Source organism: Tripterygium wilfordii, chromosome 17, assembly GCF_013401445.1.
Source record: "Tripterygium wilfordii isolate XIE 37 chromosome 17, ASM1340144v1, whole genome shotgun sequence".
NCBI classification, from domain to species: domain Eukaryota; kingdom Viridiplantae; phylum Streptophyta; class Magnoliopsida; order Celastrales; family Celastraceae; genus Tripterygium; species Tripterygium wilfordii.
The window spans coordinates 13210245-13436221 of record NC_052248.1 but is presented as its reverse complement, the minus strand read 5'-3'; the positions used below and the strand labels follow the sequence as shown (position 1 = coordinate 13436221).

Genomic DNA, 225977 nt, shown 5'->3' with positions numbered 1-225977 from the left:
GTGACACGTGCCTATTTCTTTCGTGTCGTGCTGGCGTTGCCTAACCCTTGCGAGTCACGAGGCGTTGGCGTTGGGTCCGTTTAAGAGTGTCTGTGACTTCCCGTTGACGAACCTAGTTGCTGCGACAAAAATTATCGCATCACTAACAATTTTGTATCGATATGAAGGTAAAATTATATTTTTGTCGTTTGTACCAATTAAATTTTTAAAAAATACTCTCTCCATCCCATAAAAATAGTTCTATTTTCTTTATTCTTCTGTCCTAAATTATAGTCTCGTTTCATTTTTTAGAATATAATTAGTTCATTAGTTTCCTAAAAGATCTCTATTTAATGTGTTTTGTTATCACAGTATTAATTAGGGTTATCTAAGTATTAATTATGGATGTATTATAAAATATGTGAGTAAAATTGAATGTTGTTATTATATTAATTAGATTTTCTTAATCTGTGTGAAAATAGAAGTAGGACTATATTTACGAGACGAAGAGGGTAGAATAATATATTAATTGAGGATATAATTGATAAAATCTTGTGTTTTGATGCTGAAAATGTGATCAACCGTAATGTGTTGAGAGTAAAAGTAGCTCCTTACAATTTTAATTTCAAACTCATCACACTACGATGATACCATAATGCATCATGGGGCCAAATTTTTTTAGTCCAAACATGATGTATTCAACCTAAAAATGATGCATTCGACAAATGCAAACATATTGTCAAACTCATCCGCTATTTTTGATCAACGACGTTGCGACCGTTGGGTGAGTGTGTAACAAAAAAAAAAGGTGGTAAATCCACAGCGGCAGTGGAAACGCTGTCGTTTCATAAGCAAAAGAGAGAGAGTGGAGAAAATCACGTGATGGTATCGTGGGGCAAGAAGGGCATGTTGTGCATTGAATTAGTTTTAAGTTTTCATCTTTAATAACGTGCTTGGCGTGCGTGCCGCATTTATATTACGAACAAAAGAGGAAATATCATTAATATTACTCACTAATTCTTCATTAACTGTGTCTTTATTCCCTAATTAAGATCTTAATCGCCTATGGAACTAACTCCAAACACGAGTACACAACACTAGCCTCATTTTCATCCACGACACACATGACAGTCCATTGATACTATTAGTGGTCAATAAATTGCTTCACTACCATTGTTTCAAATGACATAGATTTACATAACTCAATCGAATGATATATAAATAAAAAATGTATAACATCTCATACGAATATGCGTTTTCTAAACTTAAGATCAATGGCTACAACTAACAAGAACAAATCTTTGGGAGCCCGTGATTTAGAGTAGAAAATATCTTAAATGCGTTTGAATTTGAATTTTCAATATGGTGTCAGACAAATTGGTCACGATTTACGAAGTTTTTTTTTATTTTTTATTTAAAGATTGTATTTATTTACACACACCTTGTTGGCTGTCCTTGCGTTTGACATCTGTGTATCGGCGACTGGTATTCCTATAACGAGCACGAGCTGTCAGTCACGAGATTCCCCCTTGCCTAGAGACCCACCTGAAAGTACAAGGTGTCGTTTAACAAACAAACAAACAAACTTGTGTTTAACGGAGTCGATTAATTAATTTAATGACGTGGATAATTGTAATAATGTATGAAAGAAAATAAAAATGCATAAATAATTGCAAAATAAAGACAACAAACTCTCTTAAGACACATCAACAAATTCATTTCTAGACAACTAACAATATCCTCCTCTCGAAAACATCTTTATTTTTTAAGCCAAATTAAACATCCTTGTCAATAATACCTAGTGCTCTTTTGTTTTTTTTAACCGATAACAATATCATATAAAATTATTATTTAAAAATTTAATTTGAACCCAAACTCGAAATATCCTACTCGTGCGTACATAAATTTCTCACATGACGAAAACATAAATTTGGTCAAAGTTTTTAAGAGCGTAATCACAAATATATCATTTTTAGTGAGAATCGAACTCAAAATCTTTCAAATCTTTACTGTTTGGTTCGAGAGAGATTTACCACTAAGATATCATCTAAATAGTTACATACCTAGAGGCACATCATCCATGCCCAAGACTATTACATATAATTAAGCTTTGTTCACACATAAATCTCTTGTCTCCTTCACATTTATTGCTTGATTTCTCAAAATTAGCTAGCTTGGGTTTATTGTTATAGTCAATTATTATTGTTCATCTTCCGTGAGTTTGGTGTTTTTGCACAACAGTGTGACCCCAAAGAGTTGGAGAGATATTCCAAATCTAGGACCCATGAGTTTAATGGAATATCAGGAACCAACTCGATCAACCCATTTCGGATTCATACATAACTTATTAATCCACATTAGTTGGACCAACATTTTGTTGTCAATACATGAAACTACAAAACAACCAAATACACCAGCTTCTTCTACAAGACACTAGAACACTGTTTAGAATGATGCTAGTCCATTTAACTTGTTCGGCCCATTTCTCCATACTTGTGGATCTTTGTGAGCCATTCAAGCATCAAAGCCCGTAAAACCCACTTCGAAACAAAATGTACTTTGTTCATATGAAGAACTTGGATCCTAATATTAACAATTTAATCAATAGATGCCTGGCATTATAGTTTTGGACTCTCTGGGCACATGAAGCCCAGAAAAGAAAAGACTTTTTTCAGGCCCATTGATTAATGTGTCTTTATTCAGTTGAAACTCAAGGTTGGCCCAGCCCATCGTGGCATGACACGAACCCGGTTCGGCCCGGGGTGTGGTCGCCACTTATTTTGACATAATCATAAGTTATACATAAAAACATGTTGATAGTTTTTGCATAAATTTATTCTAATCACAATATGCCAATTACAACTTATAAGAATGATATTTTGAGAATTCCTTTTCCTTATCAAACACAAGTGAATTGAAAAGGATAATTTCTATCTGATGGTGGCCTACTCAAGACTTATCACTTCAGAACTACTTGAGTGATAATCTAGTTGGAGAATCTCTCCAAAGCCAACCCGTATGGCTTCGAGAGATTTTGAGTTCCATTCCCACTTAGAGCAATATCTTTGTTACTACATGTTTGGTTTTGACCCAATTTAATCTATTGTCAAGTGAGAAATTTATGTGTGCGCGGACATGATGACCCAAATTTAGGCTCATATCGAATGATCAAAGAGGAAGCTTATATGTTGTCATTGTCGGTTTAAAATTTTTTGGGGTTTTGAGTGTACCCACACCCTTAATAATCATACATTACTAATAAAATATAATGAAAAAAATCAATGAATTAATTAGACGTATTATATGTGCGATTATATATGGTATAATGATTTTCTTACAAGCTACATGGATGGGGTGTTTTGTATATATAGGGGGCATACATAGGTTGTTTGGTATACTTACATTTCATAGGATCATGTGGAAATGGAAACTTGTTTAAGCAAAAAACACTTCCTTGCATGGTTTCTTACTACCAAAAGGGCATCGTAAAATAGAATTAGGAGAACAAAAATATCATAGAAACATACGTATACGTAAATAAACCATAAATGTGTACATGAAACCAAAAACAAAGGTCGAAATACACGTCATCAATGTGATGTTTTGTTTCTAATCTTGCCTTCTATGATGAGTTCGTAGTAGATAAGAATTCAATGGTTATGGCTATGTGCCTTTTGTGCAGGGGAGATGGGCAACAATTTCAAAATAATAATAATTATTATGACCAATCAAAATATCTCATTTTTTAAATCGAGAACGACATCATATAACTTTGTCATTTGGACATCCGAATTGTGTCTAATCTCCGACCATCAGGCTTGCGCGTACACAAATTTCTCACCTGACGACATGTTCTGAGCTTTGACCATAAGGGTATTGCTTTCAGTGATAATCGAATTCAGAATCTCCCGAGTCCATTCGATATCTCTAATGTGTGGTTGAGATTTTAGTAAATAATAATCATTTGAAATTACAATCCCATGTCACGGGATCTAGTAAAATATTAACGTATTTAGATATGATTAGGGCACGTTAAAGCAACAATGAAGCGACCAAAACACTCTTTCATTCTATTTTGATGAAAATTAAGTTAAACTTTTGTTTGTTTGTATGGTGGAGCATGCATGTGTAGATGTTTTTCTTCATTATTACAATGATTGTGATTTTGGTAAAGTGATTAGTTTATGATTATTTGATTGGTGGAATTGTCAACTTTTTTGTGTAGTAGTAATGTGGTGGACACAAAATTAAATGGGGGGTAGGGGTACCTCTCCATGCACGGGTTCTATGGCCTAATCAAGACCTACTAGTGCCAAAGCAAAAGAAAGAAAACCCATCCATGTCACTCCTTTTTTAAGCCCGCACCAAGGCCCACGTTAGTAGGGATCTGAAGTGGGATAGATTCACGGAACCATAACTCTATAAAGAAATATCTCAGTTAATTGGCTCGTACTTCCGACCTCTGACACCGTATGCCATTTTTCCGAAGAGATGACTAACAATACCATCGTGAGGTGGTTTGGATGTCATTCACACACACACAAAGAACACAACACCCTTATCAACAAAAACCAAAAAGCAGCACCTATCAAAATCTCATGCAAAACAAATATCACACTAGCGCAAAAAAAGAGGCCCATTAGACAACAAATCGCGTCACCAGAATCTCGTGCTGCCGTCCACCACGTGACCCATGGACCAGAAAGCCATTACCGATCCGGACCTTTTTTGACACTTCAATGGCTATTTTAATCATTTACTCCCCACTATAACCGAAGGCGGACATTTGGACATTACACTAAACTCTAATTTGGACTCAGATTAGGCACGCGCAAATTCATTCTACAGATTGATTGAGTTGAGATCTAGTGCAAACCACTTGAAAATAACTGAGCCAGTTTAGAAATTGAACTCTCAACATCAGGCTAGATTATCAGGCTAGATTCTTTACGCATTAATCCAAAGAGATAATCATATAGGCTATCGCCAAGTGATTTACTCCCCACTTCCTTCCAAATTCTCCCTCACTCTTGGTGTAGGAGACGCGTCACGTTTATCCTAAATTTTTGAGTAATTATTAAGTGGCCCTAGCATGCACTATAATAAATGGGATTGTGCCAATTCACAAGCAGTTTTGTATATTTTTGTTTACTACTCATGCATTGTCAGTAACTGTTCGTGAATTGAATCATCTAATCGGTTATTGTACACCACATCAGCATATGACACGGTCTATCATGACCATTGAATGATTTTCTCTTAAAATAGAAAAAATTTAAATTTTCTCCACTTAATTAGTCCAATTGTTATGTAAGAAATCGAGAAGAATCGATATCATATCTTCTTCCGACCGTTAGATTAGGAGTTGATTCCTAACATCCGCACCTTCAATAAAATCCTTGCCGCAAGCTCCTTTATTAATTTTCCTGAATAGGCCCATTTAAGTAATTACACAAACAAGACACACAACACATACATACATTATTATTATATAAACCCCGATGACACTCAAAGCCAAATTAAGGGTTTCTCAATGTGAAACATATATATACACATGGAGAAAACATCCACAGGAGAAGATGGCCTCAACACGACGTCCCCTGCTTCCACCACCACCACCGCGGAAAACCCATCGGATTCGAATCCTCCACACACCGGGACTAGACACCCGGTCTACCATGGCGTCCGGAAGCGAAGGTGGGGCAAATGGGTGTCCGAAATCCGAGAGCCACGAAAGAAATCGCGCATTTGGTTAGGTTCGTTCCCAATCCCAGAAATGGCAGCCAAGGCTTATGATGTTGCCGCATATTGTCTCAAAGGACGTAAAGCGCAGCTCAATTTTCCTAATGAGGTGGAGCACTTGCCGCGGCCGTCGACATGCTCGGCTAGGGATATTCAGGCAGCAGCAGCAAAGGCGGCGCAATTGAAGAAAAGCATTGTGAGGGATTGTGACGGGGAAGATGATTTCTGGGAGGAGATTGAATTGCCGGAATTAATGAATAGTGATCATGGGTGTCATTGGAGCGCTTGTGGGTGGACGTTTGCCGGGGATGCCACGGTGACCACGATGCCGGACGGAGAGGCTCCGCCGCAGTACTACTTCATGGCATGTAACTAATAATAATAATAATTATTATTCTTATTATATGCGTATAATAGGGGTGGCGTTTTAGTCATAAAAGGTAAGATTGACTAATATTAATAATCTTACGTTATACTATATATAATATATATATATATTTTATTTTTTTTGTATTTGAAGATTTTCATGAACTCTTTTTTTTTTTAAATAAGTGGGTGTGGGGGTTCGAACTTGGATACGACACGATTCAAGTATATGTCTTAATTATCTCGACTCAGGAGTTGTTGACGAAGATTTTCATGAACTCATTTTTGTGTATGTGAGATTGTGTAGCATACACAAACACCATGAGTGAAAGAAGATACCTCTTTTAATTTTATGGAACTACACTCATTTTTGTGTTTATATTCATAACCATATATTGCAAAGTGTGTATGAGTTTGTTGGTTTCCAAATTTATGAACAATCGAGCTTTCAAAGTTCTTAATTCGTATTGGGCATGTTTAGCAAGAAAGGACATTACTTCTCCAACATTATAGCTGGGAAGACAACATTAATTATATTGTGCGACTGAACATGCATGCTATTCTAAACACTGAGGGTGATAGTTTAGTTGACGAATCTCTCAAGGGCCAAATCATATGAACTCGAAAAATTATGAGTTTGATTCCCATTGGAAACAACGTCCTCGTGGCTACGCGCTAAGTGTTTGCCCAACTTATCCTTTTATCAGGTGGAAAATTTTTGTGCAATGATTGACAACCCGATTTTAGATCCATATCGGGTATCCAGATAACAAGCTTATATGATATCTTATCCGATACAAAAAGCAAGCCACTCATGACATTTGGCTGGGCATCATCCCTTACCTTAGCTCCACTCAACACGAGTAGATTCCATTGACGAGCACAATAGAAAGAAAGATCCGGAATGAATGGAACTAGACTCCATGATGGGTTTGCTTGGCATGATTGTTTGGGCTTTTACTCATTTACAATTCTCAGCCCATTGAGTCCGCGCAAATCGTGCAATTTCAGGGCCTTCTATGTGGCCCATTTAATTGAGCCCACGACTCGATACGGCCATAAAAATTGTCCACCTCTTCGGGTCCGAACGCTGCAAGCATCAATTCGTCTGAGAATCCCTTTTTAAAAGCTCTCGATATCTCCCAGTTTTTCCCTCTCACCCTTTCTTCTCGTTCTCTTCGGTTGTGCACAAAACCCTAGACGCTCTCTTATTAAACCCTAATCAGTCACATTACAGTGAAGAGGAGATGGAATGGAATGCAGATACTCTTCAATTTCTCTCTCAGTGCTTCCTCAATACGCTCTCTCCGGCGCCGGAGCCACGCCGCGCAGCCGAATCACAGCTCTCTGAGGCCTCGAACCGAGTTAATTACGGCCTCGTTGTGCTCCGCTTGGTCGCCGAGCCCTCTGTTGACGAGCAGATACGCCATGCCGCCGCAGTTAACTTCAAAAATCACCTCCGCTTCCGGTGGGCTCCGGTCCGGGACTCTACTCTCACCGCGATTGCTGACCAGGAGAAGGATCAGATCAAGGCCTTGATCGTGTCTCTCATGCTCCGGTCGTCTGCTCGAGTACAGAGTCAGCTCAGTGAGGCTCTCTCCGTCATCGGGAAGCATGATTTTCCCAAGCAGTGGCCTGCGTTGCTCCCGGAGCTTGTGGTCACTCTCCAGCAGGCTTCACAATCTGCTGACTACGCATCCATTAATGGTATTCTTGGTACCGTCAATTCTATATTTAAGAAATTTCGATATGAGTACAAAACAAATGATTTGTTGCTTGATTTGAAGTATTGTTTGGATAATTTTGCGGCACCGTTACTTGAGATTTTTCTTAAAACTGCTGCGATAATTGATTCCCAAGTGAGTTCTGGTGGGTCTGCTGTCAGTCTCCGTCCACTGTTTGAGTCGCAGAGGTTGTGTTGTAGAATATTCTATTCGTTAAACTTTCAAGACTTGCCTGAATTCTTCGAGGATCATATGAATGAGTGGATGGGTGAGTTTAGGAAGTACCTAACAAAAAATTATCCTGCACTTGAGACTAGTGGGGATGGGCTCGCACTCGTTGATGAGGTTAGGGCTGCAGTTTGCGAGAATATTAGTCTTTATATGGAGAAAAATGAGGAAGAGTTTAAAGGCTACTTAAATGAATTTGCTCTTGCTGTTTGGACTTTACTTGGAAATGTATCTCAGTCTCCTAGCCGTGACAAGCTAGCTGTCATGGCAATCAAGTTCTTGACTACCGTGAGCACAAGCGTGCACCACACGCTGTTTGCTGGTGAAGGAGTTATACCACAGATCTGTCAAAGTATTGTCATTCCAAATGTGCGGTTAAGGGAAGATGATGAGGAGCTCTTTGAGATGAATTATGTTGAGTTTATCAGGAGAGATATGGAAGGGAGTGATGTTGATACGAGGAGGAGGATTGCGTGTGAATTGCTTAAAGGGATTGCGACAAATTATAAGGAACAAGTGATGAAAATGGTCTCTGAGCAGGTACAAAGTTTGTTGAGCTCATTTGCTGCAAATCCAATTGCAAACTGGAAGGACAAAGACTGCGCAATATACTTGGTTGTTTCACTTGCAACTAAGAAGGCTGGAGGAAATTCTGTGTCAACTGAAATTGTTGATGTAAAGAGCTTTTTCGCCTCTGTTATATTGCCGGAGTTACAGAGTCAAGATGCCAATGGGTTTCCCATGCTCAAGGCAGGTGCCCTGAAATTCTTCACGATGTTCAGGAGTCATATATCGAAACCTGTTGCACTTCAGTTAGTCTCAGATGTGGTCCGGTTCCTTGGTGCAGAATCGAATGTAGTTCATTCTTATGCTGCAAATTGCATAGAGAAACTTTTGCTGGTCAAGGATGAGGGGGGAAGAGCTAGGTATACTTCAGCGGATATAACTCCAATTCTGCCTGTGCTGATTAATAACCTATTCAATGCGCTGAAGTTCCCTGAATCTGAGGAGAATCAGTATGTTATGAAGTGTATCATGCGGGTTCTGGGTGCAGCTGACATTTCAGGAGAGGTTGCTGTATTTTGTATAAATGGATTGACCTTTATCCTAAATGCAGTTTGCAGCAATCCAAAGAATCCAATATTTAATCACTATCTTTTTGAGTCTGTGGCTATGCTAGTCAAGCGGGCATGTGAGAGAGACATCTCTCTTATCTCATCTTTTGAAGAAAAACTGTTTCCCAGCATTCAGGCAATCTTGGCCAATGACGTGACCGAATTTTTACCTTATGCATTTCAGTTACTTGCTCAGCTTGTTGAGTTGAATAGACCACCCCTCTCACAGAGCTACATGCAAATTTTTGTTCTCCTGCTCTCACCTGACTCGTGGAAGAGAACTTCAAATGTCCCTGCTCTCGTGCGTCTGCTTCAAGCCTTCCTTCAGAAGGCCCCCCACGAGCTCACCCAAGAGGGTAGGCTGACAAAGGTGCTTGGGATATTTGAAATGCTTGTCTTGTCTTCAAGCACTGATGATCAAGGCTTCTACGTGCTCAACACAGTTATTGAGAACCTGGAATATGGTGGTATTGCTCCTTTTGTTCATCACATCTGGAGTACCTTGTTTGGGAGGCTTCAGAGACACCGAACAATAAAGTTTATCAAGTCACTTCTAATTTTCATGTCACTTTTTATTGTCAAGCACGGTTCTGGGAATCTTGTTGACACGATGAATGCTGTTCAGCCAAATATATTTTTGGTCATTTTGGAGCAGTTTTGGATACCCAATCTGAAGCTGATTACTGGAACAATTGAGCTGAAGTTAACTGCTGTTGCCTCCACCAAACTAATCTGTGAATCTCCTGCCCTTTTGGATGCTGCTGGTGCAAGACACTGGGGGAAAATGCTTGACAGCATTGTCACCCTTCTTTCAAGGCCAGAGGACGACAGAGTTGAAGATGAACCAGAAATGCCTGATATTGGGGATAATATTGGCTACACTGCCACTTTTGTTCGGCTTTACAATGCGGGGAAGAAAGAGGAGGATCCTCTAAAGGACATAAAGGATCCAAAGGAATTCTTGGTAGCATCATTGGGAAGGCTTTCTGCCATATCTCCTGGGAGATATCCACAGATAATTAGTGAAAACCTTGAACCAGCCAATCAGGCAGCTTTGATGGAACTTTGCAGAACTTACAATTGCCCAATCATTTAAGTAAGTATCTATTCTGCTCTTTACTATTGTGACTTCTTTTGTTGTTTCTATTGCCGTGAAAGAACTGTGTTTCAAGGGTATCTAACTTTTGTTTTGGATGTCAAATAGCATTGTAAATATGTGTCTTGGCTGTCTCAGTTTAGTAAATTGTTATTTACGTTGTGTTTTAATTGGTAAACTGTTTTTGCCTTTGAGATTATTTTTATATTAAACATTTGTTATCATTAAATTATATGCATTCTGCATCTTCCATAGTTCCATTTCTCAAAATTTTATCCTCTCTTGAAATTTGTGGTTCTGCGCAAATGGCTTTGGTAATCTTACAGTCCATGATAAAAATTTTCATTTCCCAAACATGAAATCTGCTGTAAAATTCAAAATGATACTTCATATTTACTTAATGAAGTTTCACTGTTGTATTTTTCGTTCCTTGGCTAGCAATTACTCTAGGTTGTTGAATAACTGATAAAAAAATTTCATCTATGATGAAAGTGCTACTGCAGTAGAGTTTTTTCTTTTTCTTGTTGTAATGTTTAGTCAGTGTATAATTTTGCAGACAATGATCCTAACTAATGTGAAAGAAATTGTGGGTTCTCTGACAAACTATGATGATTTCAGCAATGCCTACTTTCTGTGAAATGCATTCAACAATGTAAGATTCATTTTGTATTTCGATGTTGGAAAAACAATTAATGAGCATACAGGAAAAATTACATTGTCAAGGTGATGAGATGGATCCATGTGTGCTCATTTCAGAGCATTTACCTTTCTCTCGAAGCCATATGTGGTTTTCCTGTTCAATTTCGAATTCTGGTTTGATCATATGTTATTGTTAAAAATAAAATTTAGTAAGCATACGTGAAAAATTGCACTGTCTGTTGATGCTGTGGGTCCATGCCTTCTAACTCCTTGGCGTTTATATTTCCTTTACGAGATATTGGGTTATTCTGCACAAGCTTGAATTTCGGTTTGGACTTCAAATCCTTTACGTTAGTCAGCTGTATACAAGTCAATTTATCAACTATACCTGTGCATGTGGTTCTATGCATCCTTGTCATATATTATTTGACAACCTTCATTCTGGGTTTTCGAAATTGCAGGTACATTTCTTATGATATACATTGCCATGGATATCATTTGTGTTGCATATAAATAGGGATTTTCTTGGCAACCTGTGTGGTGCGCTGTGTGCTTGAATTTCTTAACCCTTGGAAAGAAAATAGTTAAATCTTTATGTATACACTTTAATGTCCAAGACTCTAAGGACATAAAGTTCCCTTCTTCCAATTGGATATCGAAAAATTGTGTTCTTCATTCAGAGATTATTTTCTCTCAGATTTTCAATTTTCTTCTAAAGTGCATTATATGTTTATGATTTCTTTTCTTCTTCTTGTAGTAGAATGTTTGTGTTCCAACTAATTGTATGTTTCCATTTTTGGAGCCTCTTTGTATATTCCTTCTCTCATTGTAAATGGTTAAAATAATAATTGGTCTTTTCAATATCTTGTGAATGCCCCTTAGACCAATATGAGCTATGGTTTGTCTTTTGCTGACATATTTTCTAAGGAAATTCAACTTGTGTCACAAATCTGAACAAAGAAGCAGGAAACATCTAATGTAACCACTTTTTTTATGATTATCATCCGAAGGTTTCTCAACACCCCTCATCTCCACCCTCCCGCAACACCAACATGAACATTACCTCTTCAATAACTAGCGGTCTACTGATACCTGAATCTATTAGGTTTTAGGTTTTGTTAGTTATGTGTATTGATGTGTTGTTGCTAGCTGGTCAGGGAGGAACACTTCTGGAGGTACTAGCAGCATTATAGTTGCATGGATGTTCTTTCCTCTATACATCTAGGATTATATTATGCCATTTTATGCTGTCCTGCACTATATATTTCTATGGAATAGATATTCTAACCTTCCATTCCACTTTTCAGGATCTTATGTAGCAACTAGCAACAGAAGAGGTATCCTTTGAGTATACTTTGAACAAGTTATGTTCGCCCTAAAGTGATCTGATGCCGTTGATAATCAACCCTCCCTTTGTGCAACCCCGTTGCATCTTTTTTTTTTTTGTTTAATGGCGGTGAGTCGGTGACACCAGGCTTTGTGGTTAGTGTCTCTTGAGTCGCATCATAGAGTCGGCATCATCTCGCTTGCACAAGCAGATGACAGTTCCACTGTGGTTGAGTGGGTAGTGATGCACAACATTTTCTTCCCCAGTTTTTGTCTAACTTCAAGTCTGCCTGTGAATGTTTTCTCAGCTAAGTGTTGATCCGTGGTGTTGTCACGCACATTATTTCCCTACACCTCTGCATACGCGCATACATGCATTTTTGTAATTGAGCATGCGAGCAAGAAAACTATATTTACCCTTCGAGGATTACTTTCAAAGGTGGAAGCTTTAGCTTTTATTTCATGTTTTGGTAATCTATTTATACCCCTTGCAAACTTGGTATGATATGTGTCATGTGAATTTGTGAATGATGTCTCACCTTTACATGAAGTGGATCAACCCCTTTGTTTGGTTCTGCAGTTGCTGTTGAATCTGGCCCCGAAGCCTAAGGGCTTTGTTTGGCAACTAGGTTGGTTCGTCTTGAATCTTTGTTTGGCAAGAACAACCTTACTCCTTCCGACCCAGCTGTCAAACGTGGCCTAGTTTGTTCACCACCCTGCTCGAATGGTTGTCTAGGGTCCAGACTTGTTCGAACGGTTGTGATGTCCAGACTTGTTTTGAATTTTCATGCACAAATTGCATACTGTGCTCCACTCATGAAGCCAACTTACTTCGGTGGGCTTGCCTCGGCTTCCTTGGGCTTTGGATTCGGACCTTCGGTCTCTACCCGTACCTTATGAAAAAAATGAGATTACTTGTTATGGATTCATTGAGAATGGTTCATCGCCTATTAGAAGTAGAAGACGCTGAGATATTATCCTCACACATCGCAAAAATGATACAAATTTTGGATCCGCTAGTTTGATGATGTTCCCTATTACATCCACCCAATGTTGTCGTTTAGATATTGAGAGACTGCCTAATTGACAAACAACATAGTAGATTGGGTTAAAGCCAAATGCATGATTATAAGCGTATTGTTTTCAATGGGCTCCCAAAAAAGTTTAATATCAACCAAGTGATTCTGTACTAATGTAAACCAAACCTGATTGTTATTGCCCATGATTGTGTGTCTTCCCATGTTGTAACATGAATTCCAACCACAAGTTCTAGCTTTGTTTAGTCTTCCTGAGGTTCTATTACAACTAAGACCTAGGTGTGCTTAAACAAAGAAAGCATTAAGGCAAGCCTAGGAACACAAACTGAACTGGTCTCCACATGGGGTGTGTAGTCAAAGATTACTAGTCCCACCAATCATGTATTGCCACACACATACATATATATGAATTTTTCTATGTGCACTTGACTTTATTTTTTAGTGCGCACTTTAACTCTGTGTAAGAGAATTCATGTATACGCACTTAAAGTAATGGGAGAAGGTTCTGTCAAGATATGAAAAGCATTCTTACGTAAGACAAATTAATTGTGAGGCATAGAATCAAAAGGGTAGCACTCGACACTTGAGATGACTAAAAAGATTTGATTGTTGACAATTTTTATGAAGGATCAAATCCCTAATCCTAAGGGAATCTACGGATATGATGGAAAAAGATTTATACGATAATTCAACTTTGTTTATTATTCTTTTTGGATTGATTATTATGTTATAAATTAAAAGATTTCAACCCAACCCTCTAGGACATGCAAGAGACGTGAGTAATTTGTTAGTTTAAATAATAGCCTCTAATAACAATTATGTGGTTAATTAACGAGACGTGATTGGTCTGTCCCCATTTCATTGTCCATGTCCCCCGTCAGTAGTACTGGAGCACATGCTGCAGCCTAAACAGTAACATATCAGACAATTTATACATCTTTGGAACAAACACATTTGCTGCAAAAAAACATGTATCACACCAGATTTAGACAACTTACATTATATGTGTGGGGATATTTTAATGTGGCGTAATTTTCTTAGCGCCTTGTCCTGTCCACACCCGTTAAGGTATTGTGCCTTTTGGACATAAGCTCGCACGGATTTATTTCAGAAAATGATCTCGTCTGCTTCCACTAGAATCCATGATCTCTTGGGCTAAGATAGTAAATTGAGTTCTCACTTTTCCATCATCACCTAGAGGTTGCTTAATTGTTGAGTAGGAATCAAAATTTTCCTCTGGAGACTGTAGCTTAATTAAAAGTTTTTTTTTTGGCACATTGCTTTCCCATTCATTTTCATTTGCTCTTTGAATAGGGAAAAAAAAATAAAAGAAAAGAATCAGAGCCTCATGTATAATCTCCATCGACTAAATTCAATTCCTACAAGTGGGTTTTAGTTCTACTTCCTTTCTTTTTTTTTTAAAAAAAAAAAACCCAACTTTTTATAGTAAAAGAAGAGGAATCCATACTTAACTTGTGCGCAAGTGGTGTTTTATTTGAATTAGATAGGTGCTTGTCGAATTATGTACAATAATAGTGAAACATTTTAGCCTAATTGAGGGGGATTAGTGGATTAATCAAACTAAATATATATATCATGCTCTGGATTGCACACTCCACCACTAAGCTTTTCTTAATGCTAATATTCTAGTTCATGCACTCATAATATATACTCCTAATGTGTCCTGAACTATTATTTGCTTTAAAGGCGCCACATGTCGAGTATTTAGTTGAGCATTGTAATGTAAAATTCGTAAGTATAAGAATCGTGCAAGTAATATAATGATGAATAGAGTAGCGATCCCACGAGAATTGTCTAAAATTTATAAGTACCGATTATGACTAGTTAAAACGCTATTTGAACAATTGAAATTGAGTTTTCAGTTAACCGATCTATAGCAAATTAAACTAACAACTATAAAAGAAAACACATATCGTTGTTGACTAATTCCGAATAAGAAAGCTCTATGGCATCTTATTTCACCATAACTAATCATATTCAAATCTTTTGTCTTGTTAATCATAATTATTATCCATGTTGACAGTTAATTTTTCCTAACCTATTCAATACTCCATGTCCCTATTATGTCTAATATTCGAATCAAAACGATGACAACAACAACCCATTAAGAACTATGGAAAATTATGTAATGGCCACACAAGTCATACTCCTACATGTCTGTGAAGCATGCAACCTATGGTATCTATTGCTAGATGCAAAGTCTTAAACATTGCATTTCAATCCCAGTTTAGCATCAAATCATTCAAATATTGGCCAGATATTCAAAAACATTAAGAATACTAATAGTAGTCAATCATGAAATAATAATTGTAAATTAACATAAACCAAACTTATTGAATATTCATGGTTATGATACATTAGAACCCTAGTAAAGAGGATTAGTTCCTCATAATACAATCAAACAACGAAATCAATATAGAGAAATCCATGAGTTTGGAGAAACCAAACACTAAGAACAAAGAGAAAACAATTGCGACGGCTTGCATCTTTAACTTTCCTTTTTCTTTAGTGTAAGTCTCTTTGTCTCACCATAAAGCAATTGAGAGCCTCGATTTAAATAGTCCAACCCTCTATCCTAATCCAAAAGTATTCATTTCACTTGTTGTAAACCCTTATTTTTAAGTCTCTTGATGTTTTTGCCCTTAATTTTGCCTTTCCTTTTTCAAACGTCAGAAAAACAGCAAAAATCGTGACTTCCTCGAGGAAGGGCAATCTGGTCCAAATCTTCCTTTTGCATAAAAAAAGTTTTTTCACTTCAAAACTTGAAATTTAGATAAAATGCAACTCTAGACAATATGGTAACTCAATTCAACCCAAACGAGACAAAAATAAATACAATTATGGGTATGAAACAATGCAATTATCGAGCATATCAAACACGCGCACCACATAAGCTGATTACATGGTGCTAACCAATCGCTGAATATTTTCTCTTATGCTCACGCGCTTGCGTAGGTCCCACCACCCCAAAGAGATAAGGGCAACATATGTAATTTAGTGATCTTCACAATGTCAAAAACAAACCATGAAGTGCATCAGCAAAAAAAATAATAATAAAGAAAAAAGAAATTGAGGGAAGCCAAAAATATTATGTTTTGCTGGTTTAAACAGGAGCAAACATGGCTGCCTGCCATGATGCAGACAAACAAAGAGGAGAAGAAAGATAACTAACGCCGTCAATTATAACGGAACGGAGCACCATGAAAAAGATCAACGTCTCTCGTGTCTTAAGTCTTAACATTTTCTGGGAATCAGTCGTGGCGTACCTGAATTTTTGAAGGTTCGGATAAATTTTTTAAGAAATAGGCCCTCTTTAAATGGGCATTCTTAAGAAAAAAATTAAATGTATATATTACTTAAAAGTATGAATCTAGCAACATTTTGAAAATACAAAATCATTAATTATATTGGTATAATCAAATTCTCACGCCTAATCATTTAATATTCTTGTGACTATTATAATATTAATAGTTTAATATTTTTTTCAAAAATATAGGACTCTGAAGAAAAATTTGGTGGGAGGAGCCACAAACTTTGATAGTGTCAAATTTGATGGTCCTTAGTAAGTTATTGAGTGTCGTCGAAGGGGCTTAGTAGTCTAAATCACACATCGTTCAAAGAAAGAAGTGAAATGCATAATATAATAGGAGAGACTTTCTAACTAATAACAATTTTTTCCTTCTTCCTAAACTCAAACTAATATGGATTGATATTAGGGTTTAGAAAGACAAAATCGTGTCAGCCAATGAAAACTTATCCAAAGCGGACAATGGTGTTATTGGTGCATAATATAACAAGACAAAGTCGTACGAGCCATTGACACAAACAACGTGTTATAACTTATAAGAGCATAACAAGACAAATGTTTTAATATATGGTGGCGTGGAGGCCTAAGACAAAGTCCTGCGAGTAACTGGAGGGTGACCCAAAGCAGGCAACGTGTTATTCGTGCAGAAAGACGGGCTATCACAGTTGACTGAAGCTGGAGAGTGTGTGTGTGACAGTAGCAGACTAGCAGTAGAAGTAGAGTGGGACGAGAGAGAGGAGAACCAGAAGACTAAAGAGAGAAACCAGAGAGAGAGAGAGAGAGAGAGAGAGAGAGAGAGAGAGAGAGAGAGAGTATTAGAAGAGAAGGAGGTTTCGGATTTTAGGGATTTCGTAACGTCTGGAGAGAAAAAAGATCTCAACAACGACAAGGAGCAGCAACAAATCAAAATTGCTTGCATATACAAACCAGCGGTTTTGGAGTCTGCGAAATAGCGGTATCAAGCAACGCCATAAGCGGTTTTGTAACTGAACCAGTGCCTCGCTAGTCGTTACAGCCGCCACTTGCCAGTATTGAAAAAATGAATTCTCACACATAACCGTCGTGTTTGGCTAGCTTTACTGGTTCTCTCCTGCCGAGCTTCGTCGCTTACTTCGTGGTCATTAATGGGGTAGAGTGGTGACTCAACTACTTCTCAGTGCGTTCTATGAGCTTCTCTAATGGAACTTGATTTCTGTTCTCTGTAGCGTTGATACGACATCGTTTGATGGCGCATGGAGAGGATAATCTGAGGGGCGGATCCTTTTCTGATGTGGATGCTGGTGAGAAAGTTGATGATTGTGCATGATGGTTTTATGCTCTGTTTGTTTGCTCAGAAAAGAAAGGAAAATTTGGGAGTCTGCTTTAGATTTAGCAAATGTTGCATTCATTAGACATTGATTCAACAATTATGAGATTTCTTGTTTTTGTCCTGAGCTTTCTCTGGCAACCGAATCTCATTTTTGATTATTTTTCATATTTTGGTCGAGTTTGACAGATTCTAGTTTGTATACGGAGTTATGGAAGGCGTGTGCAGGGCCTGTGGTGGATGTTGCAAGGGCTGGAGAGAGGGTTTACTACTTTCCTCAAGGTCACATGGAACAGGTATGCCGTTTACATATTCAAGATTTAGCTTCATCGCCTTCAATTTTTTCTACAGAAATTGAAGGTTTTAGCATTTTGTTGTTTTTGGTATATGTACGGTCGTGTGATTCAGGTAGAGGCATCGACTAATCAAGAATGGAATCAGCAAATTCCACGGTTTGATCTTCCTTCTAAGATCCTCTGTCGCGTTGTGAACATTCAGTTACTGGTATACCATTTTCAGTCTTACTTCACATTGCTTTTTTTTTTTTTTTTAAATTTAATTTTAGAATTTTCTTTTCTTTACGTTTTTGTTTGATCCAATTTTACAGGCAGAACAAGAGACTGATGAGGTTTATGCCCAAATCACTTTGCAACCGGAATCTGGCGTACGTATATGTGTTTCTTCGTTTTTTTTCTATCATTACCTGTTTCCTTTTTTGGCTTGCTTTGTTTGATGTGGAAATAGGTTAAGAGGTTGGCGGTTGCAAAGGAAACTTATTTCCCTTATTTTACATTTAATTTGGTTGCAGTAGAATGAAAAAGGTTTTTTTGTTTTAGGTTTCCATAGTAAAAAAATATGGGCTATGAAAGTAATCTCCACCTTGGATATGGTTCATATGCATATGAGCTGATTTCTATTAATGTGCTATTGCTACAGCAAACTGAACCCAGTCTTCCTGATCCCTGCCTTCCTGAGCCGCCCAAGGAAGCAGCACATTCATTTTGCAAGATTTTAACAGCTTCTGATACTAGCACTCATGGAGGGTTCTCTGTTCTTCGAAAGCATGCCACTGAATGCTTGCCGCCACTGGTGATCTTCTTTTGTATTCTCTTATTTTTCTTGTAAAACATCATAGCACCAGATTCCGAATTTTAATTTGAACTCATTGGATTTTCACTAGGACATGAGCCAGGCAACCCCAACTCAGGAATTGGTTGCGAAAGATCTTCATGGATATGAATGGAGATTTAAACATATATATAGAGGTAATCATGTTGTGGCATTGCAATCTTCCTGAGTTCATTTATGCTTATTTGCTTTGTGCTTGCAACATAACCACAGTTGGTGGAGGGTAGAAATTGTAGTTAAATGCATACTGGAAAATAGGGCCTAATCTGTCGTTTGTTTTGATTCTAATACCGCTAGGTCAACCTAGGAGGCATTTGCTTACTACGGGGTGGAGCACATTTGTTAATTCGAAAAGACTCGTTGCAGGAGATGCCTTTGTGTTCCTTAGGTTTAATGCTGACTCTTTTTAATGGGTTTTGATATCCATCAAGCTTTTGGCATCTTGGGCTTTAATTTACAATAATGTACTGTTTAGGGGTGAGAGTGGGGAATTACGGGTTGGGGTTCGGCGTCTTGCTCGTCAGCAGAGTACCATGCCAACATCTGTTATATCAAGCCAAAGCATGCATTTAGGAGTGCTTGCCACTGCTTCTCATGCTATTATGACCCATACCATCTTTCTTGTATGCTACAAACCAAGGTTAGGTCTGCCTCTTTCATTTTATAACAACCTGTGTCCTCTTTCAGTTAATTATTCGTTTTATAGTTTCTTCATATAATGATCTTTTTTCAGGATTAGCCAATTTATTATTGGTGTAAACAAATATCTTGAGGCTATTAACAAGAGGTTCTCTGTTGGTATGCGCTTCAAGATGAGATTTGAGGGAGAAGACTCTCCTGAGAGGAGGTAAATGTGCTCAATGCTCTTTGATGTTATCAGTCATATATTTTTTGTTTTACGGTCTCAATGTTTGTTGGGCTTGCTTCATTAGGTTCACAGGCACCATTGTTGGGATTGGTGATTTTTCTGCACAGTGGCGGGATTCTACATGGCGGTCACTCAAGGTTGAATATATTTCTATAATGCAGTTGATTGCTCATCCAGTCTCTCTCTCTCAAAAAAAAAAGAAGAAGAAAGAAAAGAAAACTTATTTACCAACTATTGCTCCTGCAGATTCAATGGGATGAACAAGCAACGATGCAAAGGCCGGATAGGGTTTCTCCCTGGGAGATAGAGCCTGTTGTTGCTTGTGCTGCTCCTAATGTTTCTCAAGCTGCAGTAAAGACCAAAAGGCCTCGGCCTGTTGATATTCAGACTTCTGGTAGGAGAAATAATTGCTTCATGCACTTCATTATTTTTTCTAGTAGCTTCATTTGATGGTTTATAATTATATATCAATTTCAATGTAGAAATCACTTCCAATTCAGCTGCTTCACCTTTCTGGTATCCTGGATCAAACCAGTCCCTCCATGAACTGGCTCGAGTAAGTTGTACTGCTGATGCTCAAAGAAGTGACTGTCAAATTGTCTGGTCTCTGAGACAGAAAGAAGTTGATGGTGGTCCAGTCAATAGTAGTAGCTTTGGTAACTTGAGGGTCCAACCAGAGCATGTGTGGTCTTCTTCTTATATGAGTCCATCTCTTAATCTTTTTCCAGATTTTGTTGAGGAGGACAACAAAACCGTTGTACTTCAGCCTATGACTGCTGGACATCCCCCTCAAATTCCATCAATGCTGAACAGTGGCATGGTAGACAGCCAAGTGGAAAAAGGGAATATATTGGACAATCCTACTGGTTTCCGATTATTTGGAATTGATGTAAAAAGGGACTTTGATCGTGGCGCTCATCCAGAGAATAAACACTCAAGTCAAAAAACTGTTTCTGGGGCTGGTTATGTACATGTTTCAGCAGCATCTGATGCTCAAAATTTGGATAGTGCTGACGTCTCAAAGGAACAGAAGCAAGTTATTTCTGAAATATCAGCAAGAGAAGCACAGAGCAAGCAAGGCTTCACTGCCTCCACTAGAACTCGTACCAAGGTAAATTGAAGTCTTCTTGGCACTTACTGGATAGTTTGATCCTCATATCACTAGTTTCTGAAAGGTGTTCATTTGTTTGTTTTTGGCAAGGTCCAAATGAAAGGGTTTGCTGTTGGTCGTGCTGTTGACTTAACTGTGTTAAAAGGTTACGGTGATTTGGTAGATGAGTTGGAGAAAATGTTCGAGATCAAAGGAGAGCTTCAACTTCGAGACAAATGGGCTGTTGTTTTTACTGATGATGAGGGGGATATGATGCTTGTAGGAGATGATCCGTGGACGTAAGTCATTTGAAAATCTGTTCGTTATATCATCCTTTTTACCAGTGGGATTGGAAGCACGCACTAACTATATTTCTTTTTCACATTGCAATATTGCAGTGAATTTTGTAAGGTGGCAAAGAAGATCTTTATATATTCAGTGGATGAAGTGAAGAAGATGAGAACGAAAGGCAAGCTCCTTGCATCACCGCTGGAAGGTGAACCTGCCGCTATCAGCTCAGATTCAGAACATCCTTCTGAGACTTGAAAGGGAGCTCAAAGGTCAGACACCTTTTATATTTTGTATGGTTTTAACTAAATATGCTGCCAGCTGCCTTACTCTCACTGAGAAGGAATGATTGTGGTTTTGGTTTGTTCATGTTTTTTGCTTTAGCATGCAGAAAACTGGAGCAGCACATTGAAAAAAAAAAACCCAACAAAACTTTCGTCAGGGAAAGGAAAAGAGCTTTGGTATACCTATTGTGAGATGTCTGTTTTTATTGATGGCCATTAATAGTACTTATTTTCTTGGGACTAGAAAGCTTGTGACATGTAACTATCTATACAGTTATACAATGATACTATTATTCCCGGCAATGGGAAAGCCTATATGATTTGATAAGGTATTTATTTTTCTATATGTACAAAGCCAGTTGTGATAGTAGTAAAGCTAGTTTACGAAGAGAGTATTGGAGTGTAGATTTTGATAAATGAAAGGAAGAATGTAGTTGGCATGACTTTAAGAAAAAGCCCTGGTGAGAGTATGAATACTTGTTTGCTTTTGTTGCATGGCTTTATAGTAAGGTGCAGGCAACAGTTGCTTTCCGGGAGATTTTCTTCGTTGTTTTCTAAAGAGGACCCTGTTCAATTGAATGATTAGAAAAAATAGACTTTGAAAGCCGAAATATCCAATCGACAACGACAGAAGATATGGTGAGTTGGAGAGTTTGAGCTTTCAAAACACACACAAAACATTTCCAAAGAAAGTCAAACTATCAATTATGATAGTTGATTAGACCCCTGAGTATACACTCGGAAGGTTCTAATTTGGTTATCATTGTCCCGTTGGGTTTTAGTAGCCCAACTTATTTTATCGTCTAGTGTGAAACTTCTGTATATGAGGGTTTGATATCTGAGTGAGTTTAGATCTATATTTGATGTTCTCATCGGTTGGGTTTTACTCAATCAAGTGATTTATAAAGGCAAACCTACACTTAACATTCAACAAGGCTCCATAATAATGACAAAGTCGTGAGGATAATTTGATTTATCCAGAGTTAATCAGAATCCTAGATTGAACAATATTGTTAGTGTGTCAAATGACAAACTTGTATGATATTGTTTTTTAGGTTAAAAAAAAGAAGAATTATGTAGGAAGAAGCATGGGCATCAACATACTTTCAGCCTTTGTACTTTGTACACTCGGGGTCAGTTATTGCGGCGAGGGAGGTATCGGAAGAAGGAAGCATGAATATCGGTGTATGGGCTTTGCCCTTGGTTCTTCATTATAAGTTCGATGCCGTTATAGGCTTCTGGCTTTCTAGTGAACAGATGGATTGCAAAGGGCTATAAGAATGGGCCTTCATTTTCAGAGGTTTACTATTGGGCCTCTATTTGTCTTGGGTTTTGACTGTGGGCCGTTCTTCAACCTCTGATTCCATATATAAATATAAAAACCGCCAATCCATTTTCACTCAAATTAGACACTGAAAGAACGGGAGGGAAGGAATCGTCGTCGGATCGGAGAATGACTTGATTTCATCAAAACTCGACACGCCTTGCGTCGTTCTTTCATTGAAATCGGTAGGTTATCTTGTCTTTTGACTTCTCAAGAAGTCAGCGTTAAGATCTGTGAATGTTTCGATTGATGCAAACCTAGACGACAATAGTTATGTACAGAAGTTATTACCGACTTTAACTTTTTCCTTGTGTTAATTCAAGATTTTATTTGTTTCCAGATTGAAAGCGGGAGAAGAAATCCTTAGTTTAAGGAGAATTCAGACATGGTAAGTCTTGTCTCATAGTGAAATTGAAGAGAACTTAAGGAATTTTACGTTGTCATTGTTTGATTAGTGGTAATACTATAACATGTGAATTGTCTGTTTTTCAGTCAGCTCTCTTCAATTTCCATTCATTCTTAACAGTGGTGCTATTGGGACTCTGTACATGCACTTATCTGAAGATGCATTTTCCGGCTATTCTTGAGCAGAGAATGGAGTATTTTTTTTCCCAGGAGATTTTTGGTGGACAATGTATGAAATATTCTTGTGCTTATTATAGATATGCACTATATTTTTCATGCGCAGTGACTTATTTCCCTCCCTCTTAGTGTAGTTTGGGAAGCTTGAAATAGCTCCTGGGAAAATAAAACATGTTAACTGTAATGTTTTTTTGGTTTTCAGAGATATTTGTGTACTTGCCAAAAGCCTTGTATGCTTAGCAACATTCTGCACAAGACAACCAAAAACATTGTGTGCGCACTGACGTCATGAAATATACAAGTTCAATGTTGACACCGTGAAATATATGGTGAAGTTCTTAAAGATGAGTATGATTGTCTCAAGTTCTTCAATTTTTTTTTTTTTTTTTTGATTAGGGAACCCCCTCCAGACACGTCTTGCGAGCTTTGCTCTACGCGACGGCCCACAAGAGTAAACCCTAACCCAGCCCGCCACCCCACTAGACGGTCTGGGCTTTAAGTCAAGGCCGAGGCCCAGGTGGGATATAACTCCAGTGGACTAGCATGCTAGCGCTTCGTTCCCCGTTGGAATCGAACCCCTTCCCTCCACATGCACGCGCGAGCACGCACAGTTGAGTGTGGAGACCGAGTGATCGACCAACCAGGCTATACCACTTTCGTTCTCAAGTTCTTCAATTGATCAAGCCTAAAACCTCAAGTAGAACATCTTGCCCAAATTAAAGCATGCAATGTAGCAAATAGTTTTAGTTTGGTTCTTGACATTCAGTGCTTTTGACCATTAATCAAAGGTTTATGCTTGTGAAAAGCACAACTGCCACAAGTAGTCCCACATACAAGGATACATAGATATGACAACTCTTACCAACTCACAAAAATATTCCCTTTCTCTCTGGCTGCTGTCACCTGAAAAACATTTACAGATCATGTTACAGCTGCTGGTATAATTCTCTGAAATATTACCTTTCTTAGTAAGCCTTACCACTCCATTTTTCCAGGATAAGTTGTCCTTTGGTCCTTTTTATTGAAGATTTCTTAGAACTTAATTTTAATTGCTAGAAAAGATCTAATGTGTCATTATCAGATTGTCTGTGATAATGATAAGTGTTGAAAGTGGTTATTTTGGGGAATCATGTTTTCAAAATATTTGATTGACAGGTTTCGCGGTTTCTTTTGGAAGGCGGCAAGAATTGGTACAGTCTCCTATCTAGTTTCTTTACCATTGTTGAATACCGTGCATATGCTTATGTGTTGATGCTTTCTATTGTTTTATTCATTTTACTTTTTATTTGTATTCCTCCCCCACCCCCACCCCCACTCCCACCCCACTTGGCTGTGCTATAATGCTTTCCATTATGAATGACTGACATATATTTCTGTGGTTGCTGGAGTAGGTGAACGGTTAAGCCCCTGGATGGCTGTAGGATGCTTTTCAATGGGAGTTTCAATAATATTTTTCTGAGCTAGAACCATCTTGTCTTTCAGAAGTAAGCTTTGTTTTGCTTCATATGGGTGTATATTTCACACACCCACATTAGACCTTGATTCATGAAATTGGCTACTTGATGAGAACCAACACTTTTGAGGAACTCATTTAAGAGGCACATAAGCATTATTTGTACAATTTGGTGATATAATTTTTTGTTGGTAATTGACTTTTATTTTTACAAAGAGTATTTTGCTGGCACTTTATTCGTAATTGATAGTGTAATTTTTACATGTCCAAATTTGTGCTGTTTGCTGCATTCCTTTTCTTCTAATTTAATATATACCTCATTTTTTGAAAAAAAAATTTCAAGGAGAAGGCTTCTGTTTCAGAAACACAATTCTGTTTATGCAGATGTTATTATGTTAATAACTGTTTTACCAGTTTAATGACGATGTGAACCACTTGATAGCTTCTGTAGATGGTGGCCTTGAAATGAAAGGATCTTACGCCAAGGTACATACCTTTTCTGTTTCTAGAAAATCAAGAAGTAACTACACTATTGTCACGTTTATGTCATTGTTGCTTTGATGACACTATCATTTTATATTCCATCTCTTTAATTATTGTTCTTTCCACGTACTCTCTCTAGGTAATGATTATCTACTACAGCATGCCATGATTGTTTTTATAGTTTCTTTAGCTGCTCTGCTGTACGTACATTGATGGGTATCTCATATACCATCATTTTCATTCTACGTTCTATAGTTTCCTTACCTGCTCTGAGGTAAACCTATTGATGGGGATGCCATATATCATCGTTTTCATTTTGTGTCCTCATGGATACTGTTGAATAAGTCCTTGTACTTGGTTTTGAAGTTCCTTTATCTTAACATTAAGAGTTCATTTGCTTGTCTTTTTGGCACAAGGAGAGCCATAAACTATATGGTAGAGTTTTACTCAATTGTGTTGCTTACTTGGTTTCTCAAACTTTTGTGCAATATTTCTTTTGACGACTTCATTACTTCATGCTTACATGACCATGAGTGTCGGTTAACCTTTTTGCAGTATTTCTTTAACAATTCTTATTTATTGAACTTCAGTCTAATAAACAACACGAGGGTCCACAAGGTGATAATATTGAGGATTCGATTAATGAGCACTTACTTACATAATATGGCTATGTTCATTGTCATTGTTGTTTGCTAATGATTAGGGTATTCTGTGTTACATATTGCACTATGAGAAAGCAGAATGCGAGCTAGAGAGAGATGATACAGGCCACTAGTCAATGGCAAAAATAAACCACTTTGTGCTTTTGCTGTAATAAGCATTGTTAGTGCTTAACATTTTTATTTTTGAAAATGACTGAAATTTCTTTTCCTTTTCTTTTCCTTTCTCTTTTTGACTTTGTATATGGACTTATGTATGGCCAGTTGATGTGCAAGTCCTCTCTGTCTTTATAAGTAACTCTGTCCCGACAAGTTTACACCTAACTCTCTTTTAAAAGTTAAATAATTCTCAATTCCCATCCCATGCATAAGGTTCAATGGTTCATGCAGTGAGCGGGGTAGAGGATAGACATAATGTATGTAAATTTGGAGGGGTTTTTTCTTGGAAATGGTTCGTCATCTTTGATTATTTTCATGAAATATCCCTGATTTTGCTATTTACTATAAAAATATTTTAGTTATTTGAATAATTTTTTTTGGTAAGCGAGAACGATACCATATAAGTTTGTTCTTTGGACAACCAATATGAGCTTAAACTCAGGTCCTCAGGCATGTGCACATAAGTTTTGCACTTGAAAACATGATAAGTTGGGTCAAAGTTTAGCGCATGACTATAAGGATATTGCTCTCAGTGGGAATCAAATTCAGGATCTCCCGAGTCCATATAGTTCGGCCCTAGAGAGATTTATCAACTAGGGTATCGTTCAAGTGGTTAGTTATCTCAATATAGAATTGCCGTCCAAGAAGGCCTTGCATTTGACTTTTTAGGGTGAAAAAAGTATGGTCTTTTTAAGATGTCATTTCAGATATAGTTCATGGCTTTAGATTTACACTAGTTCATGCTTTGACGAGTTGATAGATCTTGAATCCCACATGTGTAATCTGGTATCAAAATGAGGACACGAGTAAAAAAGATTCAGAGAGTTGTCACTGCCAACGTAGAAGAGTATGGAATATATACAGGCAGAACATTTGTTTTGTGGGAGTGACTAGCGATTTGGCTTGGGTCTTGCATTTGGTAGATAGATCAAGTATTGTCCAAGAAACACAGGTTCATGGAAAAGGGACTGGTTCACACTTCGGCATCCAGTGCAAATTCCTGTCAGAAGTTTAGATTGTATGTGCTAGGAACCACCCACAGGATTTGGTATTCGCAAGTTGAAATGTTTTGAAATTGAATACTTGTGCCTCCCTTGAACCTCTTTGGCTCTCTATTTTTGCTTTTTGTGCATAAAAAGGCAGCAACAATTGGTCAATTCCCAGAGATGGCTGCTTTGTTGCTTTATCTTCCTTGTCTTTCGTTTAAATATTAAATGGAAGGCTAGGTTTTTTGGCATGGGTAGCGTCTAATGGAAGTGTAGTCAAGACTTTGAGTGATAATTTAGTTGATGAATTTCTCTGAGGTTAAATTATATGGATTCAAGAGGTTTTGAGTTCCACTTTCAGTAGAAATAATATTATTGAATTTTGACCCAACTTAACCTATGTCTGCGTGTGGACTAACATCATGACCTATACGATATCGTTCCGATTAAAAAAATTCACTTACCTAATGCTTTAGACCTTCATTTTCCAAGACTAGTAATACCCATATTCCAAAAAAGGGACAATATTTATTTTAATTCTTTAATAGAAGATTTGAGTGCCTATGTTAACCATCGAGGATCGCGCTCACGGTCTCCTTTACTGCTGCAGCGCTTCAACAAAGATTGCGACAAGAGATGACAAAAAAGGATGGCCTTTTGTACTAAGGGGAGTTTCCTTCTTCTTCTTCCTTGTCTCCCCTCTGTACACTACCAAACCCGTTTGACAAAAGTCCCAAGAGAAAGTACTCGAACCCATAGTCATGGGATCTGAAGGGGCAGAAGTTGAATCAAGTTCCACACCAAAGCTGCAACTATTCTTGCCTCCAAGTCCAAAAGCACAAGAACCAGAGGAACCATGGATAGTGGCCTCCCCACTCCACACTGCAGCTTCAGTTCCATTTCGGTGGGAAGAGGAGCCTGGCAAGCCCAAACCCTGCACCGCTCTCATCATCTCCACTCAAAAGTCCCTAGAGTTGCCACCAAGGCTGTTAATGGATGCTGAAACTGCCAGATTGTCCTCACCCACCACAGTGTTGGAAGGCCCTTACATGGGTAGGTCATCAAGGTTTCAGTCATCTTCGTTTTCATTGAAAAGGGACTCATTCCGTAAGACCTGGAGTCCTCAGATAGGAAAGTATAGTCCTCTGGTTCTTGGCAATGTGGGGATTAAAGGGAAAGGGACTTTTGGTTCTTGGCGATGGGGGAAGGGAGCTTTTAAGGGAAAATGTGAGGTGGGTGTGGGTAATCATGTCTTTCCATCTTCTGTGGATGGAGAGAATGATATCAATTTAGAAGATGATGAGAGTTGCAAGAACAATAGTGTGAAGATGACAAAGATGAAAAGATCAGGAAGCTATTCCATTTCAACTCCTTCCAGGCCTCACTTCTGGGTAAGTTCATTTTAACTCCTGAGGTTAGTTTTTGAGTTATGGAAAGTGAAATACATCCTTTCTTGCTTATAGCCTAATATCTCTTTGTTACAATCAAAATCATATCATGTGAGCATAAATTGGGTTATAATTTCCATGGGGTAATTAAGTTCTGAGTTCCAAGGTCTCTGGAGTTCAGGACAGAAAACTTTTACTTCTATTGGCAATGGTGTAATTTATGGGCTAGATGTCTCCAGTGGACCTTAACAGACAGCTTCTTGGATATACTTGTGAGAGCGTTCTAGGCCTAAGGCCAGCACAGTTGTCCTTAAAAGAGATTTCTTTATTGGGAGATATTAAATTTTACTTATAAATCACATTGGTTGATTAGATTTAACCAATGTGGTATGTGAGTTTTGTTTTAACATCGCCCGCACTTGTGGCTCGCTTATGCGAGACCCCACAAATGGACACTAATAGATATCTTTTATGAGTGTGTCTTCATTCCGATAACATGTTGTCCGCTCTCAATCTAAGTTCTGCATGTTTTGTCTTTAAAAGGGGAAGGGTATTCTTGGTTGAGATTGATTGGATTTTTACTTGTAAAAATCACCCGATTAGGTGTACAACCACATCGGTAACTTATACTTAACCAAGGTGGCATAGGTAATACTTCTTGAAAACAATTAATAAATTTGCAGGGTTGGTTAAGTAGGGGCAGTGCTGTGTAGGTTCAGAGTTGTGGGGGTCCCTGCTGTTACCCAACTCCCTAGATTGGGCTGCCACTGCAATGCATTGGTACAATGGTACCAAGTTTTACTGTCCGTTTGCAGTTTGACCAGAGAGTCTCACACCTTGATTTGTGTTTTGCATACTTGCAGGCGACCATTTACGAAGGACTGAAGCAGGCAGTAGTTCCATGGAAGACTAAGAAACTGAAGAAGGATGGCATGCTGTATTGACTTCAGAAATAGGGACTTTATTAGATCCTCATATCTAGCTTTCAATTGCTGGGGCCAACGACTTCTCCTGTGTGTTGACTGCGTAGTCCTCTCCGTAGCCTTTAGTAGCTAAAACTGAGATGAAACTTTGGATGCTCCTGCAATGTCTTTTTGTAAAAACTGTCCCACTGCCACTCCCTTGACCTGGAATGTAAGTTTACAGGACAATCACGTTCTCAGCTATGTTTGATGATGACTGGATGTGGCAGCTACCATGTGCATTGTCATTGTCATCTAAGATTGCAGTTGATAGAAACCAAATGTTTTGTTTTCTTTTGCCCACTCAGATCTTAACAGATGATCCACATAGTAGCTAGCTTGTTTCTAAACAACTCACTCACTTGGTTATAGCTCTATGCTTTGGTTGCTAAAGTTGGAAGTTCGAACCACCTTAGGTTTTCTTTGTCTCGTGAACTTCAAGCCTACTTCCTAAGAGGGGTTAGAGTCTCGTTTTTACCACATATTATGCGATCTGAGGGTTATCACTCAACTATATGAAGGGCATGCTACGTTGGATGGTTACTAGGTTAAAAAAAAAAAAAGAAGCTGCTAAAGCTAGGTTGTTTCTCACATTTTAAGCGGCCACAAGTATCACAAGACAATTTATTACTGCAGTGCATAAAAAATCGACTTTCCCTAGTATTAAACCCAGAAGCAGTAATACTACTAATACCTTCTCATTTACTGTCTTCATGGGAGAGACCAACATGAAACAGGCAGTTTACAAGAGAAGCAGATGGAATAATTATAGGGATCAAAAAAGGCAGTGGATGGCCAGATCTATTCGAACTTAACACGAATCAGCTAGGATTAAAAGAAACCTAGTTACAGATAATGTGCAATTAACTTGCAGATTGAGAACTTGCAAAAAAAGTTTTGATGTTCAAGGTGAGATGCTTCTGAAGGTTTCACAGTCTAAAAAGTCCAGCTTTTATTCAAATGGTGCAACAATAGAAGTGAAATGGGTAAATGAAAAGAAAAGGTTATAAAAAGACTGGTGGCCGCGGGGCTTGCAACTCTTTTGCTTGCATGACTGAAAGATATCACACCTATTTTTTGCCCGTAACACCTGCAACCACCTGCGAAAAGTAGAAGACGTTGATAATAATATAAAGTGCCTGAAAATGTGGTTTAAGTTTAACTAAGAAATTCATCTCAGCAAATGTTGCAGCTGCGACATCCACGCGTTCATAAGCCAGATTTCAATCTAATAGGCGCTCCCTAGTTCATCATGCCTTTGACAGATATAAAGCACGTTTTGAGCTTCCTATTCAGGATTAGACCTTCAGGGATTCAATTTTCTCCACGCAATCTCAAAAATATTATTTCTTTGTTCCTTGTAACATAATTTCGATAAAAGCTAATCAAGTAATGAGAACTTTATCGACTACTTTATGCACAATAAGTAGCAGGCCATATCGCTGCAAGCCTACATCTCATTGTATGGAAAATTGGCAATCCAAGTAACTATCATACACATGCGTATATACCCATAATTCATCCAAGGTCACATGAGAGAAGCAGCTGAATTGCATAGAACAATTCTACGGAAAACAAGTCAATACAACCATCATTTATCAAGGTATTATAAATGAGGGTTAGCACTTATCATTGCCTTTATCAAAGACTACCGCACAACTAGGAGCTCAAGGATTAGATGTTCAGAAAGAGGATCCTTAGAGCAGCCATAATAGACCATTCTCCAAGTCCCTTAGTGATTGGCCTAAATAAGACCTTAACAGCTGGCTTCAGGAAAAATACCCACTAATTACATAAATATTCTTGTGAATAAGGTCAAGAACGAAACAAATGAGTCACCCTCTACATAACTGGAAAGCATTTTCTACAATTCAGAGATTAAGAAATCTTCTAGTCAAATTAGTTACTCACAGCACTTAAAGCAGGTTGATTGACTGGCTTGCTTGTTTCAAATTTATCCAACATCGGCCTTACAATAGCTGGGAGGAATAGACCTGAAATTTATATAACATAATAACATCAGTATAAGCAATTACATAATACCCAATTTCCCAAAAAGAATAATGTAACAACAAAGATCAAATTATATCATCTCAGAAGTATCTCTCATTGCCTGCAATCTAGAAAATCACCGAGTATAACGGATTCTTAAATTTCTTTTCAAAAGATTCCAAACCATTTAGTCTTTGTTTTAATTTTCATTTAATTATAAGCTCATGAATCCAAATCCAATCAGGAGCCACATGCCAAATTTAAGTCATTGGTCAGCCAAACTCAAGAAATACTTGGTTGTCAAGAATTACCTCCATTGCCTCACTGACTATATAATACTAGCAACTATTTTCCACCGCCAACGGATTCTGATTCTAGGAATGCAAAATTAACCTCTGCTGTTTGCTGCAAAGAAGAGCATACCCTATTTTTCTTCCAAGACTATATACATTGCTAATTGCCACACAGTTATCCAATCTAACATAGGAGCACCCATGCTTTTAATTCCACCTATTCAATATGCAATTGCATATGCAAAAAGACAAGAGTCCCAATAAAGAGCCATCCCTCTCCACCAGGAACAATCCTAATCAGAACAGCAAGAATCCAGTATACAATACCTACATGACTAAATCTTGTACATAGAAGCTGCTGCATTTGTATGTCCAAAGTTTCAAACTTTCAATAAATACAATTATGTATACGCAGAAAAACTTTTATAAATCAATAATCCTACAAAGAAAGTGTAAAATATACACAAGAAACTAGTTGATTTACAAAGCCCACTTAGTCGTGAATCCGTTAAAGAACCCCAACAAGATATCAACCCAGATGGAAAAGATCACACGAAAACCCAATCCAAAAACAACATTCCAATTGTAAATTCCAGCATGAAGCTTCAACAACTACAGCTTACAACCCTAAACTTCGAAAGAAAAATGAAAATATAGCAGCAACTGAAAATACCATAATGCTTATCCAACTGAAAATAAGTAACATAATTTCGTAAAGAAGAGTAGAATCACTGAAAATAATACAACTAAACTATGCGATAATTAAACAACTGAAAATGGATTTGAATGAGCAGGCCATGCTAGGGATAAGAAAGTTCGAATTGGGGAAGAGAAAATGAAAGTACCAAAACCACCGATTAGACAAGAAGCAGCGACCACAGGCTCTTGCGCCACAAACATCCTGAGCTTCTCCATTACCGGCATCTCGCTTCCTCTCTAACGAGTTTTCTGGTCTGTTCTTTCTCGGATTCGCCGACGATGGAATGGATCGCTACTCTCAAACGGACCCAAGCTTCAGTCAAGCATAGAAAACAAGATCCAAGGTCCAGGTCATTGCGGATCGGGTTTTTTGAACGGGTTTGTCAGTTTAGGATTAAGGTCCAGGCCCAGGGTCCTCAATAGATTCAGGATTGGGCAGACATTAACTTGGGCCTCAATTGAAAACTATTGTCGGCCCAAAATTGTTTCTTTTCTCGATTTCAAAACTCCAAACGACTATTTGAAACTTCCGCCAAACAAGCCCCTAGGGGTGTGTTAGAAACGGAGATGAAGACAATCTGCCTCCAGGGTCATTGAATGATATCTCTGTGGGGGGTTTCATGCTGAGTAAGAGGAATGAGGATCATTTCCTTCCCTCCTCTCGCGCCCCAAAACCCAAAGGCTCCTCCTCGGAGGATGAGGATGATAAGAAGGAGACATTGATGGTTTCGTTATAATTTGAAGAATTTGGGAGAGATGAGAAGAAGAATATGAGAGAGAGGTGTGGCCAAATCTAGTGAGTTATTGTCCACTCTGCGCGCAAGGCCGGACGGGGCTTTAACAGTTTTTCACAGGCATGCCGAGTTGGAGTACCCATTCCAGGGTTTCCCCTGGACAGAAAACTCTTTTCCTCAATCGGATTTGGCTTCGATTCTCCCACCAATGACCACAAAGTTTTCGGGGTCGCGCTTAGCAGGAGCCAATGTCTCTCATGAAGTCCACATGTATTCTCCCTGTGCGGGCACTTGGAAAGGTATCACAGCTGCCTTGCTTTTACTTAAATTGATGTCGAATACTGCTTTTGTGAATGGAGCTGTAAATTGGATTGCTTATAGATACAATTGTTGTGATAGTTGTTTTAAAGTTTTGATTTGGCTGATGTATGTAATGTTTAAGCATGTACAAATAGAATAAGGTACAACTTATTGTGTATTTGGCTTTACTCATCTTTTCTTGAGATATTATTTCTTGACTGTCTAGTTTCATTTGTTTTTTCTTGGTGCATTCTTTACCTGTGGTTGTATATTGTGTGTTTGAGATTCTTGGAAGAATGAAGATGTTTATCCCATATGTTCTTTGTGTGGCTGTTTAATGAAGAAAGAGTTATTTGGTGTATGTGATCATAAGATAAATCTCAATTTTATTTAGAACCAATTGAAGCATTTCTACAGAGTAGATGATCCCTATAATAAGGTCATCTTTCAGGGATGAGGATCAGAATTTGATAGACTCAAAGGACTTGGATCCACAGAAGCAAAATCAAGGAGCTCCTTATCTTTTTCTAGTACAGACATTTCTTCTTCATCCATATACGCCCATGCTTCTATTCCATTGTCTCTTGTATCCGTAAGAAAGTGCATACTAGTGAATCCGGATTTGGTGAACTCATAACCTGGAAGATTAGTTACCCACCAAGGATGTCCCCATCCAAAATCAACTTTGTAGAGACCAAAATTACACCAACTGCCAAACATAACAGCTTCAAATCCAGCAGCAGCTGCTCCACCTATCTCATTGACAAGCTTTAGCAAGCTTTCACCCTCTTGTAGACTCTTCACAAGATCGCTGTCTATTTTCAATATTGCTTCCCTCATCTTTCCCAGTAAACTACTCCTCCCCAAGTCCTCGTCTGCTAACACCGCAGCAGCTGCAAGCCAGACAAAATTTCCAACTACCGACTCTGAGATTGCAGGGACAGTCCTTCGACGCATGTTCACTGGATGTGTGATCAAGATTGACCTCCGAATGCCAGCTTTTGCCTTCATGGTGCTTTCGCAGAGGAGGGCACTCACAACCTCTACTCGCGATGGATTTTTCACACCGGAGCTGGTTGCCATGGCCTTGAGTCGAGCTATTGCAGATGCATCAAACACAAGCCTTCTAAGAGCGCACTTGCCTTGTCTGAAAAATTGGCCTAATATGGGGGGTAACAGTGCTTCCTTTGGGAATGCATCAACAGGTGGAAAGCTGATGGCGGCATCAAAATTGGGATTAATTACAATTTGTTGATGATCACTAGACCTGTTTGCCATGGCTGCCCAAGTTCTAATAAACACACTCATCGAAGTTCCATCAAACACGGTGTGCGAAATAACCACCCCTACAGTGATGCCACCACATGCAAATCTGGATTCTTGTATCATGGCAACATGATCTCCTGAAGTAATTACCTTATTTTCAGCAATCACATCAGGAACGAACTTAGTGATGTGGGTGAGATCTGGTTGACTGAGATAGTCAGATAAAGAAGTACTGTTAGATTCAGCAACTATGTAACAGACTCCCTCGTCGTTGCAATCAATAGAGAGATCATCTTTGATCTTCCCTGCAAGTGGGTAATAGAGATTTATTGCATCTGATAGGGACTGCTTGAGGACATGAGATCTGTTGGAGATGAAATCAAGGTTCAATACTGTGTCTTGGTTCACTGGGTAGTAGAGTATAGCATGGAAATAGATTGGAGAATTGAACTGGTCAAGGAGAGACATTTTGTGGGTTTTGGGGTGATGAGGTGAAGGTGAGGAGGGTTTGATGCACTCTCTGGATACTATCTTGACCTCCATTGTCATGACCAAGGAAGGGAGGCCACAAAAGTTTGTTACATGTTTATGTAGCGAAGCTGATAATATAGGGAAAAAAACTGACTAGGCAGTAATATTATACGGCCAAACTTGGGCTTATCTAATACTGTCATGCATGAAATCCAGATGGGTAATTGTGGAGACCACTTTTTTTGACTTTTTTTCTTTTTTTTGTCTTTTGTGATTTGTCCCCTTTTGTATTAGTGCTGGGAAGAATCAATTGAAGATTTTGCTTGTATGATAAAATTACTGTCCCTCTGGGTAAGATTAGAATCATCCTCTGGATCCTGAGCTCTGGCCTTTGTGCATTTACCAACCTAAATAATTGCCAAGAACAGTGCGTTCCCATTCTTGGGTTTGGCTATTCTCGCACCAAAAGACTACTAGGTGATCATGATTTCATAACCGGAAAGAAAGAAAGGCAGGGAAGAAGTGGATGTTTATTCTCTTAGCATTGGTGCTTGGAGAGCCATGGGAGTTACTGAGCCTTTTGTTCTAATAGAATCGAGTCGGTCGGACCCAGTTGTTCATGTGCCTATTTCTTTTGGTTAGATGGATTGCTTGAATAACTTTGAACGTATGATAAGTAAAAAATAGAAGGACATGCTCCACATCTTCTGATAATATTGCCAATGATATTATCTAGTGATAATGCCAATGATTTTGCTAGTAGTAATAGGGCTAATGATATTGCTAGCGATAGTGCCCGTGAAAGTGCTTGTGCTAGTAGAGGCCGTTACCTTTTCATATGGAGGATGAAGGAATTTGGTGAAACCCATTAACCTTATGGTAATTTACAGTTTCTTGAACGAATTAGTGGCGAAAGAAGTGCTTTGGAGGTAGGCTTAGGCATGTTTCTGAGATCTATTTGATTCAGTGGTTTTATGGTGGTATGATCTTGTTTTAATTTACCCCTAAATACGTGCTTTCTTTGTTACTTTCTTATGTACTGGTAAGCTGGGTGATTGTTTATTTAATGGTTAAAATTGCAATTCCAAGTGGGTAGCACAGATAGCTTTCATAAGCAAAAGCTGTAACTTTTTTAAGTTTCTTGTTATTGGACAATTTGGAATGTGGTGGAAATAATAACAATCTTGTGAACCCAGTTAACAATGTGAAGAAATGGAATATGAAGAGAATAAAGGGTTTACGAGTTCTGCTATCTGGTTGATTATGGCCAGCTTTTGGTGTCTGCTGGAGTATTAGGCCAGGAACTTAACTTGAAGTCAAGGAGGTATATAAAGCTTTTGCAGGTTTTTGGGAAGGTTTTGGTGTCTGGTGGAGTATATGCAGGTACTGCCTCTTAGGAGATTTGTAATTTGTTCTCAATTTTATTTAGCAAACCACTTGAAGCATCCCTACAGAGTAGATGATCCCTATAATAAGGTCATCTTTAACGGATGAGGATCACAATTTGCTTGACTCAAAGGACTTGGATCCACAGAAGCAAAATCAAGGAGCTCCCTATCATTTTCTAGTACAGACATTTCTTCTTCATCCATATACGCCCATGCTTCTACTCCATTGTTTCTTGTGTCCATAAGAGAGTGCATAGTCGTGTATCCTGATTTGGCTAACTCATAACCTGGAAGATTAGTTACCCACCAAGGGTTTCCCCATCCAAAATCAACTTTGTAGAGACCAAAATTACACCAACAGCCAAATATAACAGCTTCAAATCCAGCAGCAGCTGCTCCACCTATCTCATTTACAAGCTTAAACAAGTTTTCACCACCCTCTTGTAGACTCTTCACAAGATCGATGTCTATTTTCAATATTGCTTCCCTTATTTTTCCCAGTAAACTACTCCACTCCAAGTCCTCGTCTGCGAACACCGCAGCAGCTGCAAGCCAAACAATATTTCCAACTACCGACTCTGAGATTGCTGGGACAGCCCTTCGACGCATGTTCACCGGATGTGTGATCAAGATTGACCTCCGAATGCCAGCTTTTGCCTTCATGGTGCTTTTGCAGAGGAGGGCACTCACAACCTCTACTCGCGACGGGTTTTTCACACCGGAGCTGGTTGCCATGGCCTTGAGTCGAGCTATTGCAGATGCATCAAACACAAACCTCCTAAGAGCGCACTTGCCTTGTTTGAAAAATTGGCCTAATATGGGGAGTAACAATGCTTCCTTTGGGAATGCATCAACAGGTGGAAAGCTGAAGGAGGCATTGAAGTTGGGACTAATTACAACTTGTGGATGATCACTAGACTTGTTTGCCATGGCTGCCCAAGTTCTAAGAAACACACTCATCGAAGTTCCATCAAACACAGTGTGTGAAATAACCACCCGTACAGTGATGCCACCACATGCAAATCTGGATTCTTGTATCATGGCAACATGATCTCCTGAAGTAATTACTTTATTTTCAGCAATCACATCTGGAACGAACTTAGTGATCTGGGTGAGATCTGGTTGACTGAGATAGTCGGATAAAGAAGTACTGTTAACTTCAGCAACTTTGTAACAGACCCCCTCATCGTTGCAATCAATAGAGAGATCATCTTTGATCTTCCCTGCAAGTGGGTAATAGAGATTTATTGCATCTGATAGGGACTGCTTGAGGACATGAGATCTGTTAGAGATGAAATCAAGGTTCAAGACTGTGTCTTGGTCCGCTGGGTAGTAGAGTATAGCATGGAAATAGATGGGAGAAATGAACTGGTCGAGGAGAGACATTTTGTGGGTTTTTGGGTGATGAGGTGAAGGTGAAGAGGGTTTGATGCACTCTCTGGATACCATCTTGACCTCCATTGTCATGATCCAAGGAAGAGAGATAGGCCACAAAGAAGATGAGAAAAGAAAATGAAAGTTTGTTACATATTTTTGTAGCGAAGCTAATATAGGGAAAAAAAAAAACTGATAAGGTAGTAACATACAGCCAAATTTGGGTTTATATGGTAAAATTTATTGCGTGCATGAAAACTGATGGGTGATTCTGGAGAGCACTTTTGTTGACCCTTTTTTTTGTCACTGAGTTTTTCCTTTAGTAATTTTGAGTTCTGAGAATGCATTAGTTCAATTAGTGGCACAAGAAGTTCTTAGGAGGTTGGCTTATGCATGTTTCTGAGATCTATTTGATTCAGTGGTGCTGTGGTGGTATGATTTTGTTTTAAATTTAATTTACCCCTGAATACTTGCTCTCTTTGTTACTTTCTTATTTACTGGTAAGCTGGGTGATTGTTTAATGGTTAAAATTGCAATTCCAAGTGGGTGGTACAGATAGCTTTCATAAGCAAAAGCTCGAACTTTTTTATTTTTTGTTTTTGGACAATTTGGAATGTGGTGGAAATAATAACAATCTTGTGAACCCAGTTAACAATAGAATAGCAACAATAGAATTGAAGTTGATGGGTCTGTAGAAGGAGCTATAGATCCTTTTCTGTTTATGTTTTTAATAATAACTTGGGCATATATCTTCTTTGAGCAATGTACAAATAGGACAAGATACAACTTCTTGTTTTCTTCTTGGTGCATTCTGTATCTATGAAAAACAAAGCTTATTCCTTTATCTATTGTGGCTGAATATTGTGTGTTGGAGATTCTTGGAAGAATGAAGATGTTTATCTTTCTTTTCTTTTTTTTCTTTTTTTTTATAAGCCAACAATATATTCAACTAAAAAAGAAAACACAAAAGAGTACATCTCAGAAGATGGCCTAATAGTAGCAAGATTAGGGACACATCATCATCATCCGAGCCTTTATCCCAAAAATTTAGGGTCGGCTACATGAGTCTATGAGAACATCATCAAAAATCCACCACTTGTATTTGTTTTCTACCTTCATTTCTATCATGGATCACACATTCATCCACTACTATTAAATTCATATATTTTCTTATTACTTCAAGCTATGTCTTTTTTAGGTCTACCTCACTGCCTCCTACTCTCCCCTATAAAAATTCTCTCATTCCTCCTCATTACCACACCGTTATCTCTACGTTGGACATGTCCATAGCATCTTAACCGATTTTCTCGTAACTTATCTTCAATAAGTGATACTCCTACCTTAGATCTAATAATCTCATTTCTTATTCTATCTTTCCTACTGTGACCACACATCCAACGAAGCATTCACATTTCTGCTTCATGCATTTTTTGGATATGTTGTCTCTTGATAGCTCAACACTCAGAACCATACATCATTGCAGAGCGAATAGCTGACCTATAGAATTTTCCTTTCAACTTTAGGGAATTCTTCGGTCGCATAACACCTCGAATGCACTCTTCTATATATTTCACCCGTTTTTAATCCTATTAACTACATCATCACCTATGTCACCATCTTCTTGGAAAATCGATCCAAGATATTTAAAAGCCTTACTTTTTATTATTTCTTTCCCATCTAGTTTAATTGCTTGTTCGTTCCTTTGCCTACTCTTACTAAACTTGCATTCCATATATTTTGTTTTAGTCTTACTTAGTTTAAATCCTTTAGACTCTAATGCTTTGTCTCCATATTTCAAGTTTACGGATGATATAGTTCTAGGAGATGTTGAAATGTTGAGACGTCTTCTTCATAACCTTGATCGGGACTACCAAAAGACGGATGTAGCCGCCGGATAAACCCTCATCATCACCCAAAAAAAAAAGATCTGAATGAGAGGGGCGAAAACACCCGATTGGTGTAGGAAACCACCCTAGTGGTCGGGGAAAACAACAGATCTAAGGAGAAAGTCCCCGGAGCTGAAAAGAAAACCAACAAAACTAAAAGAAAAACACTGAAAATAGATAAGTAGAGGTGCTCCTCCTCCTCAAAGCGGTGTAGTTGAGGGGGAGCGAGGTAGCTGAGAGAGAGTTTTCCTTATGTTCTTTGTTGTTTAGCATATTTGTGTAATTTATTCTCAATTTTATTTAGCAAACCACTTGAAGCATCCCTACAGAGAAGATGATCCCTATAATAAGGTCATCTTTCAGGGATGAGGATCACAATTTGCTAGACTCAAAGGACTTGGATCCACAGAAGCAAAATCAAGGAGCTCCTTCTCATTTTCTAGAATAGACATTTCTTCTTCATCCATATACGCCCATGCTTCTACTCCATTGTCTCTTGTATCCATAAGAGAGTGCATAGTCGTGTATCCTGAATTGAATAACTCATAACCTGGAAGATTAGTTACCCACCAAGGATTTTCCCATCCAAAATCAACTTTGTAGAGACCAAAATTACACCAACAGGCAAATATAACAGTTTCAAATCCAGCAGCAGCTGCTCCACCTATCTCATTTACAAGCTTAAACAAGTTTTCACCCTCTTGTAGACTCTTCACAAGATCACTGTCTATTTTCAATATTGCTTCCCTCATCTTTCCCAGTAAACTACTCCACTCCAAGTCCTCGTCTGCTGACACCGCAGCAGCTGCAAGCCAAACAAAATTTCCAACTACTGACTCTAAGATTGCAGGGACAGCCCTTCGACGCATGTTCACCGGATGTATTGTCAAGATTGACCTCCGAATGCCAGCTTTTACCTTCATGGTGCTTTTGCAAAGGAGGGCACTCACAACCTCTACTCGCGACAGGTTTTTCACACCGGAGCTGGTTGCCATGGCCTTGAGTCGAGCTATTGCAGATGCATCAAACACAAACCTCCTAAGAGCACACTTGCCTTGTTTGAAAAATTGGCCTAAAATGGGGACTAACAATGCTTCCTTTGGGAATTCATCAACAGGTGGAAAGCTGAAGGAGGCATCGAAGTTGGGAGTAATTACAACTTGTGGATGATCACTAGACTTGTTTGCCATGGCTGCCCAAGTTCTAATAAACGCACTTATCGAAGTTCCATCAAACACAGTGTGTGAAGTAATTACCTTATTTTCAGCAATCACATCTGGAACGAACTTAGTGACCTGGGTGAGATCTGGTTGACTGAGATAGTCAGATAAAGAAGTACAATAAACTTCAGCAACTATGTGACAGACCCCCTCATCGTTGCAATCAACACAGTGATCATCTTTGATCTTCCCTGCAAGTGGTTAATAGAGATTTATTGCATCTGATAGGGACTGCTTGAGGACATGAGATCTGTTGGAGATGAAAGCAAGGTTCAATACTGTGTGTTGGTTCACTGGGTAGTAGAGTATAGCATGGAAATAGATGGGAGAAATGAACTGGTCGAGGAGAGACAGTTTGTGGGTTTTTGGGTGATGAGGTGAAGGTGAAGAGGGTTTGATGCACTCTCTGGATACTATCTTGACCTCCATTGTCATGATCCAAGGTAGAGAGAGAGGCCACAGAGAAGATGAGAAAAGAAAACGAAAGTTTGTTACATATTTTTGTAGCGAAGCTAATACAGGGGGCAAAAAAAACTGATAAGGTAGTAACATACAGCCAAATTTGGGCTTATATGATAAAATTGATTGTCATGCATGAAAACCATATGGGTAATTCTGTAAACTATTAAACTGGGCCGAATCCTGGGCGGAACACCCCTACAGCATCATCCCAAAGAGGACGAATACAGATAACAAGAGGGTTAGAGAATGAAGATCATTTCCTTCCCCCCTCTCGCACGCCAAAACCCTAAAGGCTCTTCCTTCTCCGAGGATGATAATGTGACATTGATGGTTTTGTTATAATTTGAGAAGATGGGGGTAGCTAGGGAGAAGATGAAGAAGATGAGAGAGAGGTTTGGCGTATTCTGCTTATCCGATGAACTATCAGACAATGTCATTCTCTGGAATCCAAGAATTAGAAAATTCTTGTCCCTCCCGCACCCTGGCATTGTTTCGAAGAACAGCAAACTCTTTTCCTCAATCGGATTTGGCTTCAATTCTCCCACCAATGACCACAAAGTTGTCAGGGTGCCGCGCTTAGCAGGGGGCAATGTCTCTCATGAATTCCATGTGTACTCTCTCGGCGCTGGTACTTGGAAAGGTATCACAGCTGCCTTGCTTTTACTTAAATTGATGTCGAATACTGCTTTTGTGAATAGAGCTATGAATTGGATTGCTTATAGATGGAATTATTGTGATAGTTGTTTTATAGTTTTGATTTGACTGATATAATGTTTAAATGAGATACCTATGCTATCGAATTTTCTGTGGAAGTTATCGTAGAATCAGTTTCTATTTTGTGGTTTTATAGAGATGACCCAATGATAGGATAGTTTGTCCATGTGGACATGAAGAAATATGGTTTTGCAGAGTCTTGGTCTAAACAAGTCAATGCTGGTCTAGGAGAGGTACAGTATTGCTTTAGCAACGTAGGATTAGGGGAAAATGTTGAAACACCTGACTTTGGAAATTCTTCACTTATGATCCTCGAAGGACATATGTGAGGAGAATTCCAAATTCAATTGGCAAGTTGTATTACTCCTTTTATATTGACAGTTTTGTGAAAAACATAGTTTTACCCAAGGAAAGAAGAAGGATCCACCTCGTTCATCATGTAATGATCGAATAGCAACAACAGAATTGAAGTTGATGGGTGTGTAGAAGGAGCACAGAGGGCTAGGAGGATACTTCTTCTATTCAGATTTTTTGTGTAAACTTACTTTTACTCTGAGAAGGAGTTCAACCATATAGGGGAAGCACAACACAACATTGACAGTAAGGCGATATGGGTGGAACTTAGGAAGAGGAACAAAAGCAGGAATGATCCTTGACGATTTTTATGCAACTTCACTTTCTTCATTTTCGATCCTTGTAAATTATGGTTTTGCTGTTTATTATCTTTGTTTCTCTGATCAGTTTTGAATTGAGTGGTGATTTATTAGAGTTGAAGTCGAGAGGAATATGTATTAGATAGATGTATTAGATAGACTTCATCGATAAGGGAAATTTCAACTATATTTTGTAAAACCGCAACTCATATGGGTGTTTTAGTTGGAGTTTGCAGTTTCTTAAATCTCCCGAATCACCATGAGTTATAGATCCTTTTCTGTCGTTATTGTTTCACTAGTCCGGGCTCAAGAATGGAGCTAATTGTATTGCTTGCATATAGAGTACAGGAATAGGAAGGATGGTGGTTCAGTAACATGATACCATTCTGCTTCATGGTGAGCATTTGTTTAGAAGGTGGGGTAGAACTTATGCTGATGGTAGGAGACCTGTTCTCAGTTTCTCGATAAGCTGAAGTATGGTTCTTTTTTTGTTCTGTTCTTGTCTTGTGGTGATTTTGTCAATTTCCATGACTTTTCTGTTTGTGTTTGTGTTTGTGTTCCTTTGCTGTTTAGCATATTTGTCTAATTTGTTCTCAATTTTATTTAGCAAGCACTTGAAGCATCCCAACAGAGTAAATGATCCCTATAATAAGGTCATCTTTCATGGATGAGATTGTGCTAGACTCAAAGGACTTGGATCCACAGAAGCAAAATCTAGGATCTCCTTGTCATTTTCTAGTATGGACATTTCTTCTTCTTCCATATACACCCATGCTTCTACTCCATTGTTGGCTCTTGTATCCATAAGAAAGTGCGCACTAGTGAATCCTGATTTGGTGAACTCATAACCTGGAAGACTAGTTACCCAGCAAGGATTTCCCCATCCAAAATCAACTTTGTAGAGACCAAAATTACACCAACTGCCACACATAACCGCTTCATAACCAGCAGCAGCTGCTCCACCTATCTCATTTACAAGCTTAAACAAGTTTTCACCCTCTTGTAGACTCTTCACAAGATCGCTGTCTATTTTCAATATTGCTTCCCTCATCTTTCCCAGTAAACTACTCCACTCCAAGTCCTCGTCTGCTAACACCTCAGCAGCAGCTAGCCAAACAAAATTTCCCACTACGGACTCTGAGATTGCAGGGACAGCCCTTCGACGCATGTTCACCGCATGTGTTATCAAGATTGGCCTCCGAATGCCAGCTTTTGCCTTCATGGTGCTTTTGCAGAGGAGTGCAGTCACAACCTCTACTCGCGACGGGTTTTTCACGCCAGAGCTGGTTGCCATGGCCTTGAGTCGAGCTATTGCAGATGCATTAAACACAAGCCTTCTAAGAGCACACTTGCCTTGTCTGGAAAATTGGCCTAATACAGGGGATAAAAATGCTTCCTTTGGGAATGCATCAACAGGTGGAAAGCTGGAGGCGGCATCGAGATTGGGATTAATTACAACTTGTTGATGATCACTAGAACTGTTTGCCATGGCTGCCCAGGCTCTAAGAAACGCACTCATCGAAGTTCCATCAAACACAGTGTGCGAAATAACCACCCCTACAGTGATGCCACCACACGCAAATCTGGATTCTTGTATCATGGCAACATGATCTCCTGAAGTAATTACCTTATTTTCAGCAATCACATCTGGAACGAACTTAGTGACCTGGGTGAGATCTGGTTGACTGAGATAGTCAGATAAAGAAGTACTGTTAACTTCAGCAACTATGTAACAGACTCCCTCGTCGTTGCAATCAATAGAGAGATCATCCTTGATCTTCCCTGCAAGTGGGTAATAGAGATTTATTGCATCTGATAGGGACTGCTTGAGGACATGAGATCTGTTGGAGACGAAATCAAGGGTCAATACTGTGTCTTGGTTCACTGGGTAGTAGAGTATAGCATGGAAATAGATGGGCGGAGAAATGAACTGGTCAAGGAGAGACATTTTGTGGGTTTTGGGGTGATGACTTGAAGGTGAGGAGGGTTTGATGCACTCTCTGGATACCATCTTGACCTCCATTGTCATGACCAAGGAAGGGGGGCTACAAAAGTTTGTTAGATATTTATGTAGCGAAGCTGATAATATAGTATAGGGAAAAAAACGGACGAGGTAGTGGTATACGGCCCAACTTGGGCTTATGTGATGGTAATAATTTATTGTCATGCATGAAAGCCAGATGGGTAATTCTGGAGACCACTTTTTTTGACTATTTTTGTCTCTTTCTTTTGTGAGTTTGTCCTTTTTGTATTAGTGCTGGGAATAACAATTTGGAATGTGGTGGAAATAATACTAGTCTTGTGAACCCAGTTAACAATGGTAAGAAAGGGTATCTGAAGGGAATAAAAGTTTTACGAGTTTTGCTATCTGGTTGATTATGGCCTGCTTTTGGTGTCTGCTGGAGTTTAGAAGGCTTTTGTAGGTTTTTTGGTGTCTGGTGGAGTATGGCAGGTACTGCCTCTTTGGTTGTCCGGAGACTGGAGGAGAAAGGTTGACCTATTTGGGAATCTCTGGATCTAAGTTTATTTTCAAGTCTCCGAAGCATTTCGTCGCTTCAAAATCTCCGAAACGAGAGGGAAAAAAGTGAAATGGGAATGGAAAAGGTGAAAAAAAAAAAGAATTGAGTGAGATGATTTTCTGAATCTGTGCACCTTAACCAGCAGAATATCATTAGACAATAGGCCAGGAGCCCAAGAAGCCCTCTAAGGCTATTGATTATCTATAATGCAAGGCCGAGTTTATTTAGAGGCCTCTCCTATACAAGCTTATATGCCAATGTTAATATATACTCCTAGTCATAGGTGCAGAACTCATGAAAACAGAGCAGATGGAGCAGCGCTGCATTGGAACAGAGTTTAGTGCTGGAAAAAACAATACTCTTTGAAGTGTGTATGTGGACTGTGGCATCAAATACAACAATGGGTCGTTGATTGAGATGATAAACGTAACTGCGATAACTCTTGACATAAGTGGGAGAACGTGAGTTCAAGTCTCATGGTTGTTTTCATTATCGAATTTGCAAGATGGGTCATTGCTCAGCTCAACGTGTGCAAATGTCACATTATATTGATTCGGAATTTACCAATCAATTTGCAAGTGGACAACTGGTTAGGTTTCACTTAATAAAAAAAAAAAGTATCAGGTAGTGAAAATCATTGCTATATGTTCTCCTCTCCTATATTAGCCTATTAGCTTTTTAGGCATATAAGAAAAATCTCAATATATGATTTGCCTTTGTTTTTGTTTGTGACGTGTCTCACATTGAGGACCTCCTTCCACATCAAACTCTATATGTAGTCACTATCTGTGTTCCCCTCTCATGCACTGAGAATAAAAGGCATTGCAGAAGACGACAAGATCAGATGAAAAAGCCATTGTAAATAGCATCATCAGAGGCTTGGAATCTGCTTTAATTTTTTGCCTTTTGAGTGGGGAATCCATGAGTGGAGACAATCAATGACTAAGAGGTGAATTGCTCTGATATTGTATTTAATGACCACATAATTTGTTTAGTGCCAGAAAGCCCTCTGTTTGTGATTAGAAGAGATTTGTCATCCATGGAAGAAGACAGTGAAAGATGACTGTGTTAGTCACTGTTGAACTTGTGGCCAACATCTTCTGTTCATGGCATTGAAATAAATGGTCCCTTAGTGGAATTTGGACTAGCTAGACTTCTCCTATACCACAAGTATTTGTTACTTTGGTAGCCTAATTTAGTGGTTCATTTTATTCCTATCAAAAATCTCAATCCATTCAAATTAATAAATATTGTCCGCTTTGAATATATCGATTCATGGTTCAATGTGGATACATTGGATTCGCACGACTTTGTTTCTCTGAGCCATCTCACTTAACGGTATTTGAGCACAGAAAAGACACGTTGATTGAGAGAAACTTGAGCTTTTTCTTCTAAATCACATCGTTTGGTCTTCTTTGGAATATGAATGTGTTCCGCAAGGAAGGAATTGTACATGACGTTGCCATCATTGTTAGAGAAATAGTCGGTGGCCTACCAGATACGGACAATCAATAGCAACTTGAAGGGTCAATTTATGTGTATGTGTCCTTTGATAATGAAACAACACCTTTAATCTCCTCAACCTCTCATCTTTTGTAATTTTGGGGTTTGGCAGTTCTTGGCATCAAATTTCTGGTCCAAAATTATGTTCAGCCAGAGCTGCAATTTGAGGGCATATGCTCTCCATTTACATTATGTTATCTTTCTTCACCAATAAAAAAAAAACATATAATTCCGGGGCCCCCAATCCGTCCCATCCCACTTTATAATCATTGGATTTGATTTTAACACTGATCATCAGACATAAATGTTAATAAGATACTACCCTTGTCAAGAATAATTCAAGAGGGGTGTGATCTTATACCATCTTTCATGAGGTGAGAGTTGAGAAATTCCATATATTCCAAGTATATCAGATCAAGCTGGTCAGTTGTCAAGGTTCATCGATTAGTTAATGGATTGACTCACGGGCATTGGAAGTTCAATGGATTGGTCGCATTCCCGTCAATGTTTTGGAGACGAAAGGTGTTTCGCATTTATAAAATATGCTTTTGATTCAAAAGTATATTCTCTTGCAATATTCACTATAAAGTTAGGAAAACATTCTTTTGCCTTTTTTCTTAAATTGTGATTGGATTTAACACTCTTCTACCTGTTTGTGGTAAAACCATATATCATGAAGCCATGCAAAACAATAGTACGCCTTTTTAAGGTAAGAGTTTTCAATCTAAACACTAAACAAATGACCGATCTAAAACCCACCCACCTTGCACCCTGGTACGTCCGATTGAGGGTTAGAATAATCGCATAGGATATATTAATCATTCGATCAGCCAAATCTTACATTGTAGCTAGGGCTATAAGGGATTGAATATACAGAGGGGGCTTAGGCCTAGTAAGGTTGGAGGTTGGCAGATGAGGAAAATATCACATGATCATATGCATATAAATATTGCCCAACAAACTCACAACCCGGGCAAACGACATTATAGACTCACGACCTAGAAGAACCCAACAAACCCACAGTCTAGAAGAGGCTAATCTAACAAACCTACGGCCTAAGTAAATAACAACTCAACGGGCTCATGGCCCATTCTGATTCATTTCCAACGCCCCACATGTAGATCATGCTGATCAAACGCCTATAAATATTGAGGTCCCGTTACATTAAAATGATCTTGTTTGAAGGTATTAATTGCTCTCTCTCTCTCTCTAGAGTGACGCTTTCTCTCATTAAAAGCTTTCGGCCATTCCAATTACTTGACTTCGGAGCTTTCCCAACCGGCACCACACCGTCGTAAAGCTTTTGTTCGACGACATGGTACTTTGTGATCTTTTACAGATTGTTGGTACCTTCTTACAATAAGACTTTGATTGTAGAATCACGTGTCTACAGTAGACAATGTATGTATGTATGTGTATATATATATATATATACACTTGGACCGTCTGGTTTACTGATTTCCAAGAATTAGACCTGATAATACCAAACTTAGGAAAACTTAACATACAACATAAACAAACTCTCCTACAATTATAATTCTTTGTCATCTCCATCAAATCCTTAATTGTTAACACATAACAGAGAGGTATTAGGATGCCCCTAATGGACCTCACTCACACACCCACATAATTAAGGAGCAAATATTGTATGGCCCACCAAATTCCATATGAGATCTTATCACCAAAAACTATCAATCAATGCAGGTGTTCCTACACAAAATCCCAAAACACCCATTTCACACTTCCAACTCCATCCTCTCTCTATAGGACCACCACACCCACATCACAATAATGACTCTCTCTCTCTAAAACTCTCTCCCTTTTAACCTCTGATCTCCTTCTTTGTGATTCTAATGCATTACATATACAGGCAGTAATTGAGTCCTTCTCTCTACAAAACCCAGTTGGGAATGGAAATGGAATTCAGTCCATACAATCTTTACTTGGCTAATTCAACCATGAAGAAGAAGAATCACCATGAACAACAAAGGAAAAGGGAGGAAAAAGAAGCAGCAGCTACACACCACCATGAAGAAGAAGTAGAAGATGAAGAAGATGATAAAAGAAGCCTCACTCTGTCTCGGTTGTCGAAGCTTATTCTTCCTCCACTTGGTGCTTCTTCTTCAAGCTTTAACCAAAGCCAGATTGAATCCACAAGGGGTTGGATTATCTCTCCTATGAGCTCCAATTATAGGTAACTAATTAATATTAATACTTATGCAACAATTTGTGTTTGATTATCATTAATTAACATGTGTACCTCTTTTAGTTAATTAATTACTGCAGTTAGTTTAATTTCACTGGATTAATCTTAATAACTACGGTTGGTTAGTTGATACATGGAGAACATGCTTAATTATAGTTATTGCTAGTCTGCATGCATGTCATTCATTTCTTCCTTTTTTTTTTATAACGTGGAACCCATCTAGCCATCCATCAAATGGATAATTGATAGGTAAATCCCATACCACATGAAAGATCCTGAAACTCTATAGCCCAATTGAGAGTTGGGTCGAGATCCAATACGGAAAGATAACTCAAGGTGGCATTCACACACGTTGGGTTTACCGTTGTCAAATTCACCATCTCAGCCAAATGACCTATTGTTATGCATGTCTTTCCTGTTAATATATGTATGTACCCACATGAAGATTGAATACCATATATATCTCCCAAAAAAAGAAGTTCAATATATTTGCATATATATATGAAAATTCTCAAGTGAAGGATCCCTCACTTTATTTAAAATGAGGGATCCATTTAACACCATTCATTATATGTAAATGTGGCCCCCACATGTGATGGGACCCACCCGTGAATGGTGTTAGATGGATCCGGCATTTTAAATAAAGTGAGGGATCCCTCACCTGAGAAACCCTAATCCTCAATTGCGAACTTACAGACAGACACCGTCCATAACTTATTATCAGTGGGTCCTACTTAGTTCATTTTTTAGAACTACTCAAGAAGCGACATATGTAACTTTATGAGTGGCGGACGTCCGCAACTAAGTATTGGTGTGTATATATATTTATAAGATCACATTTTGCATAGTTTTATTATTAATAAATTATATATTATGATTTGAATGTTATGTACGTGTAGGTGTTGGGAGACATATATGGTGATTTTGGTTGCATACTCGGCTTGGGTTTACCCTTTTGAGGTTGCATTCCTTCATTCACCAGAGAATACACAACTATTCGTAGCAGACAACATTGTTGATGTTTTTTTTGCCGTTGATATCATCTTGACCTTTTTTCTGGCTTACATCGACACAACAACACAACTACTCGTTCGTGACTCCAGAAAGATTGCTTTAAGGTTAGTTTGCTTTTCTTTTTTTTCTTTTTCTTTCAAATTAGTTTCATGTTAAGACTTTGTCGATCTCATATTGAATTTACATAACATAACCGAGTGTCATATAAATAAAGATTCAATATCTCTCATACAACCATGACGTTTTATGATCCAAACGCCTTAAAATCAATGATAACGGCAAAAAAAAAAATCGTGCGGGCCTTTAGTCCAAAATTTGGAGCATCTACTATAACTTTTTTTTGTGGTGGGACTTGGGAGCAGTACTATGACCAAATTGATTTTGCTGTCAAATTTCACTTTATATAAATTCTTATTTTTCTATGTATATAACATAGTCATGCTTTGACCCACTACTTAATATGTTGTTAATATCTGGGCCTCATGGGTGTGGGCCCTCTAGCAGAATGTTCGAGACTACATACATACTAGGGCTGTACATCGGGTCAGAAAACCCGATCCGACCCGGTGACCCGGTCCGACCCGGATGTTATCGGGCTAACCCGATAACCTTTTTATCGGGCCGGGCTAAACCCGACCCGGACCTCTGTTAACAGGTCCGGGTTTCGGGTCTGAATTTCATTGGTTATCGGGTTATCGGGTGACCCGATAACCCGATACCCAATTATAACAAAAAAAAATTATAATTATTTAATTTCTATTTATCACTTGACACCTGAGCTTCTATGTCATTTTATATCCTTTTTTCTATCATTTTCTTTGTAGTTATTCAATGTGGGATATTGAAAAACCCACCTCAAAATCTTTCTTACATGTGGCACAAGCACACAGATAAGGTTATTGACAGGAAACTTCCCAGTAAGGTTATCATTGGAGATGGTAAGGTTCACAAGCTTGTCCAGCAGCTCTATCTCAAGCAGAACTGTACCAAACAAGAAATGAGAAAACACATGGAGAGCGACGACACGTGAATCTTGGTCACACGTGACTCCGGAAAAACTGCAGTGTGCAATGGAACCTTACTATCTTCGCCGGTTCACTGCCGTTGGAGATAACGAAACTGAAGAACCTTACCATCTCCACCTCATTTTGTACTTTGTATGTGAGAGGGAGTTGTGCGTATGGAGACCCACAAGTGATACAAGTTCCCACATCGAATAAACACAAGCAAAGTACATTGAAATTAGTTTTAAAAGGCATAGAAACCCATGAGTCATACTAGTTTTTTATATTAAAAAAAATTTTATCCGGGCTATCGGGTGAAACCCGGTCCGAACCCGGTAGCCCGATAACCCGATAGCCCGAAACCCGATAACCCGAATATTTTTAACAGGGTTATCGGGCGGGTCATTCTTATCTTAAAAATTATCGGGTCGGGTCAAACCCGGTCCGATAACCCGGGACCCGACCCGATGTTCAGCCCTAATACATACGTGTCCAAGAAAGCACGGGCTAAGCATCTCAGTGCCCATGCTAGGTGGGCCCTAGCACGGGCTTATTGGGCCCAATCGTGTTAGCGCTAATTCTTATCATGGGTCTTATTGCTGTCCAAACCCCACAACCAAATGAGATGGACATTTTCAATTATCGAGGCCCTTTCTTGTTATCATGATCCCATCTAGAAAATTTTCGAGGGTGCAGCGCATGGGTCCAGAGTTTTACTGCATCGGAATGGACCTAAATGACCTTGTCTTGGAGAGATTTCAATGATATAAAATTAAAAAAAAAAACACTTTTATCGTTATTTGTTAGAACGTTTAACAACTAGTGAATCATTGACCCACTCCCTCATTCAGATCGATGTCCAACACGGTTTTTATAACATTAGATTAGATGTGTACTTTGAAGTTAATATGATAGAATGATGTGATAACAGGTACCTCTCCACATGGTTTTTGATGGATGTGGCATCAACAATCCCATTTGAGGCACTAGCTTACTTGTTCACCGGAAAACGTCGTGTCAGCCTCTCTTACTCCCTCTTGGGTGTGCTTAGGTTATGGCGACTCCGGCGAGTCAAGCAACTCTTCACTAGGTTAGTCTTATTTCAAATACAAAAAAAAAAAAAAATACTACTTAAGTTTGATAGATTACTGCATCTACTTTTCTGACATTTTTTCTTCCTTCATTTCCCTTTTGATCAGGCTTGAGAAAGACATCAGATTTAGCTATTTTTGGATTCGATGCGCTAGGCTAATCAGTGTAAGTGAAATATGAAATTTTAATTAGTCTCAGCCACCATTTAGCATACATACATGATGACTAAATCGAAAAGAAAAAGATATCGATTAGGTGTAAGTTATCGATGTAATTTATAAATAAAGATTCAATCCATCTCAACTAAGAGGGTCACAAAACCGTGGGGCACTTGTGCTAGAGCGGACAATAACTCTTCGAGTTTTTGGGGTAGGGTTTATGCACTGCTCATAGTTTTTGCATGTAAACTTAAATCACTTTTTAGGATATAAAGATTCATCATTCTATCAACTGGAGTTTTAGGGAAAAAAATTTGTGGACGTAGGTGACATTGTTTCTGGTGCACTGTGCTGGATGTCTCTATTACTTGCTAGCTGATCGATATCCACACCAAGGAAAGACATGGATAGGAGCTGTGATTCCTAATTTCAGGGAGACGAGCCTCTGGATTCGATACATTTCGGCTATGTATTGGTCAATAACCACCATGACCACCGTTGGTTATGGCGACCTTCATGCTGTTAACACCATGGAAATGATCTTCATCATCTTCTACATGCTCTTCAATCTAGGCCTAACAGCTTACTTGATAGGGAACATGACCAATCTAGTCGTCGAAGGCACTCGTCGAACCATGGAATTTGTAAGTAAACATTATTTTCTTCGTCTTTTTTTTTTATAACCGAGAAACCATCCAGCCTAACATGTCCTTCAGACAGCTAAGTGAACATAAACCTCAGGCCGTTAGAATAGTCAGCACCATGCTGACGACATGCAAGATTGGGCTGAAACCCATGCAGGTTGGGGCCCTAAAAAATGGCAAGCTCACTGAACTAGGAGTCCACATGTGAATATCCGAGCTGGTTGGTTCGAACTCTCGACCTCGAGAACCGAGGGCCCGAAGTCGGAGAGATAACCAATTAGGCTATTGCCAGTATGTCGCATTCATGATTGAAGTGTATCAATGTTGAAATTTGTGTGTGCAATGCAGAGGAATAGTATTGAAGCAGCTTCAAATTTTGTGAGTAGAAACATGTTGCCTCCAAGGCTAAAAGACCATATATTGGCTTATATGTGTTTGAGATTTAAAGCTGAGAGCTTGAACCAGCAACATTTGATGGAACAACTGCCAAAATCGATCTGCAAAAGCATTTGTCAGCACTTGTTCTTGCCAACAGTGGAGAAAGTCTATCTCTTCAAGGGTGTCCCAAGAGAAATACTTCTGCTTCTGGTAAACAAAACAGAAACTAAAAATTAAACTACTTGACCTGCAAGGAATTCGAGACCTTACTTTAACTGATCAAGATTGTGAAATTGATCAGGTCGCGAATATGAAAGCTGAGTACATTCCGCCGAAAGAGGATGTGATTATGCAGAACGAAGCACCGGACGAGGTCTACATCATCGTGTCGGGAGAAATTGAAATCATTGATTGTGAGATGGAAAAAGAGCATGTCCTTGGGACATTGCAATCAGGAGACATTTTTGGAGAAGTGGGTGCACTTTGTAGCAGACCTCAAAGCGTCACATTTAGAACCAAGACACTCTCACAACTGCTCAGACTCAAAACCAATCACTTGATAGAAGCAATGCAGATTAGACAAGAGAACAATGTAGCCATTCTCAAGAATTTCCTTCAGGTTTGGAAGTGTAATTTCCTTCAGGTTTGGAAGTGTTTTCTTGTCTTAACACGGCTATTTGATGTAATGGAGCTTGAGTTTTATAAATTTACTGCATTGTAGCATCACAAAAGGTTTAAGGATTTGAGCATCGGAGATCTTTTGGTCGACGGTGGTGAGGCAGAGGAGGATCCTAATATGGGTTTCAACTTGCTCACTGTTGCCAGTACTGGCAATGCTGCTTTTCTTGATGAGCTTCTTAAGGCAAAGCTGGATCCAGATGTTGGGGATTCTAAAGGGAGGACACCATTGGTATGTTTTTACGCGATCTTAATTGCAACTTAGAGGTCACAAGTTCAAACCACGAAAAACAGCCTTACGGAAATCAAACAAACGTTTTACCTTGTCAATTTGATGCACAGCACATAGCAGCATCGAAAGGGCACGAAGAGTGTGTACAGGTTCTCCTTAAGCATTCCTGCAACATACATTTACGAGGTAGCGTAATCATTTTTGTGCTTTGAACCTTCATTTTCATCAGGTGCCTTGACTTCTTGAGCTTGGAATTCATAATTGCAGATATAAATGGAAACACTGCCTTATGGGATGCTATAGCTTCAAAGCACCACTCCATATTCAATATCCTCTATCACTGTGCTGCAATAACCGATCCACACATAGCAGGCGATCTTTTATGTACTGCTGCAAAACGAAACGATCCCACAGTTATGAAGGAACTCCTAAAACAAGGCCTAAATGTTGACTCCAAGAATCATCAGGGCTCAACAGCAGTCCAGATTGCCTTAGCAGAAAACAATGTGGACATGGTTTACTTGCTAGTGATGAATGGTGCAGATGTCGTTAACACAAACACGTACGACTTTTCTTCGACAACTTTGAATGAAATGCTTCAAAAGAGAGAGATTGGGCATAGGATCTCAGTCACTGATCCCATGCCCAATGAAGTATTACTGAGGAAGCTAGAAGAAGAAAATGAGAGGAACTTCGACAGCTTCGATGCACGGAATTATCCAAGAGTAAGTATATACAGAGGCCATCCTGTATTTAGAAGGGAAACTGGATGTGTTGCATCAGGAAGACTAATTAGATTGCCAAAGTCACTGCAAGAGCTCAAGAATATTGCAGGTACATATTTTAAGGTAACCTAAGCTTGACTATATTTTACTCCATTTTCAATCAAATTTGATCTTTGACAGGTGAAAAGTTTGGCTTTGATGCAAGCAATGCCATGGTGACAAATGAAGAAGGTGCGGAAATTGACTCGATCGAAGTGATTAGAGACAACGATAAGCTTTTCATAGTTGATGACTAGAATTTCTTAACTTCAATAGATCAACTTATGATTTAGTCACAGTACTAAACTTTATTGTTCAGAAAGAAAGCTTTCTGTTACAGAAGAACAATATTAATGGCTATACTTGGACAATTTTCACTCTTAGTATGTAAATGATTCTCTTTCCCACTCCTACAAGAGATTGCTTTTGATGGAAGTAAAGTATGCCCCCTCTGACTCCAACTTTAGTTGGAAGATTTTGGCGGCGCGTTCGCCTTTTTTACATCTTTGCAGGCATTGTTCCATGGCTATGGTGACCCACTAGGTTAAGTGTTGTGTGAGAAAATTACAGTCTCTCTTTCCATGAGAAACATGTACTGTGAAAAGCCTAAAATAGAATGTTGGGTCTAAAGCATAGAGAATATGCATTGTAAATCTAACTTAAATAAAAACTTTTATCAGTATGGGAAGACAAGACCAGAAAAGCTCCAACTAAGATTTGATAAAAGAAAAAGGTAAAGGAGCTAGAGAGCACTAGATTTAGATTCAAAAGAGAACCAAATCAAAATCAAAGAATGCAAAGAAGAGGAAGAGGAGGAAGAATTTAGTCAGAGTAGTCAAACTATTACAGCTCAAGAAATAATTTAGTCTTACCATATAGAATAAAGTGTTGTAAATCGGATACTCGTGAGAGTACCACATAAATCTAACCAAACAATTCGAAGAGGTATTGTCTGCTCTGGGCATAAGGCCCTCATAGTTTTGTCCTTAAAAGGATTCTCTTGGTTGAGAGATTGGATCATTACTTATAAACCGCATCGGTGACTTACACCTAACTGATGTGGGATATAAGTCTTAACACTCCAAGCACTTGTAACCGAGACCAACAAGTGAACACAGGTAGAGGTCATTATGGACTGAGTCTCAGCTCAGATACCATATTGTAAATCAGATACTCGTGAAATTGTGAAAGCAACGCATAAATCCAACCCAAAAAACTCGAAGAGGTATTGTCAGCTTTGAACCTAAAATCCATACGGTTTTGTCCTTAAAGCGTCCTCTTGGTTGAGAGGGATTGTATCCTAACCAATGTGAGATATAATTCTTAACATAAAGAGCTGCACTATAGTTTAGTTTCTTTATCATATTATCATATATACTGACTACTTTTCATATTATGTGCTCTCAGTCTTTTGTTTCTCTTCATGTTTTGCTTAATAAACAATGTGAAACGAGAGATTCTCTAATCATCCTCTCCACTCTGTATGGGACACACCCCATAATTACATCCAACACTACTACTAAGCTCTATACACAATTCTTCTGTTTCAAAATTCTTTTTTTATGTATAAATATCAATCAATCTCCATCACCTTTTACCCTACCAAAACCATTTCCTTCTTTATTTTCTTTTTTCTTCATCTTCCATGATGGATCCTTCATGCACTTCTTCTGTCAATGGCTTCTACAACTTCCTCACCAGAGGACTTGAAGACCTCCATTGCTCAATCCTCTCCCACAATTTCTTGTCAGTTCAGTTCCTTCTGAAAATCCTCTCTTCCCTCCATTCCTTCAATTCCCAGTTCATCATTTTGGTCCAGAATCTTCACCTTCCTGTAGGCGAAAAATGGCTCGATGAGTACATGGATGAAAGCTCAAGACTTTGGGAAGCCTGTCATGTACTCAAATCAGGCATTTCAGGGATGGAAAACTATTACTTAGCTGCTGCCAACATAGCCTCCTCCCTTGCTAACTACCATCATTTTGATCCACAAGCTTCTCGTCAGGTCAGTAATTCTCCTATATTTTAGCTTAATTAAATGAGATCTTCTGCGTTCAAGACAGAGTTCCACAACGACGTAAATTCCTATAGTTCTTCTAACAAGAGTCTGTGTTCTATATATGTTTATGTTACTGGTTCAAGTGATTGAAATGGTCTAATTCTTGCATAGGTTGTTCGGGCAATAGTGGGTTGTCAAAGGGAAAGTGTAGGATTTGAGGAGGATAATAGGAGCTTGATGGAAACAAGAGTTGAAGCACTGTCACTAAGACTTGACGATAATGCATTAGCAGAAACAAAATCTAATGCATTCAATGGTTTTCGAGGTGTTCTTTACGCAGTCAGGAATGTCAATTCACTGCTGATAACAATACTGCTGGCAGGGCTTGTGTATTGTTGGCCTGGATCGATGATTTTCCGCGATAGAGTATACGAGGGACAACACATGATGCTTGGCTCTGCATTCATGGTCTGCATAGCAAGATTGCAGCAAAGAATAGAAAATGAACTGAATCAAATCAGCAATAACCAGCCCGGAATCATGCTTTACGAGTTCCGAAAAGCAAAGGCTGCAATGGAGGAGGTGAAGCTAGAAATGGAGAGCAGTGTTGGGGATTATGAATTATCAGAAGCTTTGCTGCATGATGACAAGATTGAAAACTTGAAGAATTGGTTTGAAGAGTTGAGATGTGGAGTTGAGGCCATAATTGGACAGCTTGATGATTTGTTTGATGAAATAGTTGAAGGAAGGAAGAAACTTTTGGACATGTGCACTCATCATAGGTAGAGAAAATTACAGTAATCATGAAGTTGTCAAGTGAAGGAAGCAAACAAAGGAAAATTCTGAAGCAAAAGAAAGGTAGAATTGTCATGTAAAGATAAGAAACAAGAAGAATATATTTTTTTAGCTTCAATGCAAAGCAAGATTTTCACATTCAAGGACAGATTCTTCTACAGCACTAGAAAGCAAAAAAAATAAACAAGTATTTATGTGCTTTTTTTTTTTGTCAAACTATAGTAAAGGAATCAATTGTTTTAGTGTTTTCAGACATCAAGTTGATGATGAAACATACATATATATATATATATATAACAAATTTTTTTTAACCGAGAACGATACTATACAAGTTTGTCCTTCGACATCCGATATAGGTCTAAACTCAAACCGTCAACAAGATAAATTGAGCCAAAACTCAACAAGTGGCCACAAAGGTATTGCTCCCAATGAAATCAAACTCAAAACCTCTCGAGTCCATACTGTTTGGTGACAACTTTAGTGACACATTTGGCAACTTCAAGAAAGAAAAATACTAACCCAGGATTTTCGGTTCCCAACACTCAAGTCTACTAAGGGAAAGGCACCTTGAGTGTTGGCTACTCAAAGAGGATTCAAAACAAGTAAAAAAAAAGTATACAATTTTGACTCAGAAGGCCATTGTCACCATTTTCTTAAAAAGAAAGCTAAATTCTCCCTAAAATCCTTCTCATGTCACATAAAGGAAGAATGATTATACCAAAAAAGGGGATTATGCTACCCAGTCATAAGACAAATCCACAGATAAAATGATACAGTGACAGAAATCTAATAAATAATAAATAAAGGAAATCTTAGCTCTCTTTTTCATGTGAAATTTGTGGGACAGCTTCTTAGCACCATTTTCAATTCGTCAGACTAAGCCAGACTGCCTGGCTTGCATTTGATTGCCTTTGGGTAAAGAATTCCTTTTCAAAGTAACACAAATTAATGTAGCCAAGAATACATTGTGGCCTATCAGTTGGTGGATATCTTCATGGGAATTTGGTGTTGTAGATACGGTTTATATATTAGGCGCTTTGGAGTTTGGACCCCGAGAAGAACCCGTACACCGCACCCTCAAAATTTTTTTACTTCGCTGACATTTTACGAAGAGTGTGACCCCAAAACAAAGTGCCGCAAGAGGTTTCGAACATAGAACCCGACAGGTTTTATGCAGGTACGGTTTTAAGTTTGGGTAGTGTATGACTAATCATTGCAGTTGTGGAACAATTATGATAAGTGAGGAGTCACTGCTGTTGTGGAAACAATTATGATCAGTAGGGAAAAGGACACCACCACACTCAGAGAAGAAGAAGAAAAAGATTCCCTATGTATGTTAGAGCACTTGTAATGATGTTATTTTATTTGGACCAATAAATATGTATGGGATTTTGTGTTTTGTTGATGTGGTTGTATTGGGTTTTGTGTTTTACTGACGTGGCTATATTGGGAGATGTGTTTTATATTGAAAGATTGTGTTTTGGTGTAGTTTTATTGGGGAGAACATGAAGGGCATGAGAATTTGTTGGCCACCATATTGGGTGAGAAGGAAAATGTATAGAAATTTATATTTTGTTGATGTGGTTATATTGGGAGATGTGTTTTATTGATGTGGTTGTATTGAGAGACGTGTTTGACTTGACTTTTTATGTAATAGAAGTGGGACCCAATATAAAATTTTGTTGGCCCAATAAATTATTACTACTGCAATTGCTCTTAGCTTTGGGGAGAAGTAGTTTTCAATCTCATGATTCCAGAGAGGTTTTGTCCGCCTTTATATTCATGTCCCATCTATTCCAGTTTCGGTTCTTCAGAGCTTTTGTGAAAAGACAAAAAAAAAAAACAAAAACAAAAAAGCTCCCTCCTGTACTCTGTTGTGAGGAACAGTAGATTACTGGTCATGTACCCAAAATTATGAGCATATTCAAGGATAAAACTTATAAATTCCAGCATCTATGAGAGCTATTAGCTGTGCATGAAGCATCTGGTATCTCAAGATTGTACCGACAATTGGGTATTATCCGTCACAAAGCTGCTTCATTTCATATCATATCATCTTTCTCATGGACCCAGAAGAGAAGAAACAAAACGATAAATTAAATCAATAAAAATGAAAACTTAGCCCTCCAAGCCACTAAAACACTCAAGGGGCTTAATACAGACTCCTTGAAGACCTGTAAAAACCACTTCTTGAGGACCCTATGGGATGAAAATGATCACATAATTCACAAATGAACATAAAATATGGTTGGCCAAGGAACAGTATCCAACAAGCAAAAAAAAACAGTAAATACTCAGCAAAATTTTCATAGTGATGTTTGCATACATTCGATGTTTAAACCCAAAACCAACTATCATAGTCCAAATCAAGAATATAAAGCCGGGAAAGAAAGTCGTCATACTGTTACAAATAAGGTTAACTATAACCACAAAGAAAGGTAATTATTCGGTAAAGTCTACTCTCCACATCTAAAAAAAACCAAAAAGAAAAAGTGGAGTGTACCTAATGCATTGTTTTAATGATGAACTGAGAGTAGCAATACATGCATGAGAAGAATTACAAGCAATGTTCGCAGTTGTGCAGTGGTACGTATGTGTAACAACTAAAAAAAGCATCGGCCCTAAAGATAGATGCACAACACAAAACTGGCACTTACAACCTTGAGATCCATAGTCAGACACATGGCAGCAGTAGCACACTCAACTCGTACATGGTAACCAGAGGAGAAATCAGAGACCTTGAGACAAGAACTTACCTCACTTACATTATTGAAGGTGAAATGAAGGATTAACCCAGAAAAGGTAAGAGATGGTGGTTAACTAAAGTTTTACTTCAATCCATCCTCTTACCTATTCTACAGCAGAGTGCATCTAAATGGCTACAGAACCCATAAAGCATATTGTTCCAAGAGACTTGCCAATGCTACTTTTAATCCGAACAGGAGATCATCCTAGGTTCCTGCAATGCTACGTGAAAAGGGGAGATTAGAAACTTCCCTTTTCAAAGGACTGGGACTAGTAAAGGATCATAAATACTTTTGTACAAAACCAGTCTGGCTTTACCAATGCCTTTACAGAACTTTAATGAATACAGATAAACAATGGAGAACAAAATGGGAGGCCTCAACATTTTCACAGGGGATAGATTAATAAACAAACGAATTTTAAAAAAATCTACAGCCTTACCAAAATCATTACACAGAACAGGCATATAAACAACATTAAAGCAAGGCAAATCAAGGGATTATTTACCCATTGCATTCAACGCATCAAACAATAGAAAAACGAATTCTCAACTCGATCCATTAACATCTCAAATTCTATGTATCATCTGTTGCTTTAAAGCTAATACTCTACTGAGAACCGCTGTAGTCACAAACCTGTTGGGGAAGTATACAAAGCACATTTTCCAGAAGGCTTCTGCCTTCTGCCGATGGTATGCCGAAATAGCAGGAGAGGTTCATCACCAAAATCCTCATCCTTCGTACTGTCGCAGGCAATACTTTCAAATAGGGTAGGCAACAGCAAAGATTGTAACCAAAATAAATGTGAAAAGGGCCAAGCCAGCCAACACATGACATAAAGAAAGTGGATATGACATCAAAGTCGCTGCCATGTACAGAGGTCAAGATGAGATACGAGATGGAAATCCTTCAAATTGCATATTTCACACCAACTCAAACGTCAAAACCTGGCATTACAAACTGAGTTGCAAAAGTTTCAACCCGAGCTCGAAGCTCTAAAACATCCTTGTTGTTTTCAAGATCCTTCAAGCAAGTTTTCTGTAACTTTCCATATTCTCGCTGCACCACACTTGCAAGATGTGCAGCTCTGAGGAGAAAGTCAGCCATTGTCTCAAAATCAGACTCTAGGCAACCCCTTGATGTCATTGCAGGAGTACCTGGAGGTAAAAGACATCATAGTGGCATAAATGCATCCCTTTTCAAGAGTTAAGGGTAAATGAAGTGATACACCTAATTCAATGAGATCGCCGCTTACCAATCCTTACTCCTCCAGGAGTTATAGTGCCATTGTCGTCAAAAATAGCAATTTTGTTGAGCGTAATGTGGCACATCTCACATATCTTCTCATAAGTTTTACCTAACAAATAAAAATTAACCACGAAACATAAATTCAGACACTCATACATAAAATGCAGAAGGATCTGAATATTACACCCAGTGTATTTAGAGGAAAAAGAGTACTAGGAAGCCTTCCATGTATCAGGAATAAACAAAGATGATAGACTTTCTAAGATAAAAATAAATGAGCGTTATATGACAACAACAACACCACCCTTGCCTCTCACCATTATCCTGAACCCCAATTTAGATTTTGATACCTAACTAAAATCCAACACTAAACACATTGACTAGCCAATACAATCCCATATTCAAACACCATATCTTCATCCAAAAGCTATCATTTTCAGACCCAGGCTTCCCAACATACTTCAATGCAATTACTTGTCCAAAACATCCTCAAACAAAAGGTACAAAGAAAACAGAATAAGTGAAAAGGGAATGCTACCTCAGTTCCATGCCCAAACATACAGAACAAGCATAAAGCTTTAGCAGATTGTTAGAGTACAATGCAAACAGAAAACATCCCACTGAAATATATAAAAATTTTCGTTCAAATTTTTATAACTGGATGTGAAAAGAATATTTCACTTCAGCAATAATCGATGGAAAAATATACGATATCATGAATTATGATTACAAAGGCTGAGTTAGGCATTTCTTAGTCAAGCTCACCCTAATAACACTCCAGTTCACGAATCACGACTCCGCAAGTGACACAAAATTAGTAAGCAGACAACATATTAAACCCGAGGAGTAGCTGATGCCAAGAAAATGCACCGAAACATGAAGAAAACAAGGCCCCCCATTTGTCATATCCGGTTAAGATCCCAAGGCCTCTGCCTGATACTATGTAACAAATACTTTCAATTATATTACTGCTTATTCATATTTGATCAATAAAATAATCTGCTGTCACACCTTTCAGAGTTCCTGGTGATACCTAAGAATAACATTCAGAAAAAATGGTAAACTAAAAAGTGTGCAGGACTCGGATACCCATTCTTAGCATGGATTGCTACAGGGACAGAAGACAAAAGCTCCCATCACAAAACAAAAACAAAAAAAAATCAAATAATACCTGTTAATCCCAGTGGCCTTAGATCCCAGAGTAGCAAATGATTATCTGTGCCTCCAGTAACCAGCCTGCATTTCCTTCTCAATAATGCAGATGCTAAAGCCTGTGCATTTTTCTTCACCTGTTGCATATATGTCTTGTACTCAGGCGTAGCCACATGCTTAAGGGCAATAGCAAGAGCAGCAGTATGGTTATTGTGTGGTCCACCTTGTAATGATGGAAAAACAGCAAAGTTAATCTTTTCCTCAAAATCGTACTGATCACTCCCATCACCTTGGCTCAATAGCATTCCTCTCTTCCTTGGCTTTAGCCCCTTCCTAAAGAAAATAATACCTCCCCTCGGGCCTCGAAGACTTTTATGAGTTGTCGAGGTAACAATGTCACAATATTCAAAGGGGTTTAGACATTCCTGTAAAATTAAACCAAACATGTTGATACAAGCAGATACACCAAAGTGACAGTCTCTAGATTGGCAGACTCACGTGCCTTCATCATCATATCATCCGAGCCTTTTATCCTAATACGTTGGATCGGCTCACATGCATAAAAATGCAAACAGATACGAACATTAAGGAAAACAATTACCGATATAAAATCATAGAGCAGCAAAACACACCTTTGCAGCAACAAGCCCACTAATCTGAGCCATATCACACATGAGAACTGCACCGCACTTATCAGCAATTTGCCTAAACCTTGCATAATCCCACTCCCTTGGGTATGAACTCCCTCCACAAATAAGTATCTTCGGTCTAAAATCCATCGCTCTCTCCTCCAGCTTATCAAAATCAACATAACCAGAGTGTGGGTTCACCTTATATGAAAAACTCTCAAAGAAGATTGAAGCCCCAGACACTTTCCTCCCATTCGGCAGATAATACCCGTGACTAGTGTTCCCTCCAGATGGAGTATCCAACCCCATAATTCTATCACCGGGTAACAGCAAGCCAGTATACACCGCGAAATTAGCTGAGGTACATGAATATGGCTGCACATTGACCCCCCAATTCTCCGAGTCAAGACCAAAGGCAGCCAATGCGCGCTCACAACAAAGGGTCTCAATTTCGTCTATATACTGATTCCCTCCATAGTATCTCGCTCCGGGCATCCCCTCCGAGTACTTATTGGTCAAGTGACTTCCAAGGGCTTCCATCACTGCACGGCAAACGAAATTCTCGGACGCTATCAGCTCAATTCCCCTAAACTGTCGTTTCTTCTCCTTCTCCATGATCTCAAATACGACAGGATCAGCGACAGAAAGCGGTGGATTCATCCATGACCGGACCATAGCATTCCGTGCTTCAAGATCAGGTGGTGCGACCATTCCCCTCTTCGAGGAGGATTGTGGCGGTTCGCTGCCACGGCGTCGTTTCAGACACATAGAGTGGCCTAAGATGCGGAATTCCTCCACATCTCTGTCTTCCTCGCCATCTCCGTCGTCGTTATCCTTATTGTCGTTTTGCCCATCCAGGTTCCCGTTTTCAGGTAATTCATAGTGATTCCCAGTCATCGGCTCGAGTAACTGTAGTGGAACGGTCGGGACCGGGTGGTTCGGGTCGCGGAAACTGGATTCAAGCTGGAGAGAAATTGAATCATCTGCGATTTGCGTCCTGTGTGGCGGTGATGTATGCGTCAGAAATCCCAAAGAGAGGTTCGGTTGTGGCTGTGATAAGTCCATCGACGAAAATTGTATTGGCTAAAAGCAACGGTAACAACGACAACGGCGGCGACAAGGCAGTTCTGGGAGATTGCAGAGGAGGTAGCGAAACATGGAATGAACGATTAGATATGATTTCTGAAATCTGAATACTTCAATCGTAGCCCTAAGAACGGATTCAAAGAAAGGAGAGCTACAGTCCAGGGCTTCGACTATGACGGGAGGATTCTCGGTCGATTGTCCGTTTGCGGGGAGTGACGATCTTCTTGTTTGATGATGTAACCTAGGTAAGCGATACAAGGTATGGGCTGGGCCGACACAGCCCACAACATGGTACCTTTGGGCTTTGCTATCACTTCACTTCGCATAAGCACAGCCCACAAGATGGGACCAATTGATTAGTTGACAAAAAGAATGTAAAAAGAACCTTTGATTTGTTTCGAAAAGTTGACCGTCTATGGGACTAAGAGCCCATGATGATCCAAGAATAACAAAATTGCGAGGATATTTGATCCAAAGTGGATAATATTAATTTATAATATTTAGACTGAATTTTTTAACATGGTAGAGGAATTCAATCTAATTTGATATAATCTCTACATATCCATTTGTTGACTCTTACATAATATACCCTATAAGTGCAAGGAAATGTTAAGATTTTATTCTATATCGGATTAATATAACCCAATTAAGTGACATATAAGTAAAGATTTAATCATTCTCCACAACTAATGAATTTTCTCGGCTAAAGACTTTGGCGGGAAAACGGTTGTTTTTCGATCAATTATTTAAAGAAATATGTTTAAAAAATTGAAAATGATCGACCAATTGGTTCGGTTATTGGTTGATTTGGTAACGTTAGTTTTGGCCCCAAAGTAAATATTATTAATTTATAGTGTTGGGACTGTATTTTCGACCAATGATGATGCTTGAAATTGATTATACATTTTGAGTTCTTAATTTAAAATTGATGTCTGTGTTTCTTTGTCTTTCTATAAACAATAAAAAAACACATTGATAATTCATTGTTTTTTACTTTTTCTATGCTTCCAGAGAATGTTTGGGCCTTTGGGCTTTGGGGATGTAAACTCTGGGTGGACAGCTATACATTACACGCCACGTACAAGGCGCATCAATGTGGTGCTTGCCTTTTCCGATTAGTGGGACCTACTTAGTGGCGGGGCCCAGAAACTTAAGCGGTTGGTAAACCAGCACGTGCGAACCTTGTAAATGGCTTGGGTACCATCGACTGAGAACACGTGGCGATGATCCAGTGTGTAAGGTCGGCGGGTATTGGTTCTGAATGGATCGATCTTGGACAAGTGGTTGTTGAACAAAGCGAGTTACCAATATTTCTCGTACTCGCGCGCATGTTTAAGGAGACCCCTCTTCCGGATGATGTGGCACGTTTGAGGGAGACGACCCCGAAATGTCACCTTCTTTGGTAGCAGCCTCCGAAAGCAATGAAAACATTTTTTTAATATTAACTGAAATGACTCTTTTGCCCCTTGGCTTCCGAGATGCCCCCGCTTACATTCCCCAACAATTCATTCCATGTTAAGAAGTATTGTACCAATAATATAGGGTTTTTCGGAAAAGTAACACTTTTTTAAACCAAATTTTGAAAACTAACCCACTTTTTTAAAAACATGAAATCTAACACTTTTTTGCTTTTTTCTGACTGAAATACCCTTATCACATACCACAATACACATCAATGCCACTCACATCCCACAGCAGACAGAGACATCCGTAACCCATCGAGAAAAACCAAAATCCGATTTACCGAAACTCCATTCCTGACATTTACCGGTGTTTATTTGCCGCACCAAATCTTCGGGTGTTTCTTCAAGAGGTCTGGGGTTTAGGCTTGGGCATTCTTCAGCCTTATCGGCGTTCCCATCGCTGCCGTCATTCTTGCTCTATATCGACATTAATAACCCCAAGTGAGTGATTTTTAAGTTCGCATGGTATATAGGCTTCGTTAGAACTCTCTTACCTTGCATTCAATCGTATACACACCATATTCATTTGATTTAGTTTATGTTCTTCTTGCAGTATTTGTTGAGATTTGTTCGAGTTTTTGTTTATTGATGTTCGAGTATTTTTGTAGATCTGTTCGAGTATGTACTGATAGATGTTCAAGTGAGATATTTCGAGTATATACCGATATATCTGTTCGAGTATTAGTTGAGATATGTTCGAGTATTTACCGATAGATGTTCGAGTTTTTGTTTATTGATGTTCGAGTATTTTTGTAGATATGTTCGAGTGAGATCTGTTCGGGTATTTACCGATATATCTGTTCGAGTATTTGTTGAGATCTGTTCGAGTATTTACCGATATATCTGTTCGAGTATTAGTTGATATCTGTTCGAGTATTTATCGATATATCTGTTCGAGTTTTTGTTTATTGATGTTCGAGTATTTGTTGACTTCACAGAATGATAAAGGAAATATTTGATAAAAATTGACATTAGGTGAAATAAACTCTAACGTGCCCATGTAAGGATTACATCGTTTATGTCATTCATTGCAGTTCCAACATGGGCTGCAAGGTCCAAAAGGGACTCTTGTAGCCGATAAGCATTTTGGCCTCGAGCGTGACCCCATGCATTGTCACGAATTCTGATCAATGCATCCCTCACTGAACGGAGCACGTCCGTGTAGGACTGGTTACGTTCATATTCGTTCTGAAGGTTGCTTTCGGCTTCCTTCAGTAGTTCTTTCAACCCTTCAATGGAGTTCTCAGGATTTTCTCTATATAACTCCTCAGATACAGTGAATATGTCGACGATAGGGTCTTGAGGCTCCTCGGTGTTCGTCGAAGTGGAACCTTTCTCTTGGACCCCTGTCTTCTTTGAAGAAGACGGGTCTTCAGTCTTTGCTCTCTTTGGAGGAATGGGGTCTTCCTCTTCATTTATTGCTCTCTTTGAAGAAGTTCGATGAGAAGAACTCATTTTAGATCGAGATGGGTGATCTTTGATTTAAGAGGATAAAGGATGACCTTAAACAGTTTCTTCCTATGTCCTATTTATAGTTGAAGGAACAACGTTCTAATAAGTGGGTAGTTATTTTAAAAGAACGTGGGGAAGCTAAAACGGTTACTACTCGAACTCTTCAAATTCTATGAATTAAATTTGAACCTAAATGATTCGAGTAATATGTGATATGTGTTCGAGTATTTTGTTACACATGTTCGAGTAATATGTGATATGTGTTCGAGTATATTGTTACACATATTCGAGTATCTTTCATATGTGTTCGAGTATTTTGTTACACATGTTCGAGTAATATGTGATATGTGTTCGAGTATATTGTTACACATGTTCGAGTATATTGTTACACATATTCGAGTATCTTTCATATGTGTTCGAGTATTTTGTTACACATGTTCGAGTAATATGTGATATGTGTTCGAGTATATTGTTACACATGTTCGAGTATCTTTCATATGTTACACATGTTCGAGTATTTTGTTACACATGTTCGAGTAATATGTGATATGTGTTCGAGTATTTTGTTACACATGTTCGAGTAATATGTGATATATGTTCGAGTATATTGTTACACATGTTCGAGTATCTTTCATATGTGTTTGAGTATTTTGTTACATATGTTCGAGTATTATTTGATATATGTTCGAGTTTTATGTGATATATGCTCGAGTATTATGGATGTGTGTTCGAGTAAATATTTCAACAGGTTAAATATTACAACAGATATTAAATGAAACAAATAATGTAACGGAAATATAAATTTTATTTATAAAATTTTTTATTACAACCTAACTCCAGATGTTCAATTTTTCACTTATTTTATCTAAAACCTCGTTGATCAAAACAGATAGATCAAGGAGGGAGTCCTGGAGTTTATGGGTGTCCTGCTCCATAGCTCGCTTCTCAGCTAGCTCATGGAGCTGGGACAATGAACTCCCAGCAGATTGGAGAGCTTTAGTAAGCTCTGCAATCTTAGCTTCGTGATCTTCCAGGTCTTCATATGCCTCCTCCAGTTCCTTCCTCAAGGTGTTGACAGCAGTCCGAGAGGATGTCATATTATACAAAAAGGAGATTTCTCTTTTCGGTTGATGTATATCTTTCCCGTAGATAGTGCTATATATATAGGAATAATCCTAAGTATTAACTCCACTGTATTTAATGCTTATCAAAAATCGAAACGTCATAATTAATATTAAACATTAAATCTCAACTAATCCCACGCGTTTTGAAAAGATAAACATAGAAAATTGGAAAACGTACAACTAATAACCATTAAAGATAAGGGTAATATCACTTTTATCCGGATAATAGTATTTAAAAATATGGCTTATTTTTTATTATATATGTTCGAGTGTTTTATGATATCTGTTCGAGTGTTTAGGATATCTGTTCGAGTGTTTAGGAGACCTGTTCGAGTGTTTTAGGAGATCTGTTCGAGTGTTTAGGATATCTGTTCGAGTGTTTTAGGATAACTGTTCGAGTGTTTATGATATCTGTCAGAGTGTTAATGATATCTGTTCGAGTGTTTTAGGAGATCTGTTCGAGTGTTTAGGATATCTGTTCGAGTGTTTTAGGATAACTGTCCGAGTGTTAATGATATCTGTTCAAGTGTTTTCTTTGATATGTTCGAGTATTTAAGGATATCTGTTCGAGTATTAGATGCCATCTGTTCGAGTGTTTTGTTTGATATGTTCGAGTGTTTGAAGGGATATGTTCGAGTATTTTATGATATCTGTTCGAGTATTAGATGCCATCTGTTCGAGTGTTTTTTTTGATACGTTCGAGTGTTTGAAGATATCTGTTCGAGTATTCTATTATATATGTTCGAGTTGTTTATGATGTTTGTTCGAGTTTTCAAGTTCTTGCAATTTTGTTTTTCAGGAATGGGTGTGGTTGACCTTGTTGTTATATACGGCGGAGATTGGGAATTTTCAGGAGGAATTTACAAATTCATTGGTGGTACTGGGAAAGGTTTTGTTGTGAATGAGTCCATTTCCTATGAGGATTTTTTGGAGAAGATATACAAGATTACGGGAATTGATCGAACTTCAAATGAGTTGCTCATGAAATTTGTATATAACACACATTTCCATATGGAACCGTTGGTTGTTAGCAATGAAGATGACTTGCAATTCTTCTTACGACAGAATGATGATGCACGGCGACCTGACGCTTCACGGAAACCGGGTACCCCACTATGTATAACAGTAAGACCAAAAGAACATCAACAGTTTCATTCGCAGGATGCAAGTTATGTTCCAGAAACTCAACCTTTTGTTGGACGTGCCAGAAATCGGATTGATGATTTTCCTAGTTTAAGCCAATTCGAAGAAGATTTTGATGCTGTTAGAGATGGCCAGGGTCGAGAAGATAATATTAATGATGAATACGATGATGACATTCCTTTTGTTGGAGGTGCAAGTTATGTTCCAGAAACTCAACCTTTTGTTGTTGATGATGTTGCTGCAACTAATGATCCTAATACGCAGACGGGTGAGAACATTCAGGTTGGGCAATATAGTGGGAGCAATACTATTGACCTCAACAGCGAATCATCTGATACGTTTGATGTGGGGGTGATTTTTACAAACAAGAAAGAGTTGCATAAGCATATATCCCTCTATGCTATTAAGAAGAATTTTCAATTCAGGGTGACGAGGTCGACGAAGTCTTTGCTTGTGGTCGAGTGTCTTGCAAGTGGATGCCAATGGCGTATGAGAGGTATAAAGCTAAAAGAAACTGAACTTTTTCTTGTGAAAAAATTCAATGATACTCACACATGTTCGTTGGAATTTGTGAATCATGGGCACAAGCAAGCATCAGGAAGGGTGATTGGTGATTGCATCAGGGCCAGATATGAAGGTGTTGGGCGTGTTTACAGACCAAATGACATAATTCAGGATATTAGAAGAGAATATGGCATTAATATTACCTATGATAAGGCATGGAGGGCTAGAGAATGTGCGCTTTATTCTCTTCGTGGTTCACCGGAAGAATCATTTGCTTACTTACCCCATTATTGTGCTGTATTGGAGAATAATAACCCTGGTACAATTACTCATATTGAGTCTGATGATGATAATCGATTCAAGTATTTTTTCATGGCAATTGGTGCAAGCTTACGTGGATTTCATAGTTCAATGCGCCCTGTTATCGTCGTTGATGGCACCCATTTGAAGGGTAAGTATTTGGGTACACTTTTTGTGGCAACTGCTTTGGATGGAAATGAGCAAATTTATCCGGTTGCTTTTGGCATTGGTGATTCTGAGAATAATGCATCTTGGCAATGGTTTTTTGAAAAATTACGGGATGCCATTACAGTTGAAGACTTCTCACGGTTATGTATCATTTCAGACAGAAATCCTAGCATTGATAGGGCAGTTTCACTTGTATTGCCTGGTTCATTTCATGGCGCATGTATCGTCCATATCCAACGAAACATGAAGGCGAAAGGGTTCAACGAATCTATCATCCATATATATCTTAAAGCTGCTAAGGTGTATCGAACATCTGAATTCGAGCATTTAATGAATCAGTTGCGTAATGTCGACGGAGGTAGACCTTATGCTTATTTAGTTGAAGCTGGTTTCCATAGGTGGTCTAGAGCACTGTCTTCTGGTAAGAGATATAGTATCATGACGACGAACATTGCAGAGTGCTTGAATGCTATACTACGAGATGCTCGAAGTTTGCCGATTACAATGCTAGTTGAACAATTGCGTGCCAAATTGCAGGAATGGTTCAGTGCTCGTCGTAATAACGCAGCATCTGTCACGTCTTACCTATGTTGCGAGTGTGACAAGGAAGTTAGAAAGAGAAGCAATAGGTCACAACGACTAAATGTTCAACCGATAAGCCATAGTGAGTACTATGTACGAGATGGTGATCAAGATGGACAGGTTGATCTGCAAAACAAGACATGTTCATGCCGTGTGTTTGATCTTGACCAACTTCCTTGTGTACACGCATTGGCTGCATGTCGAGTTCGGAACATATCTTTTAATTCCTTGTGTTCTCCGTACTATACGAATGAGGCCCTAATGTTAGCTTATGCTGAAGCTATATACCCAGTAACTATTGAGGATCAACGCAAAGTTAGCGAGGACAACGTATTGCTCCCACCGGCGACTAGACGTCAAGGGGGGAGGCCAAGACAACGAAGGATCCCATCATCTGGTGAAACTATAGCAGTGAGGATATGTTCCCGGTGTCGACAGCGAGGTCATAATCGTCAAACATGCAAAGAGCCAATCGCATTGACTCCAACATCATAGATGTAACATGCATTGACTCCAACATCATAGATGTAACATGCATTGACTCCAACATCATTAATGTTATGATTTTTGATAAATTCATTAATCAGTTAACTGTATTACTCGAACAGAATCAATGTATTACTCCAACAGTTAAATGTTTTACTCGAATAGCCTGGACAATTACTCGAAATGGGCCATCATTTACTCGAATAGACTCAACAAATACTCGAACATGTGCCACCAATTACTCGAATAGACCCAAGAAATACGCTAAATGGTACACCTAGATACTCGAATATACTCAACAAATGCTCGAACATGTGAATTACTCGATCATTTAATAGGTTACTCGAACATGTGAATATTATATTACTCGATCAAATAAGAAAAGTACTCGAACAAATATACATTATAGTATATTACTCGATGATAATAGGTAATTACTCGAACAAATGTACCTTGCATTACTCGAACCAATATTTGTATTACACTGAGTTATATACAATTTAATAGGATGAAAATAAATATTTACAAAAGTAAGTTAAAAATGTTGTCCGTATGACTCGATTGCGAATTTCCTCCTGTAAAACATCATGTCTGTCTGATTAATAAGTTGTATTGGCATTCCTGCACTCAATACCTCTATAAATTTTATTGTGAACATCCCACAATCTCCCCTGTAAAACATAAGATAGCATATATGTTACAAAAATATATAAACGTTAACCACCATGAAAAATTTATCTAACACTGGAAACATTTACCCGGTCTCTTGCTGAGGAACAACTTGCAATCTATGAGCAGGCCATGGGGCGACTCCTGCATCAATCCCACCCAAACGAAGGATGTATGGCAACATAGTCCTCAACGGTTTCATATGATTATTGCAATCCTCCTTGCTGGTGATTGAAATTTTGGGATCATATACATTGATCCATTTGTTGCCAACTTCAACCTCAATTGCAACCCAATGGATATTTCTCCAGTTCATGGGAAAGTAAATGTAATCTACACCATTCAATGGTATGGACCCTTCAGGGTTTTTTCCAGAAATATAGTGTTCAAAGACTTCATGTTTGTCCCATTCTCCAACATTATGAGGATCTTTAGTGAACTCATTAAAGTGGGATTCAACTGATACCTGTAAAATGTACTATATTATTTTTTCTCAAATACTCGAACATCCGACTAAACTACTCGAACATGTGAAATAAAATACTCGAACATATGAAATAAAAATACTCGAACATCCGACTAGAATACTCGAACATGTGAATTAAAATACTCGAACAACTGACTAAAAAACTCGATCATGTATCTTAAAAAACTCGAACATGTGAAATAAAATACTCGAACATCCGACTAAACTACTCGAACATGTGAATTAAAATACTCGAACAACTGACTAAAAAACTCGATCATGTATCTTAAAAAACTCGAACATGTGAAATAAAATACTCGAACATCCGACTAAACTACTCGAACATGTGAATTAAAATACTCGAACAACTGACTAAAAAACTCGATCATGTATCTTAAAAAACTCGAACATGTGAAATAAAATACTCGAACATATGAAATAAAAATACTCGAACATCCGACTAAACTACTCGAACATGTGAATTAAAATACTCGAACAACTGACTAAAAAACTCGATCATGTATCTTAAAAAACTCGAACATGTGAAATAAAATACTCGAACATATGAAATAAAAATACTCGAACATCCGACTAAAATACTCGAACATATGAAATAAAATACTCAAACATCCGACTAAAATACTCGAACATGTGAACTAATATACTCGAACATCAAGTTCAACAACTCGAACATCTAACAAACATACTCGAACACACATATAAAATACTTACAGTGAATATAGTGTCCAACAGCACAACCTTCTTCTTGAATATGGCAGGGTATTGCTTGATCCTCTTCATGAGGAGGTACATTGCGACGTCCATATGCTACAAAATCAAAGATAACTATAAGTAACTATTACGAATAATTTTTTTTTTAAATATGGTTATATATATGTTACCTGGTCTGTCAACCAGTAATCGGGTGTCATTGCGTTGATAAACCAATTTTTGTATAACTTCTTTCCACCAACAACCAAATAAGATGTATCCTCAGCCCTGTTTCTTACCCATGCTTCAAATCCTTGTCTCCAAAGAGTCGAATACGACCTCTTTAAATTGATTGGCCAAGGACCATCAATATTTTGGTTGGTGCTTCTTTCTTGTGATTGACACTCTGTTCGCATTGGATTATATATATTTACACGTCTCGATGTGGAACCTCTTTTTCTTCCCCGTGTAAATGTGTACTTGGCTTTTGGAATCTCTTCAACTCCAATTGAACTTTTGTCTGTCATTGGCTGTTCAAACACTTGTTCTGTGAGATCCATCAATCCAGCAACTACGGCTGCATCCTCAACATCATCGGCATGTCTAACAGGGGAAACTGTCTTTCCCTCATTGTCCTCCTCCTCTTTATCCGCATCATACGTTTCCTCCTGGTCCTCTTTTTTATCCTCATCATGCGTTCCCTCATCATTCTTTTCACCCTCATCATCCTTTCCCTCATCATCTTTTTCACCCTCATCCTTTCCCTCGTCATCCTTTTCACCCTCATCATCCTTTCCCTCGTCATCATTCTCATCCTTTTCATCCTGATTTCCATCCTTATCCTCCTTTTTCTCCCAATTTCCTTTTAACACTGCCAGACCTTCGTAAATTGCCTTGGTAGTCTCAAAAAAACCAGTAATGCTTTCAACAATTTCCTTTTTCATGTCCAAAAGTTGACCACCATGCTCTCCCAACTTCTGCTCTATGGCATCGAACTTGGCCTTCAATATCAAATTCCCTCCAGCTTTATGTGCATGTGCATGCTCGATGTGATCATCCCTTCTCTTTGTTCTTTTCTCTTTTCTCATTTTTTCTTCAACATTAACATCGTAATCCCTCCTTCTCTTAGTTCTTCTCTCTTTTCTCTGTTTCTCTTCTTCATCTTCTTCAGACTTATCTCTGCTTCTTTTAATTTCTCTTTTCTTAATTCTCTTCATAACCTCCCTAACATAATCCTTCTCCAGCTCAGCCTCTGTTGGCACTAGAGCATCATGAACCTCAATCTGTGAAGATTAAAACAAAGTGATGAGTGAAATTAGAACACCAAAATACAAATACTCGAACATCAACCTACAACTACTCGAACATGTTACTATAAATACTCAACTATAAAACTACAAATACTCGAACATAAGACTAAAACTACCCGAACAACAAATTTTATTAAACATTTTAACTTCACTAACCTTTATCAGTTCAAATACATCTGACACGATGTCATCTGAAGTAGGGGTTTGATTCCCTGAGTACTTGAGTATTCTGGGGTGTGTTTCACCACATTTGGTGGCATACCTCTGGGCTATAATGGGTACAATTTCATACGCCCAAATCTTCAAATAATCAAAAAAAATATTGGTAAACTATTATTACAATAAATAATAAACAGAACACAAATAGAATGATCTTTTTTTTTTTTACCTGGAGTACTATTGGCATTCCATAAAGGCTGTATGTCTCCTTTGCCTTACCCTTACTCAAGTATTTTTCAGCCCTTCCAATCATGGCACATGCAAGAGAGGTAGCAGTACGTTCGTAGCAAACGCTTCCCCATGGATATTGGTTGAAGGCATCCAAATCATCCACAAGTTGGAGCCACTTAATATTAATGGCATTTCTTCTCTCTCTAGGCATCAATACAGACTCAACAAAATACACCAAAGCTAACTTCAAAGCATCATGAGCATTATCACATTTATCGAATGCCTCTTCCAGCTCAGCTCTGCTTACATTGGTCCCCTTCCCCTTACCCTTGCCCTTTCCACATTTTTCTTCAAAATAAAGGGATTTTAGCCTATTAACAGATGTATCAACCAGACTTGACACATCGGGCACAGATTCTGTACATAATAGTCCGGTGATAATCACAAAATCTTCAATACCAAATGTGCACTTCTTTCCACCAATATTGAAATGCAATCTTTCTCCAAAATCACCCTGGGGAGAAACAATTTGACGTAGTAGAAGCTGGTGTATCAGTTGTGAAGAACAACTGATGTCATGTACATCCAGCATCATGCCAAAGCATGATTGCCTAAAAACCTCAAGTTGCTCCTCATTCAACTTCAATTTAATTGAAGTGGTAACAACTGATATGTTTGAAAATGTGGTTACCCGGGCGGGGAAATGTTGCTCCTCACTTATCAGATAGTCTACATGGGACAATTAATTAAAACACAAAATTAATAATACTCGAACAACCAAACTAAAATACTCGAACAATAAATCATATATACTCGAATAGTCAAACTAAAATACTCGAACAGTAAATCATATTTACTCGAACAATAAACTCAAATACTCGAACAACAAACCATATTTACCCGAACAATCAAACCAATATTTACTCGAACAATCAAACCATATTTACCCGAACAATCAAACCATATTTACCCGAACAATCAAACCAATATTTACCCGAACAATCAAACAAATATTTACTCGAACAATCAAACCATATTTACCCGAACAATCAAACCAATATTTACTCGAACAATCAAACCAATATTTACTCGAACAGTCAGTCAAATAAAAATACTCGAACAGTAAACCATATTTACTCGAACAGAACCGCCAAATACTCGAACAGTCAACCATATTTACTCGAACAGAGCAGCCAAATACTCGAACAGTCAACCATATTTACTCGAACAGAACAGTCAAACCCAAATCCCCAAACAGGATAATCTATTTACCCGAACAGTCAACCCAGAAAACTCGAACATCAACCAGAAAACTCGAATAGTAAACCATATTTACTCGAACAGAACAGCCAAATACTCGAACAGTCAACCATATTTACTCGAACAGAACAGTCAAACCCAAATCCTCAAACAGGATAATCTATTTACCCGAACAGTCAACCCAGAAAACTCGAACATCAACCAGAAAACTCGAACCGTAAACCATATTTACTCGAACAGATCATTCAAATCCAAATATATAAACAGGATAATCTATTTACCCGAACAGTCAACCCAGAAAACTCGAACATCAACCAATAAAACTCGAACAGTAAACCATATTTACTCGAACAGATCATTCAAATCCAAATATATAAACAGGATAATCTATTTACCCGAACAGTCAACCCAGAAAACTCGAACATCAACCAGAAAACTCGAACAGTAAACCATATTTACTCGAACAGATCATTCAAATCCAAATATATAAACAGGATAATCTATTTACCCGAACAGTCAACCCATAAAACTCGAACATCAACCAATAAAACTCGAACAGTAAACCATATTTACTCGAACAGAACAGTCAAACCCAAATCCTCAAACAGGATAATCTATTTACCCGAACATCAAATCATAAAACTCGAACACCAACCTATCATACCCAAATCCACTAACAACATACTGGAAACCTAAACCCATAAACGCTAATGAAATATGGAAACCCTATAGCTGGAAAAACTAAAACCCTAAGCACCCACCACTGATAAAATCAAAAACACAAACCGTGATCACTGCTTACTGGAACGAAACACAAATACAACACTAAATAATACATAACATACCCATGCTGTACCAGGTCGAATGTCACAGAAATCGTATATGACAGTGTATTCGAGAATGGAGACTATCGGAAATCGTCGAAAAAGAACGTTAAAGAAGAAAGAAGAAGGTGAAGGATGTTGCGGGAAGTGGAGGCCGGCCTTTGAACCAAAACTATGTCGTTCCAATGTGGAATAAGGGTATTTGGGACAATTCCTTTCAAAAAAGTGTTAGATTTCATGTTTTTAAAAAAGTGGGTTAGTTTTCAAAATTTGGTTTAAAAAAGTGTTACTTTTCCGAAAAACCCAATAATATATGATTGCTTAGTAATTACTAAAGGGATTTACATGAATAAAGTATGGTAGAATTAGTAATACCTGAAAGCATTTATCTATATGGTGTTCATGTTATTTTCTCTCTAATAAAGCGATTTGATAGTGATGACATGCAAAATCATACCAACCTCTTCATTATTCCGTAACCAACTCCTCGATTCTATAGACATCTTAATTTATCATAATAAGGATCAGAATGTTGTTGTTCGGTCTCTGCACAATTAGAAAATATAAGCTTTTGGGATCCTCATAATGTATCTCAGGAGGACGCTCCGATACTCACGTTAAATCAATAGGAAATAAGGTTAGTGAGACAGTTTAGTATTTAGAGCCCTCGCTTTTAACTAGCAGTGAATAGTGAAAGAAAGAGATATTTGCCTTAGCGGAGGTCTCCATTTATATGAATTTTGAAACATGGATCTCCACTGATTGCATGTGAGATTTTTCGGGGGTGAATCTCCTAAAGATCTCTTACGGATCACCTAATAGATCTTCATCTTAATAGGTGATGAGTGCTTCTCGGTATCCTATGTGTTTTGGTCACTCGAGGCTCCTAAGGTCATGCTTTTCTGACGATACCGAGGAGTGCATACCGGAGTGACGTATGGTTTTATCGAGATATTCCCCAGCCTCATCTCCTCTCCTTCATTATGTGTGGTGACACGTGTTAGTGTCTCATTCAAGAAGTATTTTGGTGTTGTCATATAGTAATTCATCATTCATATCAAAATGTCAAAGTGAAAATTTTAAAGATACTGAACAGTTTAATTGTCTAATATTTATGAACTTGTATTTTCTGAAAATATGTTACAAACATTTTTTTTATATGAATTGTTTGTAAATATGTTTATTTTTTATTTTTTAAGATATGTATGTGCAATTCATTACTATGGACCTCCTTCATTTGAGTGTGCAAATAAATACCACAAAAAAACGTGGATATTCAACTAGTTTTAGAAACCACTCAACACACATTTATGTATAAATGTTAAACGGCTAGTCAAAGAGTTGGCCTATATTTTCATTATTTGATTCAAAATTCATTGATATGAACATTGAAAACATAAATGAGGATTTTCTCATAAATGTGTTCATTACTTCATTGTCAATTTCTCACTTAAGTTTTTCACATCAATGTGATTTAAGATTTTATTTGAGTGTGAGTTTAGAATGTAGAAATTCAAGCCCAAACACACCAATAAAAAGTGTTTGTTATTGGTCACGAATCACACATATTTTTTTCAGGTCGTCTCCTTAGTACTCAGATCTAGAAAACTCGTTTGTTGTGTGAGGAAGTGCTTGACTTTTGCTTATATGCCACTCTAATGAACTGACATAACATATGAGAATAGTAAGTCTTAACATTTTCTCGCACTTGTGGGCTCGGTTGTGCGAGACCCAATAAGTCGACACAAGTAGAGGTTATGTTCAAATGATAAAGTGTTTGCTCCGATATCATGTTATAAATCTAAGCCAAACGCATCAACAAATATTGTCATCTCTAAATCACAAGTCCACACAAATTTATTTTCTTAGGTCGTCTCTTTAGTATTTAGGTCCAGAAAACACGTATGTTGTGTGAACAGTGCTTGACATTTATTTATATGTCATTCGGTTGGATTATATCATTTCGATGTGCGATTATAAGTTTTAAAGATATTTGAATGATAGTGAGTGTGGGTGGTATTTAATTACGGAATTTTTAAAAATATATGAAAGAAATTTTTTTTTTAGTTAAAATTAGAAAAAAAAAAAAAAGGCGTGGCAAAGTAGTCAATATGGTAGGTGATAGAGGTCAAAGAAAAACAACAACGAGGAGAAAAGAGAGGCGAGCCTCCCATGACGTGGCGGCTACCCGGATAACGCATTCCAGACGCGCTTTATTAAATCTCTCTCTCTTTCCCAACATCAAATGCAAAACCAAACCCAAATTGAGCTCTCCCCATTTCTCTAGAAACCGAAGCAGTAGAAAACCAGAGTCTACTTCACCAATGCGTTCATATTTCTCTGTCTCTGCAATCAAATTATAATTTATTCAATCAATTAAGTGATTCTCTACCTCTGAAATTCATCAACACCATCATCGGTGTATATATATATATATATATATATATATATATATATATATATATATATATATATATATATATATATATATATATATATATAGAGTCAGTCGTGGTTATCGATTGTTGATGGAGTCGCCGGAGAGGGGGAGAATGGCCGGAGGAATTATGCTGGATTTTCCGGTGAGTGATAATACGGCACCGCTATCGGCGACGCGGTTGAGAGTACCAAAAAGGCTGCGTGAAAGGCTCGTCACGGAGTGTAAGACGCCGAGTACTGTAGAAGAAATTGAGGCCAAGCTTCGGGACGCAGATCTTCGTAGAGAGGTTCCATTGAGTCGCACTCTCTCTATCTTTCTCGAAATTATTTTCTTGGTTTTCGGATTTTTCCCCCCCTTTTTTTTTATGCGTTTTGTTGGTGAGAACTTCTTGGAAACGCATAGGAATTTGTGAATATATACTTCTGGATATCCTGATCTCTATTGAGTACTAAACATAATACTTTGCTTAAGTGGTTAGCGTAGACTGCGTAGTTAAGGTATCTAATTTAGTTTACTTTCTTTCTAATTAAATTAATACAATTATTTAATCATAATTTTATTTCCTTTATTTTAATCTGCAGAATTCATTTTCACTTTTATAAATCGTTTCACGGTCCAATTCCAAATTTAACCACTGTATTGATTCTGAAGAACAGAGATGAATTTTTGTGTAGTTTGCTAAGAAAACTTAATACTGAGCATCTTGTTACTCTATGTAGCTTTTGTTTCTTTCCCTTTTCGAATTCTGAAGTTATTTTTATGATGTTTTGCAGTGAAAATCAAAGGATTCCAACGTCTTATCGCTTTGTTTATAATATTTTTTCTTTCCTTCGAGCGGGAGTAATGTGGTTGATTATAGAAATCTTGTTTTTGAAGATTTTTTCTGGTGTTATGTGAAGCATGTGGTTGCTCCTCACGTGAATTGTTTTTACGGTATTCACTTTGGAGTTTCCTTTTCACATGGGTCTTTCTCAAATTATTTTTGACTGTTTTTGTATGTATATGTCTTTTAACCTCCTTTTCCTTTTTTATATTTGTAAATTATTTTGTCAAAATTCATATGGTGTATGAAGTATGAACAATTTTAATTGAGGAAAATTTCACCTCCTCAATTTTATATCATGCCCACTTAAAGAGTTTTCATTCCAATTTTAGTAGTGTCATTTTTACTTGTTCTTGAACGTGTTATCGTAATGCTAAGCTTTGATTTGCTATTATTGAGTACAGCAATTTTACAAGAAAGTGTCAAACAAGGCGCGACCAAAGCCAAGAAGCCCTGTCCAATCTTCATCTCATGAAGAAGATCTCGGACAGCGCCTTGAAGCAAAGCTCCAAGCTGCTGAGCAAAAAAGGTGAATCTTGATAGGCTTATTTGTGCAAGTAAAGCACGAGCTTTCTAATTTAATTTTCTTTTTTTTGCATTAGTTAGGCCCTTGATTAAGCTTTTGTGGAATGGGCGGTTCCCTCCCCCCTCACCCCACCCCTAGTCAACTTTTTTGTCGCGTACTATAAAATAACAAATTTCTCTTACTGTTATGAATTGCCTTTTTGCATATTTTGGATATAATTGAATGGAAGTTGTAGTCTTAAGGCTTAACCTTGTGCTTGTCGGTCTTACAGGTTGAGTATTCTGGCAAAGGCTCAAAAGCGCTTAGCTAGGCTGGATGAGTTGCGGCAAGCAGCTAAAACAGAGGTTGAGATGCGTTTTGAGAGGGAACGTCAGAAGCTTGGCACAAAAGTAGAATCACGGGTCCAGCAGGCGGAGGCAAATAGATTGCTTATCATCAAGGCATATAGGCAAAGAAGATCCATTCTAGAGGAGAGATCATCTCAGTCATTATTGCGAAGGGTGGCTCGGGAGAACAGGTATAAGGAGTTTGTGCGAGCTGCAATTCACCAGAAACGTATGGCTGCGGAGAAAAAACGAATGGGATTGCTGGAAGCAGAGAAGAAGAGATCACATGCTAGGGTGTTGCAGGTGCAGCAAGTAGCCACTTCCATCTCTCACCAACGCGAGATTGAGAGGAGGAGGCTGAGGGAACAGTTGGAAGATCGACTCCAAAGGGTATGAATGCTGTCTTAAGTTGACCACCTTTGACCTTTCATTTCTGTTCAATTTCTTTGTTCTCTTTTTCTTGCTGGTCTTGATGTTACTTGTTATACTCCCTATTCACGTATCAACTTTATGTTAAGTAGGCAAAACGGCAAAGAGCAGAATATTTGATGCATAGAGGAAGGCAGCGTAATTATGTTCGAGTGAACTGGAATAGGTTGCACAGGCAGCAGGCTGATCTACTTTCCAGAAAATTAGCAAGGTACATAATGTAGGCCTTATCTGTATAGGAAAATACTTTGCACGACATCATCCATCTTGTTATTGTGTCCTATTACTTGTTTTCAGTGAATGCTCTTGTTCCGAGAAAAACAATTGTGCATTTAAGATCATGTGATAAATTATGAAAAAGGTGACCTGTACCCTTTGTAATATAGTAAGATGATGAACGGGTTATATTGTAAGAGGCACTTTCGTCTTTAGCTTGGATAATGTTTTTCTCTTGAGATAAATGCCACACAATTGTTAGCCTAATGTTTTACATTACTATAGGTGCTGGAGACGTTTCCTCAGGACTAGGAGAACTACCTTAGACCTGGCAAAAGCTTATGATGCCTTGAACATAAACAAGAGCCATGTGAAATTACTGCCTTTTGAGCAGCTTGCTCTACTGATTGAATCAACTGCTACCCTGCAAACTGTGAAATCACTACTGGACAGGTTAGAGAGCCGTTTTAAGCTTTCAAAGACTTCTACTTCTGCCAATCATCTGTCTGGTTTGGATGACATTGATCACCTTCTAAGAAGAGTTGCCACACCTAAAAAGAGGACTACCCCGAGGACTTCCATGAGGTACAGAGATGTAAAGAAAGCATCTTCAGTCAAGGAGGGAACCAAAGGTCCTGCTAAATTGTCAAGGTATCCTGTGAGAATAGTTCTTTGTGCTTACATGATATTGGGTCATCCAGATGCGGTTTTCAGTGGTCAAGGAGAGCTTGAAATTGCTTTGTCCAAGTCTGCAACAGAATTTGTCCGAGAGTTTGAGTTGTTGTTGAAGATAATACTAGAAGGGCCCATACAGAGTTCTGATGAGCTATCTGACACCACCACATCACACAAACGTTGGACCTTCAGGTCTCAGCTTGCAACTTTTGACCAAGCATGGTCTTCTTACCTAAATAGTTTTGTAGTGTGGAAAGTTAGGGATGCTCAGTCCTTGGAGGAGGATTTAGTTAGAGCAGCTTGCCAGCTTGAGCTCTCAATGATTAAAAAATGCAAGCTGACACCAGACGGAGATAATGATTCTCTTACTCATGATTTGAAGGCCATTCAGAAACAGGTTCTAATTTTAAATCCCTCATTGGCTTATCAAAGTGTCCTGATTGGTGAATTTCATTATATTTTTTGTATTCCAAAAAAGATGCAATTATTTTGATTGGTTTACCTGCCGAAATTTGGTACTGGTTTTCATGTTCTAGCACACAAGTGCGGAAAGATGGTATTGTTTTCATTTCCTATTGTAGTAGTATGTCAAAATTATTTGACAGCACTAATAGTGATTATTTTGAGTTCTGTTTTGATTCAGGTTACAGAAGATCAAAAACTTATTAGGGAGAAGGTAAAACACCTGAGTGGAGAAGCTGGGATTGAGCGTATGGAATGTGCTTTATCTGAGACACGATCTAAATACTTTGATGCGAAGGAAAATGGAAGTCCTGTAGGAATATTGTCTGTTTTGTCTCCAGGCTCATCTAGTACTAGTATCCCTGCTCACATGTCTTATGATCCGTACTCAGACAGACAAAGTAATGTGATTGAGGGTACTGAGAAACCAAGCACTGTTGTTCGCTCCTTGTTTAGGGAAGATAATTCATCATCATCTGAAAATTTTGGTCCTTTGTCATCAAGGAGCAGCTACGTAGATGGTCAGCTGTATGCTGAGAATGAAGTAATTGTTAATGAGTTTCTGCACGACCAGAAGAACCATGCTGTTTTGGATGGTATCAATGATTCACATGAAGATCAAAACAGTATAAAGGTTAGTATTCTTCTTCCTGTTGTGATTCTAAACCAACAATTGGTGGCAATTCAATATAAATTTGTTTTGCACTTCTTGATTTTCAGCAAAGAGATATGTTACTAGTTTCTCGGATTTCATGGAGTGTTTTCTTTATTTTTCTCAATCCTTTTTAGTCGAAGATAAGGGAGACGATGGAGAAGGCTTTCTGGGATGGCATCATAGAATCCATGAAACAGGATAAAACTAACTATGATCGGGTTGTCGAACTCATGAGGGAGGTAAGGGATGAAATTTGCGAGATGGCACCACAGAGCTGGAAACAAAACATTGTTGAAGCTATTGATTTAGAAGTTCTTTCCCAGGTAGCAGTGACTACCAGTTTGCCCTTTTTCGTTTTTATGTTCTTTTATTTTATTTCTTTTCTTCTCCCATCTAGCAACTATTGAGAGATTCTTACTCTTTGTTTTTATTTCTCTCTCCATTAAGATTCTTAAATCAGGTAACTTGGATGTCCATTACCTTGGAAAGATTCTAGAGTTTGCAATGGCCACTCTGCAGAAGCTTTCCTCTCCAGCCAGTGATGATGAAATGAGGGCCACTCAACAGAATTTATTTAAAGAGCTAACTAAAATCTGTGAAGACAGTGATGAATCACAGTTTTCTCATGTCACTGCAATGATCAAGGGTTTGCGCTTTGTCCTGGAGAAGATCCAGGTTTAATTATATTTCTTTTCCAAACCTTGTTAAATTTTACCTTTAGTAGCCTTTGGTTTTTTGCCTTGAATAGCTTTACTTGGCATGAGTTTGTAATGGGATGACCAGGGTCTCGGTTGCATATCGTGCCCCTCTTTTTGATGAGTCTGTCCTCACATGCTCACAAGTGGAATTTTATGTTTGTGAATATTCCAATGGTAAAAATATATATATATATATATATTTATTTTTTTTTGGCCATTGTTTGTAACTTAGTTCTTTTTTATAATTCTTGTGACAGGTACTAAAGAGAGAGATAAGCAAAGCACGAATAAGAATGATGGTGCCTCTGTTGAAGGGGCCTGCTGGTTTGGATTATCTTAGAGAAGCTTTTGCCAACCGTTATGGATCTCCTGATGATGCCCGCACATCTCTTCCAATGACATTGCAGTGGCTTTCATCTGTGTGGACTAGTAAGGATCAGGAGTGGATAGAACACTCAAATTTTATCTCACCTTTGCTTCGACCCAAAGGTTCTTCTCAGGGTTTTCTTCCTTCGACCGTCCTTAAAACTGGAGGACACTTTCTGGTTAAGACGAACCAGAGCGAAATGGATGCTTTACCGCCTGCTACTGGAAATGCTCCAGGTTTGATGTTTCTATGGGTTTTTTTTATTTGTCTTTTTTCCCCTTCCTTTCCTTAACATCCATCGTTTGCTCTTTTAAACCCTTATAACAGGCTGTCAACTACCAGAAAGCATTAATGGAGAAAGAGTTGATTTGTTAGTGAGACTTGGTTTGTTGAAGCTAGTGAGTGGGATTGATGGTCTGACGCAAGAAGTTCTGCCTGAAACTCTCAAACTTAATTTTGCTAGGTTGAGAGCTGCTCAGGCTCAAATTCAAAACAATATCGTAATTTCTACCAGGCAAGAAACACCCCACCCCCTTCCTCCCTCCCCCCAAGGTTTTGCAAGCATAATATCTGAGTTTTTCCGCGGCTCGGTTTATTGCTAACTGTAACTATATTTTGTGCAGCATTCTTGTTTGTCGACAAATGCTCCTGAGCGAGCAAGCAGTTGCCAACCCAACAGATATGGAAAGCATTCTCTTGAAGTGCACTGAACGAGTTTTAGAGCTCTTAGATCGAGTTGAGAATGTTAGCATGGAAGAAATTGTTGAAACTATGAGCAGATTCTCCAAAAATTCTGAGAAGGTTATAGATACAGAAAAGCTTCAAACGAGGAAACTAGTCATGATGAGGACGTTGGCGAAGAGCTTGCAAGCTAGGGATCCCGTGTTCGAGAAGGTTTCCCGGGCAGTTTATCTGGCTGCAAGGGGAGTTGTCCTTGGTGGTAATGGCCCTGAAGGTAAGAAATTAGCAGAGACGGCATTGCGGCAGGTCGGGGCTGTCGCCCTGACGGATAAGGTTGTGGAAGTTGCTGAAGTGTTGGGTGTGGCAGCAACTCTGTCTGTTAATGTCCACGGGCCATGGTATCGGAATCTGATTGAAAGCTTGTGATGGATTTGATATCTTAAACAGCAAATTAATCACACAGTTGTACATACTCGGGCTGTGAAGCTTTGTAAGTGTGGCGTGTCTCGTTGGAATAATGTCATGTCTCTTGTACAATTCTTTGGCCAACAGACAAAGATGTAAATAACATTTGAGCTACATTGAAGGTCCTTTGGATTGACCCCTTAATTTTATTGGGCTCGATGTATTTGTTTGGTAAACTTTAGTCACACCCCAAAGTTTACTAAAGACACCCCTTGTTAAACGAACCCCTCAAAATCTTACATTTTTACAAATACACCCAAAGTATACTAAATCTGAAACATTTTCAAAGTACACCCCAAACATAAAAATAGGGGACAAACCGGCTCTCAATCTACCTAGTTGTTTTGCTTTGCTTTGCTTTGCTTTTATGTTAGCTGGAGCTTCTCATCAAATGTCTTTGCTTTGTTGACTGCATCTTTCCCTAAGATAAAACCATTAGCAAAGGCAGCAGGTGGCAGCTTGTATAAATCGTCATAGAATTAGAAGCGAAATGCGGAAATGGTGACTACTGACAGTGGGTGCTAAGGCAGCAGGTGGCACCTTGTATTCTTCAGCCAGAGTTATGGTGGTCGTCAAATGGAGAGAAAACAAGGGTTCTTTTCGGCACTTAAAGGGGAAGTGGTTTCGACGCACCAAATCCTCTTGCCGTCACGTGCAGCGGTCGGAGCAGTTAATTGAGAGATCCAGAAACCTGAGGGCAGCAGAGGCTCGCCGCTGGAGGAGGGTCCGGACGGTAATGACGGCAGAGATTCAATGATAGAGGGTAGGTGGGGCCTTTGGATGAAGGAAAAGCTTTCGAAGACACCATCAGATGCTGGCTCAGCCTTCAAGCGGTCCGATTTGAGGTTGCTGCTTGGTGTCCTCAGTGCGCCGCTTGCACCTCTTCACATTTGCACCAGCGACCTTCTGCCTCATCTCAGCATCAAAGCACAGGTACAGAACTTGTAGAAGAACTCTGTTTTTCGAAGCATATGGGTATGGGTCATGGGGTGTTATGAACCGAATGTTAAAAGAATATACAGTCAATGCGAAGTCAACTTAAGTCGGGGTGTCTTCAGTAAACTTAGGGGTGTGACTAAAGTTTACCTATTTGTTTGGTACAGAAATCATAGGGTCCATGGACCGAGCTCCTAGACAGAATCTGAAGGGGTTTTGCAGAAGTGATGCCGGCCCAATTGATCGTCATGGGCCTCATGGCCCATCAGGCTAATCCATTAGACATCCCAACTAGCGAATCGTGCTTGATTACTTGTCATAATGCTCGTGTTTAGCGGTATTTTGCTCTGCTATCGGAGGATTTGAAGTCGGGATCAAGGCCACTAAGTGAAACTAGGAGTCACATATGCATAACTCACATTCAAGTTAAACAATCTCACTCTCATATCACTTGTTAAGAAACAACAAGGACTCCCTAGCTTAACCTTGATCATCTTTGTAAGATATTCTCCGCTTTTCCAAGCTAAGTCTCAACCCATCCCATAACTTCCAAGACCTTTTAGAGCTCACGACTTTTAAAACTGATATTACTTAATTAGTATTGTGAGATTTTTTATCAACACACAATCCTTTTAAATTCTAAAAGAAAAATTATTTTATGTTTTTTATTGTTTGATTTATTTTTATTTTAAAAGAAGGAGAACAAATAAAAATATTATCTAAAATTTGGTCAAATAAAAACTCTTATTATCTAAATTTTAGGGATTTAATTTGATTTGTCTAAAAGCAAAATATATTATTACATTTTCCGTACCGATATTGAGGCGAAAAAAAAATCCCGCCTTTCGACCGCTGATATTTTGAAAGTGTTTTTTTTTCCGCGCTCTCCCCTTTAAGCAAACACAATCCACCGCGGGTGACCTACAGAACGCGGTCGTTCCGTGCTACTAAACCCTAACAATATCGTCACTCGAAGGTCAGTTTCGTTCGAATCTGTAGACTCGACTGATCATTAATTCATTTGCTTAGTAAACTGATTTCAATCATTTCTAGGGTTTCGCTGATAATCGGTCTAGGAATGTGCCCTTGATTTACATAGAAGGTGGTGCAACTGAATATGTTGATTCAATGACGAAGGAGAATCATACTAGACAAAGGCAAATAACCATTTCTTATGATCTCTTCGTTCATGTTTTTTTAGTTTTGCGAGTTTGAATTTGCTTAGTCGTTTTCTGTTCAATCAATTTGCAGTACTGTTAGAGATTCTCGCGAAGGTAGAAACGGCTCTGAAAATCTCCCCAAAGTGAATTGGTTGCAGCACGCGAATGCCCTGGAAAATTTCACGTCCCAGAATAAGTTCTTGAGTTCAAATTTTCTGTACTCTTTAGAAACACAGAAACCCACCATGGGTGCAGTGTAAGTTACCGTCTCTATATGCTTCAATCCATTAAGCAATGTTTAAAATTATCAGGGTATGCATTTAGTTTATATTTATGTATGTGATACATAAACCTACGTCAGATAGTTCTTATTATTTTATATGTCACATTCGGAGTTTACATATGTGGCTCTGTTCTAATATTAAGAATAATATCCATGTAATCAAGCAATCATAAGCTTTCGGTGATCCTGTCACCTTTTACTCTCTGTATGGTGCAATATGATTTAAGAAATTGCGACTGTTCTTGCTTCCCTTGATTATACAAATTATTATTTGAGCTCATATTAGTAGTACAAGAATTCCTCGTAATATTGCTTGGAATTTGACGAGAAAAACGAACCTTGATTTATTGTGTTTGAGTTTATTTACCCTCAGGGCTAGTTAGATAATGATTTTCTAATTGTCACTTGCTTCATGTTTTAAGGGTAATTTCTCCCCAAATTCAGGATCCTCAAAGATTGCATAATGAGAAGGTTACAGAGCAGTTATCACAGGTAAGTTGAACTTGAGTTATTACATGGAGTAATTGTTTCTTTCATTCCAGATTATGTGTTAGGTTTCATATTCTTCATGTTATGATCACTCTCTCCGTCTTCTGGTCAGATTTTTGACGATATTAAAATAATATTCATTGTAAGCCCCATTTTTGGATTAAATCTTCGGGTATTGGCTTTAATGCATAAAAGTGCCAGTATGGGTTGTATAATTGTGGAAAAGAGCAGGAGGAAAATTTCATGACCAGATCAAGACTCGTAGCATCTGGAATATGAAAAATGACTTCCACCAAAATATTCCAAACCAAGAGTCATTTTCAATAGTTTGGGTTTATCTGAGGGAAAATACAATCAAATCTCCCCTCATTTTTGTGGTATGTCCAACTGCTCATAAAAAATTATTTTACTCTTCATTTTCCATCTCTCTTCCTGGTGTTAAACAAATGGCATCTCATTGGCATGCCTTTCTTTATAATGTAAATCCATATAGTTCAACACTACTTCCTTTTTTAGTCTATTTGCCAGAGGGTACCACTCGAAGTCAACTTTCATCTTTCGCCTAGTCTGGATTTATGATTAGATTATTTTGATTAGGATACAAGAACACTAAGTTGCTCTGGATTGTGAAGCTTCTAGTCTGTCTTCAGACTTGTAACTTTGTCCCCGGTCCAGAGGCATTGACGCAGTTAATTTTATTTAAATTTTGTCTGACTTGCTGATTTATTTTGGTTGAAAAACTTTTTCAGGCTTGGCACATTCTATCCAATCTTCAGATTTCTTCTAAGGGCTACATTAGACCTGGACGATATCTACCCTTTATGACTGATACTCATAATTCCAAGCAGGATTCCAGAAGATCTTCCATACAAAACTCATCTATCAGTGACACCAATTACAAAATGAGTGAATTTACAAGGGGCACTGGCCAGTTTCTGCCTAATATTGTTACAGTTTCGGAAGCTGGAGACTGTCCAGCGGGGCAGAGTAGAATGAGTGCATCGATGGCTAATGGTACTAATGCTGAATTTCTTGCTGGATCTGTCAGCAAGCACATAGCGAAAGGTAGTCACATGGAAGACTCTGCACACATCTTGGATGAGAACATGGATGATGATGACATACTCAAGGTATTTCGTACTATTGTTGCATAATTCAGTTTGATTTGGCTATAGTGAACTCGTTGATTGCATTAAAGCTTGCTCGACAAACCTTGGTTGGAACTTTAGGCTTTAGGTTACTTGGTTCTGTCAACGTGTAAATATGCATTATTATATAGTGATAATTGGTCTAATATATTTGACCAAAGTTCCAAATTTGCCCATCATATCAATTTTTTTTTTGTAATAAGTGTTATAGAAAGGTGATTATTGAAATTGACAAGTTAAACTCTTGGTTGATTAATTAGAAAATATCTTGTTAGCAACCATGGGCATTTTTTACTTCTCCAGAGAGTAATTTGATCCTATTTGGCTTCCTTTTCACTCCCCTGGCTTTCAGCTATCTCATTGTAAGTTATACTTTTTCTTATTTCTTGTGTTCATCCATCTCATGTGTGGTGACTGCAGACTATTGATGTGGACCAAATAGTTATGGAACACTATCAATCAAATTGCACGCCCCAACCATCAAATTCTAGGTTTCCTCCCATCACTCCCTCTGTAGACAACACTTTTTCTAGGCAAGCAGAGACTTCTTTGCCAGCCGAATTGTCAACAACCTGCAGTCATGGATTAAAGGTACGTATTATTGTCTGCATCTTTTGTTGTAAACTTTGAAGCCATCTTAATCTGTAGTCAGGCTAGTATACCTAATTCCTGAAATGAATACAGACAGGACTTTGTCCAGAAGCTGGGGGTCATTTGCAGGAAATTAAGGACATGCTAATTGCCATTTCAAATGAACTACTAGACAATGCAACCAACCTGACCTCAGAACAATTGGAGAAGCTTCGTCATGAAAGGTGTCGTTTTCTTCCCCTTCTTACATCTCTTTGATTAGTGTCACCTACTTTGAGAGAGTCAACTGCTGCTAATCCATCCTTTCATCTGCACAGGCTACAGCTGAAAAAGAAAATTCAGCTGCTTGAGAAGCATCTTTCCAATGACGAGAGGCAAAAGTCACATTTTGCTGCAAGCACAGCAAATTACACACCTCAAGGATCTACTTTTAGGATAGAACCCATGAGATTTGATGCTTTTGTTAATTCACAAAATGAGCGGGGTGGGTATGAAGACCGCAATTCGTCATCAGTTTCATTCTCTTATGTTGATGGATTTGGTGCTTCATCATGTCCAATTGACAGGGATCAACACATTCCTAAATTACTGGAAGTCAATTACATTGAAGGTGTAAATGACCCTAAATGGAGTAGCACTATTTTCCCCTGGACGAAAAAACTGGAGGTTCTTAACTGAACTGAATCATTTTCGGTATCCTAGTTGCATCACTTGTACTAATGTTTCCTTACCTGCTTTAACTTTCAGGCCAAGAACAAGGAAGTGTTTGGAAACCATTCATTCCGCCCTAATCAAAGAGAAGTAATAAATGCTACAATGAGTGGACATGATGTTTTTGTTTTGATGCCCACTGGAGGTGGAAAGAGCCTAACTTATCAGGTAGTATATGTTTTTATGCGAGGCATGTACTAATCCTGGTGCTTATTTCTGCATTGGAACTCGCTGATAATTTCATTTGCTTAATGTTTGTTTCTGTTTCTGACATGTTTCAGTCTATCACAAACTGCAGCTGTATACATTTTTTTCCTTCTTATGCTCGTCACATTATTGTTCTTCCAAAATGCCATAGACGTAGTTTTAAACTCTCTGCCACATTCCCTTTTCTTTAAATGGAAAATTACTATTTTAGAAATAGATTGGTTTAATTATTGCATTTTTAAAGTTTTTTTTATGGTTCAGTGCATTACTTTAGTGATTTATGTTCTTCTATTGTGTAGCTCCCAGCTCTTATTTGTCCAGGAATAACGTTGGTCATTTCTCCTCTTGTGTCTCTTATTCAAGATCAAATAATGCATTTGTTGCAGGTACTATCTATACTGTTAAATAAGGTCAAATATGTATTTTTCCCAGATATCCCCTCAGCTTTTCTTCGGACAACACTCTTAAAATTCTTCCATTTGTCCTTCATTATAGGCCAATATACCTGCTGCGTACTTAAGTGCCAGTATGGAGTGGAGTGAACAACAGGAGATCCTTAGAGAAATTGGTACTGATTACTGTAGATACAAGCTACTATATGTAACACCAGAGAAAGTTGCAAAGTGAGTTTTTTTTTTTTTTTAATTTGCAATTCTTTCAAACATTATGGTCCCCATCGATGCCCTTTTCTATGATTATTCTGTACCATGCATTGGTTTCTGGGCCTGACAAAGATTTTTTTTGCATGTTTAATGTTTCTTTTGTCACACCTATGAATCTCTACTCTAAGCTTTTTCTTTTGTAGTGTTTGCCTTGCAAAATTTTGCAGGAATTAGAGTTTTGAGTGTAAGCAGTTCATTTTTCCTTGTTAGTATTATTATCATGATTTTATGACCTGAGTTGGTGATTTGGTGTTTTGATTGACACCATCTCAATACATACTAAGATGCCTCTATCAACATTATAGGACTACATTTGAGTGCACAAACACACAAGGGCTGTTTGTATATTTGTAATATCTTGGTCAAGATAAATCTTAAAATCCTTAGACACTATCATTGCCATGACATTGTTTATGATCCCATTATCTAGTATGATCTACAATAAACTTGCTAAGATACTCAATGGTTTGTTAAAGATACCCATGACCACCTTTTTGATGTCCTACTTAATGCTATCAGTCAAAGCTTCAATCTTATTCAATAATAGCAAAGGAATGTTCAAAGACTTGCATTTATAGTTTTCATGGAAAATATTGCTGACTCTAATGTCAATAGTGTGGTATAGACTTGTAATGTGCATGTTCTGATAAAAAATAAAAAAAACTGCCAGTTTAGTGTCTGAATCTTGTACAATGCTGAGACTTTTGGGAACTCTATATTTTTTTCTGCAGAAGTGATCTTTTGTTGCGACATCTGGAGGGCTTGAATTCTCGCCAGTTACTTTCAAGAATTGTTATTGATGAAGCTCATTGTGTGAGTCAGTGGGGACATGATTTTCGACCAGATTATCAGGTTGTGACTTTTAAGTCCTTTTCCTTTACTTGCTGGTGGAGTAGATGAATTTTCTTAATACTAAGCTGCTCTGTGTGATTTCCAGAGTCTTTTTATCTTAAAACAGAAGTTTAAAGAGACTCCAGTGTTAGCTTTGACGGCTACTGCAACTGCCAGTGTAAAAGAAGATGTTGTGCAAGCTCTTGGGCTTGAGAATTGTATTGTTTTTAGGCAAAGTTTTAATCGCCCAAACTTATGGTAAGTGTTGAACAAATATGAAACATCACCTAAAGTTTAAATCGTACCTAATTTGGGACAATTTCAGGTATTCTGTAATCCCCAAGACAAAGAAGTGTCTTGACGATATTGACAAGTTTATTAAAGAAAACCATTTTGATGAATGCGGGATTATTTATTGTCTTTCAAGGATGGATTGTGAAAAAGTTGCCGAAAAGCTCCAGGTTTGTCTTCTTATTACCTTTTATTGGATTGGTTAGGATGCCTCATACATTTTATATAGATACTCTCATCATCATCTGCATCAGCATCAGCATCAGCAAAACTAAATGAAACTTATATAAAATCAACAATTGGGATTCTCTCTCCATTCAATCCGGTCTAAAGCTGTATTTTCCATCTACTCGTATATTATTCAAATTCTTTTGATTATTTACATCCATGTCCTATTTGGCCCTCTCGTCTCTTAGATTATCTACTTCAATTTTGTTAGCTTTCCTCGCCAGAGCATTACATCTCTGTTTTGCACATGGCCATTTTATCTTTAACATTCCTCTTTCGCAACTTCATTTGGAGTTACCTCCACCTTATATCAATTAACATCCTTTTCTTTCCCTTTTCTTGTTTTGCCATGTAACCTAGCCTCAAATGTTGGAGGTAAGGCTTTGAGTTTTATGGCTGAGCAATTTTTTTATAGGCGATTTTAGTCTCACAATCATATATTGATAGGTGTCAAAATGATTTATCTTTTCTCAAAATTTCTCCTTCACTGGCCCAATTTCTCTTTGATCTTCAAAGAAGTGGTTTTGGATAAAGGAATCCAAGCCAAGAAAGATGACGAGTCTCTCAGCAATCACTTTATCATAAAGATGAATTCACTTTATGTTTTTATTAAATTTCTGGCTGTGCCTTGCTAAGAGCTATTGCTCGTTAATTTAAAGTACATTTAGGCAAACTGTCCCAATTATTGCTGCGTGAGTTACTTTGCTTGTTCAGGAGTGTGGACATAAAGCAGCATTTTACCATGGTAACATGGATCCTCCTCAACGTGCCTTTGTTCAGAAGCAGTGGAGCATAGATGAAATCAACATAATATGTGCTACAGTGGCGTTTGGGATGGGTATCATTCAATGTTGCTGTTAGCTGTCTTGATTTTTGAAAATAACTAGGGAGTTAAACGTAAGTTTTTCAGGTATCAACAAACCGTATGTCCGCTTTGTAATTCATCATTCTCTTCCAAAATCTATCGAAGGTTACCATCAGGTATGCAAATCAGAATCTTGAAATACTTGTCAATTTTTGTTGTTATAATAGTTGAAAGAGGATATAGTATGCTGATTCAATCATGGAAATTTTCTAAGCCTTTTGGTTTTTTAACATGATCTAGGAGTGTGGTCGTGCTGGTCGTGATGGCCAACGTTCTTCATGTTTGTTGTATTACAGTTACAGTGATTATGTAAGTTTTTTTGCTAAAATACATGCACTTTGTTGTTATTTTCCAAGGTTTTTTTATTGGGTTATTTGTCAAGTTGGTATTTGTGCCTTTGCTCTAATTTGAAGGTTTGGGATTTGTGTTAAAAGTGATCACCTGGTATTTTCTTCTCTTCATTACTTGTCATATGAATCTTATCTCTCCAGATACGAGTCAAACATATGATCAGCCAATCAGGGATAGAGCAGAGTCCTGTTACACCTGGATTTAATCGTAACAATATGGCCAACCCAGGGAGGGTTCTAGAAACAAATACAGAAAATCTTCTGCGCATGGTATTCGATATGACTTGTCGATTTTGTTGCTGAGGATCTTACAAGTCAGAAATAAAATTTACAGAAAATGTCTCTCAAATGATTCAACTGTTTCAGGTCAGCTACTGTGAAAATGGCGTTGATTGTAGACGTTTCCTGCAGCTTTTGCATTTTGGAGAAAAATTTAATCCCGCTAACTGTAAGAAAACATGTGATAATTGTTCCAAGAATCAGAGTTTCATAGAGAAGGATGTCACTATGACCGCAAAACAATTGGTTTGAAAACTTTTCCATGGCCTCTCTTTATAGTTGATTTTGCTACAATCCATGCTTTTTTGCTAGCTCAATGATATTTGCAATGTAACTAATGTGATGTAGGTTGAACTGGTGAGGATGGTCAGGCAGCAGTTTTCATCATCTCATATTTTGGAAGTCTACCGGGGTTCTTTAAGCCAATTTGTATGTTTTTCATATACATCTAATGATTTATATAATCTACCCCTATTTCCTTTTTTTCTTGTTTTGTAGTATTTATTGCATATATTTGCCTTTTCAAAAAGTAGGTCAAGAAACACAGACATAATAATTTAAGCCTGCATGGAGCTGGAAAACATCTTGATAAGGGTGAAGCTTCCCGTGTATTGCGTCATCTTGTTACTGAAGATATTCTCGTGGAGGATGTTAAGAAAAGCGATCTTTATGGATCTACTTCATCAATTTTAAAGGTATTGCTAATTTTTCTAATTCATGAGGAGCTCAATTGTTTGATTTTTGTTATTCGTGTAAGACAGTTTCTCAGTGTATTTTCCCTAACTAATTACTTGTGTATATGAAATAGTTTCATTTTTTGTTGGTCTAATCAATTTTCAGGTGAATGACTCCAAGGCTAGCTCTCTCTTTCTTGGAAGGCAGAATGTTACGCTAAGGTTTAGCATCTTACTCATTACATAACAGTTCCATTAAATATTTATCGATTACGTAACAGTTCCATTAAATATTTTATCACAATTATGTATAAAATATGGGTTGGCCTTTTATCGATAAATGATCAATGTCCCAGATCCTTATTGATCTGGCACATGGCGTCTAACATCAGATGTAGAATGATTGTCCTCCCTAACCTTTTAGAAACAAAGGTTCAATTGCAATATTGTACTTGCTGTTATTGACAATATAGTTGCCGTTCTGCATTTGATAATGATATTTTATAATGTTTTCTGTACCATGCTATGCTTTCAATATTGAAGGTGGACTTACAGAGGGTTTCCGCTATAAAAAAATATTTTCGCTGATGTAAAGTAGAACCCAGTATATGGACTTTTTCTAATTTGTTCTCAATATTTTTGTTAGGATTGGGGCCAAGGTGGCATCCTCCCTTACGTCTAACCAGTACTTTAAGATGCATATAGTCAAAAGTGCTAATTGGGCCGCTTCTTGACAAGTGCGTCCAGATGAGACCTCAAACCTGATTCATGAAGTCATTGATAAACTTTAAGTAAATGGGAAAATATTAGTTATGTGACCACGTGGAAGGACTTGCAATTTAGAGTTGGTTCAAGTCTAAGTTCAGCTTTATGCTTTGCTTGTTCAAATTTCATGAGTTATCATTCTCTGGAATATGTTTGTCAGCAGAAGCTTGTGAACATTTAATTTCCCAGCTCAACCTCCATGGAAAAATACAATTTTGACACTGATGTACGATGTTCTTGTAGATTCCCTTGTTCTGTAAAAGCATCTAAACTCAGCAAGTCATTAGTGACCCCAGCGAAAGGCACACTGTTGCCTGGGAGGACAAGTCCTCCTCGGATGGACACGCCTGCACAAACTCCTTCTGAAATGGACTTGGTATGGTTTTTATCTCTCTCACTAGCTTCCTTTGATAGAATTTGCAATTACCTGAATTGCTTGAACAAGTTCTCTATATAATAACAGAGTCTCTCAGCCAAGCTATATTCTGCCTTGCGGAAGCTTCGGACTGTTATTGTTAAAGAATCTGTGGACGGGCTCAGTGCACAACATGTATTTGGGTAATCTCTCTGCTGGTGCCTATGATGATTTCTATCCTTGTGCATAATACTTGTTTATTTTGTTTCTGAAAAGGTAAAAGAAAAGTGGCTTATGATATACAAGTCGTATGGGGCCAAAATATTTATACTGAGATGACATTTTATGTTGCTTTTCATTTTCATGATATATGCTGATAACTCGTTGCTTTTCCTTGCCTTAGTAATGCGACCCTGCAGCAAATAAGCAAGAGAATTCCTAGATCGAAGGATGAGCTACTTGAGATAACTGGCATTGGGAAGTAAGTTTCCCAATTATGCTGTACACTACACAACTACCCATGAACTATTTTAAAATTTCTAAGAAAGAATCGGTTTTGTTCAGGGCAAAGGTAAGCAAGTATGGAGATCGGGTACTGGAAACCATTGAATCTACCATTAGAGATAACTACAATAGGGATAAAATTAGCAACAGTAGCAATGAAAGTAATGATTCAATAAAAAGGGGAAGAGATGCAAATGGAGATTTAAACTCAAACATGGAGGGGGAGGATGATTTCACCAAAAGCACCGGTAGATCAAAGAAAAGGGCAACCAGGAAAGAGAAGAAACGCGAGGAAGTTAATAACTCTGAGCCAGATTGTTTCATCCAATGCCTGGATGATGATTTAGATTTTGATGATGATATATATGAATTGGGTATACAGGCTGGTCAAAATGGTGCAGGAAGAGTCCTGCCTTCATGGTCGGCAAAAGGAAACTAAACTATCAAGAATGGTCTCATAATGCTTGTGCATATCAGGAAGAGCTGGATGCTGGGTGGTTGCTATAAGTGAATTTTTTTGGTTAATTTGAGGTTACACTGGATGTGTAACATTGATTTTTTTTTATTTGTAAAGTTTTGTTGTTATAGGTTTTCTTAATACTAGAATGAAGTCGATAATATTGTCTTAGCAGGTGTCAATTTTGCATGATTTGTTTTTTTTTTCCCTGACAATGAAGTTGATAATACTGAACATGAGTCGAAAATGAGAAATTTGTTGGAGTATTTCCTGTACGTGATGCATTGCATTGAAATTAAGTGCATTGATAAATGAGCGAGGGTTGGCACATGTGTAGCTCAATAACGAGGTGTTGCATTGGACTTCGGATGTAATGATAAATGAATAAGGGCATGTTAGAATGTCTATTGCAAGTGATCCATTGTCTCATTATGGACATGAGCTTATTAGAAAATCGATGGAAATTCATTTTCTATATTTATTTTTACAATTTATTTTTATTTATGATAATATTTTCACCAGTCTCTATTGAATCTATATATCACTTTTTACTGCTTAAAGCCATGCATTTTTTTGGTATTCCTTTCACTTCAGGATCATAATGAGAAAACCCTAGTCTCTCATTGTATTTAGATGCCGACGCAATGCTTTGTTTGCAAAGACGTTCTAATATATCTTTTACTCATTCATGACTATACTTAGGATGACTCAATGCGTTGTTTTTAATATAGGCCTGTGCCTACTTTTTTTTTTTGAAATACCATTAAGAAATTTATTTTTCATTAGAATCAAATTTTGGGCACACATATCCCTAACCCAACCTATTACCAATCACTTTTACTCTTTTTAGTTGAATATGTTTTCAAGCCACGTCCTTTAGCTAATATTTTCATATTTTTAATATTTTAATAACTGTTTTTTAATTAGTAATAGTAATCGAATTTTCTAAGGAAAAAAGAAGTAATTAATGTGATTCATGAGGTCGTTGTGACTCCTCGACAAGACGTGAAGAATTCCCAATTCGCTCAAACCCTGTTTACTACAGCTCTCGCTGCAGAAAACCCAAAACCTCTACGTAACCAGAATCAGAATACGAGCCAGAATGGCCACTGACGTGACCATGGTACCAGCCGTCGAAGCGGACTCGAACCTCGCCGGACCCTCTTCTTCCGCCAAGAAGCCCAAGCACTTCGAGGTCAAGAAGTGGAGTGCCGTCGCTCTCTGGGCCTGGGGTACGAATATCTGCTCCGCATTACTAATCATACACGAATTTGTACATATATATACTCGTGTTTCTTGTTTTGGCTTTCTTGTAAGTTTTGATTTCTGTTCGTTGGGGTTTGGTTGCAGATATCGTGGTGGATAACTGTGCGATTTGTAGGAATCACATCATGGATCTCTGTGAGTGATTTTCTTTTGTTTGATATTTGTCACACAGTTTGTCCGGATGGTAATCGTTTGACTTATTTTTGTGTGTTTGGTTTGAATTGACTAGGCATTGAGTGTCAAGCGAATCAAGCAAGCGCTACAAGCGAGGAGTGTACTGTTGCTTGGGGTATGAATTTATTCGAAACCCTAATTATTGTTCTTGAAACCCTAAGAATGATATAAGCATGCTTGTTATCATTAGTTCTTACTGTCCACACCCCTACAACCAAATATATTATCCGCTTTGAGTTTGAGTTTACTACTTCCCGTGTATATATTGGATCCGCACCACTTTGTTCCTCCTAAGCCAAGCCCAACTCACTTATGCCTAAGAAAAGGCCTAGTTGTTGGGTATATAAACCACACATGGTTGGGTGTTCCAACCGATGTGAGATTGATTGTTAACACTTACTCAGCAATGTCTGGTTTTAATCACCACCATTCACACTCCAAATGGTGGATCTGCTTCTTCTTCTTTATTTATTTATTTTCTTTATACATCTTTATATCTTTCTCTATTATGATACTGAGTGTTAATGTATTTATCTTCTGTTTTTCCTTATATGCTGGGATTGGATTGGCTCTTTCTAGGGTTGATCAAGGTAATTTAGGATTGAAGGCTAGAATTTAAAGAACACAACACCTTTTTTGAAACACGAAAAATCCTGTGCAAAAGCATAGGTAGACCACGGACACTTGAATGTATTGTGACTCACATCGAGCCATGGTTAAATGGCTTGTTCTCTTTTCATGCTATGGAGATTCAAACCAGGGCCCGGTCTTGCGGCTGGTAACTTTTATTCCATGACCAATTCACCCACACCTCGGGTGCAATAATACATTTTTGGTAAAGTATTTTTAAAAAATTATACATGTAGCCTTTATGATGCAAAATTAATGATTGACCTTTTGTGTTCAAGATTTCTATTCATTGACTTTAATAGACAGTGGGGCTAACCTTTCAAGATCTCTTTTTCGCATTCTGGATCTTAAATAATCTTTTATCATTTTAATTTATAGTAAATTTTCTACACAAAACATTTGGTAGATTATTGTGAGTAATATCACATGTACTACCGAGTAAATTGTTGCTATGTTTTAGACATTGTGAAGTAGCTTCCCTTCCAGGTCTTGATACAGATAGGGATAGGGAATCGCCTTGAATGGATCTCCACCCTGGTTAGTAGCTGATAAACCAATTGAATCTAATAGTATCGGAAATCTAGGTTTTCTCTTTGTGAGAAATAAGCATCTAAAGCATCATATCTGTACGTGAAAGTTATATTTGTGTATCAGTGAGGAATAAGCCTCTAATGCATCATATCTGTGAGAGAGTAAATCTTTATGTGTTGGTGAGAAATGTGTTTAATACGTCTAACTGTCAATTTCATTTATAAGTACACGTGAATGTACATATGTACACACATTGAAACTCAATCTCGATGTGATATCACGTGAATGTACATACCTTATTTTGGATGCAAGATTATCTCACGAGTCATAAATGTAATTTATGGATTGTATAGATGCATAGCAGCATTTTATTGTTCTTTCCTTTCTTCTTTTTATGAGGGATGATTCCCATGTGCTAATTCATCATCGCAACCATCGAAGCCTTTGTCCAAAGAATTTTGGTGTTGGGCTACATGAATTCATTGGGGCAATTAGCAAGAAAGAAAAGGTTTTATGGCTTCACTTCTATTGGAAGCAATATCCACTTGTAATCTAGTCTTGATAACTTTTATACTACAGCAATTAGGGTTCCTTAAGAGTTCATAATTTTATAGTTGGATAAGATAGTAGACCCAACTTGTGATAACCTAGTTGTTTTGAATTGCAAATTTAACTGGTTTTTATGCTTGGTTTTGTTTTAAAAATCAGTTGATTTTTACTTTTTCTACTAAACAAATTTTGATCTATATTTGTATAGGTGTATGCAATCATGCCTTCCACTTTCACTGCATCAGCCGTTGGCTTAAAACCCGCCAAGTATGCCCACTAGGTATGTGTTACAGAGCATAGAATTAATATATACTGTTTTTTTCACTGTACTTACATTTCTCAAGTGCTAGGTGATCCTTCTCTCTTGCAGATAATAGCGAGTGGGAATTCCAGAAGTATGGCCACTAAAACACCATGGCAAAAAGCAATGGAGCTGTTGTGTTGACCTTTCTATTTCCCTTTTCTGGAATCAAAAGACTCGTCTTCTTACTTGCTTCACATCTTAGGAATTTTATTGGAATTTTTCTGATTAGCTTTTTGGAATGAGCGCAGATTACATTACGGTCATGTATGTTAATTTTACAGTGCCTTGAAAGTGATTCTTTGTCCATTCCGACCTTTTGCCACGCAGTGTTTCTGTTTCTTATGGGTTTCAAGGATATACTGTTGTCTGATATCTGTTTCCTGACCACGAGACTGATGTTGATGGATCCGAACCTGTGTAAGAATGACTTGCTCCTTTTCTCCCCAGAATCAATTAAATGGCTCGGAAACAATTGCCAAAAGGATCGTATTGTCGAGGTTAATTTGACTGAACAATGCTTGGTTGCTTATTGCCCATTCGAAAAAGTTAGTGATTTTACTGATTTAGAGTGGTGGGATGTATCGACACAATGGTCGTATTGAATCTCATAGGACGTTTGGTTTTCCAGAGTATCCGTTTGTCGAAGCGAACTGTACCTACCTGGTTATTGCTAACTGGATTTAGGGTTTAGGGTTGTATCTAAATTCTAATGCACTTATGAATTATAGGTCGACAATACAAACTCTACGTAGGCAACAGAAAAGATTGAAGCCCCACCAAAGATTGAAGCCCGTGATGGTGGGAGTTGAGTTTGTGACCTTCCACATTTGTAAAAGCTACCACAATCGCCTGTGTAAGAAACAACGTTGAAACTACTGGTGGGAATTGAACGTTTTCAACTTCATTATCTCAACCAAAGCGAAAGTGAATTACCAAAGTCAATATTGTTGTTACACCAGATAAAATTGTCTGTTCCTCTCCCATAAATTGTCCTTTGGGTATTTTAGTTTCAGCTTTACATGGGAGTTGTACAAGGAAGGCATTCAAAAGGAAGTTCAATAGTTGGCACTTGCCAACACTGGTAAGTTGGATCACCCACTGCTTTAATTCCGTATTATTGCACATTGATTGCGAATTAGTCTTCATCTTATGATACATGAATTCTAAGCAAATTTTATTGCCATACCTGGCACCTTCCTGTATATTATACAATGCATAGAACCAAACTAAAATCCGGCACACTGAAAGGCCAAACCAAGATTTTCTAGTTTTTACAAAGAGGCAGATAACTTAAGTATCAAAGAACCGAACAATACCTGATTGATTGAACTCCCAGCATCATCCATTTGCAACTCAAATGGAATCTCTATATCCTTGACTCCAACTGACTGCAATAGCACTTCTCACAAGATGAACTCCATCACTCCACTCAATGGAACCAAAGCTTGATGCCCTGATATCAAACCAACCCAATCCCACACTCGAGAATGTGATCTCATAGGAGAGTGTCTGGTTTTCTGTATTGAACACAAGCTTGCTCGGAGAAACACGAACATCGACGTTTTCTGGAGCATTCACCTTAACCTCATAGACTGCATCAACTGAACTCCCCACATTTTTCACTGCTCTCTTATATTTAACAATACCACTGTTAGACTTGAAAACAACAGCAAATGATGGATAATTAAGATATCCTGGATTTGCCAATCTTTCTGCACATACATCTGAACTAACAGGCTCTCTTACAAATATAGCAATTCGATTAGCATCGTATCCAATCGAGCAAAGGAATGCCACATAGTCACTAGTATCAATGTCATACACCAACCCTGGATTCAAAGCTCTGTTAGGATCTAGATGCCCGGCCCCATGAATAAAGGGTGTTGATTCATCACCACTAGCAAGATCTGTGAAGTTCTTCCCTGAATTATCGAGATTGAAAGCAGTAGTCATTAAAGCAGACTTCACAGCAGCTGGTGACCAATCTGGATACGCCTTTCGAAGCAAACCTGCAATGCCACTAGCGTGCGGGCAAGACATTGAGGTACCAGAAATAATATTGAACTCAACTCTCCTTGGATCAATGTCCAAATCTGTTGGTGCACTAGCTCCAGTCCAACCGGCTAAGATATTAACACCAGGAGCAATTACATCCGGCTTAAGAATCTCTGGTGTTATATAGTTTGGACCGCGGCTTGAAAATGCTGCCACCTTTGGAGCTGATGGTGAAGTTCCGATTATAGTTCCACGAAACAAAATTCCGGCGGTAGGATATTGAGCTAACTTAACATACTCTTTAATCTGATCTCCGGCAATTTGACCCACCATGGTCGCCGGCACAAGATGTGAATCCGCAAGAAGCTCTTCTCCACTATCTTCTGTGTTGGAAAGTATCATCCCAATTCCACCTGCAAGCTTCACTGCACTTCCCTTCTCAACTCTTGCGTTCCCTCCTCGATCACACACCACAATCTTTCCTTGAACTTTCGACGGACTAAGGCTTCCCATGTAACAATACCTACTCCCAACATCACCGGCATAAACTACCGGATGTTTGGAATTAGGGAGAGGATTACCAGAATACAAGGACACACCACCAAATACCTTTCCATTGCCAAGTTCTACATCAGCTGGAAATTCTCTATCAACCGTGGAAGCACCAACTGTTAAAATCCATGGAGCAATGTTAACAGCTGTTTGTGAACCGGGACCGGAGTTCCCTGCTGAACATGACACAACTACACCATGGTCTGCCGCACCAAAAGCTCCAATAGCTATGGAATCTTGATCATATGGAGTCGCGTAGCTGGCACCAACAGATAAAGAAATAACATGGACACCATCAGCAACTGCTTGATCCATAGCTGCAAGTATATCAGAATCAAAACAACCTATGCTCCAGCATATTTTGTACATAGCAATACGGGCTCTCGAAGCCATCCCACGAGCTACTCCTTGTGCATATCCAAGGAAACTCGCGTTATAAACTGCAGAACCAGCTGCAGTGGACGATGTGTGCGTGCCATGACCTTCTGTATCTCTTGGCGATTTTGACTCCTTTGATTCATCAATCGGTCTTCCCATATAAGATTCATAGCCCTTATAAAAAGCTCTTGCTCCGATGATCTTCCCGTTGCAAGCAGAAGCCGGAAAATCAGACGATGTTTCACAAACACCTTTCCATGAATTAGGAACAGCTGACAGACCGTAATCAGAAAAACTCGGGCGTTCAGGCCAAATTCCGGTATCGAGAACTCCAATTATCACTCCATCGCCATAATCGGAGTTCTGCCAGAGACCATAATTATCTCTAAGGCCTAAAAAGTGCGGTGTGTGAGTGGTATGGATCTGGCGAATCTGATCCGGAAGGACTGAGACGACGCCAGGGATGTGACGGAGTTTCGCGGCCTGCACGCCAGTCAGCTGAGCAGAGAAGCCATTAACGGCACGGTCATAGGTGTAGACGATCTTGGCAGGGCGAGATGAGGGAGGTAGTGAGTGGATGAAGGAGGTATACCAGTGATGGTGTGAGGAGAAGAAGGCAGGCTTGTGTGATCTCGACACCAGGACGATGTATGTTCGTGGATGGTCTGATGACTGGTCTGAGAGTGCTGGGGATGTCAACGAGAGGAGGAGGAAGAAGAAGAGGGAGAAAACAGAGGAGACTGCCATGAGGTGTTTGGTTCCTGAGAAACAGGAGTTGAAAATGTTTTGTCTTTGATCTTGAATCTTGATGATATTTTATCGATTCAGAATCCGATAGGCGAGGGTGATGTCTAAGATCCTATTCGTCCACGTCATCCAAATAGTGCGATTACGTGAATACCCCTGGATTTGACTATGAGTAGTGCACATCGGGCCGCTACAATTCTTTTTAACTAGAATCGACAACAATTTTCCCTTCAAAACTATGCATGTTAAATTATAGTTTAAAATATGTTATTAAATATTTTGAGTATTCATAATGTTAGATTATGATTGATTTTGAAAAAAAAAAACCTTACCCTAACACTTTTTTTTATAATTAAGAACGATATCGTAAATTTTTTTTATTTGAACATCTAATATAGACTGTAAATCTAAACTTCTAGAGACTAAATTGCAACTCTAAACTCTAATATGTCATTTTTGAAATATATATGTAATTTAATATTATTTTAAGAAAGAATTGAAACCCTTCTCAGCTCTTGGAGATTGGAGATCGGGTTTTGGATTAGGTTTTCGAGGTCTCTTATTTGATGGATTGATCGGGGGTATATATGTAAGAAGCTTAGGGGTCCACGCATTCAAATGTATGCCGTTGGTGTTATTATCATGTTGATTCTCAATAAATCACATAGTTATTACCATGTTGGGGTGAGAGTATGCATGTTATTCTTAATTGAATGTGGACCAAAAATGGTATAATATGCGTTTGGTAAAATGCATATAACTTTACCAAACTGACCCTCCATACATAATTGAGATTGACCCAGTTTGGGCTTGAAAATTTTAATAATAAAGCCAAGCCCAAGATGAGAAAGACCCGCTAAAACCAGCCCATTAACACCCAAGAACTAGGTGTGTAAACAATTCTGGCCCCCCCTTATTTTTTATATGAACTTAATCAATCAATCTATCGGTTATCAATGGTTATTTTGGTCGGTTATTCTAAGTAAATTTTTTAAAAAAATAACCGATCAATCAATCAATTTGATTTTCATGATTTTTTTTATCAGAAAAGAAAGAGAACACATCCCAAAGAAAACAAACAAAAAACGTACCATCAATGACATCATCATAAGCCTCCATATGTGAAGATTGAATTACTAGGAGAAACTTCTTGGGGGTGGGAATATATGCATGTTATTCTTAATTGAATCTTTGAATAATAAAGCCAAGCCCAAATGAGAAAGACCCGCTAAAATAAGTCCATTAACACCCAAAAATTGGAGGCTGTAAACGGTCAGTTTTACTTTTGTTGTTTTCATTTTTTACACTAATTTAACAGACTAATCGATATTGTCGGTGGTTGTTTTAATTATTTCGACGTAAATTTTTTTTTTAAAAAAATACCGAACAATCTATCAGTTTGATGGTCGGTTCAATTTCTGCGAGTTTTTTTTAACTCCTACCAAAAACAATGTAGACACAACTTCCATCTGATGGTCACCTGCCACATCCTTCTCTGATACGTGTTTCTTGAAACAACAAAGCATCAGGAAAGAAAGATAATCACATTCAAAAGAAAACAAGCAAAAAACTACATCAATGGCATCATAATAAGCCGCCCCATCTGTGAAGATTGAATTACTAGGAGAAACTCAAGAAAATATAAGTAAATACTAACAGAACCAAATAAAACAGTAAGTGCTTATACAATTGTATGAACAGTAAGAGTTTACAAGGAAAATGGCCTAATAGTTTTCTGTTCAGAACATACATGTACATAATGTCTTAAGAACAATGGCAGCAACTCACTGATGACAACTTAATCCAGCCACCGATATATATCCCATCACACAACTCAACCTGAAAGAAAGAAATATCAAGTAGAGACTTATAAGCCCCGTTCCTAATATCTTGGTAGGGCGCATGTCATTCTGGCGTAAAATGACAAAAGCCCAGATTAGCCCTGTCATTAGAAACCCCATGGTATAAAACAAGCTATTGTCCCGTGGAACCACATATGAAACCGGACTCTCTGCCCAGGCCGCGAGAAGCAATGAGATACCTAAACCAACAAGTGTGTTGAACATGGGACCTGCATAGGATCCAGAAAAGGCAATCTGCACACCATCTCCACCATTCATCGCCAGTGTAACATTTGAGACCAAATCACCCATTGAGTTACCCCATGCTAATACAGTTAACCCAAGGATGGATGGGTTAATCCCTAACATTACGCCGAATGCCACCAATAGAGCAACAAGTTCATTTGCAATCATGTAGAACCATACAATACTCATTAAAAATCCCCCTAGAACCCATGCGATCAAGAACTTCTGGGGTGGGTGGTCAGCTACAGTGTGCCAATGAGCAAGTCCTCCAAGGGTGCATCCGACTGCAACACCGAAAAAATACACAACCATTCTGCTTTGAGAGCCCACGTTGTCTTGGCTATTGCAGAGAAAAGCGAGGAGGATGGGAGCCAATGACGCACTGGCTACAGCATATAGCTTTGACCATGTTTCCTCCTCAACTAATGGGATTGTCAATCGTCTAGGCACTGTCAGTGGCATCTCAATCAGATAAATTAATCTATTACATGAGAAAATTGGCTGGTTGGATTCCATTTCCCCATCAGTCCAGCCCCACGGGGGCCTTTCATCCTCTAGCGAACTGACCTTCATTGCAAGGTTTGAGTATATTGCCACATTTGAAGCCCACATCCATTGTGGCAAGGAAGTGTGGAGTTGGGGTGGATCACTTTCTGTCTCAAGACCAAGCAGGGAGCTATATACGGAAACATCATCCTCACTCCTTTGTCGGGAAAATACACTTCCTCTGACAGGAAGCAACGGTGTAACAGCATCCAACTTAAACCTATGAGCTTGTTTCCTCAAAATCTCGTTTGCAGCAACAATAAATGCGTAAACCACATAAATCAATATAAAAGCAATTGCTGCTCCAACACTTACCTTACCAACTACCAAAATCATCAACAATGACAAGAGTGTGAACAGGAAGAAACAGACATCCCTGATGAAACATTTCCTGTCGATCTGAATTCCCTTATCCGCAACACACAAAGAAACTGTTCCAACAACAACACAAGTAACAAAAACTGCACCGCCCAATACACTATTAAGACCGACATCACCAGTGTCCGTCCCCAAAAATGCAGCAATACTTGCAAACACATCTGGTGCTCCATTCCCAAGTGGTAGAAGAGCAACCCCAGCAACTGTTGGAGGCAACTTCAAAAGAGTCGAAAGTTTCTCCAATGAACAACAAAAATAATCGGCTGCAGTATTACCCAACAGATAAAACAATGCAGCAAGCCAAATACCCAGCACAAGATAACCCAAAACACTAAAGTCTCTGCAATCACAGTAAATAAACTTCACGTAATCAAAGAACCCACCCGCAGAACATTCAAGGTGAGCTTGTAAGAACTCACATTGGCTAGCATAACCGACATGATCTTGAAAACCAGTACAAAATGAGGGATTAACCGCAGTCAAATTGTTTTGATCCGCCCCATTTGCTAAACTAGTCGAATTAGTGCCAACTTCCATCATTTGTCGGTGGGATACCCTAACGCGATTAAACTGATCAGCATAATTAGCTCTTTGAGCTGAATTTTGATGAATAAACAAGGCAGATTGCTTCAAGAGAGGATTCCTCAATACATCTACCCGGTTGTAGAATATGAAAAACAACACCAACGCAGATAGTCCATTGAAAACCCCGCGAATTTTGGGGCTTTTTGCACCATAAACGCTGTTAAACCCTTTCATCTCTAATTGATTATCCTCAAAAGACAACCAAATCCCAGATATTAAAAAGGAGCCTGGGGTTTCATTGAATTAAACGAAACCCCAGATTCAAAAAAAAAAAAATTGATATGACTTCAACTCACGAAACTATACCCTAGACGGTTCGTCTAGTAATCAAATTAGCAGAGAATCAGATAATTACCTCTGAATTTGACAGAAAATTGAAGGGTTTTGTGCGAATTGAAATCTGGGTTTGCAAGGATGGTCAATAAAAGGATATCAAGGACAATTTTTGGTGATTTAAGCTTGTAGGGGTTTATGGGTTTCCGCTCCTCGTCATTTCCTTTCAGTTTATCGTCCTCTTCGGCTTCCGTAGCTTCTGGGTTAGTGCTGGATTCGGATTGTCTACCGATGAACAAGGACAATCCGAAGGGAGAGACACGAAACAGGAAGGATGAGTAAATGGATCCTTTCATTCGAGAAACTAAAATTAGGCCTTGAAAGTTGAAACTGGTAATGGGCTCTATTGGGCTTCAAGTGCGCCTGACCTGAATTATCCGACGGTTAATTTTTTTTATTACGGAATTATTTTTGAATAATAAGACTATTTTCAATTTTAATTTTTATTAGTGTCAGCCTATAAATTATAGATTATTCACTTTTCAATATTATTAAAGATAAAAGACTGCTGAACTAAGTAGGATTCCCAATTGTTTTTTACCAGATTTACAGGCTTGGTTAGATAGTGGTTGCGATCCCCCTGTTCATCGCTTTGGTTTGTTTTCTTCTGGCTTTTAAGCCTTTGCCTGATAAAAAAAAAAAAAAAAAAAACCATTGGAGTCATCTATCTGTTAACAACTTGGGATAGCATAACTAGTTATCTCTTCGAATTTAGGGAGTAAAAAATATTGTCCGGGGTCTGAAGTTTGATTCTATACTAGCGTAGCTATTTCTAAGAGGTTTGCGCTAAGCCTCAGCTCAATTAACCTATCAAGTGAATTTATGCATATCTAACCCAATCCGAATTTAGATTTAGTGGGTTGTCCAACAAAAACACGCATGTTGAGTTGTTCTCAATTAAAAAAAACAGAAGTGTATTATTTCAAGATTGTGTGAGCTACCTATTTCAGGATATCAGTTGTTTTTGGGTTAATAATTTGTTGAGTATCATGAACATTTGGTCAATTGGTCTACATTATTGGATGAAATAGTAGTAGAGATTTTAGCAGTGCAATTTTGAATAATATGGTCTATCATGCCCAGTGATGAGTCTATTTATTGTGGTGATTTGTCCAAATCAAGATTCAAGGCCATTGGTTCCATTTGACATTGAAGTTTCAACAAATGTTCTATTCACATTCTGTTGAATACTTTGAACTTATCTGCAAAACAAACTAGGGTTTATATGAAACCCCATTTTCCTCACACTTTACTTCAATCATTAGGGAACATCTTACAAAGCTCACTTAAATCATAAAGTTTTGGTTTCAACGATGCTATGTGAAGATTGATTCCATACAATTTAAGTTCAAATCATTCTTATGCAATTGTTTTTTTTAACTGAAAACGATATCATCAAACTTAACCTCTTGACATTTGATATGGGCCTTAATTAGGGCTGATCCGCGGGTTAAAAACGATATCATCAAACTTAACCTCTTGACATTTGATATGGGTCTTAATTGGGGCCGATCCGTGTGCATAGAAATTTATTATATGATGATATTGCCTCAAAGATATTAGTATTTCTACAAGACCCAGTCCTAGTAGGAAGACCCAGTACTAGTAGGGAAGAATTAACAAGGACAGGGCACATAAATGGAGTTAGTTATGTGGGCCTATACCTGATCCAATAAATCCAAAATGGCTCAGGCCCACCTGTTCCCTTCACATGACCCAATCTTTCAGAAAACCCACCATTGTGATCTATGAGTTGTCTGTCACTTGTGGGGCATTTGCAAAGTTGAAGCTTTTGCAGAAGCCAAGTCTATCTATTCTTTATTTCCTTGTTTTCTCCTTCATTAGTTGACAAAACAAAAATATATACCTCAACATTTCTTTTCTTGCAATAATTTTCTTGGCCATTTTTAGTCCCCCAAAAATCTGTCTTTAGATATCACAGTACTAGCCAATTACACAGCAAGGCTCATGTTCTCTATCTGACACAATATTGTTCCATATCTGTGTGTGTTCATGAATCTTATTGAGAGATAAGTTCCTCAGATTTGGATTCTTTATGTCTGGCTGGCCAAAAAGTACTTGAGATTTTGTTGAACAAGTGATCTTATCTAACCACATTATTTCCAGAAGGTTGAAATGATTAAACGAATTTATGCAAGTCAATACCAGAGAATTATCTACAACTCACCAACTCAATCAAATTTTCATGTGTGGCCACATAATTCTGCACCTTATAATGAAATGGATACGCTTTTGTTCTGTTGGAATTACAAGCCCAAACACATTGTATTTATTATCCGTTATGAACCACGGGTCTGCACAAATTTGTTTTTTATGGACCGTATTCATTGGTATTTAAGCCCATAAACCCATATACAACGTGAGAGGAGTTGAGATTTGTTTATAAACCACTCAGCTGGATTACGCCAGATCGATATGGTATTTTTAGTTTTGACATGTTTTGGAGAATATAGTAAAGAAAGTTCTCTTTATTGCAACCCAACAAGGAGTGGAATCAAAAGGTAGGTTCACACCACTGATCAGGAATTCCAAGATGAGCACAATTTATCTTTGAAATTCTCAATTATTCTATCTCCTTGAATTTTTCGGCGCAATGTCAAAAGTGTTCAGGCGTCACAGGTTCAAATCATGGAAACAGTCTCATACGTTCTCCGAAAACTCCCAAGCATAGGTAGTATTAATTAGAAGGCAAGAAGCAAGGGAAACAGAAGAGAGAAAATTTTCTTAAAAGAGAGATTCATTCTCTAACAGCAGATACAACTTCTGTTTTCAATTACCAGATTAAGCAACTAATCTTAGTCCCCCAACCATTTTAGTTTCATTTTTTTTTTCGTATTATGCATCAAGGAGAACATAACAAAAGTGATAATATTCACCACCATTTTTAGCATCAACCAGACAAAGAAGAGAAGCAGCTCTCAGACCTGGCAAGCGATGCAGCATGGATTTCTGCATCCTTTTTAGGACTACTTGGTGTTGATCTTAACCCTCTCGGGGAATCCAAGCTTTTTCGAAGGATTTGCCTCATCGCAGCGATCAAATGTACGGTTGGATCAGGAGGTGGCCTTGAAGAAATGAATTTCTTGCAGAAGCTCATGTGCTTAGCCACTGCTTCTTCAGTAGTGATCAGTCTCAGATCAGTCTCATCTTTAACTGCTTCTGCACACAACCCACAAATCCATTTTCCGGAATATCGCTCCCGGACTCTTGCAATGTATGCTGGTGTACATTCTTCAGTCAGTCCACAGCATTCACATTTTGCAAATTCAACTTCAATTTGTCCAATTATCTTTGTGGGTGCTGCTGATTGTGGTGCCTCTGGGGCTGGTATCATCATTGGATCACTGATTATTGTAGCAGACATTGCCAAATGACCCTGAAATCAAATATCAAACTATTAACTGATTGATTCAACTATTTAACTAGTTAAGACTATCCCATTGAAACATATTATAATCTGGTTTCATCTTCTGTAGATCGATCGGCAGTAGTCAATTAAAACATATATGATCAATAATACAACAAAAGTGGCATATGGGCGTTCCTACCCTCCCCGTCTAGATGGTAACTTGGGCATCCACTTTCCTATCTCCACGAGATCAAAGTGGGGAGGCGAGATTATTTCTTAAAATAAAACTATGACGGAGGGTAGGACTGTCATAGAAATACTCAGAGCGGATAATACTCTTGAATGTAAAAACACATGGCAAAACTTTACGCGTATTAGGCATCTAACAGAAGCCTTTTTTGCAAATAAACATAATCTACAAACAGCTCACAAATTCATTCTCTGTTGAAAAAAAAACAGAACACATGAATTAGCCAAGAAGAAAGGACCAAACAATTTGTAAATGAAGCTGATGATCAATAATCATCCATGCCTTGAAATTTCAACAACTCTGATCAAGAAAGTAAAGCATCAATAAGAAATTAAAACATCTGGTTTGGCTCAAATAAACCAACACACACAAGTCAATGCAAAACCCCAATAATCAATAACAAAGAAAATAAGCAGAGAATGTTGAAATCAAATTAAGAAATAATTACCAGCAGAAGCAGATGATTCTCTCTTTTGTCTGTATCTCCTACTTCTGCTACTTTCGGGCTTTCTGGGTATTTTCGCTTTTTTCCTTTTATCTCTCGTCCTCCCACTCTCCTTCAACCTTCTCTTCTTCAGCAATCAAAATTCCACACATGAAAAGCACCATTTGCAAAGACAACCCCCCACTTGTTTTTCCCTCAAAAACCCTTCTTTTGATGACTTCGAAAGAACCCAAAAAGCAAAAACCTTTTTATTTGCACAAAACCAAGAGATTGCTTTTTGTTTCAACCTTCACAAAATCCTCTGCACAAGCGTTTAGAGAGAGAGAGAGAGAGAGAGGATGAACAAAAGGAGGGCTAGAGAGATAAATTTCAGAGGAGGCTTAGAGAGGGCGCCAATGATTGAGGATTTAAGGGGGGTGGTGGTGGCATAGTGGCATTTAGTATAATCCAAGTCAGCAGTATATATGCTGTCAATGAATCCTGGCCATTGATCTGCTATTGCCAGCTAAGCAAAGATTATCATATTGTCTTGTGGTGGTGGACTATTATTAGCTAATGTGTGCTGTTTTGGCAGTTTCTCTCTCTCTTCAACCAAACATTGGATGCCACGTACACGCCAAACCAAACCAAACCAAACCCTGTTATTAAGGTACAGCTTTGTTACAAAAGTTACCGCAGTTATTACCGTTAGTAACCAACTTATCAGTTACCACAACTATCACTACTAATTCCGGGTTTAGCAAAACTAATTAGTGTTAATTAGTTTCTCTCTCAAATATTGCTAGATTAATTAGTAACTAAAACTTCCGATGCTTCGTTTAATCAAGTTTAATTTGAAACAACTTCTTGGGAGGTGAGTTTCATATTATATACCGTAGATGATGAATGACCTACCCATTTAGGTTAAATCGAGTTAGTCACACACCTAAATAGACCTAAAAATATTACTCAAATTAGAATCTAGAAGTGCAGCAAACAGATTGGTCCATATATGTAGTTGATTGGGCCACAGTAGTCCAGCGGATAATTTGAATCTTTTAATGATCGAAAACGAATTGAAAACCGAGGTTTACTATAGTTATTGTGACCTACTTTTATTTCGTTACATATATTGGGAAAAAATGTTTTGATCAAATTCTTAATGAGGTTATTATACAATATTAATGAATAATCATTGAACAATGTAAGGATACATTTTTTATAAAGCAACATTTCATTTTGATTTTTAACAAACGACATATAAATAATCTCAAAAAAAAAAATTATGGGTGGATTGCCTCTGGACCCCAGTACTTGTTCGGCCCTCCTATTCTAATCCTGAGTTTGCCCATGAATCGAGGTGTTCAAAGAATATAAGTTAAAAAAAGTCAGTCGGGAAGGGTAAATTTTGAAGGAAAAGAAGGTAAAAAAAAAACATGAAAGTTACAAATATTGAATAGATTGCCAATTAGAGTGAGACATGTTTGGTAACTTATAAGTGACACAACTTTTGCAAAACTAGTTGGGAGAAAGTACATTGATTATAAGTTTCATGTTGTCAATTCCGAATCTTCTAAAACTAGGCAAGGAAGGTATGAAAGGTTGATTTTGTGGATATGTAATATCTTCAAAAGGAGTACCATTTTTAATTCAAATGGATTGGTATGTGAATAACAAAGAATCCACATCACACCAATAAATATAACTTGGTGGAGTTGTCATTTCGTACAATTATTGGATTTCATAGGATTGCATTCTACGCAACCTCTTCCAAAAATACAAAAAAAAACAAAACTCTTTTGATGCTTTCATATATTATTATTGGATCACCACACGCTTCATTATTTATTTTCAAGCACGAGTATATACCTTATTGTTGATTCCTCTTTCATGGAGTCCCAAAACAAAGTCATACTCATATATATACGCACACATATATATGTGAACCTAATTAAGCATGGATTATGAAAGAGGCGTGCACTTAGCTTTGAAACCACTCGACAATACTTTAGTTATTATTTCAAAGTGTCCAATTAACCTGTCGATGGGTTTGCGCAAGCCTAATTGGGTTCGAGTTTAGATTTAGTAAATTGTAAAAGATGCATGCCTATGTGCCGAGTTGTTATAAATTAAAAAAAAAAATACTTGCCCAATATAAACGACAACCCACTTCATGTTTTGATGTTATGTTTATTTATAACTATCACGCTATAAAATAATTCTAAGTTGCCATGTCAAACAAGGGAAGGAAAAAAAGGTGGTACTATTAAATTCGGCTGGTCTACCATATTTGGTTTAATGGGAGTGCATGGGTTCATATCATACTTCAAAGTTCAAACAATATTGCGTGTTTCACATGCTTATATACATATATATAAATGTATCTTGGGAACTACGACAATTAATGTAGGAATGGCAAGATGTGAAGGAAATCGTTATATGTCATATTCATATGGACATTGAGTCGTGGAAACTTTACAATTGGAATTTAATAGTTTTGTTTTATTTTTCACAATTCAATCGTGTGTGTATATATAAATATCAAATGTTTCACATGCATATATTGGTGCCTTTTTAAGGCATTCTCCATAAAATGTAGTATGTTTTTTAATTTATTGTGAACATGATCTAAACACGTGTAATATATTCGAGGTGATCGAGTTTGCTAGAATGAATCATTGTATTTTTGTTACTTGAGTCTCCACATTTACACTATACAATTTTTTAAAGTATTTGGAGTCGGAGATATTAGGGGAACTCAAGTATGCCGGGTTTATATTGGTCAAAATTTCATAATTTATTGTATATTTAAAAAAAAACATGTTCATAATTTCATGAATTCCAACAAATTTCATAATTTGTTGCATCTTTAAAAAGACATGTTCATAATTTGTATTAAAGTCAAAGGAGAAGCAAGTTGCATGTTTGATAATAAAAAAAATAGTTATCAATTTAATTAATCCAAACAAAATCTGACATGGCATAATGGTCATAACTACGTGTCTCACATTAATAATTCATAATTAGTCATTAATCAAGTGGTCTTAAGTTGCTAATTTTTTTATTGGTGCCGTGTTGGACTTGGACAATAAGTTATAAGTGTGTTCAATTTTGATTTGTCAATGGACAACTGGCAATATCTTGGTGTTAGTTGATTGCTAACATCATCCAGAAAGTTCTAGACATTAATTAAACCCAAAACCAGACAACTAGAGTTCAACTTTTTTCTCCAAAAACAATGGAACTCATATATTGACAAGTTTGCCTCTTGAACACCCGATATGCGTATAAACTCAAGACGTTAGACCCACGCACAAAGTATCTCATTTGACAATAGGATAAATGGGATGAAAGCCTAGCGCGTGACTACAATGGTATTGCTCCTGATAAAAATCGAACTCAGTACCTTTCGAGTCTATACACTACAGTTTGACACTAAAAAGATTCACTGCTAAATTATCACTCAACTGTTTTCCTAATGGATATACACAAATATGACAAAAAGAAATGTGTTTAAACACAATTAACTAACTGGAAACAATGCTCAGAGCAAGAAAGGAGCAATTTATTAAAATGGAGGGATCATGAATCAACTTTTGCCCAACATCTTATTTACAATGTGTCAGTCCTATTCATACCGTCTAACACAAAAATATGAGGCGTAACCTTCCTACATATTCCCCAGAGGACTCAGTCAAGATATAATGGACACCACACAACCATGGTGTGGCTTCCACCACTGGTTTTCCTTTGCAACCATAAAAGGAATCAAGGATTCTTCACTATTCAATAGGCAGCCGAGAAAAAGAAATTCCTAGAGATCAAAAAAGACCCGAAAACGTCGTCCAGAACTCATAAATTCTCAGTTGAACGATAGCTTCCACTATAACACCACCTCTCCTGCATATTCACTAGGTTTGGCAGTACATGCCTCTTCCTGCTCAAGGTCATTAATTAGCTTCTCAATCTGTCTTCTGTAAACAGGCATGAAATGATCGCTTACCATGCTTTGCGACAACCTCAATTTACTATACAGTGACCGCGGAGTAAGGAATATTCCAACTTTAGACTCCATTGGCTGGCTACTGTCTGAGTGACTGGAAGTAGGGGTATCACCTTCACTTTCCGCATCACCAGCATCAAGGGTGACAATATGCATTATCTTACCAGCGGGAAAAAATCTGCGAACCTCCTTTGTCTCTGGAGCACTCCTTTCTTCCTCACTCGCACCCACCTCTTCCATGGCTGCTGCTTCTTCTTCCCGTATTTCCTTCACCAAGTCTGCATCTTCTCCTTCTTTGACATTGTAAAGCTCATGCTCAAGTTGTTGCCACAACTCAACTTCATTCATACGATCTTCAAGCGTACTATGACCCATGAGGTCCTCCCCATCCTCAACATCCTCATTACCATCAGCACAATCAGCAATTTCATCGGCATACTCAATTTCTGACGTCCATTCCATTCTTCCACAAGAGATGGGAAGTTTAGCAGTTTCAATGGTGGTTGTACTCATGGTTGTTTTGGGGGACATGAGAAAAGGCTCAGATGTTTCTCCTTTGCTGGCAAGAGATCCTGGAGAGCGTTCTTCTTCTGTTGCTTTTGGACAAGCAACTGTTGCTCGACGACGAGGACCAATGCATGACAATGAGGACAATTGAAGGGCAGGACCTGTCCATGCTGCTTGCACCATGCTTTGGGCCCTCTTCATCACAACCTGCAGACAGCAGAAATTGTCAACAATGTTAAACTCAATCATTCTTCACGCACACTCAGGCAACTTAAGCTTAATGGGATTCCAAAGACAAGTTCGTCTACAATCAAAACTAACTGACCAGCACCTCAAAATGGAGAAAAATGTCAACCCAGCCAAACTTAAATGTTCGACTGCATAGGTGAACACCTAACAACCCACTAGCAAAAACTAGTAAGAGAAATAGAAACGAATCTTGGTTTCTTGTTATCACTAACAGCATAAAACAAATTTTAGCCAATGTGTTGGACTTAGCCTTGATCTAATGACAAGAGATCTCTCTTGATGATCAAATAAATGATTGCATTATCATAAGGATCCAAATCTTAATATAATATAATAGAATCCTAGATTATCAGTGACCGATAAGAAGGTACTGCTCATTCACAAAAGCAATAATAACTAAAGATTCTTCAATGTAACTAGGCTACAGTGAATTGACCCCTTTGTTTCTTCAAGCTGCATCACCCATATGTTCAATACAAATGACCGATTTCGTTCACAATAGAAACCTTCACAGATGGTTTAGCCACGTTAAAATTATGTTCAGCACCAATTCAACAAATGCATGCTTCCAAAAAAATGAACACCACATTATCCTTCATGGACACATGAGGTTTTCTAAAGCTAGAAAAATAGTTAGAATTTTTCTACAAAACATAGAACATTATGCACACCTTCATAGAAAAGGTATGAATTGTTCGAAGAGAACTAGAAGATATTTTACACAAAAACTACTTATGAACAAGGATGAGTTACCTGTGTACCATTAGAAACCGGGCGCAAAATTGCCCCAGCTCCGGCTACTTTGGCTCTAGCACTGGCAATGGATGGAAGTCGGGACCCCAGTGCTGATGCAGAACGGTAAACGGTACTAAGAATTCTGGTTCGCTCAATCTGATTCCTCAGATCATTCAACCAAGCTGACGCCGTCACCTGAGAAGAAAATTAATCATTTAGATCTATGGCCATATATAGCACAGAAAAACAATAACAAAGTATTTTATAGCAAATGGGAGGTAAGCCAAGTATACGGGTTTTGACAACCACCAAAGAGCTACCATCCAAGTCCCAGATTCTATCTAATACGTAAGTATCACTTGCTGGAATTCATGACAAGAATGGAGCAACCTTAACCAAAATGCTCAAAAGCTTAACAATGGACAGCCCACAAAAGTCTCTAGTAAAACCATCATTTCATAATGGCTCGAAGAGAAAGAAAAATAAAACGAAAAATCAAGAGCTAGAAACTAAATCAATTGGTTTTTTGCTCACAGTACGTATATGGAACAAATGGATAAAATTCTCAGTTTCAATCTATAAATTATAGTGACTTAAGCAGCAAAGCAATACAAATTACTATTTTATACAAGAAAAAAAAAACCGCCATCTTGAAGCATATGCATAGAATCAAACCAAATCTAAATGAGGGAAAAATGAACACACTAAGCATTGCGCTGTTCTCAACTGTGGCGATCCAATGCATATGGAAAATTAGCCATAAATAATAAAGAATCATACAACCAACGCAGTACGGGACTGCTTCAACCATGAAAACATCAACAACTTTAGCAAACAAAATGCAACATGTAGCAAAAAAGAACAAAAGTTCATTAGAGCTATTCAAACCATAATTTCAAATACTAAATCAGGGATTCCGAAACCTAACCTCCGCACGCAAGTCATCTACTGAAGCAGCCGAAAATGTAGGCACTAAATCAGATCCATTTATTATAGAAGTAACAAAACCATTGCCTGATTCAGCCAACTCCCATGTCATGCAAGCAGCTGCACAGGATACCAACAAAAACATCAAGCGTCAGCCTGCTAAATGAATATGAAACAAATACAGCACGATACGAAGATAAGTCTTCAGTACAAAACATGTAATGGCATGAAGGCCTGATGGCTAGTAGCACATTCATTCAGGGCATGAATTTCACAAGAACACACCTGGAGCAAATGTAACACAAGTAGCTCCTGCTAATTCCTTCTGCTCCCGCAATACATATGTTAGAAGTGCCGCAGTGCCTCCACCCAGAGAGTGCCCAACAATCTGCAAGGATTCAAGAGATATAAACATACAATTCTTGGTACGTAGCAAATAATACCAGAGTGAGATGCAATGTCAAAGAACGCAGAAAATATTAACAAAGGAAAGTTAAGAAGTTAAAGCAATATCATTAATATGATTAACCATTTCCAAAATTTTTTGGTTTCCTAGTAATTATTCAACATAAAATCTCCAAAAATATTGTTATTTTGCAACTTAAAGAAAAAGTTTCTGATGTAGTTCACAGGAATGAGGAAAAAGAAAAGAAGCGACATTCTTTTTTAGCAAAAAAAGAGATGCATTGACTGCCTAACTTTCAGAAAATAACCAAATGTAAAATACTCGTACCGGAAACTATTTATCCAAGAGAAATGTATAAGTAAGACTTAAAACAATCTCTTAATGACTCCATAAGTTCCCAAATGGAATCAAATAAATCAAACTGTCTTCAGATTTCTTCGGTTATGCATTTAGTTTTTCTTGAACGAATATTGATTGAACCAGGCCATTAAAATAACTATACAGTAATCAAATGACCACCCATTTTCCCAGTTAGTTATAGAACACAAAGTGGGAGTGGGGACCATCATGTTGCTCGTCTTATCTGTTCCCCCACCCCCAGTTTTAGCTAATACAGTTCTCGCTTACCTTTAAATAGTGAGAAATTCCCTTCTATTGACAGACATATGAAAGGACAAACAACAAAGAAATTTGCACGTTCATGTTATGTACCTTTACTTTGTACCCTGGGTATTCGCCAAGAGCTTTGACCAGACAGGGAGTGGCAAGTTTTGCAATCCACCGAGTAGCTGCAACCATTCCACAATGTGCATAACCTAATACTAAATCGCTGACTCCTCCCTTATGCACCACGGTATGATGAAAAGGTACCACAGCTCCAGTAGCAGCTGTTAGAGTGTCCTTAATACTATGTGTTCCGCGAATTAACAAGAGGAAACATTTTGCATGGTGGTCAACTAAGATTGTAAAAGCCGGTTTCAATATCTGCAAGGCATAAAATGAATGATAGGTTCAGGCCAGCTTAAATCCATCATTAGAATTTTTCAGCACAATGACGCACAAAAGATGGTAATCCAGCAGCATGGAGCCCAATTAATCCATCTTGCATTACATAGCCCATGCTAAGTAGAACTTTTACCATAAAACATATCTTATAAAATAACCATCACTCCCTTAGCCCCCACCCCTCTGTTTGAAAAGTAAATGAAGCAAGAAACAGAAAGGAGAGAAGTATATCACACTAAAGCACTACTTACTCCTGCTTTGGCTTCTTGAAGGAGAACATTTTCTTCAGAATAACCAGTCTCCTCTAAAAACAAAGGAAATGGCTTTTTGGAGAAATGCCAACAAAGGGTCAACAATTGTAACAGATGTTTAAGTTCATCTACTATTTCTTCTGCTTTGAGCTGTATGCTGTCTTTACCACCATATACACTGCTGACATTTAAATTTCCCTGCAAAGTACAGTCTTATGGTGAGAATTCAGGCCAATCAAAGTCGATCTGGCACATCAACCGTCACCGTTTCAAAATTTGCAATGAGAAGCAAAGTTAAAAACTGGTGAAACAGTCAAAATTTTTATCCAAGTATGATCATGATAGATTGTTATGGTCATTTGTCCATATAACCATTGGGAAAAAAAAAATCAAACATGCGCACCTGCCTCTTCAAAAGAAAGCTGATTCCGAACGCTAAATCCCCAATAGGCCACTTGCCCAAAGTCTCTGAATACGTAAACCTAAGAGTCTCTGATAAGGTTGAGATTGTTTCTAACCATGTTGCAGGGGCCCGTATAAGTCTATTTGATACATGTTCTATTCCTAAAGGAGCATGGCGGGGAACATCACCACTCTCATTTTCATCATCATCCTCTTGAGATGTAGTTGACTGTAATTTACGGTTCATTGTGTAATATAGAAGTGCAGCTGCACCAGCTGCATAAGCCACTGTTGCAGTTGCCATGGCTTTTTTTTTATACCTGATTAAAAAGCAAACAATAACTGGATTATTGAAAACAATTCTACTTCCAATTTGCAAAAAAACTCAAGAGTAAAACAAGCATATCAATTAGTTATTGAATACACAATGTTTTCAGCTAAAAAAATTTTCTCAACATTTATTTTCAATATTCAAAAGCATAACCGCCAAAGACTACAAATTCCTTAATCAAAATAAGACAAAAAAGAAAGAAACAATAAGGTCAATGACATATAAGAATGTCCCCATTAATCAAGCAACAGCCCTGTTTTTAGTTCCCGGGAAATCAAGGATCAACAGGAAAGTCGAGATTACAAATCACACCACTAAACCCCCACATCTCATTCATTATTCTTGGACTCCAGAAAACAAAAACCCCAATAAATATAAACCCTAACCCTCTCCTTCCACCCTGAAACAATCCCCTCAATTGTACAGAAAATAAATTTTTTTTAAAAAAATCAACTCTGAAGCCTTCTAAACGTAACACAAATTCAAACTACGCATTAGAAAAGAAAAAAAAAAGCAAGCAAGCGAATCAGAAAATAAAATAGAGAAGACGACATCGTAGACATGACCATAATCTGATTCTAAACCATACCTGAAGAACTCGATTTCGGGGTTGGGTCACGATTTTGGATTAAACCTCTCTCCACAAAATCAAATCAATTAGCATTCACAAATTGGTTATTGTGTTATTGGCTTCTGGGATTTTCAAGTTGCTTATGTTTCCTCTTTCAACAGTTTCGATGGAAATACGCGGAAACCAAAGTCACGTACCTTGTGTAATATATATACTCGAAGGTTATAGGACACGTGGCCTAATATGAGTGGAACAAAAAAAGGTCGTCCCGCAGAACAAAGTTGAAACCGCCCTCACGGTACGAGAGAGCGGTGAGGATGGCTATTCATAGCAATCAACGGTCATAAAATCATCTCTAAACTTCTCCAAAATTGGAAGTTGAATACTGTTTATGATTCATCAAATTTATAAAATAATAAATCTGTAACAATTAATTTATAAATAATAAATCTTAATAATTAATTTATATATTTTTCATGAATATTCATTGGATAGTACATATCATCCATATATAGAATTAAATGAATCCAAAAAATCTTTTGAATATGACAGTACATGCACTAATTAGTTTATGTTTCATCACATTCATAAAATAATAAATCTGTAATAACTAATTCGTATATTTTCCATGAATATTCATTGGACAGTACATATATTCAAAAATCATTTGAATATCAAATAATTATGTTTCAGCAAATTCATAAAATAATAAATACGTAACAATTAATTTATATTTCCATATGGAATCATTTTGGAATGAGATGACATCACATAACTTGAACTAAACAATGTGGAGCTCGTTTATTTGGGATAAGGAGCTCTAATTCTTGGTTCCAATTGTAATTTAGATGTATGATTTTTTTTCTAAATCGTAAACCTTAAATATTAAAACTTAAACTCGAAAATCCTAATTCTAACTCTTAAACATTAATTCTTAACTCTTAACCACTATTATTATATTTTTAAAATAAAAATCATGATTTAATATGATTTTTGAGAGAAAATTGATATCAAAATTAGAGGATCATATCCCGTTTATTTACCATTCAGGATAGTCCCATGAACCTAACCGCGGGTATCATAAAAAAAAGCCCACAAAGGCACAAACCCAGTTCCAAAATTCACCACATCTCCTTCTCCTCCATTTTCCCGCACTTTTATTCGCAAATTCCTGCTATGGCCCTGTTTGATTACCTGGAAAAAGCAGCAAACACAAGATCGAAGGGGAAAATCCACTCCGAGTTTCTTCAGTTACCGTGCTTCTTCAATTATCGAGGATTCAAAAGTGAAGTCTCGATGAATAAAGGTAAATAGTTAATTGCATTTGTTGCCATAAAAAACTAGCATTAGATGCCAAAGCAACCGTAAAAGTAAATTAAAGCAACAGCGAAAGGTAAATGTAAATGTGTTAGGTTTTTCATTGTCGATGATTTCTTGTCGGATCTTCTCTTCTTCGCAGTACCTCGTTGGAGATGGCGTTTCGTAATGTTCGTTGCCTCGAGAAATTCATCTTCGTCTTCTTCATCTCTATTACGAGCCGGTAAGTCTGTAGTTAGGGTTTCTCGTTTTCTTTGGGATGCTGAAAATGAGAGTCTAAATGGGAGACGCAATTTCTGGTGTTATAGATCTGTTCATTTTCATCTCCGGTTTGGGTTAAAACTTGTGTAGTGTAGTTAACCCTTTGTCAGACGGAGGTGTAGGAGTGCCGTGATTTTTTGCAGTTTGTTGTCAGAAAACGATCTGTCAGTTTTTGAATTAGGTGATTTCTGTATTGGATTATGGTTGATTAATCATCGGTGCCTTGTGGAGTCTTCCTCTTAGATGCTCTAACTGCTTTCTGGTTGTGAATTTCTACTGTCCATACAGAATAGAATGAGGATGATGAATTGACGAGAACATTGACAATAGGGAAAATATTGTACATCTCTTCATGTTTACTAAAAGATGTCTAAAATACTTGACTCATTAGAACTGCTCAATCATCTTCTTCTTCCTGTGACCTTCCATTTGAACGTTGTTATACTTTATACACTAGAAATATTGTCAGACTGTCAGAAAGTTATTAAGGGTCGTACAAAAAGACCATAATCTTGATCACTGTTGAGGAATGCACCTACCTTTTCCTTTATATCTTTAATTGTGGCAGTGAGGATGTCTTAGTTCACATTGTTAACATGATTAACTATTAGCATATCTTATTCAGTTTATCTAATTAGTCTGTTACCTTAAATGCTCCGAGAAGTATAGGCATTTAAGCAATGCAAGTGTCGAAGAGGAAAAAACGTTAGCTATGATCAAACCAGATGGATTGTTCAGCAACCACACTGATGCTATAAAAAAGGTCATTTTGGACTCTGGTTTCCACATCTTCGAGGAAATGATCACTCAACTCAATAAGGACGGTGCATCAAGCTTTTATGCTGAGCACTCTTCAAAGAGCTTCTTTTCCAGTCTTATCAAATATATGACTAGGTATCATTTTCATTGTCTTAATGTTGCATGTTACTTCTAATAGTCTTTTGTTGCAGTATGTTGAATGACATTGAGTTTAGTAAATGCTGTTGGACTGTCTTTACTACTCCTTCCCTTGGCAGTTCTTAATTGGTAATGCCCTTTTTTTGTTAATAGAAATTGATGTTTCTCATCGCCTCATATATTTTCTTGGTTTACTATGTAATTTAAGCGTGTAATATTCTGAACATTCAACTATATGAAAACAATTTTATTAGTCAGATGTTGACTGTATATGAAGACTCATACAAGACCCTCTCCTCTTCATAATTTATTGTTGATCAACCAATTTCACCTTATGCAATTATTGAATCTCCCAACTATGCTTAATATATTTCTTAAGCTACCAAGTGTTGTCTTTTGCTGTGTGAGGATCTGGGTTTACAGTACTCAGATTATGCTATCTAGACGAGTTAAATGTGATAATAGTTGATATGACATCTGGACTTTTATTTGGCTTTCTTCACTCTAATTGCTTGATGCTTGTATGAAGTTGGTATTATCATTAGGTTAACCTGTGGCATATATTTGCAGACATATCTGTCTCACTTATATATTTACTTCTACCAGTGGTCCAGTGTTGGTTATGGTATTAGAAAAGGAAAATGCAATTGCAGATTGGCGTAATTTGATTGGACCGACAGATGCAAGAAAGGCCAAAAGTACTCATCCTCACAGGTTTGCCTCAGTATGTTTACAATCATTTCATATGTCAAATTCATGCATTTTTTAGTTGGGTTGACTCTGGGACTTTTTCCCACTCTTACTTTGCAGTATCAGAGCAATGTGTGGGCAGGATTTAGAAAAGAATTGTGTTCATGGTTCAGATTCTCTTCAATCGGCTCCAAGAGAGATTTCATTTTTCTTTGGAGGGACATTGTCAGGTCAATTTCTATTCTCTTTTGAGTCAAACATGGTGAAATTTTGTATGCATATATGACTCTTATTTTTTCAATTGATTGTGTCCTTATTTTCAAGGTGGAGAGACTCGAAGGAAACTTCTTTTTTTTGAGTTTTTTCCTCTTCCTATTAAAACCATGCACATTAGAGAACATATAAATGATCCCCTATAAAAGTAGAATGATGTGAATTTTCAATTACTGACTAGATTAAATTGATAAACAAATGATCGAATTGCCTCTACCTTTGAGTTTCTCCTCACATTTGTATATGATGTTCCAACCGAACTGTACACTCCTAATCTAGCTAGTGACGTTTCACATTTATTCCAGTTTTCATATATAGCCACTTAAGTTGGTGCATTTGTTTTTGGCAGGGACGGAGGCTACGATGCACGATGAACTTTAATTGGTAAGAACTCATGACAGAACCACATGTCCTCCTCTAGCCTTTAAATCCTCCCTAACCTGCGTAAAAACCCAGACAGACAATTACACTACCCCATAGTTTATGGTGTTTTGGCAGTCTGCTTTGTTGGTCTATTTTCATACAAGGGAGATTCCTGAACTTGTATCATTCCAAAGTCCATAGACGCTTTCACCGCTAGAAAGAACTCAATACCGTCAGAAGCCCATTGTCATCATTAAAGTCTTTATCCCAAACGGTTTGGGGTTGCTACATTAATTTATATGATAAATCAATTGGAATCCATAAGGGCTTTAGAAGTCCATGTGATATTAGTCTTAACTTAAATCAAATGCAATAGTTGCGTGTAACTCTATAGAAATGGATTTCTTTCCTGGTTCCTTGCAGGCTTTGTTGTTAGCATGTGTTTAGAAACTAATGATGCTTTAGCCTTTACAAGCTTTATTCAGTGGATTGCTTGCGAAACCTTATTGTAGCAGCGGTTAACATTTGATGGTTGGTGGTTCTCTATGAAATGTAAATTTTTGTGGTTATTTACAAGTTTATGCTGTTATATGGGTGGTGATAAGAAGCTTATTTCCGCTACAATTGTTGGTCTTCTAAGGACTCATAAGAGATCTTTTAAAGGACGGAAAGAGTGCTGACATAAATCTATCGTTGAGATCTAATTTTGTCATGCCTGAAATGTTTTTCTGAAAACACTTAATTGGTTAGCAGTTTTGAATTATTGGTCTGCCTCGTAGAGTGTTTTGGCTATTACTTTTCCATTGAAGTCCACATAAGTTTCAGGGATAAAAAAAGAGACAATTGAGTGTGCTACCAGGAAATTATAACATAGTAGAGAAAGCGGGGGGGCGGGGGATGAGTTTCTTATGGTGTTTGTAAGCCTGTGATAAATGAGATCTAAAAGTCAAGCAAATGTGGCCCCGTTGAAACTTTATTCTCCCAGATTTTAAGCATTGATGGAAGCCGCCAGAATTGTTAGTGTCAAATGATTGTTTAGGATTTAGTGGTTGGGAATGAGGAATTAGGGTTTTCTTTTTTGACTTATTTCTCTGCGACACGTGAGAGGTAGGTTCTTGTTGAAGCCTTTGTTTTGTCATTTGTGATAAAGATCGTGAATGGAGATACATACATAGTTACATACATATATATATGTATGTTTGTATATATATAATGTTTGGCAATCTGGTTATGGATTTGAAAAAAGCGAGGTCCTGGAGTTGCTTTGTTTGGCTGTCTTTGTTTCGGATGATAGATATATATATATAGTTAGTTAAAAGACGTCTAAAAAAAACCTGTCACAAATTTACCTGTGATACTTTGTTGTCTATGGTTCTCCAAATGTTGTGGAATCTTGCAGCTACAAATATTGTTAGAAAACGCGTAATATGGATTTGTTTCTTGCAGGTACAAATATTGTTAGAAAATGCGTACTACCGATTTTTTCAACGTGGTTGTTGCGTGAGGTGTTTGGCATTTGCTTATATGTTATTTAGTTGGGTTGTGTCAATCCGACGTAGGATATTAAGACTTAACACTCTCCTGTATTTATAGGATCAGTTATATAAGGTCCAACAAACAGACATAGGTAGAGATTATGTTCAAAATGGATCGAGTATTTGCTCTAATGTAAGATAGAAGTCTTGACACTCTCTTGTACTTGTGCTCGGTTATGTAAGGTCTAACAAGTAGACATGGGTAGGGAGTTCCTGTTCAAAATGGATCTAATATTTAATCTGATGCCATGTTAGAAATCCAAGTTCAAATACAATAAATTTTGTTCACTATGAGTCATGGACTAGTATAGATTTATTATCCTAGATATTGGGATCAGAAAACGCGTCTCTTGTGTGAGAAAATCTTTGCTTATATGCCATTCAATTGAGTCATGTCAATGAGACGTGGGATATAAGTCTTGACAAATATATTTGGAGATTTTTGGATTGGTTTCTAATATCAAATTATCAATAAGTAATGCTTGCCTACGTATCATATGTCAATATCAGTAAACTTTTTCGCTTTCAAGCATTCTAAAATAAGAAAAGAAACAGGAAATGTTGGAGACAAGAACAACTAATTCGGCGGGCTTACTTGTTCTACTTTTTCAAGTAATCTTATTCTCATTTGCAAGCCAAATTATAAGAGCCACACTTACAAGTTGCAGCTTTTAGCCGTTGCTGACTTGCTGTGTCGTTTAGAGTTGGAAACGTCCATCACTTTTTTCTTCCTCTCTTTTTTAACAGATAAACCACCAACATACCCTTTAGACAGTTGGATGAACGTAAACTTCATATTGTTAAAACGGTCCACACCACCATGTTGGTGACATATAAGATTGATCGAAAACTATACAGGTAGGGAACCGGAAGTGGAATAAACACACAGAATCAGAATTCCACAAAAAAAATCTCAACTGGTTGATTCAAACTACCGATATTCTGTATGTCCCAAGTCCTAAGACAACCAATTAAACTATCGTCAAGTGATTGAAAAGTTTATCGCTCTAATATCCGGTTCTGGAATATATAATCACCTAAAATCTCCAAAGATTAAAGTTTGATTCAGAAAGTGAAGAACCAGCTCATCAACATAAACTCTGCCTCACAAACACACCAACATTGCCATAGAAGTTGGATCAAGGTTACAAGGAGAAAATTGTCAAAGAAACGGCATACAAAGGCCATACTGATATATGTCAAACCAAAAAACCATAAATGAACGAAAGAATGAAAGAATACTGAAGTAGTAAGGCATACATCTACTCGTCTGAAATAGTCATTCGTATGCAGATTCACTAGCACCAGACAACATACACAGATTCTCCAAGTGACCTTTAGCAGGAAACCCTCTTAACATGGATCAATCTTTGATGGCATCATATACCTGAAACCCTCTGTAATGCCTCATCGCCTTTAATCGGCCACCGGATATCCAAGTCACTGTAGTTCTTGGCTCTCTGCAACTGTCAAGATTTAGCCAGATTCTATTTGTCGTGAGCGATTAACCAAGGGCACATTAAAAATGGGGTTCAAACAAAGAATCTGAGGTAGATTCAAGAGAAAACACATATGCAGCAAATATTCCATATCAACAAGAGGAGCAAAAAATCTAGAATGTGGTAATAATACAAACAACATGCTATAGCGCAGAAGCATTCAGGCTCAGGAACCTGGCTATTCTGGAAAAGCTACACCTGACAATTGAGTTCGATCTTTTCGCATAAGTTGAGAACTAATAAGAGATGCTTAGAGGAATCGCAAAGCACAGGGCAGCCAAGATTTACCAGCACCATATCCCCCAAATACTCCACAAAAAATTCAAAGAATGTGTCCTAATTTTCCAACTTAAGCAAACATTGCCACTCCTTCACTGAGACCTCCTCCTTAAGTGCTGGGATACAGGGTATCCCTCAAAAAAATCCAAGACAGCATCCTCTAAATCCTCAACTGAGTACTTGATGTAATTCTCTGGGTGTTTTCCACTCTCTATATGGCTCCTGAACCGCCCGAGAAATGACCTGTAAGCTGGAATCAACTTCTCCGATATCGATATTCGTAGCTCTTCCCTAAGCTGAGAATCCGGTACAAGCCATGTAGCTTCAGTCCTATGAACCTCCTCAAACATAGCATTGAAGGTCTTAAACCTCTCTCTCAATGCACTCTTTGACACCCCAGATGAGAAACTCCCACTCACATGTAACCCCTCATCTCTTAGACAATACAAAACCTTCACCCATGTTGCTCTCTGGTAGCTGGTTGCTGCCTGCCTGAATTGCCCTGTTAGCTTCCTCAAATAATCATCCCCAATCATTTCTCTCAATTCTGGTGACCCTTTCACCTTTTGAACTATATAGTGAACATTGTTCATCATAAAGAGATTTGATATTGATGCATCTTTGTAATGTTTAGACTTGCCATCCAAATTGAATTGCAAAATCACAATAATCCAAATCAAATGAAGTGCTAAGGGAGTTCTCGCCTCTAATTCAGCAAAATCCATATCCGGGGTTGTTGGATCGCCTGAATATCTCGAACCAGCCGATGGTTTTGACACAATAAGCTCAATCAAAGTCTGTTTGTAATCAGAGATCAAACTTATGTAGTTCATCACATACCTAGTCAAGGGATGTATAGTCCCTCCGGGCACAGGAACCCTGGAAGGCTCACGCAGCACAGCATTCTCAAACTCTGACAAAATCCCTCTCACTGCCTCGGCTAACCTGGACAGAATCTCAGCCGCCTGGACCCGAATGGAATCGGACGATTTCGAATCGAATACAACTTCAATATCAGGTATAAGGTCCATCAAAGCATCATGTAAGTCCAGAATCTTGAACAACTTCTCCGGTGATCTCCTGCTTATACTTATAGCCTCAGCAAAATTGAAGAGCTGAATTGCGGGACCCTTAATCGTCTCCATAAAACAAGCATCGTCAATGGCAGTACCAATCCCTTCAAAGATCTGTTCGCAGAGCTTCTTTTCGCTTGCGAACAAAATCCTTATGCAGATCTTTGCAGCACGTATCCAGCGCCTAATCTTAGTTTCCAAGGCGTCCCATTCGAGCCTCTGAATGTCTCCAATACTCAACTTCTCGATACCAAGCCTTCGAAAGCTGGCGTCCACGGCAGATTTCCTAACACTCCCGTACACCTGGATACACTCCCGCAAGTACCCAGCAGAGATCATGCGTCCGGCGATGCACTGCAAGTCGTTAATTGCTTCCTCTGGAATCAGATCGATCTCGCGAATACAACTCGTGGATCGGTAACTCGAGTGACTGAAACTTGACGAATCCGCAGATATTCCTTCTCGTTGTTGTTCTTCATCTTCCTGCTGTTGTTTCACCCTCGCATCGAAAGTCTCACCGAAACTTAAGCTCTCATCAAGCGACTCGTCGGTGGAGTGGAAGGAGTAGGAGCTTGAAGGATCAGTGAGAGAGTCGGCCTCGATTGGAGTAGTATGTATGAGAAGGATGTTACGGAACTCGTCCTCCAATCGAGCCATGGCGATCTGGATGGTGGCGGAGTTATTAACCTTGTTGTTGCTTTTCTGATCCTCCGAAGTTGAAGAAATGGAAGCGGTGGACATGGAGCGTTGAATTTCATCGACGGCCTGTAAGTATCGGTTGACCTCATCGCGATCGCAATCGAAGATCATCTTCTCCCTAGCTTCCTCCGATGCGGTAGAATCCCACCTTAATATTATCTTCTCCGCCTCTTCAAACACCAAACCACTCCCACTTCCACTCTCCGGCGGTTGCTCCATGATATATATATATACCTCTATCTGTCTCTGATTTCAACCTTCAAAGAATCAGATTCTACAGATTCTGTAGAATCTCAGTTTCTTGATTAATCAAGTTTTAAACAAGATTGATGATAATCTATATGTGAAAAAAAAATTATTAGTTACTGTTTTTGAATCAAAAAAAAATCTTTGAAGGAAAAATTCTGGAAAAGATTTTTGTTGAAGAAGATAAGAAACAGAAATAGAATCTTGAAAGTTGAAAGAAAAAAAATTCAGAGGAGACGATGGCAGGAAGTGAAAATGGTGTGCGAGTGGGGGTCTGGTCTTGTAAGGCAGCTGTGGATTTTTGTCTGAATGTGAGGTTCCCACTTGACTTTCCACTATTTATAGTATTTTTCTTCTTCTTTCTTGTGGAAATTTTTTGAAAGTTTTGACTAATTAGCCACCACCGACGGCGGAACCTTTCACAGCATATTCCGGCCAAATCACCATCACTAATACTATTTTATATATATATATTCGATTAAATCGAACTAAAAACCTTCAAAAAAAAATGAAAGCTTTCTATTAATAAATCTGTGATCACCCTAGAGCTCTCATAATTCTTAGATGCATGTGTGACAAAGAGATGGTGTCCAATCTCTTGGGTGATAGTCTCATTGATGAATTTATCTGAAGTCAAACTGTATGGATTTTAAAGACTAAAGGTTCCGAGTTCGATTCTCACTTGAAACAATATCTTTATGATGATACATTGGATTTTGGTTTATTGAAAAATTTATTGATCGTGGGTTTGATAACCCGATTTTAGACTCATATCAAATGTCAAAAAGATAAACTTGTAAGGTATCCTCCTTTGTTATAAAAAAAGATTGGTGTCCAAAAAGAATAGTAGAAGAAAACTTTAGAACAACTTTTAAAAATAGCATTTTTCTTTAAATATTATGAAAATGTAGTATAATATGATAAGGGAATATATAATCAACATGGGCCACAATTTTAGCTTAAAATGGTCTTGGCAGGTTTCAAATTCAGGCCCAATTTGACCCTTCTATGAATTTCAAAAAGTTGAAGTTGCTTCACTTCTTCACTTTTGGATACAGGGAAGGGAGGGAAGGGAAGACTCGAACTCGAGGTCTCTATGAGATACCATATATATGAATATCATATGAACTACTCGTGCTTCAATTCTTCACTTTGCAATCACAGTAAACTAGCAAATAATATACAGAAGTTATGTTTACAAACTACAAAGTTATTCTCAAATGGATTTCTAAGATGGCACTTCTCTGATAAGCTCACCTAAGCAGGAGTTTAATGTGGTCGCATAAACTTGATTACAGGTTATCAAATAAATGAGAGTTTACTCTTTGAACATTCGATATGAGGCTAATATCATATCGTCAGAAATTTCTCACGCCAAAACTTAGCGCATGGCTCAAGATATATATATTCTTGTTTACCTTTGTTGCATTGGCCTGATATAGACTAATCTTAAATTAATCAACAACTTAATGATGAATTAAATGAAGTCAACTAATCCACTGTCAAAATAAAACTGACATCCACGTGCATGCACGCGTGCACTTACACAATTGATTGTCAAGAATAATCACACAATTATCAGAAACATTAAAGAACTAAATAGTTGCATTAGTATCAAGAAATGTTCAGTGTGTTTAAGTATAGCTATATGTGGAACGAGAGCATGATCACGCACTGGATTTTGATCAAATTTATCTTGTCGTCTTGTAAGAAATTTTTATACATGCGGACTTGACGACCTAAGTTTAGACCCATATCGGATGTTCAAATGACAAACTTGTATGGTTTCGTTCCCAATTTAAAAAATGGTATAGGTATCTGTGGAAATGTTGCATGAAAATGTGCAATACACCACACACCAAAGGTTGGCTGCTGTTGGGTGTCTGCCAGTTGATTTTAAAATCTTTGAATTGCTGACATCTCCAGCTGTATAATGAGCTTGGAAGGTACAGATTTGTTGACTTAATCTGTCAATGAGTTGTAATTAGTATTGGGAGTCTCAAGATTAGGCATTGGATCATTGCACTTGCATGATCACTAATCAGGTTCATCTAGAATGATCTAGATTATTAATTAATGTTGTCGGTCGTCATTAACTTCTCTTGATTACCCTAATCTGCAACATTCATGTATGTGACATTAGTAGCCTGGAGGACTTGGTTCTGATTTCTCTATTGTGTTTAAGAAATACTGATTTGGGTTCCTTCTTATATCCGTATGGAATAGAACATGCTTACCCAAATATTCTTCATGTAAAGTGAAACCGGCTTTATATAGATTGTGAATACGGTTTTATGAAACCATATGCTATGGCTCGAATATGTAAATCATATTTCTCATAGGAGAAGTTGACAATGAATCCCTTTTTTCTCATTATTTTCATATCCTTATTAGTGCAAAAAAAAGGTTCGACTCCAACTTGTTCGATTATTCAAGAATAGTGTTGTTAGTTTATCGACCCTTTGACTTATATTGAGTCAGTTCTATTTCTCGATGGATGGCAAAAGAATGGATATAACTAAGTAATAGAGTGTCACCTTGACGTGATTGAAGTCATCCTTTCGAGCCTGATTAACCCCAACTCCAATATGAGTTTTTCTATTTTGACTTGCTTGCTCACCGTTATAGTCGAATGAGAATGGATAAGAGGTTCCTGGGATTGACGTGAGGGTTAGGAAAAATGTGTGCCTAAAATATATACAATGATGTCTTAAAATCTCTAAAATAAGCATGTACAGCAAAAAAAAGGCTACCGTGTAAGTACAGAAGATTGAAAATCTCCTTTAAGTTACATGGATACTAAAAAGGCACTGTATTTCCAGGTTGTGCTCTTTCTCTTGTGCACAATTCCAAGATGTCAAGTTCAAGTCCTCTAACTGAGAAGATTTAATTTTGTTACAGATTTATCTGTGTCGCTCGTCCATGAAGAGAGTTAAGTCACAGAAAAGGCGAAACTGTTAGCATTTCGTTCTAACGTCGGGTCTTCAGAAGCGCCTACTTCATGTCTCCGTCCAGATTGCTCACCGAACCTATTACGAAAACTAGGCATGTTTGCATGTACAGAATCTGCATATCCATCTCTAAGTGAAGGTAACACTTCCATTGTTCTAGCAGCCTTTTTACTATCTTCAAATTTCACACTTTCTATCCTTGCAATGGCCTCTCTCACGTCTAGTCGTCGTTTCGGATTAGTTTCAGTACAAGCTGCACCAATGTGGAGGAGCTTCTCCATCTCACCAAGTGCATTGTAATTGCTAGCTATTTTTGGATCAATCAATTCAGATTCTCTCCCTTCATAAATTGCAGATGCAACCCATTGGACTACATCAGTCCCTCCCTTGCCGTTACAAAGATATTGTACCGGAAATTTCCCTGTAACGATCTCCAAAATGATGATTCCGAGACAGTAAACGTCGCATTTTGGGGAAACCTGACCATATCTAGCAACTTCAGGAGCCTTATAAGCAAATAATGCTTGTGCTAGAATTGACTGGCTTGCCAATCTGTTGTATCCAAAATCCGTCAGTAATGGCACGTTTTCGGGGCCTAAAAGAACGTTGCTCGACTTGAGATTTCCATGAGGCAAAGCATGGGAAGCAAGCTCAGTCTGAAGATGGCCTAATCCTTTGGCGATTCCTTGAATAATTCTCAGACGGGAAGGCCAGTTGAGCTCAGCGTGGGACGGTCCTCGATCACCTGAATAAAAAAACTGTCAATAGGGTTCATACCATTGCAGAAAATGAAAGTCCATAGCGTTCATACCATGCAGTAGGTAAAGCAAACTCCCTTTGGGGATGTACTCATACACCATTAGCTTCTCTTCTTTCCGATAATGGAAAGCCAGCGGCGTCAACAGATTAGGGTGTCGAAAACTTGCCAGTTTTCTGCTCTCTGCCTCAAATTCGGTCTTTTCCATTGCATTCATTTCTCTTATTCTCTTCACCACCACTGTTACCCCATTAGCCATTGTAGCTTTATAAGAAGAACCCAGTGCTCCATTTCCAAGCACTTCTGCAGCAGACTTCATCAAATCTGTCAAACCAAAACTACCCTTTTCATCATTCACTATCACTAATTCCCCCAACCTGTTGTTCCCTCCGGCTTTGCCACGACTAGACCCTTTCCGGGATGAGCCAGACTTTCTTGTCACAATCTCCGGTTCCTTCCTCGCTGGTACTGTCACCGAAACATGTACCTCGAATGCCTCTTCCGGGGCATCTTTGCCAATCCTATCGAAATCGTCCTCCTCTTTTCTCTTGGCTTTAACAACTACCACAGCTGCCACAAACAGAAGCAGAATAGCCAATGTTGAGACACCTAAAACCGTCTTTTTTGAGTCCTCCTTTGTAGCACCAATGTTAAGATCATCACTCACACCGTTTCCATAATCCAATTCAAATGGCTCTCCTACCACCTTTTCATTGCATAGTTTACCCGATTTTCCTCCACAAAGGCCATCATTTCCTACAAATGAGCTTGCGTTGAATCTCGATAAACCCTCTGGAATCTCCCCTTCTAGTTTGTTGTTTGACACATCTAAGGACATCAATGTTGGTCTATCTATTGTTGGAATCGCTCCACTGAATTGATTGTTCTCGAGATGTAACTCGATTAAATAAGGCAATTGAGCCAGAGATGATGGAATAATACCAGAAAACTTATTGTCTGAGAGCCACAACTTCTTCAAAGACTCCATTTTCGCAAAGAAATCCGACGCAATATCCCCTGAAAATTGATTTCCTGACAAGTAAATAGCCTTCAAAGCACCTAAACGATTGAATTCAGGAATCCTACCTGAAAAGTTATTGTTACTAAAACTTAAAGTCCTAAGTCCCCGTAAACCAATCAACGCACTAACGTCGATTTTCCCTGATAATCCCATCCCTCCTAGACGGAGACTGGTGACAATGCCATTAAAACACACAAGTCCATCCCAACGAGTCTTTCCATCACAAGGGATTGAATTAGAAACCCAAGAAGCAAGTGCATTATTTGTGTCTGTTAAGGACTTCTTGAAATTTAACAATGCTTCTGATTCGGCCGCGGAATATACCAAAGGAAATGACACTATAAGGATGATCAAAAGAAGAAGAAGAAGAAGTGGCCGGAGAAGCGAATCCACGGCCATCACTCAGGCATAAGGGAACCTTGGAGGTCTTTCAGTGATGTAATTTTGGTGGTAAATTTGTGAGTTTGTGTTGTTTTGCTGGCTTTTCGGATTTTTTTTTTCCTTCTCTTGATTTGTTTTTGGACTCTTCATGGTGCATCGTTGGCTGAAGACAGTATTCAAAACAGAACCTTAGAAATGAGAGAGGCATAATAAGGGGTCTGTTTTCTACTTTGACTGAGTCAACTTTAAAAACCGTTGAAACCGTTAGAATACATTTACTAAAATGCCCTCTCAGAATTGGGCTAAGTGCGCAATTTGAAAGGGAAAAATGTTTCAATTTGAGGGGCATGTCCGGAAAGATATCTCGCAAGTATTAGAAAGCAGGAAATCCAACACAATACTCGAACATTATGAATTGGGCAACGTTTAAGCCCAATAAGGAATCTGGCTAGTTGGGCCAGGGCTTCTTCGTGAAACACAGTTGAACGGATCACAAAGCCCTTGAAGCCCAACAAGGAATCTTTGTGCTCAGATTGGACCCGTTGAGTTTTTGCAATTCTAGAAGATCAAATAAGACTCAAGATATTTGTTTGAATACTTCCAATACGAAAAGATAAAGCAATAGTATTTGTATAACACTCGACTCGAGTGGGTGGAGCCATTAATCTTTATTGTGTGAGTTTGATGGTGTTGAGCAAGCTACCTGATAGAGAAGGGATTAAATCTCTTCACCCTTATCCCACATCGTCCAAGAAAAGATATGAAGTATACAATATATAATACGCCAAACTTATTAACTAGGAGCAAACATTTTTCTAAATTTAAATTAGTGTGGACCGATGAATGTTACTAGTGTAGAGTAACGGGGTGTTATAATTTTAGATTTTGTTCCAACTATTTCTTTGAACACTTGTATCGTTCCCGAGTAATTATCAAACACAGGCTTAGAAATTCTTGAAGATAAAGTCGAAGTTGGACCATACTCCATACATACATACATACATACATATATATATATATATATATATATATATATATATATATTACAATAGATGAAGTGATGAACCATGGTTGTTGGTTCAAACCAGGGTTAATCTGTGGATAGGGCACGTTAATGTGATGGGCGGCTGTGGGCCTGATATAATAAATATGTTGAATGGGTCTAAAACAACCACCGTGACGTGTCGCTCGCGAAGTCGCGGCACCCTCTTTTACTTTCACCAGTTGACTGCAATTCTCACGTTTTCATTCTTCCAAAAGCATATTCTAATTTTTCTTATTACGCACCACCACCACTCACACTAATACAAAAACAAAAAACCATAGGTGTTTTTGTCGGTTCTCCCGAACTTTTTCTTTTTCTTTTTCTTTTTCTTTCCCCAAAATCATGTTCTAATTCATGCTTTCACATGAAGTTTGGGTAAAGAGGTACTCATCACATCTTTGACCTTTTTTTAAAATCGAAAATTATACTATAGAAGTTTGTGATTTTAACATTTGATATAAGCTTAAACTCAGATGGTTAAGTCCGCATGCATAGAAATTTTCCGCTTGATAACAGAATAAGTTGGGTTAAAGCCCAACACGTGCCGATTTGAACAAATCACCATACCCAAATTCGGGTCAGGGTAAACACGCACAAATCCATCTAACATGTTAGTTAGGCTAAGGCCCAACGTAAAACACTTGAAAATTGAATGGGTCACTAAGCTCAAACTCATATTGAACTAGGCACACGCAAGTTCACCCGACAAGCTAGTTGGACCAAGTCTCAGAAAAAACCAATTGGGATTTGGATGGCTCACTAAGCTCAAACTCATGTTGGGCTAGGTACACACAAACTCACTAGACATATTAGTTGGGTCGAGACTCAACACATACCATTTAAAAATAGTGGCGCTAGCTTATAATCGAACTGCTTATCTAGGATGATATTCTTTACGCGCTAAGTTTGGAGAGATAACCATCTACGTTATTAGATTATCACAAAGTGATTGTATGACATATAACAACTATTCCACCCTTTGAACATTCACTTCAATATTACAATTGGTTGTATGACATATGATAGTAAATCTTAAATATAACACTCCATTGCTAGTGAAAATTGGGTGAAGTAATCATTTTAACTCAAAAAATCAAAAATCCATTCACCAAAGTAAATATTGAACAACTTGTTATGATGGAAAATATGGATCTGGGCCCGGAGGACACACATCAGGGTCCATGACAGGAAGCCCAATTTGTCAAGTTGGGTGGTGGGCCCTAGTATTGAGACTTTTAGAGAGTTAAGAGTACAAGCTAGAACTATGGACATGTTTAACACGTGTTGTTTAGGATGCCTCTGGTCAAGCGAACACATCTGAAAGAAAGGCGAGTCACATGGGGAGACAGACGTCCGTGTCATCACGCACACTCCCACCTAACTAACGGCGTTTTAAAAGATTCTAACTCCGTTGTTTTATATGTGAAATGACCCAAATGGACACCTCGCCTTTTCTCAATAAGTTTACGCACTCCAGCATTAATACATATTTTACCAATTAAAAATACATATAATTAATACATATGGGGTAATCTAACATTTTTGGGTATTAATTTGAAATTCATTTCACTTATATATATAAAAGAAGAAGATAAGTACAATTTTGTTTTTTTTTCAAGAAATATCTACAATGAAATATCAAATTGCTTTTTTTTTAAAAATTTGTTTTTTTTTTCTAAAAATTCAAATAAAAAATGTATCATTAGATTCGTTATGTTAAATACTACACATTTATTATTTTTGTAAAATTTTTCAATACACTAGTCATAGGACCTACGCACTCCTACCCCAATCCATTAATTAATATAGAATTATAGATGGCGCAATCTGAAATTCATTTCACTTATAGAAAAAAGAAAAAGAACAAGAAGATCTATAATTTTTGTTTTTTTTTTTGGCAAAATTTAAAATGAAATATCTGATTTCTTTTTAAAAAAATATATTTATTGCTATATTAATTTTAAACATTTAAAAAGAAAATTTACAAATTACAATGCTCTTTTCCTTCTATTCTATGCTATTTTCGGTTGTTAGAAGTATTAAAAACATTTATTTGAATTAGTCCACGGATAAGGGCATTCTAGTAATTCTGTGTAATTGAATAATCAGACGAGCAGTTTCGGAGAAGTTTCTCACCGTCTCCCCTCCCCGACTGTTATTCAACGCGTTATTGCCAACGAAAGCGTACGTCTCCTTTTCTTTTTGTTTTTTTGTCATGCAAAAAACACGTGCGAGAAATACTATGCTTTCTTAAAAAAGAAATTGAAAGAAAAAAAAAAAAGGTGAGAGATTAGGGTGACAGCGAGGACTAATTAGGTTCATATTATGTGGGTTACAGCCTAACTATCCATATATATTCTATTCACTTCCTAGCAGTGGTATTATATCTCCAAGTCCACACACAGAGACACACAGACAGACAGACATACCAAGAAGAGGAGAAGAGGATTGAAGATTCTTATCCATCCAATAACAGTACTCTCAACATGTCGAATTTTGCTCAAACCTGCAATCTCTTGAGCCAGTATGTGAAGGAAAGAAGAAGTTTTGGTGACCATATCACTCTTGGAATCGCACCAAAAGGTATGCTCAATTCTCTTCTTAAATCGAAATATTAGCTTCTATGTTTTTTTGAGGTGTAAATGGTTGGTTATGGTTGTATGTTTTTTTTTCAGTTTTTTGATATGAATTTAACCCAATCTACGAACGGGGCGATTATTTTGATTATATCAATGGTTCTCAATAATTTTTTCTTGATCGGTTAGGTTGTTGGTTCGATTTTCACGATTTTTAACACCCCTAGTTTCTTGTTCTAACTCTCCCTCAAATGTTGAGTTGTGAATGACAACGATTTCATATGGATTATGTGTGCCAATGAGATGATTAGGGGAAAAAAAAGAAGTGGAATTGTAACGCATTTTCGTTCAGATATAAATGCCGTTGACCAAGTCAAACGTATGATTTGGGTCTAATTTTTGATTGGTTAATGTGTTTTCAGGCGGTGAACACCAGACGTGTCGGTCGCCGACAGAGCCAGTGACTTTGAATTTGCTCTCCACCATGGAAAACTCATCTGCTGAAGACACAACCACCGTAACTGCTACAACTACCAAGGCGCCAGCGGGGGCTGAGACTGCTCCGATGACTATATTGTACGGTGGACGGGTGTTTGTGTTCAATGATTTTAGGGCCGACAAGGCTAAAGAGGTCATGGAGTTAGCTGCCATGGGGAAAAGCTCTGCAAGATCTGGTTCGGATTCAACCAATAATGTCAAAGGAGACGATGTTTCTAACGTTGTATTGTCCAAATTAGGACCAAATCTCACTGCCACCAGTCGTCCTGATATGCCAATAATGCCAAGAAATTCGCTCCACAGGTTCTTTGAGAAGAGAAAAGAGAGGTACGTACATATAACATTAATATAATTGAGATTTAATTAACAATACATGCACGTTAATCTGGCTAGTTATTATACATTGGATTAACATAATTCAACCGAATGATGTGTATATGATTAGGTAAAGTTGCCCTTGCTCCTCACACACTTGGATGCGTTTTGTGAACATAAAAAACTAAATCCACAAGGGTCCGTATCTAGATTGGACAATATCTTTAATGCATGGGTCCGTGACCTAGATCGGATAATATCTTTAATGTGTTCAGGCAATAAATTAAAATTAAACTAATTATTTATTGTTGATTTGTGTGTTTTTCAGGATAGCAGCGAAGGCACCATATGCGGTTCCTCCAAAGCATGAGAGAAAGCAAGAGTCCATGAATTAATTGATATGTAGAGATTCAGCTCAAGATATGTAGAAAGACGATTATTTATTTCTTGTAAAACTTAAAAGAGTACATTGATTAGGCCTTTCAGTTTAGATATGCTGAGCAGTTAATTAATCATATTAGTTATTTTAATATATTTTTAAATACCTGTCTTTTGTACCTCTATCTAGTTAATAACCTCGATTAATTAATAAAATCTCACAGTCCCGACTCGGGCCATTGTATTAAAATAATAACCTCCCTCTTTACCTGCAATCCCAATGTCACAATTCTTTTTTTTTTTTTTTGTTTAAATTTCCGAGTAAATGGGTTTCTAAATACGGTACATATTTTGTTAATGATCTTTTCTAATTGCATAAGATAATAATTTTCTGATTAATTAGTAAAATCTCAGAGTCTCAACTCGGCCATTGTATTAAAATAATAACCTGTCCTTTATCTATAATCCCAACGCCACAATTCCTTTTTTGTCTAAATTTCAGAGTAATTGGGTTTCTAGATGCGATATTTTGTTAATATATAAGATAATATTTATTTTATAATTTTTTAAGACCCAACGAATATATAAATTAATAATTCCTAAAAACAAAAAAAAAGTTCAAAGTTCATGTAGTACTATAAAAGGAATTTCCACTTTAACAATTTATACCTTCTCATTTAAGCTCTTTCTCAAAATATGCATTTAAAATTCTTTTACTTATTCTTTGCACCTAAACCAAAGTGAACCTCGTCTTAATTTTTTTGCAATGCAAACACCACATTCGGTATATTTTTTCCACGTTATAACAAATAATAATTATTTTTTTTGAAATGGGAGAGGAGATTCGAATTTTGATCACCAGGGTGATATACACCGTCTTTACCACTGCAACTAATGACTTGGGTGTGTAACAAACAGTGGCGGAGTCACTTTGAAATCATTGGGGGCCTAGGCCCCCAGTGATTTTCTTTTTAATTATGCTTATATACCAAAAATAAAGTATGTTGTCAATGATTATACCTTAAGGCCCCTAATACTCACTTCCAACTCATATGAAACAATGAAAATCTCTTGATTTTGATAAATAAATATGCAATGTTTAATTGCTTAAAAATATTATTAGTGATTATTTTCATACCATATAAATAACTCTAAAAAATTTATCTGAATTTTTCTCTATCATTAGATGTGAATTGTAGACTCTAAGGAATTACGGAGTCCCCAAATCCCTCAAAATAAACCAAACAAGGGAATTGTTGATTTCCGCCCTCATCCCACCCTCCAAATACCAACCAAATACCCCATTATTTATTTTTCTCCAAAAAATTTCACACGTAATACAAGTCGAAGATTATCTTGAACGACTCTAATGGGCTCACAATCTTGAAAAGTTAATTGGGCCTAAGAAAACAGGTGTCAAGTATTGGGCTTCAGTTACCATTATCGAAACTCGAAAGGACAATGTGAATGGACTTCTGCATTATAGCAGGCCCAATATCTTCCACGGCGGTTTGTTTCACTAGCATGTAAGTTTATCACTTCCCTCCTCGTATAATAAACCCATCTATAAATACAATCCTTGCAACCACTCATTTTCTCTTCTTCAGAGGCCTCTGTCTCTGTCCTGTGGAAGCTCCATTGCTCTTAACCCTAACAATCACGACTTTCTCGGGAAGACAAACACCCGATTATCCCAGAAAACAAAGGAGAAAATGCAGCACCAGAGGCTGAAGCAGCAGCAGCAACAGGCCTTGATGCAACAAGCACTCCTGCAACAACAGTCCATATATCACCCTGGCCTCCTCGCTCCTCCTCAGGTTCCATTTCCGCTCTCTCTCTCTTTCTTCATCTTCAGATTTCTATTATTGGATGATCGTTGCAATTGAGATTGCTGTTGTGCGTGATTTGTGGTCTTGATTGCCTGTGCTTAAATGTGATGGGATTGTATGAGCTAGGGTTAGCTTCGAGAGGTTTGTATCTTCGGTGTACGAGCTGTTCGTTTTCTGTTAAGCTTGTATCTTGTGGGGACTAATGTTCTCGTAATTGACTGTTAGGTTTTCATACTCGCGTCAAGTTTTTTTTATAATTATTTTATTTTTTTTCTTTTCAATTGAAGAAGCGGAAGGGACTTTAGAATTTCGTTATTGCCAGGGAAGCTTTAGTTGAGAATTGGTATATTATCTTCTAAAGAATGATTTTCGTTTCTCTTTTTTGGCTTATATCATAATGTTACGTGTAAGTTTTTCTGCTTCTGTTTATTGACAAGCTATTGTTCATGTTGCTCCCTAGATAATTGCCACCTAAGCTTCTCTGGCTATGTGAAATTGCCTTTAGATTTATCATGGGATGGTACTCTGGGTTTCTGTCTGAATTTGTGGTGTGTTGCTTGTTGAAAGTGATGATTTCTGCTTCAATAAAATGGGTAGAACTACACTTGTGGTTCTGAATAGTGTAGTTGCGGCCTTGGGCTTTAATATTTCTTCTTTATTTTTAAAATATTTACAGGTAAGTTTTTGTGGGGTTTTGGGGGTATGATTTGAAACTTTGTCCTCCCAGACAAGGTGATGGGGGTGATTTTGCCACTTGATTAAGTTGTGATCTCCACTGTCCACTCTAAAATTTTTTTTTGGTATCATTTTATCATTTTATATAGGCTGAGAGTGCAGGAAAGGAAAGAATAGAAACTCATAATTTCTTCACCGATATCTCATATTAATTTTTGTACAGTGTCGTATTTTCTTAAAGTCATCTTGACTTTTCCGTTCTTTTCAATCAACACTAAATTGCATGTAAAGTGTGTAGGTACTGGGTAGTTTAAATATTGTGGTGATTCTCAATTGACAGTTGCAGTCGATTTTTAAGCACCATAAGCCATAAATTTGTTACTGTCTGTAGTAAAAGTATGTCTATTCCTACTCTTGTCATGGACTTAGCAAACGTAGAATATGCAGGATAACACAATCCTATTCTTTTCACCTATTGATGGGGATTAAATGCACACATGAGTTGTCCTGATTAATTAATGGTCGAGAATTTTCGTCTGCCAGCAATATTTTATAATCTTATTATGGATTCTTCAAAAAGTAATATTGTTATAGATGGACATCGTTGATTTAAAATCATTGCTTCATCCACTCATCTTAAAGTCAGCTACTTGGTGCGAGACTAGTTATAATTAGAAGAGTAGGACTTCTAGTAATAGCACTTGGATTATGGTTATCTGGCTCGGGGCACCTTGTTTTTATCCATATTTGAAGTTTTGAGGTCTGAAAAAGTTGGTTTGGTGTCCAAAACTGGAGGAAATTGATAGTGGCCTTCTTGAGTTTGTCTGCTTTTCCTTAAATCTTGGTGTAAGAGTTAGTATTTTCTTTTCTCCTCCTAATAACTTTTCAGGTTTAGTTGAAACTGGCTCTGGTTTGGGATGACATATTTTACTTGTGTTGGGTTTTCTTTTTGGTGGGAATAGGAGCTTTTATTTTAAATTTTTTTTTTCTTCTTTTATTTTTTTTTTCTTTTCATATTTTTATTTTGCAGATAGAGCCAATTCCAAGTGGAAATCTGCCTCCTGGTTTTGATCCAAGTACTTGTCGCAGTGTGTGAGTGTTTGTCTTGAAATTTCCTTTTTATTTTTGTGTATGTGCTGTATGTTTTTCGGTTTCACTTGCTATTAGCAAATGGCTATGCCACTCCTGCTCGTCTTTCCACTAGTTGATGATGCTGTTATTCTCTTAGCATTTTGGATTAGAAAAGTTTCAATTTACGCTCATCTGTGCTTAATTCTTATAGATCTCATGTATATCATCATTTTAAAAATCATTCAATGGGGTTGCTCGTGCGTCAGTAGCTTTCTAAGGATATTAGCTTAAACATGAAAATTTTTCTTTAAGATTTATACTTATATATGCAACTGGTATAGTGAGTCTATGTGATTGTGTTGTAGATGATAGATTGAACTGTAGATGATTGTAGGAAGATAACTCTTGCCGTCTCCCTGTCTTTCAATAAAATTTAACTTATATTTCATAACGGACCTGATTTATTTTTCTGAAAATGCAGGTATGTGGGAAATATTCATACACAAGTGACTGAACCACTTCTCCAAGAGGTTTTTGCTAGTACTGGTCCTGTTGAAGGGTGTAAGCTTATTAGAAAGGAAAAGGTAGGTTAATGTCTCTTTTTCATAGCTTTTATTGTTTGTCGATTGATTTTGCACTGCTGCAATCTACACCGTAATAACAATGTCTAATCACATTGTGATTACATTTTTAGAAAATGGAGGTTCCTTTTGACATGTTTGACATCTCTGTTGCCTTTACTTTATGCAGTCATCGTATGGATTTATTCACTACTTTGATCGCAGATCAGCTGCCATCGCTATAATGTCTCTCAATGGAAGGCATTTGTGAGTACTACTGAGTACTACTCTTAATGACTTAATAGTGTCCATATTTGAGCTTTCCTCTTTATATGATGCTTTATGATTCACAGATTTGGGCAACCGATCAAGGTTAATTGGGCATATGCCAGCGGTCAGAGGGAAGATACTTCAAGTTAGTTAATCTCCATTTATTGTGAATTTTTTGCTTAAATGCAAGTGTTTTTATTTACTTTCATGTGCAGCATAATATTTTCACTGTCATGTGCAGGTCACTATAACATTTTTGTTGGAGATCTCAGCCCTGAGGTTACTGATGCGACATTATTTGCTTGCTTTTCTGTTTATCCCAGTTGTTCGTAAGGCTCTTCTCTCTGTTTCCTTTATGCTGATAAATATCATCAATATATTCCATTTTAAAATTATTAGGTTGTTATTCTTTATTGTCGTCTTAATATAAGTGTTGCTGTGTTGTGGGTCAACCTTACTTGCCCTTTCCTGTTTTCAGAGATGCAAGGGTTATGTGGGATCAGAAGACAGGGCGTTCGAGAGGCTTCGGGTTTGTTTCTTTTCGAAGCCAACAGGTATCATTTTCTTATAGTTCACATGTCTTTCCTGTGGTAAACTGGTTTCTTTTGATAGATTTTAACATATTTGTTCTGTTCAGGATGCCCAGAGTGCAATAAATGATTTGTCTGGTAAGTTTTCCTCGTGTTTTAAATTTTAATTGCACATGGTAGCTTGCAGAGGTTTGTATATTAGGAATGAAATTGATATAGTAGCCATATGAATAAGCTATAAGAGTTTTTCCCGCCTTCTTTTATCCCATTTGAATTTTATTTCTTGCTTAGTACCTATTGAAGTTAATATATCTGTGGGGAATGAAGTTGTCTAGGTTGTCATTGAAAATAATCCGTAGGATTTTATCCCCCCTTTATCCCGTTCTGAATTTGATCTAATAAATGAAACTTATGATGTTATGTGCTTTTGTTTCTCAAAAACACATGTGATACGCCTTTTGTTGTTTGATTATGTGTATGCTTGATGCTGGTAGTGTATAGAGTAGATCGATGAGGGATGGTGGAGTTGACTAAATAATACGTGTTATGGAAATTGATGGATATATGACTTAAAATCCATATTACATGATTGTAAACTTGTTTTACATCTTTTAGGAAAATGGCTTGGCAGTAGGCAGATTCGATGTAATTGGGCAACAAAAGGAGCTCTTTCAAACGAAGACAAACAAATCTCTAACGCTAAAAGTGTGGTGGAACTAATGAATGGCTCATCAGGTCAGTGGCTTTACGTAACCTGATATTATGGGAGTTATTCATGGTCAATTTCAAATATTTTCTTCTTATTTTTTTAACTTTTTAGTTTTAAAGATGGGATGGAGGATCTAGAACTTTGACAGCTGTTGGAATAGTGAGCTATTTATTGACAAACTTATATTTGCTACATTGCTTGTGCAGAAGACGGTAAGGAGATGATAAACAATGAAGCTCCTGAAAACAATCCTCAATATACTACTGTTTATGTAGGCAATCTTGCTCCAGAGGTAAGAAATGTTCTCCAATTTTATCCTTGGCAATGTTCTCCTCTTGCCCCCTCCCTGCCCATCCCAATTGTAGTCCTGTTTCCTGCCTACTTTGATGTTGAGTGTGGTCAACAGTAATGCTTTCAGTTGGAGGTGAACTGATACAAAATGTTCATGAGGATTGTGTCCCATTTAGTATGTTATATAATAAAATGCTTATTCCTAGTATATGATGTTTTGGAGCTAAAATTTTGTGACTTCTGGGATCATTAATTTTCTAACATTTCATTATGTTTGTTTTATTTGCAGGTAACGCAGCTTGATCTGCATCGCCACTTCTATGCTCTTGGGGCTGGAGTGATTGAGGAGGTCAGGGTTCAGCGTGATAAAGGGTTTGGTTTTGTTAGATACAGTACTCATGCTGAGGCAGCTCTGGCTGTTCAAATGGGCAACACCCATTCAATTCTTTTTGGCAAGCCAATCAAGGTGTGTTATTCTGCTTATCTTATGACGTCGTAGATACATTATTTTTACCCCCACGCAGCACGGGCAACTGCTTTCTCTTTGAGTTTTGTGTGTAGGTACTTGCATATGCCGTATCTGTGCTGGAGTAGATTGCTGATTTAGTTTTTTTAAAATGAATTCCTCATGATTTGTTGAGGCACAAAAAATATAGGGCCAAGCTTTCAAGTAGATTGATCTGCAATAATGCTTATAGCTTCTCCGCCATTCAATTATTTACATGGAGGGAGAGGTTATCCCTGGTCGATGCATCTGTAGCCATAGATTATCAGGACTTTTTTTAGTAAGGTGGACTTAGTAATCGAGAAGCTAATGTCTGTATCAGATATGTTCTAGCATTTCTGCCTTTCTGGTCCGGTAACGTTGGACAATATCAATGACATAGTCAACAGATCCAAGATGTGTCCATACTCCATACCATTAAAGAGATTTTTTTTTGGACAAGTGGTTGGCTTATTAATCCTTGTCTGATTCAAGGAGAATCAGGAGCTGTTGAGTACGAGTAACTTTTGTTTGTGAGTGAAGCTGTATGAGACCTTACTGCTGTTTGTGAGTGAAGCTGTATGAGACCTTACTGCGCTGTGTGATACTTTGAAACTGACTGTTAATTTTTTTTCCTCTTTTGTGCCTGCAGTGTTCCTGGGGTAGCAAGCCAACCCCACCAGGCACAAGTTCAAACCCGCTACCCCCGCCCGCTGCAGCACCTATGCCGGGCATCTCCGCAACTGATCTCTTGGCCTATGAGCGGCAGTTGGCAATGAGCAAGATGGGTGGTGTCCATGCTCTGATGCACCCTCAGGTACAACATCCCCTGAAGCAAGCTGCAATGGGAATGGGTGCTGGAGCCAGCCAGGCAATATATGACGGTGGTTTCCAAAGCGTTGCGGCTGCCCAGAAGCTCATGTACTACCAGTGAAACTACCTCTATCTCCTTTCCTTCCAGGTGTTATTTAAGTTTCAGAAATTTAGGAAGCTTTTTATGTTTTCGTGCTGTCTAGTGGCGATGTTTTGAGCTTATTTATATATAATATACTGAGAAAATGTATGGTTATACGTATTATTATGTATGCATTTCTGTCCGTGTGGGGTTAAGTATCTTCTATCATGTAAGCATTAGTGATTATTGTGAGGGGGGATTGGCTTGTGTAGTATGGATATCTTTTTTGTTTTGAATGTTTAAAAGCATTACCAATTGTCCTCTGTAATAGTTCTATTCCGCGTTATTTGGGAATATATAGGTTTCTTGAACACGCTTGCTTATTTCTTACCATTGTCGTACTGGGAATCGAGCTGTGTAAGAGGAGGACTAGTAGTTTTTTTTTAGTGATTGTGAGTCTGTGACTGTCCTGACTCTTGAGGCGACTTTACTCTCATTCAGGCTTTATCAGGGGAGACTGAGAGAAGCTGTCAGGTAACTATGGGGGGAGAGTCTGGGATGTGGAGTGGCTTCAAAGTGAAACTAATGAGGATGGTTCGCTAGATTTTTGGGGAAGACATGGAAGTGGTAATTGGAATTTTCCCTGCCTTTGTAGTGAGGCTATTAAAGAGGAAATGCAAACCCGCCTCTCAGAAATTGGATATAGCGCAGACTAGCCACGGAGCTTGGATACGGTTTCCCGATCGGAGATCCATGGATCACAGACGGTATCTCCCCATGGCCTTTCGCCTCTTAAAGCGTCCTTCCTTCTCAATGCCCGGGCATCCATCCAATGCATTCTTTTCGATCTTGTACCCCCCGAATGAGGTAGGCTTGCTTCGCATAGGCTACACACGGTGCGGTACACTGAACACCAACGAAATATCGACGAAAAAGAAGAAAACTTATTGCAACTACATAAAAAACCTCTATTTCTAATTATATGCACTCGGTTGATTTATGCCAATACAATGTGGTATAAAATCTAATACTTATGGCCGGATCAATATATAATTAAAGAATTAAAGATTTAGCTTGACAAAAAAAGGAAACCAAAGACGACCATAAAAAAAGCACGAACCGACTAAAACGCTGCGTATCGTTAACCCATATAAACTAAAGAAGTCCTAACGAATGGACGACGACGAGAGTCTCCAGGGTTTTACTCTTCCTCTCCCTTCGAAAACCCAAATCGAAGGTTTTCAAGTTCCCGCGCTCAAGCTAGCCGTCGACGGTTTTAGATCAGAAAGACGTTTGTGATTCTAGGGTTCTGACTTTTCCTTCTCTTCTCGATGGACGTCGAGATGGAAAACTCTCCCAGTTATTTCGACCCTGAAATTCATACAAGCAGAGAACAGTTTCGTCGATGGGGGTACGAAATTCCTGAATTCTCATACTTCTTGTTTTTCTTCAAATCTTTCAGATGCGATGTGCTATAATTTGATTTCACAGGTTTTCAATAGGAAAGAGAAGTGTAATTGTGGATGGCTTGGTTATGTTAAGGTTGCTTATAGCTGAAACTGTTAGCTTTAGGTTAGGTAGTGTTGCTCGTTTTCACAAACAATAATCAACTAGTGAGCTTTTAGGATTGGAAAATTTTCCATAATGCAAAGCTCCATTCTATTTTATCTATTGGTAAAGCAATCTAAATCTGCAGTTTATGTATTTTAAATTTGTGAGGCATGGATAAGAAATTGAGAAATATGACGTATGCTGGAGATCTCTAATATTGGGGAATCTGAGGTGGAAAATAAATATATATTACTTGAAGTGGATGAAACAAAATGAAATCAAGATTAGATTATTGAAAGCGAAATCACTTACAGAGACCTTTAATGTTGGCATATGACATTAATTTTACTTGATCGACTTCAGATGATTTCTAGGATATTGTATTTTCTTATTGTACTTGATTTCATGACATTATGAGAGGGGGTGGTCTTTTTGTGAGCACTTATTGGAACTCCAAATAGGTGCTTGATTCATCGCCATCTTTATTGTACCTGATGTAATGTTAATAATTAGATTTTGCATCGGCATTTTAGAACGTGTGATTGTGCAGGAAAAGGCACTCAACATCAAGCTTATCGCCCCATCAGGAAAGGTCAGCTTCAAAGTTCAATGAAGCTGGGTTATTATATGATGGACAGTCTATTCATAGTCCAACTAATGCTGCTCTTCTGCTTGAGAACATCAAACAAGAAGTTGAGAGCTATGAGGCTGATCATTATGAGGGAACGCCTGCTAGGACATCTGCTTCTAAAAGGAGATCTTCTATTGATAGTCAAGGAATCTTGGAGGCTGATGGTGGTATCGGGTCCTCTCGCCGATTTGGAAGTCAATCGTTGAAAGCTTGTAAGCTAGAGGATGATTCATTTGCTGAAAGTGTGGATACGACCTTTGCTTTGTTTGCATCTCTGCTTGATTCTGCCCTCCAAGGTACTTCAAATAAAACTAGTACTTCAAGAATAACACAGATACATATCTATATATTATCCAAATAACATTTGTCTGTTTGAAGACTACTTTTTGATTAATGTACTCTTTTCTTAAGGTTTGTTATATTTATTGTAGATTTCATCTTATGCTTCCTGAATAAGAGAGAAATCATCAATGTAAATATTGTTTCTTTTTGCTACACCTGGACCATAGTTTCAATAAAGAAAGAGCTATTGTAATTATGATGCGCTGTCAAATTCATCTTGAGTGACCTATTATATGTTCTCTCTGATTGATTGGATGAAGAGTAGAAATGGGGGAATGGGACTCCGTCTTCTTGGATCATGGCCATTGGAGTATCCTTTCCTTCTCACATGACTAGTGAGTTTAATTTAAAGAAAAACGAAGTATGGCATGGTTTTATGATGTTTTGTTATTAGCTAAGCTTATGATAAGTCTCTCTCTATCTCTGGGATGGAGTGCATAATGAAGGGGCTTCTTTCTTTCTTTCTTTCTTTCTCTTTTCCTTAAAATTTTTCTGAATTTTTTTTTGAGGTGATGGTGGCCGCCCAGCTAGAATTTTGATGCAGAGCAGTTATACTTTATTATCCTTGACTTCCTTATACGGCATATTAATCTTGCTTTTCGTGTTGTTATCATGCTTATTGAAGTTTCGTCTTTCCCAAAGCTTGATATAGCATTTCTTTCCATCTGGCTGATTTACACCTTGCTAATTTTTTCCGTGCAGGATTGATGCCATTTCCTGATCTGATTTTAAGATTTGAAAGATCATGTCAGGATATTTCTAAGTCAATCAGGTGTGTCTCATGGCATCCAGAAAATCTTGGGTTATTCATTGCCATCTGTAGTCTTTGTGAAAAATTGTTTGTCAAATTGGTAATCATGTTTGCTTTCCTTTTTAGTAGTGGTGGTTGATACTGTTACTGTTACTGTAACTGTAACAGTGTGGAATTCTGCATTCATTGAGTTATTCTAGAGTTGACATATCATGTCATGGTGGCTCCTTCTGCTTTGGTTCAAGTGGCAATTCTACTTGATTCAAATCCGGAGTCTTTCATATCCTGCTCTTTGTCCATTTTGTATGATGACGATGGGAGGTTTTATGAAATTACAATAATAATAAAGTAGATATCAAGAAGTCCACTGTTTACTTTGGGTTGTGTTAGCAACTGATGTTCAATAAATGTTTCTTCAAGACATCTGTATGGTGATGGTAGAATTAGATATACTAATTTCAGTATCAGCATAAACCAAGGTGCATTTTCTTCCTTCATCACTGCTTAGTTTTTTTTTTCCTGGCATTTTAGAGTCCTAGCATGACAACCCATTCCATAATTAGTTGTGTAGTCTGACCTTTAATTCATTCTGAAGAAGTGCCTTTTACTGCCTAAAATCTCGAAGTTTACCATTGTTCAAATCCAGGCCTAGATTGGAGCATTGATTGTGGCTTGAAAGTTTGGTCGAAGTTTTAAAATTTCTAACTTTGAGATCCTTGGCCAATTTAAAAAAATAGGCTCCTTGATGAATTTTAGTCATTGGTGAGATATGTTGCATTGGTTGCTTGGCAAAATTCAAGGAAGAATAGGATAAGAAACTAGATTATCCGATCAAGAATAGGAGTAGTGCCGATTGGAGATTAGATGTGGAAAAATTGTCTTATGCATGTATAATGTAGGATATTTACATGGGTTGCAAAGAGTAATGAACAATCAATCAAGAGATGCTGAGAAAATAAGAAAGAAAAGAGACCACAAAAAACATGGATGGAAGTATAAGAAAGGACACTGATCTATAGAAGTAATTAAGATTTTAGCTTTAGATAGGTACAAATGGTGAATGATTACTTGGATTCTTACTAATTTCTATTGTTGATTCATGTAGCCAAACCTAAATTGTTTGAGTTGAAGGCTTTGGTGATTATGCTGATTGATTATAAAGATAAATGTGGTATTTTAAAGATGACTTTTTTGTTTTTTTTGGTGTTTCTTTGTTCTCCTCCTGCTTTGTTGTCAGTTACTAAGTTGTGCTGAATGTTTGATCATCATTCAGCATGGTGCTCTTGCTTTTTAATTTATATATTTTTTCTTATGTTTTATCATCAAATTCATTGCCATTATCATTATCAACGAAGGTTATATCCTTTTCTTTTCTATAGATATGGAGCCAACATAAGGCATCGGGTGGTTGAGGACAAATTGATGAGGCAGAGGGCTAAGCTCCTGCTGGATGAGGCTGCTACCTGGTCACTTCTGTGGTACCTATATGGGAAAGGAAATATATCTAGACCCCTCTGCATGTCATCTGCTACATTGTTGTTTTATATTATTTTTTCTAGCACTTTATGATTTTTTTGTTGAACTGTCTCTATGGTTAAGAGATGTTTCATAATGTATGCTTGAAATGCCTATGCCAGTGAGTGCTCACATACCCATACATATACATGAAATGAGTTTTCCCTTCTGTTGGTTAAATTTGTCTCTCCATTCTAATTTTAGTTTGTAAAGCCAGGATTTAGCTAAAAAGTTTATAGTGGCTGTTTAATCTTTTAACACCGTGCATAATGCTAAGGCAGTAATTTTCTTTCTGTATTTCTTTTCTTTATGATATGATAACGTTTGGGTTAAATCAGAATTTTCTCCTTTAACTCTGACTATGTGCAGAATTTTTTGCATTTGTAAAGAAATATTAGTTTTGAGGTCTTGATGCATTTTTTTCGCTTCTCTTTCTTTCTTTTTTTTTTATAAAAAAGTTTTTAAAAAGAAGGTTTTTTTTTAAAAAAATCTTTGGGTGGTTCTGGTGACTAAAAAGTTTACTGTATTGAGCATCAAATTTTACACCTGATGGTTTTACCTTTTTCTTTTTTTTTTTCCAAAAATATTACAGTGACTGAAGAGCCCCCTGAAGAACTAAAACTGGTAACGCATTTAGTTTCATGCTGTTTATCGGACTAGACAAAATTACTGTTTTCTTCATTTGCGAGAATAGAAGATGTGGTTCGTCTTTCAACTTCTTTGATTTATGCCAGTGCCCCTCAACATTGCACTTGGAGGCTTGCCAGTTTGTTGTGAATGACCATACAGCACAATTATGTCTCCGGATTGTTCAGTGGTTGGAAGGATTAGCCTCAAAAACCCTTGATTTGGAAAGGGAGGTGCGTGCATTATTTCATGTGTTTTTTCTAGTCTGCTTAAGACATAGTGAGATCATTACGGTTTGGAAATGAAATTTGTCGGTTATGGATGTATTTTAGTTTCTGTAGGTACGTGGATCTCATGTTGGTACATATTTACCCAACTCAGGAGTTTGGCACCATACACAACGTTTTCTTAAAAGTGGTGCCTCCAGTACCAACACAGTGCACCATTTGGACTTTGATGCTCCAACGCGTGAACATGCTCATCAGCTACCAGATGACAAAGTACTATCGTATAAAACCCTTACAATCTTGTTTTAGTCATTTACTGATCCCTCCTTGACTTCTAGCGCAGTATCTATTCTCTTCTTTGGTGATTATTTGGAGTGTCATTATAAATTTGGTTCATTTAAAGAACATTTGAGTTCCGAGTGGGGAATGTGAATGACTACCAAAAAATACTAGAAAAAGTGTGACTGTTCCTTGGACTTATTGACTTATTGCTTCCATGTGCCAGGATGATCAACCCTTTCCATGTCATAACTTTATCTGTAACATGCTAGTTTCTTTTTCTCGCTCTTTAATTTCTTTGTGATTGAGCCTGATGGTTGCTTACTCGCTTGGCTACATGTCTTGGAATTGTTATAGTAAAATTTTGATTTATTGCTTTCCGGCATATGAACTACCTGTGTGAAGCACAGAGTTTCCATGATGATATGTTATGTAGAAGTTGAAGGGTTGTAAAGGCTCAACGGTTTAACTGAGTAGGAAGGGGAGATCATGCATGACAGTAACAATTGGGCATCTATTTATATTGTAATTTGTAAAGTGTTCCAAGTCTTGTTGTTTGTGCTTGCATTCTTTCAAACAATGGCTGTTGAAGTATTATAGACCATGTTGGAGCATGTCTATAAATGTTTCTGAATGATCTGTGCATGGTAGATGCTGCAGTAATGATTTATCATGACAGAAACAAGATGAATCGATTTTGGAGGATGTCTGGATTCTTTTAAGAGCTGGAAGATTGGAAGAGGCATGCAACCTCTGCCGGTCTGCTGGACAGGTATGCTTTGTTTTTTGAATGGTAAGATTTTTATCAAGGCACCAAGGTCGACAGGTATGTAAAACTCTGTAGTTTCTTGAGGTGAACATTTATTTCCTCATTCTGATATTTGCCTTCATTTTGGCAGCCATGGAGAGCAGCAACCTTGTGCTGTTTTGGTGGGTTTGATCTATCTCCTTCTGTTGAAGCCCTTGTTAAGAATGGGAAAAATAGAGTTCTGCAATCCATTGAACTCGAAACTGGCATCGGTCACCAGTGGCAACTCTGGAAATGGGCTTCTTTTTGTGCATCAGAGGTAAGGTTTAAAGTCCAAACTAAGACTAGGTTCTGTTTTCTTTTGAAGAAGGTAAAAGCAAAAATGCGATTGAAGGGCAACATGGATATGATGACCCATTCACAAAGTAGTAACAAGAAAATGAAATTCGGGGAAAATTTTCTGTCTATATTGCTATGTTAGAATACTGAGAACAAAATTTAAATGACCAAGTATCGCCAAAAGGGGAAAAGCTTTCCATTAGTAAGGCTGCTCACATCTCTTTTCTCCCGACTCTGCTTGCACCATAGGAGCCTTGTGAGTGGAAGTTGCTTACTTTAACTTTTGATATTTACCAACTACCACTATACAGACGTTGATGTCTCTGCTTCTTTGAAGGCCCTCTTGTTCCCCTCTTTCAGAACTATCTACTAATCTTTAAAGAAATGGAAGCTTGACTTGACACTCTTTCCATCCTCTTTCGCTATGTTTATAATTCCAACCCTCAGTTTCCATTTCTCCTTGGACCACCTCTCACCCACAAAATAGTCACATCATACGAAACACCATGCCAATATCCCATAACTTCTTTGTTATCTATGCAAATCAGAGCCACCTTGGTGGGGACGCTAGGCTTCCAAATTTCTTTTAAAGGAAAAATCTCCCCCCCCCACTATAAGCTTTTAATGTGAGAATTTTATAGTAACAGGTTATTAAATTTGAGTAAATTAATATACCTTCCATTCCAGACCAAAATTGTCTTGAAAGCATAATGCCTCACCAAATTTTATTTAACTGTAGCTTATTTATATACACGCAAGGGAATAAGAGAAGAAAACTTACTTTTAATGATTAAAACCATACCACACATCATTCCAAAAGTTCCCCATTTTGCAATCCCAACCATAAAATGAACAAAAGTGTGCCATTCCCGCCATTTATGCCTTTTTTTAAAAACTTGTTCAACAAAACATATCTTATCTCTACTTGTTAATTGCTGTTTTTAGGCAGCAGATACTATAAGACAACATTTTGTATTTCAGTTATCAATAAAGTAGTCTACTACTCCAAGATGATATACCAAACTGGAATATGGATCTTATTTGTATATTATCTCTTTTTAGTTCTTATTTGGAACTTGTTCTGTAGGCAAATCCCACCCTTTTACATTATATCATTATTGGTTGCTAGTTTTCAATCAATATGTGGTTGATTCATTCGCCAGACCAATGCAGTTCATAGGAACTTAGTATTTTGCAGAAGTTTATGTAGTCACTTGTAACTAAAATTTTTCCCTCTCTTTATTTTGAAGAAAATTGCAGAACAGGATGGAGGGAAATATGAGGCTGCTGTGTATGCAGCCCAATGTAGCAACTTAAAGCGCATGCTTCCTATCTGCACTGACTGGGAGGTGAATCATTTCATTCTTCATGCAATTTCCTTCTCATGAAACTCTATCAAAAGCTTATATTCGTTTGTTATCTCCATGCACCATCTTTGTTTTACCGCTCTCCTTGTGAAATTCAATTATTTATAGCCTTTATTCAAAAAGCACTCATTATATAAGTTTGACTCTCAAATCTCAATAGTTTGTTTATGCCATTGGACATCTTTTATATATGAATGAAGCAGAAATATTTAGATGGCTTTCAGTATGACTTGTGAAGTACTTTTTAAATGGCTGTTGAAAGGGCATCAGTAAAGAGGAAAATTGTTAAAGATAATTAGTGCCAGATGTTGTGATTGTAATACAGTAAAACTGTTAATATTTGGGCCTAAGATTCCTGACTATTTAGTCAATAGGCTATCTCTGGATAATCATGCATCCCACTGATGTACAATTGTTTAATTGTTGATGAGACGATGTTTATCGTTTAAGGCAGTTCCTTATCATAAAATGCTTTCATCTTCTTTTTGCAGTTTAGTTTTTATGAGATTTCTTCTACTTCTTGATGTGAAGTAGGAACTCTTATGAAATGTAACTCTAGAGCGTGGGCTTCTTTGTCACTTCAGTTGACACAATACTTGAGTTTTACCTGCACCGTCACTATTGAAATTTGCGACTTAGTTGAACTTTGTTTTTCCAATCTGCTTGAACATTGTTCAGTCAGCTTGCTGGGCAATTGCGAAGTCGTGGCTTGATGTTCAAGTGGATTTAGAACTAGCCCGTTCACAACCTGGGAGAATGCAACAGATTGAAAGCTATGCAAATGGTATGAATGAAAGCGGAGGAAATGTTGATAGTACAACTCAGCCTTCAGTTGGGCCAGAGAACTGGCCACTGCAAGTTCTGAACCAACAACCACAGCAACTTTCGTCTCTACTTCAGAAACTACATTCGGGGTATTTATGCTATTTGAATATCATGGCATCTTCTCATATCGCTAATCAATAATGTTTATTATATCTTTATTGTCTAACAGCGATATGGTTCATGAAGCTGTTACTCGAGGATGCAAGGAGCAGCAACGCCAAATTGAGGTTCATCTCATGAGAATTTCAGGGGTTTTTTTGGTCTTATTTGATTTTTAATTCACTTTGCTAATATGATTTTTCATTTCTAAGAATGCCAATGATGGCCTATCTATCTTTATAGAAACATGTAGTTTTTCTTTGGTTGTTTGACAATTGACATGATGACCAAACTTCATAGCTGTTATTATTTGTGGTCTTGAAATGGGGGGAGCCCGTTCCTGTTTATGGGTCTCAATGCATGCTTATGTTGCTATTTAAAATTTTGTGCCAAATGTAGTTTGTTAGATGCATCATCATCTGAGCAAGAGGATACATTCTCCGAAAAAGTGGTGGCCTGCGACAATGCCGCTGGTCATCTACTAGTCTTAGTTATTGTGCGTTTACTATGCCTTATTATTCTTGTGTCTATGTATGTGTTTTCACCCCAGTATAAGAAAATGAGTTTTCCTTTTACTAACAACTTTGGTTGCCCCCTTCTAATAATACACATTGCTTGACAGATGAATCTTATGTCAGGGGATACATCTCATGAGAATTTCAGGGGTTTTTTTGGTCTTATTTGATTTTTAATTCACTTTGCTAATATGATTTTTCATTTCTAAGAATGCCAATGATGGCCTATCTATCTTTATAGAAATATGTAGTTTTTCTTTGGTTGTTTGACAATTGACATGATGACCAAACTTCATAGCTGTTATTATTTGTGGTCTTGAAATGGGGGGAGCCCGTTCCTGTTTATGGGTCTCAATGCATGCTTATGTTGCTATTTAAAATTTTGTGCCAAATGTAGTTTGTTAGATGCATCATCATCTGAGCAAGAGGATACATTCTCCGAAAAAGTGGTGGCCTGCGACAATGCCGCTGGTCATCTACTAGTCTTAGTTATTGTGCGTTTACTATGCCTTATTATTCTTGTGTCTATGTATGTGTTTTCACCCCAGTATAAGAAAATGAGTTTTCCTTTTACTAACAACTTTGGTTGCCCCCTTCTAATAATACACATTGCTTGACAGATGAATCTTATGTCAGGGGATACATCTCATGAGAATTTCAGGGGTTTTTTTGGTCTTATTTGATTTTTAATTCACTTTGCTAATATGATTTTTCATTTCTAAGAATGCCAATGATGGCCTATCTATCTTTATAGAAACATGTAGTTTTTCTTTGGTTGTTTGACAATTGACATGATGACCAAACTTCATAGCTGTTATTATTTGTGGTCTTGAAATGGGGGGAGCCCGTTCCTGTTTATGGGTCTCAATGCATGCTTATGTTGCTATTTAAAATTTTGTGCCAAATGTAGTTTGTTAGATGCATCATCATCTGAGCAAGAGGATACATTCTCCGAAAAAGTGGTGGCCTGCGACAATGCCGCTGGTCATCTACTAGTCTTAGTTATTGTGCGTTTACTATGCCTTATTATTCTTGTGTCTATGTATGTGTTTTCTCACCCCAGTATAAGAAAATGAGTTTTCCTTTTACTAACAAATTTGGTTGCCCCCTTCTAATAATACACATTGCTTGACAGATGAATCTTATGTCAGGGGATATACCAAATATGCTGGACCTTATATGGTCATGGATTGCACCTTCGGAGGATGATCAAGATGTCTTCAGGTAATTTTTTTCAGTTGCCTACATCTGGCGAGTATTTGTTTTGTTTTTCTAGCAACAGATCAGCTTTTGTAAGCTTACTCTTGCACTATTGTAATGTATTTATTGGTTTCCATCTTTTGGCTTTTTCCTAAATTTTGGTGAACTAATAACAATGGGATGCATATGTTATCATCACTTGAAAGCCTTCTTTTCTGAAGTGGAACTATCTTATCAATCTTATGTCATCAACAGTTTTACATAAAAGGACAATCTTTAGATGAGTTTCTGAAAGTTGATGGCACCAAGAAAAAACATTACAGTAATGGGGTCGATTTAATTGTTCTTCTAATGATTTTTCCTTACATGCAGTTGTTCACTGAGGGTGTTTCTTTTATTTTTATTAGTATGGGTCATTGCTGTAATGTTAAGTGGACATCCTGTTCCTCTCAGGCCCCATGGAGATCCTCAGATGATTCGATTTGGTGCACACTTGGTGCTTGTTCTTAGATATTTACTAGCCGATCAAATGAAGGATCTATTTAAAGAGAAACTTGTGACTATTGGTGACCTCATTCTACGCATGTAAGTATTTGTCAATTTTAGGATTTGTATGCTATTCATAAATCGAGTTGTTGGCGTTAATTTTTGAACTCACTTATGGTTACTCGCAATCGTTATTTTCACAAAAGCTCCTTGTCATAAAATGATAGGATGGTATATTATTTAATCTAGTTGTATATGTAAGGATCCTCTGGTTGAAAGTTCGTGTATAATTTCTGAATATTTGGATTGCAATTCATTGAAAAAGATACCCGCACTTGTAAAACAGAAGGCAGATAAAAGGTTTATTTGAGAAAACTTCATAAATAATAGACGATACTGTTGGCTGACAAAGAAGCTGAATTGGACTAGTGTATGAATATTGGATAGGCTCTCTACAGTCATATTGTGGCTTTCTGGGTATTGTCATAATTTTCTTAGATGAATTGGTATAGATTGTGTCTAGTAATTATATCTGGTCTTGTTTTTCCTTCCCTTTTCTTTTGTAGTTTTCTTGTCAACCTTTTCTCTTTGCTCTCTTACCCTTAAGGCCTTAATGAAGTTACTTTTGCATTCGAAACAAATCATTTGACTAATGTATATAAATTATAAATTTACTGAATATTATGATACACACTGCAGTACAATATTCAAAAATCAGGAAACTGTCATGCTATGATATGGAAGTCAACTATACTTATGGTTTTACTGCGCTATGGGATCCATAAGCATGCTCATTTGTAATTTGCTCCTGATTTTCTTGTTTCACTTAGCCTAATTCTCTTCTGCCATTTATACTCTCAATTGTTGAGTCTAATTTCAGGTATGCAATGTTTTTATTTTCAAAGCAACATGAGGAATTGGTTGGGATTTATGCTTCTCAACTTGAACGTCACCGTTGCATAGATCTCTTTGTGCACATGATGGAATTAAGGCTAAATAGCAGGTGACATAGGCTTCTTATTTGAGGTTTTGGGCTCTTTTAATGTCCTGCTAATTAATTACTAACTATACAGCTTTCTTGTCCAATTGGTTACCTAAAATGAGTAAAAACTTCTTTTAGGCAACTCTTTTTCATTTTTGTAGCTTCCAATGGGTTACCTAAACCCTTACCTATTTTAGACTTTTACTTTTTGGTAACTCAAATTTGGGGTATGGCTCTTGTTACCCAAATCAACTTTAATAATTTTTATTCATTATTTCTCTCTCTTCCTTGTACATCTTCTTTTGTTTAAAAAAACCAACTATTTTCAATAAGTTGTTGCATAAATAATTTTTATTTTTCTAAATAAAAAATTTCGAAATAATATAAAAAATTCATTTAGAATATATATTAATTTTATTTTGAAATAAATGTACAAATGATGATATTAAAATTACTTTAAAATTATGTGCATTTGTAATAATACATTAAAGTTGAAGGTATTTAAAGGTAGTTATGTTGGAAAATATTAAAATATTTGATGTGATGTTAAAATGGGGTATGTGGTTGGAAGGGTGTTAGGAAACTGGTAACCTAAAACAGCTTTTAACTTAAGATAGGGGACACTCTGTACTCAAAATAAGTAACAGGGTTGGACATGCTATTAGTGTTCCAAATCTCACCTACGTGTGTATGTTTAGATGTGATATAGCTTGAAGTATATAATATTTCTGTGTGCTTCATGTCTTTCTAAGCCCGTAACAAGCCTTTTTGTTGTAATATGGTCACTAGGGCAATGGTCTTACAAAGGAATCTTTATGACTTAAAGCTCAGAACAAGTTGATCTGTTGAAAAGTTGAGGGCTTGTGAGCATGGAGTCTGTAGATTCTGAAAGTGCTCTTGTAGTCAATAATAATACATGCAAAGCATATCCAAGTGAATGGGAAAGTTAAATGATTTTTAACCTAGGGTATCACCATATTGCTTATTTGCTACTGAAATTTGAACATGGGAATTGATGTGAAAGCTGCTATTCTTTTACCTCATTTACTGTCATTGATGTTTTGAGTGCTAACTTACTGTTTTATTTTCTTCACCCCCTCCGCCTGACTATATAGCGTGCATGTCAAGCATAAAATCTTTGTTTCTGCTCTGGAGTACTTGCCATTTTCTCCAGGGGATGATTCAAAAGGCAGTTTTGAGGAAATAATGGAGAGGTATTTTTGTGGGGATTAGCCATTCTAATTTTGCAATTTTTAGCATACAATTTTTGTGTTAATCTTATCATTTCTAACAGGGTTTTGTCAAGATCTCGAGATATCAAGGTTGGAAAGTATGACAAGTCATCAGATGTTGTAGAGCAGCATCGGTTGCAGAGTCTTGAAAAATCTATGGTCATCCAGTGGATGTGCTTTACACCACCCTCGACGATTGCTGATGTTGAAGATGTTAGTGCTAAACTTTTTTTGCGAGCGTTAATACACAGGTATTCTTTTACTTTGCTAAACTTCTTTTGAGAGCATTAATACACGTTTTTTTTTTTAATTTTTATTACTGTTATTTATGAATTATTCGGGTTGGTTAATAAATTACTAATTAGAATAACTTATTCACCAACCCCAAATAATACATCAGTAACATAAATTTTTATAGAACTATAAATTTCTTTTGATTTTTCCTTTCTGTTACTGTCAAGATGCATACCTGTGCAGTTCTTGTTAGTAATTTATTCTCATGATTTTTTCTTGCATTCAATGTTTCTTTTGATTTTCTTGATTTTAAAAATCTTATCGTTGTTTCTTCCACAGCAATTTATTGTTCAGGGAGTTTGCCCTGATTTCTATGTGGAGAGTGCCAGCTCTGCCGATAGGTGCACATGCATTACTTAGATATCTTGCCGAGCCTTTGAAACAGTTTTCAGAAAATCCTCGGACTTATGAGAATTACATTTCTGAAAATCTAAAGGAGTTTGAAAACTGGGTATGCTTCTTTTTTAATCTCTGTATTGCATGGCTTTCTAACTTGATAACCTATCTATGAAGTCATATTTTTGTCAAATTATATGTACTAATGACCATACTTATACAAATAGAGGGAGTACTACTCCTGTGATGCTACCTATCGCAACTGGCTCCAAACAGAATTGGAGAATGCGGAGGTTTCTCCTGTTGATATCTCGTTGGAGGAAAAACAAAGAGCCATTGCTGCTGCCAAAGAAGCACTAAATTCATCTTTGTCACTACTTATGCGTAAGTCAAGTCATCATTTTTCTTACTGCAGCAGGAAACTGGCACAAGAAGATTTTGTAATTGTCAAGCATCAGTTTTCCGATGGGTTGGATTTAATAATACAGCATCTTTTGAAATCTCACAACAGGAAAAGAAAATCCTTGGTTGGCTTCTGTTGAAGAGCTAATTTATGAACCAGTGGAGGATTTGTTTCTTGAATTGCATGCCACTGAGATGCTCTGTCTTCCTTCTGGTGAATGTCTGAGTCCTGATGCCAACTTGTGCACTGCTTTAACGAGTGCACTTTACTATTCAGTGGATGAGGAAGTTGTGTTATCTCGCCAATTAACGGTAAATCATCATCAGTGATAAAGTTTGTTTTTTTCCCCCTCCCCTTCTTTCGGTTTTAAATCTAAGCATTTTGTTTCGTTTCTTCTCTGTTCTATGATTGTTGATGATTTTTTTTAATTTCATTCGCAGGTGAATGTTACTATTTCAACAAGGGACAATTACTGCGTTGAGGTTGTGCTTCGCTGTTTGGCAGTAGAGAATGATGGACTTGGGTCACATGAGCTCGGGGATGGTGGTCTTCTTGCTACTGTTTTGGCAGCTGGTTTGAAGGGTAGGGAGCTTTAATAAAGCTACTTTTAAAGCATACTTTCATAGCATTTCAGTTTAATTTGTGCTGCAAAGAAACATCATAATGAAGAAAGGATATCCATGATTTTCCATTCAAAAAAACTGAATAATTAACCAACTGCAAAATTGTTTATAAGCTTTACAGTAGTTAATATTTATTGAAAACTCCAAATTTTACTTTGCAAAAAATTTTTGAGTCTTGTCTATGTAGACTAGTATACTGTTTATGAGTTGTCGGATTTGTAAATTCTTAAAACATGACGTCAACTGAGATTGTTAGGTTGCCTAAATTCCAACAAAACTTACCAAACAAATGGGAAACCAGACATTGAGGTTGATCAAGTTGGGGGTGGTGTTTCTTGATTTTAGCAAACATTTTAGGACTCCCATTCAAAAAAAATAAAGCAGCATTTTGGCAAGTTTTTTTTTTTCTCCATCAAACTATGCTGTTATAAATATTGTATTGATTTAAACCCCTATTTTCTAAGATTGGGTTGGGTTGAAGTCTGTAAATTTTTTTTAAAAAAAAAACAACTCTAACCTTGGTATATGTTAAGAACTATGAAATCTTGATGAACCTAAGAAGCCCAGTTTAGGTCAAGATATTTTTTCCGTATTGTCCGTTATATAAGGTTTGTGAACACTGAACAGCCCTAGCAGGTGCCTTTTTTTACGCTTCGTTTCTTTGGGGGTGAATGTCATTATGCATATGACAAGATTCACTAATATATATGGAAATTAATATGTTGTCCCCCGCCCTCCCAATGGTGCATAAGAAATACGAAAACATTTATTTCTTTATCATAATTTTGTGTTTCTAGAGGGAACAATGATGTAAAACAGGTGAACTAATACAGACAATGGTGCTATTTTCAACCATGCTTATTCAAATCTGTAATGCAGGAGAGCTTGTCCGATTCCAAGCTGGCGTTACAATGGAGATATCTCGATTAGATGCTTGGTATTCTAACAAAGATGGATCCTTTGAGGGGCCTGCAACGTATGTTGTGCGAGGTCTTTGTCGTAGGTGTTGTATTCCAGAACTCATACTTCGATGTATGCAGGTGAGAGCTATTTCATTATGTCGAGTGTTGTAAAATAATAAAAAAAAAATTATTCTTCGGGAAGTGGCGAATCCTGAGTTTGAATTCACCTCCTGCCTTATTGAATTGAATGTGGTAGTGCATGTTGGGGCCTTGCAAATGATGGTTTATGGTTGGCTCGCATGTGGCAGACTGTTAGAGTAATCTGTATCTTTTATTTGTTAATAAATAAAAAATTCAGCCTTCCTAAAGCTTAAGCTTTTGGGAGAGGTGATTTTTTGATGTTTTCCTCTTCATTTGGAGAATGTTCTCTGTTTGATTGCAGAGTACTTTAATTACTCTCGCATTACAGTTTATATTTCTGTCTTTGACTCACTTTCAGGTTACTGTTTCACTAATTGAGTCTGGCAGTCCACCTGAAAGCCATGATGAGTTAATTGAAATGGTGGCTTGCCCTGAAACGGGGTTTTTCCACTTGTTCAGTCAGCAACAGTTGCAGGTAATAGGTTTATTTCTGCACCATTTTGTGGAAAGAAATATATTTCCAGCCTGGGGGTTGTGGCTTTTACCCATAGTGGACGTAATTGAATTCCTTTCAGCTCTTGTACTTTCTCTCTATTAATTTTTGCATATTTCAGTATTATACTGTCTTCTTCCTGTTCGGTATATAGCTTTCAGGATATTGGTGGACTATTTGCATTGCATTGCCAGGAACTTGATGTGACAAGTGAAAGTGTTTTGTCTTGTGGCCTTTACTTTTAGGCTTTTAGCAAACGATGAGAATGATATTACTTTCATGTTTAAAATTTTTTGGCCACCATTAAGGTGGGATGTTTACATGTATACTAATGTTTACAATTGCTGCCTGCTAAATACTCATTGAAGTTATGTTTTGGAGCTTGTTTGTTTAGGCCAAGAGAGATGAACTGTTTTCTCTGCATCATCTGGCTTTTTCGGAAAAAAAGGCAGTCCAGTTACCACAGCTGTTAAAGCAAGAGCAAAAGTTGGTTCCTTTGAGACGATTGATTGCGCAAAAAACTTGCGGTGTCTTTTGAGTTTCAGTAAAACATATTTTCTGGATTCTGAATCTTTTGAACATAGATCGATTCGACTTAGCTCCTTACGTTGTCATCTTCATCCCTTAGATAGAGGGCATCTTTTATGATCCATCGCTTTAATTATGTGGCTCATCTTGTTTTGAAGTGTAGTAAGTATTTGGATCTGCTCTTTTCTGTGGGTTGCTTATACAGAGGTTGGAAGTTTAAATATAGCATTAACCGTACCTCATTAAAGAAAAATGCAAAGTTTTTAGTGCGTGCGGCAGGCTGTCCCACCTTAATTTTGATCTTCTAGCATGCGGCAGGCTACATAACTGATGCTTGTTTATTTTGATCAAGTTGTGTAGTTGTCAGTTTGGGATTACTTATGTTTTGTTAAGTTAATTGTTTCTAATAATTTCTTTAATTTAATCAAATTTTCGGAATAGATCTCCTCTTTGCTTCCCTTTTCTCTGCATTTGTGAGTTCTTGCCCAAAGTTGATACTATTAGATTCAGCTAACAACTGTTCAACTACTATTTCATTTTCAGGAACTTCTATTATTCGAGAGAGAATATGCAATATGTAAGATGGAGATTCAGGAGGAACGTTTTTCATGATTAAACTGTAATCATGAATACTGTTTTGGGTATTTCTCTAGCACAATCTCTTGAATTTGTATTATTGGTAATGGTTAGGTCTCGTGTTCGACAATAGATCCTTAATTTTTTTTTCTTCTTGCCTTTTGTTTTTGACGTTTGCAGTCTTAATTGCCTATGCATTTGTTAATTTGATTTTTGATGAGGGCAGATAGATTATCTTTTTATGGTTGTGTCTGCCTGTACCTCCAGAGTAGTCGGTCAGAAGCTGCTAGTTTATGTCCATTTGGTTTGTTTTATGTTTTCTGTTTCTTGTATTTTCTATTTTATGACCTAACTTCTTTTTTTTTTTCCATTTTCTATTTTCAAGTGATTTTCTGTTTCTCGTGTTTTCTAAAATGATCAATCAAACGTGTTTTTCAGAGTTATGAAAACAGAAAATGAATGTAAAACAAGCATACCAAATAGACTATGATCGGTGTTTTGGGAAATTGACTGGGGGGAGAGAATTCAACCCATAACTTGATCGTTTAGGGTAGTCGGTCTCGACTTCTGAATTACAAGTCTACACCAAGTCGCAATTGAAAAAAGAAGTCTTACCTTAGCTTTTGCTATATTTTTATTGGATTTAGGAATTTGCATTTTCCACCCCTTCCCCAGTAAAGTAACCCAGGATTTCTTCCAACGTGGCAAGGACCTTCAGGATAAGATTCTACGGGGTATTTTCCTTGCGGTATGCATAGATTTAAATAAGAAATTTGGTTAGAAGACAAAAACATGCAAATCTACTAACCATGATAAAAGTAGGGAAGGAAATAAATGCATTCTTCTCGAATCTATCTTTAACAAGAAAATCATACCTTTTTTCCCTTTTGATATATGAGCGTTCAATTGGAGTAAGAAAGTTTATTCAGAATTGAGAAAATTATTAAATTACAACATTGACAAAATAAAAATCAAATATACAAAATTTATATCATTTTTTTTTTCAATGGAGTAACTACAGTTTCTTACAAGTTCAGTACTCCACATTGCCTAATTACCAAATGCATTTGGAGGAGTTGGAAATTTTAAGTACCCAAGATTTACATGAATAAAAAATTATTAAAATTATTTTTTTGGCTCTACCCAAATTCCTGGGGTGAAATTGCATCATTTGATGGTTTCATAGAAAGAAATATACAAAATAGTGAAATTACAATAAAAGTTAAAAAGGGCAAGATGAATTGTTATTTATAAAAAAAAGCTAAAAATAATAAAAAGTTGGACATGTCCCTTGGCGCAGATTTATCATCATATTCATAATATTACATATTTTACTTGTTATTTTTATGAAAATCTTAAAAATTATTTTCAATGTCAAAATGGGCTAATTGAAGACCCCCAAGTACTTATAGTTTTAGTCATATCTGATTTTAAAAGCACTTTGTCAATTGATTTTTTTACAGAGTGGGATGTCTTTAAAAAAAACAAAAACCGTGGTCGGACTAAACTACCCCCAATTTAGTAATTGGGTTGGATCTCAATCGCAGACGCCCGTCTCCAACGCCGATGGAGTCCTTCCTCCTGCAAATTTCTCCTCTCTTTCACCCCTACCTTGTCCTACGTTGGGATCGAACGAACTGATGGTTCTAGGGTTCTAGGTTTACTCTCTCGACTACTTTCAGTCCATCCAAACATTCCCATTTAACCGACTGAGATTTTGAGTTTTTACTTTGTTTCATGACCCAAGTCAAACGTAGAGCTCCTGAATTCTAAGAAAACTTATCTGGGTATCGCAATTAAGATGAAAAAATGACTTCTTTTCATCCTGAATATATTCCTCTTTCTTTCTCACCTTCCAAACGGCATAATAAAACCTTGAATTCTCAGAAACACTCAACTATTGTGGGCGTCTCTGAATTTGAGAATTGAGTTGCGAACGTTGTTGTTCTCCCTCATTCTTTGGCTGAATTTTTCTCTATTGTCGTTCATCCGAAATCCATATGTTCTTTTGGATTGGTGTCTCCACAAGTGTCTTGAATGCCTCAATCTCTCACATACTTCTCGTGCGTGCCATGATTGAGTCCTGACAAAGCTTTAACTTATATGCTTGAACTTGCTTCGAGAAAATTTTCTCCTATCCTTTCACTTTCTCATCATCCAAACACAAAGATTAAGGTTTGGAGGATTCTTTATGGGTGTCTCATTTAAGGTCTCGAAAACTGGCACCAGGTTCCGTCCTAAGCCTTGTCTTCAATCTGAAACTGTAATCGATGATGGATTGGATTCAAAGGAGAGCTCGCGAATTGGCTTGAAAGATGAATCCTCCAACAAAAAGCTTGAGGTAAGGTCTTGAAACTTAATCAGTCTGTTTAATAGCTGAAATAACATGGGAAGCGGAATAATATAGAAGGACAATAAAGCGTATGCAAACGCGTACTCGTTGTTTAATCTTTGATTTATTAGTGTAAAAGTCTTTCGGAAGTAGATACGAGCATGAGAAGCTTGGATTTTTTTGGGGTGGAGGGTTGGGTTGGTGGAGCTATCTCTGTTCATGAGCTGTTCAACATGTCTAAAAAACGGGCCCCTGATTGTTTGCATCAGATTTAGTTGAGATGGTGACTACTATAATGGACAAGACGCAATTGGTTTTGGCTCTAGCTGTCTAGCAGTAAAGAGGTGGGGTGGGATTACATTTTGGGGATGTTGTGTGTGTGTGTATATATAAAGAGATCATTTTGTGTATGTCTGCATTACACTACAAGAGGTTGTAACTCAAAAAATGAAAATTGTAGACTTCTGGTTCTCATAGTTTGCTATCTGTAAAAATAATATTTATTATGACTGAAGCCTATATTGGGCTTCGCCCACCCACATATACTAAGACTTTTTCTACTTCCTCATCTGTGGCAATGAGTGAAACTCCTTTTCATTTATTGATTGGTAGTTGACAAGTGTTCCGAGTGTTGAAGAAAAAGGGACCATACTATTGTTTCTTTCCATGAATTTGGTTCCCCTGTGAAATAGGTTGACATAGCTAATGGACGTGAGGATGTTCCTGGGGTCTCTGTCGCATCGCTGGCCACCAAAGGATGTAGCATACCTGCAGGTTAGAGTCAGAATTTGTTTTGTTGGTTTCTGTCAATATTTACATAATGAGCATGTCTGTTCTTTCTTATTACAGGGCATGAGGTTTCTTTTACGTTGAACCTCTACTCGGATGGATACTCAATTGGAAAGTTCTCAGAGGTTTTATAAAGATCTATTTCCTATAAATTGGAGGCCTCAAGGAAAGAAAACATCTCGTTTTCTATCATCTTATCTGTTGTTTTATAAATTTTCAGAATGAAGTTCAACATCTGGCTGCGCTGCATGATGCTCCAAAGCTGTTGCATCCATATGATAGGACATCTGAAACCCTGTTCTCTGTGAGTATATATCTTTTTCCCTTAATGACATTTACATTCCTAAAATGCAGTAGTAGACATTTCGTATGGTTGAACAATTGTCAAAAGGGCTCATTTTGACATGTGTATTGTAGTGACATGTATTTAATGACAACCCATTTGTAGCAAGTCTTAGGCCTGCCATTGCTTGTCATTTTCATTGGATTCATTTGCTAGATTTCCTGGCTATTTATCTGTTTTACTGTAATTTCTTATGTTAATTTTTTCCTTTACCATTTTACGATTTGTAGGCAATCGAGTCGGGCCGATTGCCTGGAGATATTCTGGATGATATGTCTTGCAGGTATATTGATGGGAGCCTTGTTTGTGAGGTGAGTTATCTACTCTCGTAATCTCTTAGTGGGGTTCTCTTCGCACAAATAGGATGAAAAGGAAGCGTATTCTAATTGTTGTTATGATTGCCTTGGGTCTAATTTGGAATGGAAGAAAAAATAGCATCTTCAACGGCTCTGAAAGTTCTATAGATGGCTTTCTTAATTGTTCTTTAGCTTTTTGAAATCATGTTGTTCTAACTCTTGTTACAGCTTGCTTGAGAACATCAATATTGCCACATTGTAATCCTGTCTTCTACGCTTCCTGGTGCTTCAATAAATTCTTTAGCATTCGAATTAAAATGAACCCTTCCCAAGTTTCCCTCGCCAAAACTGCCTTGGTAGGCGTCTCTCCTTCGTGCATAATTTCACTTTACCATCATGCCATGAATGTGATGGCTTATTTCACAAAGAAATTATATCAGTAAATTGTTTATTTTTGTTTGTGTTATTTGACACCATCAAAAACTTCAGATTCCTTAAACCCTGCATGCCTTTTATTTGGAAAAGGGAAATTTTCTTGAGCGGACTTTTGTTTTAAAATCTTACCATCCGAACATATATCATGAATGAGCGGACTTTTCTTGAGCGGACTTTTAATTTCTTACAAACAGTGGAGGTGTTTTTTTGGATTAACCTTCTGCTATCAACACCATCAAAGCCTCATCATACGCACAGACAATTTTCTATGTTCTATTTCTGCATCCCATAAGTGTACGTGTATCCAGATGCAGCTTCATGTAAGGATGCGCCTGTGCAAAGCAAGATGCTTTTGAAGCATGCTTAAGATTTATGTTTAGTAATACATTATACATCTAGTCAGAAAGTAAGTTTTATTTCTTAGGCATTTCAGAAATCACTAATATGTTCTTTTTGGAAATTTTAGATAAAAGTTCTGCCAAATCCTGATCTGTGCCTCTTTGCCAACACGACTTCTTCTTACCAATAATTCCAATTTCTTATCTGCTTTCTGCCATGGCTGATAAGTGATAAACCTCCACTCCCTTCACTTGCTTTGTTATCAACACCACTTTGTTTGTGTATCTTGCTCTTTCATGGGTATCCTAGGCTGCCACATTTCCCTTCTATTTGTATGCTTGCATAGAAATAATGGCCGGCCTACCTCAATGGATTATATCTGGGGAACAAAGGGGTGGTTTTGGGTGAGGGGTACAGACCATAACGCGTAAAACACAATCTTAGAGTCTTTATGAAAAATCTTCTCTCATATGCTGTGTGTAGACAGTTTATAATGTATGAGACTTGGCAGGTACGAGATTACCGAAAATGTGCATTGGAAGATGGGTCAATTGTTCCTTCTACTGATTATCCACCAGTGGTGCATAAAGTGTGTCTAAAAATGTCACTGGAGAATGTAGTGAAGGATATCCCGCTGATCTCAGAGAATTCTTGGACTTACGGTGATCTGATGGTAAGTCTGACTTGTTGATTGCATCCTTTGCTGGTTTAAGATGATGCATTTCGGTCAAAGGTTATCTGTAACTCAAAGTTTTGTTTTTTACTGAAGGAAGTAGAATCCCGAATTTTAAAGGCATTGCAACCGCAGCTTTGTCTAGATCCTACTCCCAAATTGGATAGGATCTGTAGCAAGTCAGTTGCCTCAGAGGTACTAAATTTTTAGGTGAATTTCATGTTCTCTTGGGCAGCTCAGTATTTTTGCATAATGACCTTATTTTCTTTTTTTGCAGCTGAATTTGGATATGTGCAGTCTGAGGAGAAAACGACTGAGGCAGATTCCTGGAGGAACATCTGGTAATACAATGCAGGTGAAGAAAGCTTGCATGGATCCGGTGCCAGAAAGCTCTAGGTTGGGAGAATCAAGCATGATTTCAGGCAATATGATGCCACAGAATATCCGTGAGAACTTGACCGCTCAAAATATTGGTCCAAATAATATGTCAGCCTTAAGACACAAAAATTTTGCTTCAGATGCTTCTGTGGCAGCGCTGCCTTTGGTATCGCAATCAAGGTATCACATTGGGGCAGGGACACCAAGAAGTATGCAAGATCATGGGCCTGTTATTAGTTCATCGGGAGCTTCCCCTTCAGCTCAGGACACTGTGATTGCATATGGAGACAATGCTCACTCTAATGCTTCACTTCTTGGGAAGAGGGAGAATCAAGATGGGCAGCTGTCAGCATTATCCAATTTTCAGAAGAGAGCAAGGCTTACACAGATGTGTGTTGATGGATTTCAACAGCATCAGATTGGGGCACATATAGACAGCTTCAATGTAGCTGATTCGAACCGGAAGAATTCATTGTTACAGCAGCAAGCAATGGCAAGGGGAAACCAATATACAAATGCAGGCATTCAAAAGTATAACCAGCAGGCACTTGAAGGGATTCTGAACCAGGAGACTGAGCCAGCACCATTCACTGCAGGACAGCAGGGCTTAAGATATGGTGCCAAGGAGGAGCAGTTTGAGATAGAAAAATTGGATGGGCAGGTTCAGACAAGCCATCTGGATCTGCAACAGCCAAGGGTTCAGCAACGATTGCCTCAGCATCCATTAATGAGATCTGGCCTCTCACAGGCGTCCTGGAATAATCTTCCTCAGCATATTGAGAAAGATCCTAGGAAAGAGGATCACTTTCAGAAAAGGAAGTCAGCACAGAGTCCCAGGTTATCTGCCAGTGCTTTGGCCCAATCTTCCTTATCTTCCAAATCAGGGGAACTTTCTAGTGGTTCAGTAGGGCCTCACTTTGGACCGGCTACAACTAGTACGGCACTTGGAGCATCACATAAAGAGAAAGCTACAGTGAATTCAGTTCCTACAGTTGGTGGTACCCCGTCTTTGACTTCAAGTGCTAATGATTCCATGCAAAGGCAAACAGCACCTCTCGTTGTTGCAAAACGACGGTCAAATTCCCTTCCTAAGACTCAGGCAATGAGTAGAGGTGGTTCTCCTGCAAGCGTTAGTAATATAAGTGTCCCGTTAAATGCAAATAGTCCTTCTGTTGGAACCCCACCTTTGGCAGATCAATCAATGCTTGAAAGGTTCTCGAAGATTGAAATGGTGACCATGAGGTAATATATGCTTTCTTTATAAATATACCATTTTTCTGGATTAATAAATTTGTATTTCATTACATTAACTGGTCTATCTTGGTTCTGTACCTTATATAGGGTGGGGTGGGGTGGGATGGGGAAGAGGACTGGAAAGGTTTAAGAGATGTTGTGGCCCTTTGAAGGAGAGGAAACTTTCATGCACAACTTATGTGACATCAGGCTAAGCAATACCTGCTTTAGGTTTAGTGGACCAAGTAATCTAGATGGGGTTAGTCTAATAGATGTAGTACTAGTACATGCTCTTTCATGTAGAACTTCGTAAATATTCTCTTGAAGTAAAAGGGTGCGACCTCCTTGATACCTATTTCAAATGCATTTTTTTACCCTCAAGAATAAGAAGTCTTCATTTGATTGATTCACTGTACTGCGGTCCATGTGATCACATGTTTCCAGACTCTGTGAGAAACCTGAAAGGTTAGATAGGCAGGTCGATTAGTCATATGATGAGGCAGAATGACAGATGGGCAATATACAAACCACATAATTCTGAAAAAGTCTATCAAGTGATAATATTCCTGCATATTTGTTCATCTTTCGGATGTTTTATGTGCTTCATGATTCATTCTATTTATGAAAGCATAAATTCTTGATTTTATAGTATCCTAGTTCCTTTGTGTGTTAAAAATAATCATGATATGGATATTCTGTTAGAAGTCATATTTGTGGCAATATATTCAATTCCATCTTTTTCATTATATTCATTTGTTATCTGCTCCAGGCATCAACTCAACTCCAAAAAGATTAAAGTTGATGACAACTCCATCAAAAAACCCAAAATATTTTCATCTCAACATCTATCAAGTTGTCTTTCCAATTCACCCAATAATGAGGACTTCAAAGATGACGTCAATGTTTTATCAAACTCACTTGTCGGTGGCAGCACCAATATCTGCAAGATGAGAATCATAAGTTTTATCCAGGGGGACCGTGTAGTCCAAGGTATGTTATGTTACTTATTCAGTTGTAGGATTCTGTTCTTGGAGTTTATCTGATTCAGTTTTGTGTGTGAAACTTTATCCTCTCTGTACAGGGAACGTTGTTTCTTATGTTCCTAGAGTACAAGCTAGAATGTTTATGTCAGAGAAGCCTAATGATGGTACCGTGGGAATGTATTATGGAGACATGGATAGTGGTGATATTCTGATTGTAGATGATGATCATCTACAGGCATTGCCCAGTACTGTAAGTTACTGTGCCAATTACATTTTAGCCATGAACGAAGCTCCTTTCAGATTGATTTCATGACAGCACTTCTTGAGGGTTTATATCAACCTCACATTTCGCCAAAGAAAATGATTATACTAGAAAACTCGTGATTTTTTATGCTTTCCATTTGTGGTTTTTGTTGGTTTATCGCACTTGCAACTCGTGTTTGCATAAAATTTCCATACTTCGAAACTTTTCCTTTTGGTTTGATAATCCGTTGAAATGCCATACTTCTATCTGGTTTTCGTGAATGTCTATGTTATAAAATTGAAATTTTTGTCGACTCTCATATTTTTGGCTAATATTTCCCTACTATTTCTATCCTCATAACTTTAGCTATTCCTGTAAGTACATGAATCCTTTATATTCTAACTGCCAACTGATTTCTGTTGCAGCACTATGCGGATTTGCTTGCAACACAGTTTTGTTCATTGGTATGTCTTGTTCATTGGTATGTGACTTTGTATTGAACTTTTTACTTGAATTTAAGTAAATCCATCTGCTTATGCAGATGATACGTGAAGGATATCTTGTCGAAGATCAACTCAAACCAAGACCACCTCGAATAAATCCTGCTTCAAGTAGTCAACAAAATGTTTCTGTGATGCCTCCTAATAGTTCAGCAGTGCAGACGCAGCAGTATACGGAAGCAGTTGCAGGTCTGCCAATGAATGAAGCTGCAAAGCCAACTAACAGTGCTAACTCATCTTTAACTTCATCCCACAATCTTGTAGCAAACACAAGAATGCTGCCTCCTGGACCTCGGGCCTTACAGATGTCACAAGGACTATTATCTGGCGTTTCCATACCCACAAGGCCACAACAGCTTGAAACGCAACCATCACTTCAGCTACAGCCTCAACAGCAACAGCAGCAAAATCAAGAGTCTTTGATTCAACAGCATTCACAGTTCCAGAGATCACAAATGATGCTTCCATCAAATCCTCTCTCACAGTTGAATGGAATTGGGCAGAATTCGAACTTGCAGTTGGGTAATCACATGGTCAACAAGTCAACTGCTCTCCAACTTCACCTGTTACAGCAATCACAACAACAACAGCAATCACAACAACAGCAACAACTGCCAAATCTGATGCAGAGGAAAATGGTGGGACTTGGAGGGCCTGTAGGTATGGGGAGTATGGCGAACAACATGGTTGGGCTAGCAGGCCTTGGGAATACCATGGGCATGGGAGGTGCTAGAGGAGTAGGAGGAACGGGAATCTCCACCCCAATGGCATCTATTTCTGGTATGACTAATGTGGGTCAGAATCCATCGAGTTTGAACCAGGCTTCAAATATTGGCACCACCACTATAAGTCAGCAACTTAGATCTAGTCAACTGCAAGCGGCACAAGCTGCTATCTTTTCAAGATTAAAGATGCAGAACCGAGCTAGTATGTTGGGAGGTCCCCAAGTGGGTATGGGCAGCCTGTCAGGGGCCAGACAGTTACACCCAGGCTCTACTGGTCTTTCGATGCTAGGCCACCCTATGAACAGGCCTGGTATGAATCCTATGCAAAGGGCAGTCCTGGGGCCAATGGGTCCCCCAAAGTTGATGGCTGGGATGAATCTGTACATGAACCAACAGCAGCAGCAGCATCCACTGCATCAACAGCAACAGCAGCAACACCTGCAGCAGCAAGAAACAACCTCACCACTACAGGCTGTTGTTTCTCCATCACATGTAAGCTCACCGTCGACCTTGGGAATGACGCAACTGAATCAGCAACCGCTGCAGCACGCTAGCCCACAGCAAATGAGCCAGCGAACCCCGATGAGCCCACAACAGATGAGCTCAGGGGCTGTTCATGCCATTAGTGCTGGTAATCCAGAGGCTTGCCCTGCCAGCCCACAATTGAGCTCTCAAACCCTCGGCTCAGTAGGAAGTATGACAAATTCTCCTATGGAGCTGCAAGGTGCAAACAAAAGCAACTCCGCTGGTAATGCATAGCTCATCGGTTTGCTTGTTCGACCAAGTAATCAGCTGCTACATTCCAAAAATATGGTATCTTTTTCTTCAGTGTTCCTGCCAAAGGGCGCAGAAGTGTACATTGTCTTGATAGAATTGGTTAAAGTTCTTTTTTCCCCAATAATGTATCAATAACGGGGATGGCATTTCTGAGATGCAAGTGGTTATTAAGTCCAATTCTAAGTACATCGATTGATTTTATCGGCTTTGGTCAAAGGCATATGCATACCGGGTTTTATCGGCTTTGGCCAAAGACATAGCCTACAGGGTTTCCATGGTTCGATCCTCAGCAATTGTGATATTCAAATGATGCAATTAGAGGTTTCCAGTGAGAAATAACCATTTAATTTACAAGTACAGACATGATACAGATCCAAGATGTTCCCAATGCTCACTGAATGTTCCATCATGCCACAGAAGATTGTCTTATAAGGACTAGCATACTTTGCTACATTATTGACGATGTAAATCATTCATCTGCAGAATAAGTTTTTGCTCCAAACTCTGAAAAGTAAATTAGAGCATGGACTTGAGTTTCTCAAGTTCTGTTCTCACATGGCTCCTGGTAATGTCTTTCACACTCGGGCAGCCGGACAGCGCCATGGTGAGTTCAAGTTCATCCTTGAGCATAGTAACAACTTGTCTCACCCCATGTTCCCCCTTTGCTGCTAACCCAAAGACAACAGGCCTTCCAACCTGCAGTGACATAATTCAGTTGCCAAACGTAAGAAACTGCCACCCCCTAACAACCATAACTTTGGCAAAGCAGTGCATGGATCGTAGAATTAAGCAGTATTTGCAATTAGATACAGGAGGACACCATCTACAATTCTACACAACAATAGATGTTTTTTTTTCTTTTCCAGGCACCCTAAGTTGTTACGTTGGACGTGATTTGAATAGGCTATCCAAAGAACTTACTAGGACAGCTTGTGCACCAAGGGCTAATGCCTTGAAAACATCTGTTCCTCGCCTCACTCCTCCGTCAAATAGAACAGGAACTTTCCCAGCAACGGCATGAACCACCTGCAAATTCAGAATACTTGAGTTACGTTTATGTGCTTTAGCCTAAAAAACCTAGACTTGGTTATTTTTATTTCTAAGTTCTGAAACAAGCTTGGACACCTAGGGCTCTTATCTCAGGCCAAAAGCATTTATAATAAAAGGAATGAGAAGATGGGAATCATTCATGCTACCTCTTCGAGAACAGAAATTGTTGCTGGACTATGATCTAGCTGGCGAGCTCCATGATTAGACACAACGATCCCGTCAACACCTACTTCCACAGCCTTTATTGCTGCCAAAGGTGGCACATTAAACTTGACCCATGCTAAATATGGAACATACCATAACACTTTTTTTTACATACAAACAGTTCTACTGAATCAACAGTTCGACACTGCAACAAGAATTGTTACTAGAATGTTCAAAAACTGCATAAAGCGAGCAATATAATGTGAAGCATATTATATATAAGGGTTGAATGAAATATTCAACATCATTCAAAACGAAGATTAATTCAAATAACTAAAGACACGAGTGAGAGAAAAATATTAACATGGAAGAGATGTATATATGATAACATGGAACAGCAATCATACCATCTTCACGAGTGAGTATACCCTTGATCAAAATTGGCAATTTTGTCACAGACCTCAACCATCCTACATCCTGCATAAGTTACGATGCAGGCTTTACCAATATAGACAAAGAAACCTAAACAAACACAGAAACCATGACTCCTGTACACTGCATTCGCCCTAACAATACTTGCAATGGATAATTATTAAAGCCAAACGCATATTAAGTAAATACTCAACTCGTGGAATATTACAAACCAGACTATTTTACTATAGAACCTTTTGCATCCCCAAAAAAATGTGGAATTCATCTCTACAAGATGACTTCCCTGACCATGGAGAATTATAGCCTCAGATTGATTACCCATGATTCTCTCCTAGAAGCAATTCAAATGTTGAGCAATCAGTTTACAGTAAATACCTTCCAAGAAAAAGAAGCATCTAAAGTTTTTTTGACAAATGCTTGCACGTTTGAGCCATCATCCTGCAAAAAAGTTCATTTTATGGGAAAAAGGAACCAGATTGGGTCATAATTCAAACATTATGACAACAAAGGGATGCTATAGATTAATCATTTAATCCTTCCATATCTATATCCTTTCTTATTACTTCAGCTCGATTTTGTGAGCTTCTCACTTATTCTCTTACGATCTCCTACTTGGATTTTCTCAACTTCATATAATGGGATATTGCACATATGTGGGTACACTTTGACATAGCAAACACAGATATTGACCCTTTAATGTAGTTTTAGAACTGAACAATACTTTGGGGACTGATGCAAAAGAGTATTTCATTTTTATATAGAATCTCTCATATTATGAGAATGAAACATGGCTGTGATGTATAGCAATAAAAGGTAAAACGCAAAACGCAAAACGCAAAAGCAAGAAGTGATTTATTCATTGTCATAGGCATACTTAAAGGAATAAGCAGAACTGAACTTTTCCACTTACAGAGACAACTTCAGTTGACAAGAGACCTTCAAAGTTCTTCAATTGAGGTGCCACCATTCTGCATAAATGATCATATGACAGAAAGATGCATTAGATACAGCATACCCAGTTAGTTAAGGAGACAAGAAGTGGTAAATATATCTCATGGTTTTAGACATAAGAATTTGAGGACAATCCCATTCTCATTGGATGGAGTCAGTCAGATTAGACTCTGGAAGAAATTTAGTATGTGTACTTAAACAAAGAGAATAAGTCAGAAAAAGAATAATGTAATTTACTTATTTTTTATGTCGGCCTCTCTTCGACCAAGCCTTGGAACATCTCCAGTCAAGACAATAGCCTTGTAGCCATTTCTCTCAGCTCTCTGCACCAGCTGAGCTGATATATCTCGTCTCTTGTATACCTAATCACAAAAGGATACCCAATTGCAGTCACGACTTCTATTAAATGGTTTCACACACACACACACACACACACACACACACACTGTTAGTAAATATTGGTTTTCAAATAAAAAAATATTGACAGTGCACGACATAGACCATATACATATAATTGAAAAAACCGAATGGCATTGCAGCTCGCGGCAACCTCCTCCACCATGCAGGTAGACACGTAGGATAAAATCTGCGATGAAAAACAATTCAGCAGTTGTATCCTTAAACCAAGCAAATGAAGTTAAAACAGGTTCCTTAACTACCATTATGGTGTTACATGAGGCCGCAGCTCTTGCTGTGGCAACCTCACCTACAATAAATGGCAACAGCAAGCGATAAGAAAAATTGTAAACACATTTCGGCTAATAACTATGGAACACAATTTAGACCTTCAGGGTGCGCCAGCTTATGGAAACCTGTCGGAGCAATCATAATGGGTGCTGAGATTTTGTAACCCAATACATTAGTTGACATATCTATTCTGCTCACATCAACAAGAACTCTCGGCCGAAAACTGAGAAGTAACATGTTTAGATGAATCATTAATTTCTTGTACATGGTTTGCTACACAAGTCATTGACACGTTTTACACATTACGTGATTCTATGAAATGCTTCAATATTCTCTCTTAGAGTGTGCTCATCCTCAGCTCCCCCAGCAAAGAAATCATAGTACATCTTTGGAAGGACTTGCTTGGCCAACACTTGGAAGTCATTCACATTAACTGGTTCAGCTGCCATTATTCCTAAAAATGAACACCACAGGTAATTTAATGTTTGAGCACCCTACGCTTAGATGAACACAAAAATCTCAATAATACTAGGAGAGAATTGACTTGGAAAACATGACTTAAGCCGATAAAAAAAAAAAACCCAACCATGGATGATTACATGCCCATGCCTCTGATTAGGACACAAAAATAAAAATGAGACTCACAAAACCTTGAACATATCACGAAAGTGCCGCAAACAACCCTGGCTCAGTAAAGCTTTAAAACCGGGTCGGCATGAAGAAGTGATTCAAAGGGAAAATTATTGTTTTTAAAGAATTCCCCACTACTAAACCGGTAATTGAGGACATTTACCATGCAGGAAAGGGGCTTAGAACAACAGAACTCAAAATAGCCCATGGCTGAAAAAAAAATCATTTAACTTAAGGGAATTATACATGTTTTAAGCATAGGGCATTGCATAACAGAGATCACTTAAAGATTATGTGAAGAATTCCCCACCAAATACTGCAAGTTCTATGCTGCTTAGGAAAAAGAGGCCAGGTTCCTTTTTCCTAGATGTTAATTTTTTTCCTCTCAGTCTCTAGAGTCTGTGAACAAAAACACAGAAGATCTTGGTGTGACATTTAAGACCCGACTGTTATGCGAGATGATTACAGCTATGACTGTCACACTGAACTATGAGCTTCAAAGAAGCTATATGCCACAACAGTTGGAAACAGATTAAGAACAATCAAAATAAGTGAAAACCTGACAAAACCCATAAAGCTCAAAGGTCCCAATATATACTCACCTAATCAAAGGAGATCCCTTTCTTCCTGTAGAGCTGTAGAATAGCTGATAATTAGATTAGTAGTTCAGTTGGTAGGGTAAGGCAGGGAGGTAAAGGGAGTTTGATCATAAGCAATAAACACCTACAAAATAAAATGATCAGATTAGAAAAACCCAAGATAGGGACAATGGAAATAACATGATTGCAAACATGGGTAGTGAGAACCTACAAAGGAAGCAGACATAGCTCTCTCACTCTGTAAGTCAAAACTGCATATGTTCTCTGGCCTCTTTCCTCTTTCGGTCTGTTTTTGGACTAACAAGGTTATATTCGTCTCTTTCATGATGATTTGCCCAAAAGCACGTTAACTGGTTAAAGCACGGTTCTTAGTTGGGCTCATTAATTGGGCGAACCAAGTCCATATTGGCCCAAAACTAACATGTTATACACTTTGTATCCAACGATTTAGAACCATTCAGGTTTTTCGTGATCGGGTGGTTTGGTGTGTCCCTCCTGCTGGTTGTGTTAAGCTCAACTGTGATGCGGCCTTAACCACGGAATCATATGGGTATGGAGGACTCCAATAGCCTTTGTGCTTGGGTTTGGGTTGAAGTTTGCGATTTCTCTAGGTGTTCGGGTTATTCAAGTGGAAAGTGATCCTCTCGAGGTCATATCTGTGCTTAATAATTTGGGGGTTTCTTATCATCCTTGAGGAGTTGTTCTTCATGATATTCCGACCCGAGCTAGGTTTTTTCATTCTTGTTATTTTTCACATGTTAAGAGATGGGTCAATTATGTGACTCATCATTTGCCTAAGTTAACTCATTCGTGCATGTTTTGAGGCCTGACGTGGGGCGCATTGAATCTATGGTCTACACTAGTGCGCGAAACAGGCAACCAAAAGCTTCATGGAGAAAACCCAAAAATAATATGCGTCGACTCTCAATAACCATAAAAGGGTAGTTGGATCACCATAGCTTTGTTTTGTTTTGACCCAGAAGAGGAGGAAAACAACACCCAACACAATGGCAACAGGTGCCCACTTCGGAATTAAAGCCTGCCAATCAAAAGGGGGAGTTAATTTCTTGTTGCATTCGATCATAATTTTAGGACGTTAAGCAGTTGACATCAAGTAAAAGCAATCACAAGGGCAGACTGAAGAAAGATTAATGAGCCAACCCAGTAAATCCTTATACGAAGCCACTAACTCGCAATAAGAAGCAGTTCTCGCCATAAATTCTATTAATTACTGCAAAGCTCTGAGGAGACCAACAATGTGACTCAAACAAATTAACAAGGAAATAATTCCAATCATGAAAAAAAATAGGAAACTGCCACCAAAATACATAAAGCATAAATCTTACTGACAACCGATACGCATGACACAACAGTACAGGTCCCTATGGTAATGAAATCAGAAACAATAGCTCAGGCATGGTTTGCAAAGAAATGGACATAGGACACACAGAGCTGCGAAAAAAAATCGCAACAAGAATACAGAGACTTCTTCAACCTCATCTTGGTTTAAAGAATCTTCAGCCTTCATCTTTCCTTTCTCCGTTTCTATCTAACAGTGGATGTCTCTATAAAATTATAAATAGTCAGCTGCAATAAAATTTGATAAGACAACTGAACTCAGGCAATTAGAAAAACACAACCAGATTATTACGGTCCAATTTTTCACCAACACCAAGAACTTCCTGTACATTGCGAGTCATTATCTGGTGGACTTCAAAAACTTCATCATTCAGCTTTGCAATTTTCCGCTGAGTACGAGTGTCCTGGTACAATTTCTTTGTCCTCTGTATGAACGTATCTTTAGAAAATATAATGGAAAAAATCCAGTCAAGTTCAGCAATAGACACACCAAATTTGGCAAATAAATTATTAAAAAAGTGAACCTACCAAACTTGATGAAGGCATAAGGTCTAGCAGCTGTTTCTATTTGAGCCCCATTCACACGCTCAAACTCATTTTTGAGGTCTTCAAGGTATTGAAAGGCAAGTTTCTTTGGATAAGAACGGTCGCACATTGTCAGATAACAAACTCGCCTTTCAATGATATAACTGATATATTGTAAGGTGGGATCCCACCTGACAACATTGCGCAAAAGCCAAACGCATTGACACAAAGATATTGTTCCTAGAAAGAATCGAACTCAACACCGCCTAGAGAGATTCGCCAACTTGAGCTATCACCTAAATGGTTCCCTTGAAACCCCATTAATATACTAGTTACATATACTTTATTTTGTGAATTCGTCTACTTTATACTTTTGCAATGATTACGTCCAAAATTAGATCGATGTCTCAACTGTTTGGTTTTCCAAGTGTCTTAGTTGATCAAACTATGGATTAGGATCGGTGATGGTTCTATGTCTGTAAAGTAAAAAATGTGAAAACAACCCGTGATTATTATTTCTTGTCATTATATGAGTAATGGAGTATAATGACAAACCATTTCCACGTGTAATTGAAGGATCAATTTCCACGTCTTTTCACTATTTCTCTGTTGTGTAATTGTGCCATCGAAAACTTTGGAGTTTGGGAAGGTGCAGATTGGCGTTGGATTATTCCTCGGAGAAGGGAGCTTTTCCAGTGGGAAAAGATTCAAGAAAGGGAACTCCAAAAAATTATTGAGCACATGGTCCTCTGCCCTTATAAGAAGGATAGAATCATTTGGAAATATGCAATAGATGGGGTCTTCACAGTTTACTCTCTCTCTGAGGCAGCAACCAATTACGACACTCCAATGCTTGATACTGCATATACTAAGTGTTGGAATGGATGGGCTCCCCCAAAGGTGGAATTCTTCATTTGGCTTCTCCTATGTGGGAAGGTGAATACCAAAGATAAAATTTTCAGGCTCGGCATTGTGGGCGATAATCTATGTCCAGTTTGTAATCTTTCAGAAGAAACAGTGGATCATCTCTTCTTGCATTGCATTGGAGCTAATGCAATTTGGTATAATATCATGAGATGGTGGGGTGTGAATTGGTGCTATCCTTGTTCTGTGAAAAAGCTCTTTGAAGAATGGACGTCTTTTGCTTCAGGCAAACATCAAAAAAAGTTCTGGTACATGGTCTTTGCTGCTATTATATGGACTCTTTGGACTGAAAGAAATCGGATAGTGTTTGACAATACACGCAACCAGTGGGGCAACGTTTTATACCTTATTTTTATTAGGTATGATTTGTGGCTTAAGGCCATCAACATCTCAATCCCCTTCAGCGGTCCCGAGCTGATGATGATAGCATGGTTTGCATAACATGGTTCCTTTGGGTTGAGTTTTGAAGGGGGCTTGCACGGGTCTTCATGTTGCCTATTTAGAGTATGAGTTGTAGTGGAAGATCTATGTCTGTAATAGTGGTGTTCACTACTGTTGTTTGCCTTGGGGATTCCTTGGCTTTTTCTTGCTTAGGCTTGCATAAAGCCTTCTTTATTAATATATCTGATTTATCAAAAAAAAAAAAAATGACAAACCATACAAATCATATCGCGATTGGACTTGACAGGTGGAGCAAAACCAAACCATACAAACCATATCGTAATGTTTTTTTTTTCTCGGCAAGAAGACAGGACTTGACAGGTGGAGGAAAACCAAACGATACAAATCATATCCTAATAGTTTTGCGTGATTCACGTGTTTATTGAAGCTCCCTTCTGCCTAATTGAATCGGCTTCTCACAACGATCATACACCATTGACATATAATGACAAGAAGTAGTAATGATCACCTGCCTCAGTCCCTTCGCCTTTGTCTTGGCATTATTTTTCGGTTTGTTTTTGCAATGGGTTTCTGCAAGACTTCATATTTAAGCTGTCCGCAGTTCCAGCCATGCTACTTAGCCTTTTGTATGCGACTGATAGCTTATATTCCAGTACTTTAATACCCTTTTCTATGTTAATACCCAACGATCATACTCCATACACATATAATGACAAGAAGTAGTAATGATCAAAGGTCAAATTAGGAGTCTTGATTGCAAATCGCATTTGAAAGCTTGTGCTTTGTACATATATTCATATCATGGTGCTATTATTGTTGATGAAGGAAAAAATCAGCTATGGAAAATTGAGCCCGACAGTAAAGAATACAGAAATATATTTTTACTAATATTCTCCACAATCACAAATGCAGGTTGATTACTCGTGCCGGTGTTGCCTTCTTTGGGAGCTGTCATGTATTGTGCTTGGTTATGCATGGCTTTCCAAGGATGAATGCCACTCTCTCTTTGTGTGTTTCCTATTTCTACCATATAATAAAAGCTTGTCATGGCTGTCACTCGAGATGATGTTGCCATTTCATCAGGAATTCATGCCGAGAGCAATATGTGCAGGCCTGACAAACTACACTTTGGAATGTTAGAATATAGTTGATTTTGAATTTTTTTTTTTCTAAACCCTAAATACTAATTCCTAACTCCTATACTCTAATAATTTATTTTCAAAAAAAATAAAATCATGATTTAACATAATTTTTGACAGGGTATTGTAGCCAAAATACGAGCCAAGAATTGGATCCCCTATCCCTTTACATTCATGGTTATGCCCCAAAGTGTTCCAAACCCTTAACCAAACAAGTGTGATTGTGTGGATTGAGAAGGTCTGATCAAAAAATTCCACTAAAAAAAGTTTAGGTTGGCAGTTCAAAGAAAGTATATTCTTACATTTCGCAATACTCTCAAAAAAAAAAAAAAAAAGCTTTTTCTGGTTGAATATTTTGCCCAAGTAAAAGACACAATGGATAACCCAACTTTAGAATTCGATTTTCTTTTTCCACATTAATGTCTCTATTCCAAACAGTCTTCTTTATTTTATCTTCTACATCAAGCCCATATAACCAGTAACTTGACTGGGAAGATGGGATCGAGGGCACTGTACTACTGTAGTCCCCAGGCACTTTACAGTCATAAAGGACAAAACAAAAAGTAGGGGCGGAGGAGCCAGAGAATAATGTAATGGGGTTCACACCATAGCACCGTCCCCAATGATCATACTCCATATAGCATGTCCACCTCCCTTGAACCTCATTATTCAGTTAACAATGGTTGCAACAAACAAACCTTCTTATAGGGTGTACTGCAGGGCTTCCCCTAACTACAATCTAGCCGTCCGTCAAGGCATAGCCATTCTTGTCCCTATTGATGAAAATGATCATCGCCAGGTTTATTCGTGGAATGACCAAGTTTTTTTTTTTTTTTTTTTAAATCTTTTCATTTTTCTGTTAAAATGGATGTTTTCATGATTTTCATTCGTTTTTTAAGAACTGCATACATATAATTTACAGTGAGCATATTTTAAGTATGTATATGGGCCTAACATTAATTGTTTTGCTATTGCAGCATTGGTACAAAGATGACAAGTACAACAATAAGACAGACAATTGGGGCTTTCGATAAGGATCTCCTTACAACCAAAGCCCAACCGACACCCACCTAATGGGCCGGCTGTGGCCAGAGTCTCCAGGGAGCCCAGGCCCTAAGCCCAAGCCCAATGCCCTGAAAACTCTGGTTGCAAGGGGAGGCCCATACCTCCCCCTTATATTTTGCACTTCACTCCCACATCTGGGCGATGTGGGACGTGCACGTAACATACCCCCGCTCTTACAGGGCCAACGTCCCCGTTGGCCCACGCTGTCCCTAAGACAGGTCGCCCCTTCCGGAAACGCAGCCCCGCCCGGCCCATACCGGGACAGAGGAGCACGTACACATCCCACAGCCGCCCAGCTGGGTGGCTCCGATACCAAATGATAAGGATCTCCTTACAACCAAAGCCCAACCGACACCCACCTAATGGGCCGGCTGTGGCCAGAGTCTCCAGGGAGCCCAGGCCCTAAGCCCAAGCCCAATGCCCTGAAAACTCTGGTTGCAAGGGGAGGCCCATACCTCCCCCTTATATTTTGCACTTCACTCCCACATCTGGGCGATGTGGGACGTGCACGTAACAGCTTTCCTGCCTTTTCTCTCGTTAATAAAGCAACTGGTCAAACCCTAAAGCATTCCTTCGGTCATCCTGTTCCTGTAAGAATTCTCTAACTTTAAAATTGCAGGATTTGTTAATTTGTTGCTTCTGATTTAACAATTAATGATGGCATATCCCATCCCTTGTAACTATTTACTGTGAAAAATCTTATACATGTAGGTGAGATTGGTTACTTACAATCCCGATGTTCTTGACGAGTCTGTCTTGTGGGCACTAGCAGAGGATCGTGGTGAAGGTTACAGGTCTATAAGGAGTCTTAAGTGTGCATCACATTTGGAAGCTGCAGCTTAATTTGAACGATTATTCTTATCATGGTGCTATAATTATGGGAGGGATCTAGATGAACGGAAATAACCAGCAATGGAAAATTGAGCCCCACAATAAGGAATATAGAAATCACACTAGTCTCTTTTTTACTTCTTTTTATAGTAATATATTTTTACACGTCTTCTCCGATCTCCAATCATAAATGCAGATTGAATACTTGTGATGGTGTTGCCTTCTCTAGGAGCCGTAATGTATTTGTGCTAGGTGATGCATGGCTTTCCAAGGATGCATGCCACTCTCTCTTTGTGTGTTTCATGTTTCTACTATATAATAAAAGCTTGATATGACTGTCATTCGAGATATGTTGCGAATTCTTAGAGCTTGAAATAAAAGTTTGTACTTTCTCTTTGAGTGTTTTCCTCTTCTACCATATAATAAAAATTTGATGTTGTATCTTCTTATACCGTGGAATAAAAATTTGTATTGGCTATGTAATCTATTTTTTTGATGCATCGATCTATTTGCATTCATTAGTATATGCTTTGTCTTATAATATCCTGGAGTCTGGAGTCATATTGGCTTAATTTGTTTTGGTCATTCTTGTTCGATGTAATATTTCCTCACGTAGTATTGAGCTGGTAAGTTTAATATTTCCTCAAGTATTCCTTGAATTCCAGACTAGCTCGAAAGGTAATTTCCAATTATCTTCGCTAAATCAATTGTCGCTACTCAACTGTGTGATTTTGGTAAAGATGTTAAACAATCTTTGTTATGGGTTGTTTCTCTATAATCCACTTTGAGGACGGGTATTAATATTGTCACAACAATGCTAGACGTCCCAATAACTGGGATCCCTATAATCCCAATTGTTGAGGTGTATGGACAACATTTAACGTGTATGTGGAGCCCATCACATGGGCTTTAATTTTGTGAATGAATCAAATGGTCTGCCGAGCATAGTTTTGGTCATCCGAAAGTTCGATGAAGATCAACAGGACTGAAGAGTTCAAGGCAACATGATCGATGGATGTTTATAGTTCGGCTGAGCCATTGGGCAGAATTCGAACTTGCAGTTGGGTAATCACATAGTCAACAAGTCAACTGCTCTCCAACTTCACCTGTTACAGCAGCAGCAACAACAACAGCAATCTCAACAACAGCAACAACTGCCAAATCTGATGCAGAGGAAAATGATGGGACTTGGAGGGCCTATAGGTATGGGGAGTATGGCGAACAACATGGTTGGGCTAGCAGGCCTTGGGAATACCATGGGCATGGGAGGTGCTAGAGGAGTAGGTGGAACGGGAATCTCCACCCCAATGGCATCTATTTCTGGTATGACTAATGTGGGTCAGAATCCATCGAGTTTGAACCAGGCTTCAAATATTGGCACCACCACTATAAGTCAGCAACTTAGATCTAGTCAACTGCAAGCGGCACAAGCTGCTATCTTTTCAAGATTAAAGATGCAGAACCGAGCTAGTATGTTGGGAGGTCCCCAAGTGGGTATGGGCAGCCTGTCAGGGGCCAGACAGTTACACCCAGGCTCTACTGGTCTTTCGATGCTAGGCCACCCTATGAACAGGCCTGGTATGAATCCTATGCAAAGGGCAGTCCTGGGGCCAATGGGTCCCCCAAAGTTGATGGCTGGGATGAATCTGTACATGAACCAACAGCAAGAAACAACCTCACCACTACAGGCTGTTGTTTCTCCATCACATGTAAGCTCACCGTCGACCTTGGGAATGACGCAACTGAATCAGCAACCGCTGCAGCACGCTAGCCCACAGCAAATGAGCCAGCGAACCCCGATTAGCCCACAACAGATGAGCTCAGGGGCTGTTCATGCCATTAGTGCTGGTAATCCGGAGGCTTGCCCTGCCAGCCCACAATTGAGCTCTCAAACCCTCGGCTCAGTAGGAAGTATGACAAATTCTCCTATGGAGCTGCAAGGTGCAAACAAAAGCAACTCCGCTGGTAATGCATAGCTCATCGGTTTGCTTGTTCGACCAAGTAATCAGCTGCTACATTCCAAAAATATGGTATCTTTTTCTTCAGTGTTCCTGCCAAAAGGGCGCAGAAGTGTACATTGTCTTGATAGAATTGGTTAAAGTTCTTTTTTCCCCAATAATGTATCAATAACGGGGATGGCATTTCTGAGATGCAAGTGGTTATTAAGTCCAATTCTAAGTACATCGATTGATTTTATCGGCTTTGGTCAAAGGCATATGCATACCGGGTTTTATCGGCTTTGGCCAAAGACATAGCCTACAGGGTTTCCATGGTTCGATCCTTAGCAATTGTGATATTCAAATGATGCAATTAGAGGTTTCCAGTGAGAAATAACCATTTAATTTACAAGTACACACATGATACAGATCCAAGATGTTCCCAATGCTCACTGAATGGTCCATCATGCCACAGAAGATTGTCTTATAAGGACTAGCATACTTTGCTGCATTATTGACGATGTAAATCATTCATCTGCAGAATAAGTTTTTGCTCCAAACTCTGAAAAGTAAATTAGAGCATGGACTTGAGTTTCTCAAGTTCTGTTCTCACATGGCTCCTGGTAATGTCTTTCACACTCGGGCAGCCGGACAGCGCCATGGTGAGTTCAAGTTCATCCTTGAGCATAGTAACAACTTGTCTCACCCCATGTTCCCCCTTTGCTGCTAACCCAAAGACAACAGGCCTTCCAACCTGCAGTGACATAATTCAGTTGCCAAACGTAAGAAACTGCCACCCCCTAACAACCATAACTTTGGCAAAGCAATGCATGGATCGTAGAATTAAGCAGTATTTGCAATTAGATACCGGAGGACACCATCTACAATTCTACACAACAATAGATGTTTTTTTTTTCTTTTCCAGGCACCCTAAGTTGTTACGTTGGACGCGATTTGAATAGGCTATCCAAAGAACTTACTAGGACAGCTTGTGCACCAAGGGCTAATGCCTTGAAAACATCTGTTCCTCGCCTCACTCCCCCATCAAATAGAACAGGAACTTTCCCAGCAACGGCATGAACCACCTGCAAATTCAGAATACTTGAGTTACGTTTATGTGCTTTAGCCTACAAAAACCTAGACTGGGTTTTTTTTTTAATTTTTAAGTTCTGAAACAAGCTTCGACACCTAGGGCTCTTATCTCAGGCCAAAAGCATTTATAATAAAAAGAATAAGAAGATGGGAATCATTCATGATACCTCTTCGAGAACAGAAATTGTTGCTGGACTATGATCTAGCTGGCGAGCTCCATGATTAGACACAACGATCCCGTCAACACCTACTTCCACAGCCTTTATTGCTGCCAAAGGTGGCACATTAATCTTGACCAATGCTAAATATGGAACATACCATAACCCTTTTTTTTACATGCAAACAGTTCTACTGTATCGACAGTTCGACACTGAGAAGTGCTTAAAGAGAAGGAAAAGGTAAAGCTGTTTTTTTAACAAGAATTGTTACTAAAATGTTCAAAAACTGCATAAAGCGACCAATATAATGTGAAGCATATTATATATAAGGGTCTAATGAAATATTCAACATCATTCAAAACGAAGATTAATTCAAATAACTAAAGACACGAGCGAGAGAAAAATATTAACATGGAAGAGATGTAAATATGATAACACGGAACAGCAATCATACCATCTTCATGAGTGAGTATACCCTTGATCAGAATTGGCAATTTTGTCACAGACCTCAACCATCCTATGTCCTGCATGAGTTACGAAGCAGGCTTTACCAATATAGACAAAGAAACCTAAAGAAACACAGAAACCATGGCTCCTGTACGCTGCATTCGCCCTAACAATACTTGCAATGGATAATTATTAAAGCCAAACGCATTTTAAGTAAATACTCAACTCGTGGAATATTACAAACCAGACCATTTTACTATAGAACCTTTTGCATCCCAAAAAAATGTGGAATTTATCTCTACAAGAGAACTTTCCTGACCATGGAGAATTATAGCCTCAGATTGATTACCCATGATTGTCTCCTAGAAGCAATTCAAATGTTGAACAATCAGTTTACAGTAAATACCTTCCAAGAAAAAGAAGCATCAAAAGTTTTTTTGGCAAATGCTTCCAGGTTTGAGCCATCATCCTGCAAAAAAGTTCATTTTATGGGAAAAAGGAACCAGATTGGGTCATAATTCAAACATTAAAAGGATGCTATAGATTAATCATTTAATCCTTCCATATCTATATCCTTTCTTATTACTTCAGCTCGATTTTGTGAGCTTCTCACTTATTCTCTTACGATCTCCTACTTGGATTTTCTCAACTTCATATAATGGGATATTGCACATATGTGGGTACACTTTCACATAGCAAACACAGATATTGACCCTTTAACGTAGTTTTAGAACTGAACAATACTTTGGGGACTGATGCAAAAGAGTATTTCATTTTTATATAGAATCTCTCATATTATGAGAATGAAATATGGCTGTGATGTATAGCAATAAAAGGTAAAACGCAAAACGCAAAACGCAAAAGGAAGAAGTGATTTATTCATTGTCATAGGCATACTTAAAGGAATAAGCAGAACTGAACTTTTCCACTTACAGAGACAACTTCAGTTGACAAGAGACCTTCAAAGTTCTTCAATTGAGGTGCCACCATTCTGCATAAATGATCATATGACAGAAAGATGCATTAGATACAGCATACCCAGTTAGTTAAGGAGACAAGAAGTGGTAAATATATCTCATGGTTTTAGACATAAGAATTTGAGGACAATCCCATTCTCATTGGATGGAGTCAGTCAGATTAGACTCTGGAAGAAATTTAGTATGTGTGCTTAACAAAGAGAGTAAGTCAGAAAAAGAATAATGTAATTTACTTATTTTTTATGTCTGCCTCTCTTCGACCAAGCCTTGGAACATCTCCAGTCAAGACAATAGCCTTGTAGCCATTTCTCTCAGCTCTCTGCACCAGCTGAGCTGATATATCTCGTCTTTTGTATACCTAATCAAAAAAGGATACCCAATTGCAGTCACAACTTCTATTAAATGGTTTCACACACACACACACACACAGAAACACTGTTAGTAAATATTGGTTTTCAAAATAAAAAAATATTGACAGAGCACGACATAGACCATATACATATAATTGAAAAAACCGAATGGCATTGCAGCTCGCGGCAACCTCCTCCACCGTGCAGGTAGACGTGTAGGATAAAATCTGCGATGAAAAACAATTCAGCAATTGTATCCTTAAACCAAGCAAATGAAGTTAAAACAGGTTCCATAACTACCATTATGGTGTTACATGAGGCCGCAGCTCTTGCTGTGGCAACCTCACCTACAATAAATGGCAACAGCAAGCGATAAGAAAAATTGTAAACATATTTCAGCTAATAACTATGGAACACAATTTAGACCTTCAGGGTGCGCCAGCTTATGCAAAGCTGTCGGAGCAATCATAATGGGTGCTGAGATTTTGTAACCCAATACATTAGTCGACATATCGATTCTGCTCACATCAACAAGAACTCTCGGCCGAAAACTGAGAAGCAACATGTTTAAATGAATCATTAATTTCTTGTACATGGTTTGCTACACTAGTCATTGACACGTTTTACACATTACGTGATTCTATGAAATGCTTCAATATTCTCTCTTAGAGTGTGCTCGTCCTCAGCTCCCCCAGCATAGAAATCATAGTACATCTTTGGAAGGACTTGCTTGGCCAACACTTGGAAGTCATTCACATTAACTGGTTCAGCTGCCATTATTCCTAAAAATAAACACCACAGGTAATTTAATGTTTGAGCACCCTACACTTAGATGAACACAAAAATCTCAATAATACTTGGAGAGAATTGACTCGGAAAACATTACTTAAGCCGATAAAAAAAAAAAAAAAACCCAACCATGGATGATTACATGTAAAAAGTGAGACTCACAAAACCTTGAACATATCACGAAAGTGCCGCAAACAACCCTGGCACAGTAAAGCTTTAAAACCGGGTCGGCACGAAGAAATGATTCAAAGGGAAAATTATTATTTTTAAAGAATTCCCCACTACTAAACCGGTAATTGAGGACATTTACCATGCAGGAAAGGGGATTAGAACAATAGAACTTAAAATAGCCCATGGCTGAAAAAAAAATCCTTTAACTTAAGGGAATTATACATGTTTCAAGCATAGGGCATTGCATAACAGAGATCACTTAAAGATTATGTGAAGAATTCCCCACCAAATACTGCAAGTTCTATGATGCTTAGGAAAAAGAGGCCAGGTTCCTTTTTCTTAGATGTTAATTTTTTTCCTCTCAGTCTCTGTAGTCTCTGCACAAAAACACAGAAACTCTTGGTGTGACATTTAAGACCCGACTGTTATGTGAGATGATTACAGCTATGACTGTCACACTGAACTATGAGCTTCAAACAAGCTCTCTGCCACAATAGTTGGAAAAAGATTAAGAACAATCAAAATAAGTGAAAACCTGATAAAACCCATAAAGCTCAAAGGTCCCAATATATACTCACCCAATCAAAGGAGATCCCTTTCTTCCTTTAGAGCTGTAGAATAGCTGATAATTAGATTAGTAGTTCAGTTGGTAGGGTAAGGCAGGGAGGTAAAGGGAGTTTGATCATAAGCAGTAAACACCTACAAAATAAAATGATCAGATTAGAAAAACCCAAGATAGGGACAATGGAAATAACATGATTACAAACATGGGTAGTGAGAACCTAAATAACCAGAGCAAAGGAAGCAGACATAGCTCTCTCACTCTGTAAGTCAAAACTACATATTTTCTTCGGCCTCTTTCCTCTTTCGGTCTGTTTTTGGACTAACAAGGTTATATTGGTCTCTTTCATGATGATATGCCCAAAAGCACGTTAACTGGTTAAGCACGGTTCTTAGTTGGGCCCATTAATTGGGCGAACCAAGTCCATATTGGCCCAAAACTAACATGTTATACACTTTGTATCCCAACGATTTAGAACCATACAGGTTTTTCATGATCGGGTGGTTTGGTGTGTCTCTCCTGCTGGTTGTGTTAAGCTCAACTGTGATGCGGCCTTTACCACAGAATCATATGGGTATGGAGTGGTTCTTCGTGACTTCAATAGCCTTTGTGCTTGGTTTGGTTATGGGATGAGACAAGTGGATTTGGGTGTTTTTCATGCGGAAGCTGGAGCTATTTTGTTTGGGTTGGAGTTTGCGATTTCTCTAGGTGTTCGGGTTATTCAAGTGGAAAGTGATTCTCTCGAGGTAATATCTCCGCTTAATAATTTGGGGGGTTCTTATCATCTTTGAGGAGTTGTTCTTCATGATATTCCGGCCCGAGTTAGGTTTTTCATTCTTGTTATTTTTCACATGTTAAGAGATTGGCCAATTATGTGACTCATGATTTAGCTAAGTTAACTCATTCATCGGTTCACGATTTTTGTTTTGTTTGAGGAATGCCCTCAATCAATCCTACACTACGTAGAACGTGATTTATTTGAATGAAAGTCCATTTTCCTTCTAAAAAAAGTTATTAATATTTATCTTTTATTATTTTTTGAATTTTTTTTAATAATATTGATATAAAAAAGTAATTAAAAAGAGAAGCTTATTCGCATGCCCCAATTTCACACCATGTTAATGAGACCAAGAAAATCCAAATATATTATCTTTCCCAACTAGTTTTGGCACTAATCAATCACCTTAAGAATCCACTAACTCTCCATTAATGAAATATAGACTTCATATTATATCATTATATTAATAAAAGCGATACGAAGGGAATAAAAATAATTAAAGAGCAATCCATGTTAGCTTATTTCTTTTTCTTTCAATCTCTCTTGATGCTCGTGCGGGTGCCTTTGAGCGGAAAGCACCCGCACGAGCAGGGGTGAACAATGCGAAAACGAGAATATTGGCTTAGGTAAGTGACCGACACCAAAGTGTGTGTGTGTACTTACCCCAAGTGTAGGGTATCGTCAAGTAATAAACCGGTGAGTCCGGTATCGATCCACGAGGAAGCAATGCAAATTTGAAGTGAATGATATGCAAATGACTAGCTAACACTAATAAACACAATGAATATCAAATTAAAGCAAGTAAAAGAAATGGGCCGAATGACTCGGTAGCATGAGCGATTTTGTAATCAAAGTAAGCACAAATTGGATTTAAAACAATTAATTAAAAACCTAGTCTCTAATCCGTCCCGGTGACTACTCGGTTCTCATACTCAAGGTATCATTGCAAACACACACAACCATACACAATGCATTGTGTGATACTATCAATCATGCATATGCAAAGAGAATTGGGTTATAAGACTTCAATTCATACATGTAGGCCATCGGGTCTCTTAATCTACGATGAACGCAAAGGGATAAGCACCTAATATTATGAATTAATATTCCCCCTTGGGGCTTGGCTTGGCTAACACCCTAGTTTCACACTCAAAGATCAATTAACCATAACTCTCCCATGCACATTCCTAATTTAACCCAAAACCCCATCATCAATACACATAATTAATAGCTATGCAATGAAAAACTCAATTAATTAAGGAAATCATGCAATGGGTTTAACAATTCTCAATCGAACGCATTAGATGCAATCCCTAGACTAGACAATCCAAGAATACAAGCAAATATGTCATTCCCATAGATCCAATCACACAACTATCACGAAATTAAAAGAGAGAAATCGAAGCTACGATTCTTTGAGCATACCTTAAGTAATCGAAACCGAGCACCCACCGTTTTGGGACTAGAAACTAGAAAAGAGAACTACCCACTCATGATTGTTGCAATAAACATCCAATCTATTGTCATCTAAATCAGAGTTTATACAAAATCAAGAGAAAGCACCAAAAACAACAAAGAAAACTTAGAGAGAGAAACTAGATCTACACTACTCCTATGGTGGCTTCATGTTGGAGAAGTGAATGAATAATTCATTAAATCTCAACCTTGCAATATGTAGCCGTTGCACTTGCATTATTTTCCAAGTCTAGCTTTGCAAGATTTGAGTTGTCATGTGCACTTGCAGCCATCTTTGACCATTTGATTAAACTTGCACCAAATCTTGACCTTGGTATCTCCAACAATTTTGTCATCTTTGACCATTTGATCAAACTTGCACCAAATCTTGGCATTGGTATCTCCAACAATTTCCTTTTAAATGTGTAGCAACTTGCAGCCATCTTTGACTCCAAAAATCAAGTAAGATATTCTTTTAAGTCAAAAATTGCAAGCAAGAATGTTGTCTTATGCACAACCATTGGATTCACCTTTAAATGATCATCTTAACCCTTCAAGTCTTGTTGTAATCTAATCCATTCATAATTCAAAACAATTCAATCTCGGCCATAGATTAGTGTACCGTTGGAGCTTGTAGTCTTCAAGAATATCTTCATAATCTAAGTCCCGACACCTCACAGCAAAAAGTGTCCAATTCAGTCATTTAAGCCCGATTTCCTGCAGAACCAACGGGAAACATGTATAAGGGTAAAATTACTTTATTTAAACACAAATGAATTACTATAAGCACTAGAACCTCCTAATTAGATAGTATTAGGACCTCAAAATAGAGGTCCGGTCACACCCCCCAACTTAGACGTTGCTAGTCCCTAGCAATGCAAACACTTCTAAAAATAAAATCCTAACTCACTGACGTAGGCATCACGGTTGCATTTAGCATATGCAACAAGCCTTTAAACCCCTAGGTCACCCTAGTGGACGAGTTGTAGTCTCGTGAGGGCTTATCAGAGCGATACCCACAAACACTTGCCAAGGGATCCACTATTACTTTGAAAGCACCATAAATGATTCTTAAGTTCTCACATGCAAGAAATAGAGCTAATCCCCCAATTTCCCCGCTAGTTGAAGACATGCAAAATCTTTAGAAAATCAATCTCAAATCCCCTCAAAGATGACTAAGAACATTTTTATACTATGAAAAATATAAGTGCAATCAAGCAAGACAACTCAATACATTCACACAAGTAAAACCTTGTTACGGAACCTTTTGGTGTTCATAAATCCCCAATCCCAAATGTACACAAAAACATAAAAACATTGTGCTAAGTAAATGACTTACACAATTGAATTAAATATATGTGTTTATAAAAGATAATTTGGATGGGCATAGCTTTGAGAAAGAAATCACCTACAAGAGCAATTAAAGCATCCGCCAACTCACTTGCTTACCTTGGATCAAATTCATCAAAAGGTTAACTGGGTTGTAATGTGGTCATGGGACAAGGTAGGAAGAATTTGGAACTAGGTGACAAGTTGCAAGGTTAAGTTCAAACATGTGAGCTAAATTCTCATTTTGTCACCCCTTCCATTGTACCACAATTTCAAAGACTTCTCCTTCTTTACACACAAAAGATTCTTTATTGCATACTTTTTTTTTTTTTTCTTTTTCTTTTTCCTTTTTTTCTTTTTCTTTTTTTTTTTTGAGAATAAACAACATTTATACAACAACCCTCAATTTTTTTTCAACATAAGAAAGGGTAATATCACTACCGACTTATCTTTTTCAAGCTCATACTCAACCTTGCAACCAAAGGTGGGAAGTATTTAAGGAAGTGGTTCACACAAGGCTTGTAAGTGAACTAAAAAGGCTTAAAGAAATTTAGGGCTTATAATCACTCACAAATGAATAGGATAAGCTCAAATCTCTCAACCTAGTGAATCTTTCAATCCTAAGTTCACAAGCAAGTGGCAAAATACAAAAATCACACTTCTCAGTAATCAAATGTAATGTTTACAAAGCTATTGAAGAACACGCGCTAAGATGTCAAATGAATATCAATGAAAAGAATCACCCAAAACCCAATGTATATCAATGAAGAATGGCTCAAAGGAATGAGAAGGGTAAAAAGGTAATTTTTCAGACAAAAGGATCCAAAAACGCAGTCATACAAATGCTTCAATGCCAAGATGTCTGCTCAACTGCACAATTTTGATATCAAACTAGGTCCCAATCATCCCAAGAAAAATTGATTATAGTCATCCCACTCAATCACATGCATTGATTTAGCAAAAGAAACCAAGGAACCTACTCTACACTTGCACGTGTGAACAAGAATAAGAAATTAACAGTCAAATTGGTAGTGAATCCCCAAAAGCACCTACCCGTCCCCTCCTAAAGTTCATCTAGCATGTATGAACAACAAAGCACAACACAATAGGATAGAGGGTAGGAAATCATACCATACTCTTCAAAAGTGATCGGAATCATGAGAAACGAAGCATATCCTGAAAAAGTTAATACCAACCACACTATCCAAGCATGACACAACAAGAAATTTTTTTTTTTTTTTTCAAATTTTTGATATTCACAAAAGCACACCAAAATAAAGCAAGTTTCACAATGAATTCACAATTCTCTCACCCCCCAACTTAAATGAGATATTGTCCCCAATGTCAAGAATAAAAAACAAGGCAAGAACAAATTGTGAGATGCATTGTGAACATGCAAAAACACACCAAAATTAAGGGTAAGAAAGTCACAACATAACACACAATCATTTCACAATTCTCACCCCCCAACTTGAATAAGTGCACAAGGAGCAAAAATTGTGAAATGGATTTTGAGCATACGAGATACACAAAAATAAAAGTGATCTCTAAACCAATCCTAAACATATATGTACAAAAGTGGATCAACCATAACACAAGAGAGGGATGGGATCCTTGAGATCCCAAGAACATCCTCAAAATCACTACTCCCACTTTGAGGAACATGACGAACCACACATGATTCGGTCCCCTTTTCTCCAAACTCACCTAAAAAGAATTTTAATCGTGGTTTGGGATGCCACACTTTTCTAATTTTGGTAAATATTTTATGTGTGACATGATGTTTAGAGGATTCTTTAAATCCACTTGCAAAAGGTAACGTTGTCAATTCTTGAGGATGCACTTGGTATGCACCGACTTTGATTGGGAAGGCCTCTAATGCTCCTAAATGAAGGGGCAAATGTTCTACACTATAAATAGTCAAGAACTTCAAAACTTTTTTCATAATATCTCCCTCAATCAAAAGTCGACTACCTTTCTTAATCAAAACTAGCACACCCTCAAATGAATTCTTTGCAAGTGTCATCTCTAATTTATCCTCAACATGAGAGTGAATATAAAGCTTAGGGATGTACTCAATTGCCCTCCCAAGGTCTAACTCATTCCCTTTTGGTCTCACTTTGTTCTCCTCTTTCTCTTCATTTCTCTTCTCTTCGCTCTTTTCCTCAACCTTTTCAACTAGATAATTGTCCTTGTCTCGACATGATCTATCTCCAACTATAACATTTTTCACCTCACCACCCACTTCTTCCACTAATTTCTCATCCTCACTTACCTTAGGAGTCATGGTATTGTCAATTACTATCCCACTCCTTGAGGTAATGATGGGTTGTTCTTGTTCTTGCACATTCAACCCCTCACTTGAAGTTTCGAATTGAAATTCTAATGTTTGAGTGATCTTTGTCAATTGGCTTTTTAAATCTTCCAAGGCTCTATTGGTTTGCTCACGAAATTCAAATCTCCTTTGATTAACCTCCAATTGAGCTTCCATGAATATTTGAAGCGTATCCTCAAGTGATCTCTCTTGGGGTGGGGTGCATGGTTGGTAAGATGGTGGAGCTATACATTGGTGTGAAGATTGTGCTTGCCTAAAGGGTTGGTACTCATGTGCATGAATGTAGTCAAAAGGAGGAGGTGCATGTAAATTTTGTCCGAAGGGAGCATATTGTGGCACTTGTGGCATTTGATAATACATAGGTGGGTGGACATTTTGTGGGGCAAATTGCGCCGCATTGTCTTGTTGAAATGGTTGAGGTGCATTTTGCAAAGCATGCTCAACTTGAACATTTTGCAAATTTTGGGCATTGCCAATTTGGACATCTTGCCCTTGCACCGGATTCATCAACTCATCAATATTCACATGTTGCAAAAGACGACGCAATGCATCAAGATTCATATCACCCCCACGTACACTCCCCGCATCACTCACATTTATATCACCACCTATCCCATCTCTATTATACCCATGCCCACTAACATTATCTCTAGGTTGAGACATGATGGCAAGGAACAATAGCAAGTAACACACAAAAGTAGCACTCAACCATGTCAAGTAACACAAGATTATTTTTTTTTTTTTAATGAACAACCAAGAACAATATTAAGCAAGAACAAGAGCAAGGATAGGAATAGAGCAACAATCAACCTTAGGAACAATAACACACCAAGATGTAGCAAGTAGTGATAAAAATAAAAATGCACAAAGCTCTCTCAAACAATGTATCACTACCAAGCAGCAAACAAGGTGGCATCCATCGCCCACAGGAATCTAAGTTAGCCCCATCCGCCAAGTTCTCCTCACAAAAATTTTTTTTTTTTTTTTTTTTCAGCAACTACACTAAATCGACTACACTACAAAGCAAGTAAAAGGGAGGAACGAAGTTACCCTTGAAGCGTGACTGTGCTCCTTCCTTATTTGATGGTGTTTAATAGCATAAAGCTAGCATCTACAAGCCACCCAGCTCCGTCTTTGACACTCGCATCCCCGGCAACGGCGCCAAAAACTTGACCGACACCAAAGTGTGTGTGTGTACTTACCCCAAGTGTAGGGTATCGTCAAGTAATAAACCGGTGAGTCCGGTATCGATCCACGAGGAAGCAATGCAAATTTGAAGTGAATGATATGCAAATGACTAGCTAACACTAATAAACACAATGAATATCAAATTAAAGCAAGTAAAAGAAATGGGCCGAATGACTCGGTAGCATGAGCGATTTTGTAATCAAAGTAAGCACAAATTGGATTTAAAACAATTAATTAAAAACCTAGTCTCTAATCCGTCCCGGTGACTACTCGGTTCTCATACTCAAGGTATCATTGCAAACACACACAACCATACACAATGCATTGTGTGATACTATCAATCATGCATATGCAAAGAGAATTGGGTTATAAGACTTCAATTCATACATGTAGGCCATCGGGTCTCTTAATCTACGATGAACGCAAAGGGATAAGCACCTAATATTATGAATTAATATTCCCCCTTGGGGCTTGGCTTGGCTAACACCCTAGTTTCACACTCAAAGATCAATTAACCATAACTCTCCCATGCACATTCCTAATTTAACCCAAAACCCCATCATCAATACACATAATTAATAGCTATGCAATGAAAAACTCAATTAATTAAGGAAATCATGCAATGGGTTTAACAATTCTCAATCGAACGCATTAGATGCAATCCCTAGACTAGACAATCCAAGAATACAAGCAAATATGTCATTCCCATAGATCCAATCACACAACTATCACGAAATTAAAAGAGAGAAATCGAAGCTACGATTCTTTGAGCATACCTTAAGTAATCGAAACCGAGCACCCACCGTTTTGGGACTAGAAACTAGAAAAGAGAACTACCCACTCATGATTGTTGCAATAAACATCCAATCTATTGTCATCTAAATCAGAGTTTATACAAAATCAAGAGAAAGCACCAAAAACAACAAAGAAAACTTAGAGAGAGAAACTAGATCTACACTACTCCTATGGTGGCTTCATGTTGGAGAAGTGAATGAATAATTCATTAAATCTCAACCTTGCAATATGTAGCCGTTGCACTTGCATTATTTTCCAAGTCTAGCTTTGCAAGATTTGAGTTGTCATGTGCACTTGCAGCCATCTTTGACCATTTGATTAAACTTGCACCAAATCTTGACCTTGGTATCTCCAACAATTTTGTCATCTTTGACCATTTGATCAAACTTGCACCAAATCTTGGCATTGGTATCTCCAACAATTTCCTTTTAAATGTGTAGCAACTTGCAGCCATCTTTGACTCCAAAAATCAAGTAAGATATTCTTTTAAGTCAAAAATTGCAAGCAAGAATGTTGTCTTATGCACAACCATTGGATTCACCTTTAAATGATCATCTTAACCCTTCAAGTCTTGTTGTAATCTAATCCATTCATAATTCAAAACAATTCAATCTCGGCCATAGATTAGTGTACCGTTGGAGCTTGTAGTCTTCAAGAATATCTTCATAATCTAAGTCCCGACACCTCACAGCAAAAAGTGTCCAATTCAGTCATTTAAGCCCGATTTCCTGCAGAACCAACGGGAAACATGTATAAGGGTAAAATTACTTTATTTAAACACAAATGAATTACTATAAGCACTAGAACCTCCTAATTAGATAGTATTAGGACCTCAAAATAGAGGTCCGGTCAGTAAGGCAAACATTAGTGGGAATCCCAACCAGGACCAATAAACATTGGTGAGAAGCATTTGCATTTGCTGAGATGAAAATATAGATCCACTCATATTAATATAGGTAAAATCGTAGTGGTAAGTGCATAAAATTAAGAGGAAATGTTAAAATCGAATAGGATAAGATTATCTAGTATCGAATATGCTTATCAATGAACGCCTCTATAGAGCCACTCTGGTACAAATTCCTTTACGTTGTATTTAAAATGCCTGGTTCCTTAATTTGTTCCAAAGGCAAAGGGTCTCTTTCATATATCCATATCGCAAATCAACTCTAGAGTAGCTTAAGCACAACTAGTCTCACTGAGATTGCGCCATGACCAAATCAAAAAGTCACCTTGATGCATGTTTGAGGCCTGGCGTGGGGCGCATTGAATCTGAGGTCCCTGAAGCATGGGCACTAGTGTGCGAAACAGGCAACCAAAAGCTTCATGGAGAAAACCCACAAATAATATGCGTCGACTCTCAATAACCATAAAAAGGGTAGTTGGATCACCCATAGCCGGCTCCAAGGGGAGGCCAGACAGGAAGTCGCCTAGGGCCTCTCATGGGGGAGGGGCCTCACTTTTCATTAAATTGTATATCTTTTTAGGTGTATATAGACAATACAATGTACTTGTCAATTGATATAAGAAAAAAAATGGATTAGGAGGCTCCGCAATTAGTTTCAAATTGTAGAGTCTACAATTGGAATCCAATGGCTTGAGAGATGTGCCACATCACACTATATTTTTGTTTTTTCATTTTAAAATTTGTATGTCTTTTTCTTCACCATTGAATATAAATTGTAGACTCTAAGGAATTGCGGAGCCCCCAAATCAGAAAAAAAAAATCCTAATATATTGTTATTTAAGAAAATAAGCCCATTAACCCAAACACAAAATGACACGCCATCACATATATAAAAATTAAAAAGTGCAATTCATTGACCTATAACTTTGATTGTGGTAACAAATCAAATCCGAACTGTACAAGTGAGGCCCCTCCCCCATGAATTATTTGGTTTAGCGTTATTTGGTTTCATTTGATGTAATAAATTTATAAGTTTGAGTCGCTTAATTTATTGGATATTAGTGATAATTTATTTGTATTCAAGAACTAATTATATTGCATTTTGAATTTATTAGATATGCTGGATTTCATATTTATAAAAAAAAAAAATTATTTTAGGTAATGAGGGTCTCAGTTTCTTAACTTGTCTAGGGCCTCCAAAATGCTACAGACGGCCTTGGGATCACCATAGCTTTGTTTTGACCCAGAAGAGGAGGAAAACAACACCTAACACAATGGCAACAGGTGCCCACTTCCGAATTAAAGCCTGCCAATCAAAAGGGGGAGTTAATTTCTTGTTGCATTCGATCATAATTTTAGGATATTAAGTAGTTGACATCAAGTAAAAGCAATCACAAGGGCAGACTGAAGAAAGCCGATGAAAGATTAATGATGTTACTTGTAAAGAATAAGACTTCCCTTTGCAAAGCAGCAAAATGTCTTAACACATCTAGCCAGTCATTAACATTTGTACATCACTTGACCAACATAATATTAGTCATAGCCATGTGCAATCTTGTAAACCCCTTGTACATCCCACAAAGAAGTAAACAGGTAATGCTATTCCTTACATATTTAATACAATCATTTCAAATAGAAGCCAAAACATATGATAAGACAACTGAACTCAGGGAATTAGAGAAACACAACCAGATTCTTACGGTCCAATTTTTCAGCAACACCAAGAACTTCCTGTACATTGCGAGTCATTATCTGGTGGACTTCAAAAACTTCATCATTCAGCTTTGCAATATTCCGCTGAGTACGAGTGTCCTGGTACAATTTCTTTGTCCTCTGTATGAACGTATCTTTGGAAAAGATAATGGAAAAAAATCCAGTCGAGTTCAGCAATAGACACACCAAATTTGGGGTGTAGAAAATTAACCATCACAGGCAAATAAATTATTAAAAAAGTGAACCTACCAAACTTAATGAAAGCATAAGGTCTAGCAGCTGTTTGTATTTGAGCCCCATTCACACGCTCAAACTCATTTTTGAGGTCTTCAAGGTATTGAAAGGCAAGTTTCTTCGGATAAGAACGGTCGCACATTGTCAGATAACAAACTCGCCTTTCAATGATATAACTGATGTCATTGTAAGTTTCCCACCTGACAACATTGTAATTAAGTTGCGCAAAAACCAAACGCATTGACACAAATATATTGTTCCCAGTAAGAATCGAACTTGACACCTCCTACAGAGATTCGTCAACTGAGCTATATATCACCTAAGTGATTCCCTTGAAACCCCATTAATATACTAGTTACATATACTTTATTTTGTGAATTCGTCCACTTTATACTTTTACAATGATTACATCCAAAATTAGATCGATGTCTCGACTGCTCGGTTTTCCAAGTGTCTTAGTTGATCAAACTATGGATTAGGAGGTGATGGTTCTATTTCTCCATAGTAAAAAATGTAAAAACAACCCGTGATTATTACTTCTTGTCATTATACGAGTAATGGAGTATAATGACAAACCATACAAATCATATCGCGATTGGACTTGACAGGTGGAGCAAAACCAAACCATACAAATCATATCGTGATGGCTTTTTTTTTTTTTTTTTTTTTTTCGGCGAGAAGACAGGACTTAGGACTTGACAGGTGGAGGAAAACCAAACCATACAAATCATATCCTAATAGTTTTGCGTGATTCACGTGTTTATTGAAGCTCCCTTCTGCCTAATTGAATCGGCTTCTCACAACGATCATACACCATACACATATAATGACAAGAAGTGGTGATCAATGGTCACAAAACTACATTGAATGTGGTATTGTTTTTGGTGTTTCGTTTATATCCTATATAAGAAGGCATGTCTGCCTCCCTAGAACCCCATATATCCCAAGCTTATCTCATTCCCGGCTTATCCAGTTAACAATGTCTGCAACAGTACTAACTATATCAACCGAACCTTCTTATAGGGTGTACTGTAAGGATTGTCCCGACTACAACATAGCCGTTGGTGTAGGCATGGCCATTCTTGCCCCAACTAATAAAAATGATTACCGTCAGGTTTATTCGTGAAAGGACGATCCATTAAGTTTTTTTGATCATTTCATTTTTCCTGTGAAAATGCATGTTTTAATGATCTTCATTCGTTTCTAATGTACAATGAGCATATTCTAGTATATATATGGGTCTAACATTAATTCTTTTGTTGTTGCAGTATTGGTACAAAAAAGATAGCGATGAGATGGACACATGGGGCTTTCCTGCATTTTCTCTGGTTAATAGAGCAACTGGTCAGACCCTACAACATTCCTTCGATCATCCTATTCCTGTAAGAATTCGCTTAACTTTAAAATTGCAAGCTTTCTAAATTTTGTGGCTTATGATTTTACTATTAATGATAGCATAAGCCTTCCATGGTAACCATATACTGTGAAAATTCTTATACATGTAGGTGAGATTGGTTTACAATCCAAGTGATCTTGACAGGTCTGTCTTGTGGGCACAAGCAGAAGATCGAGGTGAAGGTTTCAAGGCTATAAGGAGTCTTGATTGCAAATCGCATTTGGAAGCTTGTGCTTTGTACATCTATTCATATCATGGTGCTATTATTATTGGTGGAGTATGGGATGAAGGAAAAAATCAGCTATGGAAAATTGAGCCCCACAGTAAAGAAAATAGAAATCACCTAGTCTCTTTTTTAATATTTTTGTAGCAATATATTTTTACTAATCTTCTCCACAATCACAAATGCAGGTTGATTACTCGTGCTGGTGTTGCCTTCTTTGGGAGCTGCATGTCATGTATTTGTACTTGGTGATACATGCCACCGTCTCTTTATGTGTTTCATGTTTCTGTCATATAATAAAAGCTTGATATGGCTGTCACTCGAGGATGTTGCCATTTCTTAGAGCTTGAAATAAAAGTTCGAACTCTCTCTTTGTGTGTTTATGCTTCTACCATGTAATAAAAGCTCGATGTTGTTGTCTTCTTATAATTTGGAATAAAAGTTTGTATTGCATATGAAATCTATTTATATGATGTATCGATCTATTCATATTCCTTAGTATATGCTTTGTCTTAGCATATGCAGTTTAATTTGTAAATTAATTGTCAAATTAGTTACATAGAAACTTACTCAGATCAAAGATTTACATAGCCTACCAGAATAATATATAAAAAAAAAAAACCCCATTAAGGAATCAAACAAATCGTCACATTTCAACAATTACCGTAAAATTGAACGATAAGGCAAAATACAACGAATGTATTTCACCTATAGATATAGTGTAGGGAAATTTGACCTAGATCCTCCTTAATAGAAATATCAACGACAATAGAGAAAATTGAACTGAATAATAAAATCAATCTCAACATGAGAATATACATCGAAAACTCCAAAACCTGCACGTTTTGAGAGATTGTCTTCTGTCTCAAAAAACTGCACGTTCTGAGACCATTTGTTCGGACACCATGGAGTTTGTCCGGACACCATAGGTCCACCTTTGCAGCAGCTCAATTTTCGCAAACAGCAAATCTGCAGATAACAAATAATCATTACTTTATGTCATTATGGAAGAATTTCCGTATAAACCCTTTCAAATTCTTCTTTTTTTGGTAACCGAGAATGACATCATATAAATTTTTTCTTTGAACATCCTATATGGGTCAAAACTTGAGCTGTTCGATCGGCGAACACAAAAATTTTCCATTTGACAATAGAATAAGTTGGGTAAAAGCCCAACGGGTAGACATAAGGATATTTATCTCAGTAAGAATTGAACTCAATACCTCCCGAGTTCATACGACTTGATCTCGGAGATATTCATCAACTAGACTATCATCTATGGAGTTCCCTCAAAACCCCCACAAGTATACCAATTACATATGCTTTATTCTGTGAATTCGTCAACTTTAAGCATTTATAGCGATGACATGCGAAATCAGACTGGTTTCTCAATTGCTCAATAATCGATTATTCAGTTCTGCATGCATCTCAGCTGATCATACTAGAGATCAAGTGGTGACTGTTTTGTATCTGGACAATACAAAACGTGAGGTTTGGGGTACCGGTAGTGTATGTACCTAGGGGGAAGTTCCGACCAATAGAAATTATTTAACATTAACTTACCGAGGGATAAGTTAATGATTAAAGCCCTCTAGCTAGATTGACCATTGGTTAATACTTATTGTTATTATATGTGTGTGGAGCATGATCGTTGGATGTTGGATAAGGTGGTGATTCCACCGCATACGAAGGCTATTTGTGAACCCAATTCAATTGGATGGAAGAATAAGATCTTCAATAAACACGTGAATCAATCAATCAATCATTGAGATTTTATCCTCGACTCTGTATTCACAACACTAATTAGGATATGATTTGTATGGTTTGGATTTCCTCCACCTGTCATAAAAGAAGAAAAATCACATGTTTATCAAAGATCCTTCTAGCAAATTGAATTGGTTCACAACATAGCTTGGTCCCCAACATATCTTGGTCCCCAACGATCATACTCCATACACATATAATGACAAGAAGTAGTAATCCATGACAATGGTCACACAACTACGTCGAATGTGGTATTCTGGTGTTTCGTTTATCCTTTATAAGAAGCCATGACTGCCTTCCTAGAACCCCATCCCAAGCTTAATTATCCCATCTACAGCTTATCCACTATCCAGTTAACAATGGCTCCGACAGTATTAGCTACAACAGACCAACCTTCTTATAGGGTGTATTGCAGGGCTTCCCCTAACTACAATCTGGCCGCTGGTGAAGGCATGGCCACTCTTGCCCCAATAAATATAAATGATGACCGCCAGGTTTATTCACAGAAGGACAATCCATTAAGTTTTTTTTATTTTTTATACGATCTTTTCATTTTCTGTTTAAATGCATGCATGTTTTCATGATCTTCATTCATTTTCCTAAGAGTTGCATAAATATATATAATTTATAATGAGTAGATTCCAGCATATATAGGGCCTAACATAATTTTTTTTTTTATTGTTCCAGCATTGGTACAAAGATGACAAGTACAACAATGTGGTGGACAAATCGGGCTTTCCTGCTTTTTTTCTGGTTAATAAAGCAACTGGTCAGACCCTACAACATTCTTTCGATGATCACCCTCTTCCTGTAAGAATCATCTAACCTTAAAATTGCAAGTTTCATAACTTTTCGCTTATAATTTTATAATTAATCATAGCATATTCCATTCCTTGTAACCATTTATTGAGAAAAATTCTTATATATGTAGGTGAAATTGGTTACTTACAATTCAGATGTTCTTGACGAGTCTGTCCTCTGGGCACTAGCCGACGATCGTGGTGAAGGTTACAAGGCAATAAGAAATCTTACAGCGGTATTACATTTAGAAGCTGCTGCTTTGAACGATGGTTCCTATCATGGTGCTATAATTATGGCCGGGATCTGGATTGATGAATATAATCAACAATGGAAAATTGAGCCTCACAGTACGGAATATTGAAATCACACTAGTCTCTTTTTCACTTTTTTTTTCCCAATATATTTTAACTAATATTTTCCTCCCCAATCACAAATGTAGGTTGACTTGTGATGGAGTTGTCTTCTCTAGGAGGTGTCATGTATTGGTGCTTGGTGATGCATGGCTTCTCAAGAATATATGCCACTATCTCTTTGTGTGTTTTCCATTTCTATCATATAATAAAAGCTTGATATGGCTGTCACTCGAGATGATGTTGCCATTTCTTAGAGCTTAAAATAAAAGTTTGTACTCGCTTTGTGTTCATATTTGAGAAACCAGAAAAGATAACATGACCATGACAGAAGCCACAAACCCTAGAATCTAGAAGATATGATCACGATGACGTCGCCGCAGAGGATGCGTATCTCAGGAGGGGTAGTACATGGAAAAGATAATTAACATCTCAAAATACCCTTCATACCTGTCTCGTTTTTTTTTTTTTAAAAAAAAAGGTTGCGTTTATGCTCGAGGAAATACGTGGTAGGGTTGGCAAAAAATCGGTTATGGGTCGGACAACATCATGTATTTCGAAATATTTATATATCAAGACCCTAACCCGAATTGGATTTCGGACATTGTTAATTGATCAAATACAGATTGGTTTAGATCCGGACAAGTCATTGAGCAATAATCGAATCCGGTTAGGGTTCAGACAAGTAAACCGGAAAAAATTTATGTGTTTAAACCCAGACTCGGTTTTAAAACGGATAAATTTTTTTTGTTTGGACCCAAATTTCAGACATATAACTTATGTTCAAACTTAGTTTAATCCGGGTCAGATAAATTCCATCATCTAGACCGGACTGAGTTTTGTCACTCCTAATATGTGATTTGGAGGGTTTATTAGTGGAGCGTTTCGAGCTCAAGCCAAACTTCAGCATATTTTCTTAAAAACTATTACAAACATCATAATAATATTTATTTCACTATTTATTAAATACATACTTTCTAGCGAAACACATGCATTTGAGCTTGAATCTAACCAAACTCGAGCCGTGTCTTCTAATCGAGCCCGAATAGCTGTTTCTGGCTTAGTTCATATGCAACCCGACAAAGTGAGTAAAAAATTACTAAGGAACTTCACATCGCGATCTAAGGTAATAGTCAAGGGAACTCTTTGCAGTCGCACAATTGTCCTAAAACATAAGCGGGTAATGTAAGACACATTAGATATCTTGCAACAGGCTGTATCATGACTCTACTTACTCATTTCTCTCCTTGTGGGATTGCCTTTCGCAAGTCATGTTCCGCAACTCCATTTTGTTGTGGAGTATGGGGACATGACTTGCGAAAGGCAATCCCACAAGAAGAGAAATGAGTAAGTAGAGTGTGATTGTCAAATTCTTTTCCACCATCACTTTGAAAAATTTTTATTTTGCGATTGAACATATTCTCCACAAGACGTTGGAATGTCAAAAAATGATGGTAAACTTCAGATTTAAAACGCATGAAGAATAGCCAGGAATATCTAGTGTAGTCATCCACAAAAATCACATAATAGCGAAAACCAGAATTGGATATTATAGGAGACTGCCATACATCGGAGTGAATAAGTTGTAATGGTTCAGAAGTACAATGATCAACAGCATGAAAAGGCAATCTACAAGATTTGCCCAAATTACAAGTGAGACATTTAGTAGCCGATGGGGAGATGCCTAATGTGGGACAGATGCGCTGAATTGATTGCAAAACATTGTGACTAGCATGACCAAGACGTCGATGCCAAATAGGAGCAGAGAATTTGGTAGTGATCAGGGCTGAAGCTCAATTGTTGACAAAAGTGGAAGGAATTTGATAAAGATCGCCGCTACTGGTGACTTTGAGAAGAGTTGTCCCCTGGAGCTTGTCCTTAACACAGAAGAAATTACCATCAAATATGACCACACAATTATTGTCACAACAAAGACGTTTGATAGATAACAAATTATGAGATAATCTAGGAACATGATATACATTGGACAAATGGAGTGGTCTGGTGGGAGTGTGAAGAGTTGCAGAACCAGTTTTGTTAATCTCAAGCAATTCACCATTACCAACAAGGACACGGTTAGAACCAAAATAATTTGAGGAAGTAGAAAGATTACCTTCATGGGGAGTCATATGATTTGAGGCTCCAGAGTCGGGATACCAAGAGGAGTCATTGGTTTCACCAATAGACATGGCAGCAAAGGACCTAGGAAGATCATTAGGAGTGCAAGCAGTGTTATAGCGGTGATAGCATTGGTCTGCACGGTGGCCTGGAATGTCACAAATTTGACAAACATCAGGAGACGGAGAAGGACCCAGAATACCAGTATATGCTTGGGGGGTACCCGTGGGGCGAAACGAGTGAGGTTGGTAACGACCAGAACCACGTGAAAATTGATAGCCATAATTTCGACCACCATAACCAGAAGAAAAAGAGTGTCCAGGACCACGACCACGACGCCCTCGGCCACGGCGTCCATGTCCACGCCCGCGAGGCGAAGAAAAAGACTCAGAGGATGAGACAGTGCCAGTAGCAACCAAAGCCTTTTGCTCAGTTGATGAAGGAGAAATAGCTTCCATACGAAGTCTGCAATCCTCATAAGCGACCAATCTTTGCCGAAAATTTTCAAAGGTAATGGTACCCTCCAGATTAGCTATCATAGTGACAAAATCCTTGTAGTCTAAATCAAGACCAGCCAAAGCCTAAGCAATGAGATCAGTGTCGGTAATAGTGATGTCAAGATCCCTGAGTTGTTCAGCAAGTGCTTTGATTTCACTGCAATAAGTAGGGGCAGATTGAGATGTTTTGCGAAATGAGTGAAATTTCTGCCGGAGTTCCAGCTGTCTAGCCATAGATACATCACGAAATCTTGTGTGAAGAGTGAGCCAAAGGTCACGAGCTGTAGAAAGTGTATGAACATCAGCGAGCATAGATCTGGACAAGGTAGCTTGGATCCAGTTTCGAATGGTTTGATATGTGCGGAGCCACAAAGAGTAGGAAGGATTACTGACCTGTTGATTTGTAACAGAAAGGAGAGTTTGAGGAGGGCAAGGGATTGTCCCTTCAATGAACCCAAGGAGGTCATGTTGAATCAAGAGGCCACGAATTTGACTCTTCCAGAGAGAATAATCATCTGAGGTATCCAACTGAGTGGACACAATGTTGGTGATGTTTGGGGCAGTAAGAGTTGGGATAGAATAAGAGAATGGGAGGGAAGACTCAAAGGAGGAAGTGGGTAGAGGATTGAGGGCGAGAGAAGGAGAACGAAGACCGTCAAACGAAGTAAATGAAGAGGCAGAGTAAGTCCTGGGAAGATTGGGTGGAAAGGTGAATCCATAGTGAGGAGTGGTAGTGAATGAGACAGCAGGAGGTAGGCCCATGGAAGAAAAGGGCGATCCAGATGGTAAATGGGTTCCACGTGAAGGAGAAATCGTGGAAAAAGGTGAAAGGGAGGGGGAAGCAGACAAAGTGGAAGAGGCTAAAATGGATAAGGTAGCAGATAAGGTGGAGGAAGCAGAGGAGGAAAGAGAAGCAGGTAAGGTGGAGGTGGCGGCGGGTGGATCCATGGCAAGAAAAATAAAAAAAAAAAACCTAGAAGGTGGTTGATGCTGTCTTCGATACCATGAAGCAATGTATTCTCATTAACTTAACCCCAAACCAATACAGTACACACATATATATAGCTCAGAGTTTATACTAGTGTATTGTACAGTGCATTACAGAATACAGTCCAGAGTTAAATATAAAACTATATATATATGCTAATAATGACGACAAACATTTTAGATCAGATTGAAGTCTGTGCGGGTAAGTGGGTTGAAACCCCCCATAAGTGGGCTGCAAGGCCCACAGACCCATTGAACCCTGAGAAAAATCCCAACTAGTTTCAAACTCTCGACCTCAAGCACCTTTAATCCTGAAGTCCGGAGAGGTAACCAACAAGGATATTGCTTCTAGTAAGAACCGAACTCAGCATCTCCCGAGTCCATACGATTTGGCCTAGTGAGATTCACCAACTAGTCTATCACCTAAGTGGTTTCTTCGAAACCCCCACTAATATACTACTTACATGTACTTTATTTTGTGAATTCTTCCACTGTAAACGTTTATAGTGATGACATGCAAAATTTGACTGACTTCTTGACTACTTAGTTTTGCAAGTGCCTCAGTTTATCAGACTAAGGATCTGGATCTGGCTATACTATGATGAAAGGGATGTTTACGGTTGAATTTCTTTCTTGTCAATGGCAAGAGAGTTTATTTGAATTGGATCGATGAATGGATTTCTGTGTTCAAAGTTCCTATTTTGAATATCGTAATTCGTTGCCAATATATTACGCAAAGGTTCATGAAGTTTGAAGATTATTAATTTTAAGCAAATTCAGTCGAAGAAATTGGGACTGTACAAATCACATAAGAAGCTAGTAAGCCTACATGCGTTGATGAAAGTATCGAAGAGGAAGATATTGATGATCTTATATAGAATATATTGCAGGCCGAAGATTTGTAGAATAATAATGATGTGAGTGAAGTCCAAATTCATGAAGAAATTGTGGAACAACATGATGAGGTTAAGATTGTTGATATTATTCTTGAAAACCATATGGATGCGAATGAAGATTTTGACTACTTTGTTGGAGATCATGGAGGTTATGCATCTCACGATTACATGATTTTACAAACAAATAATGAGGTACAACATATTGTTTTGTTGGGATTGAGGATTTTAATTTCAACATTAGTTCCTCAATATGAAAGATCGTCAAAGAGTTGATGTTAAGAGTTTGGACCATCTGAATTTCATGAAATTCGTTGAGTTCATGAGTGTGTTGAGTACATGAAATTTGACCGTTGATTACTACTTCTTGTCATTATATGTGTGCGGAGATCATTGATTCACGTGTTTATTGAAGATCCTTCTATCCAATTGAATTGGAGTGTCGCACCTTATCCAACATCCAACGAACATACTCCACACACATATAATGACAAGAAGCAGTACTCAATTAAAATGTGATCAATTGAGTCGTGTTACCGTCCAGTCGAGAAGTCGACCGATTTGGCACGTCATTATAAAGTTTAAAGTGGACGAATTCACAAAATAGAGTATTTATGTAACTAGTAGTATATTAGTGGGGGTTTCAGGGAACCACTTGGGTAATAGTCTAATTGGTGAACTCGAAAGGTGTTGAGTTTGATTCTTACTAGGAGTAATATTATTGTGTCCATGCGCTGCGTTTTTGTCTAGCTTACCTTATTATTATGTGGGAAACTTTTGTGTCATTACATATACTTTATTCTGTGAATTCGTTCACTTTAAACTTTTATAGCGATGACGTGGAAAATCAAACTGACTTCTCGACTGCTCGATAACCGATTGTCTAGTTCTGCATGCGTCTCAGTTGATCAGACTAAATATCAAGTGGTGACTGTTTTGTATATGCACAGTAGAAAAAGTGAGGTTTGGAGTACCTGTAGTGTACCTAAGGGGACGTTCCGACCAATAAAAGTTATTTAACATTAGCTTATTGAGGGATAAGTTAATGATTAAAGCCCTTTAGTAGCTAATTTAACCATTGGATAGAAGAATAATATCTTCAATAAACACGTGAATCAATCAATCATTGATCTTCAAGAATATAGATTTCAGCAGACTAAGCTATTTGTGAACCCAAATCAATTGGGTAGAAGAATATATCTTCCATAAACACGTGAATCAATCAGTGGCGTGGCGGATCCAATGAAGGCCAGTTCACCCTCAATTTTTGGCAAAAAATTATTAGTAGTGCAAGGTAGTCTATGGGAGTTCAAGTCTTTTAAATGAAATTTTAAAGCGTTTTAACTCTCATAATACTTGTTAAATTTTTTAAAAAATTACATATTCAAAATCAACACATAAAGCTCTTTTTAAAGAGATCAATTGTCAAAGAGTTTTATCGGGTAAATCTTAATTCCATTGTTTTTTCTTTAATGAAATTTCTTAATTCCATTGTTTTATCCAATCGAATTTTGAAAAACAATGAATTCAGAATTAAAACAATGAATTATAGAATCTACTTTAAAAAATAATAGAATCTATATTAAAAGAATACATTTTGGACAAAGAATTCTGAGACAAATTAATAGTGGAAATAAAACTATTCTACTTATTAAATCAATGGAATAAACCTGGTGGTCTCCCATGGGTTAAGAAATTGATGGTCTACATGTCATTTTTCGTCAAATTATTAAGTATACTACTAAAAACACAAATCCCAAAATAAGGCCATTTATTTTTAATACAAACCTTAGTAATTTTTCTGTATCTATACTTAAAGTCTAAAGAGACTTGGTTACCCCAAATCATTTTTAATACAAGTCTTAACATATTTTTTATAAACAATTTTATTTAGTAGTTTTTTTGGTATATATAGAGTTGGAGTTTTGGAGACTTGATTTCTTGGAGTTGAAAATTAAATCGTAATACTTCATCCTCATATTAATATATGGATTTCTTTTAATTACTTTTTATTGGCATATCCATAAATAGTCCTAACGGGAGCACTAACCCCGAAGCTCCATCAACCTTTGGTCCCCATCCTATATATTCCTAGCACTGTCATTAACAAAGCCCACTCTCACACCATTTTCTAGATCCGTCCCTAGAATATAGATTTATATTTTGGTGTTTCGTTTATCCCCTATATAATTAGGATATGGTTTGTATGGTTTCGTTTTCTTCCACCTCATAAAAGAAGAAAAATCACATGTTTATTAAAGATCCTTCTAGCAAATTGAATAGGTCCCCAACATAGCTCGATCGGTCCCCAACATTGCTCGGTCCCCAACGATCATACTCCATACACATATGATGACAAGAAGTAGTAAGAGCAATTGCAATGGTCACTATTTGTTGGGTCAGTAAAAATCAATACAGGGTCTCATCTCTATAACATAAAAAGTTAAGTCAAACACGTTTCTCAATATAATCACATCAACAAAACACATATCCCAATATAGTCACATCAACAAAAAATAAATTCATATACATTTTTCCTTCCCACCCAACATGAAGAGCAACAAATTCTCATGCCCTCCATGTTGTCCACAATAAAACTACACCAAAACACAATCTTCCAATACAGCCACATCAGTAAAACACAAAACCCAATACAACCACATCAACAAAACACAAAACTCTATGCATATTTGTTGGCTCAGACAAAATAACACCATTGTAAGTGCTCTAATGAGTAGATTCCAGCATATATAGGGCCTAACATAAATTTCTTTTTTGTTGCATCATAGGTACAAAGATGATAAGTACAGCTATGTGGTGGACAAATCAGGCTTTCCTGCTGCTTTGAACGATAGTTCCTATCATGGGGTTATAAGGGATAAGTATCACAGATGCCCCTGAACTTATCAAAAAGGGTCAATTCAGCCCTTGTGCTTTTTTTCGTGCCAAATCAACCCTTCGACTTTAAATAATGGGTAACGTTAGCCCCTCGCACTCTTTTCCGTTAAAAAAATCTGACATGGACTCAATTTTGTGACATGTATTTGATTTTCTTAAAAATATAAATTATGTGTATAATATGACATGGCATTTTTAGAAAGAAAAAAAAAACGTGACCATGAAAAACTAGGGTTTAGAATTGGGGATTATGATTGTTTCAAATTGGAGTTCACCGGATCATGACTGCGTCGCCGATTCTTATATGGAAACAATCGTTGAGACCGGAATGTGCATTATGGAAACTACCCCCTAGGGATTCTGAAGGCATGGGACCTCCGCTAATGGAGAGGAAAAAAAAGTAAATGATGGTGCGATATACACTGATGCCAAGCAAATTTTCATCTAGGTCAGCCTAAAACTTGGAAGAAAGTGATGGACTTTTCAGTTTTGTTAAGTTGAAGACAAGGTGTATGTGTTTTGTCTTTAATGGCTGATGTTGTTCTACAAAATCATGCAGTTGAGCTTGCAGGAGGCGTATTGCCCATGGTGGATTGGCCAGTTCTTTTGTTTGAGTTAATTCTTCAAAAATCCTAAATTCATCTTTAAAAACCTAGTTCGACGACGGAATTTTGAACATTTGTGGTCATTGCCTTTGATCTGAGTTAATTTCGACTTCTAAGGGGGGAGATCTAAGAGGGAGCCGGATGGTCGCCGGAGATGATGAAGTTTTTTATTGAATTTTTTTAAAATAATAACACCTGTCAATGTTTCATTGATCAATGCCTTTGGACTGCCACGTAAAATATTACAAAAAAAAATTAAAAATACACATCATCAACTAACGGCATGTTATGACGGAAAAGAGTGCGAAGGGGTAACGTGACCCATTATTTGAAGTCGAAGGGTTGATTTGGTACCAAAAAAAACACGAGGGTTGATCTGACCCTTTTTGAGAAGTTCAAGGGCATCTGTGATACTTATCCCGTGTTATAATTATGGCCGGGATCTGGATTGATGAATATAATCAACATTGGAAAATTGAGCATCACAGTAAGGAATATAGAAATTACACTAGTCTCTTTTTCACTTTTTTTTCCAAAATATATATATTTTTACTAATCATTTCCTCCCCAATCACAAATGCAGGTTGAATACTTGTGATGGTGTTGCCTTCTCTAGGAGGTGTCATTTATTGATGCTTGGTGATGCATGACTTCTCAAGAATGCATGCCACTATCTCTTTGTGTGTTTTCCGTTTCTATCATATAATAAAAGCTTGATATGGCTGTCACTCGAGATGATGTTGCCATTTCTTAGAGCTTAAAATAAAAGTTTGTACTCCCTTTGTGTGTTCCTGTTTCTATCATTTAACAAAAGTGCATTTCCACGTCCATATTTGAGAAACCAGAAAAGATAACATGACCATGACAGAAGCCACAAACCCTAGAATCTAGAAGATATGATCACGATGACGTCGCCGCAGAGGATGCGTATCGCAGGAGGGGTAGTACATGGAAAAGATAAATAACATCTCAAAATACCCTTCATACCTCTCCTTTTTATTCAAAAAGAAACGGTTGCATTTATGCCCGGGGAAATATGTGATAGGGTTGACAAAAAAATCGGTTCTGAGTTGGACAACATCATGTATTTTGAAATATTTATATATCCGGACCCTAATCTATATTGGATTTTGGACGTACTTAATTGATCAAATGCGGATTGGTTTAGATCCAGACAAGTCAGCTTGATAGTAACCTAATCCGGATAGGGTTCGGACAAATAAACCAAATAAAATTTATGTGTTTGGATCGCGACCCGGTTGTAAACTATTACAAACATCATTTGCCAATCCTAATACGCGGTTTGTAGGGGTTATTAGTCGAACATTTCGAGCTCAAGCCAAACTTTAACATATTTTCTTAAAAACTATTACAAACATCATTTGTAATATGTTTTCCTTAATCTCTTCAGCTGCATTTCATTCTCAAATCACCTTACGTATAATGGCAATATTCATCACCATGGGGTTTCAGATTGGTGGATAGGCTTTTGTTTGGGAGTTCTTTGTTCTTTTCTTTCCTTCCTACAAAATTTCCTCTATTGTACTCTATCTTTTCAAGGGGTGATCAGTTTGGTGGATAGCCATTGTTTGGAAAGGCTTTGCTCTCTTTTACCTTCATTCAGTATCTTTCATCTAGTGCAGTTGGACTTCATCTCAAATTTCTATGGTTTCAGTTGAAGTTCTTTGATCTCTCCTGTCTATGGGGCTTCGCTATTCGATCTATCTTTAAATGGCCTTTGTGGAAGTTCTTGGCATAGCTTCAGTTTGGATTACTCTGTTTGGTTCTTATGGTGGGTTGTCTTGTGGAGGAAATTTGATTGGTTTAGGCCCATGGGATTACATGGTTTTGGCTTTCTGATGCCAAGTGTTGTGTTGGTGAAAAATTCAGTGAAGTGTGAACTTTTCTCTCTTTAACTTGGTACTTGTTGGTGCCCCTTCCCTTCCCTTCAATGTGATTACCTGCCTCAGTCCCTTCGCCTTTGTCTTTGCATTATTTTTCGGTTTGTTTTTGTAATGGGTTTCTGCAAGACTTCATATTTAAGCTGTCTGCAGTTCCAGCCATGCTACTTAGCCTTTTGTATGCGACTGATAGCTTATACTCCACTACTTTTATACCCCTTTCTATGTGAATATCTTGACTTGGAAGTGATGGCATTTATGGGGCATGGTCAGATTGAATTGCAAGTGAAAAAGTTTAGCACATTTTGCAAATGCTCTGGCTTAAGGGGCATATCAAAAAGAGACATAAACTTCGTAGTTAATCAAGGGCTCTTACTGCCCACAGCTTGTAATAGTATGAGCAATTGAAGAAAGTAGTACGACGCAATCCCTACCGTTGCATACTGCAATTTTCCTGCACCTTTCATGTATTGTCTAGCTCTACATGTACTGCATTCCATCATGTCTTAGATGTCTCTAAATTTCTAATTCTACATCTACTGCGTGAGCACCACCATAAGGAATATACGTACAATTCATACTAGTAAACTCTGAGGGTAAAGTATCCATTAATAATATGTATTAATCTGAAAATTCATGAAGTTAATTATGGTATTCTTCCAAATAAACTGGGATTCTACTAAATACTAAACAATCTCCAACGTATGATTTTGGTCAGATGTTAAACAATCTTCGTTATGTGTTGTCTCTAAGATCCACTTAGAGGATGTGTGTTAATGTTGCCAACAGTGGCAACATTAGATATGCATCAACATTCTGACTACGCCTCGGACATAGTTGCCTCACTGATATATGTATTCAATTTCATTGGACAGCCTTAGACATTGCTCTTCATGTTTATGGGCTTGCAAGGGACCTTCGATCCCTACCAATGACATACTACACTTTGGAATGTTAGAATATAGTTGATTTTGAATTTTTTTTTCTAAACCCTCCTAACTCCTATACTCTAATAATTTATTTTCAAAAAAAATAAAATCATGACTTAACATAATTTTTGGGATGGTATTGTAGCCAAAATACGTGCCAAGAATTGAATCCCCTATCCCTTTACATTCATGGTTATGCCCCAAAGTGTTCCAAACCCCTAACCAAACAAGTGTGATTGTGTGGATTGAGAAGGTCTGATCAAAAAATTCCACTAAAAAAAAGTTAGGTTGGCAGTTCAAAGAAAGTATATTCTTACATTTTGCAATACTCCCAAAAAAAAGAAAAAGAAAAAGAAAAAGCAATAGCTTTTTCTGGTTGAATATTTTGCCCAAGTAAAAGACACATTAATGGAAAACCCAACTTTAGAATTCGATTCTCTTTTTCCACATTAATGTCTCAATTCCAAACAGTCTTCTTTATTTTATCTTCTACATCAAGCCCATATAACCAGTTACTCAAAATTTTTGACTGAGTAGATAGGATCGAGGTCACTGTACTACTGTGTCCCCAGTCACTTTACAGTCATAAAGGACAACACAAAAAGTAGGGGCGGAGGAGCCAGAGAATAATGTAATGGGGTTCACACCATAGCACCGTCCCCAATGATCATACTCCATATAGCATGTCCACCTCCCTTGAATGTTTCGATGTAATACACTCTTGTCTGGGAGCGTCCCGCGATCATCGTCTTCGTGCTTTTCAATTTTTTTTGTCTTGTTTTTTAATTCTCTTGGTTGTACTCTATTTTTTATAGTAGTCCGAGTGCAAATGAATCTCAATTATCTAATTTATTGAGTAGACCTTCATAGTATCCCTTTGATGAGTCGGGGCTTTAAGAAACATTAATTCAGATTCTTCCGAGACATAGCTAGTATGAAACATTAATTCAGATTCTTCCGAGACATAGCTAGTATGATGAGTATTAGCAAAAGAAGGGTTATCGATGATTTTGCACCAGACTTTGCATACTCATTGGCAGCACAGGAGTAATTTTACTGATAATCTCAATAGTGGGTTAATATTACTTTTGTACACTGAAAGATAGTCAGTGTTTCAATTTGTACACTATTGTTTAAAATGTTTCAATTTAACCACCCGATGATAAAAATATTTCAAATTGGTCATTCAGGTAGGTTTTCCTGGTGTGGGATAGTTAAACTGCCTATGTGGGCTAGTCAAACATTTTTATCATTGGGTGACAATAAATAATAAGGAGGATCAAATATGCCTTCAACACTGTAAATGGAGGTTAGGGTCTTTTTTTAGGGGAAAAATCTTGCCCAAAAATCTGTATGGCTTCGGATGTTAGGGCCCCTTTTTTGGGGGAAAAGTCTGGTAGATGTAGTTGTGTTTCTTATTTAGGATGTTATGGAATCCCTTATTAGTTGTTTAGGCAATTTGGTATTTGTTATGTTTCTTCAATTGTTGGTGGAATTGCGATAAGTTTCATCAAAACTAGGCTATCACTCAAGTAGTTCCCTTGAAACCCCCACTAGTATACTAGTAACATATATATACTTTATTCCGTGAATTCGTCCACTTTAAATTTCTATATATAGATAGATGACGTGCAAAATAAAACCGACTTCTTGATTGCTCGGTTTTCCAAGCATCTCAGTTTATTAGACTAGAAATCAAGTGGTGACTATTCTGTTTCTTCAATAAAAATTATTTAACCTAAATTTATTGAGGGATAAGTTAATTACCTCTACGTAGTTTGACTTTCTTTTTTTCTTTTTTTGATAAGAAGAACGGATTTATTAAGGATAGGAGAGAGAATCCAACCAAGTACAAAGAGGGGGTCCACCAACAACGCAAAACACAAACATCATAACAAAAAAAGAAACAAACACACCGGAAGAATCTAGCCAAAAATGGCCACCCTACGTAATTTGACTATTGATTACTACTTACTGTCATTATATGTGTAAGTGTGTGGATTATGATGGTTGGATGTTGGATAAGGTGTGAGAGACTCCAAGAATATAGATTTCAACAGACCAACCTTGGTCTAAAGCTCAGGATTTTAATGCTATTACAAATCTCTCCTCGCAACTCTCTTCCATTACATACAATCATGTGTGGAGAGAGGCTAATTTGTAACTGATAGTCTTGCAAAACAGGGGGCTCTAAGGAGTGACATGTTTGTAGCTTGGTTAGAATGATTGTTTTGGTGTTTTAGGGTTCTGTTATACTTAGTTGTATTGCTTTTGTACCATGCTTATCAATAAAATCAATCGTTCTATCAAAAAAAAAAAAAACTATGGTGTGAAGTCAGTGTGAACCCAATTCAATTAGGTAGAAGGATCTTCATCTCGATTCAATCATGTTTATTGAAGATCCTTCTACCTAATTGAATTCGTGTTTACACCATAGATAATAGAGATTAGTCCCCAACGATCATACACCACACACATATAATGACAACAAGTAGTATTCAATGGTCAAATTAGGTAGAGAGAGGGCTTTAATCGGTTGCCTATATAACAAGGCATGACAGCCTTCCTAGAACACCATCCCATCCCATCTCAAGCTTAATTATCCTAACCCTTGCTTATCCAGTTAACAATGGCTACAACAGTACTAGCTACAAGAAACCTTCCTTCTTATAGGGTGTACTGTAGGTCTGCCCCTCAGTACAATCTGGCCGTTGGTGAAGGCGTGGCCATTCTTGCCAAAATTGATGCAAATGATGACCGTCAGGTTTATTCGTGAAAGGACAGTCCATTAAATTTTTTATTTTATATTTTTGATATGATCTCTTCATTTTCTGTTAAAATGCATGCATGTTTTGATGTTCTTCATTCATTTTCTTAAGAATTGAATACATATGTTATTTATAATGAGTAGATTCCAGTATATATAGGGCCTAACATTTTTTTTTTTTTGTTGCAGCATTGGTATAAAGATGATACGTACAGCAATGTGTTGGACAAATTAGGCTATCCTTTATTTTCTCTGGTTAATAAAGCAACTGGGCAAACCCTAAAACATTCCTTCAGTCATCCTCTTCCTGTAAGAATCATCTAACCTTAAAATTGCATGCTTTCTTAATTTTTCGCTTATAGTTTTACTATTAATCATAGCATATTCCATTCCTTGTAATCATTTATTGAGAAAAATTCTTAAACATGCAGGTGAAATTGGTTGATTACACTCCAAATGTCTTCGACGAGTCTATCCTCTGGTCGCTAGCTAACGATCGTGGTGAAAATTACAGGGCCATAAGAAGTTCTCAGTGTGAATCACATTTGGAAGCTGCTCCTTTGAATATTGATAAATTTTATCTTGGTGCTATAATTGTGGGCGGGCCCTGGATTGATACGTATGACCAACAATGGAAAATTGAGCCATTCTGTAAGGAATATAGAAATCATACTAATATCTTTTTTGCTCTTTTTTATAGCAATATATTTTTTACTCATCTTCTTTTTTATATAACAATGCAGATTGAATACTTGTGACGGTGTTGCCTTCTCTAGGAGCTGTCATGTATTTGTGCTTGGTGATGCATGGCTTTCTAAGGATGCATGCCACTCTCTCTTTGTGTGTTTTCCGTTTCTACTATGTATTAAAAGCTTGATATGGCTGTCATCACTTGAGATTATGTTGCCTTTGTAAATATTTCTGGGCCCCCTTGGGCCTCCCCCTAAAAGGCCTTTTAAGGGGAGAGGGGGTTTGCTCCTATATACAGGCACTTTGCCTGGTTTATAACCGATGTGGGATATTTCATCCTAACACTCCCCCGCACTCGTGGAGTGGAGTGGGTATCTATGCCCAAGGCCCAACGAGTGGACTTTATTTCGAGGACGAGCGCACACCTGCTCCGATACCATGTAAATATTTCTAGGCCCCCTTGGGCCTCCCCCTAAAAGGTCTTTTAAGGGGAGGGGGCTTGCTCCTATATACAGGCACTTTGCCTGGTTTATAACCGATGTGGGATATTTCATCCTAACAGCCTTTTCTTATAGTTTGGAATAAAAGTTTGTACTCTCTCTGTGTGTTTCATGTTTCTACCATGTAATAAAAGCTTGATATGCTTTATCTTATAATAATATCCGAGTCTGGAGTAATATTACTTTTTTATTGGTCATTTTTGTTCAAGTAGATGTAATATTTCCTCATGTAGTATTGAGCTGTTAAATTTAATATGTTATCAACGTATGCAATCCTACAACCATAAGTTGCATGGCTATTCCAGCACTTGGGAGAGTGTAAAAGTCTGCCGAGCTTAGTAGTGGTCATCGGAAAGTTCGATGAATATCAACAATGAAGAGTCCAAGGCAACACGATGGATGTTTATAGTTCGGCTGAGCGCTTCGGCATACTCCTAGTCCTGGACTAATGTTCCCAAAAGGAACTACTTATCTATCAAGTGAGATGGCTTGTCAAACTCTTTTGCCCTTCCTGTTACCAAAGAGAAGGAAAGAAAAGTGAGGTGATGAAGAAAATGACAGAACTAAGTACACATGACAACCTATTAATGAAAATGGTGGTGGAAGGATTCGAACCTTGGTCACCTGGGTGACATACACCTTCCATACCATTTCAATTAGTGGCTCGGTGTTGTAGACGTATACGGTAAGACGAAACACTTTTATACTTATATATGTATGTATATATACACGTTCTGACTTCTTTTTAGGGAAAAAAGGGACAAAGAATAGAAGTTTAAAAAGTCTTTTAGCAGTACAAGTCTTGCAATTAAAATCGTGTATCAATTGGGATTCGGTTTAGGGTTTGATGCCAAGACGTCTTCATAAAACCTCTCTACAAACCGAGGCACCATCAGGTACAGATTTTGGATGTTTGTTTAATTTTCTTTTATCTTTTCTTTCGTGATTGAATTTTCATTAGATTGGAGAAATTATCATCACCACCATCATCATCATTAAGCCATGAAAAAAACTAAAGGACTGATTTCGGAATCGGAACTTAAGTCCATGGATGAAGAGATCCCCCACCTTCCTGTTGAATTAGTGACAAACATACTATTGAGATTGCCACCAAAATTACTTCTGTGCTGCCGACGAGTGTGCAAAGTCTGGTGCAAAATCATCGATAGTCCTTCTTTTGTTAATACTCATCTTACTAGCTATGTCCCCAAAGAATCCGAACTAGTGTTTCTTAAAGCCCCGATTCATCGAAGGGATACTATGAAGGTCTTCTCCTTGAAAGCTGACAACATCAATTGCACTGTCAACATTAGTCGGTATCCAATTGCAAAGTTTGTGAATCCATACCACTGGACTTGGTATGGGGATTCATCCTACTTGATCTATCTCTCAAACGATCTTGGTTATGGGTTGTTTTTATTTCGAAGCAAAACTTGATCTATCTCTCAAACGAATGAGTACAAGATTGTTCATACGTACAATGTAGAGAGCAGAGTTCGTTTCAAATAGCGTGGTAACAGAAATCTACACTTTAGGCACTAGCACTTGGCGAAAA

General features: G+C 37.8%; 36 protein-coding genes across 58 annotated transcripts; 19 read left to right on the top strand and 17 right to left on the bottom strand.

Moving 5' to 3' along the window:
• Positions 1 to 5520: 5520 nt before the first annotated feature.
• LOC119983123 (ethylene-responsive transcription factor ERF023-like) lies at positions 5521 to 6548 on the top strand. The gene has a single exon (XM_038826801.1). It carries the CDS (start codon positions 5534 to 5536, stop codon positions 6095 to 6097), a length of 564 nt encoding a protein of 187 aa, XP_038682729.1. The 5' UTR covers positions 5521 to 5533; the 3' UTR covers positions 6098 to 6548.
• A 636-nt stretch (positions 6549 to 7184) lies between these two features.
• On the top strand, positions 7185 to 12710 carry LOC119982394 (exportin-2-like). 5 transcript variants are annotated; one of them, XR_005464387.1, is made up of 3 exons: positions 7185 to 10250; positions 10807 to 10902; positions 12197 to 12710. XR_005464387.1 is itself a non-coding variant. In XM_038825731.1 (2 exons), the coding sequence occupies exon 1, from the start codon at positions 7335 to 7337 to the stop codon at positions 10248 to 10250; it is 2916 nt and encodes a 971-aa protein (XP_038681659.1). In that variant the 5' UTR covers positions 7185 to 7334; the 3' UTR covers positions 12197 to 12710. The 5 variants fall into 5 exon arrangements, 2 of the variants coding, with proteins under 2 accessions (XP_038681659.1, XP_038681660.1); XR_005464389.1 differs by having other exon boundaries at positions 10792 to 10902; XR_005464388.1 differs by lacking the exon at positions 12197 to 12710 and adding an exon at positions 11351 to 11616.
• Positions 12711 to 17190: 4480 nt separating this feature from the next.
• Positions 17191 to 21890, top strand: LOC119982808 (auxin response factor 11-like). Of its 3 annotated transcripts, XM_038826381.1 has the most exons (16): positions 17192 to 17709; positions 17786 to 17860; positions 18076 to 18182; positions 18295 to 18390; positions 18494 to 18550; positions 18823 to 18975; positions 19067 to 19151; positions 19312 to 19402; positions 19490 to 19654; positions 19748 to 19861; positions 19947 to 20019; positions 20129 to 20276; positions 20365 to 20993; positions 21084 to 21271; positions 21371 to 21532; positions 21645 to 21890. In XM_038826381.1, the coding sequence occupies exons 2-15, from the start codon at positions 17806 to 17808 to the stop codon at positions 21516 to 21518; spliced, it is 2109 nt and encodes a 702-aa protein (XP_038682309.1). In that variant the 5' UTR covers positions 17192 to 17709; positions 17786 to 17805; the 3' UTR covers positions 21519 to 21532; positions 21645 to 21890. The 3 variants fall into 3 exon arrangements, with proteins under 3 accessions (XP_038682310.1, XP_038682309.1, XP_038682308.1); XM_038826382.1 differs by having other exon boundaries at positions 17191 to 17860; positions 21652 to 21890; XM_038826380.1 differs by having other exon boundaries at positions 17192 to 17860.
• A 230-nt stretch (positions 21891 to 22120) lies between these two features.
• On the top strand, positions 22121 to 27892 carry LOC119982811 (protein kish-like). 2 transcript variants are annotated; one of them, XR_005464504.1, is made up of 7 exons: positions 22121 to 23053; positions 23209 to 23256; positions 23361 to 23467; positions 24606 to 24640; positions 24842 to 24934; positions 25346 to 25389; positions 27801 to 27892. XR_005464504.1 is itself a non-coding variant. In XM_038826384.1 (5 exons), the coding sequence occupies exons 2-5, from the start codon at positions 23254 to 23256 to the stop codon at positions 24907 to 24909; spliced, it is 213 nt and encodes a 70-aa protein (XP_038682312.1). In that variant the 5' UTR covers positions 22434 to 23053; positions 23209 to 23253; the 3' UTR covers positions 24910 to 25108. The 2 variants fall into 2 exon arrangements, 1 of the variants encoding a protein (XP_038682312.1); XM_038826384.1 differs by lacking the exons at positions 25346 to 25389; positions 27801 to 27892 and having other exon boundaries at positions 22434 to 23053; positions 24842 to 25108.
• Positions 27893 to 27922: 30 nt separating this feature from the next.
• On the top strand, positions 27923 to 29834 carry LOC119982810 (uncharacterized protein At4g00950-like). The gene is made up of 2 exons (XM_038826383.1): positions 27923 to 28581; positions 29442 to 29834. The coding sequence occupies exons 1-2, from the start codon at positions 27952 to 27954 to the stop codon at positions 29520 to 29522; spliced, it is 711 nt and encodes a 236-aa protein (XP_038682311.1). The 5' UTR covers positions 27923 to 27951; the 3' UTR covers positions 29523 to 29834.
• A 508-nt stretch (positions 29835 to 30342) lies between these two features.
• LOC119982185 lies at positions 30343 to 32832 on the bottom strand. Its single transcript, XM_038825424.1, has 3 exons — positions 32671 to 32832; positions 31452 to 31534; positions 30343 to 30640 (listed from the first exon to the last, which is right to left on the bottom strand). The coding sequence occupies exons 1-3, from the start codon at positions 32747 to 32749 to the stop codon at positions 30611 to 30613; spliced, it is 192 nt and encodes a 63-aa protein (XP_038681352.1). The 5' UTR covers positions 32750 to 32832; the 3' UTR covers positions 30343 to 30610.
• A 1089-nt stretch (positions 32833 to 33921) lies between these two features.
• On the bottom strand, positions 33922 to 41668 carry LOC119982019 (stemmadenine O-acetyltransferase-like). 2 transcript variants are annotated; one of them, XM_038825167.1, is made up of 2 exons: positions 41200 to 41668; positions 33922 to 34974 (listed from the first exon to the last, which is right to left on the bottom strand). In XM_038825167.1, the coding sequence occupies exon 2, from the start codon at positions 34945 to 34947 to the stop codon at positions 34006 to 34008; it is 942 nt and encodes a 313-aa protein (XP_038681095.1). In that variant the 5' UTR covers positions 34948 to 34974; positions 41200 to 41668; the 3' UTR covers positions 33922 to 34005. The 2 variants fall into 2 exon arrangements, with proteins under 2 accessions (XP_038681095.1, XP_038681094.1); XM_038825166.1 differs by lacking the exon at positions 41200 to 41668 and having other exon boundaries at positions 33922 to 35467.
• On the bottom strand, positions 36697 to 38480 carry LOC119982017 (stemmadenine O-acetyltransferase-like). Its single transcript, XM_038825165.1, has one exon. The coding sequence runs from the start codon at positions 38265 to 38267 to the stop codon at positions 36762 to 36764; it is 1506 nt and encodes a 501-aa protein (XP_038681093.1). The 5' UTR covers positions 38268 to 38480; the 3' UTR covers positions 36697 to 36761.
• LOC119981968 (stemmadenine O-acetyltransferase-like) lies at positions 40303 to 41133 on the bottom strand. Its single transcript, XM_038825106.1, has one exon. It carries the CDS (start codon positions 41131 to 41133, stop codon positions 40303 to 40305), a length of 831 nt encoding a protein of 276 aa, XP_038681034.1.
• Positions 41669 to 43653: 1985 nt separating the features above from the next.
• Positions 43654 to 45015, bottom strand: LOC119981967 (stemmadenine O-acetyltransferase-like). Its single transcript, XM_038825105.1, has one exon. The coding sequence runs from the start codon at positions 45013 to 45015 to the stop codon at positions 43654 to 43656; it is 1362 nt and encodes a 453-aa protein (XP_038681033.1).
• A 3756-nt stretch (positions 45016 to 48771) lies between these two features.
• LOC119982792 (potassium channel AKT2/3) lies at positions 48772 to 55591 on the top strand. Its single transcript, XM_038826354.1, has 11 exons — positions 48772 to 49208; positions 50120 to 50338; positions 52170 to 52328; positions 52438 to 52495; positions 52815 to 53132; positions 53481 to 53720; positions 53812 to 54129; positions 54232 to 54420; positions 54531 to 54606; positions 54688 to 55254; positions 55326 to 55591. The coding sequence occupies exons 1-11, from the start codon at positions 48925 to 48927 to the stop codon at positions 55439 to 55441; spliced, it is 2544 nt and encodes an 847-aa protein (XP_038682282.1). The 5' UTR covers positions 48772 to 48924; the 3' UTR covers positions 55442 to 55591.
• Positions 55592 to 56677: 1086 nt separating this feature from the next.
• LOC119982933 lies at positions 56678 to 58178 on the top strand. The gene is made up of 2 exons (XM_038826536.1): positions 56678 to 57189; positions 57355 to 58178. The coding sequence occupies exons 1-2, from the start codon at positions 56830 to 56832 to the stop codon at positions 57967 to 57969; spliced, it is 975 nt and encodes a 324-aa protein (XP_038682464.1). The 5' UTR covers positions 56678 to 56829; the 3' UTR covers positions 57970 to 58178.
• Positions 58179 to 60426: 2248 nt separating this feature from the next.
• On the bottom strand, positions 60427 to 65063 carry LOC119982527 (serine hydroxymethyltransferase 6-like). 3 transcript variants are annotated; one of them, XR_005464418.1, is made up of 5 exons: positions 63755 to 65063; positions 63142 to 63547; positions 61978 to 62079; positions 61359 to 61879; positions 60427 to 60945 (listed from the first exon to the last, which is right to left on the bottom strand). XR_005464418.1 is itself a non-coding variant. In XM_038825967.1 (4 exons), exons 1-4 carry the CDS (start codon positions 64814 to 64816, stop codon positions 61656 to 61658), a joined length of 1794 nt encoding a protein of 597 aa, XP_038681895.1. In that variant the 5' UTR covers positions 64817 to 65063; the 3' UTR covers positions 61200 to 61655. The 3 variants fall into 3 exon arrangements, 1 of the variants encoding a protein (XP_038681895.1); XR_005464419.1 differs by having other exon boundaries at positions 60427 to 60937; XM_038825967.1 differs by lacking the exon at positions 60427 to 60945 and having other exon boundaries at positions 61200 to 61879.
• A 7455-nt stretch (positions 65064 to 72518) lies between these two features.
• Positions 72519 to 78726, bottom strand: LOC119981966. Its single transcript, XM_038825104.1, has 9 exons — positions 78616 to 78726; positions 77711 to 77848; positions 77544 to 77628; positions 75604 to 76334; positions 75372 to 75515; positions 74097 to 75188; positions 73927 to 74022; positions 72818 to 73194; positions 72519 to 72730 (listed from the first exon to the last, which is right to left on the bottom strand). The coding sequence occupies exons 1-9, from the start codon at positions 78724 to 78726 to the stop codon at positions 72595 to 72597; spliced, it is 2910 nt and encodes a 969-aa protein (XP_038681032.1). The 3' UTR covers positions 72519 to 72594.
• A 1192-nt stretch (positions 78727 to 79918) lies between these two features.
• Positions 79919 to 86615, top strand: LOC119982411. Of its 4 annotated transcripts, none has more exons than XM_038825770.1 (12): positions 79919 to 80112; positions 80175 to 80415; positions 81357 to 81481; positions 81750 to 82194; positions 82326 to 82444; positions 82735 to 83521; positions 83768 to 84220; positions 84376 to 84564; positions 84689 to 84916; positions 85197 to 85542; positions 85634 to 85806; positions 85930 to 86422. In XM_038825770.1, exons 2-12 carry the CDS (start codon positions 80218 to 80220, stop codon positions 86014 to 86016), a joined length of 3150 nt encoding a protein of 1049 aa, XP_038681698.1. In that variant the 5' UTR covers positions 79919 to 80112; positions 80175 to 80217; the 3' UTR covers positions 86017 to 86422. The 4 variants fall into 4 exon arrangements, with proteins under 4 accessions (XP_038681698.1, XP_038681694.1, XP_038681696.1 ...); XM_038825766.1 differs by having other exon boundaries at positions 79922 to 80112; positions 85634 to 85820; positions 85930 to 86615; XM_038825768.1 differs by having other exon boundaries at positions 79922 to 80112; positions 80167 to 80415; positions 85634 to 85820; positions 85930 to 86615.
• A 1612-nt stretch (positions 86616 to 88227) lies between these two features.
• LOC119981733 (ATP-dependent DNA helicase Q-like 4A) lies at positions 88228 to 98513 on the top strand. 3 transcript variants are annotated; one of them, XM_038824844.1, is made up of 26 exons: positions 88228 to 88364; positions 88442 to 88545; positions 88640 to 88804; positions 89254 to 89323; positions 90070 to 90450; positions 90889 to 91059; positions 91153 to 91283; positions 91377 to 91725; positions 91807 to 91938; positions 92277 to 92363; positions 92473 to 92600; positions 93371 to 93491; positions 93598 to 93728; positions 93796 to 93931; positions 94704 to 94827; positions 94900 to 94970; positions 95095 to 95163; positions 95346 to 95474; positions 95571 to 95729; positions 95832 to 95912; positions 96017 to 96178; positions 96324 to 96379; positions 97166 to 97298; positions 97386 to 97480; positions 97681 to 97758; positions 97842 to 98513. In XM_038824844.1, exons 2-26 carry the CDS (start codon positions 88517 to 88519, stop codon positions 98218 to 98220), a joined length of 3567 nt encoding a protein of 1188 aa, XP_038680772.1. In that variant the 5' UTR covers positions 88228 to 88364; positions 88442 to 88516; the 3' UTR covers positions 98221 to 98513. The 3 variants fall into 3 exon arrangements, with proteins under 3 accessions (XP_038680772.1, XP_038680770.1, XP_038680771.1); XM_038824842.1 differs by having other exon boundaries at positions 93577 to 93728; XM_038824843.1 differs by lacking the exon at positions 88228 to 88364 and having other exon boundaries at positions 88395 to 88545; positions 93577 to 93728.
• Positions 98514 to 99210: 697 nt separating this feature from the next.
• Positions 99211 to 102062, top strand: LOC119982225 (RING-box protein 1a-like). The gene is made up of 5 exons (XM_038825488.1): positions 99211 to 99470; positions 99589 to 99639; positions 99734 to 99793; positions 101597 to 101668; positions 101759 to 102062. Exons 1-5 carry the CDS (start codon positions 99341 to 99343, stop codon positions 101794 to 101796), a joined length of 351 nt encoding a protein of 116 aa, XP_038681416.1. The 5' UTR covers positions 99211 to 99340; the 3' UTR covers positions 101797 to 102062.
• Positions 102063 to 102791: 729 nt separating this feature from the next.
• On the bottom strand, positions 102792 to 105410 carry LOC119982978 (subtilisin-like protease SBT1.4). Its single transcript, XM_038826604.1, has one exon. The coding sequence runs from the start codon at positions 105362 to 105364 to the stop codon at positions 103046 to 103048; it is 2319 nt and encodes a 772-aa protein (XP_038682532.1). The 5' UTR covers positions 105365 to 105410; the 3' UTR covers positions 102792 to 103045.
• A 1538-nt stretch (positions 105411 to 106948) lies between these two features.
• Positions 106949 to 109596, bottom strand: LOC119982593 (cation/calcium exchanger 4-like). The gene has a single exon (XM_038826061.1). It carries the CDS (start codon positions 109132 to 109134, stop codon positions 107149 to 107151), a length of 1986 nt encoding a protein of 661 aa, XP_038681989.1. The 5' UTR covers positions 109135 to 109596; the 3' UTR covers positions 106949 to 107148.
• Positions 109597 to 112008: 2412 nt separating this feature from the next.
• On the bottom strand, positions 112009 to 113742 carry LOC119981752. Its single transcript, XM_038824869.1, has 2 exons — positions 113362 to 113742; positions 112009 to 112690 (listed from the first exon to the last, which is right to left on the bottom strand). The coding sequence occupies exon 2, from the start codon at positions 112676 to 112678 to the stop codon at positions 112205 to 112207; it is 474 nt and encodes a 157-aa protein (XP_038680797.1). The 5' UTR covers positions 112679 to 112690; positions 113362 to 113742; the 3' UTR covers positions 112009 to 112204.
• A 3127-nt stretch (positions 113743 to 116869) lies between these two features.
• On the bottom strand, positions 116870 to 122886 carry LOC119982969. Of its 2 annotated transcripts, none has more exons than XM_038826592.1 (8): positions 122740 to 122886; positions 121824 to 122141; positions 121421 to 121618; positions 120876 to 121148; positions 120044 to 120146; positions 119760 to 119878; positions 118850 to 119026; positions 116870 to 118054 (listed from the first exon to the last, which is right to left on the bottom strand). In XM_038826592.1, exons 2-8 carry the CDS (start codon positions 122124 to 122126, stop codon positions 117221 to 117223), a joined length of 2007 nt encoding a protein of 668 aa, XP_038682520.1. In that variant the 5' UTR covers positions 122127 to 122141; positions 122740 to 122886; the 3' UTR covers positions 116870 to 117220. The 2 variants fall into 2 exon arrangements, with proteins under 2 accessions (XP_038682520.1, XP_038682519.1); XM_038826591.1 differs by having other exon boundaries at positions 121824 to 122142; positions 122743 to 122886.
• Positions 122887 to 123843: 957 nt separating this feature from the next.
• LOC119982093 (probable nucleoside diphosphate kinase 5) lies at positions 123844 to 127094 on the top strand. Of its 3 annotated transcripts, none has more exons than XM_038825287.1 (6): positions 123844 to 124030; positions 124184 to 124264; positions 124972 to 125196; positions 125806 to 125913; positions 126010 to 126119; positions 126512 to 127094. In XM_038825287.1, the coding sequence occupies exons 2-6, from the start codon at positions 124197 to 124199 to the stop codon at positions 126541 to 126543; spliced, it is 543 nt and encodes a 180-aa protein (XP_038681215.1). In that variant the 5' UTR covers positions 123844 to 124030; positions 124184 to 124196; the 3' UTR covers positions 126544 to 127094. The 3 variants fall into 3 exon arrangements, with proteins under 3 accessions (XP_038681215.1, XP_038681216.1, XP_038681214.1); XM_038825288.1 differs by lacking the exon at positions 123844 to 124030 and having other exon boundaries at positions 124125 to 124264; positions 126512 to 126546; positions 126661 to 127094; XM_038825286.1 differs by lacking the exon at positions 123844 to 124030 and having other exon boundaries at positions 124125 to 124264.
• A 2065-nt stretch (positions 127095 to 129159) lies between these two features.
• On the bottom strand, positions 129160 to 132152 carry LOC119982465 (exocyst complex component EXO70A1-like). The gene has a single exon (XM_038825851.1). The coding sequence runs from the start codon at positions 131827 to 131829 to the stop codon at positions 129931 to 129933; it is 1899 nt and encodes a 632-aa protein (XP_038681779.1). The 5' UTR covers positions 131830 to 132152; the 3' UTR covers positions 129160 to 129930.
• A 2636-nt stretch (positions 132153 to 134788) lies between these two features.
• Positions 134789 to 136984, bottom strand: LOC119981965 (pollen receptor-like kinase 3). The gene is made up of 2 exons (XM_038825103.1): positions 135619 to 136984; positions 134789 to 135552 (listed from the first exon to the last, which is right to left on the bottom strand). Exons 1-2 carry the CDS (start codon positions 136982 to 136984, stop codon positions 134789 to 134791), a joined length of 2130 nt encoding a protein of 709 aa, XP_038681031.1.
• Positions 136985 to 140386: 3402 nt separating this feature from the next.
• On the top strand, positions 140387 to 142031 carry LOC119982062 (protein TIFY 10A-like). 2 transcript variants are annotated; one of them, XM_038825239.1, is made up of 3 exons: positions 140387 to 140594; positions 141010 to 141412; positions 141531 to 141700. In XM_038825239.1, exons 1-3 carry the CDS (start codon positions 140498 to 140500, stop codon positions 141532 to 141534), a joined length of 504 nt encoding a protein of 167 aa, XP_038681167.1. In that variant the 5' UTR covers positions 140387 to 140497; the 3' UTR covers positions 141535 to 141700. The 2 variants fall into 2 exon arrangements, with proteins under 2 accessions (XP_038681167.1, XP_038681166.1); XM_038825238.1 differs by lacking the exon at positions 141531 to 141700 and adding an exon at positions 141729 to 142031 and having other exon boundaries at positions 140393 to 140594.
• A 1336-nt stretch (positions 142032 to 143367) lies between these two features.
• Positions 143368 to 149420, top strand: LOC119982884 (oligouridylate-binding protein 1B-like). Its single transcript, XM_038826475.1, has 12 exons — positions 143368 to 143595; positions 145313 to 145374; positions 145835 to 145937; positions 146104 to 146180; positions 146267 to 146328; positions 146425 to 146512; positions 146662 to 146737; positions 146821 to 146851; positions 147329 to 147448; positions 147629 to 147714; positions 148003 to 148179; positions 148850 to 149420. Exons 1-12 carry the CDS (start codon positions 143491 to 143493, stop codon positions 149129 to 149131), a joined length of 1269 nt encoding a protein of 422 aa, XP_038682403.1. The 5' UTR covers positions 143368 to 143490; the 3' UTR covers positions 149132 to 149420.
• An 846-nt stretch (positions 149421 to 150266) lies between these two features.
• Positions 150267 to 167473, top strand: LOC119982494 (nuclear pore complex protein NUP107). Its single transcript, XM_038825909.1, has 24 exons — positions 150267 to 150503; positions 151194 to 151570; positions 152319 to 152388; positions 153747 to 153862; positions 154475 to 154506; positions 154617 to 154742; positions 154851 to 155009; positions 155695 to 155787; positions 155915 to 156082; positions 157353 to 157451; positions 158148 to 158383; positions 158464 to 158521; positions 160044 to 160132; positions 160562 to 160693; positions 161475 to 161597; positions 162692 to 162790; positions 162871 to 163059; positions 163382 to 163553; positions 163666 to 163822; positions 163950 to 164152; positions 164282 to 164423; positions 165344 to 165504; positions 165866 to 165982; positions 167072 to 167473. Exons 1-24 carry the CDS (start codon positions 150424 to 150426, stop codon positions 167138 to 167140), a joined length of 3267 nt encoding a protein of 1088 aa, XP_038681837.1. The 5' UTR covers positions 150267 to 150423; the 3' UTR covers positions 167141 to 167473.
• A 1153-nt stretch (positions 167474 to 168626) lies between these two features.
• On the top strand, positions 168627 to 177328 carry LOC119982515 (protein PHYTOCHROME-DEPENDENT LATE-FLOWERING-like). Its single transcript, XM_038825945.1, has 12 exons — positions 168627 to 169445; positions 170129 to 170210; positions 170286 to 170350; positions 170446 to 170529; positions 170799 to 170879; positions 172150 to 172311; positions 172408 to 172506; positions 172589 to 173931; positions 174692 to 174912; positions 175004 to 175155; positions 175575 to 175613; positions 175691 to 177328. Exons 1-12 carry the CDS (start codon positions 169296 to 169298, stop codon positions 177131 to 177133), a joined length of 3921 nt encoding a protein of 1306 aa, XP_038681873.1. The 5' UTR covers positions 168627 to 169295; the 3' UTR covers positions 177134 to 177328.
• Positions 177329 to 177450: 122 nt separating this feature from the next.
• LOC119982517 (peroxisomal (S)-2-hydroxy-acid oxidase GLO4-like) lies at positions 177451 to 181900 on the bottom strand. Of its 2 annotated transcripts, none has more exons than XM_038825951.1 (13): positions 181882 to 181900; positions 181648 to 181768; positions 180722 to 180869; positions 180514 to 180638; positions 180388 to 180434; positions 180237 to 180314; positions 179966 to 180090; positions 179688 to 179745; positions 179153 to 179215; positions 178753 to 178822; positions 178348 to 178448; positions 178073 to 178177; positions 177451 to 177847 (listed from the first exon to the last, which is right to left on the bottom strand). In XM_038825951.1, the coding sequence occupies exons 3-13, from the start codon at positions 180862 to 180864 to the stop codon at positions 177668 to 177670; spliced, it is 1095 nt and encodes a 364-aa protein (XP_038681879.1). In that variant the 5' UTR covers positions 180865 to 180869; positions 181648 to 181768; positions 181882 to 181900; the 3' UTR covers positions 177451 to 177667. The 2 variants fall into 2 exon arrangements, with proteins under 2 accessions (XP_038681879.1, XP_038681878.1); XM_038825950.1 differs by having other exon boundaries at positions 181856 to 181891.
• Positions 181901 to 182841: 941 nt separating this feature from the next.
• LOC119982519 (25.3 kDa vesicle transport protein-like) lies at positions 182842 to 183664 on the bottom strand. The gene is made up of 2 exons (XM_038825953.1): positions 183532 to 183664; positions 182842 to 183442 (listed from the first exon to the last, which is right to left on the bottom strand). The coding sequence occupies exons 1-2, from the start codon at positions 183656 to 183658 to the stop codon at positions 183270 to 183272; spliced, it is 300 nt and encodes a 99-aa protein (XP_038681881.1). The 5' UTR covers positions 183659 to 183664; the 3' UTR covers positions 182842 to 183269.
• A 3000-nt stretch (positions 183665 to 186664) lies between these two features.
• Positions 186665 to 188237, top strand: LOC119982518 (ricin B-like lectin R40G3). Its single transcript, XM_038825952.1, has 4 exons — positions 186665 to 186792; positions 186971 to 187016; positions 187575 to 187648; positions 187770 to 188237. Exons 1-4 carry the CDS (start codon positions 186673 to 186675, stop codon positions 187899 to 187901), a joined length of 372 nt encoding a protein of 123 aa, XP_038681880.1. The 5' UTR covers positions 186665 to 186672; the 3' UTR covers positions 187902 to 188237.
• Positions 188238 to 190206: 1969 nt separating this feature from the next.
• Positions 190207 to 194731, bottom strand: LOC119982516 (peroxisomal (S)-2-hydroxy-acid oxidase GLO4-like). Of its 3 annotated transcripts, XM_038825947.1 has the most exons (14): positions 194593 to 194731; positions 194389 to 194509; positions 194097 to 194187; positions 193485 to 193632; positions 193277 to 193401; positions 193151 to 193197; positions 193000 to 193077; positions 192734 to 192858; positions 192457 to 192514; positions 191930 to 191992; positions 191531 to 191600; positions 191086 to 191186; positions 190807 to 190911; positions 190207 to 190580 (listed from the first exon to the last, which is right to left on the bottom strand). In XM_038825947.1, the coding sequence occupies exons 4-14, from the start codon at positions 193625 to 193627 to the stop codon at positions 190401 to 190403; spliced, it is 1095 nt and encodes a 364-aa protein (XP_038681875.1). In that variant the 5' UTR covers positions 193628 to 193632; positions 194097 to 194187; positions 194389 to 194509; positions 194593 to 194731; the 3' UTR covers positions 190207 to 190400. The 3 variants fall into 3 exon arrangements, with proteins under 3 accessions (XP_038681875.1, XP_038681874.1, XP_038681876.1); XM_038825946.1 differs by lacking the exon at positions 194097 to 194187; XM_038825948.1 differs by lacking the exons at positions 191930 to 191992; positions 194097 to 194187.
• A 9647-nt stretch (positions 194732 to 204378) lies between these two features.
• On the bottom strand, positions 204379 to 205275 carry LOC119981964 (25.3 kDa vesicle transport protein-like). The gene is made up of 3 exons (XM_038825101.1): positions 205119 to 205275; positions 204846 to 205003; positions 204379 to 204462 (listed from the first exon to the last, which is right to left on the bottom strand). Exons 1-3 carry the CDS (start codon positions 205243 to 205245, stop codon positions 204379 to 204381), a joined length of 369 nt encoding a protein of 122 aa, XP_038681029.1. The 5' UTR covers positions 205246 to 205275.
• A 777-nt stretch (positions 205276 to 206052) lies between these two features.
• On the top strand, positions 206053 to 207184 carry LOC119983203 (ricin B-like lectin R40G3). The gene is made up of 4 exons (XM_038826917.1): positions 206053 to 206217; positions 206372 to 206485; positions 206609 to 206822; positions 206911 to 207184. Exons 1-4 carry the CDS (start codon positions 206083 to 206085, stop codon positions 206913 to 206915), a joined length of 468 nt encoding a protein of 155 aa, XP_038682845.1. The 5' UTR covers positions 206053 to 206082; the 3' UTR covers positions 206916 to 207184.
• Positions 207185 to 208831: 1647 nt separating this feature from the next.
• On the top strand, positions 208832 to 209915 carry LOC119983202 (ricin B-like lectin R40G3). Its single transcript, XM_038826916.1, has 4 exons — positions 208832 to 208980; positions 209174 to 209296; positions 209418 to 209634; positions 209727 to 209915. Exons 1-4 carry the CDS (start codon positions 208846 to 208848, stop codon positions 209729 to 209731), a joined length of 480 nt encoding a protein of 159 aa, XP_038682844.1. The 5' UTR covers positions 208832 to 208845; the 3' UTR covers positions 209732 to 209915.
• Positions 209916 to 223054: 13139 nt separating this feature from the next.
• LOC119981677 (ricin B-like lectin R40G3) lies at positions 223055 to 224152 on the top strand. The gene is made up of 4 exons (XM_038824768.1): positions 223055 to 223229; positions 223422 to 223541; positions 223664 to 223883; positions 223976 to 224152. The coding sequence occupies exons 1-4, from the start codon at positions 223095 to 223097 to the stop codon at positions 223978 to 223980; spliced, it is 480 nt and encodes a 159-aa protein (XP_038680696.1). The 5' UTR covers positions 223055 to 223094; the 3' UTR covers positions 223981 to 224152.
• The last annotated feature ends 1825 nt before the right edge of the window (positions 224153 to 225977 follow it).

Excerpts from the sequence above, each read along its gene's own strand:
- LOC119982516 (XM_038825947.1), bottom strand. The coding sequence starts at position 193,627 with ATGGCAGCTGAACCAGTTAATGTGAATGACTTCCAAGTGTTGGCCAAG. Across the intron at positions 192,859-192,999 it reads TTCGGTTTTTTCAATTATAT|GTATACAAAAGACGAGATAT; the intron begins GTATATGGTCTA and ends TTTTTTGATTAG. Across the intron at positions 191,993-192,456 it reads TGTCAACTGAAGTTGTCTCT|GATGATGGCTCAAACCTGGA; the intron begins GTAAGTGGAAAA and ends ACTTTTTTGCAG.
- LOC119982527 (XM_038825967.1), bottom strand. The coding sequence starts at position 64,816 with ATGGACTTATCACAGCCACAACCGAACCTCTCTTTGGGATTTCTGACG. Across the intron at positions 63,548-63,754 it reads GTGGGCTTGTTGCTGCAAAG|GAATGTCTAAACCCCTTTGA; the intron begins GTGTGTTTTGCT and ends TTAATTTTACAG. Across the intron at positions 62,080-63,141 it reads AAGGCCACTGGGATTAACAG|GTAAAACTTATGAGAAGATA; the intron begins GTATTATTTGAT and ends TTTATTTGTTAG.
- LOC119982515 (XM_038825945.1), top strand. The coding sequence starts at position 169,296 with ATGGGTGTCTCATTTAAGGTCTCGAAAACTGGCACCAGGTTCCGTCCT. Across the intron at positions 169,446-170,128 it reads CCTCCAACAAAAAGCTTGAG|GTTGACATAGCTAATGGACG; the intron begins GTAAGGTCTTGA and ends CCTGTGAAATAG. Across the intron at positions 172,312-172,407 it reads GGACTTACGGTGATCTGATG|GAAGTAGAATCCCGAATTTT; the intron begins GTAAGTCTGACT and ends TTTTTACTGAAG.
- LOC119981677 (XM_038824768.1), top strand. The coding sequence starts at position 223,095 with ATGGCTACAACAGTACTAGCTACAAGAAACCTTCCTTCTTATAGGGTG. Across the intron at positions 223,230-223,421 it reads ATGCAAATGATGACCGTCAG|CATTGGTATAAAGATGATAC; the intron begins GTTTATTCGTGA and ends TTTTTGTTGCAG. Across the intron at positions 223,542-223,663 it reads CCTTCAGTCATCCTCTTCCT|GTGAAATTGGTTGATTACAC; the intron begins GTAAGAATCATC and ends TTAAACATGCAG.
- LOC119982811 (XM_038826384.1), top strand. Across the intron at positions 23,468-24,605 it reads ATTCTTGAGCAGAGAATGGA|GTTTCGCGGTTTCTTTTGGA; the intron begins GTATTTTTTTTC and ends TTTGATTGACAG. Across the intron at positions 24,641-24,841 it reads TTGGAAGGCGGCAAGAATTG|GTGAACGGTTAAGCCCCTGG; the intron begins GTACAGTCTCCT and ends TTGCTGGAGTAG.
- LOC119982810 (XM_038826383.1), top strand. The coding sequence starts at position 27,952 with ATGGGATCTGAAGGGGCAGAAGTTGAATCAAGTTCCACACCAAAGCTG. Across the intron at positions 28,582-29,441 it reads CTTCCAGGCCTCACTTCTGG|GCGACCATTTACGAAGGACT; the intron begins GTAAGTTCATTT and ends GCATACTTGCAG.
- LOC119982465 (XM_038825851.1), bottom strand. The coding sequence starts at position 131,829 with ATGGAGCAACCGCCGGAGAGTGGAAGTGGGAGTGGTTTGGTGTTTGAA.
- LOC119981733 (XM_038824842.1), top strand. The coding sequence starts at position 88,517 with ATGACGAAGGAGAATCATACTAGACAAAG. Across the intron at positions 88,805-89,253 it reads AAACCCACCATGGGTGCAGT|GGTAATTTCTCCCCAAATTC; the intron begins GTAAGTTACCGT and ends TCATGTTTTAAG. Across the intron at positions 92,601-93,370 it reads ACACCAGAGAAAGTTGCAAA|AAGTGATCTTTTGTTGCGAC; the intron begins GTGAGTTTTTTT and ends TTTTTTCTGCAG.
- LOC119982519 (XM_038825953.1), bottom strand. The coding sequence starts at position 183,658 with ATGTGCGACCGTTCTTATCCAAAGAAACTTGCCTTTCAATACCTTGAA. Across the intron at positions 183,443-183,531 it reads TTATGCCTTCATCAAGTTTG|ATACGTTCATACAGAGGACA; the intron begins GTAGGTTCACTT and ends TATTTTCTAAAG.
- LOC119982808 (XM_038826382.1), top strand. The coding sequence starts at position 17,806 with ATGGCGCATGGAGAGGATAATCTGAGGGGCGGATCCTTTTCTGATGTG. Across the intron at positions 18,391-18,493 it reads TTGTGAACATTCAGTTACTG|GCAGAACAAGAGACTGATGA; the intron begins GTATACCATTTT and ends CCAATTTTACAG. Across the intron at positions 19,862-19,946 it reads GAAGACTCTCCTGAGAGGAG|GTTCACAGGCACCATTGTTG; the intron begins GTAAATGTGCTC and ends TTGCTTCATTAG.
- LOC119983203 (XM_038826917.1), top strand. The coding sequence starts at position 206,083 with ATGTCTGCAACAGTACTAACTATATCAACCGAACCTTCTTATAGGGTG. Across the intron at positions 206,218-206,371 it reads ATAAAAATGATTACCGTCAG|TATTGGTACAAAAAAGATAG; the intron begins GTTTATTCGTGA and ends TTGTTGTTGCAG. Across the intron at positions 206,486-206,608 it reads CCTTCGATCATCCTATTCCT|GTGAGATTGGTTTACAATCC; the intron begins GTAAGAATTCGC and ends TTATACATGTAG.
- LOC119982394 (XM_038825731.1), top strand. The coding sequence starts at position 7,335 with ATGGAATGGAATGCAGATACTCTTCAATTTCTCTCTCAGTGCTTCCTC.
- LOC119982093 (XM_038825287.1), top strand. The coding sequence starts at position 124,197 with ATGGCGTTTCGTAATGTTCGTTGCCTCGAGAAATTCATCTTCGTCTTC. Across the intron at positions 124,265-124,971 it reads TTCATCTCTATTACGAGCCG|GCATTTAAGCAATGCAAGTG; the intron begins GTAAGTCTGTAG and ends CGAGAAGTATAG. Across the intron at positions 125,197-125,805 it reads CTTATCAAATATATGACTAG|TGGTCCAGTGTTGGTTATGG; the intron begins GTATCATTTTCA and ends TACTTCTACCAG.
- LOC119981752 (XM_038824869.1), bottom strand. The coding sequence starts at position 112,678 with ATGTCTGCTACAATAATCAGTGATCCAATGATGATACCAGCCCCAGAG.
- LOC119982494 (XM_038825909.1), top strand. The coding sequence starts at position 150,424 with ATGGACGTCGAGATGGAAAACTCTCCCAGTTATTTCGACCCTGAAATT. Across the intron at positions 153,863-154,474 it reads GTGGTACCTATATGGGAAAG|TGACTGAAGAGCCCCCTGAA; the intron begins GAAATATATCTA and ends AAAATATTACAG. Across the intron at positions 160,133-160,561 it reads GATGATCAAGATGTCTTCAG|GCCCCATGGAGATCCTCAGA; the intron begins GTAATTTTTTTC and ends TGTTCCTCTCAG.
- LOC119982017 (XM_038825165.1), bottom strand. The coding sequence starts at position 38,267 with ATGTTACTACCTTATCAGTTTTTTTTTTTCCCTATATTAGCTTCGCTA.
- LOC119982593 (XM_038826061.1), bottom strand. The coding sequence starts at position 109,134 with ATGAAAGGGTTTAACAGCGTTTATGGTGCAAAAAGCCCCAAAATTCGC.
- LOC119981967 (XM_038825105.1), bottom strand. The coding sequence starts at position 45,015 with ATGGAGGTCAAGATGGTATCCAGAGAGTGCATCAAACCCTCCTCACCT.
- LOC119982225 (XM_038825488.1), top strand. The coding sequence starts at position 99,341 with ATGGCCACTGACGTGACCATGGTACCAGCCGTCGAAGCGGACTCGAAC. Across the intron at positions 99,471-99,588 it reads CGTCGCTCTCTGGGCCTGGG|ATATCGTGGTGGATAACTGT; the intron begins GTACGAATATCT and ends GTTTGGTTGCAG. Across the intron at positions 99,794-101,596 it reads GGAGTGTACTGTTGCTTGGG|GTGTATGCAATCATGCCTTC; the intron begins GTATGAATTTAT and ends ATATTTGTATAG.
- LOC119982933 (XM_038826536.1), top strand. The coding sequence starts at position 56,830 with ATGATGGATCCTTCATGCACTTCTTCTGTCAATGGCTTCTACAACTTC. Across the intron at positions 57,190-57,354 it reads ATCCACAAGCTTCTCGTCAG|GTTGTTCGGGCAATAGTGGG; the intron begins GTCAGTAATTCT and ends ATTCTTGCATAG.
- LOC119983202 (XM_038826916.1), top strand. The coding sequence starts at position 208,846 with ATGGCTCCGACAGTATTAGCTACAACAGACCAACCTTCTTATAGGGTG. Across the intron at positions 208,981-209,173 it reads ATATAAATGATGACCGCCAG|CATTGGTACAAAGATGACAA; the intron begins GTTTATTCACAG and ends TTATTGTTCCAG. Across the intron at positions 209,297-209,417 it reads TCGATGATCACCCTCTTCCT|GTGAAATTGGTTACTTACAA; the intron begins GTAAGAATCATC and ends TTATATATGTAG.
- LOC119982969 (XM_038826592.1), bottom strand. The coding sequence starts at position 122,126 with ATGGCAACTGCAACAGTGGCTTATGCAGCTGGTGCAGCTGCACTTCTA. Across the intron at positions 121,149-121,420 it reads TTCAAGAAGCCAAAGCAGGA|ATATTGAAACCGGCTTTTAC; the intron begins GTAAGTAGTGCT and ends TATGCCTTGCAG. Across the intron at positions 119,027-119,759 it reads TAGATGACTTGCGTGCGGAG|GTGACGGCGTCAGCTTGGTT; the intron begins GTTAGGTTTCGG and ends TTTTCTTCTCAG.
- LOC119983123 (XM_038826801.1), top strand. The coding sequence starts at position 5,534 with ATGGAGAAAACATCCACAGGAGAAGATGGCCTCAACACGACGTCCCCT.
- LOC119981968 (XM_038825106.1), bottom strand. The coding sequence starts at position 41,133 with ATGGCAAACAAGTCTAGTGATCATCCACAAGTTGTAATTACTCCCAAC.
- LOC119982884 (XM_038826475.1), top strand. The coding sequence starts at position 143,491 with ATGCAGCACCAGAGGCTGAAGCAGCAGCAGCAACAGGCCTTGATGCAA. Across the intron at positions 146,852-147,328 it reads TGCAATAAATGATTTGTCTG|GAAAATGGCTTGGCAGTAGG; the intron begins GTAAGTTTTCCT and ends TACATCTTTTAG. Across the intron at positions 147,715-148,002 it reads TAGGCAATCTTGCTCCAGAG|GTAACGCAGCTTGATCTGCA; the intron begins GTAAGAAATGTT and ends TTTTATTTGCAG.
- LOC119982411 (XM_038825766.1), top strand. The coding sequence starts at position 80,218 with ATGGAGTCGCCGGAGAGGGGGAGAATGGCCGGAGGAATTATGCTGGAT. Across the intron at positions 84,221-84,375 it reads AAGATCAAAACAGTATAAAG|TCGAAGATAAGGGAGACGAT; the intron begins GTTAGTATTCTT and ends AATCCTTTTTAG. Across the intron at positions 84,917-85,196 it reads TTGTCCTGGAGAAGATCCAG|GTACTAAAGAGAGAGATAAG; the intron begins GTTTAATTATAT and ends TTCTTGTGACAG.
- LOC119982019 (XM_038825166.1), bottom strand. The coding sequence starts at position 35,373 with ATGACAATGGAGGTCAAGATAGTATCCAGAGAGTGCATCAAACCCTCC.
- LOC119982518 (XM_038825952.1), top strand. The coding sequence starts at position 186,673 with ATGGTTGCAACAAACAAACCTTCTTATAGGGTGTACTGCAGGGCTTCC. Across the intron at positions 186,793-186,970 it reads ATGAAAATGATCATCGCCAG|CATTGGTACAAAGATGACAA; the intron begins GTTTATTCGTGG and ends TTGCTATTGCAG. Across the intron at positions 187,649-187,769 it reads CCTTCGGTCATCCTGTTCCT|GTGAGATTGGTTACTTACAA; the intron begins GTAAGAATTCTC and ends TTATACATGTAG.
- LOC119981964 (XM_038825101.1), bottom strand. The coding sequence starts at position 205,245 with ATGTGCGACCGTTCTTATCCGAAGAAACTTGCCTTTCAATACCTTGAA. Across the intron at positions 205,004-205,118 it reads TTATGCTTTCATTAAGTTTG|ATACGTTCATACAGAGGACA; the intron begins GTAGGTTCACTT and ends TCTTTTCCAAAG. Across the intron at positions 204,463-204,845 it reads AATTGGACCGTAAGAATCTG|GCTTTAATTCGGAAGTGGGC; the intron begins GTTGTGTTTCTC and ends TTTGATTGGCAG.
- LOC119982792 (XM_038826354.1), top strand. The coding sequence starts at position 48,925 with ATGGAAATGGAATTCAGTCCATACAATCTTTACTTGGCTAATTCAACC. Across the intron at positions 53,721-53,811 it reads GAGAAATACTTCTGCTTCTG|GTCGCGAATATGAAAGCTGA; the intron begins GTAAACAAAACA and ends GAAATTGATCAG. Across the intron at positions 54,421-54,530 it reads CTAAAGGGAGGACACCATTG|CACATAGCAGCATCGAAAGG; the intron begins GTATGTTTTTAC and ends TTTGATGCACAG.
- LOC119981965 (XM_038825103.1), bottom strand. The coding sequence starts at position 136,984 with ATGGCCGTGGATTCGCTTCTCCGGCCACTTCTTCTTCTTCTTCTTTTG. Across the intron at positions 135,553-135,618 it reads TTTGCTTTACCTACTGCATG|GTGATCGAGGACCGTCCCAC; the intron begins GTATGAACGCTA and ends TTTTTTATTCAG.
- LOC119982517 (XM_038825951.1), bottom strand. The coding sequence starts at position 180,864 with ATGGCAGCTGAACCAGTTAATGTGAATGACTTCCAAGTGTTGGCCAAG. Across the intron at positions 180,435-180,513 it reads TAAGCTGGCGCACCCTGAAG|GTGAGGTTGCCACAGCAAGA; the intron begins GTCTAAATTGTG and ends CATTTATTGTAG. Across the intron at positions 177,848-178,072 it reads TTGGTGCACAAGCTGTCCTA|GTTGGAAGGCCTGTTGTCTT; the intron begins GTAAGTTCTTTG and ends ATGTCACTGCAG.
- LOC119982062 (XM_038825238.1), top strand. The coding sequence starts at position 140,498 with ATGTCGAATTTTGCTCAAACCTGCAATCTCTTGAGCCAGTATGTGAAG. Across the intron at positions 140,595-141,009 it reads TCTTGGAATCGCACCAAAAG|GCGGTGAACACCAGACGTGT; the intron begins GTATGCTCAATT and ends ATGTGTTTTCAG. Across the intron at positions 141,413-141,728 it reads TTTGAGAAGAGAAAAGAGAG|GATAGCAGCGAAGGCACCAT; the intron begins GTACGTACATAT and ends TGTGTTTTTCAG.
- LOC119981966 (XM_038825104.1), bottom strand. The coding sequence starts at position 78,726 with ATGACAACACCAAAATACTTCTTGAATGAGACACTAACACGTGTCACC. Across the intron at positions 75,189-75,371 it reads ATGTATTTGAACTGATAAAG|ATTGAGGTTCATGATGCTCT; the intron begins GTTAGTGAAGTT and ends TAATCTTCACAG. Across the intron at positions 74,023-74,096 it reads ATTACTGGTTGACAGACCAG|CATATGGACGTCGCAATGTA; the intron begins GTAACATATATA and ends TTGATTTTGTAG.
- LOC119982185 (XM_038825424.1), bottom strand. The coding sequence starts at position 32,749 with ATGCCGGTAATGGAGAAGCTCAGGATGTTTGTGGCGCAAGAGCCTGTG. Across the intron at positions 31,535-32,670 it reads TTGTCTAATCGGTGGTTTTG|GTCTATTCCTCCCAGCTATT; the intron begins GTACTTTCATTT and ends TATAAATTTCAG. Across the intron at positions 30,641-31,451 it reads ATCAACCTGCTTTAAGTGCT|GTGGTTGCAGGTGTTACGGG; the intron begins GTGAGTAACTAA and ends TACTTTTCGCAG.
- LOC119982978 (XM_038826604.1), bottom strand. The coding sequence starts at position 105,364 with ATGGCAGTCTCCTCTGTTTTCTCCCTCTTCTTCTTCCTCCTCCTCTCG.